Source organism: Chanodichthys erythropterus, chromosome 23, assembly GCF_024489055.1.
Source record: "Chanodichthys erythropterus isolate Z2021 chromosome 23, ASM2448905v1, whole genome shotgun sequence".
In the NCBI taxonomy this organism is placed as follows: Eukaryota; Metazoa; Chordata; class Actinopteri; order Cypriniformes; family Xenocyprididae; genus Chanodichthys; species Chanodichthys erythropterus.
Window position 1 is genome coordinate 30,767,057 of NC_090243.1, and position 232,517 is coordinate 30,999,573.

General features: G+C 37.1%; 3 protein-coding genes across 13 annotated transcripts; 2 read left to right on the forward strand and 1 right to left on the reverse strand.

Moving 5' to 3' along the window:
• The first annotated feature begins 4,192 nt into the window (after window positions 1-4,192).
• Window positions 4,193-47,610, forward strand: xrcc2 (X-ray repair complementing defective repair in Chinese hamster cells 2). 2 transcript variants are annotated; one of them, XM_067377784.1, is made up of 4 exons: window positions 4,193-4,269; window positions 6,559-6,634; window positions 37,532-37,613; window positions 46,625-47,610. In XM_067377784.1, the coding sequence occupies exon 4, from the start codon at window positions 46,648-46,650 to the stop codon at window positions 47,410-47,412; it is 765 nt and encodes a 254-aa protein (XP_067233885.1). In that variant the 5' UTR covers window positions 4,193-4,269; window positions 6,559-6,634; window positions 37,532-37,613; window positions 46,625-46,647; the 3' UTR covers window positions 47,413-47,610. The 2 variants fall into 2 exon arrangements, with proteins under 2 accessions (XP_067233885.1, XP_067233884.1); XM_067377783.1 differs by lacking the exons at window positions 4,193-4,269; window positions 6,559-6,634 and adding an exon at window positions 37,203-37,241.
• Window positions 5,132-35,822, reverse strand: actr3b (actin related protein 3B). 8 transcript variants are annotated; one of them, XR_010893767.1, is made up of 15 exons: window positions 35,694-35,822; window positions 35,539-35,590; window positions 34,735-34,790; window positions 34,258-34,382; window positions 29,348-29,458; window positions 28,887-28,982; window positions 25,702-25,809; window positions 25,394-25,537; window positions 24,767-24,940; window positions 24,584-24,676; window positions 12,239-12,364; window positions 8,967-9,050; window positions 8,746-8,861; window positions 6,579-6,643; window positions 5,132-6,064 (listed from the first exon to the last, which is right to left on the reverse strand). XR_010893767.1 is itself a non-coding variant. In XM_067377779.1 (14 exons), exons 2-13 carry the CDS (start codon window positions 35,583-35,585, stop codon window positions 8,766-8,768), a joined length of 1,260 nt encoding a protein of 419 aa, XP_067233880.1. In that variant the 5' UTR covers window positions 35,586-35,590; window positions 35,694-35,822; the 3' UTR covers window positions 5,132-6,064; window positions 8,746-8,765. The 8 variants fall into 8 exon arrangements, 5 of the variants coding, with proteins under 5 accessions (XP_067233880.1, XP_067233879.1, XP_067233878.1 ...); XR_010893766.1 differs by having other exon boundaries at window positions 6,579-8,861; XM_067377779.1 differs by lacking the exon at window positions 6,579-6,643.
• Window positions 47,611-53,622: 6,012 nt separating the features above from the next.
• kmt2ca (lysine (K)-specific methyltransferase 2Ca) lies at window positions 53,623-211,430 on the forward strand. Of its 3 annotated transcripts, none has more exons than XM_067377809.1 (61): window positions 53,623-53,863; window positions 78,443-78,613; window positions 93,813-93,910; window positions 102,825-102,975; window positions 107,946-108,158; window positions 115,882-116,033; window positions 116,117-116,226; window positions 126,918-127,080; window positions 128,138-128,309; window positions 131,027-131,141; window positions 134,176-134,351; window positions 136,665-136,822; window positions 144,716-144,823; window positions 144,942-145,768; window positions 149,368-149,487; window positions 153,257-153,373; window positions 156,137-156,241; window positions 157,445-157,549; window positions 161,100-161,281; window positions 165,162-165,326; window positions 165,538-165,647; window positions 170,231-170,308; window positions 170,453-170,665; window positions 173,466-173,594; window positions 175,149-175,268; window positions 175,347-175,471; window positions 176,904-177,093; window positions 179,488-179,586; window positions 179,878-179,925; window positions 181,994-182,131; window positions 183,742-183,774; window positions 184,145-184,279; window positions 184,418-184,568; window positions 184,686-184,912; window positions 184,990-185,063; window positions 186,010-186,204; window positions 187,041-188,918; window positions 189,032-189,363; window positions 189,449-191,169; window positions 191,494-191,605; window positions 191,804-191,864; window positions 191,952-192,015; window positions 192,133-192,365; window positions 196,789-198,480; window positions 198,879-199,082; window positions 199,415-199,579; window positions 199,684-199,813; window positions 200,401-200,548; window positions 200,812-200,981; window positions 201,789-201,925; window positions 202,033-202,252; window positions 203,242-203,381; window positions 204,035-204,130; window positions 204,390-205,542; window positions 205,644-205,780; window positions 206,182-206,324; window positions 207,008-207,182; window positions 208,656-208,772; window positions 208,889-208,962; window positions 209,308-209,416; window positions 209,526-211,430. In XM_067377809.1, exons 2-61 carry the CDS (start codon window positions 78,444-78,446, stop codon window positions 209,616-209,618), a joined length of 14,976 nt encoding a protein of 4,991 aa, XP_067233910.1. In that variant the 5' UTR covers window positions 53,623-53,863; window position 78,443; the 3' UTR covers window positions 209,619-211,430. The 3 variants fall into 3 exon arrangements, with proteins under 3 accessions (XP_067233910.1, XP_067233911.1, XP_067233912.1); XM_067377810.1 differs by having other exon boundaries at window positions 206,182-206,312; window positions 209,526-211,429; XM_067377811.1 differs by lacking the exon at window positions 179,878-179,925.
• Window positions 211,431-232,517: the final 21,087 nt, after the last annotated feature.

A 232,517-nucleotide genomic window follows, 5' to 3' on the forward strand; every position in this document is an offset into this window, starting at 1 on the left:
TTACTCATAAAGGCAGTCTTTGCCACCATCTAATGGTGGTCATGGACCGGAAGGAAGGCTTTTAGTGATTTTACTTCATGAAAGTTGCATTGATACATATTTTTTGGCTTTAATATTTGTGGGTAACCATTTTATAAAAGCAACTCAAGGCAAGTGCTGTATCGTAAATAAGTCACGGATGAAGGGGTTGCAGGCACTCCGCTAATTTGCAGGTGGGATGGGTGGGACATGTCCCCACCGCTTTTTGCCAGTGTCGATATTGTCCCCACCATTTTTTAAACATCTCACGGCACTAATACAAAAGAAACATCTCTAGTTGATTAGCAATTTGTTTGTTTGTGTTAAATAAGTGGCGATCTGGCACTGGGATGTGTTGTTTTTGAAATCGTGCTGAGTGCTTGTTGCCGCTGTTATCAGTGAAGCAACAGTGTTTTTTTGACGCTCGTACACACCGCGCGGTCCTCACATGGACGAGCGCTTGTTGTGGAGACTCTATTCTTTCCAGTGAAATCACAAAACAAAATGAACACAAACATGTTACTGCTCTTGATATACAATCACTGATGAACATCTTTAGTTTTAATGAGGAATAAAATAAAATAAACTATACAAGGAAGGTTTAGAACCTAGAACCATGGCACGCTTGACAAAAATTCTACCACATACCATTAGGCCATATGTGCCTTTTACAGCGGATCTACATATTTATTCACTAATGTAAATACTCTGTAAGGATGTAAGGTCAAAACTACCACATTAAACACGAGTTGTAAAATTTTCAAATTTTGTGCATTTATTATGAAGAGTTTCGTTGCAAAACGAGATAACTCTGTTTTTTTAATTTTTCAAAAATCTTGTTTTTTGGTTGTGCATTCCAATTAATATCAATTCAACTGCAGTTGGTTTGTTTTGATTTAAACCTTCATAACTTAAAAAATACAGCTAAGTAGCACCATAAAACAAAATAATAACATAACATAATAATAAACATGTTTTGACAAAAATGTTAAAAACGGAGTTCTCATTTTGCAACGGAACTCTTCATATATATATATATATATATATATATATATATATATATATATATATATATATATATATATATATATATTCCTTGTATAGTTTATTTTTTTTCATTACTCTAAGCTAAAAACACATAATTATACCCCTATTATGCTTTTTCAAAATTACCTTTCATTCGGTGTAAGCTGTTTGTGAATAGAAAATGTCTGCAAAGTTTTAAAGATAAAAGTGTACAACAAACAAAGTTATTGTCTCCTAAACCAAAGAATTGATTCTGAACTGCTGAAATGATTTGTCACCAATTCCAGTCTCACTTACGGTTACAAACCTACATAGCAATGTAACAAATTTGAATAATGCCAGCCTATATGGCAAACCTTTAGCTGAGGCCTGGAAGAGTTTGGATTTGTATTGTCGATGCTGTAATTCAAAGGACGAGGACTCGCGATGGAACTTCCACCAACACCATTGTTTGTATCACTATATACAAGTGCTGAGGAAGCCTCTGGAGCTGAATTTCAGATATGGTAATAGGCATTTTTGTTTCCAACATGCGCTGTAAGTGGTAGACCAATCACAACAGACTGGGTCATTTCACCAATCAGAGCAGAGTAGGCTCGCAGAAAGGAGGGGTTTCGAAAGACTAAGGATGAATCTCAATCAGCTCCCTAGTTCAGTAGTCAGGTCAACTCCCTGATGAGTGCCCTTTTTAAGGGTTGTCTCAGTTGAAAAATCCTTCCCATGCACTGAAACTTTTACTCCCTAAAAAGTCCCACAATGCACTGTGAAAACCAGGGAGCATCAATGCTCACTATGTTCCCACAATGGATGCTCTGAAGCGCAAAACATACATTATGCGAGCAAAATCACTACACACAATTGTCAGGTACTGGCTTGGCTAGATGATAAAGAGACTTGAAGAAGATGAACAGTTAAGTAGCATTTCATAGAAACCAAGAATAAATTAAAGCTACAAACCAGCTAGTAACGTTAAGACAAAACAAAGAACAGAAGCTAACTGAGGGTATAAATGCACAGTGGCAATGAGGGACAGGTGAGAGATAAATTAAACAATGAATAACTGTGGCAACCAAGGAAACAGGAATTAAACACACTGGAACTGAACACAGGTAAAGTAGGACTAAAGAATATCAAAATAAAAGTCCATGAACACAGACACAGATAATTTGTGACAATTATGAAATACAATAGATTTTTTTAATACAAACCATTGTTTAATTATATTTCAATGAACATAATCTTGCTAACATTTATAATTTATTTATGGCTTAAATGTTGAAAGTATATAACAAGCAAAGTATTTCATAGTGTACTTTTAATAATATTAACCCTTAAATGCATACCACGGGTCTTTAGTGACCCTGGACATCATTCACTACCCTCCTCCTTGTTTATTTTTTAAAGTTAGACATCAACCTTCTTGGTATTCCTAAATCAATTCATTATAAAGAATATAATAAGAAAAAAATCATACAATTATAAAAGAATGCCTATTTTTGTATTAATTTTTTGTAAAAAATTGTATAGGGTCGCTAACGACCCGAGGTGTGTATGAGTGTTCGTATATTTTTTCTGCACAACAATTGAAACTTAGATGACAGAATAAGTGCAATTCACTTTTTTTCCACAAGGTGGCAATGTCTGATACACAATGCTGTAGTGACGACTCATTTAGACAGAAAACGAAATAATAAGAAAAACATGAAATGTCTCAGTGATTTACTGCAGAGCAAGTACTGAACGCAATCAAATATGACTGTAACTGTCACTAGATGGATCTGGTGAAGCTGTTAGCGATCGAAATATTGATTTTGAAGATGTTGAAAATTATATAGTTTTGAGAATACGTTTGAGATTGCGAATAGGCTCATATTTGTGACCTCAAACATAAAACTAGCCTATTATTTGCTGAATTTACTGGGAAATGAGCTCTGACGAGGACAGTGGTGATGACATAAAACATCTGCTCAAACAGTGCCCTTTCAAGCTCCAAAAGGTAACAGGTCAGAAAGATATCAGTTCTGCAGTTGTTCATTAATACCAGTACTGATGTTGTACAATGAGGATGTTGTCATCAGAAATTTCCCAACGTGTAGTGAGACAGTCCTTACTGTCCTTACCAGAGCCCGATTTTGTGTACACAATATACTGATTCACAACCTAGGCAAGCTGGGGAAGCTGATTGAAACACACCCTGAATCTTTGAATAAACCATTTTCAGACTCTTTGAGTCTGGAATTAAAGTGTTTTTGACCTTGTTTTTCACCTTGTAAACCTATTGCAGGAGACCTTCGAAACAAAATTGGGAACGTTTATTTTATTTTTCATTTATTAATAATAATTAATAAACATGAAACTCAAACGGGTTTACCATATTTAATGCACCATTACCATATTTGATGCTATTAAATTAAATTAAATTAAATATGTCTAAACGTTCATTTTGGGCAAATTTAATACATGTTATATTTTGTACTGCAATATATTGACACACAATATATTGTTAATGATTGCTACTACAACATATTTAGGATGGGAGTTTAGATAACCATATTTGTTGTTGGCTAGTTAGACATGCATTCAGTCATGGTAGTCACCCAATGTCGACAACCCTGTTACGTCATACCCACTTTTTTTGTTTGTTCGTTTTGTTTTGTTTTGTTTTTGGAAGCAGTAGCATTTTCAAAATGAATAAAATGTAAGAGTGGAACAAAGTGTGGAAATGTTCTGGCACAAATGGCCCAAAGTCTTTGGAATGTCCCAATGATTTCCCATGATCATTGTGGAAAGTGCGGTTAAAGCTAACACACAAATGGCTATTATAATAAAAGAGGGGACAGACAAACTTTCACTAAGGGTTGTTGATTTATCCATTTAAGGGCAGGCCAGGATACACTCTATCTTATGGGAAACTGGTGTGTGCTCTAAAGAGGACGAAAAACATTCTAGAAATAAACATGAAAGATAAACATTTGAAGGTCTTGTGCACCTTGAAGACTTCTTTCTGAGGGTGCACTCAGAATAAAGATCACAATCAATAGTTTTCTATTGACGTTACAAAGTTCACTGTTCTTTCTGGCTGTGGCCAGTGATACCATGTTATCAATAAACAAACGCGGTTAGGTTAGTTCACCAGCTCTTAGTACAGAGATCAGCCTATGGTTATGCAGCTGTAGACAAGCTGTCATCTGGAGCCTCATGTCTGATCAAAGGCAGGTGAATCGGGTGAGTAGGGTATATGAAGCTGGGAGAAGCAAATGACTTAAGGTGTTAATGGAAGTTCATAGGATGGGTTGGCTTTTAGAAAACCTTCTGAAAGAGGTGAAATGATGCACGGACAGACAACTACTGAACTACAGGAAATCATGGAATTACTGAAATACTATGGGAAATCATAAAGGTTTAAACCACTTTTGCTTTAAATGCATATTTACTTGTGAAAATGAGTAGCATAAAAAGAACACAATTTAAAAAAAATATTAATAATTATTAAAGCAATATGGTTCTTTGTGTTAGAGTTGAGGGTTTAAATCCTTTCAAAACCACATCTTTATTGATTTTCTGGAGCTCAACTATCCGACTACTGAAAATTGGCCTTCATTATTATTTTGTGTGTGTGTCTGTGTGTTTCTATTTTGTCAATTGTCTTTTTTCACTCTGTCAATAAAAAAAAAAGTACCTAATTGAAACCACTTGCTGTTTTTTATTATTATTATAGAATGTATTATAAGACCAGGAAGATAGAGGGGTAACTAACCAAAGAACAATATAATCTGGTACTGTTTAGTACCATTTTTTTTATGAGTGAATGAAATTACTGTACTTTGTGTGCTCCTATCTGAGATATGGGTTAATAACATTTATTTTTATGTTATAATTGCTTTTGGTACAAACAAATGTTTCTTGTAATAAAAGATGAAGAGTATAGCTTTAATAATCTGTGAATTATAAACAACAACAACAAAAAAAAAGTTAACAGAATTTAAAATTTTGGGTGAACCATTCCTTTAATAGAGCACCTATTCAAACTATAGGTTAAGCAGAGCAACCAAATGAGATGCAAAGGGGAGAAAAGACAGATCGATGGAGAGAGATGTGTAAAAAAAAAAAAGCTTAGGAACTGTCAGAGAGAGAGGAGTTTTAATTCACATTAGCCTTAAACAGCAGATTTCTTCTCAGTTGCCAAGGTATCACGCTCAGTGCTTTTCACTGCAATGTGTTAAACTAACATACATAAATAGTGCACTGTGCAATTGAGGGATAAAATAAAGTACATATTCTTTTGGACAAAAATAATTTAATATATATTTTCACTTATATCAGCTATATATACTATATCCAGTAAGAATATACTGTACTGCTTTAAATTCATAGTTATGTTAACTGACTGCCCACAAATCCATTTTCACTTTAATAAAAATATAAACTAATTCTGAAGTATCCATCATATAATATAGAAAACTCTACGTATATACAATTCAATGACATTGCACTTTTCATTCAATTACGAAACAATCTCATGCACCTGCATGCATACAGATCACAGCAAAAACCTTAAGGGAGTCCAAACACACCTGCCTGGGAGGTACTAAGCTTTGTTCGGAATTGTCCCCTGTACATTTAAATAGTGCGTAATTTGAAGGGACAGCCACTTGTAGTGGCATCCAAAACCATTATCGAGTGCACTTATTCAATCATAATGTACCGCAATAACGAGTGTACAAAGTATATGCACACTCAACGGAAAATAGCCATGCACAGTAAGGGTCGCACCAAATGATTTCCCACGTCTTGCCAGATGCTGTCCACAGCCCTTCTGGCACACTCGATGTCCAAATTCGCTCACTTGTTTTCACTCCTTCAAGTAGACTATATGTAGAAAATAGTGAATGAATGTATGTGGTATTTCAGATAAAGCTCTAGTAATCCTGAAGACTTTGATTAGCTTGTTCAGGTGTGTTTAATTAGGATTGGAGCTAAACTCAGCATAGTATCCCTCCAGAAGCAGGAATGGACACCACTGCTTAAAGAAACAGACAAAGAATTAACATTCTGTCATTTACTCACTCCTTGTTGTTCAAACTATGAACATTCTTCCATGCAACACAAAAGCAAAAGTTTTGAGATATAGCTAATGAGCATCAAGCTCCAAAAAGGGGGAAAAAAAGGCAAACGAGTAAGATTATCTGTATGACCATACATGTACATTTGTGCCCAGTTGTTCAAAAAGTTTAATCTGGATCAGAATGATCTGGATTTAGAAATCCCCTGTTTTGCTATCCAGGATCAGGTAATCCATCTTACTTTTGTGCTGGTTTTTCAAAGCAACATCGGACTGGATCAGCCTGATACAAACTTGATTATCAAATCTGGATTTCTAGCATTCTAATGGGACAACATATCACAATGTAGACTACTAGCTATGTAAAGAACAACAGGAGGAACACAGGTCACTTTTTTGATTTGAAGACATAAAAAAACAGCACAATAAACGTTGCACTTTCTTTTAAACAGTTATGCTGCATTCCATTTACCTGGACCATGAGGGATGCTGGAGCTGGGAATGATGTCACACCCGAGCTGACCGCAGGTCAGAAAACTAAGATGAAATACATAAAAAGCTTTATTTTGCAAAGATAATGTGGAAGTATCACGTCCACAGAGGTTGGATAGTACTGTGTGGACCACTGAGTTTATTGAGACACAGACAAATAGAAGTGCTAATAAACAATATTTTAGTACTGGTTCACGATTGATAGGCTGAGCAGCCATGTCGGGATTATTGCACTTCCCCCGTGTTACCCAGTCGCAAATCCTACTTGAGAGGATTTAAACTTGAGTAGGATCTAGTTAAAAGTTCCTACTGGGGCCGGTGATTTTCCCATGTCTGAGGACAAATGGAACAGGCCATTAGACCCCTCATCTGATCCACAACAAACAAATATACAAGCAATGAGTTAGAAACTACTTTTGACTGGTTCATTTCTAATGATCATCATAATTAATATACAGCGGTAGGCCTAAATGACAGTCAAAATTAAATGTTTTGACAGCAATGAATATGCTATAAATTTGACAGCTATAAATGTGTCAAGTGCGTTTACATGCATCCTCATAATGCGATTATAATGAGTTTTTGGCAATATTGCGATTAACGTGACGGCAGTGTAGGCAAACCTGGTGTTGTGCCGAATTTCGACTCCCTGACAAATTATTACCCCCCTCGTTGAAGTCTCTACCTGATTGCCTAATCCTAACCCCTCCCCCACACCTAATCCAAAACCTACCAATACTAATAATTTAATAATAATTTAAAGGTGCTGTAGAACGTCTTTTTAAAAGATGTAATATAAGTCTAAGGTGTCCCCTGAATGTGTCTGTGAAGTTTCAGCTCAAAATACCCCATAGATTTTTTTTTTATTAATTTTTTTAACTGCCTATTTTGGGGCATCATTAAATATGAGCCGATTTAGGCTGCGGCCCCTTTAAATGCTTAAACTCCCCACCCACGGAGCTCGCGCTTGCCTTAACCAGCATAAACAAAGTTCACACAGCTAATATAACCCTCAAAAAGGATCTTTACAAAGTGTTCGTCATGCAACATGTCTAATCGCAACAACAAAATGTCTAATCATCACAGCGCCAAATAATATCCAGTTTGTCCATAAAAATATACTTTGAATTTGATGTGAGTAGATTAAAACAATGGCCGATAACTTGCATACTGTATGCCTAACTGAGTGTGGTATAACCATACTTATTAGCGAATAATCAGAGTAATGAAAATTGCATGTAAACTGGAGTGATAGTTCTGCTCGTGTCATGTAAACATCTTACTGCGATTAAGACCTTACTCTGATTATGAGAAATAATCGCATTATTGGTGCACATGTAAACACAGTCATACAAACATGGGGGATCTGGATAATCCAGATTTTTTGGGATCAAAAGTATCTTACTAAAAAGTTTTGAACAACACATACTGAAGGTTTGATGCAAATCAAAACCAATATTGGATTACGTGATCTAATCTGAATTCAGAATCCTTTTTCAAGATTTGATCCAATCCATTAACTGAAATCTGACCAAATTTCTTTCTAACAACTGGGCCCTGATGTCATATGATAGCATTGAGAGAAGAACAGAGCAAAATTTAAGTCCTTATTCAGAAATTCAATTTAATATTATTATTATTATTATTATTGGAGCTTAATAGCCGCTCGTCACTGTATGCTTTCATTGTATGAAAAATAGCATCTTGGACATTCTCCTAAACATCTCCTTTTGTGTTTCATAGAAGAAACTAAGTCATATGTGTCAAACAACACACCAATTTTTGTTCTAACCTATCCTTTAAAACACAAACAAAACACAGAAACTGAAATGAGTTGCAAAGTAAACAGACCCCACTGTATGGCTTCACCTGCGTAGCCTGCAGTCAATGTGCAATTCTTGAATTCCTCTTTTATGCTGCATTTAGAATATTGAACATTCAGCGCTTGCTATCAAAGCACGAGTCTCCAGATCCAATCCACATAATACCCTTGTGCCTGGCTTTGACATTTTCACTGATAAACAAAAAGCTTTGTTCTTTCTATTCTAAGCTTGTCAAAGCCTGAATTATTCCTTTTCAAAGAGGAGTGGCAATCAAAGTGTAGTACGAGGAGGTGATAAATCGATTGAATTGATATCTAGGCTTACAGCGGGTTTCATAACCTGCACTAGGACATGATGCCAAAGACTGGGTTGTGGCGACAGATTCTGGGTCCATATTCCTCGTAGTCCTTCTTAGAGTGGCAGACCTGGAAGAACTCGGGCTATAAAATGATAAGAAAGGAACATTAATCAGTAATGATAAATATATTCAAAACATACAGTAAAGAGATGGTGACATATGATGAAATATACTGAATGAGCATTACCGTAGAAGCCAACATGGATCCCCCAAACCACACGGCATATCGCTGCATGTGATGAGTTATTACCTGCACCTCCATGGGCTTGGGCTGGATGGAGAATCAAATGTATTCAAAGATTTGAGAATGTATTCAAGAATTTCTCTCACCTTATCTGCCATCTTATTTTTCCAATGAGTTTGTACAGGAATAGGCTGTTAAGATACATGCAGTGCTGTCTTAGCTTAGCTTTTTTTATGGAAGTTTATTACATCTTACAATGTTAATAAGGTTATTAATTTGACTATATGTATAGATACCTGTTTTTATGTTCTTATGGGACTGAGTAATAAAAACATTTAAAAAGGTTCTGTATTCAGCATCCTAAAGAAGAGGATTAGGGCCAAGCACTAATAAAAAATAAAACCGTCTCGAGATTAAAGTTGTTAAATTTCGAGAAAAAACTCATTAAATTTCAAGAAAAAAGTTGAGATAAAATGTTGAGAATAAACTCCTTAAATAATGAGAAAAAAAGTAGTTAAATTTCGAGAAAAAAGTCGAGATAAAAAGTTGAGAATAAAGTCATTAAATTACAAGAAAAAAGTCGTTAAATTATGAGAACAAATTCGTTAAATTATGAGAAAAATGTTGTTAAATTTCGAGAAGAAATTCGAGATAAAATGTTGCGAATAAAGTCATTAAATTACGAGAAAAAAGTTGTTAAATTACGAGAACAAATTTGTTAAATTATGAGAAAAATGTCGTTAAATTTCAAGAAAAAAGTCAAGATAAAATGTTGAGAATAAAGTCATTAAATTACGAGAAAAAAGTTGTTAAAATACAAGAAAAAAGTCGTTATATTATGAGAACACATTCTCGTAATTTAACGACTTTTTTCTCATAATTTAATGAGATAATTCTCGACATTTTATTTCGACTTTTTTCTCGAAATTTAACACGTTTTTTCTCGAAATTTAACAACTTTAATCTTGAGATGGTTTTATTTTTTTATTATTGCTTGGCCCTAATCCTCTTTCATAGCATCCAATAAAAGGTACCAGACAAATACTTTAATTTAAGCATTAAAACTTTTCTTCTTTTGTTTTACAAGCTTATTTATATGTATCTGCATATGTACTCGTATAATACGTATTAAACATATTTCCACTCAAAATTTACAAACACTTAAAATGAAAAGCAAAGCTACATTTGAGGTAGTGAAGGGAATCCAAGTAAATGCGTACATACTCTTTTATGAATGTAAAGATATACTTTATGATATTTTTACCACTTTTTTCCAGGCAATGTTGCCTTGTGCCACTCAAAAAAATGGAATGTACACTGCACAACCAAGCAAACTTGAATACAAACCAGGCTTTAAATTTTGTGCAAAATGAGACATTATAAGATGCAGAATATTTAAAGGGGCCATGTACATGTACTAATTTCAACTAAAAAAAGTTGAAACGTGTTTTGGTCGTTCATTTACATGACAAAAGCGTTTTTGGGGGCCTGAAAACGCAAACTTTTGAAAATGTGTTTCAAAGTGCATGTTTTTGAAAACAAAACCATTATGATCTCCTTGTAAACTACAAAAATGTGAATTAGTGAAAAAAGTGACATCATTCATGCACATATATTATATGTTCAGTCTCTAGGTGCGTAGTGTTTTTACAAAGTGATATTGCCAACTACTGGTCTGGCATGCATAATACAGCATTTCTAGTCATTTTACAGATCCGTGTGAACAGGAATCTTTTCGATAATGTTGTCGTCTGTACATGAAAACCCAAAGGAAAAACATTTCCATTTTTAATGCATCTTTGTCGTTTATACGTACTCTTAGTGTGCATTCACACAACACCATTTTAAACTCAAAATGGAAAACTTTTTATGCGCTGTGGCCGTTCATTTACACAACAAAAGAATTTTGGGTGCCTGAAAATGCAAACTTTTGAAAATGGGTTTCAAAGTGCACGTTTTTGGAAATAATGCCCTTATTGTGTAAAATACAAAAACATGAATTTGTGAAAACGGTGACGTCATGCGCATGCATATTACATATTCAGTCTATAGGTGCGTAGTGTTCCTTTACAACAGGGGTGTCAAACTCAAGTCCTGGAGGGCCACTGTCCAGCAGAGTTTATATCCAACCCTAATTAAACACACATGAACCAGCTAATTAAGGTCTTTAGGATTACTAGACTGTGTTCCACTCCAGATTTAGACATGCACTCGCAAACTTCCCTAAGCACTTCCCCTCGGGGGAGTCCCTGCCACCATTTTGAAGTCAATTCCACTTCGTGAATATTTATATGGACAGACCCTCGCTCCCTCTGTCTAATTTTGTCAGAGGGAGTGAGTCTACTCTGATGTACACTTCAAGCAGCTCTATATCCCACAATTCAACTTGATTGTGACGTCACAGCATATCGCACTTATCTAAAGGGTATGATAAATTAAAAATTTTAAGAATTAATTGCATAATAGTCTATAATATATTATGTTGAGATTCTATTGCATAATACTTGTTGCTACCTTATGTTCACAGTCAAAGTTTATACTACTGATATTTTGTTTCACTTGTGTAATTTTATTTACAGCTCCTAAACCAATGGGATTTTATAAATTTTCTCCAACAATTATAAGCATATGGTTCATGAAACACCATAAGTACAAAATAATAAATAAAGGGGTTTAAATAATAAATCAGCTCCATAATGAATTCCAAGTGATCAAGAGCTTAGTGTGTTTCATTTAAACCTTACGCACGAGTTCCACCAGTAGTGGGCACTCGTGCAACGTAAGCAATGATGCACATCCAAGTCCACGAGAACGAGGGAAGTTAGCGAATGAAGGGCATTAAAATTTGGAGTGGAACGCAGCCTTAAAAATTTCCAGGCAGGTGTTTTGGAGCTGGTTGGAGCTACACTCTTCAGGAGCAGAGTTTGACACACGTGCTTTACAAAGTGACATCGCCACCTACTGGCCTGGCAGCATAATACAGTGCTTTTAGTTGTTTTTGTGGATCCATGTGAATGGGGATTGTTTTGATGACGTTGTTGTCCAAAAACAACAAGGAAAAACTTTTCGTTTTTACTACATCACTGTTGTGTAAACGTACCCTAAGCACCTCTTGGAACAGCCTTTGCATTGGCAGAACCCATGATGCCTTAAAATGCTACCTCTGTAGGCAGCGCACTACATTTTAAAACATAAACAAGTATCCAAAACACACTACAACACATGATGAATGTGAGATTGGGGTGCGAAATTCTGATACAATAATGTTTATTTACCTTTATTCTGCCGCCACTGAGCTCCTCACTCATTCTGAGTCTGGCATCTACCACGCGCTTCAGGTCCCGCTGCAGCCTGCGGCCAAAGTCCCGAAACATGGTGGAGCCACCCGACAGGACTATGTTCTAATGCACACAAACACATACACACTTCAGAAATATCTGTTTTCATTATGTTCATCCCCCACCCAAAAAAAACATAGTACTCAAGTATATACAAATCATGGAAGAACTAATGCAAAAGCATCTATAAACATGCACAAAATTGCTTCTGTTTGAATGGACTCATTATGACAAAGACAAAGCATTACCGCTCTACTATCCCTGTGCTGAGCAAAACAATTTAAATAAAAATTAAATCAAAATAAAATCCACAACAGTACAGAAATTAAATCACTGAAATGAAAATAACATTCTTGGTAATAGTAAATTATTCCAAGAAATGCTATACTGTGGAAACAAGTAATAATTCAGATATTATCCACTTATAAATCTTCCAGTCCACAGAATGGGTTTTAATAATATACAATTTCAGCAAAGGCCAGCAGAGTTGCATGCTGGGAATAAATGACCATGGGCTGACTGAGGGCAGCTTATAACAGGGTATCTGCAGGAGATGTGTGTTTCATTACAGGGTTCAATCTTTACTTAAAAAACTTGAGGAGAGTTATCCTGCTATTTGGATTAGGACATGCTGGTTTCGCATTTAGGGAATAAAGGACTGGCTTCTTCCAACTTTACTGATGAGTTTAAAGTTGATAGACTGTGAAAGTGCCCCCTTTCACTGGGGTAAACAGCTTTTAAACTATAGTACAATGCAGACCAAAAGCTGGTAAGAGACATGCACCTTCATTTCCCCTCTATTCTTTGGTGATATTAAAACACAAATGTTTCATTTAATTCATAATTAATTTCTCTAACTGAAGACTTAACCCCCCTGTGGTGTATAATCAAATAATGTCACATTTACACTGCAAAAATGTACAGAAGTGCTTATGAAGTGGCATTTAGGTGTCTTTACAATTTAATACTGCTCAGAGGTGGAACACCGCATACTTTTATACTAGTTTTGGTCAGAGAAGGCATAATTCTTTCACTGAATTTTGAGCAGTCACATAACAGACTTTACAATTTTGCAAGGTCCTTTGCATTACCAGCTCATGTCTACACAATAAATAAATAAATAAATAAATAAATAAATAAATAAATAAATAAATAAATAAATAAATAAAATAAATAATGACTTTATTCAACAAATTCAGCTGTCCCCTGTCATACTGGTATGCTATTTTTGTTGCAGAGCTTCAGTGTTTACGTCGGAACGGCGGCTCAGTGTTGGACGGCTCGTGAGCAGCCCAATGCATGCGTGAGCCCGCGTTCAGACATAAACACTGAAGCTTTGCAATGAAAATAGTGTATCAGTATGACAGGGGACAGTCAAATTTGTTGAATAAAGTCGTTATTTATTTATTTATTTTTTTTCACAAAAGTATTCTCGTCGCTTCATGATATTAGGTCAAGTCGATGGTTTTAACAATGTCTTTAGTACCTTTCTGGACCTCAAAAGGTGCAATGTCATTAGGGGTGTGCTCAAAATATCGATTCTTAAATACATACCGATATAATAAAAAAAGATACAGTATCGACATTCCAGCCCTTAGTATCGATACTCCGCCCAGCCATTAGGGGGCGCAGTGGCGCCCGCGAGTTTAAAAAAACTCATGGAAAATGTTGAAGATTTTAGAAGCGCCGTTGTCCCTGAAGGCAGATGTTTGGACACATTTTGGTTTTAAAGCAAAGGAAGGAAACAAATGCAATCTGCAAGCATTGCCAGGTTTCTATACACTACACCGGTAATACAACTAACCTGCGCGCCCACCTGCAAAGACACCATGCAGACAAGCTAGCTTCGCCGCAGCTCAAAAAAACACGGGCCCCCACGCAAACTACTTTGGACAACACAACATCCAAGCTTCCATCTAACTCAGTCCGTGCACAGAAGATTACGGAGTCTGTGGTGCATTATATTTGCAAAGGTTTATGTCCCTACAGTGTTGTCGAGAACACAGGCTTTCGCTTTATGATCAACACGTTAGATCCCCATTATGTGATCCCTACCCGCAGCTACATGAGCGACAAAGCAGTACCGAGGATGTATGACAAAGTCAAAGACAATGTTAAGTCAGCCCTGAGTTCTGCCCCACGAGTGGCACTGACTTTTGATGGGTGGACATCGCGAGCCACGGAAGCTTTTGTTACAATCACTTGCCATTACGTTAACGAGGAGTGGGAACTGATGTCGCGAGAGCCATACGGGGTCAAACATTGCATAGTTGCTGCAGTGATTTTTGTTCAACCTGCCTTTTTGAGGACAAACCTGGTTTAGCCTTAAGATTTTAAAAATCCATCCTGTTATGAGGTAGATTTGTTGTTGTGCCAAATGTTAAAGCAAGATGTAGCATTTAAGTGATTTCATAGTGAAATATGTTATGGCAGTACATGGTGTCACAAAAAAGAATTATAAGAAGATTTAATAAGAATAATAATAATAAGATTTTGTGCTTGTGTAAGCTCAGACTGTACCCTTGGAAAGTTAAATGTTGACTTGTGGTAATTTCCAGATTAATACAATTTGTGTACAATTAATCAGAGCACTTAAAGTTGCAAATATTTAAGCAAACTGCACTTTGTTATAATGCACTTTTGTCTTCAATAAATTGAAGAAAAATGCAGAGTTCTGTTTGTTGAGTAAATTTGTTCAGCAATAAACTAATTGGCTCTGGCCCATGTATTTTTATTGAATCGTATCGAATCGTGTCACATTGTATCAAATCGTATGGAGACAGCTCTGTATCGAGGTACGTATCAAATCGTGACCTGTGTATCGAGGTATCGTATCGCCAGGTTCTCCAAGGTATACAGCCCTAAATGTCATTGCTGCCTATGTGTGGATCAGATACCCTCAGATTTCGTCAAATAAGTAAGAATATGTATGTCTCGTGCAATATGTAAGATTTATGTCTGCTAGAGGTCGCTAGAGGTCTATTCCAAACAAAGACGTAGCTTGATGACGGCACCCCGTTTTCACACCCCGACTCTTAATGCATCGTGTTGAGGGAGGCCAAGATGGCGGCAAGATAGGAGGTGGTGTTTCTGAAGTGTCGTCGGGAAAGTTTTAGGTTGGACGGTATTACAACCAATATAGCTTGTATATTTTGTATGAATGAACAAGTAAACGAGATTGTTGATTAATCTCACGTTTTGAGCCAAATTTATGGGCAGAAAAAGAAACAAACAAGCTCCAGTTGCTATGTCAGTACCTGCACCTGAGTCACAGATGGATCCTGTTCAAAATGCATGTACATTTTCATCCGAGATCCAAAATGCATCGAACAGCGAAGAGCCGACGAGCAAGTGGTTTGACTCTCAACCCAACATCTGTGATCTTCTAGCTACTCCTCTTCCCGACACCCCTTTAAAACCGAGTCAAAAAAAGTCTAAGAGAGAGTACAGTGAACGAGATGTCTCGTCATCTGAAATTTTAGCGGCCATTCGCGATTTTCGAGACGAGATGTTTCAGAAAATTTCAAGTATTGACAAGACAACTGCCGTTACAGCACAGCAAATTGAAAGCTTGTCTTCTACCGTACATCAGCTTGTTACCGAGGTGACTACTCACAAGGAGACCTTGAGAGTCGTATCTGCTGAGATCCAGGATCTTAAACAGATGAACAACACTTTAAAACAAGAGGTCGGAGACTGCAAGCGGTACAGTTGGAGGTGGACGCTGAAGCTGCATGGTGTACAAGAAAAGGATGGAGAAGATGTCCGTCGTGTTGCAATCAATATCCTTGGCAACGTGGTTCCTGGCATCAGTGAGAGGATGGAGGATGCGGTGGATATCGCCCATCGTCTCGGCCCGCGAAGAAATGATGGTACACACAGGTCTATAATTATCCTATTTGCTCTTCGTCGTTACCGAGATATTGTTTGGCAAGCTGCCAGAGGTTGTAAGTTCCTGCGTGACAATAAGCTACGACTTACTGAGGCCTTATCCCCAGAGGACAGGGTGGCAAGAGAAAAGCTTTGGCCATTGGTCAAGAAGGCCCGAGACGAAGGGAAAAAGGCTTCTTTCCGTGGATCGTTTGCCCTAATTGATGGGAAGAGATTTGACTTTGCCAGTGTGAAGTAGGCCCATGCATTCTTCTGTTCTTTCTGGGTTTAGACGGTATCCAGCTTTTTTGTTTTAGCTGATTTGCTGGTTAATAAGTGCCTTATATCTGAGCAGAGACTGATTTTTTTTTTTTTTTTTTTTTTTTTCAATGATCCAATCTAGAGATTATTGCTAAACTCGACTCTTATGTTAAATAGTATGCTGGATTTTCGTTAGCACGGATTAATTTATTTACACTCTGCCAGTCATATTATTATTATTTTTATTTTTATTTATTTTTTTGCCATATCAAAGAAGTGATTATCCAGGCTCGATATTATTATGTAGGTCACTTTATTTGTTCTATGACCTTAATTGGTTGCATATCGTTCCTTCCTTTAAAGTAAAGTTTCCGTACAGTTTCTTCAGGTGTTGGTACATATTTTATATTTTGTTTTGTCTTTTCTACTTGTTATGGATTTCAAGTTTAGTTCATTGTCTGTTATGTCTTTAAATGTAAGAGGCATGCGCGATGTGGTAAAGAGGAAAGCTATTTTTTTATTTTGTAAAAGCTGCGAAACTGATTTAATTTTCCTTCAGGAAACCCATTCCTCTGAGTTAGATGTTAAATTCTGGAAGAATCAATGGGGTAATTTAATTTATTGTAGCCATGGTTCTAATCACTCTGCTGGAGTTTCAATTCTTTTGCACAAATTTAAAGGGCAAATTCTGGAGGTATTATTTTCAAATGAAGGCAGATGGATTATTATGTCACTAAAACAAGATAACTCAACCTTCATTATTTGCAATTTATATGGCTGTAATTCTCTTTCAGCTAACAAAATATTATTCTCTGAAATTACTTGCAAATTGACAGAAATACATAATAAATACCCAGATTCCTTTCTAATTTTGGGCGGTGATTTTAATGAATGTTTAGATGACACACTGGACAGATTTCCTTCTAGAGGCAATGAAGGTCTCAATATTACTTTCAATTCTAATAATGTTATATCAATATGTTCTTCTCTCTCCCTCACAGATCCTTGGCGTTTTTTTAATCCTGTCACACAGGACTTCACTTGGTCAAATAGTAAAAAGTCTTTGAAATCTAGAATTGATTTCTTTTTAGTTTCCTCATCAGCCCTGCAGTTTGTTAAAAGTGTATGTCACTCATTCGCTCCTCTTTCTGATCACAAACAAATAATGTTAAAATTAGGCTGTAATGATGAAAGTCCGAAGTTACGTGGTTACTGGAAATTTAATAGTTGTCTTTTAAATGATAATATTTTCAATGACAGTATTAAAAAATTAATTAATTGTATGTTTCCTGATAATATTCATAATGAATATAGAGCAAAATGGGAATTTTTAAATACAGAGCTAGACAAATAGCTATAAAAAGGAGCAAAGATTTAAAGGCATCAAAAAATAAAAAAATAACTGAACAAATGGAAAGAATAAATTCTTTACTGACAGGTAATTTGTCTCAGGAAGAGGAACTAGAATTAAGGGAGCTACATCTACAAATTAATCAAACATATCTAGATATTGCTAGAGGTGCCTTTGTCAGGTCCAGGGCTAAATGGCTGGAAGAAGGAGAAGTGAATTCTAGCTATTTTTTTGCATTAGAAAAAAGGAACTGCAAAAGAAATTCCTTGACTGCTCTTAATATTAATGGTGTCAATTGCACAGATCCTAATTTGATATCTAAATTTGTCACGGACTTCTATAAAAATATTTACACATCTGTGTTTGATAAAGGTAATTGCGACAATTTTATAAAAAAGGTTCAAGATCATATTCCAATTATTGATACTGACTTTAAAGCCTTTTGTGATTCTGATGTGACAACTGAGGAAGTTCGAATTGCGCTTTTCTCTATGAAGAAAGGAAAATCTCCAGGCAGCGATGGACTAACTGTCGAGTTTTATATTCATTTTTGGGAATTAATCAAGCAACCTTTGCTTTGTATGTATAGAGAATGTATCAATTCAAAGGAAATGACGGAGTCAATGAAACAGGGTGTCATCTCCCTTGTTCCCAAACCGGACAAGGACACACTTCTAATAGATAATTGGCGTCCAATTACGCTCCTGACAATTGATTATAAAATTTTAGCCTTGGTATTTGCTAATAGATTAAAGGTCAAACTTAATCAGTTGGTTGCTGAGACACAATCAGGTTTTATAAAAGATAGGCACATCAGTAATAATATAAGACTTATTTTAGATCTTTTAGACTATGCAGATTTCATACATTCTAAAGCTATGATTCTTTTCCTGGACTTTTATAAAGCTTTTGACACCCTTGAGCATGAATTTCTTTTGCAGACTCTAAGATCATTTGGTTTTGGTGACTTTTTTGTCAATGTTATTGAAATGTTTTATAGAAATATTAGCAGCTCTGTTCTGATTAGTTTCAATACTTCTAAAAGGTTTTTTATCACCCGTGGTGTCAGACAGGGCTGTCCAATATCGCCCTTTTTATTTATTTTAGTTACTGAATTATTATCGTTAAGTATTATCCATGAACAAAGCTTAGAAGGTATATCCATTTTTGATAGAGAAATCAAAATCTCTCAGTTGGCTGATGACACGACTCTCTTTTTAAAAGATGAGAGTCAATTAAAAAAGGCTATAAATCTAATTGAGCAGTTTTCATGTGCTTCTGGATTGAAACTGAATATGTCCAAGTGTGAAATAATGACACTATACAAAAGTGATGATTCTTTAATTGATGGTATCTCAGTAAAAGAGACTGTAAAGTATCTGGGTATTTATTTAACAAAAAATGTTGTCTCTAGACAACAACTTAATTTTTCTGGTAGGGTCAAAAAAACTAAAAGCATCTTTAATCTTTGGCTCCAAAGAGACCTTTCCCTTTATGGGAGGGTTCTTTTGTCCAAAGCAGAAGGATTATCTCGTTTTGTATATCCTTCCCTTTCTCTTTTTGTTAATGACTCTACTGCTAAAGGAATTAATAGAATTTTTCTAGATTTCATATGGAAAAACAAACCTCATAAGCTTAAAAAAACAGTCCTTTCTAATAGTCGGAAAAAAGGTGGACTTGAAGTGTTAGACTTTGGTGATACAGTGAACACCTTTAGGATAAATTGGATTAAAAGATGTTTAACTAATCCCAGTTCTTTATGGTTTTTTATTCCAAATTATATTTTTACAAAAATTGGTGGCCTTCCCTTTTTATTAAAATGTAACTACTTACCTAATAGATTGCCAGTAGCACTGTCCAAATTTCATCAGCAGGCTCTTCTTGCTTGGAAGTTATGCTACACCCACAATTTTTCACCACATAAAACCTTTCTATGGAACAACTCTGATATAATGATTAGAAATAAATCTATTTTTCTCTCTACATGGTTTAATAGAAATATAATTGGTATTCTTTCCATTTTTGATAAATCAGGTAATTTTTTGTCTTATGAAAAATTTATGTCTGTTCATAATTTCCCCTTACCGTTTAAAGAATATAATGCAGTGATTAAAGCGGTTCCTTCCGGTCTAACTCAACTTGTTATATGTCATCTAGCTTTTAGTAAGAGTGACACAAAAGAACCAGATTTGATTTTAGATGGAATTAGTATATTTAACAAAAAATGTAATAATAAGCATATTCGACAAATCCTTCAAAATAAAACATGTAACACTCCTAAAGGCAAATTTTATTGGGCTTCTCTTATTGATTCTATAGACTGGAAGGAAACCTGGCTGTTACCTCATAAATACTGCATCCCAAATAAAACCAAAGAAGTTCATTTTAAAATACTACATAAAATATATCCTGTAAATGAAACTGTGGCAAAATATATGGAGATTAACAATTCTTGCTCTTTTTGTAGAAATAATGAGGAAACGCTGATCCATTTATTTTTCCAATGTGAAAAAACTCAAAGATTTTGGAATAGCTTGTATCTTCATATAGGCCTTGATTCTTCCAAATCCTTTCAATTAAAAGATATAATTTGTTATTATAAAGGTTCAACTAATACTCCAATAAATTATATTGTTAATTTTTTTATTTTGTTTGGGAAATTTTTTATTCATAAACAAAAATTCTCTAACTCGCAGCCTACCTTTTCACACTTTTTAATTGAGATTGATGCTTTTCTCAAATCTCTTAAATTGATTAAAAACAAGAAAAGCGACAGATTTTTGAAATCTTATGATGATTTGTTTGGTAATACCTCTGATGCATAATGCTTCTTCTGTATGTGTTTTAAGATGTTATGTTTATTTATTTACTTTCCTTTCTCTTATTTGTTTGTGGAACTTTACATTAAGATTGTGTGAAATGTCATTCCTGTAGAGGTTTCGTCTGTTTTGTCTGTGTATCTGTATCATTGTTTGACGCATAATAAAAAAAAAAAAAAAAAAAAAAAAAAAAAAAAAAAAAAAAATAATGCATCGTGTTTCCTTCTGGATCATCAGTGAATGTTTGAACCTTTTTTTAATAGTTGTGTTCGAGTCCCTCAATTGTCCTCAGTGTGAAAAGATGAATCTCAAAATCATACAGCCACAGCTGGAAAGGGTTCAAATATTCAAAAATGCTTGAAAACTGATGAATCTGCAGGAGCTGGAGGATTTTTCTGAAGAACAGAGCTCAGTTTGACTGCTCAGGACAAACAAGACACTCATGAACAAGAGACTCATGTCATGGATCATCAGGTAACCACACACAGTATTGAGAATCAATGGTTCACATACTTATGAATGGGGTTATTTTAATAAATTCAGCTATTGTTTTGTCTTGTGAACTAAATGCAAACAACTTTTATGTAAAATATCTTACTCAGGACAGTACTAAACAAAAAAAAAAATTTTTTATTATCCCTCTTATTTTATTAAAATAATTCTCATTTTCAGAGATTCTGCAAGGGGTTCACATACTTTTTCATGCCACTGTATGTAAATATGTTTCCTCTGATTTGATGAAAGCCTTGTGACATTGTGCAGCTTTTAGATGTTCACATATATGAATGGCAGATACAGTATCCACAAAATCAATCCACTCAGTCCTGATCAAGTATGAACATGTGTCATGCCTAGGAAAGAGGACTCAGCCAATGATAGAAGTTATGGGGCGGAGCAACACTTGTATTCCCACCCCATTCATGGCCCCAGGCCATTCTGCATGCAACCCCTAAAGCTGCATCCGATATTGGACACTTCCCTACTACTTCCCTATTCTTTTCATTCACTGTTTCTCAGCTACTACTGTATATACAGTAGGCAAGAAACAGTTAATGAAAAGAATAGTACATTCAAATTCACAGTATTCATAAAACAGTAGGTGAAAGTACTCAAATGACTACTACTTCAGATTTGATTCTACTTTTTTAGCAGTCGTGAAGTAATTACTTCAAAAGAAGTACCAACTCAGACAATATGCAATTTCAGACACAGCCTAGATCATTCTCTTCCAAACACCTCTTCAATTTTCACCATCCAATCAATTTTTGATAAATAAAATCACATTATTTATCACTGAATGTCAGACTACAAAAGTCAAATTTGTTGCAATCAATACTGGTTGCAAACGTTTCACATTGACTTTGTTCTATAGCTGTCCTAAACAATAAAAACAACTGAAAACCTTTCGCTTGCATGCTGGGAGAAATATTGTTATATTTATGGTTTAGAAAAGCATATTTGTTACTGTACGTGTGAGCATTATGGCTAGTGAAGTTCATTTGTTGTAAAAGTAATCCTTTAGCCCACTAAAAACTTCAAAATACTGATGATAAATGAAAATAAATCCAACTTGCAGGTTGGGTTGCCATAAATTTTGCAATTGTCGGAACAATCGATGGGCAAGATTTCGTAGCAAAGCCTAAATGTTACTACATGCATTCTAAGTTCAGGAGATAAACATTTGTTCACTGCCAAATTAATTGCACTTCCAATATGAAATATGCATACATCCCAAAAACAGAGCTTTCATTTTGGAGGAGAGACAGCCTCAGTTAGCTGGCACTAAGGCAAAAGTAATTTAATAAAAAATGTAAAAAAGTTTCTTTTAACAACAATATTGAAATATATTACTTTAAGAAGTAACATTTCCTAACACAGATGGCTGATGTTTTTTCCAGAGACAACCATTGATGAACCGATCGCTGCTCAAAGGCTTTTGTTGATTAGTTTGGTTTTGCTGGGAAGATTTTTTACACCTCAAGAAATTGTGGCAGAAAAAGAAAATAAAACTAAAAGAGCATCAAAGCACTTTCCATTCAAAGTCCAATTCCTTCAATATAGTCCACAGTGAAGCTTCTTTCATAGGCAAATGAATAAGAATAATTTCCGTGCACTGTGATATAGATGTGCACTAATTATAAGTGTGCATAATTGAATTTTTCAAGACACTATTTTTTCAGTCAGGCTCAGAGTTGTGAGATATAGAAATGGATACGGAGGTTATTTCAGAGCTGTTCAGTCCCATTTGCAGGGATCAGTTAAAGCTCTCTTTATTCTAGATGATTCAGAGTAATTGTGAACACAGTGGATACACACTGACCCCTGTTGGACAAATAAAATAACTGATTCCACTTTGAAAACTAAACCGTGTAACAAAAACTGCTATATACAGTCAGGGGGGTGACTGAGCAAAGTGCACTTTAATGAAATGCAAGAATGATTGTAACTTTCTTTGAATGAAGTGACTTTCTTTCACAGATATGGGTGTGTGCTGATTAACCTGTTTTATAAATTAAACAATATAGACAACATAAAAGGGAAGAAAAAATGTGAAAAATGAACAGAACAAATTGTATCGTGACTGTAGGAAAGAACAAAAGGGCAACACATGGCCACAATGCTCTCAAACTTTATTTTCTCATAGACAAACAAAGTTTCTACTATTTCTTTTCTCGTCAGGTAGTGGCAGTGTGCTGTCCTTTTGTTCTATTTTGAAGTGCGCTATCCTTTCATTCTTTTTGTTTTCTTTTTGGACATGTATCTGCTCTAAAGTTTTTTGGATGTGCACACAACGCTGAACTGGAAAACTTTTTAGCGTGATTTATGCCAAAGAAGCCACAGAGAGGGAAACACTTTGAAAGATCAAATTTTGATATCATATCATAAATATGGAGTCTGTACTTATGGATGATTGTTTCCGCCATGGAATAGAAAAAGCATCTCACAATTCTGACTTTTTCCACCTCAGAATTGCAAGTTTATATCGCAATTCAGAGAAAAAAGTTGGTTAATAGTTTATATCTCGCAATTCAGAGAAAAAAGTCGGTTAATAGTTTATATCTCGCAATTCTGAGAAAAAAGTCAATTTATAGATTATATCTCGCAATTCAGACTTTATAGCTCGCAATTGCGAGTTCTGACTATTTTCATAGAATTGTGAGAAAAGTTATCTCCAGTTTTCTTGTGCAAATGTACTCTTTCACTCAATCACTAACGACTTCACTCGCTCAATTATGCTCTTGTCATTTCCTTTAATGTAATGCAAATTTACCAGGAAACAAGTTTTTGGAAGTGCACAGTGGAGTTTTTAGCCAAAAAATCTTGAATAATCATATAAACGTTTGCAAGTAAATGTACCCTCCTCTTGTGGCAAAATTCAGTGAATCTAATCTGGCATTAGTTCACCCAAAAACGAAAATTCATTTACATACCCTCATGTTGTTCCAAAACTGTACGACTTTCATTCTTCTTTGGAACATAAAAGAAGATATTTGAGAATTATTTTTTCATTCAATGAAAATCATTAGTCACCAAAACTGTTTAGTTACCAACATTCTTCAAAATATCTTCTTTTGTGTTCCACAAATAAGAAATGCATAGATAACCTCATTTGAGCGAAGAACGGAATACCATGTTTGGACATGGCTAGAATTATATGTACTGTTAACCTTTTAGAGCCTGTACAAATTATGTCATCTGATTTCCCATATGCTTATAAGTACTACATTTTCTGTATCCTAAGTTAGTTCAAGGCTAGATCCTCTTACTCATTTCTACAACCTTTGAAAGTGTGGAGAACTTTGTCTTGAGTTAACTCTGTCAACTGATTGAATGTCAGCTTTGTCTCCTGGTCTTAATTGAGAATATTGGTTCCTCAACTAGCCTCACTATCAAGTAATTGATAGTGAACATTTCCACAATATTGAATAAAATTATATTAAAGAGAACCACTGGAATTGCATGATAATGATGGTATTGTACCTTGTAAAGTGGTCTTCTGACATCTATAGGGCAGTTCTGAATGACTTCATCCACTACATCTGAGATGGGCTGCAAGAAGTCTGGGTTGGCAAACTGCAGAGTGAAAAGACCTTTTACTACACAGTTTTCAAAGGTCATTCTGGGTACACATGTTGAATAATTCAGAAAGAGTGGTCTTTCTACCTCAGGGTGAAAAAATATCTCTGGTCCCAGAAAACGCTCATATCCGACATCTATTAGAAATTCATTTTTGTTGATAGCATTGATTCCCTTGTATTTCTTTATCCATTTGCCAGGGTCCATGTCATATTTCGTGAATTCCTTCACTATGTCTGGACATATGTAGCAATACCTTTCCTATAAAAAACAAAAAAACAAAACAAAATACAGATAAGGAGTACTAAAGTTGTATTAGATGATAGATCTAAAATGATAGAGCTAGCGTGACACTACTGATTATTATTATTATTATTTTGTTTTAATCTAAGGGTTTTCAGAACATCCTACCACTCTGATTCAGATGATTAAAAAAAAAAAAAAAAAAAAAAAAAGTGAAGAAAAGGAGGAGGCTAATGACCAGTTTGGTAATTAGAACCTCTGCACTAACTGTACATTGGACAGTCATATTGGACATTAAATACTGATCTGCGTTTAAATCTTACTTATAGATTAGAAAACAGCAGACAAATTCAGAATATAAGTTTACTGGTCATTATGCAAAAATATTTGACCACTCAATGCCACAACTGACCAATCAGAATGGAAGTACTGTATGGCAGAGAGAGGAATCTCATCCCTGCTGTTACCCACTTTAACAGCTTTTGCGGTCTCCAGTGACTGCTCTGGAGGAATGCCGATCTCTCTGTCTCTCAGCAGCTGCTGAATGAAGTAGGTGATGTCTCTTCCTGCTATAGGGATGTGCTTTATACAGCTGCCAATCACATAACCTTCTGCCTAAAAGATAAAAGGAAACAGAAATCAGCCATTCTTGTTGAGGAAAGTTCCAGCAGCATTTATTTGCAGATGCCACTTGATCAAACGTAATGAAATTCATGCATTTTTGGCTTATATATTACTTTTTGATGACATTGTACTGTATGTATATCTGTGTTGATTACCACTGGTATGGCATGAGTAACTCCATCACCGCTATCAATCACGACTCCTGTTAGTGTTCGTTCTCCAACCTGCCTTGAAGTCCATGATGCTGCCAATGCCAAAACAGCCTGAAAAATGGCCACATAGATAAATAAATTGTTGTTTCAAACATATTCCATGCAGAATACAAGATTGTGTTCAGAATGAATGGTCCCTAAGTTTACCTTGGACACACACACACACAGAGCAGTGGGCAGCCATTTTGCTGTGACGCCTAGGGAGTGATTGGGGTTAGGTGCCTTGCTTAAGGGCACCATAGTCATTTTCTGCCAGTACTAAGAATTGGACCCACAATATTCAGGTTACCAGTTACTTCAGATTACCAAACCCTCTTTTGCCATTAAAAAATTACTGTCAGGATTTACTCAAGACACAATGATGAAAAGTTGTGTCACCTGTTGGAGTTTGGGTTCCTTGCCGCTGTCGCATTTGGCTTGCTTAGTTGGGGACACTTGACATTTGATATTCAACAGTGTTTTGATCTGCCTGCATTGACACCATTGTATGTGAACTGAACTGAGCTGGATGATGACATCTGTTTACTCCAGTGCTGATATAGATAAATTAACTAAATTAATAACTATTGATTCTTAATGATCGGAATGAATCAATACTGAATTTACTTAAGATGGACAATGACACTATTTTTTTTTTTTTTTGAGCTGCTGTGCAGCCAAAATTATATACCAGTTATCACTGTAAAGCTGCTTTGACACAATCTTCATTGTTAAAAGCGCTATATAAATAAAGGTGACTTGACTTGACTTGACAACGGGGCCAGATCTAGGCATAGGCAAACATCTGTCTTATCCACACAATCAAACTTGACACAAAGATAGCATTGATTTTTTTTGACATGTTGTGCATTGATTTAAAAGCAATTCAGGTTTTGTTTTCTGTGTTTGAGTTTGTTGATTTGATTACCAGTTGTACCTGTTGTTCATTTCAATTAGTTTGCCTTTTGTATTTAAGCCCTGCGTTTTGTTTTGTTCAGTTCATTTGTCTGTTCTTGTCTGAGGGTATGTTTACACAACAATGAAACGGAAAAGTGTTTCCTTTGCTTTTCATGCACAGATGATAATGTTGTCAAAATGATCTCTGTTCACAAGGATCCACGTAAACGACAGAAAATGCTGTATTATGCATGCCTGTCACTTTGTAAAGAAACATTATGCGCATATAAACTGAACATGTAATACATATACGCATGACGTCACCGTTTCCACAAATTTGCATTTTTGTAGTTTACATGGAGATGATAATGGTATTGTTTTCAAAAATGAAACCCAAAGCTGGCCGCCAAAACACTGTTATCGTGTAATGGCCAAAACGCATAAAATGTTTTCCATTTTTAGATGAAAATGGTGTTGTGTAAAAGCCCCTGATTTAGGCTACTGGTTTTTCTGTTTCAGTTTATCTAGTTTTATTTTGTTTCTTTGAGTTTCTGTTTAATAAATCATTACTGCTGTGAATAGATCAAGCTCTTTTCCTTTATTTTTGCAACTGCCACTGACAGAAAAACAGACCTTACTAATGGATCTAGTGGCAGTTCATATCGTCCTCCTCTCCCAGGGGGACTGCTCCCTTGAGAGACACACAGAGGAAATTTTTCCATCTGGAACACTACTCTGTGTGTTTTTCTGGGCAGGCCTCAATGTTTTCAGGAGTTTGGGGACCGGGTCCTGGTTCACTGTGGATTCCTCTTTACCATCGGCAAGATGGAGAAGGATCATCTAACCACAGTCCACTCTGCGCACCTTGTGTCACCTGCCATCACTGTCCCAATGGACATAAAGCCAGAGCCCACCGCAGACACAGAGCCAGAGCCATATATCACCCCGAAACCTGAGCCTAACACGTCTGACCAGGTGTGTGAGCCAGCAACATCATCTCTCATCAAGGGAATACTGGTGGAATATGACTCTGCCTGTTCTAAGTCAGCCAATACAGCCATTCACACAACCCTAAATAATTATTCACAAAATTTAAGAAATAAATAGTTGTTTAAAGCAGTTTAAAAAAAGAGTGTGGGTCAAATTGACCCGCAACAACATAGGACAGTTAAATTTTATTTAAATACTAATTAAAGGAGCAGTATGTAGGATTTCTGTCCGCTAGAGCTCACTAGAGGCCTATTCAAAACAAAGGTGTAGCTTGATGACGCCAAGTTTGAGTGTGGAATCTTGGGACCAGTGGTCTTCACATCACAGCCGGTGGAAACAATCGGGATAGGACAAAGGAAGAAACCATGTTCATGGATGAGATTATTAATGTTACTGCAGTATGAAGCAAAGCAGGACCGAGTGTTGTGGGAGCTGAACAAGGCCGCTGGAGCGATTGAGCAACACACACCGTGAGCAGCAGAACTTTTATTATGACACAGTCGCCAGCGCGCTTCCGCTTTTCCAGTCATGAGTATAAGGTAACACAGCTCTGTTTATCATATTAGATACATTTGAGTGTGTTGAAAATTATGTTATAACGTTACTCTGTGCGTTCCCTTGCTGGCTGCTGTGAATCACTTATAGTATATATTAAATGCTGGATGGCTTGTGTTGATAAATGGCATGCAATTCATTTTAAAACGTATTGTATGATGGAGAAAATGCTGTATTACTGTAACTAAAAATAAAGCTGCATCTGATTATGCTATGTTAACTACTTGACAAAATAGTGTTTTTTCTCTGAGGCATGGTAAAGCATGGTACTCGCATTAGTCTTACAAACAATAAGACTAAACGTGTTGAGCTATATAACAATAATTAGATTTCTGTCTATAAATGTAACCAAACAGTTGTTCCCTTGTCTATTAAAACATGTACATATTAAAGTGTCTTTGGTGTCTCCATGGTTTCTACAAAATAAAACTGGAAACCGAGGGTAACACGGGTATGACGCAATTGACAGGCGACTCCTCACACGTCCCGGAGCCTTGGTAAAAATCATGATTTACAAATAGTTGGAAACATTTGGGATATTGTAAGTACTCAAGTGAACAAAATATATAACACTGGCCTAGTGGTTTTTGGATATTTTACTGCAAAAATTTTACATATTGCACCTTTAATTGAGAAGCTTTTACATTACATATTATTGCTATTTCAAACACAATTTTCAAGCACAATATTTAAACATAAATGTTTACCTGAACAGCAATATACAGCCCTGGGACGTTGAACGTTTCAAACATGATCTCCGCTAAGTATTCCCGGTTCTCAGGAGTATTTAGAGGAGGTTCCGTCTAAGGAGAAAATATAGCACTGCAACATCAGGATAAACAGACACAAAAGGCCTGTTGAATACATTAAATGTGATCTTTTGTAATGCAAAATAAAAGTGCATAAAAAGTGTTTTGTCATCATCAAATGGAGCAGTGAGACAAAGGCACACATGCAAAAGGCACACTGGAAACATCCGGTTTGTAACATGAAAACTGCATAATCTCTCATTATGCAAACAATAAATATTTCATTTGGTAGCTTTAATTATGTATATGCTTCCTCTGTTTCTCAGTGGGAAGAATCTGTTTCACAAATCACTTCAAATCACTGTGACAAACTCTACTTAATCTCATCTTTAAGATCTATGAATGTACAGCCAACATACCATCAGGAAGTTGTGGTCCTCTGGCTCAGCTCGGAGATATTTAAATATGATCTGCTCCATGAACTTTTCCATGAGGTCCCAATCCTCAACAATACCATGTCTGATGGGCCACTAATGTATACAGAGAAAAAATAAAAAAAACATTACATGAATTCTTCATCACTCTAGTCTTAGATAAATCATGTTGTTTGTTGTTGCCGTACTAGTAGACTAATAAACCTCAATTAATGTAGAATGAGGTGATGAATGCATTTTTTGGCAAGTGTGAGAGATACATTTCATTTTCATACATTTTAAGTCTCACCTTAGATAGCTCAATCACAGTGGCTTGCGAGTACTTTTTTTTACCAGATAAGGTTTATATATATATATATATATATATATATATATATATATATATATATATATATATATATATATATTTCTGTAGCAGGTTTCTAATTGTAGGATTTTTCTTTGGCTTTTGATCTGTGTTCTCCAACTTATTTCACATTTCATTTTGTGTGTGTGTGTTTTTTTTTTGTTAATATTCTCTTGCAGGATCTTCTAGTAGTTTACATCATCCATTCTTCCTTCTATTGTAAAAAGATACCCTGTCCCTGATGTATGATGCTAACCCCGTTGTGAAAAAGAAGTGTGCTTAATTGTACTTTATGTACATTTGCTTCAAATTTCAAGCATATTGTTAAAATGGTTCATGCAGATAATTTAATATTATAATGGAATAAAAGACCACTTAAAGAGAGTAAACTTTCTTGACTATTTTTCTTAACACACTTAAATACACTTTTAAAAGGTGCCCTAGAACTTTTTTTAAAAAGATGCAATATAAGTCTAAAGTGTCCCCTGAATGTGTCTGTGAAGTTTCAGCTCAAAATACCCCATAGATTTCATTTTTTTAACTGCCTATTTTGGGGCATCATTATAAATGAGCCGATTCAGGGCTACTGGCCCTTTAATTCTCGTGCTCTCCGCCCACGGAGCTCGCGCTTGCCTTGAACAGTGCTTAAACAAAGTTTACACTGCTAATATAACCCTCAAATGGATCTTTACAAAGTGTTTGTCATGCATTCTGCAAGCATGCGTCGGATTTTGTGAGTATTGTATACTGTTACATTGATTCTGAATGAATTTGAGGCTGTGCTCCGTGGCTAACGGCTAATGCTACACTGTTGGAGAGATTTATAAAGAATGAAGTTGTGTTTATGCATTATACAAACTGCAAGTGTTTAATAATGAAAATAGCGACAGCTCTTGTCTCCGTGAATACAGTAAGAAACGATGGTAACTTTAAACACATTTAACAGTACATTAGCAACATGCTAACGAAACATTTAGAAAGACAATTTACAAATATCACTAAAAATATCATGATATCATGGATCATGTCAGCTATTATCGCTCCATCTGCCATTTTTCGCTATTGCTCTTGCTTGCTTACCTAGTCTGATGATTCAGCTGTGCACAGATACAGACGTTCTGCCCTATATGCAAATATTGGGGCATACACCCCAACTGTTACGTAACAGTCGGTGTTATGTTGAGATTCGCCTGTTCTTCTGAGGTCTTTTAAACAAATGAGATTTATATAAGAAGGAGGAAACAATGGAGTTTGAGACTCACTGTATGTCATTTCCATGTACTGAACTCTTGTTATTCAACTATGCCAAGATAAATTCAATTTTTCAATCGAGGGCACCTTTAAAGTTAAAAGATTTACTTTAAAGAACATTTTAAATCATTAATAATCTTTTGCCGTGCTTTAAAGAATTACACTCATGTTGAATAACATACATTACTAAAGCACATGTAAAGTATTTTATTATAATTTTAACTCTACTGTTAAATATTAAATTTGACGTTAATTTATTTTTAATGTACTAAATTTCAATGTCATCATCAAAAAGTATGCTGAAGTGTACTTCTTTTTCACCAGGGACAATTAAACTCTACTGCTCGTATGGTGGGTTCTTATGGTTGACAGTGTCAAATTCTCATCGAACATGATTTTAAAAAGCTCTATCATAAAATCTCTTCTCACACTGCAAGCTGAGCAGTGGTTTCTTTGTGCTTGTCTTCTATATCGCTCAGTATTATGTCAAACTCTTGATATGGTTGACCGGTGCCCCTTCACTCTGTTCTCAGTTATTGAACCCTGTAACTCCTACAAAGTGATCATTCGCCTCTCAAGTCTCCTTGTTCAAGCTGGGTTTTAAAAGGCCACCTTTTCAAGGCAGGGTCTAGCAGTAGTTGGATGTAGCTTTACACTTCCTGATAATCACTGCTGCCACTGGCATTTTCAAACACTTTTGTACATTTAATGAAATTGGTGGACAAGCATTTTTTTTCTATACTGATGTATTTCCAGTTTAAACAGGAAGTTTGGCATAACATAATAAAGTGATCGTGCCTATCTGTTTTGCTACTTGCAAGGCAGTTATTCATTTTATACTCAAAAACTGTACATAAACTGTACATCTAAAGGCTGTTTTGAAAATTACACTAGTATTTAGATGGCCTCAAGATGGACACATGGACTAAAAGTAATAATACTGTGATTTGATGGGGTCTTATAGTATAAGCAGGGCTTGACACCCACCAAATGCAGGTTGATTTCAGCAGTGGCGTGTAACGCAGTTACTCCTAACTTAATTTTATAGATAATATACATGTAATCTTTGATTAACTGAGTGCAATACATGCGATACATATTGATACTGAAATATCTACAGCAAGTTGACACGCAAACCCCCCTCCCCTCACTCACTCCTTGTTTTGCTACGGATGAAAATTGTTGTTGTTACAGGGCTTGAATTTCGGTGTGGGATTGCAGGTATTGCGCATAATTTTACTCATTCCTACAGATTTTATGCTCACAGCCTCACACCCAAAGTGCGTGCACATAAAGCTGCTTCTCAGTACTAAATTGAGTTCTTTTTGCTTGAGCTTAAACAGTCAAATACACACAAAATAATGTCAAAATGCTTGGTGAGTATTCATGTAAACACGGTCAATTATGTTTTAAGTGAATGTAAACAGTTGAGAAAGAAAACGCATGTGTAACAGTATAATGGATAAGTAGGTCTGGTCTTAAAGTGACAGCAGCCTAATACACCCTCTGCCAAATTATGAGAAAATATTAAAAATATCTACATGACAGTTTTTCCCCATGGTATCGATGTCAAAATTGTGGCCAGTGAAAATGTTATGTGACTAGTAACTTTGGAAAACCACTAGCCACAGTAGCTGGTAAGCAAAAAAGTTGATGTCAAGCCCTGGTAATAGGTAGACATTATCATTTACATCTGTGTTTGCATACGTCCTGACTTAAAGGTTACATTTACTGTTGCTTGGGAAATCCAGTCATTTCAATAGCAACAATAGAAATTAAGTTTCATGTGAGAGTGAAAAAGTTCCCCACGCAGATTTAATACACGCCCCACTCATGTTCAAGACTTAAGTTGGTCACGAGATTTCACCACATTGACCAATAGAAAGCTGCTTGTTTTGAAAGTAACTTCTGTGTAAGCTGTGCTTCACACATCTCATCGCTATTTACAATGGACCTTTTTTGATTTCGAAATTTTGCTGAAAAGTGACCACCTCTTTAAGGATGAGTTCACTTCAGATTAAAATTTCCTGATAATTTACTCACTCCCATGTCATCCAATATGTTTGACCTTATTTCTTCAGTTGAAAAGAAATTAAGGTTTTTGAGGAAAACATTCCAGGATTTTTCTCCATACAGTGGACTTCAGTGGGGTACAACTGGTTTAAGTTTCAAAGTGCTCTACACGATCCCAGCCGAGGAATAAGGGTCTTATCTAGCGAAACTATTGGTCATTTTTTTTTAAAAATAAAAAATGTATATACTTTTTACCCACACATGCTCATGTTGCTCATCGATGTGCCACGCATTACGTAATCATGTTGGAAAGGTCACGCGTGATTTTTTTTTTTTTTTTGAAAATGACAGATTGTTTCACTAGATAAGACCCTTATTCCTCGTCTGGGATCGTATAGAGCCCTTTGAAGCTGCATTGAAACTCCAATTTGGACCTTCAACCCCTTGGTGGCCGTTGAAGTCCACTATATGGAGAAAAATCCTGAAATGTTTTGCTCAAAAACCTTAATTTCTTTTCAGCTGAAGAAAGAAAGACATAAACATCTTGGATGACATGGGGGTGAGTAAATAATCAGGACATTTTAATTCTAAAAAAAATATGCTTATAAACTTCCTGAGGTAGATTGTACAGTTCTACACAGCAAAATCCCCAGAGTTAAATCAACTCTGCTCCGAGTACATATGGTCCCTCTCTATATAGTGTTAAAGCAACACTGAAGCAGAGTTAATTAGATAATTAAGTGATTAATTAAGTTATGATTGAGCATTAGTGATGAACACCTCCTGTTAACAAGCAGAATCACTGAAGAGAAACACAATAATTGCAAATGACTTCCAGCCACAGTCTTAGATTGAATAAACTGAAGATAAAATACATTAAATCTCTCAAGATCTGATTAAACAACTCCACAAATAGCATATTATCTCATTAACTTTAACTCTGCTTCAATGTTATTTTAACTCTATGTAGAGAGGGACCATATGTTCTCTGAGCAGAGTTGGTTTAACTCTGGGGATTTTGCTGTGTAGAACTGTACAATCTACCTCAGGGAGTTTATAAGCATATTTTTGAGGCTTAAAGGTTTAGTTCACTTCAAAATTAAAATGTCCTGATTATTTACTCACCCCCCTGTCATCCAAGATGTTTATGTCTTTCTTTCTTCAGCTGAAAAGAAATTAAGGTTTTTGAGCAAAACATTTCAGGATTTTTCTCCGTATAGTGGACTTCAACGGCCACCAACGGGTTCCATAAATTAACAAACTGGTACATATCACAACTGATCACCTTGGTTGCATAATTTGGTTTATCAATGGCTTCATCTCCGATGAAGAAATCGAGGTCATCCACTCCTTTCATGAGACGTCTCTGTGCCTGATCTCCAACACCGGCTGACTCTCTGATCGCAATACCTGCAGTGACAACACTACAATCAGCTTACTGTAGCGCTGTGAAGTCACAAAGCACAATCATATAAAATAATTTGCTATTTGACAGTATCCTTTGACAAAAGCAACGCAATCAATAAGTGTTATGAAAGGATGTGTGCTGTTAACAGGCTCAGAGCCTACGGTACATTGAGGTTACGGCAGTAGTGAATTGAGAGTTTTATAATAGCTTAAAATAGTGGTTCCCTAAGGCAGTTTTTAATTAAATTCGTGAGCCAAATATTATATCCTGGATTTGAGTGCTGGACATGCAGTATTAGTCTTCTCTGATCTGCCCCGCTGCGCGTTTAACAACTTAAACTGGCAGGCAGCTCACAGGATGGCATGATGAACTGGGGCTCCGTGTTTCCTGCATAACCAATCTTGGTGTACCTGAAGAAGAAGAACAGTAAATGATCATCCTGAATGAGATGAATGAACCTGTACGGTCTATTTTGTTTATCATTTTTCAATCAGTATTTCCAATGAGTACACTGTCTGTCCATTTATCAAACAGCAGCTGTGGAAGTTTATTATATAGCTATAATGCACCTGATTAATGTCTTGACATGGCACCCAATTAAATCAAGACCAACATATTATATATGAAAACATAGATCATACCGAAAACCATATCAGGAATATTGCTTCCTATACTCAGAGCCTCTTTATTTTTTAGATGCAAAATATTAGATGTTTACATCAAAATACTCTTACTCCCACATTAGTTTTTACTATTGCTTAAAGTCTGAATTCATCAGACAGCTCAGACCAGATATAAAAATGTATATCCCATTTCACATATCCCTCATCCAAATTTGTGAACTGATCCTCCTGATCCAAATCATAACCGATTACAACCCTCCAGAAGCATTTTAAAGAAGTTTAGGGATTAGAATTTGGTATGTTTTCTACCTTAAAAACCAAACAAAACATTGCAATCATATAATAATATGTGTTACATATCACACAGAGAGTAATAAAATGCAAAGTAATGATACTAAGGCAAAGCACTTAGTTAAATTAATATAGGCCTATAGTCTGCAAAAGCAAATACATACAATATTTGACTTAATTTTTTAGGTCCAGCAGAAATGAAACTGGAGGAGCATTGTCGGTGTGTGACAGTAAACAAACTCACCCTGTCCCGCAATCAATCACGCATGGAGGGGGCCGCACTGCCATCATCAGCACTAGATAGAAGAATCACACAAACACATCCGCATGTCACAACAAAAACGACGTCATCTACATTGAAACCATGTGTCGTTTACAGTGCTGTCAGGTGTAGGCTACCTTTACTGCGGTGTATATTGTCCCTTGATTCTGGCTTGCACAGTTATTTTTCGCGACTACTTCCCGAGTCAAAGGGAAGGCAAAAAATAGAAACATGCTGAATCCACTCGCGCTGCCTCATCATGATCCACAGGGCTGACAGCGAAATTACGAATCCTACTATGGTAAAGGCTGGTTTATTAATATGTATCATGAGCCAAGCCTTCGCCAGTACACGTTCTCTACTGGAAGGTTACTAAGGAACGTCAAAATGGCGTAATTAATATTCATAACCTAAATCTTTTGCCATAGTAGGGTCCGTAATTTCACTAGCTGGCAAAGTACCTGTAAGCTGTAAACAGACCGCAGAGCGCGTGGCGCATTATCATTGTTTACCTTCTTAAGCTCTTACTTAAGAGTGCAGTTTATTTCGATACAGCTTTAATGGCAAACGTAGATCTATTAATTGGTGTGTTTATTATGGTGAATTAATTCTATCTCCCATGAACTGATTGTTTAGTAGCCTATAAACGTGTAAAAATCACGGAGGTATAGCCATATCTTATCAGTGAAAACTCGAGAATTATGACCCTTTTAATTTTATTGTGCATATTATTATATTAACATTATTAACATTCGTAGTACTTTTTAATGTCACTATTGTGTGTATTGCCAATATTGTATGTTAAAAATCATGCCAATAAAGCACTTTGAAATTGAATTAAACTGACTGGTGAGATCTTATGTATCTAAAATATTTTAAATTTCTGAAAGGTAAACTCTAGATGGCAGTCGGTCCTAATTTTTACATTAGGATATATTATATAGGATACACATTGTGGTTTCACTGTAGTAAGTGATGCTCTAAATTTATATAAATGTATTATGTTTATATGTAAATAATAAGTGTCACATTTTCACGTTTCTATTTATATGAATGCCCACAGTGTGGAGGCATCGTCAGAAATGTATGTTTTTATGAAATGTCGATGTCATACTTCAGATATTTCAGTTAATTAAATAGCCTACATATTTCATAAGTAGCCTATCATTGCCTATACTAAAACGATATGTTAGAAAAACAATAATTTCATATAATATTGTGTAAATACTATAACATCACACAGCTCTCTATGTCTGCTATTATGGAAGATTTTGGTGTTTTCATCAAAACAACAACACTCTGAGATGATAAATACATATATCTGACGTCTAAAGTAATGACAAGTAATTGAAGTATATTTTCCTACCATAATCTTGTTTTATGAGAGGTAGTAGGTAAAATAATTGCATTTAACATGAAGAAAGAAAGGAGAAAAGTGAAAGACCAGTTCTAACAGTGCACACCCAAGTATTCTTCCCAATCTCATTTTCTATAAAATACAGCAAATATAAAAAGTTACATACAAATAAATTTGTTATTGTGGTTTCAATATTAGGTTGTTGGAAATTGAAGGACTTTTGTTTTGAAATGTAGTCGAACGCTTATGTATCAGGAAATGGAATCCTGAAATAATTGCGCGAAAAGACATGACAGCGCGAGTTAGAATGGCTGAGAATGGAGCACAGGTACATCTGACAAATCAGTTCACATGAAAACTTTCAGAAAACTTACAATTAAATGATACATTTTAATGTATGCTTGAGTGTAAAACCGACTGAAACCATGGAAACATCAATAGGTTCATTCAAATGACCATGACAGTGTTTTTAATCAAATCTTTGTTGATGTGGAAGTACAAATCGAGGTTCAGACATGTTCATGCATTATGTTTGAATGAGGTCGTACAATAGATAGTTTTGTCAAGCCACTTGCTATGCTTTACTTGCAGTAAACACCAATGTTTGTGTTTTTCTAGCTGGTAAGCAGACTTGAGGGGCGACAGTCATTGAGGGACATTGAACCCAATATATTTCCTGTCGATGGCGGTCCAGGTCAAGGTGCAGTAAAATCAAACTGACCCTGCATGTATTGAATGTGATATGAATTGAATTACCCATAACACACAAGTTATGGAATTGTTTTAGTCCAACGTCTTGTTAAATGAAAAAAAAAAAAAAAGATACATTAATTATATCATCATATCACTACTTTTGTCTAAAATGATAATATTGGACATATTTGTACTAAGCCATCAAATGTCCACCACATTGTTTGCATAACATAACTACAAAAATAAATATTGACATCAAAACTTAAGATCGGTTAGAGCATTCTGAGAAGAAATGTGTTCTTCCATCATGATCCATTAAATGAAAGCTAAATTAATTATAAATATGAGGTATAAATACTTTTTTTATTTTTATTTTTGATGTAATGTTTCTGGAAATGCCTCATATGTTGTGTGTATGATAACATTTAAGGGTAATATACTGTATACTGAAAAGCCATTCATAAGCTTAATATACCAAATGTTTAAAATGCTGTCTTTTTGTTGTTACCACATTCATTTGTAGATTCAGTGAGAAAATATATTTATGATTACAAATTTTTATGTTAGGTGTGACTAATTTCTTAAATCTGTGTTATTAATTGTTCTTTCAATGTGATTAGACAGATTTGTCCACAGCCATCAAAATATCCACAGCATTGTTTTCACATAACTTTATAAATAAATATTGACATCAATATATCGGATCATTTAGAGCATTTATAGAAGTGAACATCATCTGTAAAATGATAGCAAATGTAATAATAATATGATGTATAAAAAGAATTCTATAGGTGGCAGTTGAAACATTACTGAAATCATCTGATGTTTCTGAAATACTCCATATGCGTGAACATATTTCTGGGTAATACATACTGAAAAATGTTAAAAACTACACTTTTAACAGTCTTATAATTAAATTTTAGTGCGTTTTTATACATATATTTTCTCTTTTCCCAGCTTATTATGTCGAAGCAACTATAAATAAACCACTCATAAGCATAAGAGGGAGATTTTTTTTGCTCTTTTTTTATCATTTAATTATCATTATCACAAAAAAAAAATATATATATAAATAAAAAACTGAACACAACTGTTTGCCCATCCAATGGTATATGGGGGAGTTTTCCAGAAACTTTTTTGAAAAATATGATTGCAGTACCATTTGGTGCCACTAGTGACATAAAAATAACACAATAAAAGTCTTCATCCTATTTGCTATCTTAATTCAAATTCAAAAATTGAATAGAATGCTGCAGTGATGATGTATTTTTGTGGGACAGCTTCAAAATTCTCTTTTCAGTTAATTAAATTTTTTGAATTCTGAAGCCTAAATAATACAAAAGGCATAAGTAAAAAGTTGAACATAAAAAGTTTGCCAGGGGTGGCGAACGTCGGTCCTGGAGAGCCACAGTCCTGCAGAGTTTAGATCCAACCCTAATCAAACACACCTGAACAAGCTAATCAAGGTCTAAGGGTTACTAGAAAGATACTGGCAGGTGAGTTTTTATCAAGGTTAGAGCAAAACTCTGCAATACCTGGATCTCCAGGACATAGGCTTTTAACGAACTACACCAAGGTCGTATGACTTTAACATCACCACTATTCCCCGTGAACCGGAAGTTGCAAACGACTTTTCTTCGGTGTTTCTTTCGACAACTCTTTCAGTCTCTGTTTAAAAAACAGAGACGTTTGATGATGTTTAATGTTCCCAACAACCTCTGTAGACCAATTTAGCCACTTGTTAGCAACTGCCCTTTTAAGACCATTAAAAATGTGAAAAAAAAAAAAAACCCATAAAAACCATCTCAGGTTATGACTAAACCTGGTTTCATGAGAAGGGGAACAAGGCGCTGTGTCTTGGTATTAGGGCTGTCAAAATGGTTGAGAAATTAATTTAAATTCTAAACTTAATTTAGAAATTAATTTAAATTAAATTCTTCTGTGCAAGTCAATTCACACAAAAAAATTGTTTGGCTTCGTAATATTTAATCACAATCTGAAAATGCTCCTCCCCTCTGCAACGGTGCCCCTTCTCTAATGACATCAGTTTGACGGCTTGGGTTGAAATTGCTTAAACCACTCCCCTCTAACCGTTAGTCTACTATGAGAGAGATGAAGAGGAGGAGCGCTAAAGTAAAACTCTGCCCTCTATTCAATATTCCATTTCACTTAGAAATACATCACAGCACTGGAGAAAAGTCGTTTGCAACTTCCGGTTCACGTGGACTTTAAATATTACTTATAATCTGTCATGACATGACTGTCTTTAAAAAAAAAAAAAAAGAAAGAAAGTGCATGACGTTTAAACTAACATTTATTAATCAAATATATTTTCGGAAATTGGATAAACAATTATTAAAAAAAAAAATGGCATACTATAATTTTGCATAGATTAAAGGTGCCGTAGAATGTGTTTTCAAAAGATGTAATATAAGTCTAAGGTGTCCCCTGAATGTGTGTAACCCATAGATTTTTTTGTATTCATTTTTTTTAACTGCCTATTTTGGGGCATCATTAAATATGCGCCGATTCAGGCTGCGGCCCCTTTAAATTCTCGTGCTAGCCTTAAACAGCATAAACAAAGTTCACACATCTAATATAACCCTCAAAATGGATATTTACAAAGTGTTTGTCATGCATGCCTAATCGCATAAGTACAGTATTTATTTGGATGTTTACATTTGATTCTAAATTAGTTTGATGGTGCAGAAGTTCTTTAGTCTGAAGTTTCTTCAGTCTGCAAGTGTTTAAAAAAAATGAAAATAACGACAGTCTTGTCTCCATGAATACAGTAAGAAACGATGGTAACTTTAACCACATTTAACAGTACATTAGCAACATGCTAACGGAACATTTAGAAAGACCATTTACAAATATCACTAAAAATATCATGTAATCATATTGTCCTTGCTTGCTTACCTAGTCTGATGATTCAGCTGTGCACATCCAGACGTCCTGCCCTTGTGTAATGCCTTGAACATGGGCTGGCATATGCAAATATTGGGGGTGCACATATTAATGATCCGACTGTTATGTAACAGTCGGTGTTTTGTTGAGATTCGCCTGTTCTTCAGAGGTCTTTTAAACAAATGAGATTTATATAAGAAGGATGAAACAGTGGTGTTTGAGACTCACTCTATTTCATTTCCATGTATTGAACTCTTGTTATTTAACTATGCCAAGGTAAATTCAATTTTTAATTCTAGGGAACCTTTAATACAAATAATCACACAGACTACTTTTTTGTATTTAAAAACATGAGATGCATTGGAAGTGGGTTCAACTGGATATTCTAACGAAACATTATGGCCATTTCACACCTCGAGTGTGAGCGGCGCGTCAGCTTCACGTCAGTGTAACTACAGCGTCGCTGCAGACATGCGCAAGTATTCACACTAGAAGCGTTTGTACAGCATCCCTTGTGTCCATCTTGTGTCAACCATTGCTGCACACGAAAGAGGCAAGATTTGTGTTTGCATCATCTGCTGCGTGCACATTTTTACAAGACTGCAAATTTGGCAGAAAAAAAGAGCGCAAACTCGGGTTTGATTTGGGAAATGCTACAGCCTATATACAGTACCTGTCTGTGTAATAACTAAAAGAATGTTTATAGATCATATCTTCTTTTTTATAATACACCATACTTTCACCCAAACTGAATTATTAAAAACAAGTTTATCTTCTATAAATATTTTTGATTCTTAATTTTCTTTTCTCACATACTCCATTTCTTGCTAAAACACACTAGACATGCTTATTCTGTGCATTTTGAGCAGTTTTTGTGTGAAAACATATTTATCTTGTCCCATGAAAGTGTGCTTTCACAAAACAGCGCAACAAAAATAGACGCTGAAACCCCCGCTTCACTGCTGCTCACGCAACGCTCCTGCTTGACGCTCACATGCTGCTCCTGCTCCCAGTGTGAATGCAGTCATTGATTAACATGCATGCCGAAAAAATATGCGATGCTCATGCGCCGGTCACACATTTGCGGTGTGAAATGGCCATTAAAATGCAACAATCATCATCATTATCATCACATCTCATGTACCACTAATAAGGCTGCCTGAAGCACACCTACAATTTGAATGTACTGTTTTTGCATTTAAATGTGGATTTTTATTTTAAATTTGACGAATATTTTAAATTTGAATTTTAAATTAATCACACTAGGTATATTGATGCTATGGGGAACGCCATCAGCGTGACCAGTGTCTGAGGCATGTGTAAACAAACGGCAGTAATCATTGACAGACGGCAGTCCATAATGTCACACGTGGAGTGCCCATGAGTATAATAGGGCACCTGAGTTACTCGTCATCAACTCTTTTGTCTGTAGTAGACACGCAGACAGGCCTGACGAATGGCCTCAGCCTTATACAGCCTAAAGAGCAGAGCTCTAAGGGGAAAATACCCAACATAGCCTCAGCTATGTCAGACATATCTCACCAGTATTTGACAAGGCTCTTAGGAAGCAGCTTACCGAAGGGGAGCTTCTACTCCATTTTAACAACCCTAGAGTGACTAGGGCAGAATAGCTCATACCATGACCTGAGGAAAGGCATTTCTCCTGGACTAACTTTAGTTAATTGCTAAACTATAGAATGCTACAATGATAAGGAGGGACGCCATTTGTGATCCACCTCTACTCATCAGTTTGTAACACTAATCATCACTATAAATGCATCCTACCAAAGGGGAGCATGCATTTCTTCTTCAGAAGTCGGGGAGGGAGTTAAACAAAACATAGGGACTCTTGTGAATTGCCCATCATTGTTCTGTTCACCCTGCTCTACCTTAAGGGGTACTTGAGCAGCCTATCAAAGGGAGCATGCAAGGTGCTAAAAACCTCAGTAATTTGCGCATCCCTTCGGATTTGCCACTCATTAAAGTGGGAGAATACATCCTTACCCTTTACTCAGGAAAGAGAGGCAAACGAGAGCGGGACATAGTGCAGTTTGCCCAATGACTCTCATCACCCAGGCTCTAAATCCCAAGGAATCTGCAGGGGAGACTAGACCCTACTTAATGACCCCAATTTAACTGGGAGTAAGCAACTCGTACCCTGTCTTGTTTCAAGGTACTCTATCTAAGACCCACTATAGCTAGCATTTCATCTTTTTGTTTTAGCACTAGACCGTAGTCTGCAACAGATGACAAGGAAGGACACCCCGCAGGCAAGCTTCCTCTACTTATTAACATTGTCAAACCAGGGCTATAGTAGAGCACCCATCAAAGCAACCATCCAAAGGGGAGCATATATTCCTACTTCAAAACCCAGTAGTTTGGGAGAGAGGTAAATGAAGTTGAGGGAATCTATACTGCCCTACATAATAGAGGTCTGCATTCCCATGGCTCTCCCACAAAACCGATCAGATTTCTTGCTGCACGGGATTAAATCTCTGAATAAAAGACGGTAGTGGTCGGTAACTCTGGTGTACTTTGGACGGGAGCGGGCAGTCTGACAATAGCCCGGCCGTCCCGGCATCCTTTCCCAACAGCACATCTGCGCTTGAACTTGAAGTGAGCAAAACTTTGTGCAGTGGAGGCATTCACACAGTTCCCAGTTCCCTGCCCTGAGCAACCTGGCAAGATATGTTTGCATCCCGGCCATAAGTGCACCTTCAGAGAGAACATTCAGCCTTTGTGTTCGGATTTTGGAGGAGAGACATTCTGTTCTTGCTTGGATGTTAAAAAAAAAGATTTCATTTTGCAGTACAGCTAGTAAGCCAGCAGTTTTCGTTTATTCATATATTATACTATATTTTATTTAATTTAGCCTGTTTTTCTCTGTGTCATTTTTACTGTGTTGATAGGTTCATAAGACAAATAACAAATAAAAGTCTTGTTTAGGCTAGCCAACATTAATCCTCAATCACTCTCTCTTTAGGGGAAATTTAAATGTGAGGGATCCATCAGGTCGGCATGGTCGACATTATTCTAAATGGATAGCGGGTGAACACATAGTTAATTTTAAGCAGGAGCGGGTGGGTGAAGAATGGAACCTTTGCAGGAGCAGGACGAAAAAAAAAACAGCCCTGCGCAGACCTCTATACTACATAACTCCATTCACCCTGCATCAACCCTAAGAGGATAACCTTCAGCCTTCACAGACCTCTCTTCAACCCCCCAGAAAGGAATATATCTCCTGAGGGGAACGGAGACAATGGAGGAGGCAAATCAGTCAGGTTGGAAGTGGCCACAGAGCGGCTTTCTGAACCGTCATTAAATCAACATACCAGGAAAAGGCCAAAAGGGAAAAACTCCCATCAGGCTCTTCCCTATGATCCGCCTACAATCCCAATGATCCTGAACCACGAGGTACAGATGCTCGACTCTCATACCTCAAGAGAGAGTCAAGCATGGGTGGAGCTTCCCACAGCAAGCACAACACAAAGAATGCATTCAGCTCTCTTGAGAGCTGAACACACTCCATGCAAACGTTAGATTCTTATCTCTAGATGGAATCAAGCAAAAACAGAATTTTTATCCCTCGAAAATCAAGCAAGAACAGACTTAATGAGCTCTTCCAGCTCCCTGGATAGTCAAATTTGCTTTGAAAGACTCTTTTGAAAAGACTTTTTTTTTTTACACGTGCATACAAACAAGCGGCTTCTGAAGACAAAAAATAATGACGTGTAACTCAGGCACCTTTTATACTCATGGGCGCTTTGTGTGTGACATCATGGGCTGCTGTCTGCAAATGATTATTGACGTTTGTTTACATGTGCCTCAGACACTGGTTATGCTGCTGCCGTTACTCATAGCGTAGTCTCGCGTAGCCAGACCTTCAGACTGATGGCAGATGGTCTGGACTCCATTGCAGCTTTCATTGGCCAAGGACCAGCCAAGAGGACGGTCCGTGGGCATGACATCTAAGGCTGCAATAGGGGCTGGCAGCCTGAGGGGGCGAGTGGAGCTCCACTCAAGGGCGGAAATACGTCACCTCCACTAGTGGAGATAGCTACAGCTATGCCCTCTGGGCATGTGCACATCAATATTGCATCATTTAATTACTATATTTGCATTATTGTAAGGGTATGTTTAGGGTTGGGGTAGGTGTAGACGTTAATAAAACACAAATCGATATTGCGTTATTTAATTACTGTATTTGCATTATTGTAATGGTAGGTTTAGTGTTGGGGTAGGTGTAGACGTTAGTAAAACACAAGTGGAGGTGACGTATTTCCTCGAGAGTGGAGCTTCACTCACCCATGGTCTGCAGCCAGACCCTTTTCAAGGCTGAGACTACTCATAACATCTATACCGGGTGTGCCTCATACGTCCTGAAAAGTGAAGCTGCGGGCTCTTTGATTGCCCCCTGGTGGCTGCAGGGTCATAAGCCTGCCCTCTCTATGTAAACGAATGGCACTTGAGTCAACATTAAAAAATAAATTACACTTCCAATAAATTTTTCCGAAATATGGTTTTGGTAGTTGTTATCAGACTGATATATGTTCAATTGTTCGTTTTTGTGATAAGTTTGATTTTAGCTAGCAATATGATGTTATAGAAACGCGGCATGTCGTTATGATTGACAGTTGTGACTGACGGCTTCTGAGGACTGTCGGAGATTCAAGGGGAGATTGAAGATATATAACTAACTGTTCATTTTCCATTTCTGTGATTTCACACCGACAAAATGCGTTGTTCAGCAGTAAACTGTACTAACCGGCCTACAGAATCTGATGGATTGCTGAGCTTTTTTCAGTAATGTTAAAAGTGAGCTTTATTAGATAATTAATAATTGTTATTAGCTAAGATAACACGCCTAATGTTAGCCATGACGGGAAAAAGCAGGTGATCGTTATCTGGCAGTTATTAATTATTTTTATGGGTATAAAATAATAATTAGCAGGACAAAACTAATGATGGCCTACTCTAATTAATTTTAGAGCACTGTCTACAGCAATCGATCACCAGTAACGTTAGTTCAACTTGATTTAAAATGGCAGAACCATTTCTGACATTTTAGAGTTGTTTCTAGTGTCATATTGAGTTTCTACTGAATTTGCTGTTTCAAAAATATTATTGCTCTAGAAACAGAATATTATTTTACAGGTATAATTTTAAATTGTGTAGGCTATAATTTATATATTTAAAATACATCAATTATGATATGTTGTTTTGACCAATTGTAGTTATTACAATTTTTTTTTTAAATGAATAATGTACATTAATAAACATTCAAATAAATGTAAATTCCTATTTGCCAGATGTAATTAAGCCATTGTTAAAGCCAAATGAAAAAAGGAAGGAGGAAAAGAAAAATATAATTAAAAATAGATAATAAATAGGTCACCTGATCTTGATGATGCAGACATCTGGGTGGAAGTTTGAGACCGCGACTCCGCCTCCCGGCTCCACTGACGATTCCTTCTTTGCATGCCCAGGCTCCAAACTGATGTTTTTACGTAACATTCAGTTCAATACAATGGATGGACAATCGTCTATCTTTTATCTTTTACAGTCTATGGTCAATACCAAGAAACGGTGTCGAAGTTCCAGTTTGAAAGGGAACCCAAATTACTTCAGGATGAGGGAACATTTTTTTTTTTTTTCATATTGTACATTGCTACAGCACCTCTTTTCATCCTCTGAAATGTTCTGTTTTTGCTCCTGTCTCTTGACATTTCCAAAAAGCCCAGTCAAATAAGGCTTCTGAGGCTTCATGTGTGGCTGTAAACAGTGTGACATCTATGTAACTATGGTGTCCGTTTCGGAAATCACTGCCCTTGCAGTGAAAAAACAGCATCTTCTTGACATAACGAAATCACTTATCCAACTGTTCTCATTATGCAAATATGTAACAAGGTGATGTATTCATGGAAATAATAGCAGGACTGCAAACTAGGTGTTTTCAGGCAAGTGTTTTCTGTTTAAGAGATTACCTTTCTTAAGACTGTGCTTTGTATCTTTGCAGATCATTTACATGCACAAACAGCTATATTATACACTAAAAGAAATAAGGTATAACATGTGCCCTTTAAATCTCAATTCAATTCTGCATTTTTATAGGGGATGTCGTGGAGTTTCATGGTATGGAGGGCACAGGTAAGACAGAAACCTTGTACCACATGATCATCCGCTGCATCATGCCAATGCAGAATGGAGGTCTGGAGGTCGGGGTGGTCTTCATTGACACGGACTACCACTTTGACATGCTGCGCTTAGTGAGCGCTCTGGAGGGACGTTTGGCTGAAGACTTAAAGGAGGGTGACTGCTCTGAAAATGAACCTGAGGAGAGGGTACATTCATGTCTGCGTAGACTGTCTGTAGTGCACTGCAACAGCACAGTACAGCTACTCCTAACTCTACACTACCTTGAAAACACTTTCTCCAGCCAGCCCTCTCTCGGCTTGATGGTCATTGACAGCATCTCTGCATTCTACTGGGTGGACAGATTCAACGGTGGCGAGAGCACTGTCTGTCAGGAGGCTAACCTACGAAAGTGTGCCGAGTTGCTGGATAGACTCCGTAGAAACTATGGCATCGTGATTTTCGCCACCACTCATGCCATCATGAGGAACTATGGATCTGATCCAGGGGTGTCAGATGTGCCCGGCTCATCATCATCATCTCGCAGGTGGAGGTCAGCTGAAAGCGCTACAGACTTTGACAAGCCCTACCTGTGCAGAGCATGGCAGAGAATAGTAACTCACAGGATGCTGTTCACTAAAAGTCATGTGTCAAAGGACCACAAACAGGTTTTCTCCACAGCATGTACCAGCATAATGACCAAAGGTGTCAAAAGATGCTCGTTTCATGTCATGGAAGACTGTATTAAATTTATATGTGACAAGTGAGCATGTACTGAAAGTCTCAGCACAGGACACTTGAACTTTTGGGTTGTCACAATTATGAGGGCTACTTGGCGAAAGAAAATTGTCCTAAAAATGTCCACTTATTGTCTGTCAGTGTGTTTAATGATCAGTGCAATACTTTTTCAATTTCCTTACTATGTTAATGCAGAAGGCTACTTTGATTTATGGTTTAATTGTTAGATTAATGGCTAATGAAGACATTACTGTACCTTTCTTGGAAAAAAATAAATGTACATTTTTGTCATTGACTACGGAATTTTATTCTATTTATTACATCAGTTTAAATTTGCAAGTGTTTGCTAAGTAAATCATCACTAGTGTACTAATCGTAAGTGTGTGCATTAGATGCATTAGTGTGCGGATACTTAGTGTTATGGATTTGAACAAACCCCTAATTCTTAAAGTCAGCATAAAAATGAAATTGCAATAGTCTTTTCTTCCCTATTGACAGCTTCTTGGACAAAGTGAAACGACTTCTTGAACAAGAAAAGATGTATGGTGTGACTTGATTTTGTTGATCAGGAATTGGGATTGTGATAGTGACCTTGTGTTTGCCATGTAAATAGCCCTGATGCTAACATGGCGTTAAAAACAAAGAATTCATCAGGAATTGATTGAATCGTTGAATCTTTGTGGTTTGCTATTGCTGTGATCTTATGTTAGTGACAGGTAGTTGGACGTTATTGTCCTGCCCTCGTGCCAGTAAACACGTCATCAGAAAAAAGAAGAGCTGCAATTAAGGGGGAAGGGAATTTATTTGATTAAAGACTATGAGGACACTTGAATGCAAAGAAGAAGAAAAAAATGATGTGCACGGATAAATAATTTGTAATAAATGCTGCAATATTCAATTAAAAGGAAGAATTGTCAATTTTGATTTCATGGTGATTTAAACATTAAACCAAGGGTAGGCAGGTTCGGTCCTAGAGAGCCGCTGTCCTGCATAGTTTAGCTCCAACCTTAATCAAACACACCTGATCAAGCTAATCAAGCTCTTCAGGATTACTAAGGCTATAGGAAGGTGAGGGGTTTTTTTAGGGTTGGAGCTAAACTCTGCAGGACAGTGGCTCTCTAGGACCGAACTTGCCTACCCCTGCATTAAACTTTGTGGACTATTTCTATGAATGATATCTCAAATCATGCAGCTGCCAAGCAACGATTCATAAACCATGCTAGCAACCCATTTTAGGTACAAAGTGCTGCATAGCAACATGTCTATCAAAGGCCTTGTTTACACCAAAGATGCGTTTTTGATTGGATTACAAGTGGACGACTGTGTACAGGTGTAAACGGGGTCTAAAATGTTTTGAGTTTGTCCACTTTCTACCACTTCCAGAGGAAGTCAAAAACACATCGGATTGCTTTCGTAGTGTAGACGCTCATGTGGTCGAATGCATTCAAACAGACACAAAAGACCTCCTACTCTCGTGAGCTTGCCTGACGGGATTTAAATTGTGTTTGTTGACGACCTGAATTCGGTTTGACGATGGAGAACGTGCCAAGCACAATGTTTTCACACCATTTATGATTTCTAACATACACACACAGCATAATGTATTATGTCTATGAATATGCTCAGTGATTGGCTGATAGGGGAGGGGTCTCTGTCAGTGTTTTAATCATAGAAATATTGTAGAATGAGGTATCATGTTGGCATATTCAAATTAAGATTTGAAAATAAAAATGTTGCCACATTCAAATAAAGGTTTTAAAATAGGCTATGTGTCACTAATTAAACATGTATATGTTCAGCTAATTGTCAGCCTCTTACATGTCTTCATTTCGAGAGACTGCAGAATTCAAGTGACAAATTATGTTTTATAAACAAAGTTTGGGAGAGGTACGTTCAAATGGTCTATCTAATCAGCTCGAGAGGAGGCATATATACACAGCCGACTCACCTAGTTACCTCGACAGTTTTCTACATCCCTCCGCCACCCCAACTCCTCACTTTCAGCTGGTTCCTATTCCCAGGATACAAGGGCCCTTGATCCCCTCGGATAGCACTCCAAATAAGCTTATTTTACTCAATCATTTGTAAGTGTGAATTTGTGAAAACAACTACCACAGGTAATAAGATATTATTTTCATTTTTATTTAATTATTTATTTTCAAAGATTTAGTTTTGCCTTTTTATGATAGGACAGTGAGTAGACAGGAAGCGAAGTGGGGGCAAGAAAGGGAGGATGGGATCGGGAAAGGTCCTCGAGCCGGAACTGAACTCGGGTCACCTGAGCTGCCCACATGGCTATCAGCGCAGACAATATATTATTTTCAACTTGACTGCAGTGTTTTATTCTCCATCATTCAATACATTTTGCCTGTACATAAATGAACCTTTATGTTATGTCATCGCAGATTAAAATTGATAAATGAAAATATTTATTGTATTTATGAAGAAAAGGCTCAGCACTCTATTGCCTCAATGTTGTACAGTGTCTCTGGGCAGATTGCTGAGGCGGATTGCCGGTGTTGTGCCTAATTTCGACTCCCCTCCAAATGATTACCCCCCTCGTTGAAGCCGCGACCTGAATGCCTAATCCTAACCCCACCCCCACACCTAATCCTAAACATGCCTATACTGGGGACTTGGATGGGGAATAATCTGACGGGGTCAGAATTTGGCACAAAACTGGCAACAACCATTTTAGGATTGTTTGTGATTTAATCTTGACTTAGGAGTCCTCTTGACTACTCCTAACTTTTCACAGACTTAGGAGCTAGTTTTAGCACTAAAATGCTTTGTGAAATACTCTTAGAGCAAAAATTTAGGACTGACACAGACATTTTTAAAAGTTTCTCCTAAATCGGCAAGTAAGGAGCTACTTTTAGCCTTAAGATGTTTTGTGAATACGGCCCCTGGTTAAACGGGAATGTGTCTACTTGTGATCCAATTGATCAAAATACATCTTAATACCAGGTGTAAACAGGACCTTAAAGTGTTAGTTCACCCAAAAATAAAAATTCTGTCATCATGTACTATATTACTACATATTTTCCCAAACCCATAAGATTTTCATTCATCTTTGGAACACAAATAAAGACATTTTTAATGAAATCTGAGTGATTTCTGTCCCTCCATTGACAACTATACGCACTTGACACTTAAAAAGTTAATAAAGAGATGGTAAAACTAATCCATATGAATTGAGCAGTTTAATAGACTCGATCGCTTTACATGATGAACAGATTGAATTTAGGATTTTATATAAACATTGATCAATGACCATAAACACAAGCTCAACCGAACCTGCTTGACGCGTGAGAACAAACCTCTTGCGGAAGCTCAAATGTGCTGCGTAACACACGAGAATGAACCTCATAAAGCGAACATGCTTGAGCTTCCGTTTACCATAACTGATGTGTGCGTTGATGAATGTTTATATGTGAATAAAAGCCTAAATTAGATCTGTACAAAGAATAAAGCGATCGTGTCTATTCAGAAAATTTGGACTAAACCACTCAATTCATATGGATTAGTTTTATGATCTCCTTATGAACTTTTTGAAGCATCAAAGTGGTAGTTGCATAGCTGTCAGTGGACGGACAGAAACCTCTCAGATTTAATTAAAAATATCTTTGTTTGTGTTCCGAATATGAACAAAAGTCTCACATGTCTTACTTACGACATGAGGGTGAGTAAATGATGGCAGATTTTTTTATTTTGGATGAACTACCCCTTTAATGTAATTCTATGATCTTGATAGTAGATTCAAATGTATTTTTGTTTATTTAATTATTTTTCTCCTAAACTGTTTATTTTCCCCTTCACATAATACATCCCCACCAATTATGAGACAAGTGTCTCATCAAACCGAGGCCCTGTACATCCTCTCATTAACCAGCGGGGCGCATTAAATAGAAGTCTCTGTGAACTGAGCGAATACCACATAATTTACATTAAGCTTTAGCACTTCTTCTGCTAACAAAAAAAAAATAATTAGGCCAGAAATGGGTTGTTTTCAATCAGGAAACACTAGGGAGAACCACTTTATTCAGCATCAAAGAGGCTTAAATTGACAGACAGAGAATGTTTTGTGTAATTTTACTCATTACAGACTGAATTGACTATATTTTTGTGATGTTTTAGTACTGTGCAAAAGCAAAGGGCCTGATTTCTTTTTTTTCTGCAGTTTTATGCTGACTTAAGTTGACTAAGTATAATTAAAGTCTGCATGAAATTAAAGTTGCGATAGTCTTTTCTCCTAGACCAAATGTGACCCTGGACCACAAAAAAAGTCATAAGTAGCACAGGTATATTTGTAGCAATAGCCAACGATACATCAACGTCAAAATTATATATATATATATATTATTTTATGCCAAAAATCACATTCCATGAAGATATTTTGTAAATTTCCTACTGTAAATATATCAAAAAATCTTTTTTTTGAGTGGATATGCATTGCTAAGGACTTCATTTGGACAATTTTAAAGGCGATTTTCTCAATTTTTTTTGCATCCTCAGATTCCAGATTTTCAAATAGTTGTATCTCGACCAAATTGTCCTATCCTAACAAACCATACATCAATGGAAAGCTTATTTATTCAGCTTTCAGATGATGTATAAATCTCAGTTTAAAAAAAATTAGCCTTATGACTGGTTTTGTGGTCCAGGGTCACAAATGTCTATAAGAAGTACTTGTTATCATTTGTGAAGTTATTCAAAATGTTGTGCAGTTGTTATTGTTCTTTTACTTTATTTTTTTTTAAATTACATTTTAGTTTCAGAACATATTAATATATATTCTGTATTGTAAATTTACCCCTTAAAATTCCTGAAGTGTTTGTTACTGAAAATAATCAATTTTATTACTTGTAAAACACTGAGGACACCCTTTTGTAACCAGTCCCATGCGCTAGCTCTCTCACACACAGCATGGATCATTCAGAGAGCGGGAAAGAGGAAACGTGTTGAAGCAGAGTGATGAAAGCATCAGTGAGACACTGTCTTTCAAACACTGGTGCTTCTTTCAGACCAAGGAGCTCATTTCCTCTTGCACCTGGACCGCTTTGGACATCTTCCCTAGAATCCTTGACCTTTAATGAGCCTCTTTTTTTTATTAGGAGAAAAGAACACAGAATTACTGATGCACTTATATAAAACACTGCTTTTATGATTTATTCTTTTATCTTGGGGATTATTTTCTATAGATACAATAAAAATTTAAAGTAATTGAGGACAAATTATCAACTGATATGTAAATGGTATACTTTGCATTTATCTGTCGAATTTCTCTAAGAATATTCTAATTATAATGACAGCATAAACTGAATAAAATGCCAGATTGCATGATTAGCTAATTATGTTCATTATAAAAAAGAAAAGTTCTATGTCTGCTTAAAGAAAATAGCTGATCTGGAAATTGATGAGCTTGTGACTATTACTGCCTGGTGTTTAAAAATCATAAATATGTGGAATCTGTGCATTTAAATGTCTTGTTTTCCTCCTTTTCCCTTAATAATATTCTTTAGTAGATGCATATATCTTAGTGTTATTATCTTTTTATTATTATTATTATTATTTATCTACTTTCAGCATGTATTCAGAATAGTGTGTATAGCATAGTGTAATAGTGGTGGGGTGATACTGAATAATGGAAATTAAAAAAAATAAAGCCTCATGTCAGAGTCAAGAATACGACTGTAACTTAAAGCAGTTTACACAATATTTGTAACCTATTAACAAAGAGAAAGTAAAGGGTTTACTTTGTAAAAAGAAAAAAAAAACACTTTATATTACACATTAGTAATAACATTTGGTGATTTGTGATGTTCTAAAATGCATAATTTTTGGACATTTAAGAAACGTCTGTTAAGAACTGAAAATATTTGTTTTTTTGCGATAGGAAATGATCAAAAGGTCTGAGTGAAGTAATACTGCCTTTTCTATGCTGATAGGCGACATGGACTCAATCCAGCTCGATTTCCAGAATCTACTTCCGCGTTTTACCGCCCACCGCTGACGACTGAGAAGACTGTTTACCTTGAGTATGTCCTCATGTATTACTCCGCAGGGTCAGTGAGACTTTTTAAAAATATCTCCTTGCAGTTTTTAACTGAAATAACTTACATGTTTTGCACATCCCACATCATATATTCGGTTTATAGATGTTCTGTACGAGTTGTGCCCAATTTAAAACGGCAACACTGTCTTAAACGTTAAATTGGGTCTATTTGTCCGTTGCCGTGACAGGCAGTGTTTCGGTCTCTCTTAAACATGGCCACCATGATGGAGTAAACGCTACAACTTTAAAATTCATATAATCGAGGAAAACTATGCTTCTTTCACCCAAATAAGGAATGTTTCGACCTGAAATATCGTACCAAACGCTTAATCCACATGAGAGCTTTGGGAAAAGTTTCTTCTTGGATTACATTCTGAATTAAGTTGGCTGGAAGCTGGAAAGGAAAAAAGAATTGCATCAATTCCGTAAGCATTCGCTACTCTTCATCATTCCATTCGCTTTCCGCCGTGATTATTTGTTTATATGTTGGTGTTTATAGTTTATGCTTTGATAAAAGGCGATCTATTTTGATGTTTGGAGTGAAAAACAAGTGTTGTTTTGGTTTTCATTGGAAAGTGGCGATAGTTGCAGCCTGTGTGAGTGTGAAGAGTAACATTGAAACATTCTAATGACAGATTGTTATAAAGTCTGAGAGCGCGCATATATCATTCCGCGGCTTTACGTCTTTAATTTGATCGAGGTCTTTAACTAATGACAGATAACTCCCTCACCCTTAGAATAAATGAAAGTATTACATTTCATACGGGACTTTAAAGGACAACGAGGAAGTAACCAAAAAAATATCGATCTGGGTTATAAAATAAGTTTGTATACCGATGGTTTCAGTTGAGAAAGTGTTGACGACGCTGTTTAGTAAACGTCACACCGACGTTTGGTGGCAGAAAGTTGTTTTGTTTTCACATGGGTCCAGCCATCTTACTTGAGTCGATATAAGAGCTGCTAAACTAACTAGTTTCCTTCAGTCCTGGCTACTTCATCCCCAGGGCTAACCTGCTGCTTTAACATGTTGATTGTATAACTGAGGATTCTAACTTCCTTAGTTGTGCGAGCTTTTATCAAGTTAGTACGAAGTACTACAGATATGCTTTTCCAGCTGTAAAGGGTTAGCCTAGTTGACATGACATGTCACGCAGTGACAGCTGTGTGACGTGTTATACGGCGTCTAAAACTATTATTTTCTGTGTGTAATACTTGTATAATTTTTGAGCTCATAATATTTAAGGGACTACATGTTTTTTTTCTTCTTTAGTTTTAAACCTGTCTTTGTCTCACAACAGGACTATTTAAGTGAACAGCAAAATTATTATAAATAAATTAAATGTGAAAAACTTGCTGTAACTTTTAACATACTTTTTAAATGTGACCCTGGATCACAAAACCAGTCATAAGGGTCCTTTTTTTTTTTTTTTAATTGAGATGTATACATCATCTGAAAGTTGAATAAATAAGCGTCTATTGATGTATGGTTTGTTAGGATAGGACAATATTTGGCCGAGATCGAAATCGTGCATAAAAATCAAAATATTGAGACAATCGCCTTCAAAGTTGTCCATATGAAGTCCTTAGCAATGCATATCCACTCACAAAATAATTTTTTGATATATTTACGGTACAAAATTGACAAAATGTCTTCACGGAACGTGATCTTTACTTAATATCATAATGATTTTTGGCACAAAAGAAAAATCAATCATTTTGACTCGTACAATATATTGTAGGCTATTGCTACAAATATACCTGTGCTGCTACTTATGTGTAGTTTTGAGGTCCAGGGTCACAAATAGGCTACACATTCATTGATATGTTCATACAGTTAACAAATTGTATTGCGATGCTTAGTAAATAATGTTGTATTGTCGTCCACCCAAAGACACTTGGACTATGTTTGGAATAGCAAAATAGCTGTTTTACAGGGGAAAAAAATGCATCTGTGGTTTCCAGAAAAATTCTATTAATATACAGTAAAAATATTAACATCTTACAATTTAAAATTGTAATTCACTAAATAAATAAATTTGCACAGGCCTTGCTGCTCTGTCTTGTATTTTTAACATATACTAAAAGCCACCATAATAACACAAGGGGTAAAGGAAAAGCACATGAAGTTTATCAAAAATAGCACTTCAATAGGATGGGGTAAATACTGGAATATAGAAGGTGTCATTCACACGAAAACAAACACCATAATGGTAACACACATGACTCTTAAATAATGCAATAAACATTAATTTAATAACATAAAATGCAACAGAAAACCCTAGTGTGTGTACACAACTGAAAAATAAACATTTATTTAAAAGGAGGGGGGGTGGGGGACATAAAATGTGAGGCGTCACACAGGGAATTCTGGGTATGTCAGTTTATGGCTTTTCATTAAAAGATTTTTTTTTTTTTTTTACTTCCAAAAATGGTACATTTAACAGTATTTTACTGTAAAATTACATGAAGTTTAAGTTTAAATACATTACAGTTTTCCCCATATATTGTAAGGGAAGTTACTATAAACCAATGAAGATATTTTTTTGTATTTTGTATAGTTTTTTACAGTTACAATTAGTCATTTTTTACTGTACTTTTTTCTGCAGTATATTTGTATATTGTGCACGGTATTCACATTTTCTGTACCAAAGGAATATCTAGCATACACATTTTGGCAGAGCACAATATATACAAAACTGTACAGAATGCACACTCATTATTTAACCAGATGACCGACAGTTAAAACTAACAAAAAAAAAATACGAGCTAGCCATTTTTTAAAACATTATTTTTTAAAAATGATAAATGGACACTATTTGCTACCATATGCAAAATGTTTATTGAAATATAAATAGTAGAACATATATTAAGCAGTATGCGTTATATACTGCACACACAGTATTTAGTAAGCTTTTTCAATTCTGAACCTTGCCTTTCTGCTGCTTCTGCAGCTCTGCTGAATGATTCTCATAATAGTAGGAGACCAATTTTCACTTTAAGTGGTTTAATGAGACACAGGAGAATTGGTTGAGTTCAGTTGCATCGATGGCAGCCTCTCCAGAGGAGTTCAGATCTGACCTATTCATCACAATTCACCACAGCAAAGCAGCTCGACCTTAGAAAGAATCTGCTCTCATGCAAACACTCTGTTTAGGAAAATGGACTGAAAAGCAAAAGTTGTAAATAACCTCCCAGTTTTTGTGCTTAAATTACTGCTTAATCAAAAAGGTGTTTTTGTTTGTATTTAATGTCACATGACTGTTTTGCTGACAGAGAGAATGACGGTCACATTTTCTGCTGTGATAAAGCCAGTGCTGTTTTCATAAGCAAGTCCCACGGTACCTGGATGTTGTCTGGTGTTACATGCGTTCAGTGATCATTGACACCAAAAGCCCTTTGGTTTGGGCTACTTAATGTCCAGTCCCTCAGTTGGGCCTGTGCTGTCGAGTTTCAAGTTGCTATTTCGTCACATTCGTCTCAGTGAGAAGTTACAGAGACTAGTATCTGGTGAAGGATTGACTTGCCCTAGCATGCTCAGTTTACTGTCATCTACCAGTGATACCTGGAACGAAGTCTGAATTCAGTAGAGCTGTGTTTGATGTGTCAGGAATTCTCTCACTGATTCTTATAGTTCTTCATTGTGTAGCAGTGCTGGCCTTTATTTACATCTTTAATAGTCTTTAATTATTTTAAACATAAAGACTTTAATATTGCTGGCTTGCCGTATAAATATTGACCACAAGAGGAAAAAAATGACACAACAGGGGCTTCCATTGTGAGTTCGGTATAATTTATTGCTTTATATGTGGAAATTTGTACTGACCGCTCAATGCCATGGCCCTCCGTAAGTTCTGATATGATAAAGTCCATAATCTGATTGTGAATGTATTAACGTACGTGCGTGTGATAGAAGTCTTGTCCTCCTTATGCCGCCCTATAGCTGTCTTGTACATGGATCTGATTTATGGACTAAAACAGATGGTCATATCATTAACACCGTAATCATGACACATTTCTTAGCAAATATATGACATTGAGTCCCAAGTTAGGCCTTATAAAAAAAGAAGGAAAATGAATTTTACAGCTTCAATAAAAACTAAGCACAATCAGCAGCTAAGCTTAATCAGAAAACTTTTCTGTACTTTAAAAAAAAAAATAAATAAATAAGTAAAAATTACACTTAAAGTTAGGCACTTGAAACGGAAGTGGCATTTCAATAGTGTAGCCACAATATATGAACATTAATGTTAATATGTTTTTAGTGTGGAAAGATCACTTCCTAACCTTTTGTGTGTAAAAGTTGTATCCTAATTACAACCTTTTTTTAATTGAAATAAATGTTGAAATGAATGTTTGTGGTAATCAAAACCCAGCAAACCCAGTTGTGTACTGAATCCAGAATATTCCTTTTAAAAGAAATTTTTTACCTCAAAATTGAACATTCTGTCATAATTTATTTATCAATTAACACTTCCACTTATATTGCACATGTTAAATGGACCATATTTATTATTCTCTTTTGGGGTGTTGATGGTATCAGACACTATTTCCATTCTGTTTTATTAAAAACAAGACATGCATTCTAGGGCTGGGCAATATATCGCATGCGATTGTCATGCACATTTCGTCAGTAAAGCCGGTTCCCTGATTACTGCGAAATCGCCATCACCTGCTTTCAAATGGAGCGCCATTTAATAGACAGAACCGTAGATCACTGACAAGCTACGCAATATCGCGTTCATTATCGCAAATGAATCACCTTCGATATTGAACGTGATATTGCGTAGCTTGTCAGTCGCATGCCATATATCGCCCAGCCCTAATGCATTCTGTCTAACATCACATGTGTTTCATGTAGGGCTGGGATGATACATCGATTCTCAATTGATACAATGAATCTGGATTAGGGCTGGACGACTAATCGAAAAATAATCTAAACCGAAATTCAGAACCTCTAACCGACGTAATTTTCCCATGTCGGTTATTTCGTTTTTTTAATCTTGTTAATACTTCCCGCTTAAAAACATTACTGTGTGTGTAGCCACATGACTCCGCCCCGTCCAGTCAGTGGCATAAAAACAAAACACGGAGGTGAACGACGGTTCAACACATAGTGATGGCGCGTGAGCGGTGAGCCTTTGCGTCTTAACTAAACTTTGTCAGTTGTATTTGTTTTATGGTTTGGACATTCAAGCGAATTTAGACTATCAGATGTGTATTATTATATCAAGCTACCGTGCTCGCGCAGCTGCAATTTGGCATGAACAGTCATACAAACAGTAGCTGCGCAAAACGTGAAGATCGCGCGCACAGAGGAACAGAAACTAGTTGTCAGCGCTGTCATGTGATTTATCACTTAAAGTAGCTTAGAAACTCAAAACATATTATAGCATATATTTTTCTACTTTTGAAGGAACTATTTACAACCCACAGCTTCACAATTAATAGAGAGACGGTATGATTAATTCACACACGCAATCACTCTGGTAGCTACTGTGCTAATTTATCTTTATCTGACTAGTTTTTAACCCCACGCTCTCAAACGCTCACGTAGACGACTGCTTGACAGCGCTCGTGCGTTCGGCTGATTCATGTAAGTTGTTATGTATACTTGCACCTCGGCTCAGAATGCTTTTATGATGCGAGATTTGTAATTCGTTTCAACATTTTCGAACTTTATGAATAATTATTTTAGGTTTAAGTGGTGTGTGTAAAGGAACTGGAAGCAGGCAGTGTACATGTGTTTCTAAAGCACGTATAGTGCCAGCTGCTGTTTAAAAATTAAGCTCAGAATCGATTCGAGAGAGTATCGCGATACACCGGAAAATATCAGAATCGCTCCAGATTCTTTGTATCGCGAATCGAGATTCGATGTATTGTCCAAGCCCTAGTTTGTAAGTTTGTAGCTTGTCCTGTTCATAAGCTTGCAACATTAATATCAAGAGACAGAAAAGTTTTTTAGAGCAAACAGTGTTATTACATTAATGTGAAGTGGTGAGATGCATAGTGAATTCTATAAATAAGGACAGGGAAATGTATAGAACAATACTGAGCAATACTGATGTATAATTCATAAAAAACTGTTATCATGGTGAATGGAGGGAACTATCCAATGTGATAATTTGACTGGATTTGTGTTTTGCAGTTTTGTAGTTGTGAGGTGTCGACATCCTGCAGACGCTGTTTTCGTGTGTATCTGGGAAGCTCACTTCCAAGCCAGGCGTTTATCTTGTTTGACACATTCATTTTGTCATTACTTGTTATATCCAGCAAAGTAACCCATCAGATTGAATGGCAAAAGTGTATTTTCTGCAAGCTTTTTTCAAGGTAAATTTAGGTGTCTTAAGTACACTGCCAAAAGGACACCAAATAACTAAGTGAAAAAAAACTAAATATAAAGAGCCCATATATATAATTCATAAATGTATGCACACCAAAGCTCTTATGGAGAAACAAAGATGAGTAAAGTTGCGATACTGAACAGAACCACATGGAGGAAAAAAACAACCCTAAACCAACCGCCTTGACCTGACTGTGGGATGATTTGACATTCTGTTCAATCTGTATTTCACACAGAAACAATCACAAAATATGACAGATCATGTCAAACATACACTGAATTCACTGAAAACAATGCAAATATCTATTCTCTCTGCCATTTCTCTTGTAATCAGCCTGGTTTTCTTTACCTTCGGTTTTCAATCCTGCTCCTGGGAGCCCACTGTCCTGAAGAGTTTAGCTCCAACCCTATTCAAACACACCTGAACCAGCTAATCAAGCTCTTCAGGATTGCTTGAAAATCACAAGCTGGTGTGCTGAAGCAGGTTGGATATAAACTTTGTAGAACAGTGGGTCTCCAGGAGCAGTGATGAAGACTTCTGTTTCAAAGTTTCCCAGCTGTAAATGTGACTTTGCTTTGTCTTTCATGTGCTCAGAACTGGTACGATATTTCCGACTTCACTTGAAGAGAAAATTAGCTCCAAACTCCCCTGACACCTACCTGGAAGTTTCTGAAGACCTTAGAAATCACCCCAATACCCACATTCATTATTCCTTACATTACTCCACTAATATAGTCCACTTGAAGGAGTGAATTCGGGCACAGAGTGTGCCCAAAGGGCTGCCGCTTTTGCGTAGTTTGAGCTTGCTTGTTTAATAATCATTTAAAACTTAGCAAACTGCCAGCTCCATTAGTAATGAAAAGATGCATCTTTAACTCTGTCTTGGAAACTAGCATGTATAAACCTTAATTAAGCGGTTTGATAATCAGTTAAAAAGGAATTTATACCCGTATGATATTACACTACCCACATTGTGCAAGCGGTTTGGAAAATGGATGGATGGATGGAAGCTGTGGGCACAATCTTCTGGTAAGACTCAGGAATTAAGGGTGTACTGACACTTGGCACTCTGAACCGTGCCCGAACGCGTTTGACCCCCAAAGCCCGGTTCGTTTGACAAATGTGATCGCTCCGTTCCGTGCCCAGGCGCGGTTCATTTAGCCATCCCTGGCCTGCTTGGAAGTGTTGGGCCAGAGTACGTTTCGGTTGGGCTTGAGTGCAGTTCAGCTACTACTTTTGTGTGCGCTACTGTCATTACAATGACACACATCTTTGTTACTACTCTGATAGTACACTTATGAATTCATGTAATTAATTTGAGTGTATTTGGGTTTATAACGGGTCTGCTTCTCACCTTATTGATAATCAGGAATTGTAGTTTGCGAGTAAAGCTGCAAATTCCTCCATTAACGTCAGCTGCCTTCATAATAATCCTCTGATACGTGCAAGAGAAAAAATGCTGCATGGCATAAATTATAAATATATTAGGCAGTATCTTAGTGAAAGTGCATTTCTTCCTGTTTTCTTCCATTCAAAAAAGTTGCATCGTATATGACTAAAGCGTGCTCCAGCCCAGAAAGTTGAGAGCAATGTGTGTGCGGGCCCACGGGGGAGAGTGGAGGGGGGGCAATCACACTCGGGCTCAGTTCAAGGCAACCGTGCCTAGTGTGAGTACACCCTAATTCGGCACAACTCTCACAGTGCATTATGGGTACATTACGCATATATTCTCTAGCTGTTGAGTGTACTTCAATTGTACACGTTTTATTGCGGTGCATTGTAGGATTGAGTTTGTGCACTCGACAACATCCACTATGGTTTTGAACACCACTACAAATAGCTGTCCCCTCAAATAGTGCTCTGTTTAAGGGTATAGGGGTGATTTCAGACACTGCCCTTTATTAGCTGGATCAGATATGTTCCACTATATTGGAGCTAAAATCACCAGGATAATGGACCTTCAGAAGCAGGATTCGCTTTTTTATAGGGTGTTTACTGTTGTTCTTTTTGTGATCAGTTAGTCATCCAATCGGTAGAAAGCATTTAAAATGAAAAGGTTTAAGCACCCTTTTAATATTCTAGTGTTTAGATTCAGCTTGTGTCCCTCCTTTATTGTAAGTCTATAGGAATTTCTTTTTCTTTTTTTTTTTTCTTTTTTTTTTTTTTTTTAAGATGAAAACTGTAGGTCTGATTACTTAGGAAGTTAGTTCACTTCTCAACAAGCTGCACTATTTGTTTTATCATTGATGTCTGTTGCTCAAGTGGTGAAGTGCTTTATTATTTAAGGTCAGGGGTTCAGATCAAACTAAGCAAGCAACACTATGCATTCTGTGCCCCCCACCGGTTCCAGTGCTTTTGCTAAGGAAATTGGCCTTTTTGTGCTTTTTATGACCATTTGTGACTTTTATTACTCCTTTCCACTAGTAAGCATTGCTTTAATGTCTGTTTGCATATCGATCACATTGATCGAGCTTGATGCAGTTGACAGAGATCTTTAATTGATTAATTAATTACTGACAAAGTGGAAAGAGAGTGTGTAGTATATGGTCATGACTGGTTGTATTATTATGAGAAGAAACTTTTGGGTGTGTTGTGCTGATTGTGGGCCATTTTTAAAGTCATAGTTCTGAGAACTGATAAGTATACATTTTACTGTTGATAGGTGTAATAAAGCACTGACTAATTACACCATATCCAAATTGCCACCACAGTTTTATTGTTAGTGGAGAGATAAGTACAACGTTTCAACACTGATGCTTTCCAATAAACGTTCTAGGTAAGTAGTAGGAGATCACCAGAGGGCCCACGTCAAAGGTGACACTATTCGGTCATGAAATGTTATCATGAGCTGAATCATATTTATATTATAGTTACAACTTGGCTGCTAGATAGTTCTTTTCATTGTGAAATGGCGTACCCTACACAATAACTCAAAAGAGTAACCAGTATTGCCAACTAGAGCTGTGGAACATAATTGTTTTTATGATGCATCACGATGCTGATGTGAACAATTCTGCATTGATGCATAAAAACAAAAGAATTGATTTAAAAAAAAAAGTATGCCTCTCATGCATATTAATATTCTGTTTTATTATAAATGAAGTAGGCTACTCTTCTTATATACACTGTATTGCCAAAAGTATTGGGGCACCCCTCCAAATCATTGAATTCGGGTGTTCCAATCACTTCCATGGCCATAGGTGTGTAAAATCAAGCACCTAGGCATGCAGACTGCTTCTACAGACATTTTGTGAAAGAATGGGTCGCTCTCAGGAGCTCAGTGAATTCAAGCATGGTACTGTGATAGGTTGCCACTAAAATATATATATAATATAATAAATATATTTATTTATTTTATTTTTATTTTTTTGGGTGAACTAACCCTTTAACAAAGTTTGTATTCATTAGACAAGGTAAGGAACCTTTTATTTATTTATTTATTTATTTGTATGCATTTCACACATGTCAGTAATTGAGTGTCTGAAGCTTGGTGCTGACGCAACAGCCAATCACATTATTTTCCGGTGTTGCATGAACACAATTGGCTTGCGACTGCTCTAGGGTATTTGCATAAGGCGATCTGATTGGCTGATGCCTGTATTAGTTTAAAGTTTAATTACATCAAAAACATAAAATACATTACCACTTCATTATAGCTTTTTTAGCAAACAAAGTTATTTTTATAAGTAATCGAAGTTCAAAGTTATTTTATAAATAAGTATCGCGTTGCGAAGTTTATGTGCATAACCCCCTCACCACCGCTGGTGGATTGGCCCTATACCACCGTGGTGGTATGAAATGGTTTAAAAAAATTTGAAACCGTCACAGCCCTACACTCACATGGACATTACTGGTCGTTGTGGTACTCCACGAGACTTCACAGTCCAAAGCTGTGAAGTTGCTAATGACACACATTGGCTTAAGCTGGTAGATGGATGCTGGCCTTCTGGTTCTCTTTTGTGTACAATACAGTATGCTATATTTAGCAGCTTCATCTTTGGTGTTTGAACCTGTGTTATTTTGATTTTATTGCATAATCCATGTAATAAACTCATGAATGTTGCAGTAACCACTTGGACAAGTATCCCATGGGTATGTTGCAATAAATGAGAACAACTGGAAAGAGATGCACATTTTAATATTTTCAACTTCAAACTGAATGATACTTCTACTTTCATTTAGGAGGTTGGGTGCACTCTAAAAAACACTGGGTTAAAAACAACCACATGTGTTTATTTATTATCTTGAATCCAAAAAAACTTTTGTTAAAATACTCTGCAACCACTGGTTTACATGATAACTTCCATTATTTTTGAGTCTCATTTTACAGTAGCATATTTTATAGCATTTTTAGCATGTAGGCTGTATGAAATTGCCTAAATTTAAACTTTATAAGTAAAAATTTGGTTACTTCCAAGTTGCCTTTCACTGCTCTGTTATCCTGTTTCCACTGTAACAGTGCTGGTTCTCGGAGTTGGGTCCGTGTTCGGACTGACTCCATAGAGCTGGGTAACACCACAACTACCCAACCACTAAAATAACTCAAAAAATGACTCTGCATGCTCAACCTGATGTTTGGATTGAAAAATACAACCCAGGATTTTTTTTTTTAGTGTAAGGACTCTACAACAGGCTGTTGTGTGTATTGACTTGTAAGTTCCTGTGTAACCCTGGAATTGGCATCTAGGGTAAACGTGTCTATTAAGCTCAAATACCCATTAAGCACACTACCATCTTTGGGCTCAGATTATAAAAAGAAAAAAGAATGTATTATCCTACTTGATGATTTAACCAATTGATGTGTTACTACATACCTCCTGTAATTTCAAGAAAATCAGACCATTGCACACTGAAATATGGGTATCAGTGTGTTCACACTGTCTGGCGGCCATTTTGAAAGCTGTCTGAGAACTTTCACCAAAAGAGGAACCCCTTAAATGTGAATTTTTAAGCCTAGTTATAACTACTTACTGCAAAATTAAGAGATTAATGTTTAGAATTTTGCATATTATAACCTGGAACCTACATGTGGAAAATAATAAGTTGGATCCAAAAGATTTTTAGCAACATAGCGCAATTTTTAAAGACTTCATATTATTGTTAAGTGATCTTAGAGGGTGCACTGCTATGAAAATCACACAGCTTTCATGTGACCTCAATAAGAAAAAGTATAATTTCATAGATATTGTCAATAATAGTTGTTCATATTAAAATATGTATAAACTTAATACACAGTCTATTTTATTTATTTAGCAAAATCTTGTCCTTTTAAATTTAATGTAATATTTATTCATTAAAAATTGTTGCTGATCCAATTAAGCTCAGTGTGCTTCCTTTAAGCTCATCCACATTAAACGTCTATGTAAATACTTCATAAACAGACTTTAAATATTAACTGATGGTTGTCACTTTAAGTTAATCTTTATAAAATGATTAATAACTTATTTTCACAGCCTTAAAGGGTTAGTTCACCAAAAATAAAAATTACCCCATGATTTACTCACCATCAAGCTATCCTAGGTGTATATGACTCTTCTTTCAGACAAATACAATCACAGTTATATTAAAGCTGCTGTCCGCGCTTTTGGCCCTCTAGCGGTTAATAAACAGAACTGCATGCACCTTGCAGAGGAACATTCTAGCCGGAGCTACTTTTCTCCGCGAGTCACGCAGTTATTGTGATACTCTGCGGCGGGTCTTACCAGTCTGGTCTGAAATAGTCCGAATATAAACACTTATTATAAGTGTACCATAATGATGATATAGCTTATCAAATTGAATTCTTGAATTTATTGTTCTGTTTTTTGTGAGCTTAATGACAACAGGGTTGTGCTTAAAGGTGCCCTAGAATTGAAAATTGAATTTACCTGGGCATACTTAAATAATTAGAGTTCTGTACATGGAAATGACATACAGTGAGTCTCAAACACCATTGTTTCATCCTCCTTATGTAAATTTGATTTGTGCAAAAGACCTCTGAAGAACATGCGAATCTCAACATAACACAGACTGTGATGCAACAGTCGGGATCATTAATATGTACGCCCCCAACTTATGTATATACCAGCCCATGTTCAAGGCATTAGACAAGCTAGTATTAATGTCTGGAGCTGTGCACAGCCAAGTCATCAGACTTTATGCAGGTAAGCAAGCAAGGACAATAGCAAAAAATGACACATGGAGCAATATTAACTGACATGATCCATGATATCATGATATTTTTAGTGATATTTGTAAATTGTCTTTCTAAATGTTTCGTTAACATGTTGCTAATGTACTGTTAAATGTGGTTAAAGTTGCCATCGTTTATTACTGTATTCACGAAGACCAGAGACGTCGGTATTTTAATTTTTAAACACTTGCAGTCTGTATAATTCATAAACACATTCTACTTCATTCTTTATAAATCTCTCCACAGCAGCACAAAGCATAGCCATCAAATGTAAACATCCAAATAAATACTATTCTTACATGATCTGATATGCTGCATGATGAACACTAAAGATCCATTTTGAGGGATATATTAGCTGTGTGAAATTTGTTTATGCAATGTATTATAGAGTTACGAGCTTGGGGGCGGGGAGCGTGGACATTTAAAGGGGACACGCACAGAATCGGCGCATTTCTAATTATGCCCCAAAATATACAGTTAAATTGAATAATAATAAAAAAATCTATGGGGTATTTTGAGCTGAAACTTCAGACACATTCAGGGGACACCTTAGACTTGTATTACATCTTGTGAAAAAGGGTTCTAGGGCACCATTAAAGGGTACAAAAGTGTACCCATTAAGCACAGCCAGACTTTTTGCATTTAATGATGTGCATCTTAATTGAAATGCTTTTGTCATTTAAAATAAAATGAAATACTATTGTGTGAGAAATTAATATTTTATTTTAACATAACTTCTTGTACTGAAACCAATATCCTGTGCACTCAAAATGTCTCAATGTAGATTTTCGTGAGCTTAATAGGTACGTTTACCCTATCTTGTGTGCACTAATAACAAATAGTTCTAAAATAAGTGTGTCCAAGTGTGATAGCATTCTTTGCTGTTTCGGTACTGATTTAAATGAATACAACTATACAGTTGTAAAATCCGGGAAAAGTAATTGGAACAACCCAATTGGGTGCTTCTCATTTCTTATTTTTGCATCCTTGTTTCCTTTCCTTGTGTCTTAGTTTTTTGGGTGTTTTTTTTTTTTTACATACACCTGTGCATCCTCACTCATAGCTCCTCTGGAAGCTTCCTTGGTCCTCATTCTTTGCTTTCTCACAGTGCAATTAGAGAATTAAGATGTCCTTCAAGGCCAACTTTGATCGGTTTCTGGGTCACAGGCTGGAGGATGAAGGAACAAGGAAGCATCCATTTGACTATTGAGATGCACCCCTTAACACACTAACACATTAAGGGATGGATGTCCTCCTCTTAATATAAATGTCAACCTGTCTTGGCTGGCTAATTGTGATGTGATCATCTGAGACAGATGTTAATACCAGTTTAGCAGCACCTGTGGCATCTTTAGCCCTCTGGGATTTAAACTAGTTTAAAGCCAGATGAAACGGCAATGACATTCTCAACACTGATGTTGAAAACCTAAGTCAAATTAGAGAATTGGTAAACTGTCTGCTTAATATCTGCTAACACTTAATTTTGATGCTGATCCAACAGACATTCTACTGACTGTAGGTAACTTTACAAGTATGTCAACTTATTCTACTAACCCAAACAGTCTAATGCTCTAATGGGAGTTAGTTGACATGTAATTGCAAATTAATGAGTTAGCTGGCATACAGTTGCAAAGTTAAGCCTACTTACAGTAGAATGTAAGTAGTCTTTATTTGGACTATCGGAATAAAGTGTAACCTTTTGTTAGTAAGCTATAGCGGTTTTTGTGCATTTGTATTTATACTAGGAGTGTTTAGGCTACTGTTTTTCATAACCAATACCACAGATTCCACAAAGGTTCACCGTGATAGTGAGGTGCTGTGCATGGTTTTTCCTGTGGTTATTAACAAATGTATAATACTATGAAAGACCAGCTCAGTCCTAACTCAGTCAGCGTATGTGTGTATTTTAATAAGGCGATGTTAATTTTTTACATATGTTACTGTTTTTTTTTTTTAATGAAAATTGACATCTGCATCCCAGTTTAAGCTCAAGCTACAGCTACTGTCAACTCAAGTTACTGTCAAATGAGCTTTTCCAAAAGACAAAACATGTAATATTAGTAATACCCCCCCAGTGCTAACCCCCAGAGCATGGTTTGCATGAAAAATTGGAAATGTAAAAGATTTCATGCGGACCCGGGAGCATTACTGAGACTACCTGTAGTAGACTAGGAGGTGATCTGAGTTCAGTTGCACTGGAGCTGTGGCACAATTTGCATGAATGTGAAAGCAACTCCCACTCGGGTGTGAGTAAAGTAATCTGCACATGTGTTTTAGCCAATGACAACAACTAATTCAACAAAACGCATATCAGGGATGACGGTGATTATTTTCGTTTCGAACAAGAGTGAACATGCAGTGTTATCGTGCAGAGTGAGTGCAATTAGTGGCAAATGAATGGCTTGCAATCCGCTGTCTACTCAAAAAAATAATCTATATGCAAGCAGCAGAAAGCCACCTTTATGTGACTCACATATTAGTAAAGTGTTGTTCGCTCGGCTGTGCATAATAGCACAAAATTAATAATTAAAAAAAAACACATTATATATTGACCTGCGTTCTGTTTTCTGTCATGCAGCATAACTGCTGTGCTCGTTTGTGATGACCATAGACTGTAAAAAAAAAATATAGACGTAGTGTCCGTGATGTCACCCGTAGATTTCTGAAGAGCATTTTTGAAGCGAAAAAAGTGTCCGTTGCCATTTTGGCAGCGAGTCATCGCACGTCACTCCCAGATAACTGAAAATGGGCAAAGAGGCGGGACGTGGTTGGAACTGAGGTGCCTGGTTGTTGAAACCACGCCTGCCTAGCGCGACGTGATCATGTTAGCAGGCTAAAGAAGCTATCTTAGGCACTTTCTAAAATATTAATAAAGAGAACATGTTATATCATTTGAAAGTTCTAAAGTTTTACTGTCAATATACAGTGTCTTTTTTACGATATAGATGCTCCAGCAACGGTAATATTGTAATTTGTGTCGGGGGTGCAAATGACAACACACAAAATCAAAACGGGACTGACCTTTGTAATGAAATGGCGATCGCGAGATGAAGCCAATCCATCGCACTTGGGTAAAACGTCCATGACCGTCCATTAAAAAACAAACAACAGCACTTTGTCCACAAAAGCATTAAATCCATGCAATGCATTTCTTCTGAGTGATCTGCTCTCCATCATTGTTCTTCAAGAAATTATGCAATCTGAGCACTGTTTATGTTATAAAACTGTATATCATCGTATACATTAGACTCTCACAAACAAATGAGCCCGTGTTCAAAGTATGATTTTTCAAAATAGTGCAGCAGTTTTAGTTATAATATCCAAGCAGTGCTGTCAGAGTTTGTGGTGTCTTGAGAGGCATATTCTCTAGCCGTTGTCATAGTAAATCTCATGAACAAAACTTTTAGTCAAAGCCAAGTCGATCCATCAACATGTGTTCTGTTTATCTTCTGCATGTGCACATGTACACAGACGCACATCCGTTTCGACCATATAACGCACAGCAAGCTATATTATTTGATAATTGTATAATATAATAATGAAAAAAGCACAAACACAGCAGAGATGCCAAATTCAGCGACCAGAATTAGCTGAGGTAACATGACGGCTCACAGACAGCAGCGGCAATCTACCTGTCACTCAAATGACCACGCCCTTAATTATGCAGAACTTCAAGGCTTAATATAATATAAACGTTAAATAAAAAAAAAATGTATAAAATATTATTAAAGATAAAAAGATAATTTATAAAAATAATTTATATTAATAAAAAAAAATCATCCCCCTCAGAGTTGTCATGAAGGGCAAAATTAGCTGTATAGACCAAAATTTGTAACAGGCTGTAAACATGTTTTTTTTTTTTTTTTTTTTTTCTGCTGTAAAGTTGGGCATTTTAACATGGGGATCAATGAGATTCTGCTCTCTTTTGGAGCCTGTCCCTAGTGGCCAGTCCATGAAATGCAGTTTAAGTCACTTTCATATTGGCTAGGGTTGCACGGTGTACCGGTACTACGGTAGTATCGCGATACTAAAGCTTCAAAATACTGGCGATGCCATTATATTTTTTAAACGGTAGTATCGTCAGTACCGTAAGGAATGTTGTATGTGTGGCAGGTACACTTCAATTGAACATGCATGCCTGCAAAAACATTACAAGAGACTGCCGTTGACTGTCTGCTGTGCCCTGTGTAGTAAATGCTCTATAAAATTAGCGCCTTATTGTTTCCTGATGCTTCAGTTAATTTTGCAATGAGATAAAGTTGCGCTTGTACGTTGTTGTTCGCAGTGCATTTTATCTGGAGAAAGGGTCTGAAATTCACTTAATTAACATCATAAAATCTTTATATAAGACTGAATTCTTTTTTCAGTTTTATTCAGTTTTTCCAATGCTCATTTGACCACTTCTGGAAAAGATTAAATAGTTTGTTTCTAGAAACATCTTTTCGAACACTATTCAGACAAATGCAATTCCATTCATCAATAAGTTATAGCGGGTTTGCACTCGGTTCTTATCAGTCATATCAATCGTGATTTTATAATTATAAATGTATTATATGTTTTAATATACATACTGCTCTCCAGTCAGGGTTAGATATTTCAAGATAGGCTGGCAAAAATGCTCCTGATAGTTCGTGACACGAGCAACAGCGCTGTTTTTGTTTTGTTTCTAAATGAATCTGTTATTGAACAAATTGGGCGAGTCACTGACTCACTTATCCATTCATTAAGACAGTCATTTGCTTTGTTCTTGAATGAATCAGCCGTTTTGAACGAATCGGTTGAATGATTCATTGACTTAATCATTAACACTTGCTGCCACCTACTGGCGACTTTAGTCTCCCATCTAAAAGTAGGCCTATTCTATCATTTTTTACCATCTAAAAGTAGGTCTATCATTTTTATTTCTTTATTCAGATTTTTATATTTGAAACATTAATATCATAACATTATTTATGCAATTTTAATTGAAGTGTAAATGCATAAATGCTACATCATAATGTCAGTTCATACAGCTTCTGTGCAGTGCTAAGATGAATTTTATTTACAATGATTCATTTGATTGGTAATAAAAGCCTGTTATTCATTCTCATTAATGAAGTATTCAGAGAAAAATCTGGTCTGTTTTCATGTTTTTATGAAAGTTTGGTTCATTTTGTATACTGCATGGTATCGCGATACTACTTGGTATCGTGATACTTTAGCTGGTATAGTATCGTAAGACATTTTTATGGTATCGTGACAACCCTAATATTGGCTTCAAGAGAATCTGGGGGAGGTTGCTGCTTGGTGATGACTCAACATGAACGAAAATCGCAGAACAATCGTGCTGGGATTCGGACTGCAGTAAATGTGCCTAGTGTGAAAGCCTTTTTTTTTTTTTTTTTTTTTTTTTAATTCTAAATTCCTATAGTGTTTCCAACATACTTCACCTTTGCTTTACAAAGCTTGTATATTGCAGTACTCTCTCATGCTTTTTTTTTTTTTTTGGTCCTCCATTGCTTGCAGATACTCTTCTGCTGCACATGTATGCGCTCTCTAAACTGTCATGGACAGAAGTATGACTGGCGAAGTCTGAATCTTTACTGTTGTCCGTCAGTTAGGATTATTGATGTATTATTCAATTATTCATGTATTTGGTCCACTGATTAATAATCAACATATGAGGATGTCATACTTTGTTTCCCATGACTGTTCTTCCTCTGTAAATTCATTTGTGCTGACTTTGGCTCATAACACTGTGAGAGTGTCCCATATAACAGTGAGGATTACACAAACAGTCTGAATGTTTTCCCTGAAGTTTTAACTGAATGAATATGAATATCATTTTAGAAGATTGAGTAAAATGATGACACTCATCTTACTTGAGTTTTGATTCTACATGCATGTCTTCTAGAAAAACTGTTGTATTCTACATAGAGCTGTTCACCCTCTCATGGGTGCCAGCATGTTGATGTCACATGACTAGCCATGCCATTAAAGGATTTGTTCACTTCAAATGAAAATTAGCCCAAGTTTTACTCACCCTCAAGCCATCCTGGGTGTATATGACTTTCTTCTTTCTGATGAACACAATCAGAGATATTTTAATAAATATCCTGACGCATCCAAGATTTTTAATGGCAGTGAACAAGGGTTATAAATAAACATTGCGTGTACAACAGTGGCCAGATACTGAGAATTGAGCAGGTAAAACACTGCACACTGACACCCGCTAGAGAATGAGGTGTTTAGCATCATTTGTAGTGCATTCGCCTCACATGCCAGCAGTGATTGGGCCAGGGTTTCGAGACAGACTCGGAGCTGGGTGGTTAGGATTGGAGTGTGAGTTTCGGATGCGAAGCAATGAAGAGAGTGGTGGGTTTGTTTGGGTTGATTTCAAATATCAACAATTTGAGAAATCGCATACAGCACCTTGAATAACAATAATGTTTACTTTTGCACTCTAGCACTCTAGCGTTTTGAGGAAAAACATTGTTTTGGTTGTGCCTTCGACTCCATGTGACTGCACATGAATATGACTGTTGACAATAGATAATGCTTTACAATGAACTCTGTTAGAGAGCTATATATATGGCAATTTATCTGTTCAATAAAATACCCTGTTTAGTAGTAATAACACCATCTCCGCATCACTTTTACAACATTTCAAATACCTCAGTACTCGCTATCTCTGAAAAGCCAAGCCAAAGTAGCCAGAGCAACGGTGTGGTTTAAATAATTGGTTTAAATAAACCAATAATTGCTTATTGGTTTATTTAAAGGAATTAAATAATTAAATAATAAAAAAAGAAATAAGAACGGTTAAAGTTCCAGGTCTGTTGTATTTATGAAATAAACTATTTGCAAATAATAATTTTGTTTTTAAACATGCACACATTCACTCTTATTCGTATGTCTAATATGTGTAAAATGCAAAATGTTTCTTGTCTTGCCAAATTCAGTTATGAAAGAATCATGTAAATAATGGCATTTTCAATTCAAAATGGTGCCATTTCGAGTAGTTTGCATCACTGGATATTACTGTCGGTCACTGTCGTTAGACGCAGTGCAGTTAAACATTTAATATTTGACAGCAGTTAACTAAATCGTTGTGTTGGAATTTGAACTAACAGAAAGCCCTGACGATTTTGTTTTGATTGATCTCACTCATTCTGACAGTGACGAGTGCTGAGGCAGACCAACCTAAAAATGTAACATTCAAAACTCATCCTAACAACAAACAGAGTGGTGTGCAATAGAGTACAGCAGAGCAGTATTAAGAATATCAAATGTTGTGGGTGTCTCCCTCAATGTCTAGGGTGGTTACGGCCCTGCATCGATGCATAAATAATTGTAGTGATTTTAAGAAACACCACTTTCTTGCAAAAGTGTTTTTGATTTTATGCAATAGGCTAGTTCTTTAAACAAGAATGTTCATATTAATAGCAGTAGTTTAATTTTAGAGTAGGCAATTTTTTTTAAATATAATATAATATAATATAATATAATATAATATAATATAATATAATATAATATAATATAATATAATATAATATAATATAAACGTGATTCATTAAAAAGTACAGTATTAGCTGTAGATTTTACTCCAACTCTCCGTTTAAAAAATGGCAGTAAAGAGGCAGTCTAGGCCTCCTGAAAGGCCCTGTTCGGAAAGACTTGAAGTGTTTGCTGTTGTCATTTGCTCTTTCTTGTGTAGATTAACAGCACTGTTTCCTCTAAGCCTTCAGAATACTGAAGTCACCCGCTGCAGAACCGATGTCGCTCGCCTAGTCTTGTTTTTCTACAGCCAAGCCAATACTGGCTCAGATAAGAGCGCAAGACGAACTGAATCATAGCAAGGCATCTCCCATCTGATTGGCTGGAGTTCTCTAAACAGCCACAGCGAGAGGAGGCCTATGCCCGACCAGAGCCTCTTAGATTCTAGAGAGCGGGGGAACAGTGCATAAACATCCCTGTTCGCATTTTCAATCACATACTTTATAATATTGCTGTGCTGATAACAAACACTATTTAGCTGTTTTGTAGGGCAAGTTTAACTCTTATTATTGTTCATATCTGTTTGGTGCATCACTACCATATATAATATAATATAATATAATATAATATAATATAATATAATATAATATAATATAATATAATATAATATAATATAATATAATATAATATAATATAATATAATATAATATAATATATCAGAGCAAGTTTTCATTTAGCTGAAAACTGAAAATACATTTGTTAATAATCCATCACACACAGTGTGTACACGTTTTTATGCAGGCTACTAATGCACATTCACAAGATCTCACAGATCGGTTTGCCAAAGTTTGCTAGGTTTGTGAAATTAGGTTATTTGTCAGATATTCAAAGACTTAAATGTTTAAATGACATAAATGTGTATTTTATTCATTTTTTAGGGTAGATTACAAAGTACTATAGTGTTTGTCTTTCTATTACTAATAATAGAAAAGCAAACACTATAGTTTGTCTTTTACCATTTACTTTTTGTTTAATGATTTTTTTGACAACTGTTAAACAGAGACTAAACTTTGGTGTTCTCAGCATTTTTAAAATACAAGTCCTACTCTGAACCGATAATAGCTCTAGCTTCTGGTTCATCCGGTTCATGCTGGTGAAAAAGGGGTATGTATGACCCAAAAGTAAACTGAGTTGAATTTTGGTTCACTGTAATTGTAGTAGGGTCTTTTAGTCCCACTTTTTAATCACACACTTATATTGGAAGAAAGTCAAGTTGAAGTTTATTGTAATGTAATAGTTCTTGATTTCTTGATGATATTAACATTATTCAATATTTGTATTATACAAGAGTACGATTTTTCCTTTCAACTCTCAAGCCTTCATTTGGTGGAAAACTGAATAAATATGGTGTAGTGTCTTTTAGTGTCTCTTCTTTTTTGGGGAGTGTGTCATTGTGCTCGTACATTGGCTGGTTTAGGCCTGTCGTGGACAGATGACTCTCAAAGCTTTTTATATTCTTCATATTATGCGAGGTGGTTAGTTCACAGCAGTGACAGAAATGAACTTATTCTTTAATGGATTAGTTCTCACAAAAATCAAAATTCTGTCATTACTCACTCACCCTCATGTCGTTCCACACCCGTAAGACCTTGGTGAACCACTGTAGTCACATTAACTGTTTTAAATATGTTTTTAGTAGCTTTCTGGGCATTGAAAAAGGGAGTGTTATTGCAGGCAATGCAGGCCTCACTGAGCCATCGGATTTTATCAAAAATATCTTAATTTGTGTTCTGAAGATGAACGAAGATCTTACGGGTGTGGAGCGAAATGAGGGTGAGTAATAAATAAAGGGTTAATTCACCCAAAAATGAAAATTATGTTAAGGAGTGATATTTGCCATCTTAAATTGATTTACAGAGGTATTTTTACCTTTTGTAAGAGCATTTTTTTCTGACACTACTGGATGTATGCATCATCTTTTATGTCAAATTCTTACATTTAATAAATAAATTAGAGTATGAAACTACATGCTGTTGCCAATCAAAATAAATGAGTATCAGCAACTATCATTTAGAGGAAAACTTGAATAAAAACGTTTTAGTGTCTTTTAGTGTCTCTTTGATCTGAATGGTGTAGCATTTGATTTGTAAAATAACATGAAGTGTTCGGAATATTAAAATTAAGGGAATCTGGAATGCTTTGCACAGCAGATTTAAATTGAACAGAAAAGAGACACTGAAAACACTGTCCCATGTGCATCCCATGCAGACTATATGTTTGTGTATCGCAGAAGGCCATATCTTTGCATTAATTGTGTAGCCCTGAAATCTTTCTCTTTCAAATGCCGACATATAAACCGTTGAATGACTTCCATTTCCATCAGCGCAGATAGTGTGAGTGGGTTTGCCGCTGGGCTGTTGCAGTCAGGTAAATAAGGGGCCCTGTGATGCTGGCAGTAAAAGCAGCATTCAAATAAGCAGCAGTACAGGCCTCTCTGCTGAGCGCAGGGGTTTTCCTCTCCCGATTTCCTCCACTGTCCTCAGCATGACTGTGCTGAATAAAATCTCTAAATTAATTTGAGCTGTGCTCCATAGAGAGCAGCGGCGCCACACTGAGTAGCAGATCTCCCCAGTGTTCATCCACACACAGCTGTGCTCATGCTCATCAACTATGAGTCAACAGCACTGCTCTCTTTTCCTCACATTCACCTCTCAGTACTGGAGAGAACAGTGCACTAAGGCACAGAACTGGGTGTTATGCCAGGATATAACGTGCAATAGTAGAAATGTGTCGGCCGGTAAAGATTTTGCTGTATCATTTATACCGGAGTGTATATAATGCTGTTAAAACCTGAGGCGTGACAAAAGTACTATAATATGTACTATATATGCGCAAATACTATATTTCCCTGCCGATACCTATATATTCAGAATGTCTACTAAAAAAAAAAAAAAAAACTTTCGCAAATAATGTTGCAAACTATGCAGGGAACCCTCCATTTGGTACATTTAATATTAGAGGTTAAAATGAACGACAACGCTATTATATTCAACTGATATTTATTTTCAGATATAATAATTACACTAAAATAAAAATTTAAATGTTTGTGTGCAAATCATGTGCAAATAAGGTAGTTTTCATAAACACTTCTCTTCGTGGCAAATTTATTCAAACATACAACATTGACGGTAAACAGTAAAAGCTCCTCCTTTTTTCTTTTTTCTTTTTTTTTTTAAATCTAACTAAGGAGCTCTGAACATTGGATAACTTCCCTAAGGTAAATGCAGCATTAGGTGACATTGTTACAAGCTGTTTTATTGAGGTATTTCTGCGGTTGAAATACAGATTAAGTGATTACATATGAAATGATTCATTTCAGTAAGTTGTATTGTATCTTTCAACATACCTTCTGATGTTCATACATGTTACACGTTCTATAACTTGTATTAAAGTGGAAGAAAAGATTCGTGCTTTGCATTGCCGCTTGAACTGAGGTGTTACAACGATCTGTCGCGTCACATTTATGAGCGTCAAAATGGCATTTATTGTTTGAATTTATCGTTTTGTGATTAAAATGGACAGCAATGTGAAAGTTGAGACTTTTATTCTTATCACAATTAACAAAGCACAAAGCTCTTTTGTTTACTGGATGGGAGACGCATAACAAATAATGTTTGGTGTAGGGAAAAACCAGACCTGTAACCCTGGCTTGAACTACGGGTGACACATAGGGTCAAATAGAGCCTGCTTTAACAAAAAGATTTTTTTTTTTTTAGTAGTTAATGTGTTATTGTCACATTATCTTGCCCTAAATTCAACACAGGGGAGATTTTCCTTACACACAGTATGAGTTGAAGTCTAAACACATTTTTCTGTCCCCTTTTGATTGACTGGATATAATTGGCCCTGATCATAGACTGTTTTTAAACAATCGGCCGATGACCGATAGTAAAAACAATTGCTTTTATCGGACAGCACCGATTATTGGCTGATACATCAGTACATTTCTAAGTGAGATGTTTCCCAAAAAAATCAAGACCTTTTCTTGTAAAGAAAGATTTGATTTGCATCCTGGTTTGGGGGGCAGGGCTGTGTACCCCCTCTGTCTGTTTATTACAGGGCCTGCTGCGGTTGCACCAGTGGCATCGCCCTAAGGACGGCCCTTGCCTTCTAAACACGCCATGTCCTGATTGGCTAATGATCCGATCTGTTTGATCGGATCACGGTGATCGCATGCTAATGCCAAGTGTAAAAGCAGAGTCACTTCACTGTCAATATTGTAATGGGTAGTGTAACTGTGATGCAGGATATTTGCTTCATTTACATGTCCATTGAATATTACTATTAATGAGGGCTAACGGACATTGAGCAGGTATATTTGCTTATTTGCATGAGGCCCAGTTCTGTTTGTCTGTTCCACTACTGGTGGAATTTAATGAATGGTGTTTAAAATAAAAAGTTCTGACAATAGGATACAGTTATGTTTTGCTATTTAATCTCAGGCCTGTTTGTTTTGCTTGATGCAGGAGTCCAATGCATCTTATTATCCAGGATGCTGTGTGGTTCTCATGTATAAAACAATACGCAAAACATGAATGTCAACTTGATTCAGTGGGAAAAAAAACATGCAAACGTCCTGTTCACTGTAAAGCATTTACAATGGAAGTCTATGTGTTATGTCTGTCAGAGGGATTAAAAGCAGAAATGTAAATTTTGTATTTGTGTTAAAGAATTATTACTTTAATTATTCATGAAAAATGTTTTTACTTAATGTAAAGTTGTCTAAATCGTCTATCTAGTCAGCCTACTGGCGACACATTACTGATAGTGCTCCTTTTGTTGGAGTTTGCTGAATGTAAACAGTACTTTACTAATGTTTATGAAATGACCAGATTCACTTTTTTTATTTACTTATTTCACACTGGTCATGGAAAAAGTCTTAAGTTTTGTAGGTGTTTCTTTCACACCAGGGTCATAGTAATACATGTAATGTATGTGTTTGTGTCTTTGTACAGAATGTCATCAGAGGATAAGAGTCTGGAGCCCTCTGAGCAAGGACCATCTCCTCCCCTGAGCAGTGCTGGGGCCACGCCCTCAGGGAGCCCGGCCCCCTCAGATAGACGCCCGCGGGGCCGGCCACGCAAGGATGCTTCCTCTGTCGCACCCACACCCAAGTCCAAAAGAAAGTAAGAACATCTCCTGTTCCCATGTGAAGTTGTCTGCATATGATGACACGACATGAGAGCTGACCTTCTGTATGCTTTGCATTTTACTCTGTTGTTTAAAGTAGGAAATGAGAATAGTATAACTATGCCAAATTACTGACATGTTTATTATATTGAAAGGCCTGATGAATAAAACCATTGATTCTTAGACTAGTTTGTTAGTTATGTTGTTTAGTACTTTGTCATAGTATTATTCCATTAATTGGCAGAACTGAAGGTTATCATTTGCCCAGAAATTGGATTGAATCAACAAGTATTAACATCAGGAACTATCATGATATTTATGGTGATTTATGAGGCTAGTTAATACTGTCATGTGATTATGATGAACTGATTATCTTTCCTGCCCCCTGCGCTCCCTCCTCCCCCCTTTTTTCAGTATTAAAGTATTAGCCAGTTTTCCAGCTTATCTCCTAAACTCCCGTATGCCTGTTTAAACTATTCATTAAGTACTTTGAATTATTTAATCACTTTCTATTAAGAAACTTTCTGGAAAATTCATATGTATTAGGGTCAGATGTATGTTAAAGGGGTAGTTGATTATGATTTAACTTTTTTTAACTTTAGTTAGTGTGAAATGTTGCTGTTTGAGCATAAACAGCATCTGTAAAGTTACGACGCTCAAAGTTCAATGCAAAGGGAGATATTTTCTTTTAAAGAATTTGCTCTTTAAGGACTACAACAAATGGCTGGTAGGGACTACAACAAGCTTCTTCCTTGGTTAGTGACATCACTAACCCTAAAAGTTACATAAACCCTGCCCCCAAGAACATGCAACAAAGGAGGTGAGGCTATGTTGGCCAGCTTTGTTGTTGAACAACCGAAGCGTGAGCTGTTAAAGCTCTGCCCTCTTTTGGAAAGCGGGACGGGAGCAACAGCTCATTTGCATTTGGGACACACAAAAACGGCACGCTTTTGCTCACACCCAAATAAGGAGAAATTTGACAAGCTATAATAAATTATCTGTGGGGTATTTTAAGCTGAAACTTCACAGACACTTTCTGGGGACACCAGAAACTTAAATTACATCTTGTAAAAGGGGCTTTATAGGTCCCTTTTAAGGGCCAGGGAGTGTGTTGGTTAACACAGGATGTAGGACTGCAAGATTTGAAAAAAAAAAAAAAAAAAAATGCAGGCTGGCTGTGTTCATGACGCTGTAAAATTTGGCCAACACTTTGTGAGTATTAGTATATGTGAGTAGCTATTATTATTGTACTAATTGTATTTTATTCAAATGTAGTATATATCGTAGTCAATGTACAGTTTTATAAAAATCTAATAATAATAATATTTTTACATTGCAACTGTAAAATTACAATGTTTGTCTTAATTAATTTTAATTTTCAAACTTTAAATCTTCAAACGTTGATTTTGATAGAAAACTGCAGGGAGCCCTTAATGGTTCAATTTTGTTTATAAGTGCTGCTTATTACTAGAATGGGAAGATGGTTGGTGCATGTTGTGTTCCCAAATGAACATTAAAGCGACCCAAACTCTGAACAGATGCAGAGATGAGTTCATGTGGAGCAATATTTACTGTGAACCGAGCCAGTCTGAGATGCTGCAAAAACATTTAATTAAATCGCAGCCTTTGCGATTTGATGATCGCAATTAGCCATATCGTAATTTTGGTTTTATTTTGAAATTTTATAATTGTGCAGCCCTACCAGTATGTATGCATGTATTTGTGCATGTGGTGTGTGTGTGTCTGTTTTGAGAGGGCTGTGTTCTGCTGAAGTATTCTGCTGCACCTGGAAGAGGCTTTCAAGTATGTCGATGTGCATTAGTGTGGAAGAGCTCTGTGAGGCACATGAGGAGATGCTGCTCAGAAGGACGACATTTTCTTTTTGCCAAGTTGATTTTGGCTCCAAAGTATATCTCCTCTTTCACAGCATGGGGTGAACAAAAGGGAAAATATTAGACTGGCTGTAATTCCGAATGACACTCTGTCTACATCGGACGTGAGTGATGGCACACAACTACTGTAGATTTTTCTCATTATAATTAAAGCTGGAGTCAGTAACTTTTTTTTTTTTTTTTTTTTTTTGTTAAAAATAATCCAAAATCAGTTTTTGAGCAAGTACATAACCAGCCAGTGTTCAAAATCTTCTTACCTTAGCCCGATTCACAATGGTAAGCTTGTAATAACGTTTCTAATTCAAGTGGTACTGGTAGGTTTCCACAGGAAATTCGAGCATGCCTCTGTTTGTCTCTGTGTCATTACATCACATCTGTTTACATAAAGAAGGAATCCCAGCTAGTTGGCTATATCGCATGCACAGTCTATGGTGAGGATGCTGTAGGTGGTGGATCATTTATAGCCTTTTCTCACAGCAGCTGGTATAATTAAACATATAATAACATTATAATCATTTTGATGGCAGATTGTATGGTATGACAAATAGACAATTAGAGATTAGACTACAGATATTTAAATCTACAGGTAAAGCTAATACACACTAAGTACAAACTTGATTCCAAAAAAGTTGGGACACTGTACAATTTGTGAATAAAAACAGAATGCAATGATGTGGAAGTTTCAAATTTCAATATTTTATTCAGAATACAACATAGATGACATATCAAATGTTTAAACTGAGAAAATGTATCATTTTAAGGGAAAAATAAGTTGATTTTAAATTTCATGGCATCAACACATCTCAAAAAAGATGGGACAAGGCCATGTTTACTGCTGTGTGGCATCCCCTCTTCTTTTTATAACGGTCTGCAAACATCTGGGGACTGAGGAGACAAGTTGCTCAAGTTTAGGAATAGGAATGTTGTCCCATTTTTGTCTAATACAGGCTTCTAGTTGCTCAGCTGTCTTAGGTCGTCTTTGTCACATCTTCCTCTTTATGATGCGCCAAATGTTTTCTATGGGTGAAAGATCTGGACTGCAGGCTTGCTTCAGTACCCAGATCCTCCTCCTACGCAGCCATGATGTTGTAATTGATGCAGTATGTGGTCTGGCATTGTCATGTTGGAAAATGCAAGGTCTTCCTTGAAAGAGACGACGTCTGGATGGGAGCATATGTTGTTCTAGAACTTGGGTATACCTTTCAGCATTGATGGTGCCTTTCCAGATGTGTAAGCTGCCCATGCCACACGCACTCATGCAACCCCATACCATCAGAGATGCAGGCTTCTGTACTGAGCGCTGATAACAACTTGGGTTGTCCTTGTCCTTTTTAGTCCGGATGACATGGCGTCCCAGTTTTCCGAAAAGAACTTCAAATTTTGATTCGTTTGACCACAGAACAGTTTTCCACTTTGCCACAGTCCATTTTAAATGAGCCTTGGCCCAGAGAAAACACCTGCGCTTCTGGATCATGTTTAGATATGGCTTCTTATTTGACCTATAGAGTTTTAGCCGGCGACGGCGAATGGCACGGTGGATTGTGTTCACCGACAATGTTTTCTGGAAGTATTCCTGAGCCCATGTTGTGATTCCCATTACAGTAGCATTCCTGTATGTGATGCAGTGCCGTCTAAGGGCCTGAAAATCACGCGCATCCAGTATGGTTTTCCGGCCTTGACCCTTACGCACAGAGATTGCAGATTCTCTGAATCTTTGGATGATATTATACACTTCAAACTCTTTGCAATTTTTCTCTGAGAAACTCCTTTCTGATATTGCTCCACTATTTTTCGCCGCAGCATTGGGCGAATTGGTGATCCTCTGCCCATCTTGACTTCTGAGAGACACTGCCACTCTGAGAGGCTCTTTTTATACCCAATCATGTTGCCAATTGACCTAATAAGTTGCAAATTGGTCCTCCAGCTGTTCCTTATCAAGTCAAGTCAAATTTATTTATGAAGCGCTTTTTACAATCGGTAATTGTTTTTTGTGTACATTTAACTTTTCCGGCCTCTTATTGCTACCTGTCCCAACGTTTTTGGAATGTGTAGCTCTCATGAAATCCAAAATGAAGCCAATATTTGGCATGACATTTCAAAATGTCTCACTTTCAACATTTGATATGTTATCTATATTTTATTGTGAATAAAATATAGGTTTATGAGATTTGTAAATTATTGCATTCCTTTTTTATTCAGAATTTGTACAGTGTCACAACTTTTTTGGAATCGGGTTTGTACACGTAAACACGTAATGCTGATGTTGTTAACATTAACATTTTTAGAATGAAGTTCAACAATAAAAAATAATAATTGGCACAGTTTGATGTGATATGAGCTTACGATTTATTGTAATGCTTTTCTTCTCTCAGTTGGTCAGAACAAAAGTGACAGATTTGTTACTTGTTTAGATGACATTTTCTGGTGACAATTCTTATTTTGTTCATACTTCCAAGACAATATGTGATTCCGATGTACCTACACAGTATTTACTGGTGCGGTGACTTACAGCCACACATTCTCCTCAAAACATCAGATTCATCCGCGATGAGGAGCCGTGCCGATACACAACCCACTTGAAGATAACAGTTCCGCAAATAACTGCAATTGCAGGTTTCGAACAGAGATGATGACAAAGAGGCAAAACTTACAGTCTGCAGCTTCAACAGAGGCGTCTACAATAAAAGCGGCTGACGTGGCGAGTCATCAGTTCATGGACGCCCTTGTTCTTTTTCTGATAATCTGCACAGCTAATCTGCCATTTTATTTCTGCCGTGTTTCTGTAAAAACCCAATAGTTCACTCAAAATCTTCACTACAAATGTCACTCAAAAACCATCCAACATTCTTGCTTCTGTACAGCACAAAAGGAGAAAATTTGAAGGCCATTTTCCACGCAGTTACACTGAATAGGGACAATCTTTCAAGCTTCCAAAAAGGACACGTCATAAATGTTGTGTGAGCCCAAGTCTTCTGAATCCATATGTGTGAGAAAAATAACGTAGGAGTTTTTTTAAATTGGATTTAAAAAACTTGCCTTGCTTTGAAGTGTTCTCTATAGAGTTCTATAGAGGTTGTACTCTACATGGTCTTGCTGACACTGTGGAGATGACTATCATCGACGTGATTCTTTCTTAAACAGCCTCTCATGAAGCACACAGCGTGTTGCTGAACAAGGCAAATTCTGTTTATTACATTCCGATAGTAATGCCATGAGCATCATAATTCTCTTAAAATATTAAAATACATTAAACTTTATTTGTTTAAGAGTCATTTAGTGAGGGTGTTCGGTGAGTCTCAATCCTGTGATGGGAATACGGGGCCTCCACTATGAGATCAAGTGTTGGCCGACAAATAAACAGTGCAGATATAGGGCAGATTAGTGAGGTACCTGATACTGCAGGTACAGCCCTCTGTGGACCTACACGCCATGTTCACACCATGAATGTTGTGTCTCAATGCACAAACCTCACTCAATTGAGATCTCAGTTTCAAAGTGATTGTACAATTGTCTGAACTGGCTGAAAGGAAAGTCTTTCAGTTAAAGGGGAAGTGTCTGTTTTCGGCAGCATAACAACATGACTGGTTTCAAAATTGGCTGCTTTTATAAAAGTTTCCCCAAAACACTTTCCCTGTCTGACAGATGGGTATGTATAAAGGTCATGTGGGCAATTTGTTTTTTAAATTGTACTTGTCCCTGTTTAATATGCAGAAATGACACCAAGTCAACTATTGTTTCTGTTTACATCTTACTCAGGAATCAACCTACAAATGACAAGTGTGTGTGTGTGTTTGTGTGTGTGTGTGTGTGTGTGTGTGGTTAGACTAACTAGCTGAACTTGCAGTTCCATCTCCATGCTTGATTGTGAAGATCTGTCTGACTCATTAGGTTACCACTAAGAGCTTGTCTGACCACCACTGACATGTTTAAGTGGTTCTTTGAGAATAAGCTGCTAGGTGGGTCAAATGTGAGGCTACTCTGAATGTTATGTTTGTGTGCAAATTAATGAATATACATAAAGGTAGAAGTTGGTTGATTGATTCTTGGCGGTGCTAGTGAAATGCCCGCTGTGTTTTATCTAATCTGGTGCCTGAGGTTAAAATGAAGTTTTGTTTATACTGATCTGATTGGGTTGAAACATACTGATATGGCATCCTGTATTAAAAAAAAAAAAAAAATGTTTGTCAGGCATTTTTCATGATTGCAAATCAAGAGTATGGTTGCTTTACTTTTTAGGCATGTTTTCCATAAGTCAACTTTTTTGCGGTACTGTTATTTTGACACGTGTCTGATATGATTTTAGATCCTGACAAGTTTTAAAAAGCTGCTGACATCTAAGATAAGGTGTCAGATTTGTTCTTGTTTTTCAGTTAAAAACACTTGCTTCCAATTTATCTCTAATTCAGGCCCAGACAGATTGTCAGACTTGTCATTTTCTTCGCTGATTTGGATGAAAACTGTGGGGAACTGTTCAACGTGTTCAAAATATTTGACAAACAAAAATACAAGGATGTATAGAAGTTGTGAATGATGGGTGTTTGAATTCTGGGGATTTCTCTTGAGCACAGATTCTGTGTGGGCCTGTATTTGAGGTAGTTTGCTTGCTTTAAAGTGACTTGAGCCTGTTGTTGATATCACTTCCTGCATGTTTACCAGGGTGTTGACTGTTATAACGTGAATGTAAGGAATTGTGCTTTTTTTTTTTTTTTTTTTTTTTTTCTCCAAAGCTCATAACACTACATGTTTCAAAACATTTTCAAATATGCGCTAAACATTTTGCAGGTTTTTGTCATCTTCTCAGACTCCTTTGGGACTGTTTTAAATGCTAGACACTTCAGTAAGTCAATAATTCTGAACTGTGTAAGCATGATTGCGGTGCGAGGAAATGGTTAAAGTGTCTGTGGGGAGGCAGCAGCGCGGTTATGAAGGGGGTGTGCCGCGTTTCAGCCATTCAGTCCGGCCCGGGTTTTAGGCTCCGCCTTTCTAAGCTGGAACTACTTGCACTGTAAGCTTTTTTCCCCCTCTCTGCTTCCCTTTTGCTCTCTCTTTCTGGCACTCTCTCACTCTTTCTCGTACACTCTCTCGTGCTTTCTCCTGCTGTTCGCCAGTGTGCCGTGACTGTGGCTATGAGTTCTTGGGGGAAGGAAAATCTGAAATGATATTCACACAATTTACTTTCATTTAAAATGCATCAAATGTACATGTTGTTGCATTAAATTTCTGTATTATTGATATCTGAATCATAGAGCGGGGTCCAAAAGTCTGAACCAATAGGCTAAACACTTCTATTTTGCAGTTTTATAGATTCATATTTTATTATTATCAGCATAATTTGAGTGAAAAGTTTTGAAAAAAGTGTTTGAGAATTTCTTAGTAATTGTGTGCTTCTGTGGTAGCAAACCTGACCTTTTGTCATGGTCAATGGTCAAATTTGCTTACATTTCACTGGTGACCTAGAAATGCTGAATCAAATAAATAAATAAATAAATAAATAAAATCTCTATATATCATTTCAGGGTTTTTTTTTTATTTGTTTTTTTCAATGTCCTGAAACTTTAAATAATATAAATCATTTTTTTTTTAAATCAAATTTAATTTTTTTTATTATTATTTTGAACCCCAATATTCACTGCTGTTGAAATGTTTGGCCCCCTTTTTTTATATTTGTACTTTTTACTTAATTTAGTATGAATAATTAAATACTTTTGTTCTATAAGGGCACATTAAGTTGAACAAACGTGACAGTAGAGACATTTATAATGTTTCAAGCAAACTGTCTTTTTGTACATTCTATGTAACAGTTATTTCAAACTGTTATAATATTTCACAATATGACTGTTTTAGTATTTTTTGATCGAATAAATACAGCCTGATTGGGGGTGCTAAGAACAGCCAAATGGTTAGAGAACTGGATTTGTAACCCGAAGGTCGTGGGTTCGAGTCTCAGTAACGGCAGGAAATGTAGGTGGGGGGAGTGAATGTGCAGCGCCTTTTTCCGCTCTCATTACCCACAGCTGAGGTGCCCTTTAGCAAGGCACCTAACCCTCAACCACTCCCCGGGCACCCCAGCAAAAATGGCTGCCCACTGATCCGGGTGTGTTTGTGTTCAGTACTCACTGCTGTTTGTGTGCACTTGGATGGGTGAAACGCAGAGCACAAATTACGAGTATGGGACACCATACATGGCTACATGTCACTTCATTTTCACTTTCACTTAACAGTTCAAAGGAGTGCATCAATAACTTTAATTCCCTGCTTTTATTGCATTTTACTTATTTAATTTTCCATTTTACTTTAAATTATACATTTAGAAAATCACCTTGTAAAGTGTGCACAGTACACAATTTGCTGAACACCTTTAAAACATTATTAGACCTTTTAATCAATAAAGGTTTATTGAAACTTATTGACTTACAGTCCTTTTGACATATATGTGTCTATGTATTTATTATATCTATGGACAGTTTCACCTACTATCTGGAGCAGCAGATAATGAGTAATTTTTATTTATTTTTTCAAGGAAAATGAGCTTTTTGAAAGTGTAGCAGGGATGGCGAAAATGGCATTTTCAAATTTGTACACTTTGGAGAGCGCATTTGAAAATGATGTTTAGTCATGTGAAGCAAATTGTACCCATACACACATCTATAGTTATACCGGCATTGTTGTGCCTGCTATTTACATTAACAGTAAATGCTCAAGGTAAATGCTCCTTTGTATTCATATTACATTCCTGCAAAGATGACATTGAATTTACTCACATTTGCTTTCCTGCATTGCAAAATATGATGGTTGCGTTTTAAACTCGATTTTGCACAGGACCTAGATGCTACAGTGAGTGATGCGATATTATACTAATAAAATGATCATGCTAGAAGAATAGAGTGAGAACTTTATTTGCTCTCTCTGCATCATCTTGTGAGCTTTTTGTATGTTTTATACATTTGCAGTAAGGTGATTTAAGCATTTTCAGATGTTTAAGTTGAGGAGTGTATAAGGAGTGTGTTTAAATGAGAACTCGATTTTCAAATGTCACCCTAAATGAGGGAATGTGCTTGTGCTTTAACTCTTAAATGCATGAATGTTTCGCCAATCATTATTACATATTTGGGTCTTTAGCAACCCAGATCTATCTAACACGGATGGATCTCTACCTGTTGTGATAGTATAAAAATCTCCTGATATTAGAGCAACAATTACAGAAAAATAAAATTAAGCATATTTTGGTTTAGTTTGAGCAGATGTTTTATACCACGTCCTCGTCAGCTCATTTCCCAGTACATTCAGCATCTTGCTCATATTTGCAATATCAAAAATATTATAAAAAACTATCATTTTCAACATCTTCAAAATCAGTATTTTTGATTGCTAACAGCTTCATCAGATCCATCATCAAGTGACAGTGATGCTAATATTTGATTGTGTTCAGTACTTGCTTTGCAGTAAGTTTCTGAGGCATTTCATTCCTATTTTTTCTGCCTGCACTAACTTTGAGTGAAATGCCACTTCATCATTGTGCGACCCAATACATTTTTTTTTTTTTTTTTTTACAAAACAATGAATGGGAAAACAGGCATTCTTTTATCATTTTTTATTATTTATTTGTTATATTGATTATAATAAATTGATATCTAACTTTAAAACATGAATGAGGAGGAGAGTAGTGAATGACGTCCTGGGTTACGTTACTAAAAACCTGAGGTATGCATCTAAGGGTTAAAGAGCGCAAGGTGTCCAGACAAAAAGAAAAACATGTTTAAAAACATGTAACAGTTTTTAAAAGTTTAACTTTTTACTTGACTCTGTGAAAAACTGAAAAAGCAGACGAGGCACAACAGTCAAAATGCATTCGCCTGTATGTTAAGATCAAAAACATAATTTGCTCCTTTTTATCACTACTACATTTGACGTTATAACGTGAGTGAATCTTCAAAAAGATAAGGGTAGCTACTCACCAATAGCAGATTACATGAGGGCAATACATCTGTTGTTATCTTCTGAGCTATTCTGAGATGTGTCTGAATTCCATGATTTTTTGCTTCATATTTAATAGCACTCCATATTGATGAGGAGCTTAATATGATCACCATTCGCTAATGCGCGCCATACTTGAGCTTGCAATTGAATCCTCCCCCAGCAAAACCATTGTTTATAGGCACATGAAAACATGTATTAAACCTTTTTTTTTTTTTTTTTTTATGTTTTTAATGACTTAATTTTTAATGAAAGTGACACTTTCATTAAAAAACAGAAATCATTAGGAAATCCTTGGGCAGCTGTGCCGGTGCAAAGCACATTTCTGGTGAGGCTATAGCCCCAGCAAGCCCTGGCCTAGCGCCGCCACTGCAAAAGCATTAAAAACCACGTACAGACTCCAAACTTTTGAAATGTAGTTTACTTCATTAACTGATTTGTGTATATAGGGAATAAGAGAGGTTTTATGTAATATTATTTTTGAACATGGTATACTTAAAAAACTATTCCTTTCAATTCCTGACAATCCATTTTTTGGGTCCTGTCCTTGATTTATGTGTTGCCAGACTAGTGCAGAGCTCTATAAATGCCCTGAGCACAATCCCTCTGGGAGCGCCCTGACCCTCTGTGCACCTCAGCACTGCTTAACGGCTGTTTATTTACCTTCAGGTTACTCATTACCCCAAATCCCATCACTTGTTTACCTTGTTGCCCCTGATGGTAAAGTACACGTAAAATCCATTTAGTGTGACCCTGCTCAAAAATCTCCAAAGGCCTTCATTTTATGTATTATGCACATCTTTCTGAATGTGAACATTGTTAACTTCTTATTCTTGCTTTGATTTCATGAGGGCTGATTATTTTATTAAAACACACATGTATATGTAAAGGAAAAAGAGATCAGACCCTTTGATAGTTTTGAATGTACTCTGCAGTAAAGGGTACGTGATCATTTGCATTCACTTGCCCTACGCTGGTTACACAATACACTGCGTATACCCTAGAGATGTGCACATGTAAGGTAATATTAGATAGCCTAAAGCACATTATTCTTTGTTGTTAAAAAAAATCTATCTATTTAGATAAGCACTTGGGGTTGCAGTAATTACAGCTTTGCTATAAATTTCTCACTGTGGACTTGATGTTTTTTCTGTATGCCCATAGATGTGTCTGTAGAAGTTTGCTATCAATTTATTTTAAAGTTTCAGTTCCAAATTCAGAAATTCTATAAAATCAGTTGATTAGACATGCTTTTTGACTATTAAAATTTAATTAAACAATTAAAATGGAATGCAGAAAAATTAAGACGGAAAACGCAGAATTTGGGAAAATATAAAATGGAATTCTTAGGGCCCTAAAAACCCCCTTTGCATCTTAAACTAACAAATTAGACAAGAAAATATTGTTTAAACATCATGTAATTTGAACATCATCATCAGCATTTTTCTGAAATATTATATACCATCATGTTTTTTCCAAGTAAGATATGTTCCTGGATCAACATATTTTGTTGATCCTGGAACAAGATTTGTCTGAAAATTTTGTCCTATCCCAACCCCTAAACCTAACATTATCCATAACTTATCCATAACGTCAGAGGGAAATGATAGCTGAATAACACCAATGTAGAAGCACCTGAACCTGTTTGTAAGCCTAAACTTGACATAAACTGTTAATTGTCCCTCAAGCCTGATTGTTTGATTGAAATGTTGTTCCAGGATCAACAAAGATATTGTATGTAATCTTGATTGTAAATTTCTATTGGGTTTTACATACACAACAGCATATTTTAGATATACTTTTAAAATATACTTCTTTTTTTCCATTGAAACCTGACATTTACCTGTTAACCAGCATTTCGCTCTGGTGTTAAAGGCTAAATGGCATTGAGGAAGTTAGCTAGCATTCAGTTGTTGTGTCGCTGGGCAAGATATTGCATGTAATGTGAATCTTTTGAGAGACACATTATAGAGGAGGGGGTTGTTGACCTGGATTAAACCTGTCTCAAGCACAGCACAATAGCCTGCATTTTCAATGATGTAGGTCATTGATCAGAGCGCTGGGCGCCAGGCTAGCAGGCAGCAGTAGTATCCGTCTCAATCCAGAAACCTTAGCCTGGAAATGTGATGCCTATTATTCTACCCATGCTGCATTGTGCTTGGGGAGATCAGTAGTTTGCAAGTCCCACAATTATTTGGGTTTCATCCAGTGTTTTTTTAGATCTTTGGACCGTTTTATTTATTTATTTATTTATTTATTTATTTTTTTTTTAATAATAAAAAGTTTGTTTCACATGTAATGTTTTTACACGGCCACATTCATTATGCAGTTGGTTGACTTGTCTTCTTCTAGTTAAAGTTGTACTTTACATTTAGTTGTACTTTTGTTGTGCTTTAGATCTGCAGATCTTAGTGCTCTTAGAACAACAGGAAGTGCTAACCAGCAGGTTTGCCCTTTTGTGGACTTGAAATGGTCAAAAAAATAAATAAAAATAAAAATAAAAAAATAATAAAAACACATTTGTAAGGTCTTTTTTTATTTTTAATGTATAATGGTCAAGTTGAAAGACAGTGATTCATTAGGTATGTTAAAAGTACCATTGCGTTTGTACCAAACTGATATTAAAATTAATATGAAGATGTATAAATGATGACGATAATAGTCTTTCATACTGTTTGTGTCAAAATGTTGGCATTATATTAGAAAATGTCCTTAAATAGGATATACAGTAGGGCCTGAAACTCTTAAATTATATTGCCTTTTTCAACAAATTGTCAGTTGAAAAGAGGTGCTTAATTACTTACCTTCATGTTGTTCCACACCTGTAAGACTTTCGTTCATCTTCTGAACACAAATTAAGATATTTTTGATGAAATCCGAGAGCTGTCTGACTCCTCCATAGACAGCAATTTAATCACCACCTTTAAGGTCCAGAAAGGTACTAAAGACATTTTTAAATTAGTCCACGTGACTGTGGTTTAACTTTAATTTTTTGGTTGTTATTTCTGGCCGGCTCCTGCATCAGCATGACACACATGTGCCAATACTGAGCTGAGCTAAGCGCTGAACGTAAACGGCGTAGGAGAATGACACAGAAGAGAAGATATTGTTAAATAAAGTCATTATTTTTTTTGTTTTTTGCGCGCAAAAAGTATTCTCGTCACTTAATGAAATTTTAAGGTTGAACAACTGCAGTCACATGGACTATTTTAACGATGTCTTTAGTACCTTTCCCAACCTTGAAAGTGGTGGTTAAATTGCTCTCAGATTTCATCAAACACATCTTAATTTGTTTTCCGAAGATGAACGAAAGTCTTAAAAAATGACATGAGGGTGAGTAATTAATGACAGAATTTTCATTTAGGGTGAACTAACCCTTTAACCTTCAAAACCTCAGGAAGTTAAAGGGTTAGTTCACCCAAAAATAAAAATTCTGTCATCATTTACTCGCTCTCATGTTGTTCCAAACCCACAAGACTTTTGTTCAAAACACAAACGAAGATACTATAATATTCTCTAATCATTTTGTGTCCATCAATTAAAATTTTCCAGCAAGCAGTTTTTAATCAAGCAGTTTAATCCAAGTCTTCTGAAAATAAACATTTGCGTTATTTCATGAACAGATTTAATCTAGACTTTTATTAGTATATAAACATTGATCAGAGCTGCTTGAACAAACCTCACTTGTCAAGCAAGCACATTTGAGCTTCCCATATTTGAGCCTCTTTGTATGTGTGTTGATGTTTATATGTGAATAAAAGTATAACTTTCATGAATCCTCTTATTATAACCAACAAAGTGTATTGACGGTGTAGATAACAGATCCATTGTGCAGTGTATCTTCTTTTCACACGAGTGCTTGCGTTAAAATTTAACGATTGACAGCATCTGATTATAAAGGCAACATTTTTTGCTCACTTTCTGTAAATCCATTCACAGTTTGAATAAAAGTTTATTTTTCATTTTTCAGGTCCCAAGTTTCAGGAGTGACAGCTGCATTTAAATGTGGTAGTGAATCCACTAAATTATAGTGCTTTGTGTGAGTCACTGACGAAATTGCAATGATTGACATAGTTATAGTCATAGATTCATTTTAGCATCTCGTGGCTATGAACTAGAAACATGGATGCAACTGTTTAGTGTTCACTTTTTTTGACCATCTGACTAATTTTTGAATATGTTATGTGTTGATTCTCATAAACAGACAGTGACAACAAGACTGTCATGATGACAGCAATGTGGCTCTGGTGTGTAAAACATGCAAGTGCTGGAAATGCAAATCTAGTTGAAATGAAATGTTTGTTATAGTATACAAGACATAATCACAGTTTCTGGTATATGTATTCTGTTAAACCTGAAGTGAATTTGACATCTACTGTAAAATGGAGGAAGCACACACTGAAGAGACTTTTTTATACACTTTACAGTTTACTTTAAACCAAAATAAATAATGTATCTGCTCAATCTGTCTAAAAGGGCTTCTCAGAGAGCTTTTATGTTTCGTGTGCTGTGTGTAGAGGGTTTTTTTTTTTTTGCACTCACCTCTTGATCGTGTCTGTTGTAGGGAACTAGATTTTGTAACCATAGTGACGAGCAGTCGAGCACTTGCTGCAGGCCACACTGAGCCTCCATTGGCTGCTACACGCGTGTTGACATGTTGGGTACTGCGGGTGGGGGAAGGGTGGAGACTCACACGCTGACCCGCACTGTCATGAAGATCTCTAGAACATATATCAGCGCTCATCCTGCGAGCAAAGTGTTTTCATAGCACCCATAACACAGTGTAAGGCAGTCTTTGACTTTTTGAAATGGAAGTGTTTGTGTAAAAGTGACTTGAAAAAGGAAACGTTGCTCAAACTCACTGGCAAATGCTGCATGCTCACAAAAAAAAACAAAAAAAACAAATTAAGACTTTTTTGTTTATGTTTTTTGACCCTTTGAGGAAAAAGAGTACTAGAAAAAAAGAGTTTAGTAGTTAGATGAGCTGGTTGTGACTCACAGGTCTGCCATGCTCTTGATTTCTACTCTGCACTGTGATCTAAAAAACAGTTCAGTGGTTTGTTTATGGTGGATATGGTTAAGATCGTTAGTGCAAGATAATATAAGATAAGAAGAGAAATATTGTATGGAGGTGTGTGTGTGTGTGTGTGTGTGTGTGTGTGTGTGTGTGTGTGTGTGTGTGTGTGTGTGTGTGTGTGTGTGTGTGTGTGTGTGTGTGTGTGTGTGTGTGTGTGTGTGTGTGTGTGTGTGTGTGTGTGTGTGTGTGTGTGTTTGTTAAATGCTATAGCCCAGCTGTTGTGGAATATTCACAATATTGTTTTCATTGCAGGTCTCGTAGTCGAGGTTGTGCACAGGCCGATGATGAGGATAGCATGGACGCCTCTGATGTCACACCAACTCCAGACATTGACATCACACCGGAGATGGGTGAGTTTTGCGTCTGTGAACAAAATGAAATGTTTAAGTTTGCAAGCCATAAAAATTCATTGTCTGTGCTACATTTTTCCTAATGAGACAGTGACAGTGCTGTTAACTTGACTGAGCCGCTCACATTATTCATGTGCCATGTTTACTATGAACCCTGAATGAGATGAAATGACTCGGCATTGAAAAATAGTACAAAGAAAACATAGGCAACATATTGTCCTATTGTCTTCCATGGATGACCAGTGTTGTCCAGTTTGCAAACAAATAACTTGGTTGGAAAGACTTACAAATCAGTTATCAGTTTGTGTACATCAAGCTTTTGTGAGACTTATATAGTATGTAGTATGTGCTGTAGTTTTATAGGTGTGCACTATACTTCATAAACCATGTTATGTTTTTTTTCACGTTCATTGGTTTTGGTGTGAGGTAGATTGTGTACAATTTGATAGATCTTCTTTGGTTAATTGATTGTTGTATCATTTATTTAAGCAAATCTTGATTACAGGATTATGCAGTTATGTGATTCTAAGCAAATCTTGTGTGAGCAGATACAAGACCATTCGTTTCCTTAATTCCCATGTCACTAGATATTTTTTAACCCTAAATAATACTACAAAATACAATAAAAAGGGCACATCCCATCCCCCTCCTGCCCTTTTGCACTTTTCAGTTATATTCTGAGGTGTTAGTCAGTGATAAAGCAGATGATTAACACTCACAAAAAGCTTTTAACATCTTCATTGCTTTTAGTTTGCTGGCACTTTTTATTCTGGTTATTGGCTTACTTCTCACCTGAAGTTTGTGATATTTTTATCTGTGGTCTGGCTCCATCAATGGCTGGGAGTAGGGATGAACCAATACCAGTATCAGTATCAGGCCAGATACAGATAGCAGAATGTATATATCAGAGAAGGATGTCCACAAAGTAAATGTATCGAATTAATAGAATGTTAAACAAATTAAATATTGTCAAGCGCACATCCCTTTTTCATAGACATCGCTGGGAAGTTTGTAGTTTGATCGGATATGTTAATAGCAAATAATGTAAAATAAGGCACATAGTACTAATGTTAACTGACGGTAAGGAGAGAGAAATCGCACTTCTGTTGCATCATGCTCTTGATTGCTGATCGTTTAATCAGCACACATGCGTCATATAAGTGTAAACTTTAATTGTTGTGTGATTTGTGTATAATGAATGGTTCCCTACATTATTACAGGACAAGAAGTTTGATGTTCACAAACATTGGAAGTGCGTGCCCAAAAAGGCGCATCTCAGACAACGCTTGAATACTGAATTTAATTATTTTTCACGTCTTCTTGCACTTGAATTGACAAATTCATACAAAATTATGTAAAAATGCCCATCTTAGCGAGTATGCTAGTAAACAAAAGTTGGTAATGCCTTAAGTCAACGTAAACAGTTGAGAAATAAAATACGTGTAACAGTATATTTGATCCGTGCATTTGGTCTTAAAGGGACAGCAGCATAATAAACCTGCTACTGTGTTTGTGTTGTTAATCAATCAACAAAGGACAGAGAAATCACTCACTGCTCTGGACTGAATGACTTTTGTAGCTTTAATAAAAATAATAATAATAAAAAAAACTATTTAATAGAATATGCAGTTTTATTGTATATTTGATTACTTTATTCAAACTCTGTACCTGAAAACTACTGCTAGCCCTACCTGAAAACCTGAAAAGCACTGCTTATTTCATCTTTTTTTGTTCTTATTTTATGACTGACTGTTTAATTATTATTATTTTTTAATCTAGTAGTTTTTACTGCAGCAGTGAGCCCTGCTGAAGCAGCTCTAAATATGCCCTGTGCTATTATATTGAAAGATTAAATACGATAGAGCAATAGAATGCACACTGAAAGTAACATAAGCTTGTACAATGCATTTTAACAGGCATAATTGAGCATGAAAATAACTGAAAGAAAATATATTTATTAAAAAATTAAACCAATGAATATGATTCATATTTTGATTTCTCTACCTAATATATTTAAAAATTACAAATGCAATGAAAATACAGGTATCGGTATCAGGAAATACCAAAAAATGAAAGTATCGGTATTGGCCTAGTTCTGGGAAAAAAAAAAAAAAAGTGGTATAGGTGTATCCCTAGCTGAGAGCATATAAAAAGCAGAAAGGCACTTTAGTTATCACTGCTGCAGTTATTCGCAAACGTGTTCTGGTAATGTCATGGCTTCTTATCTTCTGATCTCAGCCACATCCTGGTAGACTACTATAGACTGCTGTAGACTTCCATGTTGAAAGAATTTTTATGCCACCCAGATCTAAAGGCATTATGGGACATGATCTCTCTTTTCTTGGTGTCAGTCAGGTGTGTCTAATGTCCAAACACGTAGTAACTACTTAGTCTTGCAAGCTTGACTTTTAATTATTGGCATAAAGCCTGGTCCACTGACTGACAGGTAAACTGCCCAATCACAGTTAAATATTTTTATTGTGCATTTTATGGTCATTAAAAGAAAAATAAATTTCAGATGTCACTATTTGAATTTATTTTAGTTTTCATCAAGTTTCCTTCTCTTTTTTTTATTTTTTATTTTTACATTTTGGAATTTATTTGATAATTTATGGGCTTCAATTTGGATCTTGCCATTTGGAGTAAGCTTTTGTGTGCAATGTGTTTTAGGCAGTCTGTGAATTATCCATGTTTGTATTGTCTGAGACTACTGTTTTTGCAGTATCCATCATCTTGATTGTCTCTTGATTTTGTTCACTTCAGTAATTTGTGACATTATCACATTAGTGCTTCCTGCTCTTCCTGTTCTAATATGAGGGTGGTCTTAACCCTTCTCCACCCCAGAGGACTCTATCATGATCATGACAGCTTTTTTTCCACAAAACCTTCTTGAGAACATTCATTTCCTGCTAGTCATTACACTGCAAGAGTTTCTGCTCTGGGCAGTAGGATTTTCTGAGGAAGATTGGGTGAACATGGTTGAACAGGATTATCTCTTTTTTTTTCTCTCTCTCTTTTTTTTCCCCCCCTTTCTCTAGTAACAAAGGCTTGTTTTGATTGAACTGTAGAGATGTAGTTTTGTGTCTAGACAGAATGAAGCAGCACTAAAATAAAGATGCTACTTACGCTTCAGTGACACAGCGGCTGCCAGATATTTATTTTCTCCATTTATCAGCTCTAAAAGTTCCTTAATGACGACAGAAAATCACTTCTGGGTCACTGAGTCACAACAACCCAAAAAAACTGTCCAAAGGGGATAAAACAGAATTGGAATAACCCTCAGTCTCTCAAGCCAAGACTGTAAAAATGTAGTTCTGATCTGTATCTGACCTTACTAAATGTATTTTTGTAAGACACATTTTTTCCTTTCCTTTCCTTTCCTTTTTTTTTTTTTCATTTTTTTTTTTTTGTTGACGTTTTTGAAGTAATCTTCTGGTATATTATACCAGGCTTCTTTCAGCACTTCCAAGAGTTCTTCTTTATTTTTTATTTTTTCTCTGTCCAGGTGATCCCATACTGCCTCTATAATATTCATGACTGTCAGTTTTTTTTTTTTTTTTTTTTCAGTTTTTTCTCTCCAAATATGATTTCACTGCATTAGCAATGTGCTTGGTAAGACTTTGCTGAAAAATAAAACCATTCCCAATCAAGTGCTTTCCAGAAGGAATGGCATGATGAAGTAAAACATGTCTGTACATTTCAACATTCATTATCCCATCAATTCAGACAATATCACCAACACCACTTGCATAAATGCAGCCCCAAACCAGGACAGACCCTACACCATGTTTCACTTAAGGTTGCATGCACTCATTCCTCCAACTCTTCTTCTCACATATTGTGGACGATTGGACGCAAAACTTTCAAACTTGGATTTGTCACAACATAATACTCTTTTTCACTGATCTTCATTCCAATCTTTGTGAGCTTTAGCATATCTTAGCCTTTTCACCCTGTCCCCCTTCCGAAAAAGTGGTTTCTTGGCTGCTGTCGTTGCACAAAGACGATTCCTGATCAAGCTTCTTCGCACTGTAGAAGGGTCAACTTGGCATCCCAATGAAGCTGCCAGATGCTGAGCCAGGTCCTTGCTGGATTTCTTCCTGTCTCTCAAAGAAAAAACTCTGAGAAACTCTGATATTTTCATCAGATTGTGAAAGTTTTCTTGGCTTTCCAGTATGTTTTTTGTCCTTGACCTCTCCTTATACTTCAAATTTCTTTATAACAGCTTGAATACCACATCTTGAGTATCCAGTTTGTTTGCCGATTTCCCTTTGATACTGGCCTTGCTGATGGAAAACTATGATTTCATGTGTGTCAAATTCTGTGATATTTGGCACATTGAATGAAATGGAATTGAAAGTTGGTCTTATTAGCAAGCTTCCAATGAATAAAACTCATAGAACATGTGTATGTAATGCTCAAGCATGTCACAAGCCTTGTGTAATAGACCTTTTTCACAGCATTCATTTTGAGATGAAATGGTAGGAAAAATACAGGTGTTACTTAGCAATGACATTAATTAGGGTTCCATTTAGGTTTAAAATAGCTATTGCTCAAATGTAAGGGGAGGTCATATTAAATACTTGCCACTTTAGCCTAAAGAAGCTATTTTTTTAATATGGCATACAAATTTTTCTGTAAGAGTCTGAGAAATAATTATAAGGGGCTTTCGCACTGGAGGAACCCTTTCATAGTTCCTAGAACTATTGGCTGAAGTACCCGAATTTTGCTGTGTTTGCACTGCAGGAACTAGGAATGATTTTAGTTCTAGGAACTCATTTGGGGGGACTAAATTAGCTCCTACTTCAGATTAGGGTCTAAACCAGCACTATAAGAACTATTAGTGACATAAGTGTACATTGATTGGTCAAACACCGGCACCCAACATTTTTAAAAAGCTGTGTAAACATATTTACTTCACTAACATGGAAAACAGCAATAATGGCATTTACCTGTTGTCTGCAGGGTTGTGTTATTTTCTCTGCCTTGATTATATGTAATAATGCAAGCTGTCATAGGAGATTTAATCTCTTAGCCCCACTTTTTTCTCTTTCAGTCACAAATTATGCGTTTACATTCTACCTCCATTATCACGAAACTCACGACACACATCAAACACAGCTTCGTTCACAGCATCCTCGGCATCCGCTGTTTTTTAGCGTTTGTAAATGCCATGCTTAAAGATGCCGCTGTCGGCCGCTTCAGAGTTCCTAATTATAGTGCAAATGCAACCAGGAACATGGCCCAGGGGAGAAATTAGTTCTCAGGGAACTATCCTAGAGGCTAGTTCCTATAACTGAGTTCTTAGAACTATTCGGTTTGAAAGCACCTTTATATAGACATTATACCATTGCTAAAATTAGAATTACAATTTCAGTTTCTACTATAAAGCGTTCATGGTTTTACTCATGTCTGATCTCGACAGTCTGGACAAAAGAAATGAACACGAAGATTTCCACATCAAAGAAGGTGGAGCCTCAGAACACACCTACCTATTACATTATTGCTAATGTTTATATGTGAATAAAAGCCTAAATTATATCTGTTCAGTGTATAAATCAATAGTCTCTCCAGAAGATTTTGACTAAGCTGCTCAATTCATGTGGATTAGTTTTACGATCTCTTTATGATTTTTTTTAAGCGTTAAAGTTTGCGTAGCTGTCTATGGAGGGACAGAAAGCTCTCAGATTTCATCAAAAATATCTTCATTTGTGTTCTGAAGATGAACGAAAGTCTTGCGGGTTTGGAAGGACATGAGGGCGAGTAATTAATGATCAAATTGGGGGGATCGTCTACAAGTGTAGAGATCGTCTACAAGCTAACAATGGTCAGCTAAACTACTGTATTTAAAAAAAACAATACACCATTGCATTATCCATGAATAACTTTCGAGTCACTATAATGAATATAGCATATGAATGATGAATAATTAATTTATTAATTCACGTTCATGTTTACATTATATGCACTTAGGTGCCTATTGCCAACAAAACAGACATTTGATTTTGAAGCAGTTTTACTCACCACCTGCGGTTCTGACTTATGACTGGGAACATTACCGCTGTGACCACTCCATCTTTCAGTTTCAAACGATCTGTAAATCCAGTGTAGAACTGGGCCTTGTATATAAAACCATAAGCACCAATCCTGAGGGCTCAAACAGCCACGGAAAAACATATTCAAAAGATATTCTCCATTCACTTTAACCAATAAAAAAAGTGATTGTAACTATCAGTTTCTATGGTTATTTTAATGACAAATATCGAGAGTGCATCAATGTAATGCGTGAGAACAAATCTCTCAGCTCTACTGAACGCTGGGTTCTTTGGGAAGCAACGTTATCTTTCCCTCAAAACCAAAAACATACTTCTTTGGTGACATTGCAGTCCTGTGACCTGGCGACAACTTCAGTAAACCCGAACTTGCGTTGATAGGTGTGCTTTTGCTCTCTCACTCTGGTCGATGTGTGTGCACGTGCCCTTCCGGGAGAAGTGCCCATACAAGGAAATCCGCCCCGTTTTTAAAAAAAAATCAGAATCCTGTGATGATTTGGAAGAGAATTTTGGGAACATAAATACTCCATCATACGTCCAACTCATGTTTTGAAACTTTGTTTAGCATGAGAATCCAACTCTTTAACAGTGTAAATAAGTCAGAATACATGAAAGAGCATTATACCCCCCCTTTAAGGTGTATTTGTATTTTGTGTATTTGCACAATACATGTCCGTATTCACAAAATTTGCTCACTGTCATGAGCTACGTGTTTTCGGTTGTGAATGGTGGGATAGACTCATAAGAGTTAGTCATTCTTCATGTCACACTGATATGTTTTCATCTTCTTCAGTAATGTACATCAAACTCTGGTGCACACCTGTTTTTTTTTTCCTCTGTTGTCCCTGTTTCTTATGTCTATTGACATGAATGCTCTTTTGAACAATGGAAAAACAATGTTCTGCCTTTTCAAACATCGTTTTAACAAGTGCTGTGTGGGTAAGTCTGCCATGAGATGAGCAGTTTTCATCCCTGTAAAGGTTGATCTAAAGGTCATGGCTCCCATTGTAGTGGCTTTTTGGGATACATCGTGTTTGTGAATTTTAATTTTTTTTTTTTTTTTTGCATTATTCTCTAGAAGAACAAAGTGTCAGTATCCAGTTTGTCTTGATAGAAATGTATACTTTTAGTCAGCAAGGATGCATTAAATTGATCAAAATCAACAGCAGACATTTCTAGACATTTATAATGTTATGAAAGATTTGTATTTAAAATAAATGCTATACTTTTTAACATTCTGTTCATCAAAAAAAAAAAAAAATATATATATATATATATATATATATATATATATATATATATATATATATATATATATATATATATATATATATATATATATATATATATATATATATATATATATATATATATATATATATATATATATATATATATATATATATATATATATATATATATATATATATATATATATATATATATATATATATATATATATATATATATATATATATATATATATATATATATATATATATATATATATATATATATATATATATATATATATATATATACATATATATACATATACATATATACAGTTTCCATGAAAATATTAAGAAGCAACACAACTATTTTCAACATTGATACTGTAATAAGAAATGATTCTTGGGCACAGCACATTATATGATAGTTATCATGTGACACTGAAGACTGTAGTCTTATAAATTTCAGTCAGTTAAAAAAATCTTACTGACACCAAACTTTTGAACTGTAGGGCAGATATTGTTGATTGTGATATTATCCATGGAAGGTAAGGTTCATGCCACATTGCTGAGTTTTGTAGATAAACTAAATTAGAGGAATGGTTCACCATAAAACAGAATATTTTGTCATTTACTCTTGCTCATGTCATTGAAAATCCGTTAAACCTTCTTCTAGGGAACAAACAAACAAAAAACTATTGTTCCTATTACATTGGGGGGTTAAAGCTTTCAGACTTCAAAAAGCACTATAAAAGTATCAAAAATTAGCACTACTTGAATAATTTTGTTTTGTATAGTTTTTATTATATCTTGGGTAATAAAACCAATCTAAAATCCAAAGCATCCTCAAGCAAACCCAGTTGAGAACTGCTGATTTTATACATTTCCTCATCTTACTCATGGGTCATTGTAATTGCCAACTGCCCGCTCTTCTTCTTGCACTGCTTTAATGTATCATCAGCAGATGACATGTTTGCGGATATGAATGTCACGCTGCTGCAAGACAACATTCTTCACTCATACGACTGTTTCCACTAATCCAGTGGGCGTATGAAATGTTAACTGGAAAACCAGCTTGTGTTTCTAGTTATGTAGGAACACTTGATCAATAATTATTGTTTGTGGAGTTTTAAATGAGTCATGGCATGTTTGGACAGTCTGTAATTTATCAAATCAAATATTATGTCTAAGATTGTAGCTCCGCTCTGTCCTTGAGTACTGGGGTTCATTTAAAACATATCATCAAGGTGAGGCAGGGGAGTGTTTTTCTTTTTTTTTTCTCTCTCTCTCTCTCTCTCTCTCTCTCTCTCTCTCTCTCTCTCTCCTTCTCACTCTCATTTTTATGGACATACAAAAATGTTCGGCATTTTTATCATCAACACGAATAAACATCTGGTTATATGTTAATTCCTGAGCTTGCCGCTTATGGCCCACTCACATGACCTTGGTTACACTAGCAAAAAAAAAAAAAAAAAACTATTTAAAAAAACTGTTAATACATTCTACGAATTTTTTTTTTTTTCTTTCTGATAAGGCATGTCAGTAGAGTCTATTTTGATTTCATGTTGACTACCTTTTGTTAAAAGATAAAGGATATAAAAATGATCACTGTCCTGTTTGAATTCATAGATATGCTGGAGCCAGAAACGGATGATGATTTTCCTGAGCCACTGGATCTCAGCCCCAGAGACGAGAGGCCTCTGTCCCCGCTCTTCCAGCGTTCTGTGTCAGAAGACTCTGCTGGCTCGTCCGCATCCACCACTAGAAAAGCCAAAACTAGGTTAGTTCACCCACAACACACACAAAGCTGTCTGTGTGTGTGTGTGTGTGTGTGTGTGTGTGTGTGTGTGTGTGTGTGTGTGTGTGTGTGTGTGTGTGTGTGTGTGTGTGTGTGTGTGTGTGTGTGTGTGTGTGTGTGTGTGTGTGTGTGTGTGTGTGTGTATTAAAAGGTTGAGGAGCAAGCTTTTATTAAGCTTTAATGTCGCCCAGAAGAGGGTGAGAGAGTTCACACAAACACAGTGTGCTGATGAACAATGTTTAGACAGAAGAAAGTGTACAAGGGGGTCAATAGGGTCTTAGAAAACAAGTAGCAATTGTACATCAGGTCAAAGAAAGATTACAGTTGTGTGTGTGTGTGCTGAAAAGAAAGATGTGATGTTCAAATCGTGAAGGAATCACCTACTGAGAGTTATTTTTTAAAGAATCAGTTAAAATGATTGGTTAATCAGTTTGAATAGTACACAAGAGTTGTTATTGTGTGAATCATGGACTGAATTGGTCACTTACTCACTGGATGACTTAAGCCCAAAGTATTGTTCGGTTTTTACACACATACAAGGGTCTGTGTACAGTGCTTGTGATGCAAATTTCATCACCAGAATAGTACGTGCAGGTTGCTTATGCACATTGAATTTAATTTGCACAAATCAGTTGTTCCACAAGGCAGCAATACTGGCCTTGGCTGTTGTTTTACGGTAGAAATCGAAACTAAAGAGCAACAACAGTATACCAGAGACCGCAACAACAACAGATGTTTGCATTGACAAGTGTTTGTGTGAGGGGCTTAAGAGATAGCTGCAACTTTGGTTATAAGAGTACAGACATTTCTATCGGTCATAACTTCTGGAGAAAAATAGCTCAGGCAAAGAAACTTTGACCGCCTGCATTCAAGCACACTATCAGATGGAGTATACTTTGAAAGGCTATGCGTTCGACTGTACGCATATGGTTCTGTACATGTATAAAAAAAAAAAAGGGAAAAAAATATACTTTGGGCTTTAGTTCTGTTGTGTCAGACATAACTGTTGCTGCAGTTCATCCAGCAAATGTTACTTTGTTTTATAACATACACACAACAATGTTGAAAATCCCAGTTTCAGGATTTTGCCAACACTGGTACGCATGACCGCAGCTAGTGTGCTTTTTTTGCACACTCTGAGTGAAAGCGAGGGAGTGTGGGGGGAGGGGACCGCTGAAGCCCTGCTGCTGTCATTAGTAAAGGGAGGGGGCGAGAGAGTGCTCTCTTTTAGATTCCCAATTAGCACAGATTGTGCACTTGCTAATGTGCAGCACCATTTGCAGCGTGTGAGAGGAGAGGAGACCCCCTTCTGTACTGCATGCGTATCACATCTTCTACTGACAGCAGCTCTCATGGGCTGCACAGCTGACAGAGAAAGTAAATGAACTCTAATGAGAATGCGCTGACAGTTATGACATTTTACTAAGATTTCACAACAATCACAATGTTTACGAGCAAAATGTTGTCAGTAAATACAAATACAACGTACACACCCAAGAGCCACATGACAGGGAATGCGACAAAAATAATGACTGTTTAGACTGGTGACCATGTGTTTAACTATAGAAAAAGGTAAAGTCAAATTTCAGGGCAGTTCAGATGCTAATCGTTTTTTAGGATGACTTCTGTACAAGAATATGCATGGCTCCACTGTGAGAGAACTTATGCATCCAGACAAGCAATTAACCCTTTAAAACCAACGGGAGTGTCACCTTACCGGTTTGTGTTTCTGTTTAAAGGCTGATTTATACTTCTGCGTCGAGTGTACGCCGTAGCTACGATGTTGGCTGTGCGTTGCACGCGACGTAGCCTGACGTGCACCTCTTCAAAAATTGAACAACGCGTCAATTCTACGTGGACCGCAAGCGTTCTGATTGGTCTGCTAGAACCCCTCCCTCGGGTCAAAAAACTTTCAACTTCACTATGGATGAAAAAACACTGTTTCAGAGGACACATACAGTAAAACTGCAACAGAAGTCATTACCAATTTGCCGCTTCTCTGCCGTTTCTGTTTGTAAGCTTCTCTGACAAGTTCTTTGTTCTTTGTTTTGATACTCAACATGACCGCGGACACTGCCTCCTAGTGGTCTGCATGTACGTCGATGTGGACAATGAAGCAGAAGTATAAATGAAAACAGACGCATAGCCTATGGCGCAGAGGCTCCGGCGCAGGTCGGACGCTGAAGTATAAATCAGCCTTAAGAGCAATTAGAAACTGAAACCAAATAGGTAGCACAAAATTCTTTTTGCATACAAAATCAGAGACGTTACACGTTCAGATCAAGTCTCTATTATGCTCCTGATGCATTGTTTTCACCCTCTAATGAGTCTGCACAAATTGCGTTTACAACAAAAACAATGCACAGGCGCTAACTGAAAACAAACATGTAGATGGCATTTTTGTTCATAACTTCATGAAAAATGCACAAATTGTAGAAAATGACACAACATTATTTACAGCAAATTCTCACGATTAAAAAGAGCCCAAAAATTAACGCATTCCATTTCGTCAATCACGAGATATTACTCACGGAGTGATGTAAAATACTTGGCTAAAACATGTCTCTCATCTTTCCGGGATGCAATGTGTTATTCAATGTTCCCGGAACTGATCCATGCTTGTTTTCCAACGTGGAATAACATAACATAAAATCGGTATAATAAAAAAAAAAAAAAAAAAAAAAAGCCACCTAGCAATGAAAAAAATAATAATCATAATTAATAATCACCAATTTTGTCGATCGTGAGATATTTCTCACAGAGTTACAACACATAAAACTCCACTGGTGCTAACTATAAACAATTATGTAGATTTCAAATGGCATTTTCGCTCTTAACATCATGAAACATGCACAGATTTTCACAATTAAAATGAGCCCAAAATCAACATAATCCATTGCATTTACTATTAGATATTCCTAATGGAAGAACAATTTTTAAGGGGAGTCAAGTGCTAAACAAAAAGGCTACCTTGGTTCCAAATGTTGTAAATTTTGATTACTTTATGCTATCACCACAGAATTTGATCCAGATGCAGCTCATATGTAGGAAAGCTTTACCAAAAATGTCCTCATTCACAGAGTTACTGGATGTCAAATAAGAAAGATATGAAAAAAAAAAAAAAAAATTATATATATATATATATCTCTTAAAGGGTTACTTTACTAGAGAATTAACCCTTAAGAATTTCTTTTTTGTAATTCTGTGTTGTGTAGTTTTGTTAGTAATTCACCAAAACTGAAAAGTTCAGGACCTACTTGGCTAAAGGCCAAAAATAATTTCAAATACTGTTTAAATAAATTGACTGCTCTAAAGAAAAAGTCTGTGTAGTTTTGTATGTAATTTTGATATTAAACAAACTATTACATTTAGGAGGGTTTCCCAAACAGGAAACTCTAGGGTGTTCGTGGGTTGATGAAAAGCTAATAATTATTTATATAATTAAATAAATAGGGCTACACAATTAATTAAATAATGTTTTAAATTGCTGTATGGCTTAGTATAAATAGTATATATATTTTCAAATCACAAAAGGCTGCAATTTAGTCTGAAGAGATGTTTGTTTCAGAGTGAAATGCGGCAGTGTTCATTTACACGTGTGCAGTTCATGATGCTGTGTTTGTGTCTCAGAACAAATCAATTCACAGTAAATGAACCAAGGTTTTCGGAGACATTGGAACATCATATATCTGAAACTGCCAGCACATATATTTATGTAGATTACAGCCTTTGCAGTTCAAATATCGCATTAAGCCATATCATTATATTGATTTTATTTTAATGTATCATGCAGCCTTAGCTTTCAGCAAGTGTTTGAACAAAGATGGCAGTTGTGGTTTGGGCTTTTTTTTTTTGACAATTTTTTTTTCGACTACTGATAAGGTCTCAAAAACAAGTTCTCAATTACTTAGCAGATTGGTGCTGCACATCTTGCACTTAAAGGGATAGTTCACCCAAATGATGACAATTTTCATTTTTACTCACCCTCATGTTTTCCAAACCTGTATACATTTCTTTTTTCGGCTGAACACAAAGGAAGAAGAATGTCAGTAACCAAACAGATTTTGCCCCCCATTGACTACCAAAGTATTTATTTTTCCTACTATGATAGTACTGTAAATGGGGGGTGAGATCTGTTTGGTTATTGACATTCTTCCAAATATCTACCTTTCAAAAAAACAACATGAGGGTGAGCAAATGATGATGAGATAATTTTCTTTTTTTAACTGTATTTTCATGATCAAAGTGATTCCAGGCATTACTGCCCCTTTTCAAATACATAGTTTCACTTTATTTTGCTGGTCTGAACAGCGTGCTTTCCTACCGCTAACCAATCTGACCTCAGGTACCGCCCAAAATGCTGCAAAAACCAATCAGAAAAAGGTTTTCATGATTGATCATCGGTGTCACGTCAGAGTACTTGTGGACTTGTGCACATCCCTAGTTGTGGGTTGATTAGGAGTCTTGTCTTTTGACTGATTTAGAGTGTGATTTCACTGTCAGAGCCATCCAAGGATGTCATATCCTCTCACGTAATCCTTTTTGAGTTCGGTCACCCATTCAGAAGAGTTACAGCACCTCAGCAGGGCACTGGGGCATGAGGCATCAACTAGAAACCCCTGACTAGTCAGATTGTTGCACAGATAGAGCAGTGAGGATTGGATGCGCAACTGCTTAATGACTTGGGGTAAAACAATCTACTTGAATGCAACCACTTTTGGCTATGAAATGTCACTTTTCTTTGGCATTCAGAGCGGAATTCATAACATAGCGAGTTGCATTCTCAGTATTGCACTTTAAGTATGCAAAACAGAACCAAGCACTTGCAATGTTGGCCCAGAATTTACAGCTATATTTATGTACTTAGGAATGTTTACTTATGTTATGTTTCTGATTGAATAGTTGAAAGTCTGAAAAATCTTTTCTAAAATGTCTTCTCTCATCCATCTCAGAGAAAAGCTCTGTGCCTTCTGCTACTGTGGAGAAAAGAGTCTCTTGGGTCAGGGTGAGTTGAAACTGTTTGGACCCACGCCTGGTTACGTCCCCTTGCACATCCGGAACCGCCGCGGCAGCTCCGAGAAGGATGACGATTACCATGACGACGACAATGATTTTGATGACAATGAAAACCGCAGCCCAGGGCATCGTGGGAGCTGCCTAAAAAAGTGAGTTATTACTGTCACGTGAAGGTGCTGTGGGTGGATGTTTGGTTCTCTAAAGAAGTTTTAAAAGGAAATGGAAAAAAGGAATGTAATAAAGATGCAAAATGTACACATGATTTGATTTTGTTGCACCACAGTTTTTTTTCCAGTGTCCCAATCCATAAGTGCTCAACTTTTAAAGGATTAGTTCACTTCAGAATTAAAGTTTCCTGATAATTTACTCACCCCAGTGTCATCCAAGATGTTTATTTCTGTCTTTCTTCAGTCAAAAAGAAATTAATATTTTTGAGGAAAACATTTTTTTTCTCCATATGGTGGACTTCAACAGTTAAAGCTCCAAATGTCAGTTTCAGTGTAGCTTCAAAGGGCTTTACGCGATCCCAGCCGAGGAATAAGGGTCTTATCTAGCGGAACAATTTAAAAATAAAAAATAAAAATATATACTTGTTAAACACAAATGCTCATCTGCACGTGTGACACATCGCAGAGCTAGTGCAAAATGAACATTTGTGGTTAAAAAGTATACATTTTTTATTTTTATGTTTTTTAGAAAATGACTGATCGCTTTTCTAGATAAGACCCATTTTCCTCCACTGGGATCGTGTAGAGCCCTTTTAAGCTGCAATTTGGACCTTCAACCTGTTGTATCTGGGTGAAGTCCACTATATGGAGAAATATCCTGGAATGTTTTCCTCAAAAACCTTAATTCTTTTCGACTGAAGAAAGAAAAGACATAAACATCTTGGCATAAACAACAGTTCAACTATTGCAATATATATTGCACAACACAATGGCAGTTATTGTAATTGTTAATGTAAATGAGGGAAATGTAAAATTAACATAACATTTGTTACAGCTTTGTGTGTATGCGTGCGCGTGCATAAGTGCAATGGGGAACGAGAAAGTGCAGTTTGTGGTAGTCATTGTGAAGGTGGTTTGGTGCGGTTCTGAAGTGTTTTATTGACGTGGCTTTACACTGTAATGTGTAAAGAGGTTGTGTGGAGGTGAGAGTTGAGAAGGGTTTGCAGGTTTTGTTTGCTGCAGGGTCTGAAAATCCCCCTGTTTAAAAAGCAATGACCTCAGTGACCCCTGTAGAGCTGAAACAGTGCTGAGTGCTGTGAGTGCAATCTCATTAGATTGTTCAGTGTAAATTACTCCTCATAATCAAACACAATGTGGCTGTAAACTAGCTTCATCTTTTTAATGGTGAGGGTTTTTTTCACAATCTAAAATGTATTAATTTATTATTTAATTCATTAAACATAATAATCTTAATACCTTAATGCTCACAAGAAATATTGCTTCAAACCAAAAGTTCACGTGACATTTTGGATGTACAATAATTAATGAAATAAAAAGAAACTTGAAGAAAAACATGACAATTGTCATTTTGTCACCCTGATGTTATTTTAGATTTTTTCTTCCATCAAGCTAAAATAGTTTAGCTCAATATCCATACAATGTGTGGCTCTTTTCCATATAATGAAAATGATTGGCTCCAAAAAAGTACCATAATATAGAGGACAACTTCATTTAAACTTATTTTGTTATTCTTTTATACTGTGACTGCTCCAATATCTATTCACTTTCATTGTATGAAAAAGATCACCCTTGGAAAAAAAGCAAGTCATATGAGTTGTTTAATTAGAATTTTTCTATAAAATGTTCCTTAAATTAGGACAAAACATCCTTGTTGCAGGCTTTGAAATGGACAACATTGTTGCATTTCCCAAATAAATTCTTTAAAGGCTCTTGCTTTGCTGGATGGAATCTGATTACTGAAGTTCTGGGTCAAACAGAACTTGTCTCTTCCATTGTGCTTTCTGATGGAGAGGAATGGAGTGCTTTGACCCAAATACACTGGGAATTGCTAATGAATCCAACACCACAATTCAATTTGGGTCAATTAATTTGGTGCCAAAATTGCCTGATGATTAGTTACTAGATGGAGGGTTAAAGGAGAAATCCATTAGAGAGAACTCCACCAGCAGCCTTTCACAGAGCTCCACGTGACCTGTTGTTGTCAAAAGTTCCTGTCCATAGGCACCCCCGGGCTCATTGGACGAGTGCCTAATTTACTCAGCTCCTCTCAACCAATCAGACGCCTCCCTGAGGAATGGTGACGTAATGCTCTCTGTGCAGTCTCTGGCAGGCTGCCAACAGGCGGTGGATTGTTGTGTTGGAGGCATCTGATTGGGTGGTCTGAACTGGAACTGTGCCAGTTATTGACAGGGGAGTGAAAACAATAACAGCTCAAAAGCAGAGGTAGAGACTGTTAAGATGGACCAGACACTGCTGTTATTTTTTTTTTTTTTTTTTTTTTTTTTTTTTGTACAATGAGACATGAATAACAATAAAAATGACTTTCACAGACTTGTAAAATATACATTTCAATATATACACTGTGCTTAAAAACTTAGTGAGCTATGTGTTCTAGGGCTGTTAAGATATTAGATTTTTCACACCACGGTTATTGTGGCCAAAATAATTCACAATATCGATATCGCGATATCTGCAGAATCCTTCAGGGGGAAAATGTATCAGTCAAATAAATTTTTACTTTGTTTATTTAGTGTGTTTTTCAGGACTTCTGCATATTTTTTTCAAGTCAAACTTAAGGCTTTTTATGACCTGAAGAAATAACAATGAATAATAGCCTATACATTATGGCTGTTACCAATCAAATGAAATCATTATCAACAAAATCCATCTTTGCAAAACAGAGGTGACACAGAATGAGAAGTGCCATTAATATATTTACACAGCATTTTACAATTTGTCTACATAAATTTAATTCGATATTTAAATGTGGTATTTTTTTTCAAATTTTAACTTTTTAATTAAAATGTACTTTAAATATGAAACTAAACTGCCAGAAGGTGGCAGCAAGTCACTTAATGAGTTCATTCATTCATTCATTCATTCATTCATTCATTCATTCATTCAACCGATTTGTTCAAATGACTTATTCAGGAAGGAAGGAAGCAAGTGACCGTCTTTATTGAATGGGTCGTTTAATCATTAATTAAACTGATTCGTTCAAAATGCAGATTCAGTCGGTATAACAAAAACATTTGTCTGTTGCACAGCACTCTTGCTCGTGTGATATTGTACATCATATCCTATGATATAAGATAATGACAAAAACTTGTAGAGGCAAAAATGCCCGTGTATCTTGAATTTAGAGTGCATATAACTGTATGTATAGCTACATCACGCTAAATAATACGAATAAAGAAAATGTGGTATCTATTAAAATAATCACCTTTTATTTACATACATGAACACAGAAAATCGTTGTTAACAGGTTAATATGGCCTAACATTTTCTAGTCATTCCATGACTAGTAAAATAATCCCAACTTACTCTCTGTAAAATGGCGTAATCCGCAGGTTGATAGACCAGGAGGTTCGTAAAAAGCTTGGTGGTGTTGCCACCCTTCGCACTGATGTAGCCAGGCAAATTCTGCAGAGTGTATTCTTTGAAGCCGAAAAACTCCCTCACTGTCGAGCTTACTTTTTTTTGGGTGTGGACAGAGGCAGAGCCTCTCACTCCTCACTCGGACGACATGGTTCTTCTCGGAATAGCTGTGTGCGCTGCGTCGCCGTCTTATTTGACAGGTGTCAGCGTTAAGTCGCAATACTGCCACCTGAGAGGTCAACCATGTTCTCTTGCTGGAGTATTTATGTGTTATGATATCATAAGAGTCCTATTCATTTTAAATATTGTGGTTATCGCCAATACCAGTATATTGCCACACCCTAAATTAACACAAAATCATCATTTCATGCTTTGAATATCACGATTATCATCAATATACCAGATATTGCGACACCCCTAATGTGTACATAGGCAGCTAACTGTTAAGGCACCCTCCCAGACATCATGAAAGCTCATTAGTGACTGATTTGGAATGATTCACGTAGGCAGCAGCTTCTCATGGGAGACCAGACTCCAAAATGATTCACATTTTTTTGTTTTTCCCAAGCAAGTTCAGCGCAAACCCCACAGCTGTTTCATTGGTCATGTCAATCCTATTGCTTAATCACTGCTTATTGCTTACATATTGCTTAAATACTAACCTTAACATTAACCCCAGAATAGTGTTTATAACACATCCTGATTGATGGCCTTAATGCTTGTCATGATCAGGTCCATCCATTATATTTCTGAACACTGAACTGAATCCCATGAAGTCTAAACTTTTCTTGACAGGTGACTAAGTGGTTATGTTGACCAAACAAATAAGCTGCAGGTGGGATTTTTACTTGACTGTTTTAGGAAAAAATCACACCAGTTTGGTGTTAGCATGCTGCTAAGCTAACAATGTGATAGTCTGATAAGAATAAAAATCAATAATATACGTTTTTAACTGTTATCAACATTTCTCTCAATTCATTTACCATTTTGGATTATTTTTTTTAAGTTTGTTGCAATGCATTCTTAGGGTGTCTGTTCCACAAAGAATACATGTAATGCTGCCTCTAAGGTTGCAAAATATGTCTAGATATCACTGTGAAATGGACATTGATTTTAGAGGGTAGAGAGAAGAATTTTTTTTTTTTTTTTTTTTAAGTGTATTGGTTTAAGGATAAGTAGTGGTTAAGTGCTTGTGGAAGATGTGTTATTTCAGCTGCTTCCTGAAAGTAGTGATGGTCTGTTTTTGTTTGGCTGGAGGTTGGCATCTTATTCCACCAGAGAGAGTGAACATTTTGGAGAGTGACTTTTGTGCCTTGTTGTGAAAAAAAAACAAGGCATTGCTCCTTCACTGACCATAGCTGATGGGAGGACTTGTATGACTACACTTGTGACTACAGTGATACTTATGACTACAGTGAATTAGTGAGTTGCAGTTTCAGTGGCAGTCCTGAAAGCCAGTGTCAATACCTTTAAATTTGTTTCTGGCTGTGACTGTTAGTGGTGTGAGATAAGGAAGGGTATGACGTGGGTTCTATTTGACTGATTGTATCTGTGATTCCCAAGTCAAAAAGTGTGGACCGGAGGATCCGGTGATTTACAGTATCAAAGGCAGCAGACAGGTCCTGTAGAATAAGGACAGATGATTTGGAGTTTTCTCATGCCAACCAAAGAGGTTCAGCAGGATGTTCTCTGTGGAGTGTCTGCTTTTGAACCCAGACCGGTTGTCAATTAGGTCATTCTGTGAGAGAGAAGCAGAGAGATGAACACAAATCTTTTAAGAGTTTTTTTTTTTTTTTTTTTTTTTTTTAAGAAAAAAAGGGAAACTGGTCTGTAGGTTTCAATTCCTATAAGATTGAATGTTGTTGGCTTTTTTAAGCAGTGGGGTTACCCAAGCCTGCTTGAATGTGCTGGGAAATTTGCCAGTAGTGAGGGATGTGTTGATAATGCGAGTCAGAGTGGGTAGCGATGTTGGTGAGATCTCCTGTAATAGATGCGTGAGGATCTGGTCTAAGGGACAGGTTGTTGGATGGCTGACACAGAGAATTTGGAAACCTCTTTTTCTGTGAAGAGAGGGAAAGAAGAGTAGAATGTGTGTGGGTGATGGTTGGCTGTGGCTAAGTGGTGCAGAGAATTGGTTGCTGATGGTTGCCACCTTATCTGTGAAATAGCTGGCAAAGCTATCAGCAGTCATAGAAGAGATGTGGGGGAGGGAATGGAGAGGTAACCTTACAAACCTGTCTTTTGCCATTGGTCAGAGTCTGTTAGTGCAGTGTGAATTGACCTTAAGGCTGGATCATAATTTAAATTAAAAAATTAAAAAAAAATCTCATAAGTGACTGATTTGGAATGATCTACATTGTCGGCAATTTTATTGAGAAATGGAGCTCCTCACATATACTCAGCTAAATTTGATTGCAGTATAGTTGGACAATGGCATCATAAAATAAGCATACTGTATAAAAAATATAGAGCATAGTGAAACATTGGGTAAAATAGTAATTTTTAACAGATTGTACTGATTATATCAGTACTTTTTAGCATTAAAGTATTAGTTCACTTCTGAATGAAAATTTCCTGATAATTTTCTCACCCCCATGTCATCCAAGATGTTCATGTCTTTCTTTCTTTAGTCGAAAAGAAATTAAGGTTTTTGATGAAAACATTCCAGGATTATTCTCCATATAGTGGACTTCACTGGCCTCCAAACGGTTGAAGGTCAAAATTACAGTTTCAGTGCAGCTTCAAAGGGCTTTAAACGATACCAGACGAGGAATAAGGGTCTTACCTATCAAAACGATCGGCCATTTTCTTAAAAAAAAAAAAAAAAAAATAATAATAATAATAATAAAAAAAAAACTGTATATGCTTTATAAACACAAATGATCGCCTTGCATTCCGCTTTCCGTATTCTTCAAAAAGCTTACACTGTATTTCCTACGCCAACGAACGTGGTGCCAGTTCCGTTTTTCCCGTAAGTAGAATAGGGAAGGCATAGGACATAAAGCGTAAGCTTTTTGAAGAATACGGAAAGTGGAAGCACTTGCAAAGCGATTATTTGTATACATATATATATACATTTGTATTTTTTTTTTTTTTAATGACTGATCGTTTCGCTAGATAAGATCCTTATTCCTCGTCTGATATCGTTTAAAGCCCTTTGAAGCTGCACTGAAACTGTAATTTTGACTTTCAATCGTTTGGAGGCCATTGAAGTCCACTATTAGGAGAATAATCCTGGAATGTTTTCATCAAAAACCTTAATTTCTTTTCGACTGAAGAAAGAAAGACATGGACATCTTGGATGACATGGGGGTGAGAAAATTATCGGAACAATTTTATTTGAAAATGGACTAATCCTTTAAATAAAAGATTTTTAAACAATGTTTATCTCTATCTGTCCTCAATAAAGATACATGTTGCCACACTTTTAAGACTTAAATTTACTGCCTGATATTTGGGAAGGTGTTTACATCGGAATTGCACCTATGATGCCTTACAATTTAAGGATCCACAAAAAATCTGCGGATGACTCCTGTAAGCATATTCCTTTTATAATTAAATTAATTTGTGTTTTTTGTTGTTTTGGATTTTGTATTTAAAAAAAAAAACAAACACACACACACAATTCCAAAGTCAACAATATGAGCCAAGTACATGTAATGGAATCATTTCTAGGAATCAGAACCATAAACTGAATCGAGTTCTCCACAATACCCATCCCTAATGTCGATCCTCCTCTGATGTAAGCCTTTTTAAAGAGGAGGAAGCACACCAAACGGTTTGTTTGTATTTATGCAGATGTTCTGGACAGAAGAGGGATCACATACAGTAGTCTTTCATCCTGTCCCTGCTGCAGCCCACTTCTGGCTGGCCCTCTTCAAACCGGCTCCCTTTTTAAATGTTAATTCCTTTTTTCCGCTTCTCTGAGTCTCTGTAGCTCACTCTCTCAGCGCCACATCCAATAAGCCAGTCATTCCTGCCCCCCACCCCCTTTCCGGCTCTCTCTCGTCCCCTCTCTTTCTCCGTCTCTTTCATACTTTGCCTCTGAACAGCCAGTCCTTGTGTTGGAGCCAAGTATGATAACCCCTTACCTCGCAGTTGCAGGCAGGGCTTCATGGATGTTGCCATTGCAGTGTAGGCTTTATTGAAACATGATTAGGATGCTGACATCTAGAAATAAATTGCCAAGTGTTTGTAATCTGACAAAAGAGTGGGCAACATAGCTGTCACTTTAAAATGTTCTTTCATAACTTGTTCAGTCTCTTTTCAGATGAAGCCTAATGTGTCTGTTCGCTTCTTTCCTCAGGGTCAGCTCTCCAGATAGTGGCCTGCACTCAACCTCTGCTCCTGGTAGTACAGACCCCGCTGCTGAGGAGCCCAGCCGCAAGTTCTGGGATGAAATGGGCCAAATAGGCCTTCCCGATGACATTAATGTTTCGTCTTTATTCGACCCCACTGGTAGGTATACCTACACTAGCGTCAAATTGAATATTTGTGTCTTTCAATGGCTGATGGTGTTTATTATTCTATTGCATCTCCAGGCCAGTGTTGTGCTCACCTGCGCTGTGCTGCCTGGTCAGAAGGTGTATGCCGTGGGGAGGGACAGTCGCTGCTGTATGTGGACAAAGCAATTGACTCAGGGAGCACAGAGGTGAGTGATACCCGCACCAGTGTTTGATGTTTCTGTGGATTTGTCTGCACTTTCAGCTTTAAAATGGTTGTTCCATCAACTTGTACCCTTTTTCAACTGACATACCAGTGCTCAGTCTGGCCCTGTTTCATGTGCATATATCAATGAAAAAGTATTTCTGTTTTGTAAACTTGCTGGTCTCCACCAGTATGTTCGAGGTAGAGGGGTGAGATAATTTCTTCACCAAGTATTCTGATTAAAAGAACTCGAAAACTAGAGCTTTCCAATTACAATAAAAAAATTGAATGATAAAAATATGAAGAGTTCATATGCAAAAGCTGCTAAATGCCACCTCCATCAAAAATGAGATAATGATATTGAGTGAATGCTCTTGGCACATAGTGTACGTTCATCAAATATTTTCGCATCAAATTCACTAAATCCCAGCATCAGCCCATTCAGAAATACCGGTTTGTTGCCAGAGACCACTAAACCCCAAGTCCACAGAAGAACCAATCGGAAGACGCAAATCGAATCGTATGATTTCAAGATGTGTGCATATGAGCAATTCAGTTTCAATTGCCGAGCTGCAAGTTTTTATCATGTTTTGTCCATCGTTATGGTGGCAATAACAGGATTTTGCGAGTAGCAAGTAAACACAACAGTGTTCCTTTTGCTGCTGTAAAACTGACAGAAATGGACGTTTTACCATTTCTTGTTGCCCAAAGAGTTGGACAAAAAGCACACATGGACTTAACTGGCTTTGTAGCAAAAGACAGTCAAATTTGTTAAATATCAATAAATTGACTGAAGTGACATTTTTGAAAATAAGGCATTTCAATAACTAACAACCTTTTCATTGCCATTAACCCTCTGTTTTTTTGTTTGTTTGTTTGTTTGTTGGGGGGGGGGGTTTCCTGATAAAACTTGAGATTTTAAAATGTAAAAAAAAAAGCCCTCAAAAAACATGTTTGCTGTACATGCTTGTAGCTGCTCAATTTGGCCAATAATGATATATATAGTTGATACTACTACTACTACTACTACTACTGCTACTACTACTGCTACTACTACTACTGCTACTGCTACTGCTACTACTACTAATAATAATACTAATAGTAATAATAAGGTAAAACAAATAAAAATAAATAAATAAAAGATGTTGCTTACCAAGTGCACATAAGCATAACAAAATAAACCTCAGAGCACATGCAGAGATGAGTTTCTGCGAATCAAGCTGCTCTGAAACACACAGCACATTTTGATTATTCATGCAGTCCTATTTTGATTATGAAAGTTGAAAGTATGTTCTCAGAACTCTCTTAGTAGTAAATAAGCAAGTAAATAAAGACTGCAGTGTGCTGTTCATAATTGCTTACTTGATTTATATTTCAGGTAAATAAAGACTGCACTGTGTTGTTTTTATTAGAGGGTTTTATAGTAACATAGTCAGTAATGCCATTGTTCATCTCTGTGGACATGTGGGCTGAATTTGGCAGAGCTTCACCGATCCCTCGATCCAGCATTGTTTTAGCGGGAGAACGCTATTAGTAGGGTTTAGTGGGCCCATGTTTGCGCTAGTTTGTATTTTTAAATTTGCAGTCGCAAACTTGAGCTGTAACTTTCCCTGAGAGTAATTTTTGTTGAGGAATGACAAATGCGCTCAATGTTGATTAAGTATTCAGAGTTAATCATGAATGGGGTTATTATTGGCAGTGGAAGAGACTGGAGAGGTTGTGTCGGTCCCCTGGTCTTTAAAATATTTTCTAATTAGGAGTGGAGCAGTTCAGAACTGCCACAGCCGTCTCTCTTGTGCAACTCCACTAATTAACGCAATGCAATGTGGCAGACGCAGGGGCGCGTGGAACCCGGGCAGGGAAAGCACATTAGGAGTAATTAATTTTTATATCAGCTTGTTCTCTTCACCTGGGATCAGATTTTTGTCAAAAACACATCATCTGAGTGTGTGGATATACAAAATACAGTCTCATTTTACACTTTTAGTGTAATTGTGGTCCATGTTTTCTGTGAGATGAGTAATATCTATGTAGACTTTCCTTATGTTTTGGTGTATCTACCTCTGGCACAAAGCAGAAACTGATAATGAGTCAGTGGGGACAGTTGTTCACAAAGTAAATGATTCAGATGATGCCATAACTATACATATCGTGCTAGGTTTTCCACACTTTCTCTATATGCGAGTGCCACAGTGACCATTAGAGCTGTTGCTCTGCAGCTTACCCATTTAGCAGCTTTATTGCCTGCATGTAGAAGCTGTTTGGTAATCCAGTGGACTTTGATTGAAGGTTTTATTACTGTTTGCCAGATAGCAGAGGGGAGAACAGTTTATGACCGGGGTGACTGGGGCCTTTTTTAAGGTAGACCTGGTCTTTTAACACCAAGCCCAGTTGATTTACTGAATGTTTAGCAGTTTAAGGCCAGCCAGTATGCTATTAGCTGTGCAGCTGTTACAATTGGGTGGAATATGCATGCAAATTTGTAGATATTATATTTTGTGTTAAATAAGGATAATTGTTTTATATTTTTTCTTACAATAACTCTGGCGATAGGTTGAATGTTTGAGCTTGACAATTGTCAACACTACCGTTTATCTAGAAATTGAGAAAATGGAATTTTATTTGTCCTTCCCGTCATGCTGTAGAGTGGATCTAAATTGTCACTTTCTCAGTGTCACAATTTTTAGGGATTATTTATTTATGCATTCATTAAATTAACTGTGGGACATGATTAAGCATACAGTTTTAGTTTGGTCACTTAAACCTAAAAAAGAACACTAAAAATAGTTTTTACTACAGTCAGTTGAATATCAATAAAATTAACATCACGGTTTTGATTAAGGTGAAGACCTGTGGGTGGAACATGCCAATATCCCAGTTTTTTAAAGTGGGAAAAAGATTTTAAATCTAACTACTACTCATGCTAGGTTAATCTTTTGTTAAAGAATATTTTGTATAACATATTATCGTATCTCCATATTTCCATTTTATTTTTTGTTTCATAAATCATTACTATTGCTTGCCCTTTACATCTGTTTGTGGTTTTGGCTAGCATTTAACCAATGGAAGTTTTAAAAAGAGCTTGTGACTAAACCCCATAACTCCATTGGATCATCAAACTGTCAGTAAAACATCATAGCTCCACCCCCTCTATTGTGAATGAAGTGCCGCACACAGTTTGGACTGTCTCTGCTTGTTTGCAATTCTAGTGATTTTGGATTAGCCTCACACGAGGGCACCACAAATGTAGTTATTTATGGTCTTAAATGTTAATATTATGTCATATTAATATTAATATTAATATTAATATTGAGTCAGATGATTCATTCCAATATTTCGGGGAACCAGCAAGGAATCTCACCTTGACAATAAAGAACAATCATAGACGATTGTTGACTGAATTAGAATTTTATAATTAAGAGGAAGTTTATCATCTGACCAGTCTGAAGGATTTAGTGAGATTCAGGCAAGTTTGTAGAGCCTCCGATTATCAATACAAGAATGACACGGTTTGCAATAAAAAATGTATTTATTAACAAAAGATATATGAGTCAAATATCACACTCACTAAATACTACAAGGGAAAATGACTGAACTACTTAGAAAAGTGAATCAATAATCAAACAGAAACTACAAACTACAACACAAATGGACATTAACAAAAATGAATGCCAAGTAGATGAGCAACGGATTGGACAAAGCAATGAATGGGTAATTAGCACTCTAAGGGGGAGTCAATTGTGGTCTTTCTGGATGTTGGTGTGAAATAGTAAATAAACATTTACTATGAAAACAGATATGTCTAATGTATCTATCTGTGTACGCTGAGCCTAGATAAACAGTTTATGCACAAATAGCAATCTCATATAGCAACAATCTAATGCCAAGGCCTTTGGGAAAAGGTTTGGTTAGCTTATATTTACATTTCACTTGGTCGGGTGATCAGTCCGGGGATGGTAAAACGTCTTCCACTGGTTTCCCTCCGTTTGCAGAGGGAAAGACTGGATTGCTTTCCAACAATTGCAGAGCTGCACTGAGGGCTGGAGTTCTTATTGTAATCCAGAGAACTGTAGGTCAGATGGTGGTCGATCCGCAGGATCTTCTGCCGGTTGGAGGTACTTGAGTTATGCAGGTCAGGAGCCAAAGTCCTCTGCAGAATCAGTTGGGCTGATTGAATGTCCATGCGGTGAAAGGTTTACTCGCAAGAGTGTCACCTTGGTCGTGCTGTTGTTCTTCCCTCCTCAGGTCAGAAACTCAGAACAAGGGTTTATTCACTCGGGAAAGCTTTTATTCCTTCTCGTTGGGGAGGGGATTACTAATCCCCACCTTTCCTGATGTGGTGATGTGATTGGGTCATAGCATTCCAGGTGTCCGTCCATCACGCCCACCTTTCATCCTGTGGAACTTGTTGATTGTCCCAAAATACACAGTTAAATAAAACAATGTCTTTAGGACCTTGGAAATGCTTTATTTCTATTTCAGACCTTTCTCAAAGTCCTTGCGTCAGTGTTCTGAACTCATAGAGTCCAAACTTGATGTGAATTGGTTGAGGTATCACATTTCTGTCTCAGTGGGTGCAATTGCATTGGCTTTTATTCCAGGTGCGGTTTCCACTGTGTCGGCACAGTTTCCTGGATGAGTAAAAAGACATATAGGACATGTTCCTTACAGTATTCCTGTCCATTTTTGGTGGTTTCATGCCAATATGTTTAGAAATTGTCTTTCTTTTGGAGCATTTCTTTGCTCTTGCTGTGCTCTAGCCAGAACTGGTTTGGTAGCTCTAGGAGTCCATGGCCATTCACAACTTAGACTCAGGCATGGAGGGCTGAGGTGAACAAAGGCAATTCGTGATGAGATTAACCTGTGATCAATGGGCCGTTGATGTAATCTTTCCTACCCTCCACCTTTGGCAGTCCTGATTACAATAGTCATTTAGTTGTCGTTGAGGGCATTATCACACTCTTTTGTCTTAAGGATGTCTGTTGTGAAGCTCTAGTGCCATCATGTCTACTGTTCACTACACAATGCAAGCCTAAATAAAGAACTGGTTCTTTGAATAAGTACAGCATTTTCTTTACTCAAGAAACACTATATATAAAAGCTAATGTTTTGTTGTTTGTCGTCAAGTCATAGCCAGTATGGTCTTAAATAGCCTGTGCAAAGCACTATGTCTTTAATAACATGTTATTTTGGCCAAATGACAAAAAAAACTGAGCACCCAAATAGCTACAGTAAACTTTATAACCTGTAAGTTGATGAAAACCTAATGCCGATGCACTTACTGCATCACATGTGGCTGTTCTAATGACGGACATAACTCGTATATCCAAATCTCTCTGAATTTCGCTGACCAGAAACCTTGTAACTCCCCTTGAGCTTGATTTGGGTAAAATGTTAATAATATAATGACACATGCAAGTGTCTGTTCATATATAAAGCCATAATATCAATTTTGACAAAGTGGTGTTTAATTATTTTAAAAATAGTGTTTTTTCCATTTCCTGAAAAGTACTGTTTTAGGAGATAAAAGATTTATCTCCTACAGCGAGGATACATAATAGTTCTCAACCCAAAGTCCATTATTTTTATTCCACTAATTCTTAAGAAAAAATTAATAATAATTGGACACCAATTTGTACCCTATATGTGGAAAGTGCCAGCTGCCTGAGGGTATTGCCACGATGGCTGCTGAATGAACTGACTTGCTCCAACAAGGACTTTGTTTTGATGTAGGTTTGTCCTGGCTGTGAGACTCACTGAGCTGTGAAATAGTAAAGTTCAGAGAGCTGTGGATGACCTGAACTTCACAGTCCCTTACCCCAGATCGGGAATGGACAACTTCAGTTATAGAGGGACACTGTCCTGCAGAGTTTAGCTCCATCCCTGATCACAGACCAGAACAAGCTAATCAATGTGTTCAGGATTAATAGAAAGCTACAGGAAAGTGAGTTTTTTTTTTTTTTTTTTTTTTTTTTTTTAAATAAATCAGTTTTGGAGCTAAACTCTGCAGGACAGTGGCCCTTTATTTGCACACATATGCTACTGTTGGTGCATCACTCATTTAGATTACAAGACAAAATATGATGATAAGCGATAAGCGAATATGATAAGCGAATATGAAAGGTTACTGTTGTTAATTTTGTCAGCTATTTTAGTCTTAGTCCTGTGTCAAATGTACTTTTTATTTTTATTTTTTCATATTTAGTCCACCTTGTCCTGTTTTTGTTGAATAAATGTCTGGGAATTTTAGTCTAGTTTTAGTCAATGAAAACTCATCACATTTCCATCATGCTGCATAATGGTTAAATTGATAATCACAATTTATTTTGTTCAAAATTATAATCACAGTGATTGTGGTAATTTGAGAAAATTGTTTACATTTCATCTGAATTATTGCACTTTCACCTATAAGCACAAATCAAGAGAATGTCAACTCGTACAATTTTTTACCACATCTTGTTTCCTGATTTATTATAGATGATTTATCAAATAATAGCCTAAATTAACATGCTCTTTACATTATAAAAAGGTGAATTTCTTAATAGGTTGTATAAGTGCATTTATTCAGCAACCACAATTTTTGACAATATAGTCAAAATCCATGTTTGGATTTATGACAGTTCATCACTGAGAAGGTTTGATTGCAGATTTAGTTGAAGCAAACGGCACAAGCGGCTCGTGACAGAACGCAGACTGGCTGAAAGACACTTTCATTTAACCAGAATATCTCATCTCCAGCTTACTTGTTTGAACAGTGTTTTCTGTGTTTTCAGATCATCGGCAGCACTTCTGCAGTGTAGAGAAAGTGTGTGCAGATGGTTGCCAGATTGCAAATATTAGGTTAAACACCAGGCAGAAAATGTATAGTTTTTACCCCAAAAGATCTGATTGGGGGATTTAAACTCTTGATATCTGGCAACCACAAGCATGAAAGCTCACAGAGGCTTGTAAAAAATAATATTATTAGTCTATAATATTTTGTCTCCTCTTTTTATTCAACAAAAATAAGTAGAGATTTTGGTAACTTCTGGAAAAAAAAAAACGTAACGTCATGGAAAAAAAAAGTTGCTGACGAATATTTTTTAGCATAGTTTTCGAAAACGAAATTAACTCTAAAGGTTACAAATAAATTGTACATAAATCCCAGAACATGCTTTAAGTAAATAGGTCAGTAGGTGTTCTTGACTTTAAAGGTAGGAATACACCAATTATGTAGACGGTCTGCCGTTGGGCAGTTTTTGTTTGTGTTCCGCACCGTCAGCTGAAGTTGGTCCTCGTCGGCTTTTTTTCAGCTGATTCGACATGTCAAATCGGCGTCGGAGCTCGTCGGTCCGTCGGGCCATCTGATCATTCTGATTGGCTGGTCAGCTACTGCCACCTGCTGGTACGGAAAGGCATTTCATCTTACGCAGGCGCAGAACGGACCTGCTACTTGGCCGTTGGCCGTCGGTTTGGTGTGTCAGGGCAACTTCGGACCCAGACGCTGCCGACGTGAGCCAACCCCGCAGTCGCCACTAGTTCGTTGGCGTTGGCTTGGTGTGTTCCTGTCTTTAGACAAGAGAACTGTTGATTCGGGTAGAAATGAGTTTCAAATGTGTACAAAAAAACTTCCAGGATTAAGTTCTATTTAGGATCATGTCTAGAAACCATTTCACATGTTATAAACGGAATCCCTGCAGAACTGCCATCCACACACTGACTGACCGAGACACAAACCAGCTGACATTGTGCATAGTACAGCACACTCATCCAACACTTTACTGCATCTTTCATCACTGGCCTGCTCCGTTTGGAATGCTGCCATTATGCCTCTTTGCATATAGGATTTCAAGGAGGGAATGCTGTTCTACTTTATAATAATGTCCTTGGAGTTTTGGCAGCAATAATGGATCAGCTGTAGCTTTTTCACCCCATGAAGAAGATGTCTGGGGTGATGGTTTCATTTGAATACATTATTTGAGGCATGGAATGGAGATGAGATACTCAACACCCAACCAGCCCTGAGAGTGGACATTATGGCCATGGAGCTCTATATGGCTGTCCTTCAGATCCTTCAGAAAAAAAGCATTGTGGGTATATGCTGCTGTCAGCCCCAGTGGACTCACCGCCTGGGCGATAATTGCTTAAAGCTCGGTGTTAAAAGGTATTTGCAGATTGTTGCATTTGGGCCTTAGGCCAAGTGTTTTTAAAGCATGAGAGAGCTAGAGAGACTGCTGACTAGAGAAATTTTTAGTTTAGGGCCGTTTTCTCAGGCCCTAGCGTTCTCTGTTATTCAAAGTGTGAGTGCTTTTTCCATGGTGGTGATTAAATTGTCTGGCCAGTTTTCATCCAAGTCCTTATTTTGAATGGCATTTGCCTTGATCCTGAATGCTTTACTGGATATATCCGAAAAGTTGAAAAAATACACGCTGAAAGAGGGGGAAGTATGTTAGGAGCAAATGGACCTGTGAGAGGAACAGAGTGTTATAACAACCTTGCTGTTCAAGGTTAGGGTTTTGTACCACTCTTACATCAAAAGTCTACTTTAAGAGCGACACAATTAACAGATGGACGTTTTTGCCATTTATGTACCACAGCATTTTTGATACTACACCAAAAAGAAATTTACATTTTATTTTAAAAGATTATTTAAAAAGTCTGATGTTAATATAATACAGATTTAATTAAAAGATAGCATGTGTTTTTCAATGAAGTAAACTACTTTTTCAACTAATTATTCCAATAAACAATCTGTAAACCAAGAGGTGCATGTACCACATGTGCTCTTCACAGAGAATGCAAATAAAGGAACATAGAAGTAGAAAATAAAGACAGCAGTCACATACTTTATATTACTCTAATAAATTAATTAAATTAATTTCTGTTTTGTCAGTAATTGCTTGCCACATAATTTCTTTCCTCCTCCTTGTCGCTAAGGCTTTTTTAAATTTGTTTGTTTGTTCCTTTGAGTCCAACAGTTTGTCTCATTGGTCATTGACCTACACTGGGATAAAAAAAAAAAAAAAAAAAAAAAGTGTGTTTCAGCACAGTTTGAATTTTCACATACCGTGTTAAGGTGTTTAAAGGGATGTGTTGTTTTGTTTCTACTTTTAAATGTCTGCAAATATGTGTGAATGCACCTCAGTGCTATTGTACTCTTTGCTATGCAGTAATTGTTTGTGGCACAGTTCATCTCATGTCTCTATAAGTATAATAATTAGGGCTGTCGATCAAACATGCTATTTAGATTAATTAATTAAGGTGAAAAATAACATGTTACAATTAACAAATTTAATACACTTGACCTGCACCAGACCTACATAGGTCATCTGACATTTCATACAGTTGATTGATGACGGATATGATGCAGGGCAACAACTCACTGCATGATTGAGCCTACAGAATGTAGTTAGAATGTCCCTAAAATTCAAGATATGGGGCAAAATATTCCCTTGTTTGAATTTTTGTCTCATATTTACATCACATGATATTGTTAATCTGTATCACACAGTGAAATATCACACAATTGCTGTTTTTCTGTCCAAAATAGAACAAGTGCAAAAGTGATATTGGCATAACAGTTAAACAATATATATGTATTGTGTTATTTTAGGGTCAATATTGCCTGTTTTGGTCAATTTTCCCAACGAAAATATGTAGACAAAGCAGAACTGTTCGTCTACTAATCTACTAATTTCATATTTCCATAGTAATGAAAGAAAAAAAAAAAAAACATTAAAGGTATAGTTTTCCCAAAGATTAAAATTCAGTTATCATTTACTCACCCTCGTGGTCCAAAAGAGTGTGTGTAATAAATGCAAATGTTGAGTCAAAAATAAATTCTTGCTGAAGCTACTTTTTGTAATGTCTTTTTGATGCTTTATACAATAATGACTTTAAATTATCTTTTTGGGAATACATTCTCAACCAAATTTGCTGTGCAATTAATTTGCAATCAGTTAGATTAAATGCCACATCATGTAATTGATTCGATTTAAAAATTTTAATAGCTTGACAGCCCTAATAATATAGTATAAGTATCACTGAATCACTATACAGAAAATAAAATGTAAATGGATGCATTGCATGAATTAAACAACAAACTAATCTGAGTGCACTTGATGCAGGTTCAGATTAAGAGGGGCTTTTATTCTGATATTGTCTCCATCTCCATTCTTCATCTTCATTAGTTTATTAGTCTTTTTTTTTTTTTTTTTTTTTTTACAGTTTGGTCAAATACATTTTGACAAAATTGTTAAACAAAGAAAGTAAATGGTATACGAAAAATTATTGTAGCATTTTCCTTTCTATTAGAATTACTAGAAAGGAAAACACTGGAATACTTTCTATTATACCATCAGCAATCTGTAAATTAAAAAAATGTTATTATTTAAACACGTCCAGAGATATGTTCATAACGGTAATGGTAAATAACAGGGAAAAAAAAAAAATACTCTAGCAAATGTCTCATTATTAGAGATCTGCGCTACTTAATCTAAAGAAAACCATAAAGAGGGTAAACAAATTATAAATGAAAAAAAGATTATTCCCTTGAGCAGTTTTGGAGCTGTGTAAAAATAGCAGTTGTTCATATTGGCCTGAATTTAGTGTAATCTAAATGAATCTTAACTGTGCATGTCTAATAGTGATTTACAGAGTATTTACTGAACTGAAACTACGCCTCCAATATTTATGCATCTGTATTAACTTTTATAGTGCTGTGCATACTGTAAGCGCCTTGGAGCATCCATAAAGTGCTGTGAGGAGAGCTGTGGGCGCTCCTTTCATTACCCCTGTGCAGCTGCAGCCGGAACCTTCCAGGACATAAAGGCATACACCCTCCTCTGCCCGGATCACATCCAACAAGCCCTCATCCGATGTGAGTTTCTCTGTTACACACATTTCCTTCTGCTGATTTATTGAGAAAATGTTAAGGCTTGTAATTATACATGTTATTATTATTATTATTATTATTATTATTATTATTATTATTTAATTATTCATTACTATATCTTTTGAGACAGAGCTTGATTTGCATTGAAAGCATACTGTAACTGTCAGAGCTAAAAAATGATCTGGTCTGCCCAGTCAGTGAGGTAATGAGAAGAAAACAGAATAGAAACTATTGTGTGTAGCACCTGCTGCTCTGCAGATCCTTCTGAAGGAAACTATCCAACTTTATTTGACAACCGTAAACCTGCAGCTTGTGTGTTAGCACAGCACTGAAACTCATTTCACGTCCAAACTGTTTAGCCAGTCATAACAAGAAGTCAACAAAACATGGTATATGACTATTACAAAAAAAGGGGGAAAAAAACATATGCCATTAGCTATGTTTCCATCCACTTATTTTTATGCGCATTTTGGGTTATCACATAAAAAAATTGGAAACACTTTTACTGAATGAAATTCCTTGATGCGCATCAAAAAAGACGTGACTTTGCGATGGGACGGCATAACTTGATCAACCAGCGGACGGATCTCGTTGCACAGCATCTGAAATGCTGTTTTGGTTATTCTGTAATGCCTGAGCAAAGTCTATCATTAAAGGGGCTCTTGTGATTGCGTTCACAAACACCAGGCATCTGAATGCAATATAACATTACAGCATTTGTTGCGTTTCTTCTGTGCACTCTGAAGTAATTTATATTATTATGTACAGTGACTTTTACTGTAGCAATTCCCATTTTTCTTATTTAGATTTATCAGTAAGTGATGTTTTTGTTCTCTTTAACTCACTGGATGGAAACAGTGGTTTATTCGCAAATGTTTTATGTGATATTCCAAATTTGTGCACAAGTTAAATACGCAACTTTGGATGGAAACATAGCTAATGAAGGACTAAAAGAGCACATCTGTTCATATCATAGTTGCTGCATATAACACATACCATGTGAAGTTTCGAGACTAATTAAATATATTTTGTCTCTTTTCAGCAAAAGATGAGGTGAACTGTCTGGTGTGTGACAGTTCTGGAGACTTACTCGATCAGCTGTTTTGTTGCACATGTGGCCAGCATTACCATGGGGCCTGTCTGGACATCGTAGTTACCCCGCTGAAGAGGGCCGGCTGGCAGTGTCCTGAGTGCAAAGTCTGCCTCACATGCAAGTGAGTATCCAGTTCACCTGGGCATTAATTACTCGTCACAGGTTCAGACTTTTGCAGAATTTGATCACTCATTGTTTAGAAAATTGTGCACTTTTCATTGATAATGGTTTAGGCTACCTCAAGCCACTCTCAGCTCTGTTTTATATGTTTTACTATGTCAAAGTAAGCTATTTTTCTGTGAATATGCAAGACTTCTGATTCACAAGCTTAGTAAATGAGGCCAAAGTTGTTGCTGTTGCTGTTTGAATATTATGACAATTGTGTGTCTATACGGTGCATGTCGTATCTATGCCTTGGACGAAAACATGACGTGACTGATGGGAGATCAATTTCGTCTGATGTCAGACACCTACAAGCTTTCTATATGTGTATATTGTTTTGAGGAGTCAGAGAATATCCATCTTTACAGTGATTTTTTTACAGTGGAGTTTGCAGTGAATGTTTATTCTTGTAACCCTTCATTTGCAGTGTACTTTAAATGGATTGTATTTTGTTTAAACTGTATTCTCTACTGTGATGTGCTGCTGGGTATCAGATACAGTATGGCTGGGAAAGGCAGAACGTGCATCTGTCTTGATCTTTAGGTGAAAATGAATGTAATGGCTCAGCGCAGCTGTAAATATGAGATGACGTTCTCATTTAATGTGGATTTGCATTGGCTGAAAATATAGGACTGGAAATGGATAAATCTCCTGAATGTCACCCTCACCTCCTCTTTGCTCTTTAAATCTGACTTTCTCCTCTCTGATTTACGCACTTAGACACATTTTGGCTCTGAACAGCCACAGTGAAAGTGTTATTGCTCATGGGGAGAATGTAATGGGCTGTTTGTTTGCCTGGGTATATGTAGAATAAGGTTGTATTGGGTTGAGGAGGGGTGGCTGCATTTAACAGTGCCTTTTATTGACTGACGCTGATGTCTTGAGAGTAGATCAGTTGATATAATATTTCATGGTGTTTGACCAATATTGATTTTTAAATCTGTTGCAAAAAAAGTGGAAATTAAATAAACTTCACTAAAATTCACTAAAAATATGGGAAAATAGAAAAATTACATTCTGTATGGAGCAGACTGTCTTTAGATTTTAAAACTGACACAATGGGGAGCAAACCCTTCTGTTAATCAGCTGTTTAAACATCTGCAGATGGTAGTCTCTAATTGGATCATGACAGTTAATTTGATTAAGCCCACTGCCCCAGTTACAAACTTGAATCATCTCAACAGTAGGAGATGGAAATGGAAAAGAACTGATTAAGAAATGACTGGTTCTGATATTTCTCACTGAATTATTATAGCATAACAACAGGAGTAACATGAATTTAAACGATCATCTTGGTTGATAATTGGCATGAATGTATTTAAACTGGAATCATGATTTACACAGTACTCTTCACTCCTCTCAGCCTGGTCAAACACATCTATGCTCCATGTCTAGACTAATAGGGCTTTCTCAGCTCATGCTTGGTGAGGCACACTAAAAAAAAAACAAAAACAAATTTTCCTTCTTTTTTTTTTTAGGTTGGCTTCTAATTGATTTGTGATATGGTGATTTATTGTTTGTGTATTTTACTAGTTTGTGATGTTTGCAAAATTCTGGGCCGAAAATGCAGGATGCACTTGGCCGAAAACTGAAACACAAATTAAAATAAATAATAAATCAACAATCTAATTATTTGAACTTTTTTAATAATCAAAACTCTGTAGTACAAACATTTAAATTGCATCTAAGGCTGTTTTTATATCAACTTTTTAATAACAGAATTGTTTCTACTCCAGTTTGTTGGTGAAATATAAACATGTCGATGACAATAAACTGTAATAACTTATGTTCATGACATATTTGTTCAAACATACATTAAAGGGTTAGTTCACCCAAAAATGTTTACTAACCTTTTAAATAATGAAGACATCACTAACAGGTTAAGTAAAAATATAATACATTTGTAATACAGTCCACCTTGAGTTTATGGAGATTGAATAGCTTTCTTGAGGTAAATGTAACGTTAAAGTGATAGTTCACCTAAAAATGAAAATTCTGTCATTTCATGTCACTCCAAACCCATAAGACAAATCACATGAAGATCTTTTTGATGAAATCTGAGTGATTTCTGTCTTTCCATAGACAGCTACACAACTACCACTTTGATGCTTCAAAAAGTTCATAAAGACATTGGAAAACTAATCCATATGATTTGAGCAGTTTAGTCCAAATTTTCTGAATAGACCTGACATGATATGATGAACAGATTGAATTTAGGCTTTTATTCACATATCAAAATTCATCAACTCACTCATCATTTGTGGTTAACGGAAGCTCAAGCATGTTTGCTTGACGTGCGAGAACCAATGAGGTTCATTCTTGTGTGTAACGCAGCACATTTGAGCTTCTTAGAACTTAACCACTCAATCCACTTAGTAAAAGAATAGGTCATTTTGTTAGTCACTGCCTACTGTGAATGGAATCTGTCCATTCTCGCTCCACATAACTGTACATTAAACATTACATATCTTCTGATTGGCTAAAAACTCTTTCACAATGAATAGGCAGAGATCTTTTTACTGAAACTTGCCTAACTTGCCACTAGCTACAAACAAACAGTTAACAGTGTAATGGGTCAGTATGTCTTATTTGCAAAAGCCCCTAACCCTGTATCTGAAATCACCCTCTGTGGGATCTTTAAACTGTAGTATCCTTTTTTCCCTGTCTGGTCTACAGGAACCCAGGGGAAGACAGCAAGATGCTGGTGTGTGACATGTGTGATAAAGGGTATCATACATTCTGCCTGCAGCCAGTCATGGACACAATACCCACCAATGGCTGGAGGTGCAAGGTAAGCTTGTGTTTCTGTATGGACTACAAACAGCATTGTGACAGTGATGTTGGCCTGCTGTGAGAAGAGAGACACAGTGCTTTCACTTCCATTTTGAGCCTATAACACACAACCCACACACTTTTTTGTGTGTGTTTATGGACTATGGGATTGAAGAGTGCATTGTTTTTCATCTCACCCAGCATACTGTAAATTCCCTCTGGAATGTTGCTGGAGCTTGATTTAATCACCAAGATGAATTCATTACCTTAGATTAATTATTCCTAATGTGCATGCTGTACTAGATGCAGTTCTCCTGTACCCTCACTTATGGTATTGTCTAACTTTGTAGAGCTGTGAGTGATTTGTGGGATAGATGTTCATCTCCACTACAAAAGCCTTGTATTTTTCCCTGTTTATTTTCTCTATAAGGATTTTTAATAATAAATCAAAATCAAACCAATTAGCTTCCAGATGAATCAGAATATAAAACCAAAAAAAATATTTGACATGTAATTGAATCAGAATGTGCAATACAAACCACTTGACTCTATGCCATTGAAAGTGTAAAAAGAAAAACTAATTTTATGCATTTTAAGTCGTGCTGTCAACATTAACGCGTTAATGCATGCGATTAATGCCGGCGATACCACCTCGTTTTTTTTTTCTTACCATTGTGAAAGAGACTCAAAATACTCAGTCAATGTTGCACATACAATTAAGAGTTATACACCATTTTAATCTTTAATATCCTCAGACCCTAGAGGGTTAATAATGATTAATCTATATTTAATTTAGGCTATAAATTATGCATTGCAGACTGTTTGGTAACTTCATTCAATTTCCTATCGGTTAGACAGGTAAGGGCACAGATCTTCACTTAAATTAAAAGTTGTTATATTTTTGAACCCTAATAAATGTAAGTTAAAAAAAAAAAAAATATATATATATATATATATATATATAATGTTAACACTAATGTTGAATGGCTATAATTCATGGTTAAAATTGGGGGAAAAATCAATTTCATCGACACATCAGTAGCAGTATTAGTATCAGTGATACTGACCTTCATTAAAAGATGCCATAAAACAAGTATTTAAAATATACTGTCTTTTATGTTTTCTTTCTTTTTTTCTTTTTTTTTTAATTTGGAGATTAACTGTGAAATTATTACATTATAAAATATTAAAAACATAAAAAATCCAGTGTATTTAATTGTAATTAATCGTGATTAATCACAGAAAAAAAAAGTGTTATTAATCAAGTTTTTTTTTTTTTTTTTTTTTTTTTAATCGATTGACAGCACTAATTTTAAGTAATAATGCAAATATTCAGGTTGTTTGGGACTGTATCAAAACCGCCTTAAGATAGTCAAATGCCCTATGAAGTGCACTTATCGGAGTACCCTTTGTTTCTGTGTTGACTGATATGTCCTCCCTATATGCCCAGAAATAGCATGAAGTCAGCCAATCAAATTGGAGCTTACATTTTTAAGAAAGAGCTTTTTTACTTTTTGTGTGGTATGCAACAGATGGTCCATGATCTGTGAGTATGCCATCTGAGGCTGAGACCACACAATACTTTCTAAATTGAGTTAGATTGTTAGTAGACCCTTAAATATCTAGCATATCTGAAAGAATATAAAAGCTGAATCAAATCCCACACAGATCCCTCTCAGACTCCACTTTGTGGAGGCGGCCAAGAAGCCCCACCTGTCATTCAGGACTCCACACAGGAGTCTGCCCATCATCAGAGGCTTGACAGGGCTTGGATTTCCCGCTAAGGGTCTGTGGGTGGTTATTAGAGTTGATACTTGCCCCTCTTAAGCTGGCTGAAATTCTGCTTTTGATGAGCTTGAAGTGCCTTTTATTTATGATGTTTTTTAATTGACATGGGATTTTCTGGTGCTTTACTGCTATTGAGTGCTGATGTAGACTGATGAACATGATTTTGAGGATTTATTGAGTAGTAATTATGCTGGATCTCAATCCAAATTGATTTAAGAGAGCTTATAAAGTATGCAATTGTTAAGTTCAAGTGTCATTGTTCTGAAACGAGTTGTCATCTAACATTTTCTTTAACCATTTGTTTTGATGTTTTAAGTTGGTCTCTTATAAAGCGATAGGGATGAAGCAATAGTATTGCAATAGTAGAATTTGTAATACTGTTTACACCACATTTATGTATATTTGCAATCACTTGGCAGGACTGCTTTACATTTATGTACAGTTTATTTAAACATGAAATAGTGTGATAATAGAGTAACACATGTCTGAAACAAATTTATACTCTGATGTTCCAAAGTTTGAAATCAGTAAGATTTGTTACTTTGACAGAAATTTGTATTTTATTCAGAAAGGATGCATTAAATTGATCAAAAGTAAGAGTAAAGACGTTTGCAATGTAAAAAAAAAAAAAAAAAAAGGAAATGAATACTGTTCTTTTGAACTTTCTGTTCATTAAAGAATCTTGAGGGGGAAAAATGTATTACAGTTTCCACAAAATGTTTCAACATTGATAATAATAATAAATGTTTCTTGAGTACCAGATCAGCTTTCTAGAATGATTTATGAAGAATCGTGTGACATTGGACACTGGTGTAATGATGCTGATAATTCAGCTGTACCATCACCATAATAAAAATACATTTTAAAATATATTTAAATGGAAAACAGTTATTCTAAATTGTAATAATATTTCAAAATTTTACTCAAATAAATGTGCCTCTTTGAGGATAAGCAACTTCTTTAAAAAACTAATGTTTTTTTTTTTTTTGGTCTTCTCAGAAAAAAAACAATGTAAATATTGCTACTATGAAAATAAAAATTGCTCATAACATTTTATTTACTAAAATTACTCCATAAGAACACTTGCAATGCATCAAACCTTAATTTAATCAACTGGGATTTGATTGGGTCATAAAAGTTAGGTTGTAATATAATTGGTTATTAATATTGTAATGTGCACTTATGAATCGTGCTCAATGAGAACAGGAGTGGAAATGATCATGCATTAGAGGATGTTGGACTGAATTGAACATTGTGTTTTGCAGAACTGCCGGACGTGTGCTCAGTGTGGCATTAGGCCTAACGGTCAGTGGTCATCTAATGGAGTAATGTGTGAAGGATGTCAACAGCAGCATGATTCAGCACAGCTCTGCCTCATCTGTGGACAGAATCAGGACTCTGGCAGCCCTACGGACAAACACTCATGCTGCACATGTAAGAGGTAAGACATGGGACTCCTTCAGCTATGACAATATCACGCAGTCTCGAGTGACCTATTACTTTAATGAATCGGTTTCTGCATAATAACAATAGGATGCAAATTATCATTAAAATGCTATTTTATTAAGAAAATTCATCAAGTGTCATCCTTCAGCATTTGAGTGTTTGGCTTCTAAATGTCAGTTGAATTTCAATAGATTCCTGCTCTCAGCAGGCAGTAATTCACACAAAACACATTGTGATTGACACAAATGTTTAGACTCATTACAAGTGAACCTGTGTGTAATGTAGTTTGGGTTGTATTTGACTAGCATCTTCAATGACATTAATGTTTTAGAGTTGTATTACTGCACTCTTAAAAACAAACAAAAAACACACTGTTAAATGGTTAGTTCACCCAAAAATGAAAATTCAGTCATTTACTACTCACCCTCATGTCGTTCCAAACCCGTAAGACCTTTGTTCATCTTTGGAACACAAATTAAGATATTTTTGATAAAATCTGATGGCTCAGTGAGGCCTCCACTGACAGCAAGATAATTAAGACTTTCAGATGCCCAGAAAGGTACTAAAGACAAGGTACTTAAAACAGTTCATATGACTACAGCGGTTCAACCTTAATGATATTAAGTGATGAGAGAGAAAAAAAGCGTTATCTTGTGATGAGTGATTTTAAAACACTGCTTCATGAAGCTTCAAAGCTTTACAAATGTTTTGTTTTGAATCAGTGGTTCAGAGCATGTATCAAACTGCCAAATATTAATCTTAATTTGTGTTCCGAAGATGAACAAAGGTCTTATGGGTGTGCAACGACGTGAGGGTGACTAATTAATGACAGAATTTTCATTTTTGGGAATTTTAGCAGCTGGAAAATAAATAAACAAAAACTATTTGGGTTTTTTTTTTTAGCCCAGCGGATGGGTAAATATTAAATGGCACTACCATACTAGCCGTTAGCATCTGCTTTAGAGTTTTGTTTTGTGTGAAATATGACAGGGTATTAGGGATTAACATAAACGGTGCGTTATCAGATTAATCGTTTACATCGACCCATCGTTCCATTAATGGTATGAAGACTCAGTTGGTGTTGATGAATATTAGCTGATTGCTTCTCTACATGCTTCAAAGACTATAATTAACTAATCGAGAAATTCTTACAAAAGGTCTGCATAGAATGTTGTAATTGAACCGCAAACTTTTGAGAATTGTTCAGTGATGTATTTGTGAATGAAAAAATGCACATTTAATTTGTTTGGCAGATGGATTTGTTTCTCTTGCTTTAACAATTAACTAGGGATCAGACATGAAATCAAGTATGTCACATTATGGGTCATGTGCACATGTTTCAAGAGTTACAAATCGTGAAAAATATTCCTGTGTCTTCACCCTGTTTGCATATGTGTTTCCTGGTATGTTTCCAGTTTCAACAAAACGCCAATAGCATCACCCAGCAGTATTGCACGAATAATGACTGTAATGATGTTTTCAAACAGATTTCCCAAATGCTATTGGGTTAGACAAACAGATAGACCAACAGCATTGGTTGGACCCAAAACTCATATTGGATTGTTTAAACAAGCAGAGAAATATTTAAAACCATCACAATGTTCACACTCTTCAGGAAGTCAACAAATGAATGACTGGCTAATATGCAACTAAATAAATAAAAAACCTTTAATCTTTGTGGGTGGCATCTGTGACGTTCCGTCAGTTAGCACACAAAATAATTTCAACTTGACATTCATTTAGTGAAAACAAGCTAACAGAACTACATTTACAATAGATGTCTACAGGGCAAGATAATGCACCAGGCTAAACATTTAAAATGCACATATTAGTTTCTAGTACAACTGCAAGACTGCATATTAACATTAGGCTTGTTAGCATGAGATTAGTTTGACAATACTGTTTATATCCAAAGTTTTCACTACATGACCATGCAGATACAGTAGCTTTCACAGAATGCTGGGTCTTCTTGAAATGCATTTCTAAAAGTTGAATGCCTTGATGCAACATCTTAAACACAATGCTCATGGCATAAGTCACTTAAAAAACATACAGATTTTCATAGTAACCAATGTATATACAATATGATGAACTCAAGAACATTTAGCTCAAATAACAATTTTAACACGACCAAAATCATATGCTCTACATTTCTGCTTTTTGTGCTGTATGTAGAAATTAGCTTGTATTAACACTGGAAATTGGATAATATATATATATATATCAGTTTAAAAAAAAAATGTAATTCCGCTGTAGAGGCAGGGTCATTGATGGTTGTCACAGATGGTGGTTTATTGTATTTTATCAGATGGGTTCACGTGGACTGTGAGAGGCAGGAGGGTGCTGACACCCAGGTGCAGGATGGGTACACCTGCAGAGTGTGTAAGCAGGTTCAAGAGGAGAGCAGGCACAATCAGCCCATCAGCAGTCAGGAGCCTTCGCTCACTGACCCAGAGCCAATCGAGGGTGAGTACAAGTCTCTCAGCACTCGGCACACATCTGATGTTTTTGTTAGCCTTGTAGTTGGCAGTGTTATAGAGTACTGGAGTGCTGTTGTAGGAAAATGTCATTTATTTTGTATTACTCTAGAGCAAATACTATCCTTGAATGTATTTTTGAGGATGGGGAATCTAGGTGTTGTGACATACTGCTCTACACAAAGACCCTGTTTACACCAGCTTTTAACATCCGTGTCCGGTCAGCTTGCGGACAGATTGCAGTTTACACCTGGCATTAACCTGCGTATCGAATTCATCTCCTGTTATCACTTTTGATCAGATTTCGCAGGAAGGGTCTTACTTACATGCTACATTAGTGTTAATATAGCACAAAAGATATATATAAAAAAAACTCAAGCTTTTATCCCAAGAGAATTAAAAGGTATATACTACAGATGCTATGTGGTCACATGTGTTTTTTTTTTTTGTTTTTTTTTGAATATCACCAAAAGTGATTTGATTGGTTCACGTTTACACCTGTATTTAGTGCTAACCATTTGAGATCAAAACAATTAAAATAATTGATCATTAGTTCATTGCTTTTAATACACAATTATATATATATATATATATATATATATATATATATATATATATATATATATATATGAGTAAGTATGCATGTATGTATGTATGTGTCAACTGTAAGGTATTGTTTGTAAGGTAGGGTTTTTGTGGTGTTAAGCACTCTTCATGACTGTCACAGAGGCTCTGTTGAGGCTGCAGCATTTAATGTGTTAGAGATGTAATGTGTGGGCCTCTCTGCTGTCACTGATTGGTAATTACTGTTCAGCCAGAGACCTGAGCGTGTGAGCAGGTTGAGAAACAACACAGCCACAACTTAATACATCATTCATAATCTGCCCTAAATGAGCATTTGCATTTTTCAGTATCATGTGTTTTGGAGGAGGGACACATGGGGGACACACATTCCCTCCCTAGTACAATGTGAAGTCAGCATGAAATGAAAGTGGCCCTGTTTACTTTTTACATTTTCAATCAAAGGGGAAAAAAGTGTTTGTAATCTCTGAAATGACTGTCCACCAGTCCCTGTTATTCAATTCATGTCAATTCACGTTTTCTCATTTAACATCCAATTTCACCTGGCAATACATCACATTACAGAAGTAAAATGGTTTGCAGATGCCATTTCATGTTGACCTTATGGCTAGATTTTGAGTCCACCATGGAGAATTGGGGTAGAAATTTTATACTTTATCTTTTTGTTGCACACTACAGAGCTCTCTAAAAATGCTGCTGAAGAAAGAAAATGAATAAGCTTCCTGTGCTCATGGTCCCAGCTGGTGAACTATCATCAAGACCCTGGAAGCTAAAATCTTATTTTCTTTGGGACCATTATTAGGAATTGTAATGAGAATGGACTCTTCCTGTAGCCTGATGGCAGAGAGATGAATTTGCAGTGAGCCTTTTGCGGTGGTTACATCCACCAACTGCACCTTATTACCAATGATTTTTTTTCTTCCTGTGGGCCCATGGTGGGGAGTTGATATATGTTGGCATGTGGTTGGCAGAAAAGGATACAATCAGACCCGGTTGTAAGGGCTCTTTGTAAAGCCAGTCATGCCAGCAGCAACGCACTGGGCCGCTGCCAGCAGCTAGAGGAAGCAATCATCCCATTGTTGGGCCCCCAAGAGAGACGGCTCTAATCAAGACAGAGACGCCCACCTGTTAACCAACCCTACCACACCCCCACTTCCTGATAAACACACTCTGAGAGCACACATGCACACGTACAAACTAGGGTTGTCACGACACCAGAATTTTTAGCAGCTGGAAATTTCAAAGCTGACATTTCAGTTCTCAATGCCAATATTAATACCACAACAAAAACTCACATGCTATTGTTTAAAAGTTCAAAAAAATAATAATTAGAATTAGAATTTAAAACATTAGCTTTCAAGTACATTGTACTTCTCAGTGAAGTAAACATTGGTGTAACAATAAAAAGCGGTAATTATTGATGTAAACAGTCAATAATTAAACAAAAACAAAGAGTGTGATAAAGACAATGTACAGGCAAAAGACTAATTAACTCACTGGATAACTTAATTTTTCAATGTCATGTGTTTTGGAGAAGGAACAAATAGGGAACACATACTCCCTCCCTACTACAATGTGAAATCAGCATGAAATAAAAAAATGGCCCTCTTTACTTTTTACATATTAATTCGAAGAGGAAAAAGTGTTTGTCTTTGTAAATCTCTGAAATGACTGTACATCCCTGTTATTTTGTCAATTCATATTCTCATTTAACATCCCGTTTCACCAGGCAATACATCACATTACAGAAGTAAAATAGTTTGCAGATGTCACTTCATGTTGACTTCAAAGGTTATTAAAAACTGAATTTAAAACATTAGCTTTCAAATAAGAATTACCTCTCAGTGAAGTAAACATTGATGTAATTATGTATGTAAACAGTCAGTAATTAAATACATTGTGATAAAGGGAGAAAATGGAAAAAAAAAGTTCATATATTAATAGACTCACCGGACTAATATATTAAGAAAATTGTGCTGTTCCTATAGATTACAATTATTTTCATAATTGGTACATACTAATATTTTTATCTCTGCTGGCCTGACTGTACATTTTCAAACCAGTTGGCTTGACCACTGAGACAGAACTCAAATCATCCATCCATCCATCCATCCATCCATCCATCCATCCATCCATCCATCCATCCATCCATCCAATCGTCCATCTAATCGTCCATCTAATCATCCATCCATCCATCCAATCACCTACCATCCATCCATCCATCCATCCATCCATCCATCCATCCACACATTTCCAATTGTCCATCCAATCATCCATCCACCCATTCAGTCACCTATCATCCATCCATCCATCCATCCATCCATCCATCCATCCATCCATCCATCCATCCATCCATCCATCCATCCATCCATCCATCCATCCATCCATCCATCCATCCATCCATCCATCCATCCATCCATCCATCCATCCATCCATCCATCATAAAACAAGTCGAAGACTGTCTATATAACAAGATGTTTCACTCGTACAATGGAAAAACTCCCGCCCTCTAAATAAAAGCAAATTTGTAATCGCGTCATTGCGGCTGCATTTAGAAGCTCCGGTTGCCATAGAAACAATTGGTTTCCTGAGATGTGCGCTTGAACATACACAATGGCTAGACCAGGGGTGGTGAGCGTCAGTCAAATTAAGTTTAATTTGAGCATAAAGTTCTGTTCACACTAAAACTAATGTTCAGCACAAAAAAATTGGTATTATTTTCTCATGTGATTTGTCTGTTCAGGCCTTTGTGTAAAATAAATAAAAAATGGTAGGAGTTGAATCACTCTGACTATAGATAGCTTTTTGAAAAGCAGAAATACATTAGTTACCCTAGTTATGGTACACACAAAGCTACAACTTTCTTGTCACAGAAAAATGTGTTAACATGCACATTCTTAACCTGATTATGCTTAATAAGCCAACAATGCATGTGGTTATGTAAACACATTCACTTATTATCCTTTATCAAAGTAATTATTATGTTTCGACATAACTATCGGGAAATAACCCGATTTATTAAAAAATCATGCAAACACAGTTTGCTTGTGTTGTCGGGTTATTGGTTTGCATGTAAATCTGGACAATATTTCAATAAGCTGATTTTTGTGAGTTATAGGTGTACTGTTGTGCATGTGAACATGCTCAGTAATTCATGTTTTCAAACAGCCGTTTAGATTTTTATTCAATATGGTTATCAAACACCACCAAATACAAGGATTACAGAGACAATTGAGTCAGATCTGGTTTCTTCCTATGCTATCCAGTATCATTTAGATAAATAGTCTGTTCATGAGCACCACCAAGTCATAGTTTAAAAAAGCAGTGGCTCTTGGTGTGTGACTAAAAGCAAAATCGTATTGGTTGGCCAGTTTTCTTCACAGTGCAATGGAAAAAGGTTTAGAACCCTCTACAGTATGTAGCATTGACAACTGTTCTTTCAAATTAAAATGTTTATTGCACTGAATTTTCCCAATGAATATTTGTCTTGGTGTGAACAGGCCTTAAGAAACAAAAGTTATCTGAGTTTATATTTGTTGCTGATTAAAAATGTAATTTAAATGTTCTGCATTCCCCGTTGAAGTAGACAGGACTTGGTTTTGCATGCTTATTCACATGGCGAGTTGTTAGCAAACTGCCCTGCATGTGCTGCGGGCGTCTGAGATGAAGTTCATTCGGAGTGTTCACATACAAACCAAACTTTTTGTAAACCATCCTGAAAATAATCCGATGTTGCCCAGAAGCGGTCAGTGGGTCATTCACTACAATGCAAAAACCATTTGGCAATGGAAAGATGCATACTTTCATTTCTCTTCCACATCAGTCTCAGTGCTTGACTTGCCAGAAACTGCAATTCCAAAGATCAGCAATGCTTCACGCTGTATTGTGGGCCATTTATGTTAGGTAAACGTTGACTCATCAACTAGTTGGGTACTTGAGGAGTTGACTAGTAAAAATCAAGTCTTGTAAGCCCTCGTCTTGTTTTGGCAATGAAGTACCTGTACTTTTGACATTGTTGGTACATTCATAGGCAGTAATTATAGAACCTCTTTATGTGTTAGTCACATGTTTGAAGGGGTATTTTCCCAAGGGTGGTAAAACGACTCCACCACCCATCTGAAGGTTGTTGTTGCCATGGACGCGTGATGCCATCAGTGATTCATCCTGACACTGCTGAAAAGAACCATAGTCACGCTTACTCACATGACCCAGTCCACACAAACAACACAATCACCTGCGCTCATGCACAGATGGCTGATGGTACTGTAGCTGCTTTGAGATCAGCTTCTTTTATGATGCTATGAAGTGATAATCTGTTTGGCTGGAGGCTAGAGACTGTCTGATGTCATATCCACACTGGGAATGATAAATCCTTTAAGTTCATCTGCTTTGCTCTCGGGCAGTGTGCAACGCTGCCTTGTGACACTACCAGGTGACTATTGACGAGTGAAGACAGTGTGAGGGCTTATGGGAGTTTGCGGACCCTGAGGCGTACCTGATCAGCAATAATATGTGTTTGAAACCCAGCGCCAGTGTGCAGAATCAGCCAGCAGGACTTCTCTGCTCTCTGGAGTGGGTTTGAGTCAGTATCCTATTATAAGCTCCTCTTCTCCCTTGTCTGTCCAGTCGGGCTGCAGTCATTGTGCATCACTGCCTCATAACCTCAGAGGCCTTACCTCTTGTTTGAACTCTACATGTTCTCTGAGGTACCCCGAGGCCTGTTTACATGCTGCCACTACTGAGCAGCTCAGCTAATCTTGAACCTCTCTCTCCCTAGTGGCACACTGCACATTGTGGGGGCCAATATAGAACAGCCTCTGATACATTATTGCTTTTGTGTATTGTTTTTTTGGGGTGGCACAATATACCCTTATTGACAAGAACCAGGAGACTGAAAAATTAAATGTTGATTATCATGTTAATATACACTAATACTATTGTAATTTAATCAAGCGCCAATAATTGTATTGAACCTTAACACAAAAGATGAATTTAACATTAGAATTATGTATTTATTCATTTAATTTCTATGGTTATTGCTATAATATCGTTATTGTGAATTTTATTGGCCGAAGTAGTCATGTAGTAAAAATCCGCTATCTCTTTTTTTGAGATGGCGGCATTGCACTTAATTGATATTGATCTTTTTTATTTCAACAGTGCAACTGTTTCAAACTTCCTCGCACAAGACAAGTGTCCATGTCCAATACTCACACTACAGTCCCTTAGTGGACTTGTTTATCAGTAAATTATGAAAAAAGACCAGATGGAACTTGCTAAGCCATTTTGTGGCAGAATTTAATTATCAAGCTCAACATATGACAACCTACATTTAAAAAAAAAAAAAAAAAAAAAAAAAAAAAATGTATGTAGGGGTGCGTAGATGTAAGCATTTGTTGTAGTGTTCTTTGTAGGGGGGAGGGTAAGATATTTTCTACCCTAGACTATGACTTGTCTGTTAAAAAAAAAAACAGTGAGGCTTTCATCTTCCCTGTGCTGCCAGTCGATTGTAAGTATTGAGACGTTATCAGGACATCACAATCAACCTCACTTCTCTTTAGCACTCTGAATGATGGCTGTTCTATCCTGAGTCTCTGATGGCTATCTTACGCCCCAGTTTAGATTTGGATTTAAGATGTTTTATTGGTGTGAATATATAGGCTTTACATTGCCAAATTATTAAAGGGGGTCATGCAAAATAGAATTTTTCTTAGTCTTAAAGTAGTTTGATGTACTATTTAATAAAATACTGCATTCACTTATTCACTTTAATTATATGCCTATAGCCTGTCTATTTAGTTTTGCAATTCTGCATATGTAAGGCTTAGCATTTGAACACGGTTGTTTTTGGTCTTGTATTTATTCTGAAGTCTTGTGTATGAGTGGAGAGCATGGCTTGTGTTTGTTTATTCATTTCTGTGTGCCCTGTATGAGACCATCTTAACAGTGTCTAACAAGAGCAGGGCTCGTGGATGTGTTGTCATGGTGATGCCTGGCACAATGGGCCACAGTGGCAGCTCGAGTACTCCTGTTCGTTGTTCAGAGTGAAGGAAGCGTGAATGTATGGTGGAGGAGGGAGCAAAGAGAGAGCAGTTTAATTTTATATATGAGGTAGATGTATAAAATATAAATTAAATAATGGTAGAAAACAAGATGTAATGGTTACACTTTATTTTACAGTGCCATAGTTACGTTGTAATTACTCAAATAAGCACTGAGTACATTTACTAATTACATGTACTTTCTATAGAGTTACAGTAAGTGTTTGGTTTAGGGTTAGTTTCTTGAAATGATGCACAATTTACTGTTATTACTATAGTAAGTACATGTAGTAACATGTAACTACGGCACTGTAAAATAGTGTTACCGATGTAATTTCTTAGTTCCTTTAGTAAATTAATTCTGTGAGCAATCATGCTCTGTTGATTTTGACCAAAAGATGAATTATGTATGTAGTTGTGATGAAAAATGGTGGTTCTGTCAAAGCAAAGCAAATCTCAATTGCATCTTATCTGATTGATTGTGTGAGTGGTCACTTTAATATTCATTTTCTCAAAGCTGAACATCTGTCAAGATGCCAGATTGTGTCGTGGTATAGTTGAAGATACCACAGGTTGTGAATGGTATCAAAATGGTTGCTGGTTTTGATCTTTTTTAAGGGAGGTGGACATAAGCAATCATTGTTGTGCTCTTTGTTGAGTAATGCACTAAACCCCAAGTTGCTACAGGGAGATTGAACTTGTAATAAGTTAGTGGTGCCATTCTGTGGCATAACTCGTGTAGAAGTCTCTTAACAAATTCCACTGCACTGACCAAAGTTGCATGGCTAGAAAGATTCTAGACTACCTGCGGTTTTATTATTTCAAACACTTTATCAACTGTTTATGCAGTACTCTGTGTGTCAGATTCTTTGATGCATGTTGTGATGCAGTTTGAACAAAGATAATTGGAGTTCTGATGACCAAATACAACCAATTTATTTTAATTCAGGAAAACAGTTGGGAGTAAGTGACAAGAGTGTCCAAGATAAAGAAAAATGTTTAACTTAGTCACAAGAAATGTCATTGTTGTAACCACCAACCAGTAAAAAGTCATGATGTTTTCCTTACACCTTGAATACATGATATATTCAAATTGCTGTTTGTATGAATTACATTTGTAATGTATTTTTCAAGAAATTAAATGGAAACAAAAATGAATGTAATTTCATTGACCCTTGTGCATGTTCAGAATAGCTAAGTAACTATTTTGTCCCACGGTTGTTTCCTTGTGCAACTTAACACTTCTCTTTCCTATCAAGATGTCTTTGTGGCTGTTGAAGAAGTTAATGAGGCGAAGGAGGAAGTGCCGTTGGAGACAGAGCTCAGTACTAGTCCACTTCCTACTCTGCCAGAAGAGTTTCTGTCATGTAAGTTTTTCTTTCTTAGTCAGTAGTTCTTATCCATAAGCATGCAAAGTGTTCTGTATTATTGTGTTTTCTAGCCACAGAGTTCTTAGGTTTGTTTTTTTGTTTTTGTTTTTTGCAGCTGCTGAACCTGCCCAGGAGATCCAGGTTACAGTCACTTTGACAGAGGGTCCCGAACCTCCTCCGTGCTCAGCTACTTTAGTGGGTGTACCCTCCCTCTCCTTTCAGGCCTCTACCACTACTGAAGACCACGACCAGGAACAGAATCTCATTGGTGCTTTGGAAATGGGGAAGGAAACGGAGGATAAACTGCCTGAAGCTACAGAGGATGAACCTGAAGTGGAAGTTTCAAAAGCTCTTCCTGCTTTGCCAACCAAAGAAACATCCCCCAAACACTCTCGAGTCCAAGAGGAAGAACCCATGGATGTCTGTCCCTCAGACACCTCCAATATGAAGGATAAAAGGATGTCAAATGTCCAAGAAGCCCAAAGTGTTGTGGAGGAAATTGAGCAGGGACAGAAACAAGACCAACCAGAACATGAAGAGGAGGAGGTGGTAGATTCCAAGCTCACTTGTATTTTACCTGAGCCTGATAGTGTCCCACTGGATGCTGAGTGCAGTCCTACTGTGGAAATGGACACTACACCTGTCAGTGAGCACAGTTTCTCCAGTTTCAGCTCTCCTATCGAGGATAAGAGCCTCATTTTGAAGCATTCCCCTGGAATGTCGTCCGAGGGCTCAATCAAGTTGACCCAGTCCCCGTTTTCCACTGAAGCCTCGCCCAGGGAGACATCGCAAAGCCAGACGCCAACCCACGGCTTGAATTCAGCTGGATACAGCCCCAGTGTTTCTAACACCACCTTCTTCCCTTTTACGCCCAAGATAGGTATGGGAAAGCCAGCCATCTCCAAGAGGAAGTTCTCTCCTGGAAGGCCAAGAGTAAAGCAGGTAAAACTGGTTTTTGCCCTTTCTTTCTTGCTTTTTGGTGAAGGATCCTGGTTTGCCTCTGTCTCTTTAGGACACTGATTCTGTCTGTGATCCACAATTTTCAGCTACACAGTAATTACTCCTTTGCTCTCCATGTTCCTTCGTCACATTGATTAGTGCCAGAGCGTAGCGTGTATTAATTAACATGTAAAGGCTCTTACTGTGCTCTCTCTGGCTCAGCCTCTGCCTTGCTCACTTTTTCTAGCTCCCTCTCCTGCCCCCCACCCCCCAACCCCCCCAGTCCCCCCACTGCCCTTCTCAAATACATCACTCACAGTATCCCAGGAGAGAGGGGGCTGGGAGTTGGCTCCAGAGCCAGGGTTTATGCTAGTGGAACATAAAGGAGTCTTTTTGGAGGTGTGTAATTCGGATAAATGCTCACTGAGCTGGAAAGCACAGCACAAACCCATTTCCCCTTTGAGCTCTAAAGCAGGGATGATGCTGAGAACTCCTTTTTAGGGCCTTCTAAGTTCATAATTCTAAATTAAACCTGGCATTGTGGTGTATTTGTGTCCAGTAGAGTAAATTTCAAACTACAATTAATTCACGTTCTTGAAACAAAGATTAGAGTGAGTTCTTTCCCATCTCGCTGGTGGTCATCTCATTTTGGGAATGCTTTCAGCATCTTTTATCTGATTGGCAGAGCATGCCACAGCTCCCAGCAAGGCTAAGGCCCAGTCTATGCAAGTATGTAAATGCAGGTATTAATGCATGGCTATGCCAAGCCATTGTACATACTTAAATGATTAGTTCACCCAAAAATGAAAATTCTGTCATCATTTATGATTTTCAATTATGTTCTGGAAATGCACATGAAGATATTTTTAATATCCATATGAATCACGTGTTTTAATCTCTTTATTTGATGAATAGATTTAATTTATGCTTTTATATATAAACAACATTGATCAATAAACATGAAAGCTCAACCTTGCTTGATGCACAAGAACAAACCTCAGTGGTTCTTGAATAAAATGGTTGTCACACTTTTTTTGCCCTTTCTTTTTCTATTTTTGACATGTATGTGTGTTGATCAAAGTTTATATGTTAATAAAAGCCTAAATTTAATCTGTACATCATATAAAGAAATCTTCTGAAAACTTGGAGGCTTTATATGGATTATTTTTACCATGTCTTTATGAACATTTTGAAGCATCAAAGTTTTGGTTTTGTGGATTTTCAAAGAGGGAAAGAAATCTCTCAGGTTTCATTAAAAATATCTTCATATGTATGGATTTGAAATGACAAAAGTGTGAGAAAATGATGATAATTTTTGGGTGAACTCTCCCTTTAAAGATGCTGTAAGTAATTTCATCTGTCATTTCGCTAAACTCCCTAAACATCCTGTCTCCAAAACGCAACCCTCCAAAACATGTCAGTAACCTTGATGTCAGCAAACCCTAACAAAATAATTCACAGGCAGAGAGTATTTCTGATTAGCTAATTTTCTGATAGGCTAAAACTTTCTTGGATAGTTCTTGGATTCTGAAACTGATTTGCTTATTTCCTGTTTAAAAAGTATAGGTCCATCAGAGACTAATGTAGTATGTCAAGACACCTGTTTCAATTATATATTTTGAGGTATTAGAAAGATTTTTTTGTGTGTGTGGAAGTCCAAATAAATAGCTTATGATTAAGTGCATAGTTGTGTTACTTTGGTAATAACAAACCTTAGTACTCAAGGGGGAAATAGAGTTATAAATGTACGTACCATTTAAACTGGATGTGTCATTTTTTTAGAAAGCTAGCTATAGACATGTTGACAGTTTAACAAAATCTAACTAACATGCTTAGCAATTGTATTTTTGGATTGATATGACGTGAAGTCGAATGACTAGAAGAGTGTATATGTATATGTGTTTACGTTAGTTTATATGGCTCTGGTCGTTTTCCTTTTGGAGGGTGTGCCATCTGGGCACAGTGTAATTTGAAGGGTGGGCAGCTGTCATTGGCTCCAACTGAGATTTCCCGTTTGGTGTGTATAAATGCGTTCATGAGTATGTACACACCCCTGTGTTATCGTGTGTGTGTAAGAGAGAGAAAGATTTTGTTTTGTTGTGAAAATGAGCTTCTAGCGTTTCACCGCTTTTCTTGAAGTAACTCCCGCTGACTCTCTTCAGAGAAGATCAGGCGTGCTTTACGGTCTGAATATTGTAGAAGTTTCAGAGTCCTGTTGGGATTAGCTTGAGTTTATCATTTGGAAATATGTATCTGCTGGTTGAAAGAGCTTTCATGCGCATGTCTTGTTAAAGTGTCTCTTGGGTGCCTACCCAATAAGCTTAAAGTTTTCATCTTTCCATTAATTTTACATTTGTACCATATTTGTCCTTTATGAAAAACCTCAGGACAGCAAATTCAATGCATACAAAGACATACTTCGTCAACATACTCTCACTGAACTGATCGTCAATTAGCAATTTAAGGCATCGCCAATATCAACACTGTTTTTTTTTTTTAATTATTATTATTATTGTCATTACGTAATCAGATTATATTATTATTGTTGTATTTATTTACTTTTTATTTATTTTGTTGTCTTTATTCACAGGCATGTTGGCATGATGATATTTGTTTGTTTCTCAGTTGCCCCCTCCACTCACTCTTTAACTTGTGTTAGAGGAGAGCTTTTTTCTTTCTTTCTTTCTTTTTATTCCATAATAACAATTCTTGGGTCCTGTGCTTAAGGAATGGTAATTTGTTTCATTAAGTACTTTTGTTCTATTAAGAAGCAATGTTCTGGGTTCAATACAAGTTACACCCAATTCACTTTAAGCATTTGTTGGTTACCACAGAAAATAATGTTAAATAAAGTTATATTATAATGTTAATAAAGTTTTTAAAGGTTTATTTATTTAGTTTTGTATGGAAGAATTAATACAACAATGTTGTCCTGAGACATTAAGTTGTATTGAAGCTCAGACATTCATTTAAAGTTTGGGACAAAATGATACATGACAAGAAAAACAAAACAAAGTAACCAACCAACGGCTGTTATTTATTATTTATAATTTTGAAATAATTTTCATTTTGTAAAACAAAACAGGCCTTGCGGTGTTTGTTTAATGCATTGTAATTACACGGACTAACCCTCATTAGCTCGTTAAACAGGCTAAATGCTCCCCATGACACTTTGCGCTTTACAAAATTGTTTATTTCAAAGAGCTGCTTGTTGTCATGCTGACATGATCACGCTTGTTTTGTACAAACAAATAAACAATATTGTTTCCATGGAGGCATAATGACGCTTTATAATGAGGCCTTAGCAGACTTCCCCTACAAAGTGAAACTCACTCAAAGCAAATTCTTACATTTTCTTCTCTTAGGACAGAAGCATTTTATGTAACATCAATGTCATGTTTCAGGAATTTGTCCCAAACTTTATATCCCACATTATTAGCTTGGTATGATGCATTTGTGTAAAAGTATTGCATTCATTTGACATGCTGTGTTCTTGTTGCTGGCTTTCACATTTATGTTGCTGCATTTTGTCATCCCTCATTTTCCCCTCATCACCTATATACCCCACCCCCCTCCGTCTCTTCTCCGCCGCTTTACCTCAGGGTGCATGGAGTAACCGTAGCGCAATGAGCTCGCCTTCCTGGTCTCCAGAGCGCTCGGACGCCTGGGACAGCCCTAAGACCAGGCCGATGCACGGGCTGCCCATCTGGACCATGAGATTGGTAAATGAGGGGAGGGTGTTGAATGGTTTGACCCCTGCAGGGGACTGAGCTTTTAATGTGGGTGTGGGCTGGTTTAGTTGAGAAGGTAAGATCAAATATGGTGCAGAAAGGTTATCATACCTTAGATGGCTATGTGATTTTGTTTTTTAACAATGTGAGTCTGTTGCATAAGTTTGTTACAAGTGCATATTCAGTCATGAATTCACCGTGATTCATCATCTAGCAGTAGAAAAGTCCAGTGAAAGCAAAGACAAAAAATGTACATATTTTTAACATGACATGCTGTCTTTAAAACACAATGCTAATGGTGTGTGATTCTAAAAACCAATGAGACACAGCACACTAGCCAAAGGTTTTGATCTGATACATATTATATGAACAGAAAATTATACACATGGACCAAGTGGCTGATATTTGCCAGGGATACATTGAAAGAAGGTTGTCATAATGTACAATCTCTACTCATGCTTTTTAAACGCAATATGAAATCAAAAATGACCCTATTGAGCATAAACAAAAACACATAACAATTTCCAAGACACAAAAACAATTTCCAAAATGTTGACTAGACTACGTTTAATATAGCATCTGTTGAACTTATAACATGAAAGTAAGGTTAATAATATAACTTAGATTACACATTATTCAGTTTTACTCAAATTGGGGTGATGCAAAAATGAGTACACCCCACAACAAAAACTACTACATCTAGTACTGTGTATGGCCTCCATGATTTTTAATGACAGCACCAAGTCTTCTAGGCATGGAATGAACAAGTTGGCAACATTTTACAACATCTATCTTTTTCCATTCTTCAAGAATGACCTCTTTTAGAGACTGGATGCTGGATGGAGAGTGATGCTTAACTTGTCTCTTCAGAATTCCTCATAGGTGTTTGATTGGGTTCAGATCAGGAGTTAATGAATCATTTGTGATGGTAGCATCTTCTTGTAGCCTTCACCTTTCTGGTGTAAAGAAATTATTTTCTTTCTCATGTCTTGTAACATTTCTCTTCCATGTGGTGCCATTGCTGACAGCATGGAATGGGAAGGGGTTTTAACACCCTTTTATAGTCAACTGTCTGCTGGACACCTGTGTAATTAATAATTATACTCACCTGTGGTTGAATTCTTGTTAAATTAGACATTTGTAGTCTAAAATTTAACTTTGCTCCAGAGACTTTCAGTGGGGTGTACTCATATTTTCATCACCCTAATTTGAGTAAAACTGAAAATTTTGTTCTCCCAAGTTATATTATTTGCCTTACTTTCATGTTATAAGTTAAACATGTTATATAAAACTTAGTTTTATCAACATTTTGGAAATTGTTTTTGTGTTCATATGGATATTGTTTAAAATGTTACCTTTCAAAGGGGGGTGTACTCATTTACGCTAAGCACTGGTATATTTTCAGAAATATAGAAAATGTTGAGTTGAGTTTAATGAGAGAGACACAATTGTTCAATAAACCACTTTTAATAAAAAAGAAGAAAAAATAAGCAATTTTATGTTTAGTTTTCTCCCCCCTGCTGTACCAAACCCGTACTAAACCGTGATTTCAATACCGAGGTACATACCGAACCATCATGTTTGTGTACGTTACACCCCTAGTAACCAGTAATATGTTTCATCTCCTCAAGAATCAGTCAAGTCCTGATAGATAAATCCAAGCCTCATCACTCATCATTTCTCACTGATTATTCTGTTTCACTCACATTACAAAAGTTAAATGCAGTGTGATTTGCTGTTTTATGTTGTTCTCCATTACACTTTTCCATTAATATAATAAAATGTTTTATGATAGCATGTTCATATAACAAAATATGCATATATTTACAAATGCATGTGCATGAGACACCGGAGTTGCATCCTTCCTATTGCAGCAGTATCTCATCAGAATTGCTGTTCTACTCTGTGGCTGCACTCAAGCAGATTTAGAGGAGTGCCTTCCTTAACCCTAGTCTATTTTTCCCCACTCCATAATTCATTTCTGCACAAATTAGACTCAGACTGTAAAGGCGATGGAGTGCACCAAGCTTCCTTAGGCAATCTCTCTAAATGAAGTTGACGTCTCCTGTCTGAGTAGTGCTTCTTGGCTACAGTGAGGTAATTACCTGGGAGGAAGTGGGAATTGGGCCAGAGCTTCAGCCTCGATGCAAACGCAACGTGACACCTTCAGAAGCAGGGCAAGTTGGCGGAAGCCTGGCCTGAAATGTGATCTGTAAGTCAGTGCAATGTTCAGGGAGTTGAGCTGAACCCCAGAGGGTCAGGTCTTGGGATGGATGGATGAGTTTGTATCACAAACACAGATGCAACTGGTTTGGTGCCTTCTAGAAGGTTTTTCACCATGTCAAGCTAGGTTATAGGTGGATAATTATTTCTTCTAAACAGCAAAAGCATTGTTCAACCAAATCAGTCAAGCAATAGTGCCATGTGCTATTAGAGGATAATATGTGCACATTTTTATGAGAGTTAGGAGACATGGCGAAATTCAGTGCAATGAAAAGGCCTCTTTTTTTTTGCAGAATGTTATAGAACACAGGTACAAAATTTGTTATTTGTTTTAATTCTGGAAATCTTTTAAAAAGGACCTTGGTGGTGGTGGTGGTGGTCTTTTGGTGTGTAATGTTGCTGTTTGAGCATGAAAAAGGTCTGCAAAGTTACAAAGCACAAAGTCCACTGTTTCTGAACTCCCTGACACCTCGGATGTAGTCTAAAGTTTTTTTCGTTTTTGTTTTTTTCCGGGTACAAACACGTCACAATATTCCTTATTTAAATAATTCCCACCCAATGCATATGCAAAATATAGGTGCACCACTGAGTTTCAGACAAAGACAAACAGAAATGCTAATAATCAAAATATTACTACTGTTTTACTATGGTTGACACTCTGAGCAGCCATATTGGATTCCGAAGTCAGGGTTGCTGCTGTTTCTCTGAGTTTCCCAGTTGCAACAATTTGCGGGGGCGTTCCAGTTAAAAGTTCCTGCTGGGAATTAAGAATTTCCCACTTCCGAGGACAAATGGAATGCACCTTAAACACAGTTTTGTTTGTTTGTTTGTTTGTTTTTTTAAGGTTAGGACCTCATAAATAAGTCTATGGGATTTTTCATAGTTTTGAAAATCCATTTTATACGAGAACCTTAAGTTTGATCGATTATAAAAGAAAGATAGCATACCGAGGCAGACCAACTTGAGGGTCTGTGCCGAGTTTGATATCTTAAACTCTTGGACAAGTTATGGATGAAGGAAGAAGCAGCATCTTAAATGGTAGATAAGAATGTTGGCTTTGTCAAACCATCATAACTAAATATTTTAACAATGTTTTTAACATGAATGCATAGAAGGGTGATACTTGATTTTTTTTTTTTTTTTTTTCTTTTTTTTTTTTTTTTTTCTTCAGGGAATAGTGATGATACCAAACTGAAATCAGTGTTTGAAACATACATTTCAAAATAACTAATTTGTGGAAATGGATTGAACTTCCCAACACAATTATCAATTTTACTACTAAGGTTTAAATCAGAGATGCTATTATAATACAATGACCAGACACAAAATTGGCGAACTTAATGGCTCAATAAAGCACATTAAATTCAACATGATATTTTTGTGTTTATATCACCAACAAAACAATATTTGATATATTGTCTAGCCCTGTTAGCTATGAGTATTTGCACTTATGTATTATAAAGTCACACTCAATTTTTCCAAAGTGTGCCTTCAAAGAAATGAAATAATATCTTCTCTCCCTGTCTCTGTCTGCTAGGGTCGTGGATCTGGCTTTCCTGGAAGGCGGCGACCCAGGGGAACTAACCTGTCTGGGAGAGGTGGCAGGGGACGCTCCAGGCTAAAGATGGAGAGCAGCCCCGTGGTGACCCCTGGGGTATGAAGCCCCCACCCCTACAAGCATAAATAAAACAGCACTCAGATGTGCTTAATGTTCACATTAAAGCCTGAGAAATGCACTCACGCTCAGCAGAGCTTCAGCAGCAGTTCCCGGCCCAAATGGCCTTTTCAAAATAGCAAATGCTGACATTTTCCCCAACACGAACGACTTGTGATGGGGGAGATTGAGCCAGCATGTACTTTGCCTGCCAATATGATAAAATAGGCAATTTTATTCTCAGCAGCCGTCATGTAGTTTACACACATAATGAACATCTCATTTTAACTTTGTCAAACAGTCTCATTATAATCCAGTGGCACACTAAATTGTCACGTAAAGTTCCATTCACACAGAGTGTGAATATTCACCATGACAAGCCTTTAAATATAAACTATCCATTCCTATGGTAGTGTTGCCAGATGATTTCTAGCCCAAAAGTATTCTCAAACCCGCCCACTCCAAGAAAAAAAATGCCCAAAACATTAACTTCCAAAACAATGTGATAGGATTTTTATTGCCGTCAGCCAAGGTTGATAAGGGCCATTTTTTAACTCCTTAAAACAAAAGAATTGACAAAATAAAATAATAAAAATGAATCAATGAAGCAATGCAACAGGAAAACAGAAAAACATGATGAAAACACTAAAAGAAAATTAGGAAATATATCTAAAATGTAGAAAATGTCAAAACAAACAATCGAGGAATTAACAGACGATTTTAACTCTTTGACACATGAGTCATTTCCATTGTCAACAGTAAGAATAGACCAATTCAAGAGCAAAAAAACCCAGTACAAGTGATCAGAATAAGCAATGTACAGTAGTCAGCATTTGAAGTGGATAAAAAAAAAATCATCAAAGTTGTCCCAAGAACTACGTTATCCTAAGAAGAAGGTTTTTAGAACAACAAAGGTTTTGATCCACTTTAAATGTTGACTACTGTAATTAGGCAAAGATAACTATTTGAGTTTACAGTGGCTCGTTCATGCACACACCATAACAAATGTCATTCATTGATACATACTGTGCAAAAAAGTGCAACAATAATATTGCTCTTACCTTTGTGTTGAGCTTTGATTTCAGAAAGAACTACAGTCTTTCTTGAAGTACGCATTGTAGATCATAATGTAGAACTTTACACAGTCAAAACTGATTAAAAAACTGTTCTAGCAGATGTCAGGGACAAGTACAGTCTGTTTAAAAGTGGCAGTGGTAGTATAGTCCCATATTCAGTTTTGATTTTAATGAAGACTTTCAGCTGTGCTCTAATTTCAGAGTTATAACTATATTTACAAAGAGGCTTTGAGTCATCTCACACTACAGGTATAATTTACATTTTCAGAGTTGGCTCACTCTGCCATTCTTTACCGTTCATCTTATATTTAGGAACTTTGGCATTGAAATCACTTGAATATACTGGTACACGTTCAAAATCTGGTCCCGTATCAGGCTAAAACCCAATCATCGCACTAAAATATCGCTCATAAGTCATCAAGTCTCACCAATATAAAAGATGGCAAATTGATTGACAGGTTAAACAAACAATAAGGGTCATGTTAAGGAAAATGTCATGTTGATGTCAGCACTACACATTATTTTTCAGTGGTACTTAATTATACAAGTGTTCAAATTAATTAAAATAACACTACTAAACAAAAACCAAAGGGAAAAAGAAACAGCTTATTATTTAACCCTCTGGGCCTCTTCGGTGAAAAATGACTGAAAAAATTAGCATTTTGAAATTTTACTTTTTTTTTTTTTTTTTTTTTTTTTTCTTCATTAGAATGGGATGACAATGAAAAATGAACGACATAGTAAATTAATGGGAAATACTGAAAGATATAAAAACTCGGAGATTCTTTTGTTGATACAAACTACAAATCAGATAAAATTCAATATCAATAATTCAGCCACAATGCAGTTAAAAAAAACAAACAGTGAGGAAGAGGTTACACAAGACACTACAAAACAGACACACTGTCTCAAAAACACACACACTCACAGACACACACACCCCCACACACACACACACACATAACATACTATAATACACACACAAATGAACTGGTGTGGCTGTAACAATATGGTGAAGTTGGGCCAAAAGAGGTTGAAATCAGATCAGATCCAGATTAATTAAGCTGTGATAAAGCATACATGCTAATTTTTGTTACATTTTTATTGAATTTTGATGTTGTGTAGCAAAATGTGCTCCTGTGTTCCGGTTTATCTGTAGTAAAATTAATGCAAAAACTGACAATTCAAATCAAAAAGTGGCAGAGTTTTGATTTTTCAAATCAAAATTTCATAAAAAGAAAACTAAAAAGTAGACAAAAAGTAGTCTTTGAGAATGTCTAAGTATATATCCAATTTTTCTCCGTTTTCAATGGAGAAAAATAGCTAATAAAAATTTTATAATTATTGCATAGTTTCATAAAATACCCTCAAAATTCTAAATAATAAAAAAAATATTATTGAACAAAAATATATTGCATTGTTTTTCTTGAGGAAGGAGCCAAGTGTGACCCCTAAACGGATAGGAAAAACAGCCCAAAATTTCTCCATCCACCCAATGCAGATTTCTCCCACCCAACCCGATCAAAAGAAGCCCAACTGACCACAATGGACCTTTTCAGTTGCATGATTACAATGAAAAAAATTACAGAAAATAACATATCATCAGTAGACACAGTGTAGTAATATTTTAGAAACCGGTGCATGGAATCTGTGAAAATGTAAACTGGTGTCATTTTCCCTGTTACAGGTAAGCTTTATGGATTCTCCATATGTTGTAAAAGAAGAGGAGGAGAACTCCATGCACAACACTGTGGTTATGTTCTCCACATCTGACTCCTTCACACTTAAACAAGTAAGTATTTGAGGAAGATTTTTTGCAGTTAAAGGGTTAGTTCACCCAAAAATGAAAATTCTGTTATTTATTACTCACCCTCTTATCGTTCCACACCTATAAGACATTTGTTAATCTTCGGAACACAAATTAAGATCTTTTGGATAAAATCCAATGGCTTGTGAGGCCACCATTGACAGCAAAATGCCCAGAAGACATGTTGAAACAGTTCATGTGACTACAGTGGTTCAACCTTATGTTATGAAGCGACGAGAATACTTTTTGTACACCAAAAAAACAAAATAACGACATTATTCAACAATATCTAGTGATGGGTGTTTTCAAAACACTGCTTCATGAAGCTTCTAAGCTTTACGAATCTTTTGTTTCAAATCAGTGGTTCGGAGCATGTCTCAAACTGCCAAGGTCATGTGATTACAGTAAATGAGGCTTCGTTACGTCATAAGTGTTTCGAAATTTCAATGGTTCACCACTAGGGTGCGTGACTTTGGCGGTTTGATACACGCTTCGAACCACTGATTCAAAGCAAAAGATTCTTAAAGCTTCGAAGCTTCATGAAACAGTGTTTTGAAATCGCCCATCACTAGATATTGTGGAATAAAGTCATTCTTTTTTTTTCCTCGGCGCACAAAAAGTATTCTTGTCGCTTCATAACATTAAAGTTGAACTACTGTAGTCGCGTGAACTGTTTTAAATATGTCTTTAGTAGCTTTCTGGCCATCTGAAAGTGTTAATTATCTTGCCAGCACTGAGCCATCGGATTTTATCAAAAATATCTTAATTTGTGTTCCGAAGATGAATGAAGGTCTTATGGGTGTGGAACGACATGAGGGTGAGTAATAAATGACAGAATTTTCATTTTTGGGTGAACTAACCCTTTAAGTAGTGCTCACTCTGTGGTTTCATGTTGTATTTATTTGTCATGTACAGTGGCCCTGTATTTTCACACTTAATATCTGAATGGCATTGCATTAGATAAAAATACAAAATATCAAATGTATGTTATCAACATGCACAAAGCACATCAGAAATTTAGTAATTTAGTTTAAATGAAATGAAATTTAGTTTAACATAGTAAAAACATCTCCCATCTTATCTTAGACCTTTATAGGGCACATGAATTCTGCTCTTCAAAATACGAGCCTTAGATTATCTTTATTATTAACTTCACGGGTGGGTCTCTGATCTTTCTTGTGTCCCCAGGATATGTGTGTGGTGTGTGGCAGCTTTGGTCAGGGTGCTGAGGGCAGACTGCTGGCCTGCTCCCAATGCGGCCAGTGCTACCACCCCTTCTGCGTCAATATTAAGGTAAGTACCCTGCCTCCATCAATCACAGCTGACCCCGTTCACTAGCACCGTTCATGAAACGTAGTGGTTTAAATTATGAGCTGCTTTTATCTGAAGTGAAGGTTAATGGTGCGTGAGATAAGTGTGACAGGTCAGTGTGTGAGAGGACCTGGATGAAAGCAGCCCGAGGGTAATGCGTAATATGTTAAGAGGATTATGAAGACGGTGTCTTATGTTGATAGACTAAAGCAGAGATCTTTATCATGTGAAGACAGCAGAAGAATACATCAGGGTGCTTTCAGTATCTCTCAGCGCTTTGAGATATGCCTATAAGTAGAGAAACTTCCTGATCTTCATTTAATATAAGAGGCCCAGATGGATTCTCCAGATTTTTACACATTTCCAGTTTGGATTCTGAAATCTGCTGAGATTTATGTGAAGTTCTGCAGACACAGATTCAGTGTGGACCTGATTAGGAACAATTAAAGCAATAAATCCTAAGAGGTTGTGCATTAAAAAGATGAAAATATGAAAAGATGAAAAATTATAAAAACACTAGTGTTCTGTAAATGAATTATTATTAATAACCACCACCACAGTAATAGTGTATAGTAATAGTATTATAATGTGTCCCAACATTTATTGTCTTAATATGAGCTCCTGCAAACCCCATCAGTACCCATTCAAAAACAACAAACCAAAATGTATTCTCATATTATTCTTAAGGTGTTCTCTACCAGAAAAATAAGATTAAATGATTAATTTTTATGATTTTTGACAGCCTTGATATTTTATTATAAATCGCAATTTCAGGGTTTTTCAAGCATAGAAAAATTATCATCTTTACCCCCTGGAATTTGTTTAAGTACCACCTGAGGGAACACATACCCCTTGTTGTGAATCCCTAATGTAGTTCATTAGCTTATCTGCTGGATGTTTAAGGTTGCTAAGCAACATGCAGTTCATCCTTGTTTTGTTGTAGATCAGTACGTTAATATAGAATTAAGCTGATCAGTGTGTACAGGTGCACATTTATCAGCTATTTTACCACAGCTTCAAATATTGCTTATTCCATCAGAACATAGAACGTGGTATTATCCATTTCATAAATGTGCACAACCTACACACATGGATGTTATTTATAAATTCAGTATCTAATAGGCAAATGTCATGACCAGGTGTCATCCATTCTGAGCGAGCCCAGCTTCTGTGAGCTGTCTATCTCTCATTCATCCATTGGTCTGTGCAAGCAGCTGACTAGAAAAAAATCACAGCTGCTGAAGATAATTGCTTCTACCCCAGATAACAGAACAAGGATATTTATTTAAAGATAATTGATGAAAATTCTGTTATTTACTCACACTAACCTTGTTCTAAACCTTCGAAGTTTGACTTTATTTTTTCCATCTAACACAAAAGGAGAAATGTTCACGCTATTCTTTCTTGTACAGTGAAAGTAGACAATGATTTATACTATCAAATATCATCAAGCAACATATTATAAAAGTTGTCTGTACAAATTGTGTGTCATATTCTTTCTAAAGCCATGCGATAGCTTTGTATGATGAATTATAAGTCCTCAAACATCATTGGTTCTTAGTGTAGTAATGACTAATCTTTTTTATTGTCAAACCTGGCACAACACATATTGAGGTGCCATGATGGAATGTAGGCAAGTTTGAATTAGATTTGAGAGAGGAAATTGTATTAATGACTTAAAGGGTTAGTTTGCACAAAAAATAAAGTTCTGTACAAACTCATGATACTTTTGTTTATCTTCGAATAAAGATAGACAAATGAAGATATTTTAATGAAAGTTGAGAGATTTATGCCCCTTTATTGAATGTCTATTACACCAAAATTTTTAAGCATCAAATTTCATAAAAACATATAAGTAAATATGTCATAATAAATATCATAAAAGTCATCCAATATGAATCCAGTGGTTTTATCCAAGTCATATGATGAACATATTTAATTTAGGCTTTTATTCACATGTAAACATTGACCATCGCACATACATAGAGCTCATTTGTTCTTGCACGTCAAGCAAGTGCAGTTGAGCTTCCTGTTCATTACATAAAGGACTGTCTTAGAATACTTGGATTAAACAGCTTGATTCAACTGGAGTACATTTTTACATTGCTTTATGTACAAACTTTTTAAAGCTCAGAGTTTTGGTTGCATGAACTTGGGATGGACAGAAATCAGGTTTCATTGAAAATATCTTCATTAGTGTTGCGAAGATGTGAACTTAAAACTTGTGGGTTTGGAACAGCATGAGGAGGGTGATAGTAAACAATGACGATTTTTATTTTTGTGTCAACTAACACTATGATGAGGACTGGGAATATGCCTCATGACTTGTGTGGCCATCTTTTATGCTGCTCTTTTGGAATTTGACAGCGACTGGTCAGAGTACTGTGAACAACAAGTCGTCATGATTTGAGAAGTTTTATTTGAACTATTCTGTCAACTAAAACTTTGCATCTCCAAATAGTTGCCATGTCAAGCCTATATAAAGCCAATATTTAAATATTCTAGGGCTGCCCTCGACTAAAGATTTTTCTGGTTGACTAGTAGTCGTCCATTTTAAGTGATTAGTCGACTAAAATCACACGTTTATTAACAAACCATATAAATCATAATAAAGAGCCTTTAATGCCTATTGCCTAATCAGCGTTCAAGCGCACCAGCAGAATGAGTATGAATGCCTCAAGTTTACAGAGAGAGACTGCAGAAAGTGCACCCTGTTTGCTTTCATTATTTTACAAAAGCACAACTTTTTTTGGTATTGCGAGTGCACATGAATGAAGGTAGACTCTTTCCAGTATCAAAAGATGTATTACTCTTATCTGTATGAACAAAAATGACAGAGAATTTTAAGCGCAAGTGATCACACCAGGCCTCCGTGTTAGCTGTCATGCAGTAAGCATGCTACTATTCAGATTTCACACTCCACACAAACACTGGAATAGCCCACATTTTTCTAGGTTAACGATAAAGCGAGCGGCCATGTAAAGTTGCTACTAATGTTTCAGATGATAAGCCATTTGAGGTTGATGAATAATAGCCGAGCATTTGGATGTCCTGCCCAATGTACTGTCATTACCACATAGACAATCTGTCCGTCACAGACTTTGCCACTTCCTGTGGATTTTTTTTTTTCTGCGACTAATACAAATTCGGTCAACTAAGCCTCTTCTCGTTGACTAATGGTTAGTCGACTATTAGGGGGCAGTCCTAAAATATTCCTTCATTAATATAGATAAATTTATCGCTTCCCCCAGTGGAGTACAAACCCAGAAGTACTGGTGAACAGCAGGCAAACTAGACACGCTTGTTAATACAGGACGATGTGGTTGGATTGATTTATCTCCACCCACATAAATTGATCTGTAAATACCAGCAAATCCTTCTGACAAATACCTCTGACCCTAGAGACATCTCACAGCTGTGTTCTTTGTGTTTTTTGTATCCATCCAGATTATTGCCTGCTAAATATATAACCCTCCATTGCCTTTTGGACTAGTGCTTGACCTCTGACCTCAGGTGTGTGTGTCTGTTTTAGATCACAAAAGTGGTGTTGAGTAAAGGCTGGCGCTGTCTGGAGTGCACAGTGTGTGAGGCATGTGGGCAGGCCAGTGACCCCGGGCGCTTACTGCTCTGTGATGACTGTGACATTAGCTACCACACATACTGTCTGGACCCACCACTGCAGAATGTACCCAAAGGCAGCTGGAAGTGCAAGTGGTATGTACACACACACACACACACACACACACACACACACACACACACACACACACACACACAGAGAAGTCTTCTCTAAAATTAGAAGCAGCGTTGGATAACAGCCCAGTTTAGTACTTTCATATTTCTGTCTTCATCTGTGTCGGTCTTGAGGTTTAAAGACTATATATCAGAGCTCAGCACTAAGGATGTTTTCTGCTGATGCAGTGAGGCAAGTGAGGCAAAATTTTTACTTACCCTGCCACAAAAAATGTATAGTTAATGAATAAAAATAGTTATTTTCATTATTTTGACCATTGTATTTTAATAAATAAGACACTGAATTTTAGATACCAGTAAAATTTCACAGCTCTTGATTACAATTTTGATGCCACAGCAAAAACTACTAGCCTAACTAGTATAAAGTTCAAACATTATTGAAGACAAATTACAAGCAATAGCACAAATAAATACATAAAAAGAAAAAAGGGTATGTGATTTTCTCATGACAATATTGTATGTGTTTGTCTGTTCAAGAGCAAGAATGCACAAAAGAGAAATCAATGAGACACAGATCTCTGTGTCCACTTGAATGGTTTGAATGTTTAAAGTGACAAAACATAAGCACATGCAAATGATCTTTCTTTCTTTCTTTCTTTCTTTCTTTCTTTCTTTCTTTCTTTCTTTCTTTCTTTCTTTCTTTCTTTCTTTCTTTCTTTCTTTCTTTCTTTCTTTCTTTCTTTCTTTCTTTCTTTCTTTCTTTCTTTCTTTCTTTGTAATTTATATATATATAAATCCATGATTTTTAATGACAGCACCAAGTCTTCTAGGCATGGAATGAACAAGTTGGCGACATTTTGCAACATCTATCTTTTTCCATTCTTCAAGAATGACCTCTTTTAGAGACTGGATGCTGGATGGAGAGTGATGCTCAACTTGTCTCTTCAGAATTCCCCATAGGTGTTCGATTGGGTTCAGATCAGGAGCCACTGAATCACTTTCACCTTGTTCTTCTTCAGAAATCCAACAGTGACCTTAGATGTGTGTTTAGGATCATTGTCATGTTGGAAAAGTGCAGGACGACCAAGAGCACGGAGTGATGGTAGCATCTTCTCTTTCAGTATAGAGCAGTACATCTGTGAATTCATGATGCCATCAATGAAATGCAGCTCCCGACACCAGCAGCACTCATGCAGCCCCACATAAGGACACTGCCACCATCATGTTTCACTGTAGGCACCATGCATTTTTCCTTGTATTCCTCACTTTTGCGACGCCATACAGTTTTGAAGCCATCAGTTCCAAAAACATTCTTTCGTGGACGGCACCCATGCACGCCATTCCTCTGCAGTGTACGCCGTATTGTGTCACTGGAAATAGTCACCCCAGTTTGGCTTTCTACTTCTTTAGATAACTGCAGTGAACTTGCATACCGATTTTCTTCAACCCTTCTCATCAGAAGACGCTCCTGTTGAGGTGTTAACTTCCGTGGACGATCTGGACGTCTCTGTGAGATGATTGCAGTTCCATCTTTTTTACATTTTTGTACCACTTTTGCTACAGTATTCTGACTGACAAGTAAAGCTTTCCTGATCTTCTTGTAGCCTTCACCTTTCTGGTGTAAAGAAATTATTTTCTTTCTCGGGTCCTGTGACATTTCTCTTCCATATGGTGCCATTGCTGACTGTCAACTGTCTGCTGGACACCTGTGTAATGAATAATTAGTCTCACCTGTGGTGGAATTCTTGTTAAAATATACATTTGTAGTCTAAAATTTAGCTTTGCTCCAGAGACTTTCAGTGGGGTGTACTCATTTTTGTAGCACCCTAATTTGAGTAAAACTGAAAATTGTGTTCTTTAAGTTATATTATTAACCATACTTTCATCTCATAAGTTAAACAGATGCCATATAAAACTTAGTCTTGTCAACATTTTGAAATAGTTTTTGTGTCCAATGAGATATTGTTTAAAATATTACTTTTTTCAAAGGGGGTGTACTCATGTACACTGAGCGTAAAATAAATAAATAAATATATATATATATATATATATATATATATATATATATATATATATATATATATATATATATATATATATATATATATATATATATATATATATATATATATATATATATATATATATATATATATATATATATATAATATATATATATATATATATATAAAACATCTGTTAATTCAAACTGTTAACTAATTAATCATGCAGGTAATTATGAGTATATTGACACATTGAATTCCCCAAATGAATATAAATTAACTGAAAAAGGGGAAAGATCTATCTGGAAACATGTGCCTTGAAGAGCCAAGGGAGAGAGTTGCATCAATATTGTTAGCATTATCAAAATATTGTCATAGTCACAGGAAAAAAATGCATTACTTGCATTCATTTGTGACGCATTAAACAACCCATTTCAATCACATAAATTAACATTTTTCTTGAATTTGTTGTAACTGAATGTGATGTGCCAGTTTGAATATAAAGGATGGACAGTGATATTTATGTATGGAGCTACAATAGTCTCAAAATGATTATATTTACAAAATATGAACCATAAATTCTTTGTCTTAAGAACTTTTGAAAAAAGTTCCGTACACACATGGAAATTTGCACATGCACATGCAGATTCAGCAATTAGTGTTGAAATGTAAAATGTGCAAACTATTGTTTTTTTTGTTTGTTTGTTTTTTTGAAAAAATATTGCAAACTACTGCATTTGTGAAAACTTATTTTGTGAATATAAATTCAGTGGTGAGTTTGCAATATGAATAATGAGCTGCAGCAGAGGGGATCATTTCCATGAATGAGTTTTGGACTGTTCCTCAAAAAAAATAAAAGCTATCATATGGCTTCAGAACTTAATGTCAAATAAGAATAAGAATAATAATTATGAATTATTATTGCGAATAATAGAATAATAATATTTATGATTATTCTGAATAATAATTCAGAATAATGTCAAAATGCAAAATTTCAATGATCCTAAAATAGGATTCAGTTTATTTTCCAAAAGCTTAAAGGGATAGTTCACACCAAAATTAAAATGCGTACCATGATTTACTTATCCTCAAGCCATCCTAGGTGTATCTTCTTTCAGATGAAGACAGTCGGAGTTACAATAAAAAATATCCTGGCTTTATAATGGTAGTGAATGGGAGGTTGAGATTTTGAAGCCCAAAAAAGTGCATCCATCCAATAAAGTGATGGGTTTTTGTAAGAAAAATATCCATATTTATAACAGCCGTACACAAGTCTAGTTCCAGCAGAAGAGTGACCTCTGATCTAAAATCTGGTTTCTTATTTTTACTTTAGATTTTGGGGTGAAATAGTCAGGTGTTTTCTTTACAGGTGCCATGTATTCACGACTCTGTGACATTCTCTATCAATTTCTTCCATTTGAATTTCCCTCCCGCTGTCAATGCATTAGCTTTATCTCTTTGTTAGCCTCAAATCTCTCTTTGCATCCTCTATTGTTTTTTTTTGTATTTTTTTTCATTCTCTACCCATCTAACACTCTCTTGATCTTTAGCAGCTGCTTTCAAACAAGATCGAAGGGGATTTCATACATATTTGCTGTAATGTCACGTGTAATCCTTGTACAAACAGACTGGGTTTGCATTACATTGTGAAGCATTCGGTCAGAGCTTTACTTGGATTGGAGCCATTTAAATATTTATTTATAGGGCAGCGCAGTCGATGCTAAGCCATGTGCAAACAAGAGGTGCGTCCATTCACAGAAAGGCTACAAAATGAGTGTGAAAGGATGGATTTAGACGTTTATGATTAAAAGTGTGTGTGTGTGTGTGTGTATGGGATAACGTGTCTTTGCACACTAATACGTGTTATATAGGTGTGTAACTGCATTATTCTCCATCAGGTGTGTGTTGTGTACTCAGTGTGGAGCCACGTCGCCCGGCCTGCGCTGTGAGTGGCAGAATAACTACACGCAATGCGGCCCATGTGCGAGTCACACTGTGTGTCCTGTGTGTGCGCGCAACTACAGAGAGGAAGAGCTCATCCTACAGTGCCGGCAGTGTGACAGGTGGGCGGCACTCCATCATGCCAAATGTCATAACGGCAGAATAAAAGAGTATCATGGGAAATGGCTCAGCAGTAGATTAGTACATGAATAAATGCTGTTGATGGGGGAAGATATTCATTGCAGTGAGCCTGTGATATTTGCATCCTTTGTGACTTCTCCTTAATGGATGACTGGTTATGAATGTGGCCTAATCATGATGTTTGGTCTGCAGGTGGGTTCATGCCTCATGTCAAGGCCTGAACTCTGATGAAGAGGTGGAGAATGCAGCGGATGAGGGCTTTGACTGCTCTCTATGTAGAATGCACACCATGTCCATATCTGGTAAGCGCTACAGACTTCTGGGGCCAGATATGTGAAACATTCTTAAGAATAATTTTGACTGAACTGCTATTGTGTTCCCATATTCCCATAAATACTACTTAAAGGGTTAGTTCACCCAAAAATGAAAATTCTGTCATTTATTACTTACCATGCCGATCCACACCGGTAAGACCTTGGTTAATCTTCGGAACACAAATTAAGATATTTTAGTTGAAATCCGATGGCTCCGTGAGGCCTCCGTAGGGAGCAATGACATTTCCTCTCTCAAGATCCATAAAGGTACTAAAAACATATTTAAATCAGTTCATGCGAGTACAGTGGTTCAATATTAATATTATAAAGCGAAAAGAATATTTTTGGTACGCCAAAAAAAACTAAATAACGACTTATATAGTGATGGCCGATTTCAAAACACTGCTTCATGAAGCATCTGCTGTTCGGAGTGCCAGTCATGTGATTTCAGCCGTTGGCAGTTTGACACGCGATCTGAATCATGATTCGATACACTGATTCATTGTGCTCCAATGCTTCATGAAGCAGTGTTTTGAAATCGGCCATCACTAAATAAGTTATTTTGGGTTTTTTTTGGTGCACCAAAAATATTCTTGTCACTTTGTAATATTAATATTCTCGTCGCTTATAATATTAAGGTAGAACCACTGTACTCACATGAACCGATTTAAATATGTTTTTAGTACATTAATGGATCTTGAGAGAGGAAGTGTCATTGCTGACTATGCAGGCCTCACTGAGCCATCGAATTTCAACTAAAATGTCTTAATTTGTGTTCCGAAGACTAACGAAGGTCTTACAGGTGTGGAATGGCACGAGGGTGAGTAATTAATGACAGAATTTAAATTTTAAGATTGTTCTTATCTTTAGGAGCCAAGCACTGAAGGTGTGTAGGCGCCTATTGTATCCGTTCGTGTTCTTTGTATTACTATTCTTTTTTCTTCTTCTTCTTCTTCCACCCTTGAGTCTATGGAAGCCCAAGAAACACTTGTGGGGAAAATGATGAAATTTGGCACACAGATAAAAGCCATTCTCAACATTAATAACAGCAATTTTGGAGTCTTTAACTCGATCCCTCTAGCTCCACCATCTGAAAAAAAATTGCACTCATGTTTATGCTAATAACTTTTGTTTTTCTCTTTTTTTTTTTTTCTTTTTCTTTTTTTTTTTTTTTTTTTTACTGTCATCTTTTTTTTTTGATAAACCGAATTATTCTTGAATAAGACGCAAATTAATTTGATGAAGAGCATGTCAAAATGGATGCAAGGCTATATCTCCGCAACGCTTTTGCATATTATGATGACACTTGGTACCTGTCACCACAAGCATGATCTGAGGCTACTTGCAGTGTTTTGAAACTGCACCACCTACTGGTCAGGAGATATGGAAAAATTAATATTGTTGCTTGTAACTTATGAACGGTGTGCCCCACAATCATAAAACTTGTCTCTTTTGATTCAGTGCAGCATACAGAGTCGAAGGATAACCAATTTACCCAAATCTGTCATTTTGGACACTCTGTCATTCTGTCACTTTTTAATTTTGTCGTAAAATGCAGTATATTATTAACGCGTTAGTCTGTTGTTGCGAACCTTGGTATGGGTCATCGGCGCATTGCCCTAAAGGTACTCAAAAAACAGTGTCAAAACAGTGCCACCTTGAGGGCAACAATTATAATGAATTACAAAAAAATCGAATAGCTTTTGTTTAATTTTGCCTATTTTAATTAAACCAGTCTGCATAGACTCCTTGAATCATACTGAGAACAATAATATCAGTTAAGCCATTTTTTTTTTCTTTCTTCAAAATTGCTGTTCGCTATTTTGAATTTCTTTGATAGCCTATTTTCTTTGAACTTCTTTTTTTGAAATCCTCTTATACCCTTGATCAGATTTTCACCAGAATTGGCTCAGATCATTTTCAGACTATGTCAGCAAAAAGTTATTAAAAGCTTTTTGATAGACCAAACTGTTTTCGAAAAACACATTTAACAACTTTGATGGCATGATGCCAAACTGATTCTGAGGCTGTAACTGCAACGCTTCAGTATATTGACACCAAACTTTGTATTTGTCACTGTCACCTCACACTGACCACACCACATCAATTTGGTAACAAATTATTTTAGGGGTGTCCCCGACTACGGACTTACATAGTCGAATCTGATAGTCGAATCATATACTATGTTTGAGCGGGGGTGGGGGTGTGCTTGAAAAACAGCATTCCACTAAATAGTATGCACAAACTCTTTCTGCCCTCAAGGTCAAAGGAGTATAAGCTACTTTGAAAGGCTCAACTGTTCACAAGATACACGGGGCACACGGAAAATGAAGGCCTATACCCGGGTCTTAAGACAACTTTTATTTTCTCTCACACGGCACAGAGAAACAACTTTCTAATAAAGTGACCAAACTGCCTGTCAAGTGATAGACAAAACTGACAATGACATGTTTTCTTTTTTAAACTGAAATGAAGGGCAATGTGGATAAACATTCACAGCCACAATTTAAAGAACACCACACAAAGATATAGAAGAAAATGAATAAAAACATTTTGGATTGATAAACCTAAAAAAATAAATAACTGCAGAAAGGCATTTCACATGTTGGCAAATCAAATTAAATCGGCTAAATTGCCTGTGCGAGCAAGCTTTAACTCTACAGCACAACATCGATGCACCGAAAAACAATCAAAAATTAATTTACTGAATTGAATTAGAACAGAATATACCATTCTAATAAATAAAAATAATTTTTAAAAAATGAAATAGTCATAATCAAGTCACAAGTGCAAAATGGCTGAAGTACAGGGGAATATATTCAAAACACAAGCCAATGAAAGTTAAATTAGATAACCCAGAGTGATCAAAAAAATTAAAATGAAAGAAATTATTAAAATAACGAAAGTATAGCCAGAATTGTCAACTTTGTCTTTTTAACTGCAGAGGCAATAAACGCTAAACTGTCTTTGTAGCTAAAAATTGGCAGCATCCAAAAATCAAATTAGAACCGGATGAAATGTTTTGAAATCACTTGTAGCCTACCTGATCAGAAAAAATCCATTCTTTCACGCAAACTGCCGTTTGAGGCTTTTCAAATAGTGCGCTAGTCAACTTATTAACGCTGTGTTGTTGAGTGGTAGAACATAAGCTGTAGGCACAACTTGCATCTTAGGTTTTTTGGATCATCTTTTATCATTTCAAATTGTATCCAATTCCACACTTTAGATTTTCTCATCCCAGACATTGTTAAAGATTTAATCCCTGCCGCCGAGATGCTCCTCTTGTCGGTCACGGATCATGGAAAGTGAAACTACTTGGATTTGTTCACGCACATTAAAAATATTTATTAAAAGCTTATTTCTTTTCACATTTTTATTTATAGCATTATCATAATAGGCTGCATATTAACTTATTGGGAGAAAACCAGTAGGTCTGTGTAAAATCAGATATTGAGCACCCCTGTATCTCGTCTCATACACCTCTGATTAGTCATGATTATGCATGATGTGACTTTCTGTGGAATTCGAAATTCAGTAACAACTCTACAAAAATAAGCCAAATAGGGGCCTCTATAGTTACAACAAAATTTTTGGCAGCAATCAGCATATAGGAGAGCGACCGTATACAGGACGCATTCACTCTAGCAGTGCGCACAAACTCACACACAGATACAGTCACTTTAGAGAGAGCAGAAAGACTGAAAGATGAATGCAACAGACCGATCCATCTTGGAGGCTCTTTAAAAAAATCTTAATTTTAAATGCACAGTGCCTTAAAAAAAAGTGCTAAAGACCTGTCAAGATGGTTGATGAAAATAATAAATAGTGAAATAGTGTGCATGCTCAGTGTGTGCTCTGAAGGCAGTGCAGTCTCCAGCAAGAACTGACATACAATCAGATGCCAAAGAGTGTCCTTTTTTTTATCTTGAGATAAAATAAAATGTTCTTGAGAAAATATTTGAGAGCTTATGAAATTTTCAGGAATTGCACTTAGGAATATTCTTAACTTCTTGGAATTTATCTAACAAATTTTCTTTTTCAAAGAAGATTTACGTGAATCCAGCCCCTGGAGTTCTCATATTTCCAAATATTACATTTATTCGGCATGTGATTGTAGTTTGAATTGCCTTGTTTTGGTTGTTCAGACTACAATTAACTAAACAGACTTGAGTTGGATATGCCTAAAAATCTGTTTTGTTTTTTTGCTGCTTGGCTGAACAAAAATGCTCTTATCATAAACTCAGGTGAATAAGCTTCAGGAATTCTCTCTTGTTTATTTCTGTATGACATGCACGGTGATGCTTGATTCTTCTATAACAGATGGAAACTAGAGTGTTTTGGTCAATGAAACTTTGTTCCAGCAAAATGTGGTTCATTAAAAAAAAGCAGATGGACTGAATTTTAAATCAAGCTGCAACCTGTTCATGTGAATGAAGCAGCAGTTAATGTAATCTGCCTTTAATGGCTCCAGACTGTCCCCTTATCAATAAATAACTAAACAAATGACTGTGAATATGCAGTGTTAAACCTGAAATAAGTCAAGCTTCCATCTTCCTCTTATGTTGTTACAGGTGGCACAGTGGCAAAGCTCATGGATATCAGCGAGCCTCCTTTAGTGACACAGATTCTTACAAAAGTCAAGGAAAATGGTATTTATAAATATTTTTTTGCTCATTGCACTCTGCTTCAACAGATTTGCTGTGTAACAGTTAAGTTGTTTAAATTGGTAAAGTGTCAGACGGACAGTTTGAGTACTTTTGCAGTCATTATTGCTGTGTTCTTTTCCGTTCCAGAATTCCAGCGGACGTACACTCAGGACGGCGTGTGTCTGACTGAGTCAGGCTTGTGTCAGCTCCAGAGTTTATGTGTCCAGACTGCCCGGCGCAGACGACCAAAACCTAAACTTAAGCTGAAGATCATCAATCAGAACAGTGTGGCAGTGCTGCAGACACCTCCTGACCCTCAGTCTGAACTCTTCAGGGATGGAGACATGGATGACAGTAGAGGTAAAGAATGTGTTTTTGTGCTTAAAGGTGATGTTCCCCTTTTTTTTTTTTTTTTTAAATGTTAGCTCCGCCCACAAATTCACACCATTGGTCAAGTCAGTGCTGATGGGCCAGGTTGGTCAGGATGCTCAATAGCCGCTTTTCCACTGTTGGGCCAAACCATTCTCGTTGCTTAACTGTTCCATTCTGTGTCGATCCGGCCCAGACGGTACAGATATGGTTTCATTTTCCACTGTGTGGCTGATAACAGGGTCCGATTGAATGTAACACAAATGCATCAGTCATTGCCTTTTGTAGCGCAAGAGTTTACAGACAGTATAAGATGCAAATAGCAACCATTTTATGGAGGATGATCAGACCTTTCTTTTAATTGTAATTATTAATTTGTGTTTACTTCGCGCAAATAGCACGCTTGGCCAGCTACAGAGAAACTGGTAGCCAGGCAACAGACAAGTGACCAATCCTGAGTTGCAACGTCACTACATGCATTCTACCAGCACAGTTAGCCAACCATGCTGTGAATTCTGGGCAGAAAATGGTTTGTAATTGTGCTGTGCTGTGCTGAATCAAGCTCAAGTGTATTGTACAGTGAACTGAACAGTTACACATACTGTATAACTGGAACTGTTCCTTATCATTCTTAGAACCGTTCAGCGCGATAGTGGAAAAGCGACTAATGAAACTTAAATTATTGTCTCTACATATTAAAATGGTATAAGAGATAGTGTTTTAATATGAAAATTTGCACACATTAAGCTTAAAATAAAATGTGTGCATATTGGCCACACTCTGCTGAGGTACTCAAACAAAACTATTAAAAAAGGTTCAAACATTCACTGATGCTCCAGAAGGAGAAGCAATGCATTAAGACCTGGGTAGGTGAAAACTTTCAAGGTCAAGGAATATAGTTCTTAATTTTTCTTCCGGGAAACATGCAAGTATCTTCTGTTGCTTCCGAAGGGCAGTACTAAATGAAAAAAAAAAAAAGATATTTAAACAAAATAAGAAAAATTTGGACATCTTTATCCTGTTCATAGTTGTCACCCCTGGCTCTTAATGCATCGTGTTTCCTTCTGGCGCATTAGTGAATGTTTGAACCTTTTTTTAATAGTTGTGTTTGAGTCCCTCAGTTGTCCTCAGTGTTAAAAGACAGATCTCAAAATCATAGTCACTGCTGGAAAGGGTTCAAATATTCAAAACATGCTTGAAAACTGAAGAATCTGCAGGACCTGGAGGATTTTTCTGAAGAACAGAGCTCAGTTTAACTGCTCAGAACAAACAAGGGACTCATGAACAACCATCACAAAACATAAAAACAGTCGTAGATCATCCAGGTAACTACACACAGTATTGAGAATCAATGGTTCACAAACTTTTGAACGGGGTTATTTTAATAAATTCAGTTTTTTTTTTTTTTTTCTTTATATAAACATCTTTTATGTAAAATATCTTACTCAGTACAGTATTAAATAGAAAATAACATGCATTTTGTATGATCTCTTATTTTATTAAAATTATTCACATTTTCACAGATTCTGTAAGTGGTTCACATACTTTTTCTTGCAACTATATATAATATAATATATATATATATATATATATATATATATATATATATATATATATATATATATATATATATATATATATATATATATATATATATATATATATTTATTTATTATATATATATATTATATTATATTTATTATATATTTATATATATATATATATATATATATATATATATATATATATATATATATATATATATATATATATATATATATATATATATAATAAATGTTAAAATAAAACCGTGGAGTGACTGGGGAGAGAGAGAAAGAAATGGACAGGAAGGTGAGCCATGTAATGAATTTGACTTGGAGAGAGAAGAGAGCCTTTGAAAACAGCAGTCAGCAAATTATACCTGCCTTTGCATTCCAGTGATCAGAGGCTGGACGGCTCTCTGAATTAATGGCCAACCCCTCCATCAGAGCACCAGTCTGAGAGAACAGGCGGGGGGTAATGATGAGGAATGGGACCACCAGTTTAACCCCCTCTCTCCCACACCATATATAAAATTGTAATTTACAACTTTAAACTAAAGGTCTTGAATAACCGTCTTTTGGGTTTACGTTAAAAGTTGAATTTTAAGACTTGTAAACCCAAGTAATTATCTTGTAACATCCAAGATATGACACAAATTATAGCAAATTACACAAATTGTAGCATTGATTGTAGTATATTTATTTTATGAGGATGCTCAAGCTTATTTTATTTTATTGTCCATCCATTCTCTAAACCGCTTGTCTTATTTACGGTGACAGGAATGCTGGACATCATTTTATTTTATTATAAAATAGTAAAAATATTATTGTAAAAGTTTTTTTTGTTTTTTTTTCGCTAGAATGTAATTATCTTAGTTAGAAAAGTTAGAAAGAAGGTTTTCAACCCTCTTTTCACCCTTTGTTATAAAGGAAAGGTAGTTAAAATGTCACTCTGTCAAGCCCTATTTTGTACCCTATTTGTGGACTGTGTCTCAAACATTCCTCTTCTGCTATTTAAGTGCATCGGTCTTTCCAACTTCCTTTGTTTTTGTTATCTTTATACAACTCGGATTGCATTGAATGCAAATGTGCGTGTTCTGTTTTTATTAGTGGTGGTTATTAATGTCAACTACTGAACCACACTGTCTAGTGAGTCATGCAGGCTGTGTTTTTGTGTGTGTATCTTTGTGTGGTTTAGAGAATATTCTGTCAGCATCTACAGTGCTCTGTGTTGTTTGGCCGCATTGCAGAGGGCGATCCGATGGACTGTGATGGGAAATCTGACTCCAGCCCAGAGCGTGAGCCCTGTGATGACCACCTGAAAGGGGCCGATGGCAGCGACGGGAACAAGAAGAGGAAAAGGAAGCCGTACAGACCGGGTGAGAGAGAGCGAGAGAGAGAGAAAGGTGCACTTATCGGAAAGGACAGCTCCACTGGACTGTGAAATAGTGCGGCTGCAAATTCTGGACCTTAAATAGCATCCCACAGTGCTTTGCTCTTTAAAACTCCTAGCCGGGGAGAACTCTGGAAAGAACATTCTCTCTGAGCTTTTTCTGACTAAAGAAGTAATCTCTTTAAAGTAATGTCCTTTTTAAGCACTGCCTTCCATTTCGTTTTTTCTATAAAAAAAAAAAAAAAAAAAAAAAACTGTACACTATATAGTGACACAGCTTTATCCTCACGTCACCCCTAGTTGCATCTGAGTTCACTGTGTATTTTTTGATATGCACAATTACTCTTTGGTGGTGTAGGTTAAGGCAAGTTTATTTATATAGCAGGTCTTCAACACTGCTCATGGAGACCTGCTGCCCTGAAAATTTTTTATTCATCCAAGCGATCCTGAAAAGCTTGATTAGCTGGTTCAGGTGTGTTTGAGGGTTGGAGCTAAACTCTAAACCCAAGAGCAGGGTTGAAGACCTCTGTTATATAGTATTTTATATTATAGATTCATTTAAAGCAAGCAGTTTTAAAGTATTAAGCATTAAAACAAAAAAAAAAAAAAAAAAAAAAACTGGGTCAGTGTCGCTTTCAATTAGAATTACAACTTTCATTTCTACTACAAAGCATCTCTCCAGTGTGTTCATGTTTTTACTCGCATCTGACCTAGGCAGCCTCAAAAGAAGAAATGTAGATTTCCATGTCAAAGAATATGGAGTCCCAGAGCACACCTACCTATTGCGTTATTGACCAATGGAAGTTCAAAGATGTTTACCAGCCAGAGAGCACTTTTCCAGAAAGTTAGCTTTGGCAAGCTCAAGTTCATTTTGGCCTGATTTTGTTTGAAATGATGCCACACCAGTTCATCCTCCAATTTCGCTTGAAGTATATCGGACCTTTAATGTTCTGAACAAATCTAGCTTATTTTAGTTTTTCAAAGATCCCCCACTCCTTCGTGTGCCAGTCATTTATTTTTTTATTTTTTTGGATAGAAGTGAATATATATACACACTACAAAAATGTTTATTAGTGAAGTGCTCTTTATTTTGTTAGTCTAGCATTTTATCACATTTAGTTTTCATCTCTGTATCCTACAATAGAAATGTTTACACTATTTACTCTACATAAACCAATGCAAATGTCAGTCCTGACTCTCTGTGTCCATGTAGAGGACCGCGCTGAGGTGGGGTTTGTCGGGTCAGACTCAGCCAGTGTGGCACAACCAGAAATAGACTTACCTGAAATGGTTCCTCCAGGAGTGTAGCCATGATGAATCACCCTCTCCTGGCCCAAAGTTCATACGTCTTCCTGAATTATGGAGATGAATGTCAAGACGTCACTGTCCAGGGTCCCATGTTATTAATTCCTGATTGCATCCATCACCCAGTTTAGGGGTCCAGCAGCTGTTTTTCTTTTTTTCCCTTCTTTTTTTTTTTTTTTTTTACTGTCTGTTTTAAGTTAAATTATATTTTTTGTTCCCCTTCTTCTCTCTTTAGGTATCGGTGGGTTTATGGTGCGTCAGAGGAGCAAAGCAGGACAGGGAAAAGGCAAGCGGACTCTCAGTCAAAAAGACTCTACAAGCTCTCTTACAGAGAACTTCACAGGAAAGGAAGAAGGTATGACCTAGACATCACAGGTTTTGATGCTTATTTATTTTGGTCTTAGTTGTTGCATCAAGTTAATCTTTTCACCAGGTTGGAATGAACCAGATACTCCTGTGGATGGGACTCCCATTGTTAGTGAGCCTCTGGAGAAAGTCAAGAAGAGATACAGGAAGAAGAAAACCAAACTAGAGGAGGTCTTCCCCTCGTATTTACAGGTCAATCCCACAATACTATTTATATAATGTTTCTTGAACTGTAGTCTACCGATCACTTACAGTCAATGAATAATTCCAACTAGTTCTCTTGCTGAATTTAAATAAAACAATGGTTATATTAATCAATTCAAAAACAATAGACAGTTATATGAGAGTATACTTGAGTATTCAGTCCAAATTCTTAGCTAGTGAGCAGTTGGCTCAGTAAGTTAAAAGTAGCAGTCTGGTTCATAAAAAAAAAAAAAAAAATCTATTTTGCTTGTTTTTTTCAAACTGGACTCTAAATTGTTTTCTTTGGTAATCGAGAACAGACCACACATGTTGCCAATAGAGCTTAACTTGTGTTGAATCTGGAACATTATTTTAACCATGAGCCACTCCAGGGGAATAAACCTGTAATAAGTTTACTACATAAGTCACTTTAGATAAAAGCATTTTCTAATTAATTACTAGTTCTCTAAGTAAATACAAGCAGCCCTGTATCCATGTCAAAGCTGAATGTGGTTGATCTGAAGAATGAATCAGGGATTTTGTGAGCATGTGTAGGGTTGACACACTGCTCTTAAAAACACCATCATGCTCAGCATGGAGATGCAGTGATGCATTAACTGTAACAGCTGTCACTTTAGGCGTTCCTGTTTGTCAAACCTGAAATCAGACTTAAAGGTTGTCACCAGAGGAATGTCTTGAATCCGTGATTTAAATTGAAGCACAAGTAGGCCTTTAATGTTTTAACACAGCAGGGAATCATCGTATTGATAGTTTGGTACTGTTAGCAATTCTGAAGTGCTACAGACTTGCTTTATCGTGTAGCACTGTAGCAGCCTTTCGACATTCACAGCAAAAAACAAATACAGAAAGTGCTGCAAAGAAAAACTACGATTTTCACATGGTGGATCACAAAATTGGCAGGAAAAAAAAACAGCATAGGACCTGAGCCATATCTAGACAGCACAATATCATAGAGACTTGCAGTTACCACTCAGATGACCCTACAAATCAACTAACAACTATGCAGAACACCCTAGCAAATACATAGCTATGCACTAGAAACCACCCACACTGGAGAAAAAAAAGTGTAAAAACAATTTTCACTCAGAAATTGCTTGTAAATTTCATAAATGTTTACAAAGAAATGGCAAGTAACATTGAATTAAACATGACATTTTGAAGAAAAACTCTAATAGTATTTTCTTGTAAAAACCTATTCCAATAATCTTTGTTTTGTTTACAACTTAGATTTTTTTTTTTCTATTTACAGTACATGGCATTTTATTTTTTTTTTTTTTTTTTTTTTTTTTTGCTTTTTTTTTTTTTGCATTTTTTTTATTGCAGTTTTTGCTGTTTTTGCACAGGCAAACACAACTTGTGCTTGTGCATGATGTATTACCAGAGCCTGTGGTATTAACTTGTGTACATGTTTGTGTTACAGGAGGCATTTTTTGGGAAAGAACTTCTGGATAAAAGCAAGAAGACCAAGTCGGCTCTGGAGACAGGGCTTGTGGAGGAAGAAGCCAGTCATGCAGACAGCAAATCACAGAGCAGCAGCTTCCTGGATCCTTTGTCTGACCCACTTCTGAGTACCACTTCCACTCCAGTCTCATCTAAAGCAGGGCCACTGCGTATGTTCAGCTCACTCTTTATGTTTAGAAATATAAATATAGCTCCAGAATATGAATATATATGAATATATATATATATATATATAATGCATATCACAGTGCTGCCCAAATACCTAAGAAGTTCCAGTCTGTGAACTGCCTTTGTTTAGAGAGGATTTTTCCTCATGCTCTGATCCGTCAGGTCACATTTTTCTGCTCTAGACTGCAGTGAATTCTGCAGGGAAGTATAATGCACATTATCACCGTACCTCCCGCTTTCCCCTCTGCACACACTGAATGCATTACACAACCTACAGTGGATTGCATTACTGTCTCGGTTCATCTTTTTGCCACAGGGACTAAAGAAGAAGCACTTAACAAATGAACTTGTTTTGCGCCCTTGTGCTCATTCTGTGCCCTCTTCAACCCTTATTTGCATACTCTTATAGGCTGAAGAGCTTGTTCAGACACCTCATTCTTTACCATTTCTCCTTATCCTCAGTTCTGTCAACCCTCATTTACACCCAACCCAGCAGACCTCTGCTCGCAGACAAACTAAAATGTTTTTAAAACCCAATTTGCCAGCACTTTTCTGAATTCCCTGTCGAAGCTCTCTGGGAGGATAGAAAGCTGGCAGTCACAGTTCAGTGTTTAGAAGGCTTGTGCGTATTCGTTTGGAGAGCAATCACAAAGCTATTTGAAGGCTTTCAGGGCTGCTTGTTTGTCCTTAGAGATTTTCATCTTCCATAGAGCAAAGCCTCTCTTGCTCTCCAGATTCTCCTATTTAACACTTTCATGGAGTTTTAGTCTTGAAACAAGTTTTTGATTTGGGAATCTTATTATGCATGCATATTTACACATTTAATGCTACTGAAAGCTTGATTGTAAAGAACAAAATTATAAAGAATATTTCGGTTAACCTTATGATTTTGGGCAGTATGACTAAAATCTTGTACCAATGGTGCGAATGTCATTGAAAACCCCTTTTTTATTCTGTTGGATGTCACCCTCAATGTTTAAGGTGGATACAGCAACACAAGTAATTTTTTTTACTTTATTTTTTTTAATATGTAACCGTGTGGCTCTGTTCCAAAATTTAGTGACCTGCTATGTTTTACATTTGCTAATAACTGCAATCTCATGAGTGACAGGTTGCTGGAGTGGAGAGGAGGTTATTGTCCCATTCTCGCGCCAGTGCGCACTTCATCAGAGAAGAGGTGCTGTTGCGAGGGAAAGTTAATGTTTTTGATTAAAGATAATGAAGGCACTTTTTTTTTTTTTTTTTTTTTATATGTGCACAGATAAATCATTTATAATTAACACTGCAGTATTCCGTAAAAAAAAAAAAAAAAGTTCACAATTCAGATTTTATGGTGACTTTAAAATGCTTCAAAGGCAGTTTACTTGGTTTTGGATCAGAGCCTCATGACATAGTGTATAGTTTTGTTTAATGGGCCTCATTCATGAAACACGAGCAGAACGAATCTGCTCCCTACCACATGTAAATGGTGCGTAAAACTTTTGAATGTTCTGTAATTTTTAGGCCAACTGATGACGCATTATTTTGATGCACTATGTACCATAATAATATTTCACTAGGTTGTTTGCCCTGTCTTCTTTTGTAGCTGAAAGTTGAAAACTCTTCAACTTTGGGTAAAACGCAGCACTTGATACTGTCACTAATTCAGTGGAGGAGGGATGAATGAATGAACAACAATGGAGAAGTTAATATTGCTCGTTACTGCATTTTTATATTCAGTAATATTCTTCAAAATGAGATACTAGTAACACATTACTGTGTGGTATAAACCATAACATCATAGCAACTAAAGTGTTTCAGCTGGAACCTCTGCACCTCCAAAGCCCTCTCAAGCCAGCTGGCTGTTTTCAGAAGAGCGCCTGGCATTTAGATGGCTAAAAATTCTTTGGCGGACACACGTTAATTAGCATAGTTAGTCTCTTAGCATTTATGCAATATAGAGTCAGCGTTCCACAGCATTCCTGGACGCATAATTTACATAGTTGTAATTCGGAGGCGGGGTTTGTGCTAATTGTGAATGGGCGTGCACGTGCGCCCTATTTACTTGATTGGAATTCATTAACATACACGTTTAACTATCAAATCCGATGTTTACGAAGCATTTGAATCAGAGGAAAGTTTCCAGGAAGGTCTGTTTTACGTGCAAATTGCTCCGAAATTACTCCTATATTTACGTAAGTTTCATGAATGAGGCCCATTGTTTTTGAAATCTAAACCATGTCCAACTGACAGAAGTCACACTCCTATTATAAAGAAGTCCATCCGGCACAGTAAATAGGTCTTACCGCCCAGCCTTTGATATCATTTAATCAAGATCACTTGGTGTGTAGTATGGATACTCGTGCTCAGAAAACGCTTGTCTTCTTGATCTCTAGCCAATGTGGAGGATCCCTTAGCCGAGCTGGTTCTACATTCAGATGATGATCTCCTGGGAATGCTGTCCGATGACCTGGTCAAGCCAGGCCCTGAATCAGGTAGACTCAGTCCCGAGATCTGGCCGAGGGATAGTCTTCCTTCTCTCTTCACTCTGCAGATGCTCTAACAATCCCAGAAAGGTCACCTGTAATCGTGTGCCTTCACAATTGCATCTCCTCTTTTCTTTCACATTTTCACACTTGCATTTCACATTTTACCTGGTTTGCTCTGTTTCTCTTTATTTGTTGTCTTAGCATACTCCTCCTTTTTTTTTTTTTTTTACATTGATTTTTCTTCTTTGCATTTCTGTTTTATAATTATTTGGTTTTATCTGGTTTGGGTTCTTGTAGGTCTTGATTTATGCCCTTTCCAGGTGGACAGTTCCCCCTCTCCATTCGGTAAGAGCCCTGTAGGCACAGCCTTTCTGGCTGTAGAAGTAGAGCTGCCCCCCTCTCCTGGCCTCTCGGCCCCCAAACAGGCCCTCAGATTTTTTGTTGTGCCAGTTTCTGCATGATCCCTTTCCTGACAGACAAACACACACACACATGCACTTCGCTTTGGCTTTCTACTAACCACAAACAAACAAACCGCATGTTTTCTTGCACATGACCCTGTTGTGACACTGAGGTGGGAACTAAACTCTCCTTGGATGGATGTTGGGTTTGGCTGCTACTGTACCTTAGTTGGCAGCTGTGATTGTTTGCAATCTGTGACATTTTACTGAAATGTGCTGTTTAGTCCTATTTCTTTTCTCCAGGGTCTAATTTAGTTGATAATTTTATTTCTTCACAATTGCCAGCTTTTTAGTTGGCAAGGACACATTCCCTTCTCTCTGTGGAGTGTCCTTGCTGTGGAGAAATCAGTGGTTTGTGAGTGATGTAACTGCTTCAGTGTGTGAAAGCAAGCTCTAAAGAGTTAGGGAAAAAAAATGTTTTACTGCTTATAGTTTCCCTTTAATGTATAATGTTTAAACCTAGAAATCAGAGGTGGTGTTAACTAAAAAAAAAAAAACGAAAAACATAATTTACAATATTTTAAGCAATTTTTTTGGGTTGTGCAAAGAAATTTTGAGAGCAAAATAAAAAGATACCGAACACAGCGCTTGATAAGACTACCCTTATCACTGAAGTTTTTTGTGGTCTCATTTAAAATACCAAATGTTACAATATTTTACAGATGGATAGACAGAACATGACAAAAAATGTACAACCCAATTTGTCAAAGTGACAGATTATTATTTGTAGCGTAACCTCTGTGTGCAATATATATGTAAATATAAGGGTTTGGTTACCTGCTTGGTAGTAAATGTCATGGTGATTTGTTTAGAGGAATGTTTCGTGTGCAACACAACTTAAACTCTATTGACAGCATGCTGAATTTCAACTTATCCTTCAACTTCAAAAAAAAAAAAAAATGTTTATATGGTAATGCACTTAAAATGGTAGTTAGGCACTGTCAGGCATTGCATCAGAATAAACATTAAAACCTGGACTGTTTCATAATTATAGTTGTGATACTTAAACATTATACACTGTAAAAAAAAAAAGAAAAAAAAAAAGCTTTTTAATCTGAGTCAGTTTGTTAAAGGGTTAGTTCACCAGAAAATGAAAATTATGTCATTAATTACTCACCCTCATGTCTTCCCACACCCTTAAGACCTTCGTTCATCTTCGGAACACAAATTAAGATATTTTGGATGAAATGAGAATTTTGAAGAGAAAAAAAAAAACCAAAACCTTAATGTTATGAAGCAATGAGAACACTTTTTGTGTGCAAAAACAAAACAAAAATAACTATTTCATTCATTCGATTTCTTTCGTCTCTCCCCGTCAGTCTGAGACAGTGCAGGCTTCCATGTCCTACATCAGAACGCCGGCTCCTGCATCAATACTGAGGAGCGTTCTGATGAGAACACGGAAGCCTGCACTGTCTGTACAAAGTAAAAATACAGCGATCTAATTGCCACTGCCAAGCTTTCCAAAGCTGACTTTTTTATGTTGATGACATTTATTATGATTAATCATTGCAATTGCTTGCTTTTCATTGATTAAGCTCTTAGATATTCTAATGGGAAATGATATGCAATGATGAAATCGTCAATTTTTTAAGGGGCTTTTATCACACTCTGTTGAGCAGGCAACACTAATTGGGTTACTGTTTCTTGGAAAATTGAGTTGGTTGATAGGATAAGCGAGAGAGAGAGAGAGAGAGAGAGAGAGAGAGAGAGAAAATAACTTTTCCTCATTTTACCATGACATGAAGTATCAGTCCTCAGTCTCCAACTGCTTTTTTTTTTTACTTTCTTATCATAGCAAAGACACAGTAGAAAATAAGTTGTGTATCAACTGATTTAGGTGTTTAAAGAATGACAGCTCAGTTTCTTAGCTCTACTGAATACACAACTTAACTCACAAAAATCTGCCGAAAAACAAAGTTTGAGACTAGCTGTTTAACTTTATCTCCTAGCTGGTTTGGACATTGGCACCCTACCAGATGATCAGTCAGCTTCCCCTCATCCTGGCCCTTCTCGGGGGTCTAGGCCACTACAGGAAGAACCTCTCGATGTAATACTGAGTCCTGAGCTGGACAAGATGGTTTCTGATGGTAAGAGTCATGTTACTTGCACTTTAATTGATTTTTTTTTATTTATTTTATTTTTTTTATGAAAACAGTTATTTTCTTTTTTGTGCTGCATTTCTCACAATACACTACATCTGAATTACATATGTTATCCTTGCTTGGCTGTCCCGAGCCAATCTGTATCGTGTCATTATTGAGCTTTTTTTTTTTTTTTTTTTGATCGGTAATGCTATCCTAAGCCCGATCCTTCATTTTACGACAGCTGTCACACAGCACCTTCAAGTGGATTTGCCAACAGCCATTAAAAGGAAAACAAGACGCTCAAATGTGTGTGTGTGACATGCGTGTTTTATCACAGATATCTGATCGATTTTCTCATAAATTTGATTTTGGTATCTGGCATCATCTTATTAAAATATTAAAGGGGACCTATTATGGCCCTTTTCAAAGATGTAATACAAGTCTTGGGTGTCCCCAGAATGTGTCTTTGAAATTTCAGCTCAAAATTCCCCACAGATCATTTTTTATAGCTTGTCAAATCTTCCCCTATTAGGGTGTGAGCGAAAACACGCCGTTTTTGAGTGTGTCCCTTAAATGCAAATGAGCTTCTGCTCCTGGCACCCTTTCCAGACGAAGGTGGAGCTTTAACAACTTAACAACAACAACAACAGGAGAATCTCTCGCAAACAAAAAAATGTCAGAAATTGTAGTGATATTCAGCCTTACATGTTCAAACCGGAGTTGGAGGCTGATTGAGAGACTCAGGAAGAATTTAACTTTTAGAATGCAACTGGATGTTTCTGAATGGTTAGTGCATACATTTTTGTAGTTGTTGTAGAGTTGATTTGATTCAAATCATCGCATGTACTGTCATGTTGATCTTTTGTGCAAATCCACTGTTGAACTGACCCTCGTTTATGAAGCAGTCCGGTGTTCTGACGAATAATGCTACTTATCAGATTGTGCTACCAACACTATATTTTTAATGGGAGGTAGCAAAATCTGAGCGGGTAGCACAAATCGGCACACCGGTGTAAAAAAATTTGCGAAAATATATAACACTTCACTAACTTTTGTCGGTACATTTCCTTCATATATTAAATTCAACCACGGTGTCCTCAGTGGCTCAGATGCCTGGAGTCTATGGAGACTCTTATGTTCATTGGTACATCCAATAACATAACATTTCTAAATGTTTTTTGCACAGACATTGTACATCTCCAGCTGCTACAGCAAGTAAACAGAAATGGCGGACTGATGCAGCTCTCTCAGGGCGGTATCTATGCTAATAGGGCAGATCGTCACCAGTCATGGGCGAGGCTTCCCTACTCTTACGTAAGAGTAGAGGGAATCCTGAAAGAGTGCGTTTTGAGAGACTGTTTATGATTTATGGGAATTCAAAAAAAAAAAAAAAAGAGTGGTTGGATTTTTACCATTATAGGCTGGTTGTTTTCAAACACTGGACACACATCTTTGTTCAAACACCTTATAAAAGTGGATTTTGCATAATAGTTCCCCTATAATCATATTGCATGAAGAATATTTATTGTTCCTTCCTTAGCAAACAAATAATTTCACTGGATGTTTGGTTTTGTATTAATAGCCTGCTTATTATTATATTTCCTTGTTTACAGGGGCCATTCTGAGTAAGCTCTACAAAATTCCAGGTTTGTTGCTTCCTAAAATATTTTGACAACATACTACAAAAGAGCAGATGTTTTAAATGTCATTCACTCTTTTGCTGAAAATTTCTCCTATTTAGAAAACGGGATAAAATGTCTTGCTGGATATTTCAGCACAAGTTTGTATTCATGCAGTGTTAGCTAGAGATGTAAAAATGCATTGATGATTCATGATGAGTCATACTCTAACAATGTAAATTCAATGCATCAATTTTAACTTTTAACAGTATTCACCAAATTCTTAAAAAATACTATATTAAAAAATACCTATTTTCAAATTGGTAAATCAACCAAATAAAAAAATTATTTCAGATATGTATATTTAGGTTACATACATACTATTCATTCCATTTAGAACTGGAGGGTAAGGACGTGGAAGACTTATTCACAGCAGTGCTCAGTCCAAGTGCCAGTCAGCCACCTCAACCTCTTCATCCGCCCAACACTGCCCCCGACACCTCAGCCACAGCAATGTCTCTCCAGAACCCAGGTATCAAGTTGTTTGCATTATTTCTTCATATGAACTGTCAAATAAACCACACAGATGTAATGTTGTTCTGTGCTTGAGTATCACATGTAAGGTGCACAGCTTAAGAGAGTGCATGTTTCTCCATGGTCTCATTTGCAGGAGATGCTGGTAGAATGTTCCCACGCATGCCTATGATGAATGGCATGATGGGGCCAAACACCCACTTTCCTCCAAACCCCATGATTCCTGGAGCTGGAGTGTCTGGCACATTTTCTTCCATCCATCGCATGCCTTTTCCAGAAAATATGAGGTGAGTGAATTCAGATTCAGAGTAACATAGATTGGTACTGGCATTTCTGTTTAAAAATCTATATAGTTTCTGTGTTTTATGAAAAAAGACACTTATTGGCTTGATGTGTCACGACAGGGAGAAGAAATTCAGCCAGATAGGGGGTGATGTGATTGGTCCTTGGGCTTCCCCTGTTTCCGTGCCTGGATCTGTCCCTCCATCAGAGGTGGAGACTGACACCATGTCCAATGCTCAGAGGAGCACCTTAAAGTGGGAGAAAGAGGAAACTCTTGGTGAAATGGCCACTGTGGCTCCTGTTCTTTACACCAATATGAATTTCCCTAACCTTCAAGATGAATTTCCAGGTGAATGGATTGTCCTCCTCAAGTAGAATTGCCAACTTGAGTCAAGTTAGAGACCAACCATCTGACTTTTTTCACAGATTGGGCAACTAGAGTGAAGCAAATTGCAAAGTTATGGAGGAAAGCTAGTTCTCAGGAAAGGGCACCTTATGTGGTAAGATACTCTTTTATTAATCCTCATAAACCCTAATGTTATATAGCAGGGCTATTCAAGTAGTTTCATTTGAGGGCCGTGTGGTGATTTGGGGATTTAAGGCTTCATTCATGGCACATTTCTCCTGTTTTCCTCATTGTTGGGAATGTTGAAGCCGTTTCATCCGATTTAAATCTAGTTTAATCATCGAGTGTTTTGTGGTTTGAAACCAAGAAGTGTGTGTCGAATTGAAATGTTTCTTACTGGATGTCACAACGCTGTTTAATAATGGTGACCGGGAATAAACGCAACTCCTTTAAGCTTTCGTGCTGTGCTGCGTAGTTTAAATTAAATACTAAAACTAGTGAAATGCCTGAAAACAGCGTTCGTTGTTCTGTATTTGTTGTTACTGACCGAGAAACAACTTCAGATGACTCAGTGACAGAGTGGTCCGAATGAATCCAAATCGTTTCAGATCGTTATGCAAGCACGTTCGGCCAATTCACGGAAAAGAAAGAATCAGGATAAAAAAAATGATTAATTCACGAATGATTGGCATAGCTGGTTCAGTCGACAGAAATACGGGACACACATAATAACTGCAGAAAAATTTGCATGGAATACTGTATTGGAGGAGCATGCCTGGTACGAACAGTGCAGCTGCAGGCGCCATTGCAGCCACCCAACCCGATCACATGAGAATGCGCATCAATAGTACGTGCGTATAATCTCGTAGAAAATATACACCAAAATGAGTTTTGGTGTGCATATAATACGCTTGGTAGTCTTGGGTAGGATTAGTGGTGTGGGTGCCCACGGGCCGGATGAAGATGATTGGCAGGCCGGAATTGAAGTTGAATAGCCCTGTTTATATAGTTAGGGCTGTTCGCCAGTTGAATAGCCCTGTTATATAGTTTTGTATTTATATCAAAAGTTTTGACTTTTTCACTTGGCTCTACCCCACTAGCAAAAGGCTAGAGACAACCGAGCAGCCCTTCGTATAAACAAAGTTCAGTTGTCTAATGACACAATGAAAAGACAGCAACAGCAGCAGCCAGTTGATCCCTTCGATCCCAGTGTTCCCATGGACCCAGAGCTGCTCTTCAAGGATCCGCTCAAGCACAAAGAATCTGAGCATGAACAAGAGTGGAAGTTCAGACAGGTGATTTACATCCCATGGGATGTTTCATTGCAAATACTAGACTTTGAAGGGTTAGTTCACCCAAAGATGAAAATTCTGTCATTAATTACTCACCCTCACCCTGTTCATCAGATAAAGCGATCGTGTCTGTTCAGAAAATTTGAATTAAACCACTTAATACATTTGGATTAGTTTTACGATCTCTTTATGAACTTTTTGAAGCATCAAAGTTTCTGTTGCGTAGGCTGTCTATGGAGGGACAGAAAGATCTCAAATTTCATCAAAAAGATCTTCATTTGTATTCCAAATATGAATGAAATTATTACTGTTTGCACTGACATGAGGGTGAGTAATTAATGATAGAATTTTCATTTTTGGGTGAACTAACCTTTTAAGACTGTGTTGTGTAAAACAGTTAAAAAAAAGAAATTGGCATAATATAATCTTTAATCACAATTAGTTATTTAATAGCCATTTTTAATTCAGTCTAGGCATTTATTATAGGATGTGAATTCAGGGATACTCATTTCTCAGAATGAAATGGAGTATGCCTGGACATATGACGAAGCTTTGCATCTTAGTCTTTGAGACATTGTAAGTGGAAATAACAGTGTAAGTCAATGTTGCTTTAAAAATTAAATGGTAAATAAGTATAATGTTTATATTTTATTATGCATATGCATGTAACTGGTCATTGTATCGTCACACTTTTTAGACATTACATTCAACATTCTTAGGATCTCGGGTTGAGGTACAGTTCTGGTACTCATCTGACCCACAAGACCAACTAGGGGAATATATAAGTGCATTGGCTTAATTAACTCGTATCTTTTTTCTTTCTTTTTTTTCCATGGCAGCAAATGAGACAAAAGAGCAAACAACAGGCAAAAATTGAAGCCACGCAAAAGTTAGAACAAGTTAAAAGTGAGCAGCAGCAACTTCAGAAACAGCAGCAACAACAGCAATTCAGTGGAGACACCTCTAATAGTGGTAGTCAGAGTCCAGTGACAACTCAAACCAGTAGTGGCAACACTTCTCCTTTGCAAGCATTAACCCCCAAAGATGGCTTTACAAGGACTCAAATGCCTGGAACCGCAACATCAGGTGCATCAACAGATGATGTATTTCTGCGTCCACAACTTCCACCCCCTTCATCCACAGCAAAGACCCCTACCCAAGAAACTCAGTACCCACAGGGACCCTCATCTCAGCCTCAGTCTCCTCAGATGTTTTCACCTGAATCATCTGGATCCCGTCCTTCCTCTCCATGGGATCCATATGGCAAAATGGTGGGAACCCCAAGGCCACCACCATCTGGGTCAAGCACGCCTCGCAGAGGTTCTTTTTCTGACATGCAAGAAAAGAGTAGGCCCTCACCAGCCCATGACTCCTTTGGGTCTCCAACATCTGCCAGCACCGACCCATATGCAAAGCCTCCAGACACACCTCGACCAACAGACCCATTTGTGAAACCTATGTGTCCACCCAGACCAGTATCATTATCTGAGCAACAAGGACGACACTTCATCAGTAATGTCATACCTGGAGATAATTTTTCCAGGCCAGGCCAAAGAACAGAGGTGTACCAGCGCATGGCCCATAGCCGCATGGTTCTTTCTGACCCCTACTCTAGGCCACTGTTAACACCTATTCCAGGGAGTAATGAGTCTGGGTCTGTGCCAGTGTTCAAAACACCCATGCCTCCTTCCCAATTACAGCAAGACTCATTCAACACAGGGCAGCAAGGCATGAGAAGGGGGTCATCTGACACTTTCTCTCAAGTTCAACACTCTGACCCTTATTCACATCAGCCTCTCACACCTCATCCATCAATGGGAGATGGTTTCAATAATGAGGGCAGAATGATGCGTCCAGGACAAGGAGGTCCTTTTGCCCAACCATTGGCCATGAGCAGACACCCTCAACGAGATCTATATTCACAGGCACCATCTACACCTAGACCAGATTACCCTCAACAAATGCCTGATCCATACGCTCAGCCTCCTGGTACTCCAAGACCTCATGATCCATATGCCCAGATGCCTGGTACCCCAAGACCACACTCTGATCCATATCCGTTGCCACCATCCACACCTAGATCTGCAACAATTGATCAGTTTTCTCAGTCACAACCTAATAATAGTCACAGACAATCTCCATCTCATGCTATTGATCCATATGCTCAGATGCCAGGTACTCCAAGGCCTTCTCCTGGAGAGAGATACCCTAAATCACCAGGTAATCAGAGAACCTCAGATCCCTTTTCACAGCCTCCTGGAACTCCTAGACCAGTCAAAAATGAAATTTATGATCAGTCACCAGGAACACCAAGGCCAGTTCTTCCCGACCCATATTCTCAGCCTCCTGGTACCCCACGTCCTGGAGCTGGCCCGGAAGCCTTCTCCAGACCAAATCCCAGAGTAAACTTTGTGGCCCATCAAACAGATCCACTTGGTCATCAAACACAAAGTAGGATGCAGGACCCATTTTCTCGTCCCTGTGCCCCTGATTCTCAAACCATCAAACATCCTGTCATTTCAGAAGGACTCTCCCTACAACAGACAAATCCTAACCAGACACCTATTCATGATCCATTTGAACAAGCTTCACTAACGTCATGTTCGCAAGCAGGGGAAAGATTGTCACATGATGTTTCAGTAAACACAGGCAACCCATCGGATTCACAGAACACAATGCAACCACCACTTGGAGAGACTGAAGAGAAAATTAAACAGGTCTGAAAACATATTAAGTATTTTTTTTTTTTCATTAGAGAATACTACCCTATCTATTTTTATGTTTTTTAATGACGTGATATTGATTGTATACTGTTATTGCTCCTTTTTAGCGCCAAAGACTACGGCAGTTAATTCTTAAACAGCAGCAGCAGAAAAGTGCAATCAGACAAGAAAAGGGACTTCAGGAGACAACTGCTACTGCTGCACCTGGGACTCCAAGGCATTGGTCACAGGACAATTCTGGACCTCAGAATGATATTTTTGGTAGACCCCCACCTCCTTATCCAGGTACTATGAGATCATCACCAGTTCATGCTGGACAAAGATTTCCTGGAACTTTCCTTGCTGATCAACATGGGTCCATGTCTGATGAACCCCAGTGCTCCCGACCACCATTCCCCAGAGACCTGAACAACATGGGCATGAGACCGCAAGGACAAAGGTACGTTTTTTTTCTCTATCAGTTGTTATGTCAAACTAGTAATTCATTTCATGTTCAAGTTCTCTTCAAACCTAATTCCTTCCAGATTTGGATTTCCTCCTGGAGCTCCAAACCAAGAACAGTTCCTTAGGGCCCCTCACCAGATACAAGGTGGACCAATGGTTGACAATATTCCACCACATATGAGAAGACCTCTTTCTGTTGACATTGTTAGGCCAATAGGCAATAATCATCAGATGGGCCTTCCCCAGCATTTTCCACCACGTGGCCTTCCAATGCAACAACATAATATAATGGGTCAACCATTTATTGAACTTTGTCACAGGGCTCCAGAGAACAGAGTCAGACTACCTTTTGGGCCACCTAATGCTTTGGATCATCATAATCATCCTCAGAGACTCCCTCATGGCTTCATGGGAGGCCAAAATATGGCATTTACTGGAAACCAAGGTCCCAGAATTGTGGATCCGATGTTGGGCATGTCACGGCAAGCATCAGTCAGTCACATGCAGACTTCAACTAATATGGATAATCTTCATCACCATACAAATACAGTTCCACAACAGACTGCATTGGCAGCACCACTTAGCCATTCGGTCAGTAGTGATTCAGTTACTCCCAGTGAATCTGCACTACTCCCTGTCACAACCTCTGGTCCAACAGAGGAAATTTCATTGCCATGCAGTGATGGTGTTGAGAAGCTAGAAACGGATGATTCTGCTGTGAAGGACCTTGATGATGTGGAGGTCAAAGACCTGGTTGACGATGACCTGGACAACCTAAACCTTGATGCAGATGATGGCAAAGATTTAGACCTGGAAACAAATGACCTTCACCTTGATGATCTTCTGGAATCTGGAAAGTTTGATCTAATTGCTTATGCAGATCCTGAGAACCTTGGAGACAAAAAAGATATGTTTAATGAAGAACTGGATCTGAGTGATCACATAGAAGATGACCATGGGGACACCCCAGATCTTCAGAAGGCCTTGTCTGAAAAAAGAAATTCCAGATGCGAAGGTATGTCCTCAGCTCAACCTAAATCAGAGGCCATACAAAGTCCTAGTAATGTCAAACTTGAAAACAGTCTGTCAAAAGAGGTCCTAGATTCTCAGTCTGAAAGAACTATTAAAACTGAGAGCCAAGGTCTTGGAACCTCAGTGGATGAGCATCAACCTATGAGTAGTAAAAGTGGTCAAGATGTCTCTGTTCTGTTTGAGGAGTCTTGTGCAGATGTACAACCTGGAACTGGTCCAGTGTTGTCAAGCCTGTTGATCAAAGAAAAACTAGATGAAACTAGGAGTGAATCCATAATTTCTCCGGTCTCGTGTGACGCTGATGCCCAGACTAATCTTGGCTCAAACATGAGTATGGTGATGCTGCAAGGACAACCCCAAGATCACGGGATAAACCCTGGAGTAACAATGGGGCACAGGGTAGATCCACCTCTAGCCCAAGGGGCAATTTTAGGTAACCCAAATGTGATGCAGTCTGGGAACCAGCAGGTACCAATTCAAGGGTTTGGATCTTCACAAGGACAACAAGTGGATCTGAACCTGCCTTTAGCTGGCGGTCAGCAGCCTGTTCCCCATTCCTTAAACCCACAATCTCAACAGGGCATGTTCAATCCTGGGGCCACAGGGCAACAGGGGTCTCAAGTGCAACAGAACAGACCTCTTCTGTTAGATGAGCAGCCCCTTCTTCTTCAAGATCTGCTGGATCAAGAGAGACAGGAGCAACAACAGCAAAGGCAGATGCAGGCCATGATTCGGCAACGGTCAAATGACCCTTTTTTCCCTAACATCGGTAAGCCTAAGCTCCACTTAGACTAATTGATAGACTAATTGAGGTTTTTGTACCTGTACATTAATAAAGTGGGTTAATCTCGACTTTATATGCTGTCAGCAGCTCTTATCTTGCAGTAGTATATGCATAGTTATTGTACAGTTGCTGAATAAATGTATCTTAAATATTAAATATTGAGAATTTAGGCTAAATATTTATATATAATAGTTTTTTTTTTTTGTTTGTTTTTTACTCCAGTAACTCGAATACTTGAAATGTGAATATAAATGTGATATACAAATCACAATCCTGTAATTTATGTGGTGATTTTATATTACTTTGTAGACTTTGATGCAATTACTGACCCAATCATGAAGGCAAAGATGGTAGCTCTAAAGGGGATCAACAAAGTGATGGTACAGAACAGTATGGGTATGACACCCATGGTTATGAACAGGTAAACACTTTTTCTATGTAAACTGCCTCCTTTGAACAGTTACTGCAGCATTACAAAAAAAGCTTTTTATTAACTTAATTGGCCAAATTCTTTACTTATATCTAAACGTGACCACATGCAGTTTTCAGTGGTACATTTTTAATGCTCAATTATATATTTACGTGTGTTGAGTACTCTCCATGCTTTCCTTTGTGGCAGAATGCAACAGATTCCAGGATCACATGGCCCAGATACAGCTGGTTTTTCACAACATTTTTTGGTATGTCCACGGGTTTATTTAGTCGTATTACCTTTTCTCACCAGCATTAAACCTGTTCTAATGGAATATACAATTATTTACTTTTAGGATGGAAAGTTGCCACCACAGATTGCGAGACCCAATCCCCCTAACTTTGGACCAGGGTTTGTCAGTAAGTTTTTTTTTTTTTTGTGTCAGTAGTTACCAATGAGTTGTAGACTAGTAAGTGTTATTTTATCATTGTAATCACTAAATAAATTGAGACATCTCATAAATATTTATTTTCCAGATGATTCTCAAAGAAAACAATATGAGGAGTGGCTTCAGGAAACTCAACAGCTTCTTCAAATGCAGCAGAAGTTTTTAGAGGACCAGATTGGGGCCCATAGGAAATCTAAAAAGGCCCTCTCTGCAAAACAGCGGACTGCAAAAAAAGCTGGACGGGAGTTCCCAGAGGAGGACGCAGAACAGCTGAAACATGTGACTGAACAGCAAAGTGTGGTTCAAAAGCAACTGGAACAGGTAATATAGTTATTTAAAGGAGGATGACTATATAATCATCCTCCCAAATAGTTTAAGCCAACATAAGTAATGTTTTAAAATGTGGTAAAACTTAATTGCTTTTTTGTCCAATTGCCAACTGCTTACTTTGTCATTTTGCTAAATGTTATTCTTTATCCATTTGTCAATCGAGTTAAAAATTACATTGGGCAGTTGACATGTGGGGGAAACCAATCAACTTTTGACTCCGTTTTAAGACTCAATTTTATTAAAGTATGAAGTTACTTTAGATTTTCATTACACATTTAAACAGAGAAGATGAGGCACATTGTTGTGGAGGTTCTCAGACATGGCACCAAAATATGTTTTGCGAGAAGTGTCATATGACTCTTTGCTTCTTTAATTGTGGGGCAACTGTCAAAGAGTCTCATCAAGGAGTTTCTTATGGAAAGATAAACTGTTGTTTCTCTGAAATTAATAAGGTTAATAATATTATTATACATAAAAAAATACATGAAAAATTATTTGCTATTAACTGGCATCAGCTATATAACACCAAATGTAAATTAGAAAACCATATACTGATAATATAGTAAAACAGTGCCAGGGTCTCAGGAAAGAGATTTGGTGCAGTGATATTTACGTTCCATGTGGTCGAGTGAGCAGTCCGGTGACTGTAACTTCTTCCACCAGTTGTGCTGGATAACAATGTAGTGGGGAAAGGAACTGAAATACTTTTAAACAACCTTGAACATAAAGCATTGTGGGATGTGGAACTCCTGGAGCACCAAAAGGGTTCTAATATCTTGAACACGCAGATGAGGCCCTGAAGTAGGTGCAGAAGTTCCTTAACCTTGCAGTGAAGGTTGGTCAATACGCTTTTGACTCTCTGGCATGAAGACTTGAGCCATGCTGTATTTGATATTGTCTCGCTGGGTGAAGACTCTGGATGTTGTGTGTCTGTCCCTTCCACCACAGGCCAGAGACTCAGAATTTGGTTGTATCTGTTAAGGCCTCTCTGGACAGACCGGAGACTCAGAATGTTGTATCTGCTATTGCCTCCTACCACTCAGACTGGAGACTCAGAACTTTTTATCAGTCAATGTCTCACTTGATGGCCCAAGAATCAGAATGTTGTATCTGCTATTGCTTCACACCACTCAGGACAGAGACTCAGAACTTTCTGTTAATGTCTCACTGGGTGGGCCGGAGACTCAGAACAAGGAGTGTCTGTTTAAAGGGTACATTTATCCCTTTCTGATGAGAGAGAGATTGCAATTTGGCCCTTTTCCATTCCAGTGCTATGATTGGGTGCTGGCATTTGAGGTGGCATACACAGTTCTTTCCCCTTGTGAAATTCATTTGCCTAATCTAGCACATAGTTAAAACAGTGTCTTTAAAATTTTACCAGTGCATTACTCACTTCCCAGACCAGCACCAGAATACCATAGGCAATGTTCTGAAACATGATGGGGGAAAAAAAGCATGATGGAAAAACTCATGCATGTCATACATTTATTCATTTGTATGTTAACAGCTGAATTTGTGTAAGAGGTTGCACTACAAATAGTTGTCACTGAAAATACTTATTTCTCGAAATAATTATGAAATCGATGTGTTGTAGTTTACTGTCTCCAGTTTATGGTTTCCAAACATAATTATGAATGGACTTGGATGGATACTTGTGACCTCCGTTTCATCCACCACTGCTGCATCCAAAAGGTCCTAAGGAATTTTAATGGCTGTCCGGGCCTAAACCTTAAGAAGATTACGATTAATCGATTATGTCCCTCACTTTGGAAAAAACAACCAAAAACACCTAGAGAGTCCATGCTTTGTGATGTAGCCTAGTACTGTAGGTTAGACTGCTGTGTGTGCACATTTAGGGTGCATGTTTTCACTGCCTGATATAGCCTATTAAAGTGCAGTTAAAGGGTTAGTTCACCCAAAAATTAAAAAATCTGTCTTTAAGTACTCGCCCTCATGTCGTTCACCACCCGTAAGACCTTTGTTCATCTTTTGAACATAAATTAAGATATTTTTGATAAAATCTGATGGCTTGTGAGGCCTGCACTGAGAACAAGTTAACTTAGACTTTCAAATGCCCAAAAAAGTACTAAAAATATATTTAAAACAGTTCATCTGACTACAATGGTTCAACTTTAATGTTATGAAGCAATGAGAATACTTTTTGTGCACCAAAAAAACTAAACGACTTTATTCAACAATATCTAGCTCTCACTGAACTAAACACTGCTTCATGAAGCGTCAAAGCTTTACAAATCTCCGAGCACTGCCAAAGTCACGTGAACCATTGAAATATGACATAACGGAGCCTCGTTTACTGAAATCACGTGACTTTGGCAGTTTGAGATTATTTGATAAACTCTAAACTCTATTAAACAGTGCAAATACATCTAAATGCTACTTCAGATGCAACTTCTGTGCCACCTCTCCATTGCAAAGACTTTTGATTATTCTGATTTTGTTTCATTGGTAACAGCCTTATAGTGTCTTATTATCTTAGATCATTTATTATAATAGATAATTTAGAAAAAAATGCTCTTTTAAAGGTAAACATGCCCATAAAAACAACAACAATGAGTTAAAACTTTTTAAAACGAACCACCACACAGAACATGAAGAATATCAAAAGCTTTGGGAGTCAGCTGTCCACAGCAGTCCTAAACCTGCCAAGGTACCAGCACAATAACACACTCAGTAAAATATTGTCTAATTATCGTTATCAACAAAATCCCAGAAAATCGCAAGATATAATTTTTTTTGTTAATATCACACACCCCTATTCCTGTCCTTCTCGGGCTTGGTACATGTGGCCGTCTTCCCTTTTAAGAGGTGTCTGTCTGTTGTCCTAGCATCCTTATCTGTTGTTGGACATGTGATTGTGCAGCTTTTCCCCGCTGATGCAGTCAGAGAAGGACACTGAATGTGCTGTTCACTAGTGTCATTCAACAACTTTTTTGAATGACACTGAATGTTCAATCCTGAATTGAATTGGTACCTTTTGAATGACGTCTTTTATAAGGTAGTAGCTATTGCCAGCAGCTTATGACTTTTCCACTGATAGGTGAGAGCTGACTATACAGAGGTGATGATGCACGGATTCGGAGATAATGCTGTCCAATATCGCTTTCTGGCAAATTCTTTTTAAAACACATTTTAAAATATGTATTTAAACTGATTTATTAATTTACTATTTTATTATTTTATTTAACTGCATTTTAAAACATGAATGAAATAAATTGTTTTAAATATCTATTAATTTATCCATTTAAAAGTGATTTATTTCCTTTTTTTATTTTTGAATTATTAAATTGATAAATAGGGCTGGGACAGTACATCGATTCTCGATTTACGATACTATGATTCTGAATCGATTATATTTTCTCTAGTTTGAACAGCAGACGGCAATCTAAGCTAGTTTTTAACCGCACATTCAAATGCTCACAAAGAAGCCTGCTGGACAGCGATTGTGCGTTCGTCTGTCATGTAAGTGGTTAAATATACTTGCACCTCGGCTCAGAATGCTTTTATATGATGCAAGATTAATGTAAACACAGCCCACTGTGAACACCTTTGTAATTCATTTCAACCTTTTCAAACTTTATGAATGATTATTTTAGGTTTAAGTGTTGTGTGTAAAGGAGCTGGTAGCAAGCCGAGTACGGCTGTTTCTAAAGCACGTAGTGCCATCTTCTGTTAAAAACTTAAGCTCAGAATCAATTCAAGAGAGAATCGTGATACATCAGAAAATATCAGAATCGCTCCAGATTATTTGTATCGAGAATTTATTGTCCCAGCCCTATTGATAACTTTTATTCCTTCATTTTATTTTCACTGTCACTCCTAGACTTATATAAAAAATATCGCTAGACCAATCACTTATGTGTTTTTTTTTTGTTTTGTTTTGTTTTTATTGCAAACGGTATTTAGTTTCAGTCAGTTATGTGTGGGGTATTCTTATTGTAGATCATATAAATTTATTGGACAAATTTGTGTGCATCTGTTTACAGACAGTTCTCATTCATGGAATCTCTAAAACATGAAACAATGGATAAGCAGTTTAACTAAAAAAAAAAAAAAATAATAGAATCTGAATTTTAAAAAAGCCTTCGTAATTAACATCAATATTCTGAAAATATGTTAGATTCGCATCCCCTAGAGGTCATGAATCCCATGTTAAAGAACCCTGTTCTAGAGACCTATGAGGCCTATGTCTAAGATGATTTGTCATCCTAATTATTTTTAACCGCTGTGACTTTTCCGGACGTCAGTGCGTCTGGGGCCTTAGAGGAGCTCAGTTCCTGATTTATTCTCTGACATTATCCCTAACCTACTATTATTCAGTCAACATTTTTCAGATTTATATAAACAGGATTATATCTCTTGTTCACACACATTTTTCCCTCTATTATTTCTTCAGATACGGAAGCAACAGAAAGAACACGCTGAGCTCATCGAGGAATATCGTGTTAAGCAGCAACAACAGCAGCAGCGCCTCCAACCTGGTGTGATGGGTGCAATGAAGGTCATGCCAGGGATGCAAGGACAGCCACCAGGAATGCAAGGACAGCCCCCTGGAGTGATGCCTGTTGGACCCCCTATTGGTCAGCCTATGATGGGTCCTATGTTGCCCATGCAACAGCCGCACTTTGGTAAGCCTACTCGCATGCCCAGTGTGCCAAGTTGGCATCCTGGTGCTACTGGACCAATGGGTGGGCCCAGGATGCCACCTCACCTGCCCCCTCAAATGCCACTACCTAACCCCACCCAGCCTCTCCAGGCACAGCCACCTTCGCCTATGGTTCCAGGAGGTAAACCTGGGCAGCCTGGCGCTGTAGCTGGAGGTAATGGTGGAGGAGCCGGTAGTAGTGCCCCTCATGTGAAGTTTGATGATAATAATCCATTTAGTGAAGGCTTTCAGGAGCGGGAGCGTCGAGAGCGCCTTCGAGAGCAGCAGGAGAAACAGCGGGTACAGCTCATGCAGGAAGTGGAGAGACAAAGGGCATTGCAGAGGCTAGAGCTGGAGCAGCAAGGCTTGGGGCTTGGCCATGACAACAATGGGGATGGCCTTGCTCAGATGCCCTTCTATAATTCTGACCTATCACAGGAGTTCATGCAGACACCCAGGCCTCAACAACAACAGCAAATTGGCCCAGTGTTCCCTCAGCAAGGAAATATACCATTAGATTTTGTAAGTCCAGGTCCAGCCTTTTTGCAAGGCGGTGAGCGCAGGCCTATGACCGGGAATGGCTCCTTTGGCCCAGATATGAATCCTAATTTTCAGCCTAAGAATCCCATGATGCATGGTTTCTCCCCAGGTCAACCACGTCCACCTGGCTTTGGAGGGCTTGGAATGCCACCCCACAGTGGAGCAGAAACTTCCTCATTTGGTATGGATTCCACAACCCCCTTACCTCCTAATTTCCCTGGGTCAGGGCAGTCCCTTATCCAGCTCTACTCCAACATCATCCCTGAGGAGAAGGGCAAAAAGAAAAGGAGTCGAAAGAAGAAACGAGATGATGATGCAGATTCAGTAAAAACTCCTTCTACACCTCACTCTGACATCACTGCCCCACTTACGCCGTGTGTATCAGACACCTCATCCACACCAACACGCAGTGTTGCCATCATGGGAGACCAGGACGCTTCAGAGTTTTCCAACCCACTAGGCTCTATGACTGGCCTGGCACCATCCTCGGAGCTGGATATCCCACTCTCTGGATGTACTCCACTAGGGCGACAGTCCAGCGTGGGCTCAGAGGCAGAGCGAGGCCTCCTCCATGATATCAAGCTGGAAAAGTTAGAAGCCAGTGTGTGCCAGAAGGCTGATGGAGAAACAATGATTGGGCATAGTGCAAGAGGAACCGGTATAGTAAAGACAGAAGAAGGCAATGAGATCATCTCCTCTCGCCCAGAATCCCAAAGTCCTGTTCAGGGCACTAAAGGGGACACTGGGAATGAGTTGCTCAAACACCTTCTGAAGAACAAGAGCACCCCTCCTCCTTCCTCAGCACCTCTTATACATCAGATGTCCAATGACAGTATACGATCAGAGGAAGAGGGCCTGACCGACAGTAAAGGCTCTTTAAGACTGGACAGCACAGATTCTTTGGTAAGAGCTCTATGGCTACCTCCCTACACAACCAGAGTGAAGAATCATGATCTTGAACATGTAAACACTTTTATAAGTGTATTTAGATGAAATGGCATGAAATGATGGGATTTTTAAATATGTTAAAGATCTTTTATCACCTATTCATGATCCAATAATTAATTTGCAGTTTTTCCAAAATGTTTAGAGAAATTAAATTACAGATTGAATAATCTGGCCATCTTTGAATTTAACATCCAACACTTCATGACATACAAGAATGCTTGTTTATTTACTGTACATAATATAATAATACATAATACAGAATTGTGAAGTTCTTGAAAGTAGATGTTAGTTTATTAGATAGTCCTGTTCTGCCTTTTGTTCTTGGACCTGAAAACATTGTGTATCGTCTACAGAGTGGCATGAACAGCCATTTGACAGGGAATCCAGATCTACAGCCTTCAGTGCCAGAGCAAGGCAAGAGAAAACAGCGCAACAAGCGGACACCAAAAAATGGAGCTGAGAAACCGCCGTCACGCTGGAAAAAGAGGAAGAAGGACGATGAAGAGAGACAGGCAGTGTACACCAACACAGACACACTGATGACTCAGCTCAAGCAGGTAAACATAAATATATAGTCCATCATTATGATAATCATTATGAAGTGCACTTTTGTTGACCTACAATCTATGGTGAAAGGCACAGTGTACAATTATAATTGAGGAGTATGCATCTGATGTGTAGACTTACCTATTATTATAGTCATCTCTAGAAGTAATTTCATTTAGAGCTTATCTACAGTGCTGGTATCATCATTTGTTGTATTTACTGTAGAACCCAGTTAAAACTTTAGTGAGGCTTATGACTGAAATGAGCTGGTGAGTTGGTTGCGGACATCATGTCCATGTATTGTATTGTTTTGTTCAACTTGTGTCCACTCTCATCCTTACAGCAGCTGTGTATGCTGCCACTGATGGAGCCTTTGATTGGGGTAAACTTTGCACATTTCCCCCCTTATGGCAGTGGGCAGTTGAGCGGAGAGAACAGGCTCTCTGGATCTTTTGGAAGTGCATCACTGGATGGAGTATCTGATTACTACTCACAACTCATCTATAAGGTTTGGCTTTTACGTCCTTTACTTCCTTTGCTATATTGTAATTGTCAAATAAAAAAAAAATAAATAAATAACAAAGCTTTTTGTTTGTTTGTTTGGGCTTGTAGCAGAACAATCTTAGCAATCCTCCAACACCTCCTGCCTCACTGCCCCCAACGCCACCACCAGTTGCCAGGCAGAAGCTGTTGAACGGCTTTGCCACAGCAGAGGAACTGGCCAAGAAGACCGAAATTATGGGTAAGCATTAGAATGTAAACTGTTTGAAATAATTTACTCAGTTTATCATTTAGATAAAAAGTTTAGTAGGTTGAATGTACACAACTGCACAGAATGTACAGAGATGACATTTATATTTAGATCTCTTTCTAATTTGTAATTTACAATTTATTGTTTGGTGTGATCTTAAAAGCAAGGTCAATTTCAAACACATCATTTTATAACATGTAGACATAATAGGCAATAAAACAGCTTTACATGAATAGTTACATGAATGTAACCTTGGGGTGACTTCAGAACATGTTCTGAAGGTTAAGCACACTTTTCACTGCGGGAAAATTAAGACGTAAACCCATACACATACATTAGGGAACAACATTGAAAACTCATAGAGTTAATAGTTAATGAGCATGCAAAGTCTTGGCTCATAACTTACTTGTAAATTGTTTATCATAGTTCATCATAGACAAGAAAATATGAAATATTTCAAATCATATATGTCATGTCAAATAGCAGTGTAGGTATTTTTCTTATACATTAGCTCCCCCCGAGTTAAAAAAAAAATCCTCTTTGCTTAACCTTATTTGTTTGTGCTTACATCACTGTAGTTTCTAAAAGTTTGGGTCAGAAGCAGCTCACTGCTCCATTCAAAGCTGAAGATGACCTGCTGGGACACACCATCACTCAGGGCCCAAAAACTGTTGATGTTCCTGCTTCCCTTCCCACTCCACCCCACAACAACCAGGAGGAACTTCGGTAGGTTTTCAAGGCTTTTTATGATTTTTTTTTTTTTGTCTCATATAGCCAATCTTTTGTCCATTAAAAAAATCCTAGTCCATAACGTAGTTTTTTTTCTGGCCTTGAACCCCCTCTTAGACAGCTCTTGACACATTTTTGTCTGCAATATGCTTTAAATCACTGATCCATAGGTCAGCTCTCTGACTCTTGAGTCTTCCCATTGTTGACCATAAAGTCTTTATTTAGATCAATATGTGTGTGGTTCTGTGTGTCTTTAATAGGGGTCAGGAGCATTCTGTGGACAGGGACACTCCAGATAGTTTTGTCCCATCATCTTCTCCCGAAAGCGTGGTTGGCATGGAGATCAGCCGTTATCCAGATCTGTCTAGAGTTAAAGAGGAGCCACCATCCCCTGCTGTCTCTCCAGTCATTCCCATTTTGGATGGTAAAGGTAATGTAAACAGATAAAGATATAGACTAATAAAACTAGTAAGGCATCAGCTGAGACAACATTTTAAGACATCTTGGGCACACACTTGATGCGAAAGCTCTTTATAGATGTGGCGGGGTGAGCAAAAACAGATAACAAGGTGACACTTATATAATGGTGAGGCATCCATTCCACCACAGAAGGTAGATGTATGCTTCACTGAGAAGGAAATCCCAAAATGCATTACATTTCTCATTGGATGATAAGCAATATCTCACTCATATATCAAGCTGTTGTACTGAATATCATCACTGCTGAAAAACTTGTGTCTAAGGCTGAATCATAGCTGTGCTGATGTTTAGTACAACAGCACAATTGCATGTATAAACCTGCAGAATGTAATTCATTCAATACTGTAAAATATTAAATTAAAAAGTTCAGTCTAATTTAATATTGGTATGTAATATGTGTTTTTGTGCTTATTTGAGTTCTTATTTGAAGCAAGTCAGTTCAATTTGTGGCTATCTTGGGAACACAAATTTAATTTTCTCCCATTCCTTGTAATATCATTGTTCCCTTTTCAGCAGCATGCTGTCTCTGGTTTCACAACATTAGCTTATCAACATGCTGTTAACAAATTCTAATGGAATCAGTTTTGAGTCAAGTCTTCTGTGTACTTTACAAGAGGAGCACTATTGTATGCTAGTTGTATAGCCTGCCATAGAAGGTAGCTGTCTATGTAGGTAGTAGTATGCAACAGGGCAGCATAAGGTTTTGGAGCAGAGCTGGATACTGTCAACTAACAAAACCTTGCCGTTTTGCCTATAGGTTCTGATGCAAGGCAGTGGGAAGTCAAGACAGAGCCACCAAGCAATTTTTTTGCTTCACAATTTGGACAGCTCTCTACATGCTTAAGAACTGACCTGGTGTCTGTATCTGTTACTCTGAACCCAGTGGCAACACAGGTGACTGCCTGAAGTTATATTATCCCGACTGTATCAGTAATGACTTTTTCAAAGCAGCAATGATTACATCTCCTCTCTGACCTTGTGTCTGTCTGCTTGTGTCCCAGAATATTCAAGGAGTGGTGTCAGCACTGGCGAACATGCTTTGTGTGTCCATACCTGGGAACTATGAGGTGCTTCGCTCTCCAGGCCCAGATCACCGCAGCTCAATAGACATGTTTGGTGGACTTAGGGTCCCGCCTCAGACTGCTCTGTTCCATCAACAACCTGGAATGAGGCTCCTCAGACCACCAGGTGCCCCACTATCACACCAAACATTCAGTCAGGGTAAGTATGACTTTTAGTGCAAACAAATGTGGTTTTTGATTTTGACTGTCAGTATCTCATGGCTGCATTTTGCAGAAACTTAGAGTACTTAATGTTTCTCTCAAATGGTTTAGTGACAGACTCCCAATTGTGAGGTACTATCTGTTGGGTTTATTAGCAGTTTAGACTTTTTTTGAAGGTGGTTGCAAGTTTCAAATACATTTGCTCTGTTGTGATTTCAAATACATTTTCATATTTTAATGTCAGAAGTGAACTATAAATGTGATTCATTTGCTTAACCCTTATGTGCTCTTTAGAATCTTAGAGATTTCATGACTTGCTGCATTTGTTTTCTTTCATATGTTCTTAAAACATCATGTTTGTGCTTAGATAAAAATTATTTAGATAAAAAAGCAGGTTAACACTGATATGGGGAACACATATTCACTTTTAACTACGACTTTTGCCCCAAACTCTTAATTTACTGCTCATTTATAGTTAGTAAGGTAGTTGTTGTAGGGTTTAAGTTTAGATATGGGGTAGGATTTAGGGATGTAAAATATGGTCATAAAGCACATATTAATACCTTATTCTGCAAAAGTAAACAGCCTTATAAACACTAATAACTAATAAACAGCCAATATGCAAGCTAATAAGCAACTAGTTAAAAGTGAGAATTGTTCCCCATGTAAAAGTTTTACCAAAAGCAGTATGTGTATTAAAGGTTCACACACATATAACGTTTTTCAGATGTTTAGATTGAGTTTTTAAAAAGCTATGTAAAATTGAGGTTAGTTGAGATTAAAAAGCCAGTCTTAACAGTGATGGTTAACCACTAGACATCTTTGTTTATTTCATTGCAAGTTGAATTTATTTCAACCAATTTGTAAAAAAAAAAGTACATACTAATCACTGAAAAGGACAACAAAACATACAAGCTTTGTGGATGTAATTTGTCACAAGTTCTGACAACCGCATGATTTGAAGGTTTGATTGATATTATATTACAGGTTCAGTTGTGGTCAGACCAGACTATCAGATGGGTGGAAGCAGTCCAGGGCCTAAACCACAGTGGTGCTCCAATTGCAGGGTGGTGGTTCTTGGAAATGGGGTTCGGAAGTCCACCAAAGACCTGCCAATAAATAAACAGGTATGCATAACAAATGTGATTGAAACTCCCAAATTAGCCTTCCCAGATGACTGTCATTTATAGGATATGTATTTTAATGTCTCATGTATTAGACCTCATATCACCCCCTAAGGGCTGTTAAAGTGTTTGTTCAACCAGTTTGTGTGGGTCTAGACTACATCCTGTGACAAAGCACTGAAGAAGGCTGAAGCCGAGGGCCACAGAGCACTTGAAAATGTGCAACCCCCTCAAAGCCCCTCAAGGAGGCACAGAATAGCGCTCCAATTATGATAATCCGGCCCCTGATGGGAATTGAAAATCCGCCCTGCTGCAGTCACATAGTTAACTGACATTACCCAAGGGAATGTGTGTACCGAGGCACAATTTGTTAAAGGGCATAAGAAACCCTAGTTCAAAAACAGTTAAGCCCATTTCAGGTCATTTAAATCATAGGACACCTTTGATGTCTCCCACCCTTACCCCCTCCCTTTTCTTTTAATAGTATGCAAATCTAATTTCCTATGTCATCAGCATAGGTTTGCAACATATGCAAGCTTTGATGTCTTGCCAGTGAGGCACTTCGATCTAATGATAATTTGTGGAAGTAGATGGGAAATGGCATTCCCTGTTTCCTGCCTAGGGTGAGCCTGATCTTACAGATGTTCTTTCTACAGGGCCATGGAGGATCTGAGGGGAGCCTTGTCTTCTGCAGCCATAACTGCTTTGTTCTCTATTCAGCCTCCATGCAGACCAAATTGGTAGATGGCAAAGTAAGTATAAATCCTAGAAATTTAAGTCACTAGCTGACAGTGTCGGATCTGCTGTTATATTTAGAAAGTCAAGTTATGTTACCTACTCATGGAGTGTCTCTTTTAATGACAGCCATAAGTGCACTTAACAGCCTCATCTGTATTTTAAATATAACTAAAACTACTGCTAGTGCTATTTTCTTTAAAAGAAAACCGTTGCCTTTTTGCCCAAAGAATGCAAACTCAATCAACTCAACTTTGATTTCTCTTGATTTCACAGCCAAACTTGCTTCCACCTTCGGACTCTGAGGAGAAGCATAATCCCACAAAGGTGTTTCATCAATACAGTAATAATATATCTGATCTTGACGTGCACTGTTTGGCTCAGCTGCAGCCTAAGCAGTCTCCACCCCCAACTCCGATAATATCCTTCCCGTCCATCACTTCTGAGACACTCAGAGGAGATAGCAAGTCTGATACTCTAAAGGTCACAGTGAAGCTTAAGCCTCGGCCACGAGCGGTACAAAACGGCTTTGATGACCCTCGGTGTTCATTAGGCAAGCGCTGGAAGGCTTTACGTTGGAGAAAGTGGAGTGTTCAAATTGTGGTTCCTAAGGGTTACCACCACCTGCCGGGAGAGGAAGAGGTTGATGAACTACTGAAGAAACTGGGGACGTCTCTTAGGCCTGAGCCCATGCCCAAAGACTTGCGCCGCTGCTGCTTCTGCCACGAAGAAGGTGACGGGCTCACTGACGGACCAGCTCGTCTGCTGAACCTTGATCTGGATTTATGGGTGCACCTCAACTGTGCCCTGTGGTCTACTGAAGTCTACGAGACCCAAGCTGGAGCTCTCATTAACGTAGAGCTGGCCCTGAGAAGAGGCCTATCAGTGCGCTGTTCATACTGTCAGCAAATCGGTGCCACAAGTGGCTGCCACCGCTTGCGTTGCACTAATGCATACCATTTTACTTGTGCTCTTAAAGCACAGTGCACATTCTTCAAAGATAAGACTATGCTTTGCCACCTGCACAGACCTAGAGGAACCGGCTCAATAGGAAGTGGGCTGGCAGGAACCGAGCATGAACTTCGCTGCTTTGCCGTGTTCCGTAGGGTCTACGTGCAGAGGGATGAGGCACGGCAGATCGCCAGCATCATCCAAAGGGGTGAACGAGAACACACCTTCCGTGTGGGCAGCTTGGTGTTCCACTCAGTTGGTCAGCTGCTTCCTCACCAGATGCAGGCTTTTCACTCTATGTCTGCCATTTTTCCTGTGGGCTACGAGGCCAGCCGGATCTACTGGAGCATGCGCCATGGCAACCGTCGTTGCCACTACGTGTGTTCCATCGATGAGAAAGACGGTGACCCTGAGTTTATCATCCGTGTGGTGGAGCAGGGTTATGATGACTTGGTTCTTACTGGATCCTCACCAAAAGGTAAGCAATAGATTTGATTGTGCTGTCAACCAGTTCTGTTTTGTTTTGTTTTTCTTAACGGTATTGGAACTATATAATATTTTCCTCATGTTGTGGTTCAGGTGTGTGGGACAAGGTTCTGGAGCCTGTGGCAGAGAGAAGGAATGAGACAGGATCTCTGAAGCTCTTCCCTGTTTACCTGAAAGGAGAGGACCTATTTGGATTGACTGTATCTGCTGTTACCAGGATTGTGGAATCTGTAAGTGAAAGTCAAATCATGATTTTAAGAACTTATCAAGTAAAGAATGCTCTGATGTTGCATTTGGAAGGAATGTTTAAGATGTATTTGTGGATATGGAAAGAGGCTGATCAGTTTAAAATAGTGGAAATACTGAAAATTAGATTTCTAAAAGCACATGGACATTCATGTCTGAAATTCTCATTGGTGAATGAATGTCTACATTTCAACTTTTGTTGGGTGAGAACAGACTCTCTAAATCTTTGCAACAAAACACAATTGCCATACAATGTAATGAAGACTTGTTTGTATGTCTTATTTGATGCTATAAAATTATATGTGCTGAAACAAAAAAAACATTTATAGTATCTCTTCCTGGTGTTGTAACATTCATTTATTTTATTTTATTAATTTTTTTTAAGCTTCCTGGAGTGGAAGCATGTGAGCAATACACGTTCCGTTATGGCCGTAACCCGCTGATGCAGCTGCCCTTGGCCATCAACCCCACTGGTTGTGCCCGCTCTGAACCTAAAGCTTGCACACATGTCAAGAGGTTTGTGTTAAGGTATTCCGTATAATTTAACCTTTTTTTCGTCCATGTTTGTTTTGGATTTCCTGCTTTCCCTGTGGTCTGTGAGTTGAACATCCATTCATGTCCCGGTTTAGCCCATGAGCTCAGTTTGCCGTTAGTTAAAGGGTTAGTTCACCCAAAAATGAAATTTATGTCATTAGGTACTTACCCTCGTCGTTCCACTCCGATGAATGATGAATGAAGGTCTTGCGAGTTTGGAATGACATAAGGGTGAGTAATTAATGACAGAAATTTCATTTTTGGGTGAACTAACCCTTCAATGTTGGCGATTTATCAATCATTGTGCATCCATTTCAATATGAAAAGAGAAAGTCTAAGTGCAGTGAAGTCAAGAACAACTTCAAATGATTCAGTGCTTTAAACCAATCCAATAACTCTGGTTATGAGTCAGGTACTTTTTAATATATCATTCAAAAAGACTTGAAATCCATTCAGTTATTTGTTTGCAAATCAGACATTGTTCATGTTGTGTGTTTGGGTACACATGTTGTCTATTAGTTAATGGAACTGAAGAGAACAAATATCTTTGTTATTTGAAAAAAATAAAAAAATAAAAATAAAAAAATGGTTCTGAATATGAGCCAATATGAGCCAGTCCTGTTTGTTTGTTTGTTTTGTTATTAAATGAAGCACATATGCTTGTGTTTCTCATGCAGGCCTCATACTCTGACCAGCTGTAGCTCCTCTAAAGCCCTGCAGAGCACTGGGAACCCAGCTGAGATGGGTGTCGCCCCATACAGCAAGCATTTTGTCCATTCCAAGTCCTCTCAGTACCGTCGAATGAAGGCTGAGTGGAAGTCCAACGTCTACCTGGCTCGTTCACGTATACAGGTAGAAAGATCATAATTAGCTCAATGTTTGGAATAGCATGCCAACATATCTATTTGTAATATTTCTGCACTACACAGTGTATATATGCTGTTTACAGCATGCAAATATTCTATAAGCATAGACCAGGGATTGGCAACTTATGACAGCTAAGTGATAATCACAGAAGTGATAATTGCAGTCACATGAATGGTTTGTTGGATCTGCAGGTTAAAATCTTGCGCTTTTAATAGTGTTTATAGCTCATAACTTAAAACAGTTTGTGTGACTATGAGGAATGATTACCTCAAAATGTAAGTTTGTATGCAATTTCAAGGGACATTATTTAAATTAAATACTGCTAAATATAATTAAGTGTTAAAATGCCAGTTAGAATAAATTAAATTAAAAATACAAAACCATTTTTATTTCCCGTACAACTGGACTGCCACTCAAATGCTACATGAAGAGGTCATGGTACAATGCAATATTTTGTCATACTTGCTACTATTTAAAGGGTTAGTTCACCCAGAAATGAAAATTCTGTCATTTCTTACTCACGCTCATGCCGTTTCACACCCGTAAGACCTTTGTTAATCTTCGGAACGCAAATTAAGATATTTTTGTTGAAATCCGATGGCTCCGTGAGGCCTCCATAGGGAGCAATGACATTTCCTCTCTCAGGATCCATAAAGGTACTAAAAACATATTTAAATCAGTTCATGTGAGTACAGTGGTTCAATATTAATATTATAAAGCGACGAGAATATTTTTGGTGCGCCAAAAAAAAAACAAAATAACTAATTATTTAGTGATAGCCGATTTCAAAACACTGCTTCAGGAAGCTTCGGAGCACAAATGAATCAGTGTGTCGAATCCGCAGTTCGGAGCGCCAAAGTCACATGATTTCAGCAGTTTGACATGCGATCCAAATCATGATTCGACATGCTGATTCATAACGCTCCGAATCTTCCTGAAGCAGTGTTTTGAAATCGGCCATCACTATATAAGTCGTTATTTAGTTTTTTTTGGCGCACCAAAAATATTCTCATTGCTTTATAATATTAATATTGAACCACTGTACTCGCATGAACTGATTTAAATATGTTTTTAGTACATTATTGGATCTTGAGAGAGGAAATGTCATTGCTGGCTATGCAGGCCTCATGGAGCCATTGGATTTCAACAAATATATCTTAATTTGTGTTCCAAAGATCAACAAAGGTCTTACAGGTGTAAAACGGCACGAGGGTGAGTAATAAATGACAGAATTTTCATTTTTGGGTGAACGAACCCTTTAAAACAAATTCTTTTTTGTTTTTTTTTGAAACAGTAGGTATTACATGATATTTTTCGATTACAGTAAGCAGTTAGTACCATGCAGTACATAGAAAGAAGCTAGTATTCCAATCTTAACATAAACTTTGGTTTAATTGTTTAAAAATGACACTATAATAACTGAGTAATAATTAGAGTTTTTGCATTATTTTAATTCAGGGTTTGGGGCTGTACGCTGCTAGGGACATTGAAAAATACACCATGGTTATTGAATACATCGGTACCATCATTCGCAATGAGGTGGCAAACAGGAAAGAGAAGATGTACGAGGCACAGGTATGCATTATAATAAAATTGAATTTGAAATAATCAAAATCAAAAATGCTGAACAAACACTTGATCTGTCCAAGTGCTTGCCAATTTCTTCATTTATTTATTTTTATTTTTTGCAGAATCGTGGAGTCTACATGTTTCGCATCGATAGTGAGCATGTAATTGATGCGACTATTACAGGAGGACCTGCAAGGTGGAAAATTAACTTAAATTTCTAAGAACGCCAACACTGTTAGCTTTAGACGTTAAGGCCAGAAACAATCTATACAAGTACACAAACAGATACAATCATGTAGCTTTTAATATCAACTTTAACTTGATCAGTAGTTGACCTGAAAGAGAAAAACCATTGTAGAAGATTGTGTTGCAACAACACTGAGAATGTGCAGTGCATACTTGGGTTATGCTATGAAATGCTAACACGCAACAGAATGCAACATCCCACAAAGTCAAGCTTGCATAGCTTGCTTAGCATGTTTCAGCCCTTACCTGCTCAACCCAGTTTAAATTGGTTTCTAACAATCCTTTTATCCTCCAGGTATATCAACCACTCCTGTGCACCCAACTGTATTGCTGAGGCTGTAACCTTTGAGAGAGATCACAAAATCATCATCACTTCCAACCGCAGAATCCAGAGAGGCGAAGAGGTAAAACTAGTTTATCCTACCAGTCTGGAAGGCATTCGTTCTCCACATTGCTTTTGACCTAATTAGATTGATGTCTAACATTCTGCTCACCTATTTTTCTCTTTTTCAGTTGTGTTACGACTACAAGTTTGATCTGGAGGACGATCAGCATAAAATCCCTTGTCACTGTGGTGCAGTTAACTGCAGGAAATGGATGAATTGAAAGACATCAGTGGAAAGATTGACAATTCAACATATGCATTCCTTTTTATTTTTTTAGGCCCAGAAAACATTTTATTACTTCAATTCTGATATATAAAATCAAAAATGTTAGGGCATGATTTAGACCGCAGAACTGTAAGGGGATTTGAAGGCGTAACTGCCTGGTTTTCAGAAAGTTAAACAACTCCACGGGGTCTGTTTTGGTTCAGTGGCGGACGAGTTGATGTAGTTTGATTGAGCACCTTCACCTAAAATATAAACAGGCTGCACACTGGTAACTCTGAATTGCAAAGACAATGTAAATGTATTTTTTTCCTGCATGAGAGAAGAGACGAGACGATGCGCTTTGACAGATGTCGAGCGAGGTGAGTGGTAAACAGGATTTTCAGGTGGGCTTAGGCTTGAAAGTGCTGGCCACAGCCTTATTTAGATATAAAGAGGCAGGTCCTCTGGGTAAAGAAATATATATACACAAATATATACACATATAGTTACAGAAATGTAGACACCACTGAACAAGGAATGTACTGAGAAGACTTCCTTAGGGATAAAGCTAAGGGAATTATTAACTTGCACTAAAACCGAAAGATACCGTTTAAATACTTGATTCCATGAGTCAGTTTATTTTTTCCTTTGTTTGATTTCTGTAAAATAAGAGACGGCTTTTGTATTTATTATTGATTGAAGCTATTTTTTAAAGATGTGGAAAAGCAGAGAGTCGAGCTGCTGGGAAAGCCTGCCGATTGGACAGAACATGTTACTTTATATGATGTGTAAATATCCGTCTATAAATGAAATTTTTAATTACTCGACCAAATGTTACCTTAACTTTATCATAGCTGTCTGGGTGACCTTTTGTTTGTTTTCAAAAAAAAAAAAAAAGATTTAAAAATATTTAAGAAGGATGTCAAGATATCATTTTGAGAGTATATGTATTGTATAAAATTGTACAGAATCTGTAAAAATGAAAGAATTCAGAGTATTTTTGTTGTATTTAGAATGTAGAATCAATATTGTCTAAAATGATCTGACCACTTGAAGAACTGTTTCCTTACTTTTGCTTTTTTTCTGCCATTTTTATATATTTTCGCAGTCAAAACGAGCACCAATCATGCAGAGGTGATTGACATCTTAATTCTGTTTATCAGATTAGCGTGTGCTGTGAATTTCCATTTTAAGTCACCCATAATGTACTTGATAGTTCCCCATATTGAGCACGAGCTGATCTTAACGCTCCACAGCATAGACTCACGTTTAGAACTTTAGAGATGAAGTTCAATGCCTTTCACATTCAGAAAACTCAACGTGTAGACATTTAACGAAATGCAAAGAATGCTTCTTTCTTGTTTACATTTAAAGAATAAAATAAGATTTATTTTTGGTGTTGGTTTGTGGAAAAGTAAAAATCATGGTATGATGTCACAAACTCACTGAAATAATGAAATGACTCAAACCTGGTGGTAGCACTTTGCAGACCAGTTTGAAATGAAGTTTTTCATGTGCACAACTAATGTGGACTGCAATTGTTGGTATTCTTAAACAGTCCTGAGCTTGTAATATACTTGGCATGATGTATTTTTTCAATTTTCAGATAAATCAATTGTACATAATTTCTCAATGACTGGCTGTAATAAAATTTTGTTTTTTGGATATTTTTTCCCCCTTGTACAATATTCGGACATTTAACAGTATTTGTCTTTTTCTTTGTCCTGTACAGTAGTATCCAATGTTAAAACAAATCTTTTTTTTTTTTTTTTTTTTTTTTTGAAGTATACAATGTGTGGGTTTTGGAGTTTGTGGAATCAGATTTAGAAACATTTACAAAAACAAAATAAAATATTTTACATCATATTCCTTTTTCTGTGTTCATTGTTAGGTTTAATCAAAAAGCCTTTCTGTATTAAAGTTACGAAGTGCAAACTGGCGTCAGTTAGACTTTTTCCATAAGTTGAAAAGGGAAGGCGTAGGACATAGCATAAGCTTTTTGAACTGCAAGAGTTTTACACTTTCTTCGTACGCTGAATATGGAAGGTTTTACTTCATAACTTAAATATGCTGGTTTTTTTTGCTTCGCTTCAGAAGGCCTTTATTAAACCCCCGGAGCCGTGTGGAGTACGTTTATGATGGATGGATGTGGATGAATGCACTTTCTTCAGCTCATACTCGTGAACCCTGTTCACTGCCAATTATAAAGCTCAGATGTGTCAGGATATTTATTAATATAACTCTGATTGTGTCTGAAAGTGAACTAATCCTTTAAAGGGTTAGTTCACCCAAAAATGAAAATTCTGTAATTTATTCCTCACCCTCATGCCATTCCACAGGTACTAGAAACATATTTAAATCAGTTCACGTGAGTACAATGGTTCAATATTAATATTGTAAAGCGACGAGAATATTTTTGGTGCACCAAAAAAACAAAATAACGACTTGTATAGTGATGGCCAATTTCAAAACACTGCTTTAGGAAGCTTCAGAGCATTATGAATCAGCGGTTCAGAGCACCAAAATCATGTGATTTCAGCAGTTTTACACACTTTTTATAACCCCCGATGTACTTGTTACATCATAAGAATGGCATCTACGCTAATATTAGTCTGTCTATCCCGAGGTTACCGTAGTCTACCGAATCCAGTCAATAATCAGATCAGATGGAGAACCTGCACCTAGACACAACCCTAAATGCAGCCCTGAATGTCAGCAGATACTGTCTACTAGACAATCCCCTGTGAAGGCCTCATTGAAAAGACAGCCATTGGCACAGATTCTCAGCAAAGACCTCAAGAACCAGTCAGGTCCTCTGCACAGACTCTATGGCCAGTTTTGGTTCCATACTAGCGTGATGAATCCGATCTTCAAGCAAAAGAAACTGGATGAATATTTGAATGCTACCGATCCCGATCTGAATTTTCACTTGTGATACAGCCTGAATCATAATGACACTGTTTTTTCATTGGCCAGAGAAGAACTGGCCAATCGACTGTGCCTGGTTTCTCAGTTGTTGTTTTTTTGTTTTGTTTTTTCCTCTCCATTCTGTCACCTGGCTTGCTTATTTGGGGGCACTTCATTTTCAACAATATTATTGATCTGACTGTACTGACACTGTTGTATGAGAATGGAACTGAGCTGGACGATGACATTATTTCATTCGATCTATAAAGCACTTCTGCAAAAAAATTATTTAATAATTGACGATCTTTACAACACAACTGAATCAACTGACTTCAGCTGAACAACAGCAGAAATGCATCATTTTACTGTTATCACTGTAAAGCTGCATTGAAACAATGTGTCTTGTATAAAGCGCTATGGTGCGGAAAGCATTTTTCAAGTCTGTCAAAACAAAATCACTGCACACGTCTAATACAATTTGTTTCTGCCTAAGCAACAAAGCACTTACCCAGAGGGTCAGAAGTCTTTGGGCCTGTCCAAATACACACACTTGTGGTTTTGGCCACTTGAGAGTTCATACACACATCAGGAAGTCAAAAAAAAAAAATGCCAAAGCTCAGTGCCCTTAATGCACACAAAAACATCTCTATCACTTCAACTGGGTGCTTTGTGTGTCTCCATCGAGTTTAGGCTAGTACCACACATCATGAGGTTAACTACTAGGCATTTCCAGATGTCAAATATCTGCACATGCCTAGTAATTCATGTTAATTATTGTTTTCTAAAGAAACAGGGATGTCAAAGGAAACCTAGCTCAAATGATCTTATTTATATTAATCAAAATTCATTAATCATTACCAGATTTCTGACTGGTATTGCACAATTCCTTGATTTGGAATTAGGATGTATTTTTAAAGTGTCAGGGACAGGCAAGATATCCTTGCGGGCAGCTTGTCAGCCCCCCAAAGAAGTCATGTGACCTCAAGAGTCAGCAGGAAAAGAGACAGGAGGAACATGAAAGTCTTTCTGAGACTTTAGAGCAGGAGACAGTTGAGCCCTCAGGGAAAGAAGAGACGCCAAAAGACTAAAGCCCATAGTGGACCTGCATCCTATACATTAGTGGTCGGTAATAGTTGGCCCATGGGCCAAAACTGGCCCGCCAGCAATAATATCTGTCTACACTGAACGTGACAAACCGACCTTTGCAAAGCACTTGGACTACGCCAGAAATAGAATGAGGAATCTGTTTACTGTCGGGAATTTGTCGCGCCGAGCAGCATACAGTGTAGACAATATCATTATAATGGGTTCTATTATCTTTTGTTATCTTTTTCGTGTCTGGCATTGGTGATATATTCTTTGAAAACAGCGACAACTTTGTTGCAGATAAGACACACCGGCTTTGCATTCACAAAACTAGGTAGGATAAATGCATAGTTGTCTTTCCATTCCTCTTTGTATGCATGTTTTCGCTGACAACTTTCCTCTTTAGACTCTTTGATAGTGCCATTTTCTCTCGACAGCTAGCTTAAATGTTAACATCACTCTGCACACAACGTAATAGCATACCTCCAGAATGCAAACAATTAAAAAAAAAAAAAGCAGTTTAGTGCATGAGGATCCCAAGGAATAATTAAAAGTAGGCTACATTAAATAATTATTACAACAAGTTAGGCTCCATTGTGTAACAAGCAAATTAAAATGATATACATTTATTATTCACAATATGGAAAGAGGAAATAAAACATAGTTTGTTAAGAGCATGACTCAAACATGCCATTAATGAGCTTATTCAAGTTATTTTTATCCATTCAGCATCTCCCACATATGTGTGTTTTAGAAAGGCGGTCTCTGCTGCAAGTTGGTGAATGAAGATACTTGCCAGGTTTCATGTCACTACTCTGCTTTATTAATTTATCCAGTGTAAAACCCGGACACTGCCACACAAATGTGACTTTTTGTGAATGACTGTCCTACTATAGGATTAAACACAGAGTAACAGCTCAATACCAGTTACAAAAGACACTGTTACAGTCTGTCACAGGCAATTCTAGTTGCATTTTTCAGTTAATTTCTTAAATTATACTTTATATATATAGAATATAGATCTATATTCATCTAGAGGCAAGATATTTTTGGGGCCCGATGCCAAACATAATTGCCGACCCCTACTCTTTTAAAAATGAACGGTCACAAAAAGTGGCCATTCATAACAAAGGGGACATTAAGTATACTTTTTGTATTGGCTACGTATGTAGGGAAAAAAATGCTTTCTGTCACCACGGAATAGCAGATGTTACTAGGCACATAAACAGCAAAGGCCATCAGGAAAAACAGAAGGCACTGCAATCCAACCGTGGAATTCAGCAGTACTTAGTGCCACTTCCTTCTGCCAGGGCAATGACTGCTCAAGAAATAAAGGTTTGTAATGAACAGTGGTGTTATGTGTAGTGGAGGATAATGATGACGGTTTACATAATCATTATATATCATTAATCAATAAGATATATGGATAAATAAAAATAAAATAAAAAAAGTCAGCTCTTGCCTCTAAAAAACATACATAATCTTATTTCCTAAGTAGAGTTTTGGCTTTTTAGATGACAGTCTATTGAATTCTATATGAATTGTGTATATTAAAATCATTCAAAATCTGACATCAATGCAACTATCTTTTAGACAATGTAGGCAGAGATAAAAATAGCTGTGGTGTTAGCAAACCATAACATACCACTAGCTGTCACAGATCATCTCAGGTTACTCACTCACCAATCAATCAATCAATCAATCAAAATGTATTTTTATAGCACTTTCAACACCATAACAATGGACCAAAGTGCTTTACATGGTAAAAATCATTATACAAGTCATAAAAAGTATAATCATAAACACATCAAACTAACAATAAAATAAAAGTACAAAAAATAACATACACAGTAACTCGGGAAAACATACCAATCATACAGCAAAAGCCTTAGAAAAAAGGAAAGTCTTCAATTGTCCTTTAAAACTACCCAAAGAGGGAGCCAAGTTCAAAGACAACGGAAGCCCGTTCCGTAACACAGGAGCTGCCACGGAGAATGCACGTTCTCCACTCCTCCTCAACCGTGTTCGCGGAACAGACAAGAACATTATGCTCATTTGCTCTCAAAGAGCGAGAAGTTCTGTATGGGCTCAACATAGCTTTGATGTAGTCAGGAGCCTGTTGATGTAAGGCCTTATACACAATGATCAGGACCTTATGTTCTATCCTATATAACACCAGAAGCCAGTGTAAAGAAATTAACATAGGTGTTATGTGATCCCTCTTCTTAGTGCCAGTTAAAAGCCTAGCAGCAGCATTTTGAACATACTGAAGGCGAGGTGTGAGAGATGCATTCAAACCCAGGTATTGGGCATTACAATAGTCCAACCTTGTAGAAATAAAAGCATGAACAACCGATTCTGTTGAAGGTTTAGCAGAGTAACCTGATCATACATCAGCAGTAGACAGTCCATGTGATTTAAAAAGCATAATAAAACCAGAAAACAATGTAAGCAGTCTATACACGGAACGACGGCATGCCAAAACACCACCTGGCGCCATCTTGCTCAGTATCATGAAAGAGTGCTTCAAAGATTTGCAATTCAGCCACGAAGTGGTAGGCCACATAAAATCACAGAGAGAGGTCCGCGTATACTGAGGCGCACAGTGTGCAGAAGTCACCAACTTTCTGCAGAGTCAATAGCTACAGACCTCAAAACTTCGAGTGGCCTTCAGATTAGCTCAAGAACAGTGCGTAGAGAGCTTCATGGAATGGGTTTCCATGGCCGAGCAGCTGCATCCAAGCCTTACATCACCAAGTGCAATGCAAAGCGTCGGATGCAGTGGTGTAAAGCACGCCGCCACTGGAATCTAGAGCAGTGGAGACGTGTTCTCTGGAGTGACAAATCATGCTTCTCTGTCTGGAAATCTGATGGACGAGACTGGGTTAGGTGGTTGCCAGGAGAACGGTACTTGCCTGACTGCATTGTGCCAAGTGTAATGTTTGGTGGAGGGAGGAATTTTACTCATGAGTAAAATTCATCCAGGGAATGTGCAAGATGCACAGGCAAATTTTGCTACCTTTTTCACCCAGTGTTATAAAATTACAAAATTGACATTACAAGCTCGAAATCTAATAGAATTAAAGCATTCAATAGTACCTTAATATCTGCATAATCTATATATATCACTAATCACATAAAAAAATATTTGGAACAATTTACTTGATGTTGTAATATTACAACAGTGGGTCTTACAGGGCTAGCACTAGTGAGTTTTAGTGAGCGGTCTACACGGTAATGAAATTTCCCTTACCTGCCATCAGTGGCGGAGGCAGAAAGTGGATGGTGGGTGGGCCAGAGTAATTCGCATCATCCCATGTTTTTCAAATGGCTTAATTTGGGAGAGGAAAAATTATGGACTGTCCCTCAGTGGTGTCAATTCACTAAAAGTCAAGGTATGGCAAATTCAAATTACGTTATTTAATCTAACAATATTACATGACAATATCAATTTAAGTAAATCTATAACGAGATAAGAACAAGACAAAACTGCAGTTACAACATTACCCAACAGCCCCAACCAATTTAAAAACCTAAAAAACTAAATTAAAAAATAATCACATATTTGGAAATAACCTGGCATGGTAACAGGCAGATATATGGATAAATAAAAATAACAGAAAAAGGTCAGCTCTTGCCTCTAACAAAACAAACAAAACAAAAACTCAATTAAGGTGAAACAGAGATCTCATAAATTAGTGAAGTCGGTTGGTTTAAAAGCCACTGCATAGGCCTATGTTGCTTAGCGAACGATGTCTTTTATCTGTCAGGCATGAAAACGGGTGTAGCCCTGGGAATTTTTGGTATTTCTTAAAATCACTATTTTTATTTTGTTTATTTTTCTTTAAAATGTACATTTTTATGAGGTTAAAAATGTTTAAGTAATGTATATGTGTTAAAAAATTTAGTAGTAAAAATAACTTACCCGTAAGAGAGATCCAATCAGAAGTCAGGGTGAGAGGCCGCGAGGGAGCAGGAGGAGTCTAGTAAAAAACTGCGGGGAGAACTGAAGATGGAGAGACATGAGTGAGAACCGCGCTGTGACTGTCACATTAGAAATTGGTAAAACGCCAAGTTTAATGCGTGTGATATTAGATGTACTTGTATACTCCACGAAGAGTGAGTTACAGACATTTGACTGAGTTTACAGTGTGAAATTGAATGGTTTTAAGGGACTCGGTTAGAGTTTTCCCTGAGGAGAAAGTGAGAACGGCTAGTCAGCACGATTTAGTTACACAGACTTTGTCAGCGAGTAGCCTGCTCGGTTGCCCTTTTGTGCATCGTCTGAAGAAGCACTTATCTCCAGAACCTCTGCTTAGCTGTCGGACGACGTCTTCAATCACCAGCATTGCAAGCATCGCGTTGCTGCGGCGGGAAGGACAACGCGCCGATCAGCATTACACAGCAGTGAGTTTTTTTTTTCTGCGCCACAGCGCGAAGCGACCATTGTGTTTAAGGTCTCCCCATTCTCAAGCAACGCTACAGGCCTGCACCGTGTCCAACTCTCACTGGTATTCATTTTATTTCATTGAGACTGCATATTTGATATTTTAACTGTATATATGTACATACTATTTTTTTTTTTTTTTTTTTTTTTGAGTAAATAGTTAAAATGAATTTCTGTTGTAGATTTGCATTACATTGGGTTTACAATATTGATCATTTTGATACGTAAGGCAAGATATTGAGTTTACTGAAGACTGGTGTAAAGTGAAAGTGTTTATCACTACTGAGTAAGATAAGTGACTGGTAAATTAACGTTTATTGCACTTATAATATTGATAGTCATTTGAACAAGGTGAATATATTAATGTAACTATAAAAGTTAAGGTTTATTCAACCAAGCATTCTAGATAGCTGCATACAATTAGTGTTTTATTTTAATTGGGTTATAAAGACATTGTATGATCACTTTGCATTAAATTTAAAAGCTGCCACTAAGGTAAATGGTAAACAAGTAGGCCGTAATAATTAGGGAATTACATTTAGCGCATTAATTAATATTATAGAGAGATTTTCTAAATAAGAATTCGGGGAGCGCACCTCACAAAAAACACGCTAGGGGGCGCTACATATAATGGGGGCTCGTCCGGGATGGATAATTAATGCCATTTACTAATTTTTAAGTTGATGCTAATAGCGTTAGCTGGTAAAATTTTGTTAGTTTCTCTAAGAAATTAAGTAATAGGGACTGAAAAAAAACTCTATGCTAATTTAAGTTAATATCTTTTAAAAATTAGCGTGAAAATTATTATCTTCTGCCAAAAAAATAAGTCAAATATTTTAAGCTAAAAAAAAACATAAAAGAAAATGGAGGCTAAGTGTAGCACTGCAGAATTAGTTCAAGAGCTCAAAGACTGGTGCAGAAGAGAAGAGTTGGATGATGCCCATTCCCTCATGGTACTGATTCCAAAAGACATTACGAATGCACAGATTGAAGAAGCACTAGGAACTATTAAAGTCTTAGGGCGTGTGCGAGTGAGAGGACGGACAGTTAGTCTGAAGCTGGATAGTCACAGGGTGCTATGCGAGTGCAAAGAGACGGTGGACCCCACCAAAGTCCCTCCTGAACTGTTGCCAGAGGGCAAGACGAGAAAGTGGATGATTGTTATTGCTTCTGAAAGTCCTACTCCTTCGAGCCCGTTAAAGAGTTTGTTGGAAGAACCTCCAGAGAGTGGCTCGGCAGAGTCTATTATTCGTGCGGTAGGTGATTTGTTGACTAAGATGGGGAAACCATCAGGTGACAACAGCAGTTACCGTCGTCTGAGAGTGTTCTCAGGTACCTTGCCAACTCCAGTTGGAGAAGAGTCTCTTGAGCATTGGTTAGAACATGCACATCTGATGGTCGAGGAGATCGAGTGTTCCACTAAGGAGAAATGACGACGTATCATGGAAAGTCTGAAAGGTCCTGCGCTAGCTGTAGTAAAGGCTGTGCGGACTGCTGATCCAGAGGTTAGTCCTGCTCTGTGCTTAGAAGCCATTGAGAGTGCTTTTGGGTCTGCTGAGTCAGGCGAAGACCTGTATTTTGCCTTTAGATTGCTACAACAGCAGCCAAAGGAAAAGTTGTCTGACTTTCTTAGGCGTGTAGAGTTGTCGCTGACCAATGTAGTTCGTCGCGGAGGTCTCCCTACAGGCCGTGCTGACCGGGCTCGAGTGGAGCAGCTGCTGAGAGGTGCTATTCACTCCGAAATGATGCTTGTCCAGCTCAAACTCAGGGAACGGAAGGAAAACCCTCCATCATTCTTGGAACTGTTGAGCGGGATCAGAGGTGAAGAAGAGTATGAGTTATCAAGGACAAAGCTCAACACCTCTGTCAAGAGAGTTCACACAAACCCTGCAACAGATAATAGACAGGATGATATTGAGCGTTTGAGAGCAAAAATTCAAGAACTCAAGTCAATGTTCACTGCCATGAGTACTTTGCCTAGCCAGGTTGTAGCAGATAGTAAAGGACCTGTGTCCATGACAAAGATGCCAACCACAGAGACAGGTGGGGATAGTGAAGTAGCTGCTTTGAGAAAGTAAGTGAAAAACCTGCAGAAGCAAATGACAGGCCAGAAGCTGAAAGTCTCTGAATCCCTTACTTCAGTTCTTCGAGTAGAGCCATCGAGACAAGCCCATAGTGATAATAAAAAGCAACCTTCTAACGACTCGGATGGGAACTTTTGTTACTGCTGTGGTGAAAACGGCCATTACTCTGCCAAATGCCAGAATGCAGAGAATCAGGCCAAAGTGATTCGAAAGCTGATATACGCACTAAAGAAAGCTAAACAGGGTGATCCATCTCCTCAAGCATCAGGCGGTTGTCACACCGTGTGCTCAGCTAAGAAAAGTGAAGTAACCACCCTTGGAAGTGGCATTTCTTCAGGATTGATCGGGCCGTTATCAGTCATCCCAGTGAAGATAAATGGCCAGCATTGCGATGCACTTCTGGATAGTGGCTCCCAAATCACAATTATCTTCGAGCCCTGGTATGAGCAACCCTTACCTGATGTTCCAATCCAGCCAGTGTCAGGGTTGGCGATTTATGGGGTTTAAGCGACACCACTTACCCCTACCTGGGATATGTTGTAGTGGAGATGGAGTTTCCAGAGGAGGTCATCGGTGCAAAGGAGACTCTTTCCGTCCTTGCTCTGATTTGCCCAAGTTCACAAAGTCCTGAAAAGACCCCTGTGATCCTAGGCACGAATGCAAATCTGTTCCAGAGACTGTCCATGCTCTGTAGGGAGAACACAGGAGTGGACATTTCCCAGACTCTTGGCATAAAGGCAAAGAACTCCATTGGTCACACAGACCAACCAACCCCCGAGGGTGAAGAGGATGAAGTTGCATGTGTGAAGTGGATGGGTCCGGGCTCACTAACCTTACCTCCTGGTGGTGAATGCTGTGCCATCTGTGAAGTGGAGTTGAAGAGGCCGCTGGGTAAAGACATGTTGATGGTTGAGGCATCACCCACCGCTCCATTACCATCAGGAGTACTGCTGCAGCCTATGGTTGTACATGGTACTGCAGTGGATGATCACCTCAATATCCTTATGCAGAATGAGTCCATGAAAGACACCGTCATTCCAGTTGGAACTGTCTTAGGCCAGCTGTGTCATGTTGATCCAGTCGTTCCATCTCTGAAAGTTAAAACGGAGGCATTGACTGTACCAACAGTGTTAGACCCTCAACTGATCCAGTTTGGCGACTCGCCCATACCACCCCAATGGAAAGCACGACTCCGTCAAAAGTTATGTGAGCGAGTAAACGTATTCTCATTGCATGAGTGGGACGTTGGCTTGGCCAAGGATGTGGAGCACCACATCAGGATGACCGACGCAAAGCCATTCAGAGAACGTTCAAGACGATTGGCTCCAGCAGATATTGACGATGTCCGTCAGCACTTGCAAGAGTTGTTAAAGGCTGGTATAATTAAGGAGTCCCGTAGCCAGTATGCCTCACCAATTGTGATAGCTAGAAAAAAGACTGGGCGTATTAGAATGTGCGTAGACTATAGGACCCTTAACACTCTGAGGTCTGAAAACGCGCCGGCACGTTTTGCAGGGTTTTTTTTCACGTTGCAGCAAAACATACTTAAAATACTCCGTCATTTTTTGTCATAGAGACATAAGTAATATATCAATTGAAACTATAGAATATCTTCTTTTATTTGTATACACTCAGAGTAAAAACAAAATGTTGTGCTTTTTGTAAAATAAAGAAAACATGATGCGTGATTTCTCTCCCTCTGAACAAAGTCCAATCTGATAGTTCTCAGAAAATGAACTGTAACTTAGTGAATACTAATCACAGAAAAATTACTAAAACAAACCTTCTGTGTTTATGTAATCTGTATGAAAAGAGAGCCATGTCAGAAGTCCGTAATTCAGCTCATTATCCGCTAATGCGGCCACGCCCACGGAGCCAGCGCTATTCAGATGCAAATTCAGAGGCATTACATGCATTCATCATCTCAATCGTGTATTTATTGTCTTGAAAAGTGTTTATCTGGATGTAAAAGTCATGGTTAGCGAGCTCTAGAAGACATGCAGTTAGTTCCTGTTTTCTTTTCTTCTATAGATGAATTTTAGATGAGTTTTTGTTTCTTTAGCGCCCTCCTGCTGCTGTATGAATTGGAAACTCCATTCATGGAATAGCCTCTTCTTCTTTTAGATGAATTTGTGGACTAAAAAAGCACAGAGCGCCCTCCGACTTCAAGGATGAATTGAAAACACCAGCGCTCATAGTAATGACAGTGAATATTAAATAAAAATAACTCCTCTGTATAGAAAATTGACATAAACATATGAGAATCCAATATTTCTCCAAATGTGCATGCTTTTAAACTAAAAGCCTATATTCAGACTCTTTGCATCACAGAAATACATTATATTTTAAAGTATAATATAAAACCATTACTTTATATTGTAATAATATTTTTCTGTATGTTTAATATATCATGATGAGCTTGAGACATCACAGAAGGTTTTTTTCACAGTCTACCTGACTGAAATGCCTCATTAATATGCAAGTCATTTCAACTCATTACTATCCAATTCTTTTGTCTTCTCAGGTGAGAATGGCCCATTTTCAGTGGTGATTCACGCCTCCTCGCATACTGTGTTTCTTGGCAAAAAGTGTCTTACAAAAACTAAATCAATATATTGTTTTATATGAAGGAATAGGCAGCATAATGTTTACATAATTTTGAAGCAAAAACTCTAGTCTACAACCTCCAATACCCAGAAGTCTTGTAAACACAGATTTACTATACTTTTTTTGGCCTTATTTCAGTGACTTAAGTTTTTTGTTTTTTCAATAACCACGCATAAATGTTATTCCTTCAAAAACACAAACATGTACATACATACATGTTCCTCACATATTATTGTAGCCTAGTTTGTGCTGAATACAGTGTAATGACACTTTTGTCATTAATACGTTTATGAACAACTGAAAAAAGCACAAATGTCAGGGCATGTCAAAACTTCAAGCTCCAAATCAGCCTCAGACTCCAGAGGGTTAATAGGCGTACAATTCCAGACCAGTACACGACTCCTCGCATCGACGATGCGTTAGATTGTTTAAGTGGGAGCAAATGGTTTTCTGTCCTTGATTTACGTAGCGGCTACTACCAGATCGCCATGGCAGAGGAGGACAAAGAAAAAAAACGCCTTCATCTGTCCCCTTGGGTTTTTCCAATTTGAAAGGATGCCCCAAGGCATAACGGGAGCGCCTGCAACGTTCCAAAGACTTATGGAGAAAGCGGTTGGCGATATGAATCTCCTTCGGGTGTTAGTTTATTTAGATGATCTCATAGTCTTTGGACGTTCCTTAGAAGAACACGAAGAACGGCTCCTGCGAGTGTTGGATAGGCTTGAAGAGGTAGGGCTAAAACTCTCCCTCGACAAGTGCCAATTTTGTCAACCCAGGGTTAAGTATGTGGGTCACATAGTGTCTGCTGATGGTGTGGCTACTGACCCTGAAAAGCTGGAGGCAGTCGCTAGGTGGCCTATGCCCACAGACCTTAAGTCCTTGCGTTTTTTTCTAGGTTTCTGTGGGTATTATCAACGCTTTATAGAAAACTACTCTGTGATCGTTAGACCTCTCAAGGAACTGACAAAGGGCTATGCACCCACCCAGCGTGGAAGGAAGCAAACCCCAGGCAAGACCAAGACATATTTTAAAGACTCAGAACCCTTCAGTGACCGATGGGATCAGTCCTGCACAGACGCATTCAATCGTATCATTCAGTGTCTGCTCAATGCACCTGTACTGGCATTTGCTGATGCCAATAAGCCATATGTTCTACACAGATGCAAGTTTCAAAGGGCTCGGTGCCGTACTCTATCAGGAACATCCAGAAGGGTTAAGACCGGTGGCGTTCGCCAGCAGAAAGTTGAGCTCTTCTGAACAGCGATACCCTGTACATCAACTAGAGTTCCTGGCGTTGAAATGGGCTGTCGTTGATAAATTTCACGACTACTTCTATGGAGCCAAGTTCACAGTACGCACCGACAATAACCCGTTGACTTACATACTTACCACAGCCAAACTCAACGCGACAGGTCATCGTTGGCTTGCAGCCCTGGCCATCTATGATTTCGAAGTCAAGTATAGGCCTGGAAAAGCAAACATTGACGCAGACTTAGTGTCTCGCAACTTACCTGAAGACGACGAGTGGGATGGCATGTCTCAAAACGTAGTGAAGTCCATATGTCGGCGGGTGGAAGTGGACGTATCCCTAAATTCGTCTCCCAGATGTGTAGAACAATTAGGAGCTTCACCAGCCTGTATTCCAGAAGTGTATGCCTTTCTGTCTCAGTTACACCTCAGCTCACTGGAACAACTATCAAAAGCGGACTTGATGACTGCCCAGAGGAGGGATGCTGTGATCAGACGAGTGATTGAGGCATTGAAACAGGGAGTCTGGCCTAGCAACAAAGACTTAGACCCAGAGATGCTACTGATGAAGAGGGAGGTTGGCAGACTTGTGATGAGAGATGGACTTCTGTTCCGAGCCAGCAAGAAAGCTGCAGAGGAGACACTACAGCTTGTGCTGCCTGCTGAGTTCAGAGAAGTAGTGTTGCGCTCTCTTCATGACGATATGGGCCACTTAAGTGTGGAGAGGGTAACTCAACTCCTGAGAGCAAGATTTTACTGGCCCAAAATGGCTCATGATACATGCAAAACACCTGCCAAGAAAGCCGCCTCTCTACACCAAATCACCAGCAGTGGTCCTATGGACCTTGTGTGTATTGACTTTTTGTCAATGGAGCCCGATTCCAGAGGCATTAGTAACGTCCTGGTTGTGACCGATCACTATACCAGATATGCACAGGCCTTCCCTGCAAAGAATCAGAAAGCCCTGACAGTAGCTAAGATCCTAGTAGAAAAGTATTTAATTCACTATGGCTTACCTGTTCGGATTCATTCTGATCAGGGGAGAGATTTTGAGTCGAGACTGATAAGAGAGCTGCTGACAACCTTGGGCATACGGAAATCACGAACGACTCCGTATCACCCTCAAGGGGATCCCCAGCCAGAGCGGTTCAACCTTACGCTGCTCTCTATGCTGGCTACGTTATGCCAAGAGAAGAAGAGATCCCGGAGTCAGCATGTAGCTTCATTAGTGCATGCGTACAACAGCACAAAAAATGATGCGACGGGATACTCTCCGCTAGACTACCTGTAGACCTGTGCTTTGAAACGTCGAAAGATGGAACTGAGGAGAGGAACCATTTTCTGTACGTTGAAAGCCTAAAACATGATCTCCAAAGAGCCTATCAACTGGCTAGTCAAGCTGCTGACAAGACTCACTTGAGGAACAAGAGAGCCTATGATCAAAAGGTCAGTTTCCAGAACATACAGGAAGGAGACCGTGTTCTTCTAAAGAATATAGGTCTAAAAGGGAAACACAAGCTGGAAAGCCGATGGAGTTCCATACCTCATGTAGTGGTAGGAAAGATGTTCCGTGTGAGACCTGAGGGAGGCAGAGGCGGAATAAGAACCATCCATCGTGATCACATATTACCTATTGGGCAGTCTGTGAGGATCCCAGTGGAGCAAGCCTGTGAAGAAAACTCTGTGAGACCCAGAACATGTTCAACTCTAACAAGACAAAGACAACCGATCATGAAAGAAAGAGAAGTCTCAGAGTTGACAGATTCTTCATCTGAAGTGGAGTGTGACCATATACCATACCGGGATTACGTGGAATGTCTACTGAAAAGGGAAGATGTGTCAGGTGGAGTCTCAGTGAGTTCACAGTGTGAAAACGCCAAAGAACCAAATCCTGTGCCGTCAGCTGAAGAGGAAGAGTCCAACATAGAGGATGACGCAGAAGGTCAAGCAGTGACAGAGTCGGATCCTTATGATTCAGGAACAGACTTGAATGCTGGAAGAAATTCTGTCTAAGCACCTAAAGAAAAACTGAGCTCTAAAACAAAAGTTAATACAGTACCTAGACCAGGATTAACTGAGAAAAGACAGATAAAACCAGTATTGAGACTTACCTATGATGAACCTGGAAAGGCAAGTGAGCACCCACTTACCATAGTTCATAGGGGGGTAATTATCAAACTAGGAAAACATTAGGTTTCCATTTAGTTCGTAATTAGGAGATCACAGTTCTGAAAAAAAAAAATCATTACTCTACATAGTTGAATGTGGGGATTATGTGTTATGTCTAATGAGGACATTTAGACATTTAGTAAGGGGAGGATGTAGCCCTATGGGAATTTTTGGTATTTCTTAAAATCACTATTTTTATTTTGTTTACATGCCTGCACCATGTCCAACTCTGACTGTCCGGGTCCCATTTAGTCATTTTGTCGGCTTAGTTTTCATTTGGGGGAATTTAATTGTTTCATTTGAATTGCATATTTGATATTTTAACTGTATATATGTACATACTATTTTTTTTTTTTGAGTAAATAGTTCAAATTTCTGTTGTAGATTTGCATTACATTGGGTTTACAATATTGATGATTTTGATACTTAAGGCAAGATATTGAGTTTACTGAAGACTGGTGTAAAGTGAAAGTGTTTATCACTACTGAGTAAGATAAGTGACTGGTAAATTAACGTTTATTGCACTTATAATATTGGTAGTCATTTGAACAGGGTGAATATATTAATGTAACTATAAAAGTTATGGTTTATTCAACCAAGCATTCTAGATAGCTGCATACAATTAGTGTTTTATTTTAATTGGGTTATAAAGACATTGTATGATCACTTTGCATTAAATTAAAAAGCTGCCACTAAGGTAAATGGTAAACAAGTAGGCCGTAATAATTAGGGAATTACATTTAGCGCATTAACTAATATTATAGAGAGATTTTCTAAATAAGAATTCGGAGAGCGCACCTCACAAAAATAGTTAGACACGCTAGGGGGCGCTACACGGGTCAGGGGTGAAAAAGGTGAGAAGGATATTACCCCTCTAGGGGGGTCCAGGGGCATGTTCCCCTGGAAGAAAAATTTAAATATTCCATACTTTAAAGAATCAATCTGATGCATTTTGAGATGCTCTTTTTGCCAACCTGGGGAGAGCTGGAGAAACTTAACTTCAGCCATGAGTCAAAACTTATTATGGCATCCTTACTAAGTATTATGAAGGGGGATCGAGGGAATTTTTATTGATGTCGATTTTCAGTCTCTTTTTAATGATAGGCTTCGCGCATCTGTCAATCATCCCCACTTGCTATCTGGGGGAAAAACCTAGCGCTATGATTGGTCGAACTCTTCTTCTTTTGCTGTTGCTTGATTTGAGGACTGCGCGTGCACAGAGGCGTCACCAGGTTTTTGCGTAGTTTAGAGTGACAAATCGTACCAGCGTACTTTGAAGTCAAAATGCGTATCTGCTATGCAAATTGCGTACAGGTTGGCAGGTCTGCTTATTGATAGAACGGTGGACCACTTTACCTTCTGCCTTGTCAGTCCCTTCAACTCAAAATCTACCTCCTCAAAAAACGGTAGCGTTAGCTAATAATTTTCCACCAGAGCTTTAGCTAGCTGGCTAACGTCGCGTTCTCTCCTGCTGTGTTCAATGACTCAATTCATCAAGCTGTAGCTAACGTTAGCTAAGTCTATGTCAACAGAGCTCCTTTGTAACTTAACTTAGATATACCAGAAAATATTAAAATTATTGAAACCATCCAGGGCCGGATTTGGACTCATTTTCAGCCCTGCAGTTTCATGCCTTAGACCAGCCTACTTTAATTCACGACTGACTATATTAAATAATGTAATTAAAACCTCAGTATATAAGTCTGCAATAGTGCACTGTTCTCTACAGCCTTGTAAATAATTGTATTTTTCAAAAATATCTTTAAATACCCATGATAGTACAAATGATAGTACAGAAAATGCTTAAATTTGATATAAAGTTATTTTTATAGTTATAATAATGATTTTATAATGTGAACCATTGATTAATCCTCTAGCCATCTAGTGGCTGTAGTTAAAAATTCATGTTATTTTCATTTTATTTTAATTAAGTGTTTGCTTTCCAGTAGATGGCAGTAATCCTCCACTAAACCCAGGCACATTTTTCATGTCTATCACTATGAATGAAATTTAGAAATGTAGATCTTTATTAAAGTGAATTTAACATAAAATCTTGCTATTTTATATAAATGTATATACTTAAATTATTACAAATTGGGGCAAATAAATAAAACATAATTTATTATTATCAATAATAATTGATAATAATAAATAATTGATTATCATAAATCCTACAAAACTGCACAACTTTACAGTAAAATATTAAAGTAGGCTATTACGTTTGTTTAAAAAAAAGTTACATGTTACAAAATCACATTTTACTCTCTGGTTAAGCTAGTTGGACAGAAAAATGAATATTGTTGGCCAATGTGTAATGCATAGCAACATAACACAGGAGATAAATATTTTATTATTTGCCTACTATTATTACGATATGAGTAAGCTGCATACATGCGTTTATCTTTTGCATGTTTCCCCTCCTTTTTATCAGGGTACCCCCAGGATCCTCCAAATGAAATTCAAGGCTTTTTAAGACCCTTTTAATACCATTTTAAATGCAATTCAATGCCAACTTCGTACCCATTCTGACAGAAGTATGAGGGAAAAATGTCAAATCTGTATAAATTTTGAACCCTAGAAAATAATTAATTCGGAATATATTTTTATACCTATACTATAAATATTTTATTTACCATAGGCCTACTAAATGTAAACAGCAGTGTCTCTCTCATTGTTACAGAGTGTAATATAATTGTATAGGCTAATACTGTGATGTAATTGATGTAATACTACTAATGTAATTGATGTAATACTACTAATATACTAATATAATACAACTAATATAATACTATTAATTGCATAAGTCTGGTGCAACTTCTCACATCCAACAAGGTGCATGGAATAAAAACAATTAGTAATTTAGGAACAAAACCAGCAACACTCATAGATGCCATGGAGGGGTCAGAAATAAACAAAAAACTGAAGCTATATATATCAACTTTATTTTGCCAAAAAATAAAAATCTCTCATTGTTATTAGTTTTTAACATTTAGTGGAAGTAGGCTGCTTTCCTTTACTTCATGCTAGCTTAAATAAAATTAAAATCTTGCACTGAACAACACTGTACAGAACAAATACAACCCTTGAATACATTTGTACACTCTTCTGTTTCTTGACATGGTAGCATCGGATGCGTTTCGTGACGCGTACTAGAGAATAATAATTATAATAATAATAATAATAATAATAATAATTTAGCGGGCCGGATTATGTTTTATTTTTGAGATCAGTTGCGGGCCGTAAATGGCCCGCGGGCCGGCAGTTTGAGACCACTGGACTAGACTATCACAGAACGCTGACACAATCAGCTACCCAATGATGATTTTCATTCAATCCGAGCACAGATATTGACTCGTATTACTCATATAATACTTGTACTCGGCAGAAGTGCTTTATCCGTACCGGATACTCGTTTTAGGCCAGTATCCGGCTCATCTCTAGTAATTTACCTCACTTGCCTAGTAACCATAGTAACGGGTGCACAAGCTTTCGCGCCTACTGCTATGACGTGGAGCGCGAGGTGCACTCAACATTACGCTGCATGAATTTTTAATTAGCCTACACTAGTAACAGTTCATTTTGTTACGGTATGAACTTAATCCTACGAAAAGTTAAAAAATAAAAAATAAATAAAAATAAGACCTTTTATAACGAAATCCAAGACTTTGTATACCAAATTCAAGGCTATTAAGGCCTTAATTTTAGATTATCAAATTTAAGACTTTTTCAGTGCTTTTAAGACCATCATATTTGTTTACGTTACTTAAAGGAACACTCCACTTTTTTTGAAAATAGGCTCATTTTCCAGCTCCCCTAGAGTTAATCAGTTGAGTTTTACCGTTTTGGAATCCATTCAGCCGATCTCCCGTTCTGGCAGTACCACTTTTAGCATAGCTTATCATAGTTCATTGATTCTGATTAGACCATTAGCATCAGGCTCAAAAATGACCAAAGAGTTTTGATATTTTTCCTATTTAAACTCTTCTGTAGTTACATCGTGTACTAAGACCGACGGAAAATGAAAAGCTGCGATTTTCTAGGCCGATATGGCTAGGAACTATACTCTCATTCCCGCGTAATAATCAAGGAACTTTGCTGCCGTACCATGGGTGCAGCAGGCGTAATGATATGACGCAGCGCCTGAAAATAGTCCCCAGCTAGGTAACTTCCAACGTGACCGGCACTATGTTTGTGTATTTGCAGAGTTGCAGTAGGCAAATTAGGTAGTGGATTTACCTGTGTGCGATTAGCCATGGTTCTGTGCGTTGTAAAGGGATGTGATAGTAAGTCGAAGGTGTACTCTACCATCATGTTTCACAGAATACCAACGAAACATAAACGAAGGAATCAGTGGTTGTCTGCTTTGAATATAGACCTCAAAACACCGGCAGAATTAATCACGAAATGGCGTGTTTGCTCAAAGCATTTTGGACCAGAAGACTATTTGGAAATCATGGACAGTGTTACCCATACCATGGTACGGCGTCTAAAGGATTCGGCCATCCCAACAATCTTCAGAGTACAGACAGGACCAAGTGAATCATCACCCATGGCTGTAAGTATAACATTATTATTTTTAGTTATTTAACGACCAGATTGAAAAAGCACTGCTTTTGTCGTTAGCTACTGAAATGCAATAACTGAGGGCTATGTGTTTGCTCGATCATTTGGCTTATACAGTATATAACGTTGGTAGTTTACCTTTCGAATCTTGTAAATTCACAGTCCCCTACCCTGTTTAACTCAGCCACTTTCCAGTTTTAGGCTAATAATATTGACCCTCCTGCCTGTTATGAGCAAAGACTTGATTTACACACATTTGATAGTTTGATCCATGGCATGTGGCAAAAGGTTAGTCTATTGGGCAGTAGAGCACAACCTGTAGATACTTGTGGGAATTTATAGTATTTTAACAATATTGTTGATCTTGCTTGATTGGTCTGATTCTCTGTCAAATCCTTTCAGTAGGGAATGTAGTCTACACAGGTTTTCAGTATCACCACATGAACCTATAATGTAGCCTATGTTACTACAATGACCATAATGGCTTATTTATTAGAATAAGGTAAACAATGTAGGACTGTGTTGTCAATTTCAGTTCTCCTTTCAAAACGACCAATTACCCATATCAACGACCATTTCAAAAACATGCTGGCATTGATGGGAGGAATCAAAGTCAAACGCATAATATTTCAGTAGATTAAAGGATTAGATTTTCAGTTCTACTTGATACCTGGCTCTCGATTCCCACCCCTAACGGTTAGGAAATTAGCCTTTTGTGTGTGCATTATCTGAAGTTGTCTTACAGTATAATAATGTACCCTTGTAATTCAGGAATAAAGAAGAAGCTGGTTTCTGCATCCAATCGGAGAAACTGCAAAGAACTTGCCCCTTGGGTGAAGAGTGTGAGCAACCACATGTGGTGGAGCTGTTGCTCATTCAAGGGAGATGCAATGGTACATAAGCATACACACACAACTCCTCACAAAATTAAAGTCTGATAGACTGCTCATATGCATATTGCATAGAGGTGTAATGCATAGTGACATTGCTGATTATCACAAACCTTGCACAATAACTTAATGGCATGCAAAAATTTAAATGTTTTCCAGATCCATTAGAATGAATGTTAGTACTAAACCAATTTTCTGCCTGGGCTCTTATGTTATTGTCAGGAATTGCACAGACGATGGAAATCAATAATCCATCATATTTCGGGGGTTCATCGCTGGGAGGAAAATGGCATGGAGTGCAAATGCTACCATAAAGAGCTGACAAGAGACCAGCAAAGAATGAAGAAATGGTTATCCGTGGACTCCCCTGCCTACAAAGCTCTGGTTGAAATAGTTTTGGATAGACGTCTACTGAAAGACCTGGAGCAAATGACGCTGTTCAAACACACAGGTAAGTTTATGAAAAAGTTTGATGTGCAGGTAGTGTAATGGCCAACTAAATTATTATTTCAGTGGGAAGTGTCTGTAAAAGTGATTTAAAATGTGTAATTATGGGAATGGTCGCTTCAAAAGACACAAATATTGGATTGACCCCAGTCTGAACACAATGTCTGTCCTGCAAAGATCAAATTTTCATACAGTTTATTGTTTGTTCTCTCATTTTTTTCCTGTTTAACCAGGACAACTTGAGGTCTTTCATAATGCCCTGCTGAAATACTGTCCAAAGCGTCTACACTTTCAATATGCACCGATGCAGGCACGCACAATGTTGGCCATTATGGACCACAACGAAAACCATGCTACACAGCGAGAACAGGCAACAACAGCAGCTGGTAAGAACTAAAAATTTTCCAAAACGACATACAGTATGACTGAAGCAGTTCATTTTTAGTAAAACAAAACTGTGATGGTAT

Excerpts from the sequence above, each read along its gene's own strand:
- kmt2ca (XM_067377809.1), top strand. The coding sequence starts at position 78,444 with ATGTCATCAGAGGATAAGAGTCTGGAGCCCTCTGAGCAAGGACCATCT. Across the intron at positions 128,310-131,026 it reads AAAGTCTGCCTCACATGCAA|GAACCCAGGGGAAGACAGCA; the intron begins GTGAGTATCCAG and ends TCTGGTCTACAG. Across the intron at positions 175,269-175,346 it reads CTTCACAGGAAAGGAAGAAG|GTTGGAATGAACCAGATACT; the intron begins GTATGACCTAGA and ends TCTTTTCACCAG.
- xrcc2 (XM_067377783.1), top strand. The coding sequence starts at position 37,203 with ATGACAGCGCGAGTTAGAATGGCTGAGAATGGAGCACAG. Across the intron at positions 37,242-37,531 it reads TGGCTGAGAATGGAGCACAG|CTGGTAAGCAGACTTGAGGG; the intron begins GTACATCTGACA and ends GTGTTTTTCTAG. Across the intron at positions 37,614-46,624 it reads CGATGGCGGTCCAGGTCAAG|GGGATGTCGTGGAGTTTCAT; the intron begins GTGCAGTAAAAT and ends GCATTTTTATAG.
- actr3b (XM_067377779.1), bottom strand. The coding sequence starts at position 35,585 with ATGATGGCAGTGCGGCCCCCTCCATGCGTGATTGATTGCGGGACAGG. Across the intron at positions 29,459-34,257 it reads AACCAAATTATGCAACCAAG|TGGCCCATCAGACATGGTAT; the intron begins GTGATCAGTTGT and ends TGTATACATTAG. Across the intron at positions 12,365-24,583 it reads TCAGAAGACCACTTTACAAG|AACATAGTCCTGTCGGGTGG; the intron begins GTACAATACCAT and ends TGTGTGCATTAG.